At 37.0% G+C, this 288358-nt stretch overlaps 1 protein-coding gene across 1 annotated transcript; it reads left to right on the forward strand.

Moving 5' to 3' along the window:
• The first annotated feature begins 44862 nt into the window (after positions 1–44862).
• On the forward strand, positions 44863–190653 carry CPS1 (carbamoyl-phosphate synthase 1). Its single transcript, XM_007187862.2, has 38 exons — positions 44863–45108; positions 63902–64011; positions 67332–67476; positions 68586–68675; positions 70993–71049; positions 83472–83564; positions 85906–85995; positions 87704–87832; positions 88382–88488; positions 89355–89493; positions 90130–90207; positions 91972–92070; positions 93727–93822; positions 96767–96956; positions 97959–98116; positions 99756–99884; positions 110232–110376; positions 112230–112440; positions 113809–114007; positions 116049–116225; positions 119546–119664; positions 139770–139911; positions 141249–141314; positions 141759–141822; positions 143528–143709; positions 150242–150436; positions 150857–150924; positions 152597–152672; positions 158325–158402; positions 160820–160927; positions 170376–170465; positions 171896–172066; positions 174693–174767; positions 177343–177441; positions 184337–184396; positions 185134–185246; positions 188690–188819; positions 189547–190653. The coding sequence occupies exons 1-38, from the start codon at positions 44983–44985 to the stop codon at positions 189643–189645; spliced, it is 4503 nt and encodes a 1500-aa protein (XP_007187924.2). The 5' UTR covers positions 44863–44982; the 3' UTR covers positions 189646–190653.
• The last annotated feature ends 97705 nt before the right edge of the window (positions 190654–288358 follow it).

Consider the following 288358-nt stretch of genomic DNA (forward strand, 5'->3'; position numbering starts at 1 on the left):
TTGTATTTAATTTTTGATAGCTTCATTAATATGTTTCTTGGCGTGTTTCTCCTTGGATTTATCCTGTATGGGACTCTCTGCACTTCCTGGACTTGATTGACTATTTTCTTTCCCATATTAGGGAAGTTTTCAACTATAATCTCTTCAAATATTTTCTCGGTCCCTTTTTCTCTTCTTCTTCTGGGACCCCTATAATTCGAATGTTGGTACATTTAATGTTGTCCCAGAAGTCTCTGAGACTTTCCTCAATTCTTTTCATTCTTTTTTCTTTATTCTGCTCTGCAGTAGTTATTTCCACTCTTTTATCTTCCAGGTCACTTATCCATTCTTCTGCCTCAGTTATTCTGCTTTGGATTCCTTCTAGAGAAGTTTTAATTTCATTTATTGTGTTGTTCATCATTGTTTGTTTGCTCTTTAGTTCTTCTAGGTCTTTGTTTAACATTTCTTGTATTTTCTGCATACTGTTTCCAAGATTTTTGATCTACTTTACTGTTATTACTCTGAATTCTTTTTTAGGTAGACTGCCTATTTCTCTTCATTTGTTTGGTCTGGTGGGTTTTTGCCTTGTTCCTTCATCTGCTGTGTGTTTCTCTGTCTTCTCATTTTGCTTAACCTACTGTGCTTCATGTCTCCTTTTCACAGCCTGCAGGTTCACAGTTCCCTTCAGTGTCTGCCCCCAGTGGCTAAGGTTGGTTCAGTGGGTTGTGTAGGCTTCTTTGTGGAGGGGACTGATGCCTGTGTTCTGGTGGATGAGGCTGGATTTTGTCTTCCTGGTGGGCAGGACCGCATCCGGTGGTGTGTTTTGTGGTGTCTGTGACCTTATTATGATTTTAGGCAGCCTCTCTGCTAATGGGTCGGGTTGTGTTCCTGCCTTGCTAGTTGTTTGGCATAGGGTGTCCAGCACTGTAGCTTGCTGGTCATTGAGTGGAGCTTCGTCTTAGCCTTGAGTTGGAGATATCTGGGAGAGCATTGCCATCTGATATTACATGGAGCCAGGAAGTCTCTGGTGGACCAATGTCCTGAACTGGGCTCTCCCACCTCAGAGGCACAAGCCTGACACCCGGCCGGAGCAACAAGACCCAATGAGCCACATGGCTCAGAAGGAAAAGGAGAAAAAAAGAAAGAAAGAAAGAAAAAAATAAAATAAAATAAAGTTATTAAAATAAAAATTAATAAAAAATTATTAAAAATTTTAAAAATTATAAGTAGTAAAAAAAAGAAGACAGCAACCAAATGAAATAAATCCACCAATGATAACCAGTGCTAAAAAGTGTACTAAAAAAATAAATAAAAATGGACAGACAGGGCCGTAGGTCAAATGGTAAAAGCAAAGCTATACAGACAAAATCACACAAAGAAGTGTACCCATACACACTCACAAAAAAGAGAAAAAGGAAAAAAAAATATATCTATATATAAAGAAAAAAAAAGGAGAAGGGCAACCAAATCAGTAAACAAATCTACCAATGAAAATAATCTCTAAATACTAAACTTAAATAAACATAAAACCAATAACAAATTAGATGCAGAAAGCAAACCCCAACTCTACAGTTGCTCCCAATGTCCACTACCTCAATTTTGGGATGATTTGTTGTCTGTTCAGGTATTCCACAGATGCCGGGTACATCAAGTTGATTGTGGATATTTATTCCGCTGCTCCTGAGGCTGCTGTGAGAGATTTCCCTTTCTCTTCTTTGTTCGCACAGCTCCTGGGGTTCAGCCTTGGATTTGGCCCTGCCTGTGCGTGTAGGTCACATGAAGGCGTCTGTTCATCTCTCAGACAGGACGGGGTTAAAGTAGCAGCTGACTGGGGGCTCTGGCTCACTCAGGCCCGGGGGAGGAAGGGGTACAGAATGCAGGGCGAGCCTGCAGTGGCAGAGGCCATCGTGATGTTGCAACAGCCTGTCGCATGCCGTGTGTTGTCCCGGGGAAGTTGTCCCTGGATCACGGGACCCTGGCAGTGGTGCACTGCACAGTCTCCTGGGAGGGGAGGTGTGTATAGTGACCTGTGCTTGCCAACAGGCTTCTTGTTGGCTGGAGCAGCAGCCTTAGCGTCTCATGCCCGTCTGTGGTGTTCCCGCTGTTAGCCGCGGCTCACGCCCGTCTCTGGAGGTCATTTAGGCGGCGCTCTGAATCCCCTATCCTTGCGCACCCCGAAACAATGGTCTCTTGCCTCTTAGGCCGTTCCAGACTTTTTTCCGGACTCCCTTTCAGCTAGCTGTGGTGCACTAGCCCCCTTCAGGCTGTGTTCACACAGCCAACCCCAGTCCTTTCCCTGGGATTTGACCTCCGGAGCTGGAGCCTCAGCCCCCACCCGCCCTGGTGCGTTAGTAGACAAGCCTCTCAGGCTGGTGAGTGCTGGTCTGCACCCTTCCTCTGTGCAGGAATCTCTCTGCTGTGCATTCTGCACCCCTGTTGCTGCGCTCTCCTCTGTCTCTCCGAATCTTCCCACCCCCCGCCGCCCCCGTCTCTGCTAGTGAAGGGGCTTCCTAGTGTGTGGAAACTTTCCCTCCTTCACAGCTCCCTCCCCGAGGTGCAGGTCCCATCCCTATTCTTTTGTATCTGTTTTTTCTTTTTTCTTTTGCCCTACCCAGGTACATGGGGAGTTTCTTGCCTTTTGGGAGGTCTGAGGTCTTCTACCAGCATTCAGTAGGTGTTCTGTATGAGTTGTTCCACATGTAGATGTATTTCTGATGTATTTGTAGGGAGGAAGGTGATCTCCACATTTTACTCCTCTGCCATCTTGAAGGTCTCTCTCTTCTCTGCATTTTCATCAACACTCTTATTGTCTGCCATTTTGTTTATATCTTATCTAGTGGGCATCAAGTGGTATCTCATTGTGGTTTTAATTTGCATTTTCCTAGTGACCACTGATGTTGAGCATTTTTTCATGTGCATATTAGTCATTGTATATCCTCTTTGGTGAAACATCTATACAAATATTTTTATTCATTTTAAACTGGATTATTTGTCTTATTATTGAGGTGTAGCTGTTCTTAATATTTTCTGGGCACAAGGTCTTTACCAATAATATGATTTACAAATATTTTCCTCCAGTCTGTGTCTTAAAATTTCACTTTCTTAATGGTAACTTTTTTTGTTTTCATGTTTTATTATTTTTAGGTGTACTTTTATTTTTTTTAAGTTTTGGCTCTGACCAATTTTTATTTTTATTTATTTATTTATGTTTAACATCTTTATTGGAGTATAATTGCTTTACAATGGTGTGTCACTTTCTGCTGTATAACAAAGTGAATCAGCTATATATATAAATATATCCCCATATCTCCACCCTCTTGCGTCTCCCTTCCGCTGTCCCTTATCCCACCCCTCTAGGTGGTCACAAAGCATTGAGCTGATCTCCCTGTTCTGTGTGGCTGCTTCCCACTGGCTATCTATTTTACTGCAAATCTACTGTAATTAATGGTAACTTTGTAGTGCAAATGTTTTTAATTCTGATGAAGTCCGATTAATCATTTAAAAATTTTATCATCATGTTTTGGTGTCACTGAGGGTGGTGTCATTTTAAGAAATTAGTTTTCTATTTAAACTAGTCAGAGTAGATTTTATTGTTTATATCTAAGAAAACTGACTGACATGATAATTTAGAAAGGACACCAAAAGAATTATATTTCTAATCCAGATATTTTGCTTCCAGGAAGCAAGCTAATGTGGAATCATAAAACTTTAATTTGGACAGTTATAATTTTTCTTGCTTGCCTTTGCTGCTGTCAACCAGAGAGAGCTATAGGCTCATCTACCAAGGGGTAGTTAAAATTTTTTTTTAATTGAACTATAGCTGATTTACAATGTTGTGTTTGTTTCAGATGTACAGTAGTGATTCAGTTATACAAACATATATATCTATTTTTTTCAGATTCTTTTCCTTTATAGGTTACTACAGAATATTGTGTATAGTTTCCTCTGCTATACAGTAGGTCCTTGTTGGTTATCTATTTTATATATAGTAGTGTGTATATGTTAATCCCAAACTCCTAATTTATCCCTCCCCCCTTCTTTCTCCTTTGGTAACCATCAGTTTGTTTTCTATATCTGTGGGTCTATTTCTGTTTTGTATATATGTTCATTTGTATCATTTTTTTTTTTTTAAGATTCCACATATAAGCAATATCATATAATATTGTCTTTCTCTGTCTGGCTTACTTCACTTAGTATGATAATATCTAGGTGCATCCATGTTGCTGCAAATGGCATTATTTCATTCTTTTTTTTATGACTGGGTAATATTCCATTATATAAATATACCACATTTTCTTTATCCATTCATGTGTCAGTGGACATTTGGGTTTCTTCCATGTCTTGGCTATTGTAAACAGTAGTGCAATGAACATCAGGGTGCATGTATCTTTTCGAACCATGGTTTTCTCTGGATATAACCCAGGAGTTGGATTGCAGGATTATATGGTAGCTCTAATTTTAGTTTTTAAAGGAACCTCCATACTGTTCTCCATAGTGGCTGTCCAAATTTACATTCCCACTGACAGTGTAGGAGGGTTTCATTTTCTCCATACCCTCTCTAGCATTTATTATTTGTAGACTTTTTATATTGGCCTTTCTGACTGGTGTGAGGTGATACCTCATTGTATTTTAGATTTACATTTCTCTAATAATTAGCAATGTTGAGCATCTTTTCATGTGCCTCTTGGCCATCTGTATGTCTTCTTTGGAGAAATGTCTATTTAGTTCTTCTACCCATTTTTTGATTGGGTTGTGTTTGTTTTTTTGGATATTGAACTGTATGAGCTGTTTGTATATTTTGAAGATTAATCCCTTGTCAGTCACATCATTGGCAAATATTTTCTCCCATTCTGTAGGTTGTCTTTTCATTTTGTTTATGGTTTCTTTGTTGTGCAAAAGCTATTGTTTCATTAGCTCCCATTGGTTTATTTTTGTTTTTATTTCCATTACTCTAGGAGACCGATCCAAAAAGATACTGCAAGATTTATGTCAAAGAGTGTTCTGCCTATGTTTTTCTCTAGGAGTTTTACAGTATCCTGTCTTACATTCAGGTCTTTAATCCATTCTGAGTTTATTTTTGTGTGTGGTATTAGAGAATGTTCTAATTTCATTCCTTTACATGTGGCTGTCCAGTTTTCCCAGCACCACTTATTGAAAAGACTCTCTTTTCCCCATTTTATATTCTTGCCTCCTTTGTCATAAATTAATTGACCATAGGTGCATGGGTTTATTTCTGAGCTTTATATCCTGTTCCATTGATCTATATTTCTGTTTTCTGCAGTACCATACTGTCTTGATCACTGTTGCTTTGTAGTATAGTCTGAAGTCAGAGAGCCTGATTCCTCCAGCTCTGTTTTTCTTTCTCAAGATTACTTTGGCTACTCAGGGTGTTTTGCTTTTCCATCCAAATTTTAAAATTTTCTGTTCTAGTTCTGTGAAAAATGCCATTAATAATTTGGTAGGGATTGCATTGAATCTGTAGATTGCCTTACCAAGGGATATTTTTATCTAAATGGTTGAAGTTGTTTTGATCTAAAACACTCTAGAGATCATAGTGGACATTTTATGTTGCTTCTTGGATCCATGGATCTCATCATATGCTTAGATAATTAGGAAGAAAGAGCATATCATGTTGGTGAGGGCTCAAATGGAAAAATAGCACCCCAAAGTTAAAACCTCTTATGATAAACCCATGATTTTTGTCTCTATGGTTCTTATGAGAAGCTAGTGCTGTGTTTTATTGGGTAAAATTTGGATTGAGAAAAACAGTTCTGAGAGACAGAGGTGAATAATCAAGTGTAAAAATACTATTTAATAAACAATTAAGGTAGTTAATCTACTAATTTTTATTGTAAACAACTTAAAGCCACCATGGAATCTCAACGTCTGAGCGAACTTCAGTGAAATAAGATAAGAACTGCATTATGAGATGGGAGACCCATGTTCAAGGCCTCAACCCAAGGCTAACTAGCTTTGAGATATTGAACAACTCCCTTTTCTTATCTGAGCCTCTGTTTTGTCATCTTCAGCATGGACTAGATATTGCAGAGTTCTTTAGGCTTACAACTGTCTATAGATAATCATCTGGAAACATTTTCTTTTCTACCTCAAAACAGCAGTCTTTATTTTAAGACAGAGTGACCTGGATTTTTTCCACTTTAGGTACTAGAGTAGAAGCAAGTTCCTAAAAAGGTGAGCTGACTAATGTCTGCACACATTTAAGGAGAGATGCTTATATAAACATGGGTATCATGTGCTTGGTGTTATTTCCTGCAGTGGGTGTGCTTGAGAGTGGGGCAGAGATGGGCTGGAAAATTGTTGTTGTTCTAACCTGTGATGTTGATCCTTTGCTGTTTATTGGAGACAAGGGCCCCATTGTGCAAAACAAATATGTGCTTAGTGGAGGCCAAAAGCTAGCCATACACACAATTATGAAGTAACTGAATTTACATTCTGCAGTGGTTATTATTTGTATATTCCCTAACGTTTTGGTCATCATATTTAGTGAGACACATATGTAAAACTGCCTGCCACAATAGCTATCAGAAAGTAGGCATTCAATGAATATTACTTTCCTACCTCATCTTTCCTATGCCTTGTCCCACAACATGTACTATGCTATTTATCTTTCATAAATATTGTTCTCTGTTCATCCATGTTTCTCAATTAAAATCTGCCTCAGGCTTTGATTCTTTTTTAAACTTTTGCTTTTACTCCAAATTTACCACTGTACATATTTTTGCTTCTTGGACACACTAGGTAATTAGCTAATAGAACCAAAGGGCAACTTATTTAGAGACAAGGCATTAATTTAACACATACTTATTGAGTGCTTACTCTATGGTAGGTAATATTCTAGAGATGAAGATACCTTTGAGAACAATGCAAATAACAGTTTCTGTCTCCATGGAGCTTACATTCTAAACAGTGAAAAGTAGGGATATGAATCAGTAATAGATATGTCACTTTTGCTGTCCCCATATCCATTTATCTATTTTCTTATTTCATGGTAACTGCACCCCAATATTTCTATGGAAAACTTGTCATCTTCCCTTGATTAAAATCTTAGTGAAACTGACTCTCAAGTTACTCCAATCTCCCTTAGCCAATTTGTGGACACATGGCAATGTTGGAACAATCAGATGCTCCATCAGATTGAGTAACAAAAGGACTGAAAATTACTGGAGTGAATTCAGCTCAAAGATGGCACTCCGACAAAGGCCATTGTTTCCTGTTATCTAGAACTTCAGAGCTTGACTAATTCCTGTTGGTTGCAAAGACCTTATTTTTTGACTATTCCTTCCGTGCAATTCTCCTTCAATATTTCTGGTTTAAGTTATTGAGTTTTGTGTTGCTTGGAACCCTGTAATCCTAACTATACTAAATTGGTTAAGTGAGAAGTATTACATTTCTTTACCACTCTTTATTAACTTAAGTTCAACTCTGTCTCATCCACTGTGTTGGCAGGAAATTAATTTTTATTAGTGGGTCCTCCTTCCCTTTAGGGATAAGAACTCAGGAGGTTCCTGTTTTCTTCAGTCACTTGTCTGCATGGGTCACTGGTGAAATATCCACTATCCCAGCATCTGTGCCATACCAGGGATAAGAAAATCTTTGATGTGGCTGCACACCTTGAGTTAGGGTTCACTTTCTACAGGTGCACCAGTAAAACTTAGTATATGAAAATATATATAATTTTTCTGAAACTTTGTACTCTCCAGCTGATTATTCTGGTGCAAATCCTCCCTCAGACAGTTAACTTACCTGAGAGTCTATGCAATCTTCTAAGAACGGAGGGCAAGCTATCATGTTCACTCTGTCTTGTTCACTCACCTGTCTTCTTTAAATGACCTTGAGTTTGTCATTTGAACTGAACTCTAGGGAACAATTCACTTATGTATTCATTTAGCTTGCATTTATTAAGTTTCTGCTCTGTCCCAGGCCCTGTATGAGGCTCTGGAATTACAAAGAATAATTTATTACAGTTTCTGCTTGACAGTGACTCACAGTCAGGGGAAGGGAAGTTGGTTAACAGTGGCGTGGTGGCTAAATAAGCAAATAATTATGGCAGTGATAAGTGCCACAATAGAGGTATAAAAATAGACATAATGGGAACACAAAGGAAGCTCTTGAATCTGACTGGAGATGTCCAAGGATGGTGTGCAGAAAGAGAGAACAACTGGGCTGAGTCTTAGGGAGCAAATAGAAGTTTGATTACTATACAGGTAGAATAGGAGTAGTACATTCCAAACAAAGTAAAAGAGAGAGAGGGAGAGAGAGAGAAAGAGAAAGAGAGATGGAGGAGGACGAAGAGGAGGAGGAGGAGGAGATTGGGAAGGGGAGATGGGGTGAAAGGAAAAGTAGCCTGTGCTAGAAAATGCAGGTAGTCGAATATGACTGGTATGACGGGAGTGAAGAATTCACTGGGGGACTCGCGGAAAATGAGCCTGGAAAGGTAGGCAGATGACAAAGCATAGTGTGTAAAAGATGAGTTTTATAATTAAGATATCCTATGTGAAAATTCAAGTTCTGCCCCTTTGATGCTGTCAAATCAATAAAGTCACTTAACCTAGAGTCCTTATCTGTAAAAGGGAGAAGGTAGCAGTACCTCTTTTTTAACATTGTTGTAAGGATTACATGGATTCATGAATGTAAAGTGCTTAGAATGGTGTCTGCCACGTAGCAGAATTCAAGAAATCTTTCTTTCTCACCCACCCCACCACCCACCTTGAAATTTATCACAAAAGCCATAAAAGCTGAAGGTTACTGATAAAAAGTGCTGGGTGGATGCATCTGGGAAGTAGTGAAAAATTGATTGAAGAGAGAGGATGAAGCTGGCTTAAAGAGAGCCTTTGAAGCTGGGTAGAAGCTTTTGTGAGTTAAAGTCACAAGCTTAAACATTACTTAATTGCAAGCTTAGTATTAAAAATGAAAACAGAAACCAATGATACAAATTGCTACAATCTTGTCAGCTAATCAATCAATACTGTCATTTATCCCTGATGTTTCTATTTGGTAAAGACCAAAATCTCTACTATTTTCAACTTTTACTCTTTTGTACAAATAGTATAGATGGGATATTTACATTTGAAGTTTTACTTCAAATTAAGCCATGATATTTTTCAGTTACTCGATAGCCATTTTTTCTTCTTTATTTTTTCCTACTTTCTTTCTTCTCCTTAGGAAATCATCGGTAACAGCCTGATATATTTCACTCCCATATATTTCTCTATGTTCATAAAACTGTATACAAACAAAAACACCTATACTAAACTGTTGTTGTTTATTTTCCTAAAAATGGAATAGCAATGTACATTTCCTTGTAACTTACTTTTATTACATAAAAATACATCACAGACATCCAGTTAACTGTAGGACTCCCATAATATGGAACATTATGCACATATTGAAAAATACTTATAGAATCTTTAGATCTGTAATAGACCTTAGAGATCACCTAGCTTAGTAACTCCCAAAGATATGTCTCCCCAGTTTAGTTATTTTCCTAGTGGGCAGAGATTTTGAACATAAGAGAAGCGTTGAAACCTCTATTAGAGATTAGTCTGGCAGTGGTGGGGAAAAACAGTTTGAAGGGATGAATCTGAGGCCATCTTTCAGGACACAACTCTAATGGTATTTCCCTTGGGGAAGTGTTCCCTGATACCCCTGACTAAGATAAGTCACCCTCTTCTATGTCCAAATAGAATTTCTATTTGTTATTTGTTGCATAATATTAGTAAATTATTAGTTATTAATAAACTACTTATTGTCTATCTTTTATGCCCATTATATATTCATTACCTAATACAGTGCTTGAAAGATTTTAAAAAGACTCAAAAATGAATGAATGAGCAGGGGAATTTTTGCAGGGGTGGCAATTATACAGATGTTGAAATTTGATGCAGCAGAGCGGAAGTGAGGAATGAGAGTCAGTGACAAGAAGGTTGCATCAAAGGCTCAGAGACTGATATTTTCCTTGTGAGTTCATGGCAGTTAAAGTTATGTACCTTACTGTTTTAGAGATATATGCTAGTCTTTACTGGTCCACTCAGAAATAATTTGACTCTTAGAGACTCACAGTAACCAAATGCATAGAGGCAGCATTCATTTAAAATAGGAGCTGTCCCTTTAAAGTGCTTACATTCTCAACACAGGTTAGGTCACCCTGTTGCCAGTGCTGAGGTATGTGGGGACTTGAAATCATATTCAGCTGATTGTTTAGTGGAGAAAAGAGAGGTGATGATTTTGAGGCCTATTTTATGAAGGTTGTTTTACCCGACTACAGTCTCTCTGATGTACGCAGTGCTACTTTAGTCCCCTTAAATGTTTCAACACTGGCTTCCACTTAACATTCATGATTTTTTGTGTCAAAAGTATCGATTAAGTTATAGCAAAATATTATGGATCTGGAAGACATTCTATCTCTTCTTATTATTTGTTGATTTAATACATTTAACTCTCAATCTTATTTCCCTTTTTATTGGTTACGCTTCTTCTGGTTGCAAGCAACAGAAATCATTCAATTAAAAAAAGGTAATTTATTGGAACTATACCAAGGTAGCTCAAAGGGGAGGATGAACCAAATAATGGTGCCTCAGAAAGGCAGGAATGATGTTGACCTCAGTGGTGAAACTTGTGAAGCCATTCCAGCTGCGTCTACTACATTTTTATTCATTTAATTTCAAGTTCATGGGTGTGAGGCAAGTCCGTGTCAAGCCATGACTATAATAGACAAAGGTCAAGGGAACTTGAATTAAGGCTCAGTTAGTAGTAGGATTGACAGAAAAATATTGTTATGAGGTAAATTCCTCAGGAAAATTTGACAGGACATAGTGGCTAACTGAATATGGGATAGGAAAGAAAAGAATGAATTTTTAAAATTGTTAACATTTACAGTCTGGGGTGATTGGGAAAATAGTCGTGCCAAGAGAGAAGTTAAAATGTAGAGGGATTTTTATGGGAGGAGGAGGCAGGGAATTATTATATGTTTGGCTTTATACATATTTGAATTTATCATGATGGTGACATGTCCAAGTTAAGATTTTTAAAGGGAGTTAAGGTGAAGATAAGGAATGGAATGGATAAAGAAGATGTGGTACATATATACAGTGGAATATTGCTCAGCCATTTAAAAGCATGAAATAATGCCATTTGCAGCAACATGGATGGGCCTGGTGATTATCATAATAAATGAAGTATTCAGACAGAGAAAGAGAAATATCATATGATATTGCTTATATGTGGAATCTAAAAAAGTGATACAAATGAACTTATTTACAAAACAGAAACAGATTCACAGACAGAGAATGAACTTATTGTTACAAGGGGGGAAGGGTGGGGAGGAGGGCTAGACTGGGAATTTGGGATTGACATATACACACTGCTATATTTAAAATAGGTAACTAACAAGTACCTACTGTAGAAAAAAAAATACTGGAAACATAAAGTCAGGTGTTGGTGTAGCCATGAGATCAGAACACTCCACTTCCTGGAGTGAAGTCTGTGCACCTCTGATTCTTCTACATTCCTTGAACATAGGAAACATGCCTTAGCCATCTTTCAGTTTTCTAAGGCTTAGCACTTAGTAGGTGCAAGAGAAGTCATTCTGACAATAAATGTAATTGAAGTTTAGAGAGAAAAGAGTGGAGTGCTAAGGAATTTCCACTTTCTTCTAGAACTGGTTCAAAATTTCACCTTCATTTTTTAAGTCTCTGCCAGCATAAACCTATTTTAAAGTCTACCTCTTTCGATAAACGGAGAGTCCATCTACACCATTTATTTCCTCCTGTCAGATTTATATGACTGGGGAGGATATTTTTCATTTGCCTTCTCTTGGTTGTTGGGTTTATTGCATTACAGATGCTTAAGCCCTAAACATTAGCATCTTGAGAGAAAACAATGAGAAGCATTTAAGTCTGAGTTTTCCTTTGATTCTGACAAAAAAGAAAAAAAATCTGGAAAGATAGTATTCCAGAATATTTTTACTTACTCTTCACTACTTAATCAATACTTCCACCAGCAGCAGGAGACAGGATGTTTTCCTTCACGGTGAAAGTAGAAACTAAGTTAGACAGCATGAAAATAAGCAACAGTATTGTGGAGATGAATGGGGAGGGATAAAATGCGGATTTTATTTGGTTTCATCTTAACTACATTTGTTCTATCTCCATTTTATTGCCCAGTCATTGCTCCATGTCAGTTCAATTCTATTCTATTTTAACTTGAGATATACACACAATATAATGCTAGGCACTTTCACTCAAAAACATTTTCCGATCTTGTCACCAGCTAAATTCTCTTCTTATGGATTTCAAGTTTCCTGTAATGAGTTAGGGATTTTAAGCTCCTATTTTTTAAACTTTAAACATTTTATTAAAAGTGTATTACTATAATATCTTGGTAAGGGTTACCACTTTATAATTATTTCCATGATAGTTGATATTAAAGGCAATTTAGGGACTTGCATAAAGGATGAGGTCACTTATCTAAAAGTTGTGCAAAATTATCAAATTCCTATACAAAATCAGTTGTTATACCATTAAGTGAAATACAATTTTTGATGAGTGGAGTTACTAGGCTCTTTAAATGAGTTTGATTCTTCTGGAGTCATGTTTGTGGAAAATGACAACAATTTGCTTTCCTAAATGCCATTGATTCTTAATAAGGTAATTTGCATCATCTTTTCTTCTACCCTTACCTATAAAATTATTCACTCTTCTCCATGACATTCCCTTTCATATGTTGCAATAATAGCAAAATGATTGAGCATTGACTAGAACTCTGCTAATCATTTTACATGAGATAGGTACTCATTATGCTGGTTTTACAGAGGAAGAAACCAAGGCCCATAATTGTTCATTAATTTGCTCAAATAAGCAGTAGCATTAACCTTCAAATTCAGATGGTTTAACTACAGAATCAGCGTTTTTGACCACTGTTGCCTCCCATTTCTGAGACAGTTGTCTTTGGTGGACACATGAACATGAAAGACATAAGGATTTACATCACAGTTCCTAAAGCAAAGATTTTTTTTTTTCTGGTCTGCTGTGAAAGGTGTTCAATTTGATTGACAGTAGCTATCTTTTATTGAGTGTTTTCAGTACTGTAAAGCCATCCTTACTATAGTTCTGTGAGGTAGGTATTAGTGTGTTTAATTCCTCAGATGAGGAAACCGAGCCTAAGGAGATTGCATAGCTTAACCTAAGGAAGTAGCTGTGACTGGTGATGGTAAAGTCTGTAGAAAGCCAAGTTTCAGAATCTCCATTCAGCATCACAAATAGTGACTCTCTATTTGTTTTGACCTCAACCTCCATTCATACTCTAGTTCTGATGATGTATGTGTAGCTGACAACCACCTACTTGAGTATCAACTGGGGTGCTGGTTAAAAAAGCAGCTCCCAGTTCCAACTGTAGCCATTCAGATTCAGTAGATCCTGAGAGTGGCCCAATAATTTGTATTTTAAACTATTATTCCTTGCCCTTTTTATGCACAATAAGCTTGGAGAACAACAGCCTTATTTAATATCAGGAAAATGTTCATGAGAAAGATAATGGCTTTTTAATCTTGATTCTTACTTAAGTCTTACATATGCATTTTGAAAAATAAGTGGTAATATTGTACTGAAAACTCTTGCCATGTCACCAGTTGAATAAAACTACAAGGCTTGAAAACTCTCTAAGACCTGACTTAAAATTTATGGTTTCTGATATAGGAAAAATGATGACAGGAGGAACAACTTGTATGCCAGTTGAAAGATCATGGCCTTGGGGCTGAAAGCCCCAGGGAATTAATTTTAGCCAGAGTGGGCAAAGACAGGGAAAAAAAGTGTGAACTCTGCAGAACAGATAATTCTATGTTCAGTTTGAATTTTGAATAGAACTCTTCTGCCAGCTGTTAGCACCTGTGGTTTTTATTTAGCATTGTGTAATAGTCTCTCAATTGTCCAGTGATTTACCAATTATTTTAGGATTCCTATTTCTTTGGTACTTATCCTCCCTACCTACTGAAAAAAGTGAACAATAAGAGTAATCAATTGGGAACATTTTAATGAGGCAATCCAACTTGAAGCTTTGCATTCAAGTATTTGTACAAGTTTGAGGAGGTTATGCCTCCAGCTCTGTTTAACTTGGCCTAATGAATGAGAAAAGATAAAAAGATTGGAGAATTTTTGGTAACTTCGAGCAGCAAAAAAAAAAGTCATTTATAGGGAGGAGTTTATAGTAGAATGCTCTTTGAACAGATGGTTTGTTTAAATCGTTTACAATGCACTACCAAAAAGGACATGGGAACAAGATTATAATTTGGTCTTGATATAAGTTGAGATTTTAGTCATGTTGTAGAATGTCCTGAATGTTAAGATTTAAGCACAAATGGATGATTATAACCCTATTTTTCTGTTCTTCTATGTGGTGCATGGCTTTCTAGACTGCATTGTTCTCGTGAGGTGGAGACTCTGAATATAATTTTCCCTATTTAATTGCTGGAAAAATGTACACTTGTGCATTATGTCAGCAGCTCCTGGTCCCTAAGGCAGTGAAAAGAGCAAAGTCTCCTGATTGGTCCATGTGATGCTGTCTTCCTAAGGTGCAGGGATTTGTTAACTCTGAACACAGTTCTCTGGTAATCTTATTTAGTTAGGTCTCTGATTACCATTAAATTTTTATATCATGGTTTTAGTTTAGGGCCCCTTGGGTGAAAGTTTAAACATTTTGTTAGTCTCAACTAGATCACAAAGAACTATGAGGCATTTTAGAGAATGTGTAATTAATTTTGGAAGATTATATGACAACTCTAAACTTTAAAAGACAACAAGGTGTGTGTCATTGCCAAATTTAAAGAGAAAATGTTCATTCGTCTTTGACCTTAGAGTCTTTTGGAAGGGGACTATGGTACTTGGAAAGTAGAAGATTAAAATTATTCTGAAGAATGGAGAGAGAACCTGATAAAGTGCTAAATGAATGGCTTTCTACTTAGCAGTCCTAAATTGTGAATAACTCTCTTGTTTTGAAATAGTCTTATGTAAAACTGAAGTAGATGTAGCTTTTTCTTCCTTTCCATCCTCCTGTTAAAACTGGGGTGGTGACTAGAAAGGGAGACTTGTGCACAAGAAATAGCTAATAGTTATGCCTTGATTTTTATTTATTTATTTATTTTTGAATTTTATTTGATTTATTTTTTTATACAACAGGTCCTTATTAGTCATCAGTTTTATATACATCAGTGTATACATGTCAATCCCAATCGCCCAATTCATCACACCCCCACCCCACCCCCACCCCCACCGCTTTCCCCCCTTGGTGTCCAAACATTTGTTCTCTACATCTGTGTCTCTGTTTCTGCCTTGCAAACTGGTTCATCTGTACCATTTTTCTACATTCCACATATATGCGTTAAAATACGATATTTGTTTTTCTCTTTCTGACTTACTTCACTCTGTATAGAAGTCTCTAGGTCCATCCACGTCTCTACAAATGACCCACTTTCGTTCCTTTTTATGGCTGAGTAATATTCCATTGTATATATGTACATCTTCTTTATCCATTAGTCTGTCGATGGGCATTTAGGGTGCTTCCATGACCTGACTATTGTAAATAGTGCTGCAATGAATATTGGGGTGCATGTGTCTTTTTGAATTATGGTTTTCTCTGCTGGGATTGCTGGGTCATATGGTAATTCTATTTTTAGTTTTTTAAGGAACCTCCATACTGGCTGAATCAATAGTGGCTGTATCAATCACATTCCCACCAACAGTGCAAGAGGGTTCCCTTTTCTCCACACCCTCTCCAGCATTTGTTGTATGTAGATTTTCTGATGATGACTATTCTGACCCATCTGAGGTGATACCTCTTTGTAGTTTTGATTTGCATTTCTCTAATAATTAGTGACGTTGAGCAGCTTTTCATGTGCCTCTTGGCCATCTGTATGCCTTCTTTGGAGAAATGCCTGTTTAGGTCTTCTGCCCATTTTTTCATTGGGTTGTTTGTTTTTTTAATATTGAGCTGCATGAGCTGTTTATGTATTTTGGAGATAAATCCTTTGTCCATTGATTCATTTGCAAATATTTTCTCCCATTCTGAGGGTTGTCTTTTCGTCTTGTTTATAGTTTCCTTTGCTGTGCAAAAGCTTTAAAGTTTCATTAGGTCCCATTTGTTTATTTTTGTTTTTATTTCCATTACTCTAGGAGGTGGGTCAGAAAAGATCTTGCTGTGATTTATGTCAAAGAGTGTTCTTCCTAGATTTTCCTCTAAGAGTTTTATAGTGTCTGGTCTTACATTTAGGTCTTTAATCCATTTTGAGTTTTATTTTTGTGTATGGTGTTAGGGAATGTTCTAATTTCATTCTTTTACATGTAGCTGTCCAGTTTTCCCAGTGCCACTTTATTGAAGAGACTGTCTTTTCTCCATTATATAACCTTGCCTCCTTTGTCATAGATTAGTTGATCGTAGGTGCATGGGTTTATCTCTGGGCTTTCTATCCTGTTCCATTGATCTATATTTCTGTTTTTGTGCCAGTATCATATTGTCTTGATTACTGTAGCTTTATAGTATAGTATGAAGTCAGGGAGTCTGATTCCTCCAGCTCTATTTTTTTGTCCCTCAAGATTGCTTCGACTATTCTGGGTCTTTTGTGTCTCCATACAAATTTTAAGAGTTTTTGTTCTAGTTCTGTAAAAAATGCCATTGGTAATTTGATAGGGGTTGCATTGAATCCGTAGATTGCTTTAGGTAGTATATTCATTTTCACAACATTGTTTCTTCCAATCCAAGAACATGGTATATCTCTCCGTCTGTTTGTGTCATCTTTGATTTCTTTCATCAGTGTCTTATAGTTTTCTGCATACAGGTCTTTTACCTCCTTAGGTGGATTTATTCCTAGGTATTTTATTCTTTTTATTGCAATGGTGAATGGGATTGTTTACTTAATTTCTCTTTCTGATCTTTCGTTGTTAGTGTATAGGAATGCAAGAGATTTCTGTGCATTAATTTTGTATTTTGCAATTTTACCAGATTCATTGCTTAGCTGTAGTAGCTTTCTAGTGGCATCTTTAGGATTTTCTATGTAGTGTCATGTCATCTGCAAACAGTGACAATTTTACTTCTTTTCCAATTTGTATTCCTTTTATTTCTTTTTCTTCTCTGATTGCCATGGCTAGGACTCCCAAAACTATTTTGAATGATGGTGGTGAGAGTGGATGTCTTTGTCTCATTCCTGATCTTAGAGGAAATGCTTTCAGTTTTTCGCCATTGAGAATGATGTTTGCTGTGAGTTTGTTGTATACGTCCTTTTTTATGTTGAGGTAGTTTCCCTCTATGCCCACTTTCTGGAAAGTTTTTATCAAAAATGGGCGTTGAATTTTGTCAAAAGCTTTTTCTGCATCTATTGAGATGATCATATGTTTTTTATTCTTCAGTTTGTTAATATGGTGTATCACATTGATTGATTGGTGTATATTGGAGAATCCTTGCATCCCTGGGATAAATCCCACTTAATCATGGTGTATGATCCTTTTAATGTGTTGTTGGATTCTGTTTGCTAGTATTTTGTTGAGGATTTTTGCATCTATGTCCATCAGTGATATTGACCTGTAGTTTTCTTTCTTTGTGACATCTTTGTCTGGTTTTGGTATCAGGGTGATGGTGGCCTCATAGAATGAGTTTGGCAGTGTTCCTCCCTCTGCTATATTTTGGAAGAGTTTGAGGAGGATAGGTGTTAGCTCTTCTCTAAATGTTTGATAGAATTCTCCTGTGAAGCCATCCATTCCTGGGCTTTTGTTTGTTGGAAGATTTTTAATCACAGTCTCAATTTCTGTGCTTGTGCTTGGTCTGTTTATATTTTCTATTTCTTCCTGGTTCAGTCTTGGAAGGTTGTGCTTTTCTAAGAATTTGTCCATTTCTTCCAGGTTTTCTATTTTATTGGCATAGAGTTGCTTGTAGTAGTCTCTTAGGATGCTTTTTATTTCTTTGGTGTCCATTGTAATTTCTCCTTTTTCATTTCTAATTTTATTGATTTGAGTCCTCTCCCTCTTTTTCTTGGTGAGTCTGCCTAATGGTTTATCAACCATTAGCTAATGGTTGTTTATCTTTTCAACGAACCAGCTTTTAGTTTCATTGATTTTTGTTACGGTTTTCTTTGTTTCTATTTCATTTATTTATGCTGTGATCTTTAGGATTTCTTTCCTTCTACTAACTTTGGGTTTTGTTTTTTCTTTTTTCTCTAGTTCCTTTAGGTGTAAGGTTAGCTTCTTTATTTGTGATTTTTCTTGTTTCTTGAGGTAGGATTATATTGCTGTAAACTTCCCTCTTAGAACTGCTTTTGCTGCATCCCATAGGTTTTGGATTTTCGTGTTTTCATTGTCATTTGTCTCTAGGTATTTTTTGATTTCCTCTTTGATTTCTTCAGTGATCTCTTGGTTATTTAGTAATGTATTGTTTAGCCTCCATGTGTTTGTGTTTTTTATGTTTTTTTCCCTGTAATTGATTTCTAATCTCAGCATTGTGGTCGGAAAAGATGCTTGATATGATTTCAATTTTCTTAAATTCACTGAGGCTTGATTTGTGATGCAAGATGTGAGCTATCCTGGAGAATGTTCCATGTGCACTTGAGAAGAAAGTGTAATCTGCTGTTTTCAGATGGAATGTCCTATAAATATCAAATCTATCTGGTCTATTGTGTCATTTAAAGCTTGTGTTTCCTTATTAATTTTCTGTCTGGATGATCTGTCCATTGGTGTAAGTGAGGTGTTAAAGTCCCCTACTATTATTGTGTTAGTGTCAATTTCCTCTTTTATAGCTGTTAGCATTTGCCTTATGTATTGAGGTGCTCCAATGTTGGGTGCATATATGTTTATAGTTGTTATATCTTCTTCTTGGATTGATCCCTTCATCATTATGTAGTGTCCTTCCTTGTCTCTTATAACATTCTTTATTTTAAAGTCTATTTTATCTGAAATGGGTATTGCTACTCCAGCTTTCTTTTAATTTCCATTTTCATGGAATTCGTTTTCCACCCCCTCATTTTCAGTCTGTTTGCATCCCTAGGTCTGAAGTGGGTCTCTTGTAGATAGCATATATATGGATCTTGTTTTTGTATCCATTCAGTGAGCCTGTGTCTTTTGTTTGGAGCATTTAATCCATTCACATTTAAGGTAATTATCAATATGTATGTTCCTATTACCATTTTCTTAATTGTTTTGGGTTTGTTTTTGTGGGTCCTTTTCTTCTCTTTTGTTTCCCACTTAGAGAAGTTCCTTTAGCATTTGTTGCAGAGAATTTCCTTTGGCATTTGTCGTAAAACTGGTTTGGTGGTGCTGAATTCTCTTAGTTTTTGCTTGTCTGTAAAGCTGTTGATTTCTCCATCGAATCTGAATGAGATCCTTACTGGATAGAGTAATCTTGGTTGTAGCTTCTTCCTTTTCATCACTTTAAATATATCGTGCCACTCCCTTCTGGCTTGTAGAGTTTCTGCTGAGAAATCAGCTGTTAATCTTATGGGAATTCCCTTGTATGTTATTTGTCATTTTTCCCTTGTTGTTTTTAATAATTTTTCTTTTTCTTTAATTTTTGTCAGTTTGATTACTATGTGTCTGAGTGTGTTTCTCCTTGGGTTTATCCTGCTTGGAACTCTCTGCACTTCCTGGACGTGGGTAGCTATTTCCTTTCCCATGTTAGGGAAGTCTTCTACTATAATCTCTTCAAATATTTTCTTGAGTCCTTTCTCTCTCTCTTCTCCTTCTGGGACCCCTATAATGCGAATGTTGGTTTCTTTAATGTTGTCCAAAAGTCTCTTAGGCTGTCTTCTTTTCTTTCATTCTTTGTTCTTTATTCTGTTCTGTGACAGTGAATTCCACCATTCTGTCTTACAGATCCCTTATCCATTCTTCTACCTCAGTTATTCTGCTATTGATTCCGTCTAGTGTATTTTTCATTTCAGTTATTGTATTGTTCATCTCTGTTTGTTTGTTCTTTAATTCTTCTAGGTGTTTATTCTTTAATTTTTCTAGGTCTTTGTTAAACATTTCTTGCATCTTCTTGATCTTTGCCTCCATTCTTTTTCCGAGGGTCTGGATCATCTTCACTGTCATTATTCTGGACTCTTTTTCTGAAAGGTTGCCCATCTCCACTTCATTTAGTTGTTTTTCTGGAGTTTGATCTTGTTCCTTCATCTGGTACATAGTCCTCTGTCTTTTCATTTTGTCTCTCTTTCTGTGAATGTGGTTTTCATTCCACAGGCTCAGGATTGTAGTTCTTGCTTCTCATGTCTTGCTTTTTAATTTGGAGTTTGTTAGATTAAGAAAGATAGCCAGATATTTAGATTTTCTTGTAGTAGTATATATTCTGATGCTCATAATTCTGAATTGTTCTATTCAATTAAATAGTTTATATTTAGTTTGAAGTTATTTATTTAAAACTTTGGTTTAGGAGATAGCTATTTCTAAATAAAATATATATGTTTACAAGAAAGTTTAGTACTAAAAATTTTTCCTATACATGGTGCCTTATACCTGATTAACAGTTCTATGAATCTGATCACAGATCTGGCTCACAGCTCAAATGGGAAGATTTTTTTTTTTTTTTTAATGACACAATATTGAGCCTTAAAGATCACACTCTCTGAGGGAGATCTGCCAAGTCTTCTAGGTTAAACAGGTCTTCAAGAAGATGATCCTGCAAGAACTAATCTCAGTTATTATCAGCCTCAAGTGGCAACCCTCTGAGACTTGGTGACCAATGAAGTTGAGAAAGGTAGGGAAGGGCAGCACCAAGAAGGGAAGTAACTTCAGGTGAAAGATTTTCTTGCAGAGTGGCATGACCACGAGGATCAAGAAACTCACGTCAGAAGGCCTGTCATAATCATCCCCACACTGCCTCAAATGGATGGAATCTTATGGACTCAAAGGAGACCCTAAGAATGAAAAGGGTTTCTCATTTTCTGAAGGCTTAAATTTAAGTCAGAGGTTTGGAAAACTGAAAACTTTTCATGAGTAGGGTGTCTTGAGATTGCAAAAATAACAGTAATGACAATGATAAGTAAGCTAACACTTCTATGGCACTTACTATATGCTGGATACTGTTGTAAGCACTCCATCTATAAATCACTCATTTAATTCTCAGTATGATCCTATTGGATAAGTAATGTCTTTTTTTATTGGAGTATATAGTTGATTTACAATGTTGTGTTAGTTTCAGGTGTACAGCAGAGTGAATCAGTTATACATATACATATATTCATTCCTTTTTAGTTTCTTTTCTCATATAGGTTATCACAGAATATTGAGTAGAGTTCCCTGTGGTTTAGAGTAGGTCCTTATTGGTTATCTGTCATATATAGTAGTGGATATGTCTTTATTCTGATTATACAGATGAGAAACAGGCACAGAAAAGGCAAGTAGGCAATTTTCCGGAGTTCACACATTTAGTAAGTGGTGGAGTCAGGAACTGAACCAGGCAGTCGGACTCCCAGGTCTATGTTCCCAGTTACAACCTGCACAAGGAACCAGATTCCTAAGATATATTGCCACCAAGGGAAGCTGTGCATGTCTAGATTCAAAGTGGTGGAAGCAGTGGAAACAGGCTATATATCTGGCCTTCCAAAACAATAAAAATTCATCTGTTTTCTGGGAAGGAATCATTTTGGGTTATTTCCTATTTAGGGGCTTCTCGATATCTATTTCTGGAAGGCACCTGAGGGATCATGCACCAGCTGCCAGTGGCGAAGGGGGATCAATCAAATGATCATTAATAAGCACCATAGGAACAAGTTCATTTCAGAGTTATCAAAAATGATCCTTTGTTCTTCTCTCTCTTCAAAGGAAAGCCATTAAGGGACAGGGAAACCAACTGCTAGAACTCTCTCTGTTTGGTTTAATCAGACAGTGAGCCATTGAATCAAGTCAGTGTCCTTAGCTGCCCTTTTTTAGCGGCTCCTTGATTGGGCCAAGTGTAATGTGAGTGACACAGACATGTTGGATGTTCGTGCCACATATTCTGATGAGTTAGCAGTCAGTTGCTGCTGTCACACAGCTTATTAAAAGGAGCATTAGGATATCCTGTGGGGAAATAAGCAACGTTTCAAATGCCAAAAGGCTGCTTGAGGAGGGACTGCCCACAGTGGCACACACTTGCTTAGGCACACAGCCAGCCCTTCAGTGACTGACAGATATACTGCTCCCTTCATTTGTGCTGGGAAAGGTATGAAGGGAACCTTTGAAGGAGGAGGGACCATGCATAATCATGTCATCTTTTGTTTAATGCAAATTCGTTATGGAAAGAAAAATGACTGTCCACTCTTGTAACCATTACCAAAATCTACTAATACACATTGCTGTGCATCAGATTTGTACATTTCTAGGATTTTTCCATGGGGACAAATTCATTGGCATTAACTGCATGCTTTTGTTAACTTGAAAGTGTCTTAGGAGAAATAGGCAGTGAATCTCCAAGAGTTCTCAGTGGATCTACTTTACGTGGAAATATATAATTCCTAAGATATTATATAGTAGGGTTAAAACTTACAGTCATAACTTGGGTGTATAGAAATGATTGTTTAATTTTCTATTATTGACTAATTAATCCCTTACTCGCTCCACTGGTTGAAAACTGTTATTCTTGCCACTTAAGCTTAGTTCAGTTATTTCCAGTTTATTCCGTCAAATTCTGAGGTTATCTTTCTGGCCCCATTCTTTGATTGTCTCTGGAGATGATCTGCTGCGTGGTTTATAACTCATCCTGCCATTGGGAGAGAAGTGTCTTGGTCCTTGTTGGCTTCCACTGAGGTGTGCAGCATCTGGTGCTGATGTACTTGGCCTGGCTGTCTTAGGTTCTCTTAGGCCACAGGTCCTCTGAGCACTTCCTTGTTTTTCCTTAGAGGATGCTCAAGTACTCATGGCTGCTTTTTGTGCAGAAAGTGGACTTTGTGGCACTCTAGGAGGCTGCCTCTGGCTCAGCTGTCTAGAGCCTTCCCCAGCCATTGTGCTGGCCCTTGCGCCATGTTGCTTTGGTGTCATGCTGAATTTTCCTAAGAGTTTGCAGGGTTCCCTGACTATGCTTTGAGAAACAAAACATTTGCATCCCTGCTCTGGGTGTTTTAATTGCTCTTTTATTCTGGAGTTTTAATCATAGTGGGGTGGCTGGGTACGTAGATTGTAAGTTATTCATCCACCCGTGTCAGCGTGCTACAATATGCCCGATCTCTGTAAGCCTCACATAGGGCTCATCTCCTTCTCTCTCCCACCCACCTCCCATTGAAGGCTTTATCTACCTTTTAGTGCTGGAAAAACCTCATGTTTTATCCCTGCTCTAAGTTTTATACTATAAATACTGTGCTGAGGCACTTAAGCTCTGGCTTATTGGGACCCACAAATCGGTTTTCTCACAATAATACCTGAAAGCCTTGCTTTTCAGACTGTTGTCTCAGCTACTGACTTTTAAAAAGCCAGTTTTGAATACCAAAGCTGAGGAATGACATTTTGGTTCTCTGCTGTATTCATCCTCTCCTGGAAGTAAGGAATTCAGTGGGTAGAGTAGCAAACATGAGGGACACCTGGGGTAGAAAATGCATCAGTTACTATTTCAAAAATATTATCCTAGCTATAACACTTTTTTAAAAAAATTAATTTATTTATTTTTGGCTGTGTTGGGTCTTCGTTTCTGTGCGAGGGCTTTCTCTAGTTGTGGCAAGCGGGGGCCGGTGTTCATCGCGGTGCGCGGGCCTCTCACTATCGTGGCCTCTCTTGTTGCGGAGCGCAGGCTTCAGATGCGCAGGCTCAGTAGTTGTGGCTCCCGGGGTTTGTTGCTCCGCGGCATTTGGGATCCTCCCAGACCAGGGCTCGAACCCGTGTCCCCCGCATTGACAGGCAGACTCCCAACCACTGTGCCACCAGGGAAGCCCCACACTTTTTTTTTTTTTAACTGCATGCACTTAAAAAAAAAAAGTTCAGTCTCTCCTCTTTTATTTTCCTTCTCTATTCTTTGATTACAGTGAAACGTCTTCATTACTGGGTAAAGTTCTGTGCAACTGCAACTTAATCCCTGCTCCCCTAAATCAGATTGATGCCCATCTATAGACCATGTAAAATGGGTGCTGACTATGAGGGAGGTGCTATTATGATTTTTCAGATGAGAAAACAAATTTAGAGAGATTATGTCCAGATTCACTTAGCTAGTAAGTGATGAAGCTGGGATTCAAACTCAGGTCTGTAACTTCCTATCTAAAATTTCTAAAGTTGATTATACTGCCATTTCCAATTTGAGTCTATTTCAAGCTTATCAAACAGACATTAAGCTAAGTCCATCTGAATACATTACATGGAAATTAATTTCCTACAAAAGGATTTTATATGTATACAATTAAAAAATTACATACAATTTTTAAATTTGAAAGAAAATCAGCTCTCTAGTTTCTAATAATTTCAAAGTTTTTGCTGGATAGCTAAAAGAAATCATTATGATTAAATAGTGCTTAGGTAGTTCTTTAGATATAAGCCCAGTTGTCTGGCAATCTAAAATGTGCCAGTAGGTCTTCAAAGAATACTGGAATTACAAATACCAATTGTATGTTTTTCCGTATAATACCTTTGTAGAGAATTTAATTTGCCTGATAGACCTTATATCCATTAAGAAGGAAATGAAAGTAAAAGAGAAAGAACATAAGAATAAATTATTGGATGGAAACTTTGAATAGTTTTTAGATTACTTCTAAAACTACAATTAAATAGTACAAGATAAATAAACATGAGCAGAAAAAAACTCATGTAGTTTAACAGGTGGTTTCATTGTTTCAAGTAGTAGAAATGTCAGCAGTTGAAATCTGTGATAAATTTATGTCATACTCATAAACACACCAGAAACCCTTTCTTAATAATACCAGATGCATTTTAATAGGAATTGTTAAAACTCTTGTACTTTGAAATGCTGTTAAGCTCCAGAGGTGTATCCTACATTATCTAAAAATGAATTACCAATTTTGGATTTCTATTTCCTCAAATCACCACCAAGTTCAGTTACAACACATTGCTAAGGAGTTAATTTTCAAACCAGTGAGTGGAGAGAAGGGCTAGTGATAAGAGAAGGAAACAAAAGCAATTATAACTGGTAAAACTCTCTCCATGTGACTATTGGTTTTTCTATTGTAATTGCTGTGTGTTCCGGAAGGAATGACAATTGCCTGATTCAGTTTGGTTGGAGTAACAGGCATGGGGTTTTAGTAAAGACTTTATGTACAGGACAGCAAGTTTGCTCCAGCATGGAACTGCCATCCTCCTCCAGTGGTGAGCCTGCCACACATAAATAACATACTTAGCACCTGCCAAAACTGCCCCCTGAAGTATTGAGTACTGACATACCCGAGTGTTCTCTACGTTTTACAGCAGCAATATTCAACTCTGTTCAATTGTAGTGTTAATCATATATGACACCTTGATTCCAAGGTGGATGTCTTGTACCATCCATTTGTAGTAAGCTACCACATTTCCCTGAATGGTGTTTCATTTTATATGAAAACTGTAAGACAGCAGTGATTCTTTGAGGATCAGTGGTGATGTGATTCATCGGCTTGTGTTTAGTCTGGTCTTGCACTGAGGCTAGAGCAGTCTGTTATCCTACAAAACACATGCCGTTTCCTTTTCCACACTACTATCCAGTACTACTAATCTTTGCAGGCTGAAAGAACAATACAATAGCAATCGGTTCTCTTCCCGTAGAATATGGGTGCTTTGATCCTCCTGGCCTGGGGGAAGGCAGCATAATTCACAATCCTTTTTTAAGATCCTCTTTCATGATCCATTTTTGTTTGTGGCAGGATCTGAAATAACAATAGAGATTGTATAATTATATAATGAAATTATCTTCCAAATTAATAAGGTGCTATTTTCAGATTTCTTATCTTGTCTCAATATGCTATTCAAGTCCTAAAGGCCATTGTAAATTTTACAGGAGCCTGGATTTCCTATAATAATAATAAAGCCTGTATCCTTAATTCTTTCCATATTTATGTATATATGTATATAATGATGCCACACTTGAAATGTTCAACTTTTGTATATTAAAGACTTTATAATGCAGCCCAATAGTGAAGGTCATTTGATCTTTGAAAAAAATCAGGAAAACAGAATTTTATAGTGGCTAAACTAATTCATTATATTAAAACAAGGTATCCTTATGCATTTAAGTAAAGATATGCATTTTAATTTCAATAATTAACTTCGCATTCTTTTATTTTTTAATAGAAATGATCTTGTCTCAAGGAACTATTTTTGGTTGTGTTAGTGTTCTTGGGAGAATGCCATTGATCCCTGTTTAATTACTACTGCATGATTAAAAATCAGTCCAGTGACATCTGGTGAGGATGGTAGGATGAATGCTGTGCAATTTATTAACTTTCAACATTACCCAATACATATGCTTGCATTCTCTTATAATTTATTATAATATATGAATATTGCACATAAAGTAGAAAATAAAAAACATTACATATCATCATACTCTCATACCACCATTTTTAGTATCATATATTTTGTCAACTTAGCAACATGAGGAGTGCATTGCTGTAGCCTCAATGTGAAAATTAAAACATTATGGATAAGTCTAAAATCTTCTTTGACAACACTCCTCTCTATGCAAAAACTCTTCCTGCTGCAGAGAAGAATATTATTACCAGTTTGATTATATCCTTTCAGACCTTTTTCCAGTTGTTTACAGACAAAAATCACATGGTGTTCGTTTTTGCCTCTGTGTGTTTTATTAATGTTATACGGTAGGTATTATTCTGTAAATTGCCTTTCTCACTCCCCAGTATGGCTCAGAAATCTTTCTATCTAGGCCTCAGCACTAATTAGTAGGGGAATCTTGAGATGACAACTTAATTTTTTGTGCCTCAGTTTCCTCACACATAAAGTGAGAATAACAATGGAATCAGCATGTCAGCCTTGTTGAAGGATGAAGTGGGTTAACACACATGAAGCACTTAGAACAGAGCCAATACACAGAGTAAACGCTGTGTTAGTGTTTGCTCTTTGTGCGTAAAGATCTACTTTAATCTTTTCACCTGCTGCAAAATATTCCACAAAATTGGCACACTCTGTCATATCTCCATTAGATATTTTGAAGTAAGGTTTGGAATTACCCACAGAAGGCTCAACTTTACAAAAAAATGTAGCTTATTTTTTTTGTTTTTATGACTGATCTGATCTATTTCACCTGTTAAAAGTTAAACTTTAAGTCTAATCTGCTAAATGTTGTATTGAGTCCAATGCTGCAATTCAAACACTCCTTTTAGGTAACTCTGTCCCTGCTTGGTTGACCTATGTAGATGCTCAATTTTTCCACATCCCATCTGCTCACCCTGTTCCTCTTCAAGGTGGCATCTGGTTGTTTGGCTTACATGATTTGATGGTGGAGAAAGGAAGGGGACCCGGACTGATGTAGTGTCTCTGGATCCTTGTTGGTATTTACAGAGGGACTGAGCTGGTCTGCTCTCTGTGCTGTCTATCATTTTGCTCATGTTTTAGTATTTCTCTAGATTACATACTGAGAAAAGTAATTACCATAGAGTATGCACATTTTACATTATATATTTTACTATATAATAACAAATTATGCTACAAAGTGGCTAGACCGACGTACACTCACATTATGAATGACTTGAGAGGATCCTTTACTCACCAGTACCAGACATTTTACATAACTTATTCCACTTACATTCTCTCAACAATCCTCCACAGGAGGGATTCTTATTCCCACTTTATATATGAAAACACTGAGGTTCAAAGAGTTAAAGCAACCTGTTCAAGGTCACACAGATAGTAAGCGGCTAATTTGGGAACCTTTTTAAGCAAAGCATAAGACATCTACTATTTAATCCCTCCATTCCAGAAATCTGTCTCTATTTTGGGTTAAACTTTGTGATACTGATTACAATTGTTTTCTCATGTCCTAGTTAATAATCTATGATAAAATGAAAAATGATATGCAAGGACGGACAAATGATGCTATTTCCTTAGTTAGCTCAGTTTAAACACCTATTTACTGGTCAAAGGCAAATAGTTGACCTCACATGTTTTTGACTCGCAGTCATTAGTGATACAGAAGAACACAACTCAGTTGGATGAAGGGCTGATCTGCAAGTGGGTTTAGCACTAGGAATTGTGAGGCCTGAGGCATAGCCCCAAGACTCTAATCATCAGGGGTGCACTGGTGCAGAGGCACACACACCTTCAGAGTCTATATCACCTGCTATTACAAGCATCTTTATTGAGACTGACAGAAGAGAATTCCTCAGGTCAGAAAACAGAACTCTTTCAGCTGGGTCATGATATTTAAAAATCTCTCTTTTGGTCTCTTGCCTGGCCAAACTCTCCTCGCAGAACAAACTGTTGGATAATGAAACATATATACTGTAGTCGGAAAGTGCTGTCCTATTTACAGCACCCACTTCAGCCCGAGGCACATCTCTGGCTGCTCCATTTCTATCTATAAGTTAAAGCAGTGTCCTCGGCAAGCAGTACACTCTGTACAGCAGCTGCAACTCGTTATCGGCTTTGTCCAGAATAACAAACAGAACAAACACATTTTGCAAGGGCTTTTTCCCCCTCTTATGTAGAGAAGGAGGAATTAAGCAATCAGTGAAATGCTGATTGATCAGTTGTGCTGACTTAGAGAAGTTCAAGGCCGCATTAGTACTATTAACCCCTGAAAAACAACAACAAAAAACTTTTTAGAACTTTCTTTGAACCAATATTTTTGAGCTAAAAAGTTATAAATTTCCCCAAAGGGAAAAATGGGAAAATATTTGTGCTTCACTTAGCATAATTTACTCATCCAGATTTCTTTGTAATGTAATGATGGTTAATTATTTTTGTAAAGAGAATTCATGTTATTTGGCAGATGTTGGTTGACCACAGAGTACTGGAGTTGCATGAACTGAAGGGTGTAATGAAAATCAATTTTAGCAAACCATCCCATTCCTAAGCCTTAACTTTGACTTCAGCCACCAACTCCTGTGGCCACATTTAGACCTCTCTTTACCAGAAATTGAACCACCTCCAAAATTCAAACATCCCTCTTTCCACATACCCCTTCCTTATTCTTTGACCTCATGCACTCAGGTATTCCCACTGTTAACAGTTTTTTGAGCATCTCTTTTTTTTTTTAATGTAGCTTAGACTACGGTCTACCATTATAATCGTTCCTTTGCAGATATTCTCAACTTCCCCACCCTTGTTTCTCTCTAACTGAACTGGCAAAACTCAGACCTTTGGTGAACAATCCTCCATCTCCATGCCTGTATTCATATATTTGAACATGGCTGGAGAAAACCACATACATGGACATTCTGGTGTCGCTATAAGTTCATGATCACCAACCTCAAATGGGAATCTAATACTACTGGATCTCCTGCAGTGGTTCTTTAATGAGAACATGATCTGACTCTTCACAGGAATTATTTTAAACCTTTCCATCCTCAGTTAAAAACCATGCATCTTACTTCATTGTAAAGTAGGAACTATCAAGTGACCATGCTCTCATCTTTATACCACCAAGTCTACCCATCTTCAGCTAGAGAAGAGATATTTCATACATCTACTCCTACTGCCCTCCTGTTACAATGGTGGAAATGTCCCCCCTCCTGTGAGTCCTTTTCCATGTTCTCTAGATTTCATCTTGACTCTCCCAAAGTCATCACCTTTTGGTTATACTCTGATGCAAATTTATCCCTCCCTTTCAGATAGAGCAGTCTCATCAAGTGCAGATATGCCCTGGTCACTTTCCATTTACACACACACACACACACACACACACACACACACACACACACACACACAGCAAATAAACTCTCCCTTGCTTCATGTTCTTATCCAGTTTCTATTATTTTACTTAACTGCTTTTCTTCCCATGTTGTCTCCACTTCCTTATGTCCCATTCACTCTATGCACTTCAATCTGGCTTCTCCCTTCACCACTAAAGTTAAATTAAATATGTGTTCTCAGATAAATTCTAGCCTTGGCCAGATCCACAGGGGAGAGCTCTGGAGCACAAATCACATGGCAGAGTTGTCTGCTCTTGAGGGAAAGGAGTTTGGTCTTTCATGACCCTATGATGGAGCAAGGCAACATTGTCAACCAGGGCAATTCTCTGGAAAAGGTGTCAGATGTGACTGATTAGCAGGCAGCCCACAGTGGCTGGGAGATGGATATGCTGGCCTGGTAGAGGGTCTCTGGGGGGGCACACAAACAGGTCTGCCACAGTTAGCTTTTTGTGTGGACTTACCTCATATGCAATGCATCCTCTCTAAAGCAATCCGATTGATCTTTTTATAATATAAACAAGATAATTTAACTTTCTTTGTGCTACAGACTGAATTTTTATGTCCCCCTCACCCCCCTGCAAACCCACCCAAATTCATGTGTTGAAGCTCTAATCCCCAGTGCCATGATATTTGGAGATGCGGCCCTTGGGAAGTAATTATGTCATGAGGGTGGATCTCTCCAGATGGGATTAGTGCCCTTGTAAGAAGAGACACAAGAGAACTTGCTTCCTCCTTCTTTCTGCATTGTGAGAAAAATAGGAAGAGGGCTCTCACCAGAACCTGAGCGTGCTGGCACCCTGATATCAGAACTTCTAGCCTCCAGAACTGTGAGAAATCAATGTGTGTTGTTCAAGCCACCCGTCCATAGTATTTAGTTTAGCAGCCTGAGTAGACTGACACCATGTTGAAATCCCTTGGTGGCTTCCTATTGTACTATGAATGATAAATCTACACCTTAACATGTCCTACTAACCCCTACAGGAGCTGGAGTCTATCTCTCAGATCTCTTCATGTCATACTCCTCCCTTGTTCAGCATCCTTTTATCCCACCAATCAGTCCCTGGAAGGTATCATCAATTCCCAGCTAAGAGTCTTCACGAATGGTGTTCCCTCTGGCTAGAATACTTTTCCTCTAACATTACCCATTTAATTAATATGAATCATTCCATTTCAGCTTAAATATCACTTCCTCAGACTGTTTCTAACCATCGAATCTAAATTTTGTTCTCCACTATTATTTTCTAGCTAAATACCCTGCTTTTCTCCTGTAGAGTTGTAATTATACATTGTAATATAATTTGTAATTATATGCTATGTGATTAATTACTAAACTGTCTTAATACACTGAAAGCCCTGATTCATTCATATTTGCAAACATCTCCTATGAGGTATCATGAGGTTTGGGACCATGTCAGTTCACTTCATCATTGCCTAATGGAGTATTGGGTATGTGGTAAAATATACTCAACTTGTTGAATGAATAAATGAATGAATGGATAAAAGATGAATAAATTAGACATACAAAATCAGAGGATCAAGAAACACTCACGTGTTCTCTGGTTATCCCTTAACAATTCTATTAAGGCTATTAATATAAGGTCATTTGATGTTTAATCAAGTTGATGTTCTTTTGTGCTCTCTTCTGAGATCATAGCCTTGGTAGATATTCTCTCATTAACTCACACATCTCTGTCACTTATGTGGCATTGACTTGCCCAGTTTTTAGAGAAACTGGGATATTGAAAGGTTAATTGACTTGGCTAGGAATAGAACAAGTTTACAACAGAGCCAGGGATAGAATTTGCCTCTACTTCTTAACTAGTTTAGCATTTTGCACACTTGTTAGTGGTTAAAGAAAACATATTGGGAATATATCCACATCATTAGGTTTGTAAAACTAGAAAATTCCTTCTGAAATGTAGTACTATAAATATTCCTTCTCTGCACATAGCACATTTGATGAGATACACCTTTAGGCCAAGAACTCTTTTTTTCATGGTCATTAATCTTTCTCAATTTCCTTATGAGAAAATGATAAGGACAAAGGTTAAATAACAGTCACTGTGGTAGAATTAATTCATGTTACAGCTTCATTCTGGGGCTTTGAGTTGACTTGTATAAACAGTTATGTTTTTCATCCTCATTTGAAGAAAGGTTTATACACTTAATATTAAAAATCCTAATTCTGCTGATTGCTAAGACTTTAACATATGGAAGGAAGATTAATAGGAACCAGAATGCTTTGAGTCCTTCTAGGGAAACATTTTGTGTAACCTTTTACTTAACTCTTTAGGTACCATTCATACACGTAAATATTACTTAAAATATGTTTAAAGCCATAAATTATTTTCAACTGGCTTTAACAAGAATTTTCCTCACATTAGTTTGAGTGTATAGATAATCCTTGAAGTAGAAGAAAAATGACATCAGCCTTGAAATATAATTGCAAATAAAATTGGAGTGTATTTCTGCTGGTTAAGTCAAAGTGTGGTGTGATATTTTGAAGTATAATATATTAAGTATGTAAAAGAATGGTTGTCATATTTCACCATGAAATTTATCAAGATATTTAGGAATGTATTTACTGAAGAAATATGTTAATTTGAAGATTTTTTTTAATTGAATTAAAGTGTCTAGTACTTTTTTATTTTTTTCGCCCTCCCTACTAATTCTAAGTCAGGTGATCTGGCAAGACCTGTAATTCTATTGGTATTAGAATATAACCTGTCTCCTGGACTTTGGAGCCATGTATTTTCTTCAGAGGAGATAAGGAAAAGTCTCTTATCTTAGGTCTGGAAGAAGCACAGAGTCCAGTATCAAGGTAGTGGAGTAGTTATTTTCCCAGACATAGCACAAGGTTTTCAAGCCTGAAGAAAGAGATTAATCTCCTTAAAAAAGGACTTTGCTGACTCGGGCCTGGACATGGCAATCCTGTTTCCAGCCATCCTGTGTATAAGCTTTAGCAGTCAAAAGTTTGTCTGTTTTGATTTTGATGTGGCTCATCTTTTCTTAGCTGTTCATATTCAAGATTTGGAAAAGAAGGAACAGTGGTGAGCTGAGTAATTCATTGGATTCTGATGAGGCGCTCTTGAGAAATTTTATTATTCCTGAGTTTTAAGCCCTTGTAACTTTAATATAAATTGGGTATGAGCCTTTACTTTTTTCTCTACCATTTAGTAATTAAATATATTTTGGTATTCCTATTGAGTGTTATAGTAGCTATACATTTATAATTTCATGGGTGTTTGGGATTTTATTTATTTTAAAATTTGCTATTTTAAAATATTGGCCTTAAGTGTTTATAATTCAATATTAACCTAAACTTATTTAAAATGCGTTTTATCATAAATTTCTCTTTCATGTGTTTTTCAGAAAGCATTTGGTTTCTTAAAGACATTAATGTGAGAGTTTATGGTTTATTCCTTGTTCTTTGTAGTTACATGTGGAGTGGATATTCAGTTTTCTCTCGTTAATTAGTTCAGTGTTGATCACTACACCCTTTAGTCAAAATTGGCTGGTGAAGAAGCGTTATTCTTTTTGTTCTCTTGAGAAGTTGTTGGATCTGAAGTGGCTTCTAAGGTGTGGGCCAACTCCTTTGGAAAGTGAAAGATGATATGAGGGGTTTTTACTTCATAAAGTGCATTTCATCCTGGGAGTGCTGCTGGAGAGGAATATTGATTTGGAATGTTATGCTTGGGTCTCACAGGTCTTGAGTTTCTTAGGTCTTCAGTTCTTTTTGTTATTCTTTATTGCTCAGTCTTGAGAGTAGAAAATAGATGTCATATCTCTTTTTAAGAATAAACCTGAAAGGCTTTTCAAGAGTGAGCTTTTGGGGGACAAGTCTATGTTCGAGTCTTATTTCTATTCTAAGATTTAGCATTGTCCTTGGCATATAAATGGCCTTCAATAAATATTGAAGGAAAGAGTTATGGCCTATGAGAGGTCACAGTTGCTACTATTTCCAATTTGTTCATATAAAACGGAGACAATGGAGAAACTACTTTGGATCACACAACATGAATGATGTATAAAAGAGCCTAAAATAGCGGAGAAGAGTATATATTGTATTTTTAGCTTTATACTGTAGTCAAGAAGCAATGTGGAGCTATTTAATGATTTTAATCAGGAAAATATATGAAATAAGAGTATGTAAATAGCAACTTAACTATAGTACAAACAAGATGTAGATAAAGTTCGTGAAGTAGGATTTCACATGGCTTTGAAGGATTGACAGGATATAGAGAAGTTGAGAAAATTAATCTAACAAATGTACAGCCTCACATTTCTTCATCAAGTAAAATACTGCATCATCTTATGTTGGCTAAATGATTCACAATCTGTTTTGTTAATTATTCCTCATAGTTTTCTTTATCAACTCAACTTTATAAAGAGAAAACTTCAGTTGACAGAAGTTGTGTGGTCTTTGACACCATTGGCAGTGTGTCAAGTCACTGTGAGATTCATTTACATATTTTAAATGTATAGTCTTATAATCACACACTCTTCCTTGACTCCTCTTTTTTTCTTGTTCCTTGTACTCGTTCTATCATGTCCTAAGCATTTTCTCTGGTGAAATTTGTGTGGCAGGATGAGGAAAAGAAGAGAAAAAGGTAATCAGAGATGGGGAATACTAAGATGCCTTGGATTCTAGCTGCTGGCCATAGCTGAAGGTGGTAAATGAACATCAGTAGAACTGGACCCTCATATTACTGAATGGCTCTAGTCTCGGCCAGGAGTCAGTCTTAGCCTTCAGTGTTAATTTTTTTTTTTAACACCTTTATTGGAGTATAATTGCTTTACAATGGTGTGTTAGTTTCTGCTTTATAACAAAGTGAATCAGCTATACATATACCTATATCCCCATATCTCCTCCCTCTTGCCTCTCACTCCCACCCTCCCTATCCCACCCCTCTTTTGCATAGGACTTTGCTTTTATTTCTTATAGTATCATTGTGAAATAGCTGTATGTCCTACCTTCAGTGTTCAAGAGCCATCTGGGCCCGTTACCGTCCCTGTCCTACATCCTTGTGTCTGCCCAGGAACTGAGCCAAAGACTCTACTTATAAACTGCAAGGACTGAAAATAACAGCTAAAAAAATGATGGTGCTTCATAGATGTATTTGGTCATTTTTTGTCAGTTAACATGATAAACAATTTTTATTTAAAGGTAAACATTATTTTAAAAGAAGTATTTTCTCTTTAAAAGACTGATTTTCATTGAAATTGATTCTGGTCTCTAAACAGAGAGTTAAAGGCAAAGACAATTTGCAAAATATGCAGCCAATTCAGGAGTTTAATTTTGAGTCATTAAAAAAGTTTATTCTTGGATTTGAGTTCTGTTTTCTCAGTTCACTGTGATATTTCAATTGCTTTTAAGTATTAGCAAGATATGTATCGGGATATCTTCACAATAAAGAAATTTCTAATTTTTCTTACGCTGTACATTAAAAATGAAAGATGAGAGTTATGTAGTCTAGTGGATAGCAATTCTTTTCATATAATGTTAACAGAATGGTCATTAGATCACAGGTGCTCTGATTTGCATGTGAACAGGGAAATTAAATGACACCCCTAAAAGAACTTTAGTTGAAGGTTTCAGTAATTTTCATTAGCTATTAATTCTTCAAAACTTATATGAATAGAAAAATAAGAAAAAAATTGTCCTAATAAAAGACCTGTCTTTTATTTAAAGGTTTATCACACAATCAATTTATCTAAAGGATGTATAATTTTACTATTTGCAAATTGGGAGAAGAACAAGATATATTTTTGAGAGAATCCTTGGTTTGTGTTGGGAGTAGCAATAATTTATAACTAATCTATGTCCCTAAAAACTCTCTTTGTTTTGTTATAATAAAGAAGTATTGATTAATTAATCAAGTAATAATTAATCCAGTTAATTAATGGTAGAAAAACAGACATGTACGGACAAGTGACTTTTTAAGTCAGCGTCTTTAATAATTTGAGGAATGCAGTCACCAATTTTAGTACAAATATTTTCTAACTTGACAACCCTTTTTTTTCCAAGTTACATATTGGTGTCCCATCCATAGTAAGTAACATGGTGATAATACTTCTTCCTTTATACAACTTTATTTCTTTCATTTGTCTTACTGTTTTTTACAAAATGTCTAATCATTTCTTTTGTCGGATTTTTATTATTACTGATTAACTTCAACTTCTAATCCCATTCAATTAGCTTTTAAAAACAAATTTTTGAAACCTTGACACAGTCTGCAACTTTTTAATGCTCAATCCCGTGCTTTTTGGGTCTGCAAAGCTTTCAAGAATGTTCTCTTGAAATAATCAATCCCTTGAGTCCAATAGCAACAACATTATATATTTCCCTTTTCCTTTCAGCTGAGGATGATCTTGATTAAGTCAAGTAGAGGTTAAAAGTAAATGACATCAAATAAACAATACCAGAATAAAACACTTAATTCTTCAACACCCCAGGGAATGTCAGCAGTTAAAATCCAAATAGGCATTTTTGACTGTTAGCAGTTTGTAGCATTGAAGGGTGAAGATTTTTTTTCCTCCTCTTCTTTCTCCCCTTCTCTGTCTCCTTGTTTTTCTTTTTTCCCTCTACAGCATTACTTTCCTCCAAAATTTTTTAACCTCGATTAAATAAAAAAAGGCACCCCACCTTTCAATGACCCAACTTAGGAATCTCCAAATCTGGAAGAAGAAATAGCTGTGTGGTCCATTCATGGAAATTTGCAATACTAGTTTAGAAGGATGGAACTTTACTGTTTGTGAGAGTGGTGATCTGATTGTTAGGAGGGCGGAATATACCTTCCTGGACCAAGTTTTCAAGGGAACTTGGTCCAGGAGAGGTCATGAAAGAAATCAGATTTAACGTAACAAATATACTATAAAGGGGGTAGAGTAGGAATGTGCGTGGGTGACCTGTTTTTAGTTTAGAAAAAAAAGTCTTCTACGTCATTCCCATGTAACCTGCCGCCCCTTACTTCATGAGGTCGGAAATTTCAAGACACGTTGCACAACTTGCTTCTTTGTGATCCTCAAATATATTTAATTTAAAGAGGATCCAGTACTCTCCCAGCACATGACCTGGAGTACCATGGGTAACCCCTCCTCATGGCTAGGGTTGCTCTTTAGAGCCTTGCAAAATCTTCTGTGTTTACTCTTGGCAAAAGTTAAGAATTAACAAGCCCATCAGAGCTGTTTGTTCTGTTCAGCACAAGATGATTTTGTTGCAGTGATAATCATTGTGCAAAAAAGGCTGGTGATGAATTAAATTGTTTAATTTTCCTTAGAAATATTTTACTCTTTAGAGTGACAATTGCCTAATGATTTAGTCATTCCATTTTATGAAATTTATGTTGTAGGCATGTTTAGGCCAAAATTAAGTGTAGAGTTTGATTTATGTAGTTGTTAGTCTCTTTCACTAACTGTTCCATCATTTACAAAATTATTTCTATTTGAAAGGTAGTAATTGTTAGGAACTTACTTTTCTACAGCGATTTCTACTAAAGGCTTTAGATTTGGTATTAACTCAAAAATAATGAGATAACTTTGGCTTATTTAGATACCTATTTCTTATATCTATAAAACAGAGCAATTAGAAAAGATGATTTTAAAAATCACTTTCAGGTATATAAAACTATTACATAATTATTATGTTCTCTGTTTGATGATAGTTTAGGCAATACATTTAAAAAGAGATTAATTTCCTACAAAGTATCTTTTAGTTGAAAACAATCCTGTTTCCTGTTATACAGCATCTGATACATAGAAAGCACTCAGTAAATAGTTCCTGAATAGGTTATTCATTTAGCAATTCTAACTTTATGAGCAATCATGAAAATTCAATGGCATTTCTGAAATAAGTAACTTAAAGCAATAGGATGTAACACAGAAAAATATAAAATTTCCTTTGCTATTTTAGGTAAGTTGGGCTGAATCAGTTAGCTAACTAGAAGTATAACTCCCAGGCCAATTAGTTCTACTAGATAGATTATTGGAAAAAATTTATAGTTTTATTTCTATATTACCTTCTTCATTTTTTATATTATTTTAATTTTAAACATAACAATAAATCAAAGAAGTTATGGATACGTTCTTCTTTCTCATTCTTTGATTTTTACTGAAGTTACATTTTATCCATTTCCAGGTAATGTCATGGTATTTCTGAGCATTGCAACTTCTACAATCATGTATTCTTTCTGCGAAATTGATCTTAACCAGCCTACTCTTTCTAAGTCATTTCATGTTGTTGCCTCTGCTTTTCCCAGATATACTTGACATGCTGGAAAAAGAATGGACGTTGGCTAAGAGCTGAGTTCTGATCTTGGCTTTGCAACTTATTAGCTGTGTGATCATGGGCAAGCTAAACTCTCTGGGACACACTCACCATCTTCATCTATGACATAGGGATATTATTAGCTACACTTAGTACAGAGATTGCTTTTAAGATTAGCAAAAAAGGCATTCCAAGTGCTTAGCTCAAGAGATGGCACTTAGTAGGTGATCAAAAAATGGCAAGTACCTCAGCTGTCAAGCAGGATCATATTTATCATCATTGGACTCATTAAAATTGATTTATTTAAATACTTATTTGCACTTACTGGCATAATAGTAAATGGTGTATATATCTCTCTATATAGATATAGGTATATGCTAATATATTGTGGTTATAAATTCCAATGTTTTAGCTTCTATTGTAGGATTTTTAAAATTTATTACCCAAGAATTTCCTCTTTAAAAATTTTTTAGACTTTTAGGAAGATTGAAAGCTTTTGATTAGGAATCCTACATGACATGATTTTAAATTTATAGTTATCTCAATGTCGAAATTTTATTTTTTGTGTTTCAAGTTATTTAATATTTAACTTTCTAGTGACTTTGAGTTTTCTTTCTTAAAGTTCACTCTAAATTCTTCCTTCTTTGTATAATTTATGATTCAATGATTTACAACTTTAATGATTACAGCTTATTATGACTAACTTTGGGCAGTTGCTATACTGTATGACTGCTACATATGCTTTTTGACCTACTTCTATATAATCAGTCCTCTACAACTTGTATTTGTAGCTTGTTTTTCTTCCTCTTTTTGGACTAACTTACACTTGACCTCCCTTTGCTTGTACTTTAATCTGTTTGTGTTTGACTATGTCTTCAGTTTGCCAAGGTCACTGTGAATCCTGAATCAACTTTCTAAGGCATTGTCCACTCTGTTCTTCTAATCCCACAAATCATAGAAAGCTTGTTTTACTCACTGGGTAATTCACTACACCCTCCTACATTTATATACATTCTCCAGCAAATGTGTATGCACCTAATAATGGTCTAGAATGTATACTCAATGCTCTTGAATTAAAGTAGGTTACGTCTAACGTTTCTACATAGTCTGGTAATAATGTCTCTTTTTTAAAGGCAGGAAATTGGTATCATAAGATTTATTCTTTACAAACACATGCTGCTTGTACCAACTAACCTGTTTTTAAGATTTTTTTACAAATGGGGTCAAGGTGTCTTTTCCAGCTTCATTTTTTCACCTTCCTTTGAATCACTTCAACCTTTATGCTATCAAATGTTAGATTGATAAGCACATTCAGGAACTTGGTTCTTCACCTTCTATTCCTCAAAATGCCAATTGGACCTTAATGAATGTGTCTTACTTGATTGAATTTTCAAAGGCATCTGGTTATTAAAAAACCTCATCATCTAACAACCTAACACCTATTGTCATTACTGACAAATCTTCTCCCTGGCCAAACTTTATTTGAGGAATCTTTCTACCAGCTTATCCTAGTTTCTATGATGAGAGAAAGTATATGCTTTTTTTTTTTTTTTTAACATCTTTATTGGAGTATAATTGCTTTACAATGGTGTGTTAGTTTCTGCTTTATAACAAAGTGAATCAGTTATACATATGCATATGTTCCCATATCTCTTCCCTCTTGCATCTCCCTCCCTCCCACCCTCCCTATCCCACCCCTCTAGGTGGTCACAAAGCACCAAGCTGATCTCCCTGTGCCATGCGGTTACTTCCCACTAGCTATCTATTCCACGTTTGGTAGTGTATATATGTCCATGCCACTCTCTCACTTTGTCCCAGCTTACCCTTCCCCCTCCCCATATCCTCAAGTCCATTCTCTAGTAGGTCTGTGTCTTTATTCCCGTCTTACCACTAGGTTCTTCATGACCTTTTTTTTTTTCTCCTTAGATTCCATATATATGTGTTAGCATATGATATTTGTTTTTCTCTTTCTGACTTACTTCACTCTGTATGACAGATTCTATGTCCATCCACCTCACTACAAATAACTCAATTTCGTTTCTCTTTATGGCTGAGTAATATTCCATTGTATATATGTGCCACATCTTCTTTATCCATTCATCTGTCGATGGACACTTAGGTTGCTTCCATGTCCTGGCTATGTAAATAGAGCTGCAATGAACATTTTGGTACATGACTCTTTTTGAATTATGGTTTTCTCAGGGTATATGCCCAGTAGTGGGATTGCTTTTTTATGTAGGTACAAATCCACACCACTTTTCTTCAAAGAGTAGCCCTTTTTTGTCCATATCCCCACTTGTGACAGTGTTCCTTGTTTTATTAGGCTAATAAAAATCAGAATTGAACCATAATAATCACTTCTACCTTTTCTATTCTATCTTCATGCATCCCTGCTCAAACACAAAATAGAACTTCTTTTTTGAAGGGGGTGGTTCTTTATTTTCTTCTACTCTGAGTTTATTTGCTCTCCAGACATACCTTGCTTCTTGCCTTAAATTTATCGTCTTTTGTATAATTCTTAATTGACAGCTCTCTTTTCCTATTCCAAAGCATCTTTACTTCCTCTTATGTTCATCTGACATAATTTTATTTTTCTGCTTAAATAAATGTCATTGATCAGACAGGAACTCAGTACACAGGAACCAATTCATTCATTCAATCATTTTTCAGAAGCACCTCTTGCATGCTTGCTATATTAGAGACTTTTTGAAAGATGCATCACTTTCTTAGAGTTGTCTCTATTCATTCCTTAGTAAGACACACTTCAAGAAAGCTGTTGGCAGTTTCCGTACTTTTTAAGAAGGAATTACTAATGCCATTATTTTCTCTTTATTCCAAAACCTAAAGCCTTTATTATCCAGGATGAGCTGGTCTAATTTTTCCCAAATGGTAGCAGGTCTCCCTTACTTATATCAATGGATCGTCCAAATGAAGAGGACACTTGAAATTAGTACAAATACAGGCTGTCAATCAGTGTTGCTTTACGTTTCCTTTTAAGAGGCTTTCTTGATCATTAATGGGAATGGATTAATGGGAACAAAAAGATGTAAGAAAAAAAGGAGAAATAGTACTAAGTAAAGGCATATGGAAGTGTTCGACTTCACTAGTAATTTAAAATTCAAATGAAAACAAAATATCATTTCCTGTGCTCAAATAAGCAAATGAAAGATAACACCTAGAGTTGGCAAGGGTGTATTGAAAGGGACATTCACATTGTGATTGGTATGTAGATGGGTACATATTTTTGAAGAGAAATTTGGCAATGTTTATAAAAAATGGCAATATTGATATGCTTTGTAGCGACAATAGAAGCAATGAAAATGAAATATTTTGTAGCCATTTCAATTAAGGTTTGAAAAGAACATGTAATAACATTGAACATACCTTAAATATAATTTTACCTCACAAAAGCGTAACGCAAGTTGATCACTGTTTTCAAAATTATGACTTGTATATAGAAATAAATGCTAGAGGAAGATATGCTAAAATATTAACAGAGGTTATGTTTTGGGAGTAGGCTATTATCTATTTTTCAGTGTTTTCCAAATTTCTCTAAGTAACAGAGGAAAATAACTACCACTTAGTGCTGGATATAGCACCATTTTCAATACCAGATATCCTAATGACAAATTCATCAAATTAAGTCTTCTCAGGGATTTGGAAGGCTGAATGCTTCCATTTCTCTTACGAAATGATAAATAATTGTATTAGTTAAGGATACTTTTCTTGCTCTCTCTCTCTATATACATACATATTTTAATCTCTCTGCATAAACACATAAATACATATTTATTCATATATATATTATATATATATGCATTTTCCACTTTATGGAGGAAATAAAATGCTTTATCAGCACTAGATTAAAAAGTACTAGAATGTTACTTACTCCATCAATACTGAGAAATGTTTAGTTTGAATAATTCTTAATTTTCCATATGGGGTTGTACAGAGGAAAATAGCCTAATGCTGTAAACTGTGATAACTATAATAAGTGTATCAGTAGAAAAGAAGGGCTAAATTCATAAACAGTATTTTGCTGTTTTGAGTGAGTGACTTATAAGATTAGAGAACCCTTAATGACCTGGCTCATACAAAATACATTTCAAATACAGATTCCGCCAACCTTCTGTGTGTACATGTGTGCATGCTTTTACCCTGCTTAGTTGTATGCGGATAGCTTATGTGAGAGGAGGACCATGTAAATGGGATCAGAGAAAAAAATCATTCCAACCTGAAAAATACTTTGTTTTAAAGTGTGTTGAAAAAATGTTTTTCACAAAAGTGTAATATTTCTGCTATCTTTATGACTTTCATATTCACTACTAATCAACTCTTATCACCTCACCCCTTTGATCTATCCAAATGTAAACTCCCTCACTAACTAACATAATTTTCTTTTTCAGTTTCGTTGTAGATTTCAGTCCACCCTGAACACTCAAATCTGAAACTACCCACCATTTAATTTATTGGTCTTTCCAATTCCTGAGATAATTGTAGAATCATGATGGATGAATTTTCAGAATATTTAACCAAACTCTCCAAATCTTCTGCCCTCTCCTCTTTTATTATGGTGACTAGAAACATGGACCATAGCCTACATCCAGGACCTTTTACTGACAAAAGTGAAAGCCCATTACAACTCTCAGGCTTATATTTTTCTTTAGGTTCTAGAGTTATGGAATTGTACCCTAAAGTTGTTGACATCTTTTTGGAAAACCATGTTCAGTTCACCATGCTTTTTGGTCAACTGTTAAAAGTGGTTATGAAGTCACTTACTAATGTCTTTCCTTCTTTAAGTTCTGGACTCCTTAGTACCCCAAAGTGTAGGGAATAAAGGGAGGAAACATACCACAGTGTTCATTGCATGGGTACCTCTGGGTAATGGGACTATGACTGATTTAAATTTATTGTGCATCTTAAAATTTTTTTTGTGATAAGTACATGTTATTTTTCTTATAGAGAAAGACAAATCCTCACTATCTATATTTTTTATGTATATAGACAAGGGTGAGTCCACGGCCTATCGTACTTACTGGTCTAAACCAGTAAGTTCTGTTTCTAAGCTCTTAGTTCTTTGAGTTCGGAGTTTTTCTTCTGTTAGTTTCATCCTCCTTCAGTTCATTTTCCATAATCTTTCTTTCACAGTAATTTCACCTTTGTTCAAAACACTTTCATGACTACCATGAACACTATTTATGGATTAAGACCAACCATTTTAAAGCACACATAATCTTCCTTGTTACGGTTCCTCTTCATTTCCCTAACCTGTACTGTGCACCTAGGCTTTAGCAGACTGTTTCAGCTTTTTTTTTTTTTTTTTTTTTAATATGCCATATGGTTTCATGTATCTGTGCTATTGCTCATGCTGTCCCTTCTGCTTTTTTCCCCTGCATCTATTTGGTATACTCTTTGAATCCTTCAAGATAATATGATTCAACATAATCACATATTTAAATTTTACTGAACATGCACAAGGGAGTTGATCTTTTTCTTCCTTCCTTCTTTCTTCCTTTCTCTCTCCCTTTCTCTCTCTTCCTTTCTCTCTCCCTTTCTCTCTCTCTTTCTTTCTTTCTTTCTCTTTCTCCACTGTATTTGGACACACTACCATACATTACTTATTTTATTAAATATATACACTAGATTGAGACTGTTTTTTCAGTCTTCTATCACCAGGAGCTGTGAAACAGTTTGGCTTCAGAGAATGTTTATACATGAATACATTAAGTAAGGCAGAAGAAGATGGAGTTTAAACTTTGTTCCTTAAAAACAAAAAAATCCTCAACCCCCCCCCCAACTTAATTCTAGCACTCATCCTACATCATGAAGTTTACAATCTCTGTGCCATTCTATGTCATCTTTTCCATTGTGAAAAGTGCTAGGAAAAAACCTTTATTTCTTGGCCTTCTTTGCAAGGATATCAAAGGATAATACTGCAGAGCTTCCTAATCTACATAAACACATGACTTAAGTGAGAGCTTCCTCCAGCCAATGAGACCCTTTGACTGCCTGATTAAACATGGGATTGAGGGCTAAGTGAATCAATTTCAACTCAGGTTGAAACACAAATATTCACATTTTGAGAATTTTATATGTAACAATTAAACAACTAAAAAAATCTTGACTTAGGAATGTGTACTCATTAAAATCAGTGTTTACCATTATTTCATATACTTTTTACAAATTGAAAAATTAAGAGGGATAGAAGTAGGCTACTTTGCTCCAGTTGTATTTTAGTTGATATTACTGATTGCTTTAAAATTTGGAACAAAGAACAATGCAATGGTAAGAATGTAATAATACACTATTAACTCAAAAAAAAAACACAAAACGCAATGTAGAAAGGTTTGTTCTATATTTGTGGAGAAAACTTATTCTGATGTCCTTTTTACTCTATGTGATTTCCATTGTCTTTTCCAAGCAGAAGGTCGCAAGTCTTCAGTTTCTTTGGGAATTCAAAATGTCTTGTAAGGCAAATTAGGCATTACATCTCACACAAGCAAAAACCTTTGATCCTTAGCATTATTAGAAAGTTGCTACTTTTTAGGGCAAGTGATATTCCTGAGGTTGTCCACTGCTTCTAGATCATTCTATTCAGCTGCATAAGCAATTCCTTTGACAGATGACTGGTTTTCCACAACACTAGCATTATTTCAGCAGGAGAAGGTAGTGTTTGATGTGTTGCAATTTGTATTACATGTCCATGGAACATCTCTGGACATTACCTCAGGAGGAGGGCTTAAGAGAAGGAGGAGCTGTGGCCGAAGACATTTAATGACAGAATGAATGGAATTTCAAAGATCATTGTGCAGTCAGCCTTAAATACCAGATTGCACACCCCCAGCTTTCTTCACATTAATTTAAAAATCTTATAGCAAAATTCTCATAAAGTATATGCAATTTCATTTATTTTTAGTCACAAATCAACGTCTTCAAAATGATGAGGATTTTGACAGCTTGCAAAGTGGTGAAGACCCTGAAGACAGGTTTTGGCTTAAACAATGTGACTGCACACCATCCATGGAGATTTTCAAGACCTGGCATCAGGCTCCTTTCTGTCAAGGTACTATTCCCGTATTCATTGATTCAAATAAGATTGTATGGGGTGTAGTTTATCATGAAGCAAAGGTGTCGCTTACAAAGGAAAAACATAGTTCTGAACTACTAACTTACTAATTTTCACCCAACATAAAGAAGGATCACAATTCCTGTGAATATGTAAAAAAGTAAGTGTTCTGTTTGGAAAACAAATTTTTCAGAAGGCTATCAGGGCTCTGCTTGTGCCCAGACACTATTGCTCACACTTGGGGTTCAAGCATGGAGTTGTTTATATGTACATGAGCCACATGGCTGTAGGTAGTGTGTTTAACCCCTATTCTGTGTTGGCTCACTGTAAAGTTTTCTGTGAAAAAATGTTGAGAGGAAAATATCTACATAATTTTGATATTTACAGATCATCATGTAGACACTTCCTTTGCTTTTTCCTTTTCCCTCTTAGCTCTTCTTTTAGAAGGACAAATTTATTATATTTATTTTGCAGATTAAGACACTAATGCAATTATCAGCTGATGAACCTGTCTTTCTGAGTGTATCTGTAACTGAGGAGCAGGTTCAGGAGGAGAACATTAAGTGCTCCTCCCCCGCCCCCACCAGTGAGTTATGAAATTCCTGTAGGAACTTCTGTTCCTTCCTATACCTTTATGAAGACATTTATTCCCAGAGAAATCTGAAATTACTACAAGGGAACTTTGCTAATGAAAATCATCTTTAGTGAATATAAAATTTAAGTAATCACAGTAGCTTTAAATATATTGCTTCTATAGTAGTAAGAGCTGTAAAAAGTGAAGTAGGAAAAAAAACCCAAACTCTAGCTGTTGATGTAAACATAGGTTGTAATAGTTTTGAGTGTACTGCTTATACTTTGTGTGCTCAGTGGGTTGGCTAAAAATCCTACAAATACTTCCCCAGCTTCTATTGCTTAGATTGCTCAAGGAAGGATTCAGTATGATTTTAGCCCAAATGATATCTGCAGGGCTAAGCAACGCCCGTAGATTCTCGTGACCTCCACTGACTGGAGTGGGAAAGAAATAGGGGTGAAAAAAAGCAGAAGGAAGAGGGAGACAGAAAGAGAAAGGAGGTCTGAAGGATTAGGTATGGTGGGGAGAGAGAGAGAAAGAAAAAGAGATCTCAAGATCTCAAGAGAAAGTATAAGAAACTACCATTCTAAATTAAGAAACCCAGGAACAGCCATTTTCTGGGGTTCAGTTTAATTGTAACAAGAGAGCCAGAAAGGAGATATGTTCTAAACCATCATCAAAGATAGAGTGACTACATATAAGCTATGAGAGTGAATATTTGGTTTCAGTTTAGTGTTAGTAATATCTCAAGGGTACTCCTATATCACTTCAGAGAGAATAAATAGTGATGAATTGTATTGCCTAAAGTTAGACATGTCTTTTAAGACTTTGAAGTTGTGTTCCTTGGAATATCTTTTTCTTCTCACAAAAATAGGTAGATAGAGTTAGGTGTATCTCCATCAGACATCAGAAAAAAAGAAATTGAGTAACTACTTAAAATGGCATAGATGTGACTGATACTAGAAGCCAATTCTCCACTATCATAATAAGCGCTCTATACAACCACAACTACAACAAAATGGTTTAATTATGTGGATGGTCCACTGTGAAAGTAGTTCTAGTTCATGGTGGCAGATCTGTTTTAAGGGTCTGCCAAAGTTCACAGCTAAGAATGACAAGTTTGTAGGAGGAATAAGCCATCATTTCACAGTGTAAAAGCCATTACTCATACTCAATCATTTCTGGCCAAAGTTTTGGAGGGATGCCAGGCATGAAAAATAGAAGTTCTTGAACTTCACAGTAGTGAATTAAAATTCTATACAGCAATCCAAGGGAACTTATTTTGAAACAGTCCTCTACCAATTTTTCTTCATGCCTTCACTTTTAAAACTCAATTCTCTTAGAAAGATATATTTAAACTTACTCTTTTTATATGAGTATCCCATTTTAAAGATAGTTAAAATCATTAGGATATAGTTATATATGGTCAGTGAAGGGCAATGAGACTAGTCACTAAAGGTTAATAACATTATAGCCAGTTATAGATAGTAAATGGATTGTGGAAGATACCCTGGGATCAGATATATAAGCACTGCAGTGTAAATGGGTTGCCTTTTCAATGTCTTTGGAGGTCACTTTCGGACAAGGAGAGTGGGTTTGACGACAGCAGTGACGCACTTGGACTTTTATGTGGTCCTTCCTCATGCGTTTGTTTGTAGCTAATATTTATAGAGTGTACCTTGTTAATAGGCACAGTTATATTTCACTTATAAGGAAGAAGAAAGAATTTCAAGGTACTCTACATTTTAAAGGAATTTGATATCAAGGGTATAAATGATCAACCACCATAAAATATGAAATCTCTAGAGACAGTAATCTTTTTCTATTAGTATCTAAAATTTTCAGTGCTCATTATTACATTCAGCCAGTTGTACCTTGCAGTGGAAAACACACTGGATAGGAATAAAAAGACTTGGATTCTAACGTTTCTTATGCATTTTTCAATGCTCTGAACTTAGTCAAGTCACATATTCTCTCTGAACCCAAATTTTGTCATCTGTAGTGTGGAAACAATTCTTGATTTACTCCAAGAATTGTGTGACCATCACACATGATCAGTGCTTAAAAATCTATAAAATATTTTAAAAGTAAAAACTGTTCAGCAAGGTAGCAGGGTACAAGATTAAGATACAGAAATTGATTGCATTTCTTTACAATAACAATGAAATATCAGAAAGGAAATGTAAACAAAAAATTCCTTTTAAAATCACATCAAAAAAAAAAATACTTAGGAACAAACCTCACCAAGGAGGTGAAAGACCTGTATGCTGAGAACTACAAAACATTAATAATGGAAATTGAGTCATCCCTCAAAGAAATGGAAAGATATCCCCATGCTCTTCAATTGGAAGAATTAATATTTTAAAATGGCCATACTACCTAAAGCAATTTACAGATTTAATGCAATATGTATCAAAATACCCATGACATTTTTCACAGAACTAGAACAGATAATCCTAAAGTTTATATGGCATCATAAAAAACCCAGAAATGCTAAAGCAATCCTGAGGAAAAAGAACAAAGCAGGAGGCATAAACCTCTCAGAGTTCAGACAATACTACAAAGCTACAGTAATCAAAACAATGTGATATTGGCACAGAAACAGACATATGGATCAGTGGAACAGAAGAGAGAGCCGAGAAATAAACCCACACACCTATGGACAATTAATCTTCGAGAAAGGAGACAAGAATATACAATGGAGAAGACAGTCTCTTCAGCAAGTGGTATTGGGAAAGTTGGACAGCCACATGTAAATTGATGAAGCTAGAACACACCCTCACAGCATACACAAAAATAAACTCAAAATGGCTTAAAGACTTAAATACAAGACAAGACACCGTAAAACTTCTAGAAGAGAACATAAGCAAAACATTCTCTGACATAATCATACCAAAGTTTTCTTAGGTCAGTCTCCCAAGGCAATAGAAATAAAAACAAAAATAAACAAATGGGACCTAATCAGTTTTATAAGCTTTTGCACAGCAAAGGAAACCATAAACAAAATGAAAAGACAGCCTATGGACTGGGAGAAAATATATGCAAATGATGCAGCTGACAAGGGCTTGATTTCCAAAAAGTAAAAACTTGATACTTAAAAAACATTCTATTCTATACATTTTAGTAGAAGGACTTAATAGAAAGTTAGATCAGAGTTTCTTCATGTTTTTGTGGGCTACAAATTATTACAATGACAAGATATCTGATAAAAATTCTCAAATATCTTTGATGATTTTTTCACCTTTGCCTTAATAGCAAACCTATCTCTAGGAAGATATTGCTTATAATGAATTAGACTCAAGGACTATGAAGCAGATTTTTTTTTCCACTATGTTGAATTCAATTCCAAAAGTTAGGATGTACATCTTAATATCCTATTTATTTATTTATTTAACAAATAAACATGAAACTTGTACCCTGGGAGTATACAGGGAGAATAATAAGTTGAAATAAATAGATAATAAGTGGATAGTCTCTGACTGCAGGAAACTTACAAATTAAAAAATTCTGAGTTCACAAGTCTTAGAAAGTCACTAAGACTAAATAGTTTTATTTTTACTTGCAAATTTGGGAATGAAAGGTATTAAGTTGAAAAGGTTAAGTTCCTTATGAATAGAAAAGGATTCAATATGTACTGCTTCTAACATTAATCCACTCATTTATAAAAATGGTAACCTGTGTTACAGTTAAGCCAGGAACCTAACAGTCCAAGTGTCCTTCACTCTGGTACTTCAGATATGAATGAACCCCCAGAATCACTATTCCTTTTGAAACGTTTTCATTTTGTAAGATATTATATTCTGATTGTAACGTAGAAATAGCTATTTAGCTCAACCTTTGAGGAGCTGTTGTCATTTGATTAGAAATTGGCAACTACAAAAACTCCTACGATTAGAATCATTTAATTATATTGTAGTAGCTTTAAAGACATTCATGGGAAATAGAATTCATTATTATATAGGAACCTCTTTGTACATATTAGAGGTGGGGGTAGGGGTAAATTTATTATGCATTTTCAAGACTAATTATTGTATTAGACTTTTACCACATATAGATACATTTATTTATTCATTTATTGGCTGCATTGGGTCTTTGTTGCTGTGCGTGGGCTTTCTCTAGTTGCGGTGAGCAGGGGCTACTCTTTGTTGCGGTGTGCGGGCTTCTCATTGCAGAGGCTTCTCTTTGTTGCGTCGCACAGGCTCTAGGCACGTGGGTTCAGTAGTTGTGGCTCGCAGGCTCTAGAGCGCAGGCTCAGTAGTTGTGGCGCACGAGCTTAGCTGCTCCGCGGCATGTGGGATCTTCCCAGATTAGGGCTTGAACCTGTGTCCCCTGCACTGACAGGCAGATTCTTAACTACTGTGCCACCAGGGAAGTCCCCAGATACATTTTAAGGATGGATTTTATCCATGATAATCCAAATTTTTGAAATAATAAATTGTGTTCCAATCCCAAATGAGGTGTTGTAGAATTAGTTCAGATGATTTAGCAACTACATATTTTTGGTGGACAATATTTCATTAATTGGGAGGGGGCCTCTCTTTTGAACATTTTTGTTTTATGTACTCTACCATTCATAACCTCCCTTTCTAAGGTATAGACTCATTTGTTTGTCATCAACAGTGTCTTGACATGTTGAGCTTCTTGCCATAAAACCCTTGAAAAAGCTATAGTCGGACAGGACCTAGACTGAGGTAGGCAAGTGGGGCATCTATTGTACAACATTGAAGGAGGCTCTCACTACCAGGCCCACGATGTGCCTCCTTTGATGTTGTGCCTTGAGCACCTCACTCTCCTCACCCTGGTCCCAGCCCTGGGTCGGAAGCTAAGAATTCTGGCTGGGGAAATGCCAGAAGAACTGGCACTAGTCTTGGCCTCAGGCAACCCTCTCCTGTTGATGGCACCTTGAGTTTCTATTTGACCATGTGTGGCCAGACTTACTGATAGTTTAAATGCAAATTTAGATCCTACTGCTGTGGAAATAAAGAACATTCCTCCGCTTTCACGTCTTCATTAGACTTTCTTCATATGTCTAACTAGTACCAAAGGTTGGAGGGTGTAGTAGAGAGTTTCCAATATCTCTTGGGCAATGGTCATACCAGAGCTCACTTCAAGGCTTCTGGAATTTGCTATGCAAGACTGAATGTCCTTGATGTGACCAGTATTTCCTAGGGTCTTTCCAGTGACTGAAGGTTGAAGAAAGCTACATGGGCCAAGGTCAGGCCTGGTGTTGGACTGCTCAGCCCTAGCAATCCCTGTCTTACACTTGATTTCCTTCATCTGGTCTAAATGAGTTCAACTCATGAAAATATTTTCAAGGCTCCTCTCTTCTTTTTTTTTTTTAACTTAATAAATGCCATATATTGATCTTTTAAATGTCACAGGGAGGTTATTGGCTAATGTGAGGTTCTTATAAATGAATCAATAGAGTTGCTGTATCACTAAGAATTTTACTGAATAAATTTCTTCTATGATGTAGAACTAAACATAAGATCCATAATAATTTATAACCAAAAAGTAAACATTAGCTAACAATATTGAAGATTCCTCCCAGATTCAGAACGATTTACCACATGGCAGATGCCCATTAAGTGCTTGTTAGTAAACCTATACTTTATACATGTATTTTGTGGTGGAATTTTTCTGAATGTTTTATTTATAATAAGAAACATAACTAGAATAAAAATTACTTATGAATCTGACTCATTTTTTTATAAATGTTCAGAACATAGAAGTATTCAAGTAAATTAACCTTGTAATTTTTTCCCCCAACATTGGTTTATGTTTAACCAAAGGCAGATGACTTAATATTAACTTAGGATGTTGTAAGGCTATTAACTTAAGATGTTGTAAGGCTTAATTGATTACTGCTGTTACAGTACTTTGAAATCCTGAAGTGTTAGGCATTGTAACTGCAGAGAAGTCTCATTAAATATTCTAGACGTAGCAAATTGTGCTGTAATACTGAATCTTAAGTATCCATATTTTGAAAGTATTAACTCTAAGAATGAAAAATAAGATTTCATTTACCAATAAAGAACACTTCAAAATTTTAACTTTTTACCATATTATCTGTGCAATAATAAACTAAAATTCTGGCTGTAAGCTTCCTACCTTCCAAAGGTTGGTTCAGATTTATTTTATTTCTTAAGAGGATGAGTACTGATGTCAACTAAGAGCTGAGAAACCTCAGGTGCACCAGAAATCAAATATTTTATATAGCTTTAGGCCTGGGTGAAAATGGAGATAAACACATGGGGCTTCTATCTTTTCTGATATGCAAATAATTTACATAGACAAATGATTTAACAGCAATACAATCAGATTCCCAGAGTAAATAAATTTCATTTCCATTACTAACTTAAGGGGATTATTGTAGCTATAATGTTTTATTCAAATCTTTTATGGAACTTATTGCTAAATTAGCTTGAAGCTTTACATTCAGAACATTTTGCTGGTGAATTCTCACACTCAGGGGAAGAAACAATGTTGTTCTTCCCATTTCATAGATATGTAAGTGCTGTAGTTAATACAGGGACACATGGATGTCTGTTTCTGCACACAAAGTGAATATACATGTAGCAACTCTGGGTAGAATTTTAATTAGGCCTCAAACATCATATGGATCTTTTTAATTTGGCATTTTGTTAGTGTGCTTATATGTATATCTGAAGCCATATTTGTTGTTTAACCTGGCTTCAGAATGATCTAGACAATTTCTCCTGCTGAATTTTATTTCTTACTCAAGAGCCCACTTATGCACTGTACTTTATCTCAATACAAAATAAATCATATTTTTTTCTTTTCTTTTCCTTTCCTTTTTTCCTTTTTTTAATTCCATTTTGAGAACAGGTTGTTTTAATCAAAGAATCAGCGAGGATTCCTGCTTTATATGGACGTTAGTAATTCTATAAATACGATATTTTAGGGCAGTGCTGTTTTGTTGACATATTTCCTCCACTTCAACCAAAAATTGTCATGTGTTTGTAACAAAACATGCTGTTTTTCAATTTTCAATTTATTTCTTTCTCATATAGTCCTGTAAACTCCACATATACAAAAGTCTAATATAGTAGGTTACCTGGTGTGGGCTACTCCAGGAAGGGCAAGGCAGCTCTCTGCAACTGAGGTAGATCCTGAAGGAATTGACAGCTGGTGACCATCCACTGACCTCACTCCTTGCAGCAGGATGGCAGGTCCTTCCTGGAAGGGGACTGAGAAGAGCATCTCCATGTTTACAGCATCTTTGGTCCTAACAGTCTTGAGAGCTTGAGAATTCAAGGGCCTGGAATCAGAGTGAAGAGTTCTTAAAACCTGCTAGTTCTCTTCAGATTATAGGATGTAATTAATGACTTGACATTTTCCCTCTGATGATTTACAGATTTACAGATAAGTCATTCTTGGTTGACCTGGGCATGTTGCAGCTTATCTGTGGCAGATTTGAATTAAAATTCTTATAAATAAATTTAAGTACAGTCTATGACTGAATTGCTTTTTATCCCCATTTTTTAAAAATTAGAAAGCAGAAATAGAAGTAAGCTTAGAAAAAGAGGGGTAATATGTAAGTCAGTTTAGGCTGAAATTTTCTACATGATGGTTCCATGGGAAGGACTACCGTAGAGTGATGGAGGGTTGTGGATTCCAAGTCACACTGATTGGGTTTAGAAACCACTACTCCTGCATTTACCAGTGAAATGATCTTGACTACTCTAAGCCTCAGTTAGCTCAACTGTAAAATGGAAAGCTTAATTTAATCTACCTCAGTGGGGGGCGGGGGAGGGTTAGAGAAAATCCATCAATAGCTTGAGAGACAGTGCCTAGTACGTTTATGTTAACTATTATTAATGATGTCTTAAGGAAGGGATCAGGGTGGGGTTTTCAGTGAGGGCAAAGTGCTCCCAAAACATATTTTTCCAACATAACTTCATGGTTTTATTTGAAGTAAGATACCTTTCTCAGAACAGTAGAAATTTCTCATTCAAATATATATACACAATTTATTTGTGCAACTGCATATAGACTTTAATAAGCATTGGTCACTATGTATACAATCTGGTTAATGTCTTAATAGGGTCTCATTAAAGCAATGCCAAAGCAATGCCAAATGCCAAAAGGTAGAAATAGGACAGTAATAGGTCAGTCTACTTCTATAAGGCATGCTTAAGAAATGTTAATGCTTTACTTTTTTCAAATATAAGGATTATTCCAGAATTAAAAAATAAAACAAAACAAAATGGGATGTGCTTTAACACATGAACTCAAACTAGAGAAAAGTTGAAGTATACATGTTGTCCTTAGTTACTCTCCTCAAAATTAATTATACAAATATTTATTGAGTGTCAAGTATGCATCAGTACCATATGTAAACCTCAGTAACAATAACAATAGAAATATAGCAGCCTCAGGTTTTTTTTAGTGGGGGATAAAAATGGACTAATTATCAGTTGTAAACTATTTGGGAATTTGGCATAGAGATGGAATATTATGAGAGTGCATCAGTAAAGGAGAACAAACAAATTTGCTACTGACATACAGTAAAATTGGCAAGCACTTTAGATAAAAAGTAAAGAGAGGAAAGAGAATAATTGGGTTATGTATGCTGAATTCAATTTTCTTTCTTTCCCCAGTGATGGAAGATTAAATTTCTGTTAACATAAGATAATAAAATTTTATTTTATTGTGGTAAGAGCACTTAAGATGAGATCCACCCTCTTAACAAACTTTTAAGTGTACGATACATACAGTCTAACTATAGGTACAGTGCTGTACAGCAAATCACTAGAACTTATTCATGTTGAGAACAATTGAGATTTTATGTCCATTGGTTAGCAACTCCCCATTACCTCCTTCCCCTAGCCCCTGACAACTATAATTCTTCTCTCTGATTTTATGAGTTTGACCATTTTAGATACGTCAGATTAGTGAAATCATGCAGTATTTGTTCTTCTGTGATTGGCTTGTTTCACTTAGCATAATACCCTCAAGGGCCATTCATGTTGTCATATATGGCAGGATTTCCTTCCTTTTTTAAGACTGAGTAATATTCCATTGTGTGTATGTGCCACATTTTCTTTATCCATTCATCCACTAATAGACATTTAGCTTGTTTCACTATCTTGGCTATTGTGAAGAGTGCCGTGATGAACATTGGAGTGCTGATATCTCTTTGAGATCCTGATTTCAATTCTTTGGATAAATATCCAGAAGTAGGGTTGCTGGATCAAATAGTTCCAGTTTTAATTTTTTTGAGGAATTTACATACTGTTTTCCACAGTGGCTGTACCATTTTGTATTTCCATCAACAGTGGAATTATTTTTAATTAGAGTAGTAATTATTTAAGTAACTGTATTACCTAGCCTATAGGTCCAGATATGATTTGAAAGTTTCACTCCCAAGAAATGTTAGGAAAAGATGTCAAAGGGAGAGAGACTGTAACTCTAATATCTTACTATTAGAATTAATATCTGTGGGTTTGAAAGATTTGTAAGACTAACCACTACTAGAAATATATTGAATTAGAAATCTATGTTTTAGAAAAGAGTTCAACCAAACATAAAACAATTAAGTTTAATTTTAAATGTGGTTACAAATAAATATTATATCAAGTATGAAATGAAAAACATAAATGTTTAATATTTTAAGTATGAAAAGTAATAATGGGGAAGATGCATGTAGGGTAAGAGAGTATATACTTTTACTGTTTTCTGTTGTAATTTTCCCTCTTTCACTGAGTTCATTATTTAATCATTTAGCTGTATTCTGCTAAATAGTTAGTAGATTATCTAACTAAATTAATTTTACTAAGGTGTGAATAAAGCTTAATTATTATATAATGGCTTTATAAAAAGGAATTGCTGTACCCACTTACATCCCTACTTGGTGGACTGTGGAAGAGAAAATACTATTAAAGTGGGTGTTCTTTATTCCCTTAACTAGTTTCCCAGGAAATAAATCACATAGAATTAAATACAGCTATAAATTGCCCATTGCTTCTCATGTTTGTGAGCAAAGCCTAAGAGGAATAGTTAAAATACGACTGGAGTAAAGCAGGAGTGCAATTTGCAAGCCAGTTATGTCTCAGAGAAACAAAAGTAGAATTATGCTGCATCTTTGCCACCTGATAGCCATTCATTCATTCATTCATTCATCCATTCATCCATTCATTCAACCAATCAGTATTTGCTAGGTATCTACTACAGGTAGGATTCTAGGAGTGATAATTAATCACACCTCCTTCTCAGCCTCTAAATTTAGAATCAACTGAGAAACAAGACATAGAATTCAAAGAGATAGAGATCTGAATATCAGCTTGATTACTGTTAAAGCTATTTGGAAAACAGGGTCTAGATCTGTAACCAAATGGACTTCTTAGAAATCCCCATTCCCTGAGTCAAATGTATTTGCTCACAACTGCAAATCTCCCACCTTGATGTGCACCTGAAACCAGGCTTCGTTGAAAAGATTGTTGAGAAGAGTTGAGCCAGTCTTGCTCAGTTCTATTTCCCAAAGTCACCAATCATACCTGTTACTCTCCCTTGTGGACCCGGGGTTAAATGATCTTTCCAAAATCCCTGAAAGTTAACTTCATGGGCCAAAGTATGAATTCAGAGAGATGCAAAGTGGTTTCCCCATTCACCCACTAAGTGCCAGATGCTGTGTTATGTGCTAGTGATACTGTGTTGGACAGAGAAGGCAGGGTCTCTCTCCTTGATGTTGTCTGGTGTTGACTATAATCTTATTGGAGAAATTAGTCAAATACTTGGATATACGGCAGTAAATTCTAAGAGACAATTTTACTTAACCTTAAATTTAGAAGTGACAAATCCTTCAATGCCTGTTTAGTTAGTGTACAAAGATGATCAGCTTGAGTTCCTAGCAAGAGGTAGAATTTGGATATGTGGAAAGAAGAGAGGGCAGGAATGAGGGTAAGGACCTGGGTATATCTGAGTCATTATGCCTAGTGGTCTTCAAGGTTTGTTTTTCTGACAAAGTCTCCAAAGACATCTGCAGAACTGACCTTTAATATACAACAGTTGATCAAGAGTATAAAACCAAAAACCCAAACTAAGCAAACAAACAAACCCAAAACAAGTGAAATCCATATTTCAACAGGCAGGGTATGGGAGGGAAAGAGAAATCCAGATGGTGAAAGGTGGAAGAGATTATCAAAATTGCTGTCTCCAGCCCAACCTCATTCATACCCCCTTTTCTTCCCTTACACAGAGCACGATTTCAAACAGTTCCTAATGGATAGGGCTACATATAGATTGGAATAATGGGGCCAGGGTAGAGAAAGTGATTGCCATAGTGTATGAATATTTTTTTCGCCTAAAGCATCTGCTCTTCTCAGTGCTTTTCTCCAGAAGTCTGCCCTCTTTATACTTAAAATAATTCCTCCCCAGTTGGATAGAAAATTATACTCTACTCTTATGTGGAAATGTCTTTCTAAACTGGTTTGCAATTTAGATTATGAATATATAAGCAAATTTGGGCAATAGTTATTTAGGGAATAGTGAGATATATATACATATATATAATGGATAGTTATTTTATCTTTCAAAATCTATGATCTAAGCATTTGCCAAACCCAATGTGCTTGATCTTATTGAAATGAGATTTCCAGATAGAAGCTTAATGTTTCCGCTGCCCCTTGTGGTAAGGTTTCCCTTATTATCTTTAGTGGACTATGTATATTTGGGTTGATAAATAACATTGAGTGAAGGATTTATTTACATTTGATTAATGAAAGCAGTTTAAATATCTCTTAACTTCTAAGTTGAAGACTAGTACAGATGGAACTCGAAACTTCTTTGTTATATTTCAGCATTTTGTGTCTATTTGGTTGAGTCAATATGAATAAAAGGTAGCAACATCAACAACATCTAACTAGTCCTTTGACTCTGAGGCACTTAGATCTAAAATTAGGTAATGAACTAAAAGTTAAATTTTTCTAATTGGCTATGATCTTGAGAGTTGAAGAATATTCTTATAACTTCTTATGCACTTAAATAGTGATGAAGAATTAGACTATAATGAAAATGAGTACCCAGTTAAAATTAAGCCACTAAGTGGATCCTGTCACACATGGAATTGAATTTACATGAAGGTTTTACTGAGAAAAGTTATTGGAATATTAGTAAGAGACCCAGAGGGGAAAAAGTGAAATGAAGAGCTGTAAGGACATATTAAAAGAATTGAGACTGCTTATTCCAGATCAGGGAAAAAAGTAAAACAAAGAAAAAAAACCCCAAAGTAGTCATCTGCCAATAAGGCTTGTATACATATTCATGTTTCGGAAAGAGAAAAGTTGTTCTCCGTGTCTAGTGAGAGCAAACCGAACAAAATCCTCCTCAATTCCACTAAGAGGGAGTCAGATTAAACTCACCTTAGAATTTATTGCTTGCTTGTATTGCCCTGTAGTGATCGACCTAGAGAGAGGCAGCAGCTGGTTAGACTCAAATTTCAAATTGAACTGGGTGAATAATAGTCCATGCTTATTCAACTAATTTCGGCGATTAAAAAGTTAATAGCTTTCACTGTTCAAAATAACTTTTGATCTCTTTGAATTTGACTTAGACCTGTCACTTGAATTTGCTATGGCAAAAATATGTGAGAATAATATGAGAAATGTAAAATGTTTTTTCTGCGAAATTCATTTGTATAAGCTATCCTAAAACTAAGTAGAAGAATACAGGATTTTCTTTCCATACTCCTATATTTTAGAATACACTGGGTAAGGAGAGCTTTCTCATTTTTTCCATATTTTCAAAGTGAAAAAGGGACTGAAACAGTTTGTTATGTTAATTCAAGCGCTGTCATCCTCTTTCATGTGAAATCCCTAGGAAATTGATATGAATGATCCTTTTGTTTTGAATTACCATGATATTTGTTTTAACTCTGCATAAGATGTATTTGAACACTCACATGCAGCATACTCAATATGCACATCCTGGGCTAACCATCCACTAACCTTTCTCCCTCAATGTCGCTCACATCTCTTTCCCACCATAATATTTCCACATTGACTACACTTAAGGTATTGTAGAAAGGCACTGTTAAACAGTGAACTCAAAACAGATATTTGCTATTTTAAAATTTATATCTAGAATAAACTAAAAACCAAATGGATAATTATGTGTTTCAGTATTTTTAAAATAGTATTTTCTTTCTTTATTTTTTAAATTTTATTTATTTTTGGCTGCTTTGGGTCTTCCTTGATGGGTGTGGGCTTTCTCCAGTTGTGGTGAGCGGGGGCTACTCTTCATTGTGGAGCACGAGCTCTAGTCACGTGGGCTTCAGTAGTTGCGGCGGGTGGGCTCAGTTGTTGCGGCACACAGGCTTCAGTAGTTGTGGCACGTGGGCTTCAGTAGCTGTGGCGCGCGGGCTCTAGAACACAGGCTCAGTGATTGTGACGCACGGGCTTAGTTGCTTCATGACATGTGAGACCTTCCCAGACCAGGGATCTAAGCTGTGTCCCCTGCATTGGCAGGTGGCTTCTTAACCACTGCACCATGAGGGAAGTCCCAGTATTTTTCTTTAGATTGTCACTTAGTGATGCTTTATTCATCCAACAAAAATTAAATGGCTACCTACTCTGTACCAGGCACTGATGCTGGCCCTGGAGGCAGGCACATCAGTGAACAAAGCAAACCCAAATACTCTGCCCACATAAAGTTCACTTTCTAGTGGGACAAGACAGATGTTTTAAATAAGACACTGGATGATATGTTAGAAGGCAATAAGTGCTGTGAAGAAAGAGTAGACTAAGTAGATAGGGTGCTGAGGGGTATATTGTAATTTTATTTATTTATTTATTTATTTCCACTATTTTTCAGATTCTATTCCTGTATAGTTCATTACAGAGTATTCAGCAGAGTTCCCTGTACTATACAGTAGTTTCTCATTAGTTATCTATTTTATATCTAGTATAATATATCTAGTATAATCTCCCAATTTATCCCTCCCCCCCTTTCTCCCCCTGGTAATCATAAGTTTGTTTTCTACATCTGTGACTCTATTTCTGTTTTGTAAATAGGTTCATTTGTATCATTTTTTTTTTTTAGATTCCACTTATAAGTGATATCATATGATATTTGTCTTTGTCTGACTTACTTCATTCAGTATGACAATCTCTAGGTCCATCCATGTTGCTGTAAATGGCATTATTTCGTTCTTTTTTTATGACTGAGTAATATTCCATTGTATATATGTACCACATCTTTATCCATTCCTGTTGATGGACATTTAGGAATATTGCAATTTTAAATAGGTCTTGCCAAGAAGATGGATAACATTTGAGTAAAGACTTGAAGGAATCTTTAAACTTTAGATTCAAGATATGATGAGTTTCTCTCTTAAAATTTTATTACTGAAATCATGAATGGGAAGGAAAGGGTGAATTATTTTTTTAAAGAGAAATCTCTGAAAGGAAAGGATATTTTATTTATCTTTGTGTTTCTAGGTGTTTCAAAGGTAATCTTCTTGAGGTTTCCTCTATTTTACCATCCAAGCACATAGCTGGCCCTTTTACTAAATTGAGGGTGGGAGGGGTGTGGGGGACTGGGGATATTTATCCATGTAGCTCCAAAGCCTAGCGTGAAACTTGGCACATGATGGGAGCTAAATGATGTTGTGACCTGAAGGTCTAAACTGTCTTATTGGCATATACATTTTTTGTTAAACACTTAGGGACCATGTCATGATAAAGGTCATTTATTTTGTAGAACTTACTTACATTTATGTAGCCTTTGGTTACTTTTCGTGACATTCTATGAGTGTACAGACTTCTCATTAAAGTTTCCTTTGCACTTTCAGCATTCAAACTACCAAAGTGCTCTGGCAGTAGGCACTTAAATGAACCCTTAAGGTTATAGTCTAATTCCTAGACTATGGTCCTCTTTCTACTAGGACTGAGGCTACTAAAATATCTTACGCTGGTAACAAGGTGATTTCTTTTAGACTCGTTGGAATGAAATAGCATTTGGGAACTTATTAGCTAGAAGAGGGGATTCCAAATAATAGCTCTTTGTTCAGAGTTTCTCCATCAATTCATAGATGTCAATTGGCACCCATCATTTTAGACTCATTGGAGGCCAATGTAGTTAAGTGAAATATAAAGGGTACTATAGGCAGTAAACAGAAGCCTTGTAACAATATAATGTGCAGTGGAAAAAAGGATTGGAAAATCTATAAAAGCTGCCGAAAAGAACAAAAAATATAATTAAAGGAGCAAAAAAGACGTATTGAACACAATCTCAGGGACTATTTCGGGCAACAGTAAATGTCTCCTCAAATATATCTTTAAAGGACAGAAAGCAAAGTAGAAAACTAGTCCCATGGAGAGAGGAAGAAAAATACCAAATAGAATTGTACGAATAGGCTAACAAGAGTCAGATTGCTTATGCTAATTTTTACCTTTCTTTCAAATAATTAGATGTTGTCAGATAGATCAGAGAATTTGAAATTCTTAGATGAGAATAGGATAGAGAAAAGCAAAAGGAACAAAATAAACAGAGGTGATATTTTAGGCAGGTATGGCTCAGAGTAGGGTAGATAAATTGGTATATAGAAGACAATTGAAATTTGCAGTTCACACGCCAAGTTTTGCCAACTAAGTACAGTTATTTTAGGTTCTATCAAAGTTAAATATTATTTAAGAAAATGTTTCCTACCTTACTTCCATTTGGTGAAAGCGTGTAGGCTACACATGGCTTCCTCAAGAGCAGAAAATAATACTTCCAGTAGAAAATATTTTTGACAGTGAATTTCCATTACTTGGACCAAAGGTTTTCACCTAGTGAAACATGTCAGAGATACCTAGGAAATTTTCCCAATAAACTTACCCCTACTGAGAACCATCACCATAGACATTTGATTAGTTTATAATGTTCTTTGGAAATACACTGAACATAATCACACTTACTTCCTAAAATTAACAACCTCTGTCTTGAATTATAAGTAAAGAATGATTGACAAATTAAAATAAAATATAAAATAAGAAAATTGTGTTATTAGAAGAAATGACATGCAAAGGTGACTTCCTGGATGCAGAGGCAGAATTCAGAACTTGTGTGTTAAGCCAGTCTCTGTCAGGGAAGTCTTGTCATCATGCATGTTACATTAATTACTTATTGTGCTTTCCTCTGTGCTGAGTAATTCCAAAAACTTTTTTTAGTTTAGTGTCTGAGAAGGTAAACCATGACTATTTAAAGAGAAAGTGTCAAGCTTGAGATCTTGAACACTGGTTCCAAGGCTGTAGATAAAACAAAACTTTATCTCAAAGATTATTTGATAAGATGGGTGAAGGACAACATTCTTTTGGCTAACTCTGCCCATGGACACTCACATACACACTCACATACACAAACACATATAAAATGTGCCGGACAGTACTTTGTCCAACTTTCTTCAAAATATAAATTGAAATCCATGCATTGTACCTCCAATTAAAAAATAAACTTACTGTTGAGAGGAGTACCATAAACATATCAATTTTAATAGGAAATACTAAAAGAGCTTTGTGAGTAAATATAAATTAATGTGTATGCACTACACATAAACAATACATAGACACATGGTCTATTGGTTTAAAGATAAACACTACATTGAAAAGCAGTCCTTCCAGTGTCAAGGGACTTGTGTACTTTACAAGTAAAAGAGGCATCATATTTCTAAAGAGAAGGTTACTATAGAAAAATAATGAGGTTTTACCATTTTAACTCTCGAGAAACTGAGTGCTTGTAAAGCTAGAGTAACATAGAGACAGAGGTCTAGAAATCATGTATTGCCTTCCTGCTGTATACTGAGATTGATGTCTGTGTGTGTGTGTGTGCATGTGTGTGCGTGTGTGTGGTGAGACTGGAGGTGGGTGATAGGATAGAAAAGGATTAGACGCTATGGGATCCAGAGCTTAAAAAGTAAGGAAAGGAAAGTAGTGAATTAGTATTTTTCTATCTTTAATGGCTGCACTTAACCCTTGCAGAGAGAACAGCACAATGATCTTCCTTACTTCAGCAATTTCAACTCATGGCCAGATTTGTTTCATTCATATCCCTATTCATTCCCCCTAACCTCTGATTATTTTAAAGCCAATCTCAGATATCATAGTAGTCTATGCTTAAGTATTTCAGTGTATATCTTTAAAAAATGAAAATTCTTAAAAATATAACCATAATGCCATCATCAATCTTAAAAATTACACTGAATATAATAAAATATCAATTTATTTTCAAATTTCCTAAATTACTGCAGAGATGTTTTCCTTTATAGTTTATCTTTAATAAAATCAAAATGTTCGCATTATTTTGTCCTATAAAGTTTTTTACAGAGTCTAGATTTTGCACCCCAAAGTGTGGTTTAACACATTTCTCTCCCCCCTGAATTGTATGGAAATTGAGAATTAGACCCAAATTGTTTCAACAATAGGATTTAGAGTATTTTTGAAGAGTAGATGATGCCTGCTTCTGAGATAAGTTTCTCTAATTGTCCCTCTTCTTAGCCAAGAATTTTATAGAAGCTGGTTCAAAGATTAGTATGGTGAAGTAGTCAAATTCAGAATGCCTTGTAGTCTAAAGGGAGAACCAGACATGTATATAACAAACTCTACTAAAAAGCAAAATGCGCTATATTTTCAGAAGTTCCACAGTGCTTGCTTTTGTATCAGTATTAATAGAATGATAAAGTTTCAGTTTCTTTATGATCCTAAAGCTCGGGGAGGGGGCAGCCCCTGAGACAACTCCATCAAACACAAGAGCTCTATGGAACGCAATTTGATGTATAACTTTGAAGATTCCTTCTAGCTCTAAGCCTCAGAGTAATGAGTAAAATTCACAAGGTTTTTGCAAACTCATGAATTTCCCTTAAGCTATACTTGACAAAGCTAGGGAATATTAAGAGGGAAAAGACAGACACATAGCATTACAGCTAAACTGAAGTATTTCTGGATTGTCAATAACTCTACAAGTAGACTTAGGATAGACAATGTGTCGACATGCTTCAGTTCCTCTTTCAAGCAAAACAAAATAAAACACCTGCCTGTGACAAGCGCCATACATTTGAAGAAAAGTGGTAACAGGAGAGTGACTCCAAATCTAGATAGTATGGTTTCATCAAATATACTGTGCATTGATTTAATACGTTTATGTAGTGTACCTTTGGAGTTTTTCAACTAGTTGTACTTTATATTTTGTATTCTGCTATGATTCATGAATCTGTTTCTTTAGGCACAGACAGCGCACATTGTCCTGGAAGATGGAACTAAGATGAAAGGTTACTCCTTTGGCCATCCATCCTCTGTTGCTGGTGAAGTGGTTTTTAATACTGGCCTAGCAGGGTGAGTAATGCTTCTATTCCAAGGCTTTATTCTTCCTCTATATAGAGGAATAACTCGATGATCTTATTCATGGTGGGAAATGGAAATCACCACATCATCATCATAATACTACACATTGTCCTGAAGTTGCCCTGTGCTTGTACATAGCTTGCTCAAGCCAACCCTGAAAAGGGGCATAGACACAAACTCCTCCCTGTGGCTGTAAGTGGAAGAGAATACAGACACTGGTGTTCCCCTGCCAAAAAAGAACAAAATTAATTCTAGAAACTTAGGGTACAGAGACACAAGTTATGTGAGATTACCAAGTGGCTTCTGTAAGGCGGGGGGTCAGTATCAATCTGATTTAAGGTGAAAATCGAACAGGGAAGAGGATGGGTAGCACTCTCTAGTGCCATTCCATTAGTGAAGTTAAGAATCAACTTTGCACATCTAATATGAACTACTATAAGGAGCTAAGAAATTCCTTAGGTATTATAGTGCAAAATTATATAAAATACAATATATAATTTTGCACTCTAATAAGAAAGGTAAAATAACAGATACATTTATTATCTTAAAGTAATACACAGGAGAGCAGGTTCATAGATCGGATATTTTCAAAATTTATCAACTGAGACTGAATTTAGTATTTAAGTTCTGCTAATAGGTGTAGAGCAACGAAGGTAAGAGTTGCTACAGAAATCATGTAGCTGTTCTTATCTAGCCAACAAATGTTCATCTGGGAACCAGGTGGCTGAAGTTCTGGTCTCAGTTCTAATGGTAACTGATTATGTGATATTGAGAAAATCACTTAACCTTTCTGAATCTTAGTTTCCACATGTAAAGTGTGAGGGGATTGGATTAGATAGTAATTTATGGCTAGGAATTTAAAAAATTATGTCTTAAAAAATTAGGTGGTTTCAAAACGTTTCCATTAGAGATTCAATAGACTAAACTGTAAAATATTTGATGAATTCTTTAGGGAAATACAGTTAGCCTTTTAAAGACAAGGAGGCATTGGGTTAACTGGTATTGAAGATATTGATTGACCAAACTTCCATTATATTATTAATGTGCATTATCCTCTAAACTCTTAGCTCTCTGTTTGAAATACAGAATATTAGATGGTTTTTAAAATAGTTCCACTGGTGAGAACTTTAACTTACAGTGTATGAAAACTGTTTGCAAAGTTTTGCTTCACCAGGCAATTATTTAAGCCTTTTGACAGCACTAATTACTAGCTGTGTTAATATACCTGCCAACAAACAACTGTTTAATATAGATCAGAATGATGGAGGGCACTCGAGTTTTCTTCTCTGTGATAGATTGTGGGTAATAAATCTTGTCACATCACAAAAGTCAAACAGGACCTGATGGATTAATTTTCTTCCAACAGTGCAGTTCTCTAGGACAAGCTATATTTATTCATTTACTGGAGAGAGCATTGTAGGCATATGTTTAAAGGGAATGGCCAGTTATTTCATGGCAAGAAAGAAGAAAAGAAGTAAAATTAAATTAATTAAAGACTTTTTTTGATGTAGAAAAATGCATTCATTAATAAGATTAGTCCACACATCCTATTTTCCATTGAGAAATGCTGCTTTCATTCATGCGTAGCTCACTTAGTAAGGTGGTTGATAATTAAGGGAGTTATTTTGTTTTTCATCTTCAAGAAATGCATTTATATTATGTGTAAGCCTTGGTTAAAAAATTATTAGCTCCTGACAGGTGAGAGGGATCTGAGAAATTAGCTGATGGAGGTGTGGGTAAATATCACAACATCTTAGTCACTTTAGAGGTTGCTGCGCTGAGAGACTAAGTATTCTGTTGACAAAGGGAGTTCTGGGAGGAGTTAGTCTGGATGAGGGTTGAAGAATTCGTGTTGACTACTGCCGGAGCTGAATTTTATTGCTTTCGAGGTTGTCAGTCTGTCCCCCTCAGCACCTAAATTCACTTTCAGTAGTAATCCACAAGAAAGATTAGGTTTAACTCTCTCTGTGGGAAGTGAAAATGTAAGAGGGTGGGAAAAAAATCTCATTGCAATGCATTTCAATGCATGGAATAGCTGTAGCTAGATCCTGGTATTTATGGGAATAATGTTTCTTATTATTAAGAATAGAGATTTTATATACAATTTTATTTATATATAGAATAAAAACAAGAATACATGTATTCTTATTTTTTCCTTCCCACACTTTAAAATAAAGCTCTTCTGCATTTCTTCTTAATTCCACATCAGTACTTTAAAATAGTTATTTGGAATCTTTTAACTTAGAAGACAGAAATGCTTTGGGTCAATTTTTTGGGGATTGATTTTTTTCTGTAATAAAATAATAACTATCAAACATATACTATCAATGATAACTTGATAATAACTATCAAACATACACCTCTCTATATAACTAAAATATTTAAAAAATCAACTTTATTAAGTATTTCTTTCATAGAAAATAAATCAGAGTTTTAAATGTTCAGTGAATTTTAATAAACATATATACCCAGGCGACCATCATTGACGTAATCAGTATGCTCTTCAGATATTTTTTTTTTTTTTAAAACATCTTTAAATGCAACAGCAGACACCACCATTCTTTTTTTTTTTTTTTTTTTTTTTTAATATTTATTTATTTATGGCTGTGTTGGGTCTTCGTTTCTGTGCGAGGGCTTTCTCTAGTTGTGGCAAGCGGGGGCCACTCTTCATCGCGGTGCGCGGGCCTCTCACTATCGTGGCCTCTCTTGTTGCGGAGCACAGGCTCCAGATGCGCAGGCTCAGTAATTGTGGCTCACGGGCCTAGTTGCTCCGTGGCATGTGGGATCCTCCCAGACCAGGGCTCGAACCCGTGTCCCCTGCATTGGCAGGCGGATTCTCAACCACTGCGCCACCAGGGAAGCCCTCTTCAGATATTTTTTAAAAACTTTTCAATTTTTGACACTTAATATTTTGGTGAAACTGTCAGCCCTCAGTAGTAAATATCAGTTTGGACTCAGTCATGTCTGGTAGGCTAGGGGATTCTTCAGGATATCTGCAAACTTTAAATAGAGCAATATTTAAAAAATTAAGACCCTGTGAAGAATTTTTCAAGGAATTAAAAAATTTAAGAAATTGAGGGAATGAAAATTAAATGAGAATATGCCATATTACTTAAGAGTCTTTTCATATCAGTAATATCGTGGGATAAATTTCCATACTCTATCATAAAATTTCCCTAGGTTTGGCAAAATCTAGAGACGAGCTTGTAGGATTTTATTCTCATGTTCTCTAATTTTCAAGGGTTCAATCATTAAGATCATGTATGTGGAATACATTTTTTTGTTGGTAATTTCTCGGCATCTTTACCTAGGTACCCGGAAGCTCTTACTGACCCTGCTTACAAGGGACAGATTCTCACCATGGCCAATCCTATTGTTGGGAATGGTGGAGCCCCTGACACTACTGCACTGGATGAACTGGGACTTAGCAAATATTTGGAGTCCGATGGAATTAAGGTAGTACCAGTGATGACTATTTAAAAGGCATAGTTGATTTATTAAGAATCTAAGCTGGACAAAATTTCGGCCTCAATCCTATAGTACAAATCATTAAATTTATATTCTCAATCTTACTCCTAGGTATATGAGAATAATCTTTAACATGACATTATTCTGAGTTTCATTTCTCAGGGCATTCTGGATTTATTTTTAATGCCATGGATAAAACTGGCTTCATTTGGAAAAATGTTGTTATAAGTTCAGATAACAACTATGCTGCAAGAATTCGAGTTGAATCACCTTTTAAATGGATTTTAAGAATCAACTCTGTATCAATTATTTACCTTTTAAATCTTATCCTCTTTGGGAGATGAGTACAAGATAACTTGTATGCCAGCCGAAAAGTAAACACAATTAAAATTTCCTATTCAAGACAAATTTGAATAATATCTTAGGGATGTGAACCATATAAACGATTCAAAAATTTACACTCTAAATTCACCGCTCTATTTTTGAATGACTTGGACTGATCATTTAATTTAGTTCTATATCTCACCATTTCCCCCAAATATTTAGTTTCTTTTAAATGTAAATTAAAAAATTGTTTTATTCTCTACGTACATTAAGCAAATAATTATTAATTAGATTATCGATAAATGCCATGGTGGAAAAGTACAGGGTACTGAGAAGGGGGACCTAGTTTACTCTCAGGATTTGGCAAACCAAGTAAGACTGTTCCCCACATGGTAATTAAGGTAACAATTATTATATTTTACGAGAAAACTTTTTATCACATTTTTTTCAAGTTTCAAAATTTTGAGTGTTGCATCAGCGAACATAATAAAGCTTGAAAAATGCAAACTGACTCTTAAGTCAAGTCATAACAGGGGGGATAGACTGGGAGTTTGGGATTCACATGTACACACTGCTATATTTAAAATATATAGATAACCAACAAGGACCTACTGTATAGCACAGGGAACTCTGCTCAATATTCTGTAATAACCTAAATGGGAAAAGAATTTGAAAAAGAATGGAAAAAAATAAATTAATTAATTAAAAAGAAAAGTCACAAGAGTTGGGTAGTATTTTGTGATCACTTTAAAAATGACCGCCTGTCTTTCTAGGTTGCAGGTTTGCTGGTGCTGAATTATAGTGATGACTACCACCACTGGCTGGCTGCCAAGAGTCTAGGGCAATGGCTACAGGAAGAAAAGGTGAGAAATATGATAGGTCATCCAGCATCACCTAAGGACGATTGGTGGGGTCCGTGGAAAGTTGGGAAGGTGTATGTAATTGAAAAGGGCCAAACAGATAAAGCAGATTGGGACCCTTTTGTTTCAGAGCGCGATTCCTTCAGGCTGAAATGTTACTACTGTCCAGAACTGTCCAGAACTCATTCTTTATACAAACACTGAGGACCTTATATTTTCAGTTTATCCACTAGGTGGCACTCATACATGCTTGGTAGACAGACTTTCTCATTCTGGAAAGGGGTTAGAGAAAATTTTAGAATTTTCTACTCTCCGGAGCAACATAACCTCCCCCTTTTAACCAGGATCTAGATATGTAACTTGTGTCATGGATTCTAGTACCAGCTCTACCATTCACGAGCTGTGTGACCTTGCTCAGGTCATGTAATCATACCATACATTCTTAATTTTAATTCTTAATTAATATAAACCGATTGCCGTCAAGTCTCTTTGGGCTTAAAGGTTATGACTATGACGTATAATTAGATATCACCTCATTTGAAGTAATAAATTAAAAAAGTTACTAACCTTATCTTATATCTTCCTTACTTTAAGTATTATTTTCTAATCAGATAAGGGGATTCTCCTGGTTTGAAAGTCAGACCTACTTAAAGTTAACAGACCTAATATACTAAGCTTTATTTCCAGTGTTACTGTAGCTGCTTTTTGTTAAGTTGCAACTGGGCCTGTAATTGACCGAATATTATTCTGAGAAAGCTCTGCCTCTCTGAGGAGCATCTGCCAATTGAGGCTAAACGTTTCCTCTTTCTAACAAAGCAAAATATCTTGATCTTTGTTTCCTGAGTCTCATTCTTGCTAAATTTTTACAAGAGAGAAGAAGGCATCTGTATTATCTCTTAGGTCTTTGCTAGTTTCTTCTCAATCATTATCTGAATTTACCTCCTTATAATCATCATTCAGGAGACTCCTCCCTCCTCCCCTTAATGTTTCCTTTGTGTTATTTAGACACCTGATATTATAGCTGCTTTGTGTCAGAACTAATAGTTGAAGTATAAACTTAATCCATGTTTTGTTAGTTTGTTTTTAAAATGTGCTTTGAATCTTCTTCCATGATCATAGACACATAGAGTAGAAGAGTGTCTAAAATAATAACCAGTTTACCTCCTTCTATGTACAGGTAATGGGAAAACATCTTGCTCAAATATCACTCAGATAATTGATGGAAGAAAAGAAACTAAAACCTGTTTCCTCATTCTTAACTTGCTGCTCTTTCCCCTTTTATCCACGGGGAATACGTTCTAAGACCCCCAGTGGATGCCTGAAACCATGGATAGTACCAAACCCTATATCTACCAAGTCTTTCCCTATGTGTACATACCTATGATAAAGTCTAATTTATAAATTAGGCACAGTAAGGGAATATCTGAATTGCCAGCATCACTACTCTTGCGCTGTGGAGCCATTATTAAGATAAGTGTTACTTGAACATAGAACTGCCATACTGCAACAGTTGACCTGACAATCCAGGTGGCTATTAAATGACTAATGAGTGGGCACTGCTGGACAAAGGGGTGGTTCAGCTTCTGGGTGGGACAGAGCAGGATGGTGGGAGATTTCATCACACAATTCAGAGTGGTGTACAATTTAAAACTTATGAATTGTTTATTTCTGAAATTTTCCATTTAATATTTTCAGACTATGGTTGATCACAGGTAACTGAAACCACAGGAAGCAAAACTGGGGAGAAGGGGGGAACTTACTGTACTACATCTATCACTATCCAACCTAGTCAAAGAAACTAAAACAAATGGTGGTGCCTGATTTACTAATAGATTGGGCAAAATTTTAATACAGCATGACTACCTAACAAGCACCTTCAGGAAAACCTTCAGGATTGCCTACCATGTGCCAGGAACATGTGGTTCACAACATGGATTTGCCTATTAATTATTAATTACATATCTTTGCTTATGAAGTTCACAAATTCCATTTTTTAAAAATATATATGTATATATAAAATTATATTATATTACTTATTTAACATCCTGGATTAAAAGCAAAAGAGCTGTAGCAGAAGACTGATGTTCAGAATTTCTCACTTTTCACTCTGAGGAAGGGTCTGGGTATTAAGAGTCCTGTGCCCAATTGAACAGCAATTTACCTTGTTCTTGTGACAGACACCCTGGATCAGAGAAAAGAAGGAGTAGGGAAATTATTTACTGCTCAAGAAGATAGATGATGTTAAGTTTGTAACTTGAAAACACTCTGCTGGACCAAATTTCCTCCAATTTTACTGTCACTACAATTATTTCCCTTACAGGTCCCTGCAATTTATGGAGTGGATACAAGAATGCTGACTAAAATAATTCGAGATAAGGTATGATAATCATATTTAGCCAAATTTATGTATGTATGTGTATATATATATATATATATATATATATATATATATATGTTTTTTTCCCTTTGCCCAAGGAACCCATTGGTGTGTAAAAGAACAAATCTGGTCAATTTCTGTCATTTGGGTCTCTGCCATCCTGTTTTACTATTTTTGATGTAATTTTCAAGACTGAATACTTGATTGGGATGATTGTTACTGAATGGTTTTGAGATTAATTCACTCAGCAGTAGTTTATTGAGTGCCCACTCTATGTTCACTATTCCAAGTGACAAGTTAAAGCCTTTGTAATTCAGCTCATGTGATAGGGCTAGTGAAACAAGTGGAGAAGGTAACTAGGTGCATAAGAATTTTGCCTAAATTGAATACCTACCTGCTGAAAAAGGAAAACCAGGAAGTGTACAGCACTGGGGCCATTATTTGTTTAGTCCTCTTGGAGGAGTTTTTGAACTTAGTGAGTTATAGTTCGTGGGTGTATTAAATGAACCCTGTATGTATTACCTCAGTTATATAGTCTTTCTTGAAATTGTTCCAATGACCAAGATGAAGGTAAGTTTATCTTTTGCTTTCATATCTGCTAGCTGAAATATTTGACCCTTCCTCTGAGAATATCTCAGCCCCATCTACTTCCTTCTTCTTGTTATAAGAGGTGGACACTTGTTTTTTTCTTACATGAAACCTTCATATCCCAGAACACAAAGAAACTTTATCTCATGAATGTTAACTAAATTCCCTTAACGCCACCAAAGTTTTCTCATTAAGTTATATATTTTTTCGTAAAAAAGATACAATTTCAAAGTTAAAAAGATTCTTCAAGAAAATCTGCTGTAGATTGTTGGAATATGTATTGACACAGGATCTCTGTAAACAGAAAAAAATGCTTTGAAAATAAGAACATGGCCACATACCCATGACCAGAAGAAAGACACTGAGAATTTATGCATTTATTTATCTCTGATTTTATTCCCTCCTCCATGATATTCCTGAGAATAGATGTTAGTGAGATTATATATCCCAGGTAGATTTTTGTGTTTTCATAGCCCAATGATGTTGTGGGAGCAGTAAACAATGATGAGGATACCAGAATGGGAAGGGAATAAAATTGGGAAATTCAATTCAAGCTGTAGATTTGGCAGGTCGAATAGAATATAATCAGTCCTAGTAATTTGGGAAAACACTTTACAAGACCATATCATGTTCTTCATGTGATAGGTTAGTTTAAGGTGAACCCTGCTTTTATCAGAGGCAGTTAGGTTTTCAAAATTTGACTGAATAGATTAGCACAGACAAAATAGTGGTATTGCCTATTAAATTTGATTATGAGTGATATGGGCTCATATTAAAAACGTATGTTGAGGGGGAGACCTTCAAGATGCTGGAGGAGTAAGACGTGGAGATCACCTTCCTCCCCACAAATACATCAGAAGTACATCTACATGTGGAACAACTCCTACAGAACACCTACTGAACGCTGGCAGAAGACCTCAGAGCTCCCAAAAGGCAAGAAACTCCCCACGTACCTGGGTAGAGCAAAAGAAAAAAGAGAAAACAGAGGCAAAAGAATAGGGATGGGACCTGCACCAGTGGGAGGGAGCTGTGATGGAGGAAAGATTTCCACACACTAGGAAGCCCCTTCGCGGGCGGAGACTGCAGGTAGCAGAGGGGGGAAGCTTCGGAGCCACGGAGGAGAGCGCAGCCACAGGGGTGCGGAGGGCAAAGCGGAGAGATTCCTGCACAGAGGATCGGTACCGCCCAGCACTCACCAGCCCGAGACGCTTGTCTGCTCACCCGCCGGGGTGGGTGGGGGCTGGGAGCTGAGGCTCGGGCTTCGGAGGTAAGATCCCAGGGAGAGGACTGGGGTTGACCGTGTGAACACAGCTTGAAGGGAGCTAATGCACCACAGCTAAGCAGAAGAGAGGTCGGGATAAAGTCTGGAGCTGCTGAAGAGACAAGAGACCATTGTTTCAGGGTGCGCAAGGAGAGCGGATTCAGAGCACCACCTAAACGAGCTCCAGAGACTGGCACGAGCCGTGGCTATCAGCGGGGACGCCAGAAACGGGCATGAAATGCTAAGGCTGCTGCTGCCACCACCAAGAAGCCTGTGTGCAAGCACAGGTCACTATCCACACCTCACCTCCCGAGAGCCTGTGCAGCCTGCCAGTTCCAGGGTCCCATGATCCAGGGACAACTTTCCTGGGAGAACACACGGCATGCCTCAGGCTGGTGCAACGTCACGTGGGCCTCTGCTGCCGCAGGCTCACCCGGCATTCCGTACCCCTCCCTCCCCCTGGCCTGAGTGAGCCAGAGCCCCCGAATCAGCTGCTCCTTTAACCCCGTCCTGTCTGAGCGAAGAACAGATGCCCTCAGGCGACCTACACGCAGAGGTGGGGCCAATCCAAAGCTGAACCCCAGGAGCTGTGCGAACAGAGAAAGGAAAATCCCTCTGAGCAGCCTCAGGAGCAGTGGATTAAATCTCGACAATCAACTTGATGTACCTGCATCTGTGGAATACCTGAAGAGACAATGAATCATCCCAAAATTGAGGGGGTGTATTTTGAGAGTAACAATATATATATTTTTTTCCTTTTTCTCTTTTTGTGAGTGGTCGTATGGCTGACAGGATCTTGGTGCTCTGGCCGGGTGTCAGGGCTGTGCCCCTGCGGTGGGAGTGCTGAGTTCAGGATATTGGTTCACCAGAGAACTCCCAGCTCCACCTAATATCAAATGGCGAAAGCTCTCCTAGATATCTCCATCTCAACACTAAGACCCAGCTCCACTCAATGACCAGCAAGCTACAGTGCTGCACACACTATGCCAAACGAATAACAGGACAGGAACACAACCACACCCATTAGCAGAGAGGCTGCCTAAAATCATAATAAGGTCACAGACACCCCAAAACACATTACCGGATGCGGTCCTGCCCACCAGAAAGACAAGATCCAGCCTCATCCAGCAGAACACAGGCACTAGTCCCCTCCACCAGGAAGCCTACACAACCCACTGAACCAATCTTAGCCACTGGGGGCAGACACCAAAAACAACGGAAACTGCAAACCTGAAGCCTGCGAAAAGGAGGCACCAAAAACAGTAAGTTAAGAAAAATGAGAAGATAGAGAAACACACAGCAGATAAAGGAGCAAGGTATAAACCCACCAGACCAAACAAGTGAAGAGGAAAGAGGCAGTCTACCTGAAAAAGAATTCACAGTAATGATAGTAAAGATGATCCAAAATCTTGGAAATAGAATGGAGAAAATACTAGAAACGTTTAACAAGGACATAGAAGAACTAAAGAGCCAACAAACATGATGACAACACAATAAATGAAATTAAAACTTCTCTAGACGTAATCAATAGCAGAATAACTGAGGCAGAAGAATGGATAAGTGACCTGGAAGATAAAACAGTGGAAATAAGTACTGCAGAGCAGAATAAAGAAAAAAGAATGAAAAGAGTTGAGGACACTCTCAGAGACTTCTGGGACAACATTAAATACACAAACATTCGAATTATAGGGGTCACAGAAGAAGAAGAGAAAAAGGAAGTGACTGAGAAAATATTTGAAGAGATCATAGTTGAAAACTTCCCTAATATGGGAAAGGAAATAGTTAATCAAGTCCAGGAAATGCAGAGAGTCCCATACAGGATAAATCGAAGGAGAAACAAGCCAAGACACATATTACTCAAACTATCAAAAATTAAATACAAAGAAAAAATCTTAAGATCAGCAAAGGAAAACCAACAAATAACATACAAGGGAATCCCCATAAGGTTAACAGCTGATCTTTCAGCAGAAACTCTGCAAGTCAGAAGGGAGTGGCAGGACATATTTAAAGTGATGAAAGGGAAAAACCTACAACCAAGACGACTATACCCAGCAAGGATCTCATTCAGATTCGACAAAGAAATGAAAATCTTTACAGACAAACAAAAGCTAAGAGAATTCAGCACCACCAAACCAGCTTTACAACAAATGCTAAAGGAACTTCTCTAGCCAGGAAACACAAGAGAAAGAAAAGACCTACAATAACAAACCCAAAACAATTAAGAAAATGATAATAAGAACATACATATCAATAATAACCTTAAAAGTAAATGGATTAAATGCTTGAAACAAAAGACATGTATTGGCTGAATGGATGCAAAACAACACCCTCATATATGCTGTCTACAAGAGACCCACTTCACACCAGAGACACAAAGAACTGAAAGTGAGGGAATGGAAAAAGATATTCCATGGAAATGGAAATCAAAGAAAGCTGGAGTAGCAATTCTTATATCAGGCAAAATAGACATTAAAATAAAGACTATTACAAGAGACAAAGAAGGACACTACATAATGATCAAGGAATCAATCCAAGAAGAAGATATAAGAACTGTAAGTATTTATGCACCCAACATGGGAACACCTCAATACATAAGGAAAATGCTAACAGCCATAAAAGGGGAACTCGACAGTAACACAATCATAGTAGGGGAATTTAACACCCCACTTTCAACAATGGACAGATGATCCAAAATTTAAAAAAAGAAGGAAACACAAGCTTTAAATGATACATTACACAAGATGGAGTTAATTGATATTTATAGGACATTCCATCCAAAAACAACAGAATACACTTTCTTCTCAAGTGCTCATGGAACATTCTCCAGGATAGATCATATCCAGGGTCACAAATCAAGCCTTAGTAAATTTAAGGAAATTGAAATCATACCAAGTATATTTTCTGACCACACCTCTATGAGACTAGATATCAATTACAGAAAAAAATCTGTAAAAAATACAAACACATGGAGGCTAAACAATACACCACTTAATAACCAAGAGATCACTGAAGAAATCAAAGAGGAAATCAAAAAATACCTAAAAACAAATGACAATGAAAACACGATGACCCAAAACCTATGGGATGCAGCAAAAGCAGTTCTAAGAGGGAAGTTTATAGCAATAAATTCCTACCTCAAGAAGCAAGAAATATCTCGAATAAACAACCAAACCTTACATCTAAAGCAATTAGAGAAAGAAGAACAAATAAACCACCAAAGTTAGCAGAATGAAAGAAATCATAAAGATCAGATCAGAAATAAATGAAAAATAAATGAAGCAAACAACACCAAAGATCAATAAAACTAAAAGCTGGTTCTTTGAGAAGACAAACAAAATTGATAAACCGTTAGCCACACTCATCAAGAAAAAAAGTGAGAAGACTCAAATCAATAGAATTAGAAATGAAAAAGGAGAAGTAATAACTGACACTGCAGACATACAAAGGATCATGAAAGATTACTACAAGCAACTCTATGCCAATAAAATGAACAACATGGAAGGAATGGACAAATTCTTAGAAAAGCACAACCTTCCGAGACTGAGCCAGGAAGAAATAGAAAATATAAATAGACCAATCACAAGCACTGAAATTGAGACTGTGATTTAAATGCTTCCAACAAACAAAAGCCCAGGACCAGATGGCTTCACAGGCAAATTCTATCAAATATTTAGAGAAGAGCTAACACCTATCCTTCTCAAACTCTTCCAAAATATAGCATAGTGAGGAGCACTCCCCAAATCATTCTACGAGGCCACCATCACCCTGATACCAAAACCAGACAAAGATGTCACAAAGAAAGAAAACTACAGGCCAGTATCACTGATGAACATAGATGAAAAAATCCTCAACAAAATACTAGGAAATAGAATCTAACAGCACATTAAAAGGATCATACACCATGATCAAGTGGGGTTTATCCCGGAATGCAAGGATTCTTCAATATACGCAAATCAATCAATGTGATACACCATATTAACAAATTGAAGGATAAACACCATATGATCATCTCAAGAGATGCAGAAAAAGCTTTTGACAAAATTCAACACCCATTTATGATAAAAAGCCTCCGGTAGGCATAGGGGGAACTTACCTCAACCTAATAAAGGCCATATATGACAAACCCACAGCCAACATGGTTCTCAATGGTGAAAAACTGAAACCATTTCCACTAAGATCAGGAATAAGACAAGGTTGCCCACTCTCACCACTATTATTCAAAATAGCTTTGGAAGTTTTAGCCACAGCAATTAGAGAAGAAAAAGAAATAAAAGGAATCCAAATCAGAAAAGAAGAAGTAAAGCTGTCACTGTTTGCAGATGACATGATACAATATATAGAGAATACTAAAGATGCTACCAGAAAACTACTAGAGCTAATCAATGAATTTGGTAAGTAGCAGGATACAAAAGTAATGCGCAGAAATCTCTTGCATTCCTATACACTAATGATGAAAAATCTGAAAGAGAAATTAAGGAAACACTCCCATTTACCATTGCAACAAAAAGAATAATATACCTAGGAATAAACCTACCTAAGGAGACAAAACACCCATATGCAGAAAACTATAAGACACTGATGAAAGAAATTAAGGATGATACAAACAGATGGAGAGATATACCATGTTCTTGGATTGGAAGAATCAACATTGTGAAAATGACTATACTACCCAAAGCAATCTACAGATTCAATGCAATCCCTATCAAATTATCAATGGCATTTTTCACAGAATTAGAACAAAAAATTTCACAATTTGTATTGAAACACAGAAGACCCTGAATAGCCAAAGCAATCTTCAGAAAGAAAAACGGAGCTGGAGGAATCAGGCTCCCTGGCTTCACATTACACTACAAAGCTACAGTAATCAAGACAGTATGGTACTGGCATAAAAACAGAAAGAGATGAATGGAAGAGGATAGCAAGCCCAGAGATAAACCCATGCACATAGGGTCCCCTTATTTTTGATAAAGGAGGAAAGAATGTACAATGGAGAAAAGACAGCCTTTTCAATAAGTGATGCTGATAAAACTGGACAGCTACATGTAAAAGAATGAAATTAGAACACTCCCTAACACCATACACAAAAATAAACTCAAAATGGATTAAAGACCTAAATGTAAGGCCAGACACTATAAACTCTTAGAGGAAAACATAGGCAGAACACTCTATGACAAAACTCACAGCAAGATCCTTTTTGACCCACCTCCTAGAGAAATGGAAATAAAAACAAAAATAAACAAATGGGACCTAATGAAACTTAAAAGCTCTTGTACAGCCAAGGAAACCATAAAAAAGACAAAAAGACAACCCTCAGCATGGGAGAAAATATTTGCAAATGAAGCCACTGACAAAGGATTAATCTCCAAAATTTACAGGCAGCTCATGCAGCTCAATATTAAAAAAACAAACAACCCAATCCAAAAATTGGCAGAAGACCTAAACAGACATTCCTCTAAAGAAGATATACAGATTGCCAACAAACACATGAAAGAATGCTCAACGTCAGTAATCATTAGAGAATTGCAAATCAAAACTACAGTGAGGTATCACCTCACACCACTCAGAATTCCCATCATCAAAAAATATACAAACAATATATGCTGGAGAGGGTGTGGAGAAAAGGGAACCCTCTTGCACTATTGGTGGGAATGTAAATTGATACAGCCACTCTGGTGAACAGTATGGAGTTTCCTTAAAAAACTAAAAATAGAACTACCATACGACCCAACAATCCCACTACTGGGCACATACCCTGAGAAAACCATAATTCAAAAAGAGTCATGTACCACAATGTTCATTGCAGCTCTATTTACAATAGCCAGGACATGGAAACAACCTAAGTGTCCATCGACAGATGAATGGATAAAGAAGATATGACACAGAAGCCTCTTAGATAACCTCATCCACCAGAGGGCAGACAGCAGAGGGAAGAAGAACTACAATCCTGCAGCCTGTGGAACCAAAACTACATTCCCAGAAAGACAGACAAGATTAAAAGGCAGAGGGCTATGTACCAGATGAAGGAACAAGATAAAACCTCAGAAAAGCAACTGAATGATGTGTAGATAGGAAACCTTCCAGAAAATGAATTCAGAATAATGATAATGAAGATGATCCAGGACCTCGGAAAAAGAATGGAAGCAAAGATCAAGAAGATGCAAGAAATGTTTAACAAAGACCTAGAAGAATTAAAGAATAAACACCTAGAAGAATTAAAAAACAAACAAACAGAGATGAACAATACAATAACTGAAATGAAAAATACACTAGAAGGAATCAATAGCAGAATAACTGAGCAGAAGATAAGGGACCTTGAAGACAGAATGGTGGAATTCACTGCCATGGAACAGAAAAAAGAATGAAAAGAAATGAAGATAGCGGGCTTCCCTGGTGGCGCAGTGGTTGAGAATCTGCCTGCCAATGCAGGGGACACGGGTTCGAGCCCTGGTCTGGGAAGATCCCACATGCCGCGGAGCAACTGGGCCCGTGAGCCACAATTACTGAGCCTGCGCGTCTGGAGCCTGTGCTCCACAACAAGAGAGGCCGCGATAGTGAGAGGCCCGCGCACCGCGATGAAGAGTGGCCCCCGCTTGCCGCAAGTAGAGAAAGCCCTCGCACAGAAACGAAGACCCAACACAGCCATAAATAAATAAATAAATAAAATTAAAAAAGAAATGAAGATAGCTTAAGAGTCTCTGGGACAACATTAAATGCAAAAACATTCGCATTATAGGGGTCCCAGAAGGAGAACAGAGAGAGAAAGGACCCGAGAAAATATTTGAAGAGATTATAGTCGGAAACTTCCCTAACACGGGAAAGGAAACAGCCACCCAAGTCCAGGAAGCCAGAGAGTCCCAGGCAGGATAAACCCAAGGAGAAATCCACCGAGACACATAATAATCAAATTGACAAAAATTAAAGACAAACAAAAATTATTGAAACAACGAGGGAAAGACGACAAATAACATACAAGGGAAGTCCCATAAGGTTAACAGCTGATTTCTCAGCAGAAACTCTACAAGTCAGAAAGGAGTGGCATGATATATTTAAAGTGATGAAAGGAAAGAACCTACCACCAAGATTACTCTACCCGGCAAGGATCTCATTCAGATTCGATGGAGAAATCAAAAGCTTTACAGACAAGCAAAAGCTAAGAGAATTCAGCACCACTAAACCAGCTCTAAAAGAAATGCTAAAGGAACTTCTCTAAATGAGAAACACAAGAGAAGAAAGAGACCTACAAAAACAAACCCATAACAACTAAGAAAATGGTAATAGGAACATACATATTGATAATTACCTTAAACGTGAATGAATTAAATGCTCCAACCCGAAGACACAGGCTCACTGAATGGGTACAAAAACAAGACCCATATATATGCTGTCTACAAGAGACCCACTTCAGACCTAGGGACACATACAGACTGAAAGTGAGGGGATGGAAAAAAATATTCCATGCAAGTGGAAATCAAAAGAAAGCTGGAGTAGCAATACTTACATCAGATAAAATAGACTTTAAAATAAAGAATGTTACAAGAGACAAGGAAGGACACTATATAATGATCAAGGTCATTATTGTCAACTAATCTATGACAAAGGAGGCAAGGATATATAATGGAGAAAAGACAGTCGCTTCAATAAGTGGTGCTGGGCAAATTGGACAGCTACATGTAAAAGAATGAAATTAGAACACTAACACCATACACAAAAATAAACTCAGAATGGATTAGAGACCTAAATGTAAGACCAGACACTATAAAACTCTTAGAGGAAAACATAGGAAGAACACTCTGACATAAATCACAGCAAGATCTTTTTGGATCCACCTCCTAGAGTAATGGAAAGAAAGACAAAGATAAACAAATGGAACCTAATGAAACATAAAAGCTTTTGCACAACAAAGGAAACTACAAACAAGACGAAAAGACAACCTTCAGAATGGGAGAAAATATTTGCAAATGAATCAACAGACAAAGGATTAATCTCCAAAATATATAAGCAGCTTATGCAGCTCAATATTAAAAAAACAAACAACCCAATCCAAAAATGGGCAGAAGACTTAAGTAGACATTTCTCCAAAGAAGACATACAGATGTCCAAGAAGCGTATGAAAAGCTGCTCAACATCACTATTTATTAGAAAAATGCAAATCAAAACTACAATGAGGTATCACCTCACACCAGTTAGAATGGTCATCATCAGAAAATCTACAAACAACAAATGCTGGAGAGGGTGTGGAGAAAAGGGAACCCTCTTGCACTTTTGGTGGGAGTGTAAATTGATACAGCCACTATGCAGAACAGTATGGAGGTTCCTTAAAAAACTAAAAATAGAATTACCATATGACCCAGCAATCCCACTACTGGGCTTATACCCAGAGAAAACTATAATTCAAAAAGACACATGCACCCCCGTGTTCATTGCAGCACTATTTACAATAGCCAAGACATGGAAGCAACCTAAATGCCCATCGACAGATGAATGGATAAAGAAGATGTGGTACATATATACAATGGAATATTACTCAGCCATAAAAAGGAACAAAATTGGGTCTTTTATAGAGACGTGGCTCGATCTAGAGACTGTCATACGGGGGAAGTAAGTCAGAAAGAGAAAAACAAATATTGTATGTTAACGCATATGTGTGGAACGTAGAAAAATGGTACAGATGAACTGGTTTGCAGGGCAGAAATTGAGGCACAGATGTAGAGAACAAACGTATGAACACCAAGGGGGGAAAGTGGCGGTGGGGTGGTGGTGGTGTGATGAATTGGGATATTGGGATTGACATATGTACACTAATGTGTATAAAATGGATAACTAATAAGAACCTGCTGTATACAAAAATAAATTAAATTAAAAAATTTAAAAAAATTTTTAAAAAAAGATGTGGCACATATATACAATGGAATATTACTTAGCCGTAAAAAGAAATGAAATTGAGTTATTTGTAATGAGGTGGTTGGACCTGGAGTCTGTCATACAGAGTGAAGTAAGTCAGAAAGAGAAAAACAAATACCGTATGCTAACACATATATATGGAATCTAAAAAACAACCAAAAAAAATGGTCATGAAGAACCTAGGGGCAAGACGGGAATAAAGACGCAGACTTACTAGAGAATGGACTTGAGGACACGGGGAGGGGGAAGGGTAAGCTGGGACAAAGTGAGAGAGTGGCATGGACATATATACACTACCAAATGTAAAATAGATAGCTAGTGGGAAGTAGCCGCATAGCTCAGGGAGATCAGCTTGGTGCTTTGTGACCACCTAGAGGGGTGGGATAGGGAGGGTGGGAGGGAGACGCAAGAGCGGGGAGATATGGGGACATATGTATATGTATAGCTGATTCACTTTGTTATGAAGCAGAAACTAACACACCATTGTAAAGCAATTATACTCCAATAAAGATGTTAAAAACGACAAGAAGAACAACAACAACAAAACTGTCTTGTGGCTTTCAGTTCTATTAGTCTTAGGTTGAAAAGTAAGGGTGTTTGTCATTCAGCATGCTTTAAGAAAAAGGGAATGAGAACTGAAAACCGAATTTCAAAATTAGGGATCCATAAATATAGTCAAGGACTTCTGTGATTTGGATTATAAAAGTAAGTGGAGATCACTATGAAACTTAATAATCCAGTATGGAAGTGAAAGGTGATTTTTACTATTTTTCCCAGAGTGTGAGGTAGTACTCTGGTTTTAATAATCACACTGAAATAACCATCTGACCCTCTAACCATGTTGCTGGTACTCACTCACTCCCAAGTTACTTCTCCTAAGGAATGCGTTTCAAAGGGAAATAAAGGCTTTCCTCTATTTCCTTCAATACAACAATTTCCTTGGAGAAAAGCAAATCAATGAATTATTTTGACTTGTTCCCTCCCTCAATAAAGTCTTGATTACGAAATATACCATTTTCTAAATAGGTCAAAGTAGACTTACTAACAAGTAAATCTCAAGACAGCTAAGAATAATATAACATTTGCCACGTTTAAGCTAGCAAGGTTAATTTGTGAAAACTTTACAGAGGGTTAAGCATGCTCTAAAGTTCAAGCCCTTATTAGCATGTCTAAAGCAGTGAACCCTTTCATAGCAACTTCTCAAAGTGTGTGACTTATATAGCATTCCACATTTTTTTGTTTGTGAATTTTACTCTCTAATAAGTTTGCATTCTTTTTCAATTTTCAGCTATTTTTAGACTTCTTTTTTTCTTCTCAATTGATTATTTTGTCGACGTCACCCACGAAATAGCTTTAGGTCATAAGTACTCTAAATGCTCTGATTTGCATCTACTGGAGACCTGAATTCTGTTGCCCTTTGACTTTGCTTACCCCAGGTGACTGTCTCAGCCCTAAAAGAACTAATTGTACCTTCTCATAGTGTTTCCCAAAATGTACCATGCAAACTGCTTCATCTTTCCTAGTTGAGAAGATGAAGATCTCTTGCTGATGGTTATGAGTATGTTATAAAGACATCTAAATAGTGGAGCAGCTGTGTAAGTCCCTGTGAATTTAACCTGTCAGCACCTGCATCATTGCTCCCTGTTAACTGTCTAATTTTTTAATTTGATAGGGTACCATGCTTGGGAAGATTGAATTTGAAGGTCAGTCTGTGGACTTTGTGGATCCAAATAAGCAGAATTTGATTGCTGAGGTTTCAACCAAGGTGAGAAATTTTCCTTCATGTTTTGTAGTTTTATTTTATTCCCTTTAGACCTTCCTCTTTTGTAATATCAAAATCTTCTTTTAGGTAGAGGTCATCTTCCAGAAGCATCAGAGTTGAGGGAAAAAAGGGTCTCATAGCAGTTAAAATTGATATATTACAAAATCAGTGCATTTAAAGTTATAACTTTTACTTACAGAGTCATCTTCATGGCCTGATTTAGAGGCTGTTTACTGTTATTTTAATTTTTCTTCTCTCCTCTTGTGGTTCCTTAGCTCAAGACTTTAACAATGTCAAATAAAAGGGCTGTTCAATTGAATATCAGGAGTCAGAGTGAATGGTCTGCCAGAGAGTCAAGAACACTTTATAGAAATCAGACCCAGTACAGTAATCAGAATCTGGGGTCATTTTGTGCAGGGAAAAGTATTCCTAAGCACACTGAAGATTTAATGTATTATAGCTCAGTTCAAAGAGTAGTATTCATGACGATGACTGTATCACCCCAAAGTGAGAAATGTTTACTGTATATTTACAGGAAGGTATAGAATACATCTTAGAAAGATGTGTTGATTTTGATTGAATATCTGTTAATGTAGTTGTGAGTCTCTTGGGGTACAGCCTCTGTCGTTGGGGACCATAGAGGTTGGTGGGGTAGGCAAGCAAGTAGGCACCATGGAGAGAATACTGTGATAAATGCTGTCCTTGGAATGTGCATGAGGTACAATAAAGGCATGTGTGGGGAAACGTCCAATGAAATAGGTGGATCAGGGGAGGTTTCTACAGAGGAATTAGGCTTGTTCTGAGACATAAAGAGCAATTCGGTAGATGGAGAGCTAGGAGAACTTCGTTTCAGGCAGAGGAAATGGCATGTGTTGAAAGGCACAGAGGTATGAGACGATATGGTGTCTCTGAAGAGTTATGTGTAGTTTGGTGTGGCTGACCTAAGGGTTCACACATATACGTTCTCACATTTGGCCAAAGATGAGTGGAGATGGACGGGGCTAGAGCTAGATGGTTTAGTATCGTTGGCTAAATAAATCAACCAACTTGGAGACTACTGGGAACCCATTTGGCACCATTTTGGAGCAAAGTAAACTGGATAAAAGAGCAGATAACTAGAAAGTTATTGCAACTAATTAGGACAAAACTTGTGAAAGCCTAGCCTGAGCAGTAACAGCAGGAAAAGAGACAGCAGGGTGGCTTAGACAAATAGGACAAAGAGGTTTTAACATATTTTCCTATGAAGTGGTTTTGTTTGAGACACAGCATGATAGAGGGCTATTTTTATAGAATTTTAGAGTTTAGAACTACCTTGGAGATCTAGTCTAGATTTTCCAAATGTGAGAAGTATTGGCCTGGAGAAAGTCACCTTACAAAAATTCTGTGGTCAATTAAGGTTGAAAAATACTGCATAATATATTCCTGTCTTGGAGATTCCTAGCAAATTCATATATCCCAGTTTCTGTGAGGTCTTGCTTACTTCTGTCATTCTGTACAGAGAGTATATGGTGTGTTTGTGTAGACACCAGATTGCAAATTTCATCTAAAACTTTTAACAGACTTTGAAATCATTCTAAATTCAGAATGTGCTAGCTGACTCTCGAAGCTGGGACCAGTGTGGGCACCCAGCCCTCTAGGCTTTCTCTCTCTCTCTCTTATTTCTTCTTTTACGGCTTTGGGGAACTACTTCTTGGGTAAATGCCTGTGAAAATGGATCTGACTCCTAGCAGTGCTTAAAACATAGGTAATGATTATGATATACTCTGGGATCCTTTTATGAAGCCTACCATTTAAATGCAAATGATTGCACAGTAACCTAAAGGGACCAGGGGTCTACACTAGCTTAGCAAGTCCTCTGACTCAGACTGATTTTATCCATTAGCCCCACTGCATAAGCCTAATGCACAACAGCTCTACCTCATCCAAACTTTATTGCAAGTTGAGGATCAAGTGGTATTTAAAGCATGATATATCTATTACTACATCTGTTTAGTGCTGAATCAGGCAATAATACTTGGAAATTCCATTGCTACTGGTTGTTAATGAGGCAAAACATGGGAAAGATATTTGTTAATTATGGAAGCAACCAATTTCTTAGGGCTAACTGTTATTACTGTAATCAACATTTTATACAAAACAGCAAGGTACTCTGTTCTCATGAAGAAGATAGAGTTTGTGGCGTTTGCTGTGCCTTTCTTACAAATTGATTGTTAACTGCCAGCCACTCCCTAGTGGTTAGCAATCAATCTGTTACCAAGTGCAGAGCATCCTGAGATGTTTACGATATTGATGTGTTGCTCACAGCTGGACCTTCTCTCTTACTCTCTGTTTTTTAAAATGGCAGGATGTCAAGGTGTATGGCAAAGGAAATCCCACGAAAGTGGTAGCTGTAGACTGTGGGATAAAAAACAATGTAATCCGCTTACTAGTAAAGGTAAGTAATTTGTTCCATCTCAAGGATGGGGGTTTCTAATATTGATCGTTAGTGTTAATCTGATTTCCTCTATCTGTTTCAGAGAAAGCTTGTGTGTTCTGTCAGAATGTCAGGGGATATACTCTCTTCTTTTTGCCTTTGATCTATTAGATAACACATTTATTCCTGTTAAAATTAGAGATGTAGATTTCTGTTAAAAAAAAAAAAACCTCAGAGGCCACAAAAACACAGAAGGAAATGAAGACTGTTCTTTTCACTTACTGACTGACATTCTGAGACATGACACACTCAGTTTCTTGGGGTTTAGAGATAACCAAAAAGGTAGTCAGTAGGAGAACTCCCCCTTTGGGTTACATTTATTATGTACCCCATGTTTGTAGGGATCATGCCCTGATATAGTACAAACTTGCACATTGCTTTATATCAACTCTTAGAGAACCAATTGAAATTAGACCTTAAAAATACTTGAGGAGAATGTAACCATTATTACAATGTTTTCTTAAACATTGTTTTGTTGGGATTTCTCCTTCTCTTTCTCTCTCTGTCTCCCTCTGTCTCTTTGTCTTTCTATTTCTCTTATACACATGCACCCCACCCCTAGATATATTTGCATAACACCAGATCAGCATGGGTAAAGGAGAATTCTTCAATTCACTTTTTTTGTTATAGAATATCAGCAACATCCAAATCATGATTTTGAATGCTGATCAATTTTATTAACAAAAATGTGCATGGACCCTTAAATAGTAGATGCTGTGGTTGGCCTAGCCATATATCTCCCTCTCATTTTATCATTTTAAGACATTTTGTTCATCTTCTAATTGCAAGTGTTTGCATCTTATTGCCTGAGGGCTCTCTTTGGTTGGTTGGAGGCTGCTGGCAGGCAGGAAATGACAGAATTAATGATCCCTGGAGCAGCCCCAATCAATGACAGAGTATAAATTCCCCAGTTCCTTTGCCACATTGCTAAGCTGTCTTTAGGTGAAATATGCTACACTGGCTCTCAGAATTCCCCAGTGGGCTGAAGCTCCTTTTCTTCATTGTGGTAACTGCCTGATAATGCACACTTTATTAGGGTCTTTCCCCATGTTGCTTTCTATTTGTATTTCCTGGAAACCCCTCCAAAGAAACTTCTTTCTCTCAAATTCTTATATCAGGAAATGCTTCTAGGGAAATAATCAAAGACATCTTCCCATCCACTTTTGTATAGGAAAGTTCTAATTTTTCCATCAGAATATAGGTATTATAGATAATATGAAAAAACCCTAGGAAAGAAGTCATTAAAATTTGGTCAGACAAAAAATACAGAATTGAAAAAGGTGAGAGGTGGACCAAATTAAATTTTGGAGAAAGGGATTTATCTTCTTTTTTGCAACTCCCTCTCCCAGAGCTAGGGAAGATAACCTGTATTCCTGTGTGCCCAGTCACGAAGCCTTTAGGTCTGCAGCCTCCTGAAGTGTGGGAAAATGCATTATCTATTTTTTCAGAATCAAAACGTAAATAGTGTTTTTTTTCTCCACTTTCTATCCTAGGGTCCATTTACATCACACAAAATATGAGTCAACAAAGAGTTTTTTGCTCAGCATTATTTATTTGAATCGTGGACTCAGTTTCCCTTCCCTTTCGGGAGTAATTAGCCAAGAGAAGGTTTACCACTTTGGCGAAGAAGAATATTATTAAATTGATCATTCTTGTATTTCTTTTCCAGCGAGGAGCGGAAGTGCATGTAGTGCCCTGGAATCATGATTTCACCAAGATGGAGTATGATGGGCTTTTAATTGCCGGAGGACCTGGGAACCCAGCTCTTGCACAACCACTAATACAGAATGTCAAAAAGGTGCAGTGAACCTGGGATAGTCTGTGTCTGTGTGTGAAGTGGAGAGAGTCTGCTCTGCACGGCCGAAAAAGCTGTAATATATTTTATTTATACAAGTAATTTTTTAGTACTCCTATTTGTGACCTCTGAGGCAATGTCAGCACAGATAGTATATAGGGGGAACCAACGAGGAGAGAGTTCCACAGGAAGAAGAAAAAAGAACTTTAGACAAAGTGACTGGGATCGTGTCTTTGAGTGCAGAGAGCTGGAGTCCAATCTCCAAATGTGTTGTCTGTACAACTGGAAAATGACAACTTGGGACCTATAAGACCTTCAAGTTTCCAGAGAAATATTAAATTAGATTTAGTTTAGTCTGGATGTTAAGTACATTCTATTGAACTTTAATGCTGCAAATTGTCAATCCTGTCCTTATTTATCATCTAACTTTTTATTCAATTACTATTGTCTTTACCTTGTAAATTAAGAAAAAAAATGCTTCATTTCATTCCTTCAGAGATTGCATTTTTTGGAATCGTTCTTCTGGAGTAATAAAATTTTTCCCTGATTTAGATCTTGGAGAGTGATCGCAAGGAGCCATTGTTTGGAATCAGTACAGGAAATTTAATAACAGGATTGGCTGCTGGTGCCCAAGCCTACAAAATGTCTATGGCCAACAGGTAAGGCAGTTATGCTTCTGTTTACATGTCAGACTGGCTCTGAAATACTGTTAGTAACTAAACCGAAAAGACTTAGAGAACTTACGTGCCATTTTCTTCAGAATAAATCGATAAGCACACTACTATATGGTTCACAGTTGTCTGACTACCTGATACCACTTTCATTGCATTTTTGAAAGGCAGCCTTCTCTAACAATAACTTTGCCGTAGTTTAAAGTTATTTTCCTTTCCTTGGCATAAATTGAAGTTATAATACTCAATCAAATAATATTCCAAGGGAAATTGTTCTGATTTTAAGCTTGATTTCAGAGCACTGATAACATTGTAAAACTCTAGTGTGACTTAAGAACCGAGAAATCTTCAGCTCCTCTTGGTTTTACTTCCTTACCCCAAATGATGTTAATTTATTCAACATGGAACTTTCCCCCACAGTCCACCCTCCACATAAAGTATAATTCAGATTGATTCAGGACTGAGTAGTTATCTCTTTATTATCCCCCAAGAACTCTTCTTTGGCTTTAAAATTACTGTAGCTCCCTTAAAATAAGTGGCTTATATTTGTCTCTGTTCAGCTAGTGAGCAAATCTTAGCTTTTTGTTATGAGTGCAATTCCCCTTTTCTAAAACTGATTACAGAAGTTTAATAGACCTGATATTTAACACACAACAAAGCTTCCTGAATTGATTTTTTTCCTAAAATTATTGGGATTAACAATCTGTGACTTTTCTCATGGAGTAATTTTCACTAAGCAATTGAAACTTTTGAATTTTAATCGGCTTTTCTTGTTCACTATTTTACAACTAATGCATTTATATTCTTTTCTTCACTTTTCCTTTTCCATATTCTTTTTCCCCTTTTCTCTCCAGAGGGCAGAATCAGCCTGTTTTGAATATCACAAACAGACAGGCTTTCATTACTGCTCAGAATCATGGCTATGCCCTGGACGGCACCCTTCCTGCTGGTTGGAAACCACTTTTTGTGAATGTCAATGATCAAACAAATGAGGTAAGTGCTCTCAGTAAACCTGTTGAGTGAGTGATGAGAAGTGCAGGACTTTGAATACTCTGTTTTACAATGACCTTTCCCTTGTTTATGTGGGCTTTTCTGGGGTGTGTATGTGGAAGAATTCTTGTTACAGATTATTTCCCACAGCCCTCTGCTTTTTAAAAAGTCATTTCTCTCTGTCTTATTCTCTTATCGGTTGACTCTTTAAGATCCACAATTTGAGTGGTTAATCAATGGCTGTCTTACACATTCATTGCTAATGGGTGATTCGTGGAGGTCTGTTTGAGCCCAGTCTACGTGGGTCTCTGGGACTCACTTAGCACTGAAGTAGCCTTTGAGAAGACCCTTGGAGAAGTAATTTAGGAGTTGGAGAAAAGAAGAGGATTTGAGTTTATTCTGAACAGAGCCTAGAGGGGCCTCAAAGGCTATAGACCAAATCAGTTGTTTTTAATAAGGGAACCACACCAGTTGAATCTTTATTGGCCTATTTTTATTAGTACTGTTTGTTTTTAGAATGTTCTCAAACTTTTAACTTAATTTTTAAAGTTTGAATTTTATTGTCCACTGAATCATACGTAGTCCTGGTTGACGTTCTTTGTTACTGAAGGAATTTCTTCCCATTTCTTTTTCCTTTAGGGGATTATGCATGAGAGCAAACCCTTCTTTGGTGTGCAGTTCCACCCAGAAGTCAGCCCAGGGCCAACAGACACTGAGGTATGTCAGAAAGATGAGGCCTATTATATATTAAAATTTTTTAAATCAGAAATATATTTATGTGAAAAATTGAGAAACCAAAATAATCACCTGGGTGGTCTTAGTACAGAACATTCTTAAAAAGAGTGCTTTGATAATGCCCATATTGTAAGAAAATTTCTCCATGAATATCATGGAGGAAATTTCTATCTTTTTAAACAGTTAAAGTGGGAAAGCGCTTAAGAAACTGATGCAATGTGATTTTTATTTAAATGATTATCATTCTAATATATTTAGTTCTGAAATTTACAATTGTGGTACTATGCAAATGAATTCCCTCTTGCTATCTCGTTCTCATAACTGAAATGAAATTTTAATCCCCCATCTGTGACTTCACAAAAACCCCTATGGCAACTGGTTGCGTAGCCACGAAGGAAGAATAAACAGCAGCAGGAACAGGAAGAAGGTCAGGGGTGTCGGGAGGGGAGAGGGTATACGTGCACATACATATGAGTCAGATGGCTTAAGAAAAGAACCATAAGGAATGCTTAGAGGAGTTTTGTTTTTAATTTAAATATTTTTACTTTTTTGTGTGAGTTTCTGGTTCAATGTTCAAGAACATCTTTCCAAACAAGAGCTTGCGGTGATACTCAGAAAAGTCTGGGAAGTCTGAAGTGACTCTTCCTCTCCTATACCCTAGGGCCTCCAGTAGTAATGCTGACAATTCTTCCTTGTCAGCAGATGCTCTCAGAAAAGACACCTAGGTAAAACAAAGGGGAGAATAAAAATTTTCCCATTGTAGACTCTACTTCCTCATCCCTGAGTTGCCTTTTCAGATATTTGTATTTTGTTCTTGTTTTAATATTATTTGGAAAGAATGGTTCTTAATAGCCAAAGTCACTACAACATTACCTACCCATGATGACACTCAAAAGTAAAATTTAGTTTCGTATATCTATTGCCTAATGCATGTTAATAGTTTTTTAACTTAAAATTTAAATTATTTGCCTACAGTAGGACTTCAGATTAGGAACACTGAAATTAAGATATGTGATATCCAGTATCACTTAGTTCTTTTTTTCTCCTGTCCTGCCAAATAGTTGCAAAATAAATATCTTTGCTGAAATTTGTCACGTCTAGTGCAACAGTGGAAGTAAATCATTGATAAAGTTTAAGAATAACCTTAGAGATATTTTTATACGTAATACGATCTTTAGAGATATTTTTGACCTGATAGAAAATTTAAATATCCAGTTATTTCTAACTTTAGGGTGCATAAGTAATATAGCTTCATTTTTTTCTTTTTACATAGTTAGAATTTTATTTAGAAGAAGAAAATGATTCATAATTAAGGGGCTGAAAATGACATTCTCAGAAGGCATTATTTGAAATGTTCATTCTCTGCTGAAAACTTTTTTTTTTTTACATCTTTACTAGATTATAATTGCTTTACAATGTTGTGTTAGTTTCTGCTGTACAACAAAGTGAATCAGCTATATGTATACCTATATTGAAAACTTTCTTTTAATAGGATTTGACATGAGCAGTTAGAAGTGTTTATTTGATCTAATTCTTATAGCAGTAAATATTTAGTTTTGCCAGCTTTGGCAAAACAAAATCAAAAACAAAAAAAAACCAAAAAACAAATACTGCATAGCAATACTTATCCTAAAAAGTTATTTGTTGCTTATCTAAAGTTCAACTTGAACTGGGTATACTGTATTTTATCTGAGAATTTTGTGAGTTTTGAAACTTCTAACTAGTTGGCTATATTTTTTTTTCTAGTACCTGTTTGATTCCTTTTTCTCACTGATAAAGAAGGAGAAAGGTACCACAATTACATCAGTTCTACCGAAGCCGGCCCTAGTAGCATCTCGAGTTGAGGTCAGTATATGTGAGCTTTCTTTTGGTTTATGTATTTTGGATTTTCTCTATTGTGTGATGACTTCTTTTTTAAGTGAATGATGTAAACCTTTTTGATGTCTATGAAAAATGATTGGTAATATTGCAATCACCCATCATTTTAGCATCTAATTATTTGGTCTGTTCTAGATGATTCATTGGAGGTTCATTGGAATCTTCATGTTTTGATTTAAAAATCATATCTTTTAAAGTTCACTTCTTCTAGAACATTTGTAATGAAAATAATTTAATAGAGAATAAGGTTTAATTTAGTTTCAAATTTGATATATTTTCCATTACTCAATAAACCATAGCCCTATGTATGCTTGAGATACAGTTCAGACTACAGAATCATTATAGACGATAGAAATTTTTGTTTCAATGAAAAGCCCAAGCGAACTTTTGGACAACCCAATACCTCTAAAGAGCAGATAGATAAGGATTAATATAGTGTAAGACTCGACTCCTTATTTGTTTGAATATGTATTTAATATGGAAGGTTTTCTACACATTTCCTTCATAGTTAAGGCACACCCACACCCACACCATTATTACATAAAATTTAGAAGGATGTATGTATATTTTTAAGTATATACATACATATATATAATCCTCTTTTTATAAACAAAAAGAATTGATTTGTATGTTTACATGAAATGATAAATTGAGTTAGATGGTTTGTTTTAAAGATTTCTATGACAGCCTTTTTTCCTGAGATGGAGAGATGGGAGGTAATCCAGCCACTCAATGTGGAATCAAACTGTGGATTCTTGGTAGCTAAAGAAGCCACCCCACCATACAGTGTATTTCTCAAAATATCAACTCATGTTTTTCAGATGCTTTTCTTTCTTTAAATAGTGAGGGAAAAGTGTAATTTGGGATTCTACATTGCATTGCACATAGTAGGCACTCCATAAATACAAAACAAGTTTCCCAAGTCCTTGTCTCTTGCAGTGACCTAGAACATCTTTCTCCTCTGAAGGGCTTGGCAGTTGTGGTTAAAAAATAAGCAGAATTATTATTTGCTTGAAATCATATATACAATTTGTATGAATTTCAGTATGCTGCCAAAACATGATCTTTTCATTACTGTATTTTCTGTAAATATTTCTGGACTGAACTGCAAAGTAAAGGCAAAATATAAATATGAAGGTGTCCCTGTGTCCCCTTGCCTCCTGTGTTTTCTCTTCGTTTGTTAGGAAGGGCTTGTTTGTATTTATGCCTATTTTTTGTCCAGTGGAAACCCATGGACATTTAGTCAATTAAATTTTAAGGAGATTTTTATCTAAAAATTATATATATAAATTATATTTATTATATATACACATATAGATATACATTTCCATATATATTTATGTAGTTATTTTTAGATATTTATATATGTTTAATTAAAATGTAGACCTCTTCCAAAAAGTTTTTACTTAAGTGAAAAAGACCATGATCTTTGGAAATTCCTTTTTGAAATTAGAGATGTTTAAATTGTTGGTCTTTTTACTCATATATTATGTATATTTCAAAACATTGTACTTTAAATCACCACATAAACACAGACAATATAGTTTATCTTTCCCATACTTAACAATGACTAATTTCCCCATCTTAATAATAAAAGCAATGCTATCTTCTTATTGCTTACAGGTTTCCAAAGTCCTTATCCTAGGATCCGGAGGTCTGTCCATTGGTCAGGCAGGTGAATTTGATTACTCTGGATCGCAAGCTGTAAAAGCCATGAAGGTGAGAGACTCTGATCTTTGCTGGAATTAATATACACTCCCTTTAATGAGTCTAATTAGTATTTTATAATTTAGATTTATGACACTACCTCTTTTCAAAGTCACTATAATTAATTTCCTTCCACATCTTATATGAAAGGAAGTTTGATCACAGACAAGATTTTTAACTTAAATGTGCACACCTGCAAATTAAGAAGGTTGGATTGATCTCCAGAATTATCTATGTTATCACCTATTTATATTGAAAACATAAATCTACACTTATAGATGTTACTCAATGAGGCAGTGAGCTTTTAAAACATATTTGTCTTTTGTGTGAAAGAGGGAATTTGGGTATCCCTGGTGCTCTAAAGTACTTCTAGTGTTCTACAGGATGCTTCAGGCATCTCTTTGGTTGAAAGGGGGAAGATCCAGCTGGAGGAACAAAGGCAACAATGCCTTTTGTTCAAGCTTTAGAAGTTATTGCAGGTCACCTAATTCCCCCATCTGTGACTTGGACTGGATGACCTACCAGGAAGATATGGCTGGATTTTCAAGTGGAATAGAGGGTTTGATACCTAAGTTGGGAAGAATATCCTCCCTGTTTCTTCAGAGTCTCTCAAAATCTCCCCAACCTTTATCATAGTAAAAATAAACCTTTAGAAAACTGACACTGTAAGTGTAAGATATTTCTACTGAAGAGCTAACTTGGCTTCTCTTTGATGTCCTTATTTTCCAGGATAGTCCCCATTTTGGTGCTAATCAAGCCATCCAAAGTCAATGTGAGCTCTCTGTGACCTTGCCACAGGCTTTGTGGTGTCAAGCCACTCTTACCAAGAGACCTGGCTAGGAGAGAGCAACATAGGGAAGGAAGCAGGAGACTAGGACAACCAACAAGAAAAACAGTTGGCCAAAATTTTCCTTTTTTCCTTTGCTTTATTCAGTATTCTATATACAGAGATTTTCACCGGACAGATGTCTGTTGAAAACAGACACAACCCCCCAATTACCTTACTCTTCTTTCCATTTGTTTTTATTTTTAATACTCTTCTCCATACACCCATGGATGTTCACCCCATCCACACATGTATTTTGTGTACATTTTCAAAGTGTGCTTTATTTCCTTGTATTAAGATTCAGTTTATCTTTAGATAGATAATTAGTGGGTATCCAGTGGTTCAGATTGGTTAGCACACAGTCTAAGTGGGTTAAGGGTTTAGAACACATTTAAGTAGCATGAAATTTTTTATCCTATTTGGTAGTTTTATAAAGAATTAATATTTTTATAGGTTGTATTTTTTATATGCATTACATCCAAAAGGTGAAGTTATTGATTTGAACTGAAGAATAGGAATTATTAGATATAGTATTGTGATTAAGAGGTTAATAAAGATGAATTTATGCACTAAGTATTTTTAAAAACTTAAATTGTGCATAAATTATAGCTGGAATTATATTAGAAAAAAATGATGTAACATTTATTAAAATGGTTTGAATAGACACTCATCACATGAATTTATGGGACCTTTTCCTATGTAATTTGATTTATAAAAATAGCTATATTCATTGTATAGCACATGCAGGAAAATATTTAACAAATATACCTATCCATTGGTACTTTTCTCTAGTAGTGAGACGCTCTATAACTTCTGTTTATGATGTGCTCTCCGTTTGGACTCAATTATTTAAATTCTAACCCATATTTTAAATGCATTTGCTTATCTATATGTATCTATTCAATATTTTGTTAACAATACTCTTTAAAATAGTTCCTTACAATCTTAGAGAGGACTCATATTGAGGAAAGGGCATAGAACTTGAGTCATAAGACTTGGATTAGAGCCCTAATTTTGTCATTTATCAGCTGTATGATCTTTGGCAGGTCACTTAACCTTATTGAATCTCAGTTTCTTCATCTGTAAGGTGAAAATTTCTTTTATAGTCTTGCTATAAAAATCAAGTAAATTAACAAAAAAGTACACTACAAGTTTTAAGGCACTATTTGAATTTAAAGTAGTATGAAATATATTTAATTTTTCATTTGGATCCACTGCAACCCCAAGGATATGTAGGGCTTTCAGTGATGATTTCTATACTTTCATATGAATATTTTGTTGACTTTTTAGAAGACTTCAAAATTGACATGCTAATAGGTAAAAAAACAAGAACCATCTGGCCGGATTTCATAATAATTAGTTTACTAAATGTCACCCTCATCCTGGTCTATAAAGATATTATCCTTAGTAGCCTACAAGAAGAATTATTTTAGGGGTCTCTCCAGATGTCAGGAATGAGATAGGGCTATGAATATCTTCACACACACACAAATTTTTATTTTTTATTTTTTGCCATACGGTCATTTTCTTTTTATATAATATGTATAAACAGTTGTATAATGCTCTTTGTCAAAGCACTACAGCAGGCATGAAAATCTAAAGAAAATGGAAACCAGCAGAAGGCTCTCAGTGCTTCCAGCTAGAAGGGAACACATTATCTTGGATTTAAAACGTACGCTCAATGCTGTTCTTCAATAAACGTTAGAAAAGGAAGCAGCTTTGATGCTGCCTTTTTTCCATTTTATGTTTTACTCATTCAAAAAAATTTGGAATATTTTATTCTTTTAAGGTCGACTGAGCTGTAAAATTGAGTAGTATTTGTGGACCTCCAGTCAAATTCTATAGAAAGCATCTCCAGCTTTCCTTGATACCTACAGTGACAAGGAATTCAGGGTGATCCTCATGAGGTAGCCAGCTCTTTTTGGATAGTTTTATTTTCAAGCACTTTTCTTCCTTCCTTTTACCAAATGTTTGTCATCCTTTAACTTCCATTCACACTGGTTCCATTACTGATCTCTAGAGCCCACAGAATAACCTAAAAGTTTTGTTACCTGATAATACCCTTCATTTGAATATGACTTTTCTCTTTAGACCATATATTAAGATTCTAGATCTTTTTGTTTCTTTCAGGAAGAAAATGTCAAAACTGTCCTGATGAACCCAAACATTGCATCGGTGCAAACCAATGAAGTGGGCTTAAAGCAAGCAGATACTGTCTACTTCCTCCCCATCACCCCTCAGTTTGTCACAGAGGTTATCAAGGCAGAACGGCCAGATGGATTGATTCTAGGCATGGGTGGCCAGACAGCTCTGAACTGTGGTGAGTTCTTTTAAGTTTATTTGCAGAGTTTTGGTTCACACACTTATATATAATATTTTTTTGTTTGAATTTATTTAGCAGTTGTGCTCTGTGTGTTCATAAAAGTAAAGTTTTCTGCTGTGTGAGGAAGCTTAGTAAACAGCCACCTGAAAATGTCACATGATGAACATTACCAGTTTATTTCACAGAACAGCTGGGGGACAAAAAGAAACCTTTTGCTTTAATGCTCCAGGGTGACTGAGTAGGTTTTTTGAGTCCCCCTCCTCCATCCCAGGATACTGCTTTTCTCTGTTACCAGTGAAACTCTGAGAACTACTATGAGTGAAAAAGGGGAATTAACATTGATTAAGTGCTCTGTGCTCTTATGTATCAGCCCTGTGACATTTGACTTTCACATATATTTTCATGTTTACATAGATCAGTCTCTCTACCATCCCTTCATGCATCTGCTGAGTCCAATGCTCTGTCCTATTTAAAATATTTCAAACCTTTAGAATTAGATCATGAATGAGAATCTCATTGGCTAGTTTGGGTAAGCAGTTGGTGATATAATTTGTATGTCAACTATAAAAAACAGCCAAAGTTAGATGTTAAGTTAGTGGGAACACAAACAATTTTGTTAATTTTTAACCTAGATAGATACCCACATCACTGAGATTATTTACACAAGAGAAGCTCATATAGGAATAGACCTTCCTTAGAAGGAAATGAAATATACTAAAATCTTAAGGCTCACTGTAATCCTATGATTTTTATTAATGAGAATAATAAAAATCATTTGGAGAAGGTGATAATATACAGAACAGTAGCACCAGCAAAATGTTTTGCTAAAATGTCTTCAGAATTTTTCTTTCAAAAATTTTTTTACTCTAAGTGCAATTCTGTGGTGGACTCTGGTGGCTTTTTGGAGTTAAGATTTTTTTTAAAAAAAGTTGTATTCAGATATCTGTTATAGAAAACATAAGAGTTTGATAAAAATTGATTTATTTTGTTTTTCTGTAGGAGTGGAACTATTTAAGAGAGGTGTGCTCAAGGAATATGGCGTGAAAGTCCTAGGAACCTCAGTTGAATCCATTATGGCCACAGAAGATAGACAGCTGTTCTCAGACAAACTAAATGAGATTAATGAAAAGATTGCTCCAAGCTTTGCAGTGGAATCGGTAAGAAATCTTTGTTCTGGAGAAACAGGACCATTATGTGTCTTGCGTTGTAGAGAGAATGATTTGTCATGCCTAAAAATAATAAGGTATTATATTTGTATATGCTATCTTCCAGAAATGTGTTATTACTTCAGACATTGTGTATTAATTGTGGCATTCAATGCTAAAACATTAAGGACAGGTATTAATAGTTTATTTTTATGAAAAGGGAAGCATAAGCTCAAAGATGATGTGGTTTATCAATGGCTGAAGTGACCTGAGTATCAAATCTCCTGAATCAAAACAAAGAACCATATCAACTTGCAATGCCAAAGTAATTTTTACCTTCTTCCTGGGATCAGTCACACATTTTGTAAGTGCGAATGTCCTGCAAATGGGAAATGGTTGAATTTAAATTTTGTTTTAGGGACTTCCCTGGTGGTCCAGTGGTTGTCTCTGTGTTTCCACTGCAGGGGGCACAGATTTGATCCCTGGGTGGGGAAGTAAGATCCTGCATGCCGTGTAGCATGGCCAAAAAATAAGCAAACAATTTTTTTTTTGTTAGAATGGAATAAACATTTTACAATAAAATTATCTAGAAAAAAAGGCCATTGGATCTAATCAGTAATATTTATGACTGAGAAACCTGTGGCTTAGATGGTTAAAGAGGACAGATTGTTTTGCATTTCTCTTAATCATTTTCCATTGTATCCTGTGCCTATTGATGGGCTATTACGAGGTGCCAGGAAAAGATCAGCTTCCTGTACATCTCTTTTTGTCCCTGACTTTATTCCTGATTTCAGTCAGTGAAATGGGGGTACTGGAGACAGTTTCTGATGCAACTTCCTCAGTGTAGAAATAGGCAAATCCTCTGGGATAAGGCAAGTACTGCTGGGACAACTAAAAATGGGCTATGTATGTTTTCAGAAAAGCATGCTATCAAGTATATAGCAAGTTGCAAAGCTGTCAATCAGGAACAATCCCAGGATAGCTCTGCTGAACATGTGGAAAGCTCCTGCCATACATTTATTCTTTCATTGCCAGATTTAATTATGTCCTTGCTTCCTTAGGATGAGAAACAGGCATATGGGAAAGGTGTAATTACATTCCCATTGGTAGTGTAATAATATTCCATGACAGAAAAATATAGCCAACATATGCTGTATTCTGTAAGTTTAAAAAAAAAATCCCAAGCTTCTGAGACTACTCTCTGACTGAACTTGAAAAATGAAAAATCTCTTTCTATATAATATTCCTAATGGCTTATTGCAGTAATATCAAGTTAGATTCTGTAGTAGAAAACCTTGTTTTGTTAAGAGACGAAGACTTTTAAACTGAACTTAAAAATTCAATATAGCTCCCATTCTCAAATTAACGGCAACTATCTCACCTCTGGCCATTGTTTTATTTTTTATATTGCAAAATAAAATTTACCCCAAAGGTGTTAAAAAAGAGCCTTCACTGTATATTAAAAAATTCTAAAATTTAACTTAAAATTTGTAAAATAACACTTGGTTTTCAGAAGGAGATGAGGGAATAATAGAACATTTCCATAGTCATTTTTTCCAAATAAACTGATTTACCTGAATTACCAGACTCTCTTGGTTGGTCTTTTCTACTGTCAGCTTTTAAAACTTTGAGTCCTTGTTCTTGTTGACAGGTTGAGGATGCACTGAAGGCGGCAGACACCATTGGCTACCCGGTGATGATCCGTTCTGCCTATGCCCTGGGCGGGTTAGGCTCAGGCATATGTCCTAATAGGGAGATCTTACTGGACCTCAGCACAAAGGTATGTATTTTCGCAGATCAAATTCTGACCAACCAAGAAAACTCCCTGATGTAGTCTTTCAATTAGAGAAAGTTATGTAGATAAGAAATAACCTTTTCTCTGTTTATAAATCACTGCCACATCTCTAAACTGTTGTCCAAGACATGACAGACACTTTTGAAAGGGAAATACAGTGCAATTACTTACACTGGAACATAGCATTAACCCAAAGTCCGTCTTTACTGTACTGTCTGTTGATTTCACTGATAGGCAGTCAATCCAGTTCCATCTCCCTCTGCTACAAAATCTGCTCCAAAACACCCATCATGCTAAAATATATTTTAGTGGTTTAAAAAAAAACACAATATAATGTCCCATTTTGCCATTATCTTTTGAAACAATAAGACATGGATGACATCCGGTAAGGGAAATAAAACACATTGAGTAGTTTAGCTTTACCTCAAATTCAGGTGTTTAAAATATATACAATATAAACCTCTTAGTACTATGAATGAGTGATTACTCTGCCAACTGCCACACACATATATAAGCAAAAGTGAAATCTGAGTGCTTACCATTTACATAAAAATCACTTTATTTCTGAATACTCCTTTTCTTAAGTATTAAAGGGAAGATCTTGAAAATTAAAATATGCTTCAAAAAATGAATTAGAGATTAACACAGAAATCATGCTTCATGAAATCAGCGACTTTTGCCCACACTCTACTCCCACAGAATAGAGCAGTGCCTTGCAATACTGGGGCTCAGTAAGTGCTTGTTGAATGAATGAATATGTGTGTGGGCAAAGAGGCTCATGTAACTTTCCATGTAGTAGTTATGGATGTCAAGCTGACAGAATTATTGTGACGGCTATTTTTAGGGGTGCTGAGTAAATATCAAGCAGAGTTTATACCTTTAGCATTATTTACTTTTTAGAGTGAATTGTTTACTTTTTAGAGTGTCCCTTGAATTGTTGACTTAAGATTTTGAGAACAAACAAATAAAATTAAATGTATTTTAATAACTGCAATGACAAATGTACATGTCTACAAATTGGATTGAGTTTTTCTAAAGTTGCCAAAAAACCCCCCCAAAAGGGAAACATATCTAATATAAATGTTCCTTGTTTCCATCTGGACTTCTGAATCATGTATTTAAAGAAAAGAGATGTTTATGGAGGTATACATTTTTTTCCTCTAGCATATTAGATGTTCCCAATGTTTTTATTTTTTTTAATTTTTAAATTTTTTTTACATCTTTATTGGAGTATAATTGCTTTACAATGGTGTGTTAGTTTCTGCTTTATAACAAAGTCAATCAGCTATATGTATACATATATCCCCATATCTCCTCCCTCTTGCATCTCCCTAACAGCCTCCCTATCCCACCCCTCTAGGTGGTCACAAAGCACCGAGCTGATCTCCCTGTGCTATGTGGCTGCTTCCTACTAGCTATCTATTTTACATTTGGTAGTGTATATATGTCCATACCAATCTCTCACTTCATCCCAGCTTACCCTTACCCCTCCCTGTGTCCTCAAGGCCATTCTCTATGTCTGTATCTTTATTACTGTCCTGCCCCTAGGTTTTTCAGAAACTTTTTTTTTTTTTAGATTCCATATAAATGTGTTAGCATATGATATTTGTTTTTCTCTTTCTGACTTACTTCACTCTGTATGACAGATTCTATGTCCATCCACCTCACTACAAATAACTCAATTTCGTTTCTTTTTATGGCTGAGTAATATTCCATTGTATATATGTGCCACATCTTCTTTATCCATTCATCTGTCGATGGACACTTAGGTTGCTTCCATGTCCTGGATATTGTAAATAGAGCTGCAATGAACATTTTGGTACATGACTCTTTTTGAAGTATGGTTTTCTCAGGGTATATGCCCAGTAGTGGGATTGCTGGGTCGTATGGTAGTTCTATTTTTAGTTTTTTAAGGAACCTCCATACTGTTCTCCATAGTGGCTGTATCAGTTTACATTCCCACCAACAGTGCAAGAGGGTTCCCTTTTCTCCACAGCCTCTCCAGCATTTATTGTTTGTAGATTTTTTGATGATGGCCATTCTAACTGGTGTGAGGTGATACCCCATTGTAGTTTTGATTTGCATTTCTCTAATGATTTGTGATGTTGAGCATTCTTTCAAGTGCTTGTTGACAATCTGTATATCTTCTTTGGAGAAATGTCTATTTAGGTCTTCTGCCAATTATTGGATTGGGTTGTTTTTTTTTTTTTTTTTTTTGATATTGAGCTGCATGAGCTGCTTGTAAATTTTGGAGATTAATCCTTTGTCAGTTGCTTAATTTGCAAATATTTTCTCCCATTCTGAGGGTTGTCTTTTTGTCTTGTGTATGATTTCCTTTGCTGTGCAAAAGCTTTTAAGTTGCATTAGGTTCCATTTGTTTATTTTTGTTTTGATTTTCATTTCTCTAGGAGGTGGGTCAAAAAGGATCTTGCTGTGATTTATGTCATAGAGGGTTCTACCTATGTTTTCCTCTAAGAGTTTGGTAGTGTCTGACCTTACATTTAGGTCTTTAATCCATTTTGAGTTTATTATTGTGTATGGTGTTAGGAAGTGTTCTAATTTCATTCTTTTACATGTAGCTGTCCAGTTTTCCCAGCACCACTTATTGAAGAGGCTGTCTTTTCTCCATTGTATATTTTTGCCTCCTTTATCAAAAACAGGGGGACCATATGTGTATGGGTTTATCTCTGGGCTTTCTATCCTGTTCCATTGATCTATATTTCTGTTTTTGTGCCAGTACCATACTGTCTTGATTACTGTAGCTTTGTAGTATAGTCTGAAGTCTGGGAGCCTGATTCCTTCAGATCTGTTTTTCTTTCTCAAGAGTGCTTTGGCTATTTGGGGTCTTTTTTGTTTCCATACAAATTGTGAAATCTTTTGTTCTAGTTCTGTGAAAAATGCCATTGGTAGTTTGATAAGGATTGCATTGAACCTGTAGATTCCTTTGGGTAGTATAGTCATTTTCACAAAGTTGATTCTTCCAATCCAAGAACATGGTATATCTGTCCATCTGTTTGTATCATCCTTAATTTCTTTCATCAGTGTCTTACAGTTTTCTGCATACAGATCTTTTGTCTCCTTAGGTAGGTTTAATCCCAGGTATTTTATTCTTTTTGTTGCAATGGTAAATGTGAGTGTTTTCTTAACTTCTCTTTCAGATTTTTCATCATTAGTGTATAGGAATGCAAGAGATTTCTGTGCATTACTTTTGTATCCTGCCACTTTACCAAATTCATTGATTAGCTCTAGTAACTTTCTGGTAGAGTCTTTAGGATTCTCTATGTATAGTGTCATGTCATCTGCAGACAGTGACAGCTTTACTTCTTCTTTTCCAGTTTGGATTCCTTTCATTTCTTTTTCTTCTCTGATTGCTGTGGCTAAAACTCCCAAAACTATGTTGAATAATAGTGGTGAGTGTGGGCATCCTTGTCTTCTTCCTGATCTTAGTGGAAATGGTTTCAGTTTTGCAGAATTGAGAACAATGTTGGCTCTGGGTTTGTCATTTATGGCCTTTATTATGTTGAGATAAATTCCCTCTATGCCTGCTTTCTAGAGTGTTTTTATCATAAATGGGTGTTGAATTTTGTTGAAAGCTTGTTCTGCATCTATTGAGATGATCATATGGTTTTTATAGTTCAGTTTGTTAGTACGGTGTATCACATTGATTGATTTGCATTTATTGAAGAATCCTTGCATTCCGGGATAAACCCCACTTGATTATGGTGTATGATCTTTTTAATGTGCTGCTGGATTCTGTTTGCTAGTATTTTGTTGAGGATTTTTGCACCTATGTTCATCAGTGATATTGGCCTGTAGTTTTCTTTCTTTGTGACATCTTTGTCTGGTTTTGGCATCAGGGTGATGGTGGCCTCATAGAATGAGTTGGGGAGAGTTCCTCCCTCTGCTATATTATGGAAGAGTTTTGGAAGGATAGGTGTTAGCTCTTCTCTAAATATTTGATAGAATTTGCCTGTGAAGCCATCTGGTCCTGAGCTTTTGTTTCTTGGAAGATTTTTAATCACAGTCTCAATTTCAGTGCTTGTGATTGATCTGTTTATATTTTCTATTTCTTCCTGGTTCAGTCTCGGAAAGTTGTGTGTTTCTACGAATTTGTCCAGTTCTTCCAGATTGCCCATTTTATTGGCATATAGTTGCTTGTAGTAATCTTTCATGATCCTTTGTATTTCTGCAGTGTCAGTTGTTACTTCTCCTTTTTCATTTCTAATTCTATTGATTTGAGTCGTCTCCCTTTTTTTCTTGATGAGTCTGGCTAATGGTTTATCAATTTTGTTTATCTTCTCAAAGAACCAGCTGTTAGTTTTATTGATCTTTGCTGTTGTTTTCTTCTTTTATTTTTCATTTATTTCTGATCTGATCTTTATGATTTCTTTCGTTCTGCTAACTTTGGGGTTTTGTTCTTTTTTCTCTAATTGCTTTAGGTGTAAGGTTAGTTTGTTTATTTGAGGTGTTTCTTGTTTCCTGAGGTACGATTGTATTGCTATATACTTCCCTCTTAGAACTGCTTTTGCTGCATCCCATAGGTTTTGGGTCATCGTGTTTTTATTGTCATTTGTTTCTAGGTATTTTTTGATTTTCTCTTTGATTTCTTCAGTGATCTTTTGGTTACTAAGTAGTGTATTTTTTAGCCACCACGTGTTTGTATTTTTTACAGATTTTTTCCTGTAATTGATATCTAGTCTCATAGCGTTGTGGTCGGAAAAGATACTTGATACAATTTCAATTTTCTTAAATTTACCAATGCTTGATTTGTGACCCAAGATATGATCTATCCTGGAGAATGTTCCTTGAGCACTTGAGAAGAAAGTGTATTCTCTTGTTTTGGGATGCAATGTCATATAAATATCAATTAAGTCTTTCTTGTTTAATGTGTCATTTAAAGCTTGTGTTGTCTTATTTATTTTAATATTGGATGACCTGTCCATTGGTGAAAGTGGGGTGTTAAAGTCCCCTACTATGATTGTGTTACTGTCGATTTCCCCTTTTATGGCTGTTAACATTTTCCTTGTGTATTGAGGTGATCCTACGTTTGGTGCATAAATATTTAAAATAGTTATATCTTCTTCTTGGATTGATCCCTTGAGCATTATGTAGTGTCCTTTTTTTCTCTTGTAATACTCTTTATTTTAATGTCTATTTTGCCTGATATGAAAATTGCTACTCCAGCTTTCTTTTGATTTCCATTTGCATGGAGTATCTTTTTCCATCCCCTCACTTTCAGTCTCTTTGTGTCCCTAGGTCTGAAGTAGGGCTCTTGTAGACCGCATATATATGGGTCTTGTTTTTGCATCCATTCAGCCAGTCTGTGTCTTTCGATTGGAGCATTTAATCCATTTTCTTTTAAGGTAGTTATCAATATGTATTTTCCCATGACCATTTTCTTAATTATTTGGGTTTGTTATTGTAGGTCTTCTCTCATGTTTCCTGCCTAGAGAAGTTCCTTTAGCATTTGTTGTAAAGCTGGTTTGCTGGTGCTGAATTTGCTTAGCTTTTGCTTGTCTGTAAAGGTTTTTATTTCCCCGTTGAATCTCAATGAGTTCCTTGCTGGGTAGAGTCATCTTGGTTGTAGGTTTTTTCCTTTCATCACTTTAAATATGTCCTGCCACTCCTTTCTGGCTTGCAGAGTTTCTGCTGAAAGATCAGCTGTTAACCTTATGGGGATTCCCCTGTATGTTATTCGTTGCTTTTCCCTTGCTGCTTTTTTTTTTTTTTTTTTTTAAAGGATTTTCTTATTTATTTATTTATTTATTTATTTATTTATTTTTTTTTTTGGCTGTGTTGGGTCTTCGGTTCGTGCGAGGGCTTTCTCCAGTTGCGGCAAGCGGGGGCCACTCTTCATCGCGGTGCGGGGACCGCTCTTCATCGCGGTGCGCGGGCCTTTCTCTATCGCGGCCCCTCCCGTCGCGGGGCACAGGCTCCAGACGCGCAGGCTCAGCAATTGTGGCTCACGGGCCCAGCTGCTCCGTGGCATGTGGGATCTTCCCAGACCAGGGCTCGAACCCGTGTCCCCTGCATTAGCAGGCAGATTCTCAACCACTGCACCACCAGGGAAGCCCTCCCTTGCTGCTTTTAATATTTTTTCTTTGTATTTAATTTTTGATAGTTTGATTAATATGTGTCTTGGTGTGTTTCTCCTTGGATTTTTCCTGTATGGGACCCTCTGTACTTCCTCAACATGATTAACTATTTCCTCTTCTGTATTAGGGAAGTTTTCAACTATAATCTCTTCAAATATTTTCTCAGTCCCTTCCTTTTTCTATTCTTCTTCTGGGACCCCTATAATTCGAATGTTTGTACGTTTAATGTTGTCCCAGAGGTCTCTGAGACTGTCCTCAATTCTTTTCATTCTTTTTTCTTTATTCTGCTCTGCAGTAGTTATTTCCACTATTTTATCTTCCAGGTCACTTATCTGTTCTTCTGCCTCAGTTATTCTGCTATTGATTCCTTCTAGAGAATTTTTAATTTCATTTATTCTGTTGTTCATCACTGTTTGTTTGCTCTTTAGTTCTTCTAGGCCCCTGTTAAACGTTTCTTGTATTTTCTCCATTCTATTTCCACGACTTTGGATCATCTTTACTATCATTACTCTGAATTCTTTTTCAGGTAGACTGCCTATTTTCTCTTCATTTGTTAGGTCTGGTGGGTTTTTTTCTTGCTCCTTCATATGCTGTGTGTTTCTCTGTCTTCTCATTTTTTTTAACTTACTGGTTTTGGGGTCTCCTTTTCACAGGCTGCAGGTTGATAGTTCCTGTTGTTTTTGATGCCTGCCTCCAGTGGCTAAGGTTGGTTCAGTGGGTTGTGTAGGCTTCCTGGTGTAGGGGACTAGTGCCTGTGTTCTGGTGAATGAGGTGGGATCTTGTGTTTCTCGTGGGCAGGTCTGTGTCTGGTGGTGTGTTTTGTGGTGTCTTTGACCTTATTATGATTTTAGGCAGCCTCTCTTCTAATGGCTTAGGTTGCGTTCCTGTCTTGCTAGTTGTTTGGCATAGTGTGTCCAGCACTGTAGCTTGCTGGTCGTTGAGTGGAGCTGGTTCTTAGCATTGAGATGGAGATCTTTGGGAGAACTGTCGCCGTTTGATATTATGTGGAGCTGGGACATCTCTTGTGGACCAATGCCCTGAACTCGGCTCTCCCACCTCAGAGGCAGAGTCCTGACACCCAGCCGGAGCACCAAGACCCAGTCATCCACACGGCTCAGAAGAAAAGGGAGAAAAAATGAAAGAAAGGAAGAAAAAAACCAAGAAAATAAAGTTATTAAAATAAAAAATAAAAAATAATTATTAAAAATAAAAATATTTAAAAGTAATAAAAAAAGGAAAAAAAGAAAGAAAGAAGAGAGCAACCAAACCAAAACACAAATCTACCAATAATAACAAGCACTAAATCTATACTAAAAAAAAAAACAAAAACAGACAGACAGAACCCTAGGACAAATGGTAAAAGCAAAGCTATACAGACAAAATCACACAAAGAAGCATACACATACACACTCACAAAAAGAGACAAAGGAAAAAAATATATATATCGTTGCTCCCAAAGTCCACTGTCTGAATTTCGGAATGATTCGTTGTCTATTCAGGTATTCCAGAGATGCAGGGTACATCAAGTTGATTGTGGATATTTAATCCGCTGCTCCTGAGGCTGCTGGGAGTGATTTCCCTTCCTCTTTGTTCCCACAGCTCCTGGGGTTCAGCTTTGGATTTGGCCCCGCCTCTGCGTGTAGGTCACCTGAGGGCGTCTGTTCTTGCTCAGACAGTACATGGTTAAAATAGCAGCTGATTAGGGGGCTCTGGCTTACTCAGGCTGGGGGGAGGGATGGGTACAGAATGCAGGGCGAGCCTGTGCAGGCAGAGGCTGGTGTGACGTTGCATCAGCCTGAGGCGCGCCATGTGTTCTCCCGGGGAAGTTGTCCCTGTATCATGGGACCCTGGCAGTGGTGTGCTGCGCAGGCTCCCAGGAGTGGAGGTGTGGATAGTGACCTGTGCTTGCACACAGGCTTCTTGGTGGCTGCAGCAGCAGCCTTAGCATCTCATGCCCGTCTCTGGTGTCTGCGCTGGTAGCCACGGCTCGCGCCCATCTCTGGAGCTCCTTTAAGTGGCATTCTTAATCCCCTCTCGTCAAGCACCAGGAAACAAAGAGGCAAGAAAAAGTCTCTTGTCTCTTTGGCAGTTCCAGACATTTTCCCAGACTCCTTCGCGGCTAGCTGTGGTGCACTAGCCCCCTTCAGGCTGTGTTCATGCAGCCAACCCCAGTCCTCTCCCTGCGACCCGACCTCCAAAGCCCGAGCCTCAGCTCCCAGCCCCCACCTGCCCCGGTGGGAGAGCAGACAAGCCTCTTGGGCTGGTGAGTGCTGGTCAGCACTGATCCTCTGTGTGGGAATCTTTCTGCTTTGCCCTCTGCACCCCTGTTGCTGTGCTCTCCTCCGTGGCCCCGAAGCTTCCCCCCTCTGCCACCTGCCGTCTGCACCCGCGAAGGGGCTTCCTAGTGTGTGGAAACCTTTCCTCCTTCACAGCTCCCTCCCACCGGTGCAGGTCCCGTCCCTATTCTTTTGTCTCTGTTTTTTCTTTTTTCTTTTGCCCTACCCAGGTACGTGGGGAGTTTCTTGCTTTTTGGGAGCTCTGAGGTCTTCTGCCAGCATTCAGTAGGTGTTCTGTAGGAGTTGTTCCACATGTAGATGTATTTCTGATGTATTTGTGGGGAGGAAGGTGATCTCCATGTCTTACTCTTCCGCCATCTTGTATGTTCCCCCACCCCAATGTTTTTAATATTAACAACCTCATTATTTCTGTCAGTCATGACCAATGTATACTTATTCTCAATTAAAAATGTATTTTTTACAGTATAAAAAGCATTCTAAATGCTCAATCGTCTAAAAACATTTACAATGAAGACAACTATGAAATGGGATATTTTAAAATTATTTATATTCCTCTAAAATAGTTAGTAAGCCGTTGAATGGTTTTCTTTGTTGAAACCCTAGATTTTCATTTGAGAATAATGACTTGTATTGTTATATCCCAAGCTACCGCTTACTCTCTTGGGATTATATTTAGCATCATTAGAAACTGCATTAAGCTGATCTAGGTCCCTAAATTAATCTTTGTATAAAATCTGAGACTTGAAAGAAAAAGAAGAAGCTGAGGCAACAGGTGAAGATGATCTCAATAGTCCTTGTGTCCAGTCTACTCCATTAGAATGCAAAAGCCTTCCTCAGGTTCATCTCCTTTGTTTCCCAGATTTTTTTTTTTCTATTAGCAGGCTATCCTAATGACAAATAAATCATTATTAAATTGTTCACCCTGGCTACAGAGTTTCCTAACCACTTTGAAAACCTCACCATGGGTAGCTGTGGGGACAAATGTGTTACATTTTCAAGTGCACATGCTGGAGCCTGTAGTGTTTGCTGAGGTTAAAAAAACAGTGTTGAGACACATCACAGAATAACTTACATTGAGTTATTATTTCATTATGCTACCTGTTAATAATTTGAAAAAATTCAAATTACTTTCCCCAGTTGCTTTCTCTTACTTTCATTGCCATAAAAAATCAAATTTATTATGAGACAAAGGGACATTTCTGTCTTGGATTTTCAGCTACTAAATGTCCTAAGGTCGGAGACCACCTCTTTCAGATTTTGGGTTCAGCATTCTACCCACCAGTGGGTACAGAGTAAATAAGGAATGATAATTATACTAATTCATATCTGTTTAATCAGGCAGGCATGGTATACGATTCAGTATTTAAGCACTTAGGCAGTGATTACCCATAATAATAGTCGTGTATGATTCTTTTAATTCCCAAGTTTCATATGCCATCTTGGCTAACTGTTTACAACCATCATCATCTCCTTTCTTCTCCTCATCAACATCAACTGACTTTTATTGTGTGTGTTCTTTACAAAGCACCCTCAGCTATTTTAGAGAAAGACAGAATCTTTAGACTTATTTTTCCATATTTATTTGCACTTATCACATCTCTGCTTTCACAGAAGCCTAGCTGCAAAAATAATTTCATTTCCCTTTGCCTGATTGCTCAATTATTTTCTCTTTTTCCTAAATTAGTTTGATTTAATGTCATATCAGCACTTTGAATGGCAAGCCTCAATAATGTAAATCAAGCATATTCACTGCAGAATGCTATTCCTAGCACCTCACTGATTTTCCGACACATTGTGCCTTCTGGAGCATAAAGGAGGATGGAGACTAGGCTTGAGACTTCAGTGCAGACCAGGATTTAGGCCAGGGTGCTTTGCCAAATAGCCACGTTAATGCTAGTGCCTTTCCTTACTCTTCGATGTCTTTTGTCACCAATTTCCAGGCCTTTGCTATGACCAACCAGATTCTGGTGGAGAGGTCAGTGACGGGTTGGAAAGAAATAGAATATGAAGTGGTCCGAGATGCTGATGACAACTGTGTCACTGTCTGTAGCATGGAAAATGTTGATGCCATGGGCGTTCATACAGGTAGGCAAGGAATCTTCAAGCATTATGGTAATGGCTTCAGCTCACATCTCTGATGGCTCATAGCAGTCTTTATTAAGTTCTTTTCTTTAAATTACTATTCTTAGCATACACATTAGTGATAAAATTTTACACATGTATAGTATTTTACAGCATTGAAAATACTCTCATATTTAATTTGATCTTCACAAAAACCCTCTGAAGTAGGGCAGATATTATTATCCTGATTTCATTTGAGGAAGGGGTAAAATATAAGCAATACAGTGAAGGTAAAATCTGTAAGACTTGGTGTTGAGCAGTAAGGCATGAGGTTAAGAAGGCTTGAAGCAGACTGGGTGTTAGTCACCAAGTGAATGAGAAAATAGCCACAATAAATAGAAATAGGTGAAATAAATAGGTTTCTTAGGAAGGGAAACTAGTTAGAGTAGAGGGCAAAGATGATGACTTAGGATTTAGAAATGCTAAAGTTTAAGAGTGGGCAGAAATCTCAAGAAGAGGAGAATGTAGAGCTGGAATTCAGGAAAGAGGATAGAAATAAAGAAGTTGATGCAAGGTCATTGGAAGTCTTGGTATAAAGAAAATAGCGGAAGCTGGAAGCATAGACTAAATATTCAAGGGCATAGGTGTAGAAGGAAAGAGAATAGGGTCAAGGACCAAACCCTGGGAAACATTTAGATTTATAGGGCAGAAGAAAAAGGAAGGATTGGTGTTGAAGAAAAAGAAGGGAATCATAGTTACCACATAAGCCAATGCACAAAAATATTTTATAAAAGAGCTTTGGGGGCTTCCCTGGTGGCGCAGTGGTTGAGAGTCTGCCTGCTAATGCAGGGGACACGGGTTCGAGCCCTGGTCTGGGAAGATCCCACATGCCACGGAGCAGCTGGGCCCGTGAGCCACAATTGCTGAGCCTGCGCGTCTGGAGCCTGTGCCCCGTGACGGGAGGGGCCGCGATAGGGAAAGGCCCGCGCACCGCGATGAAGAGCGGTCCCCGCACCGCGATGAAGAGTGGCCCCCGCTTGCCGCAACTGGAGAAAGCCCTCGCACGAACCGAAGACCCAACACAGCCAAAAATAAATAAATAAATAAATAAATAAATAAGAAAATCCTTTAAAAAAAAAAAAAAAAAAAAGAGCTTTGGTTTTGACTATAGCAAATACTATGAAAGGTCAAGAATGAAGATTTAATGTTGCTTTTGGATGTTCAAGAGGACACTTTCAATGCAAAGTTGGTTATGTGAGCCGTATGGAAAGGAATTATATGACTATGAGTGATAAGAAGAACTGGTAAATTTTCAAAAGGTTTAGTCATGTAAGGATTGAGAGAGATGGTTCTTATAACCATCTGGCAGTTCAGAGAGGGGCTTCTTGAGCCTGTAGCGATCTGAGCTTGTTTGTAGGCAGAAGGGATGGTGACTAAGGACTAAGAGATTGAAGATACAGGGGGCTATAATTGGAGAGAAGTGAGAAAATGGGAAGGGATGAGATTTAGAAAATTGATGGGTGAGAGCCAGTCTGGGTGAAGAGGAGCTGATATTTTATGGAAGGAAAAACTTGAGAGATAATTTTTGAGACAGAGAAGGGAAATTGAAGAAGTTAATGTCAATGCAGTAAGTAGATGACTAAGCCTTGATAGCTTCATGATCTTGGGAAAGCTTAGAGTGATTTCTGTAAATATGTCAGAGTAATACAGGTAAAACAATCAGAGGGAATGTGCCTTGTATGTATTTCCCTAAGATAATTCTTTTCCCAGCAAACCCTCAGCCTATTCTGTCTTGTGTCACGCAAATAGATTGTTAAGTTACTAAAGTTGGTTATTTAGATATGCTACCAAATAACAAGTGTTGCTTGGATGTACAGGTGATTCAGTTGTTGTGGCCCCTGCCCAGACGCTCTCCAATGCGGAGTTTCAGTTGTTGAGACGTGTTTCAATCAATGTCGTTCGCCACTTGGGCATTGTGGGTGAATGCAACATTCAGTTTGCCCTTCATCCTACCTCAATGGAATACTGCATCATTGAAGTGAATGCCAGACTGTCCCGAAGCTCTGCCCTGGCCTCAAAAGCTACTGGGTAAGGCCAGAACGATTGACCATGGGTTTGCAGATTGAACTGGAAAATTGAAAGCTAGTGGAAGACTGTGCTGCATTTGCAAACTATAGTCCCCATTTCTGCATCCTGACTCCCAGTCATGTCCTATGGACATGGTTATTAATGAGCTTGCTGCCAGATTGAGGCAAATGGTATTGCTAGCTGGCTTTGTGTGCTGGCTAATCATAAACTAATCAAGATCTGGGTGGTCAAAGCAGGCTCTGAAAAATCTGCTTCTTAATTGCACTTTGCAGATATTGTTAAAAAGTACAAATTAATCCTTAATTTTAGTCCTTCACTGACTTTTTTAGGTATATAACAAATTTTGGACAAATAATAGAGTTCACTTGACTCAAGCATGCAATCACATTATTTTATTTTAGCAAAATTTCACACGACCAAACAACAGTAGGGTTTTTCTATAGGTAAATCTTGCAACTAAATAAATAAATTTGTATCTATTTAACAGTTGCTAGCAAGCATGACTGGAAGGAACACTAATTAATATCTTTTGTTTCTATTAATATCTTTAACAGCTGCTATTTAAATTACATGACATTTAAAAAATATTTACCTCTAAAGCTATTTTTATGTAGCTAGACAGTGCTACATGGAGTGTGGAAGGAGTGATGAGCTAAACAAGAGTCAGGAGACCTGAGTTCTCCTTCTGGTCCTTCTACTAATTGTGGGACTTCGGATACATCACTACTGTCTCTGTCAGTTTCTTCACCTCTTAGGAGGGGAGGTTGTACTAAAGGACTCATACGTAATTCTATAGTTCTGTGAATGAATTTTTCAAATACAGTTACCCAAACTGACATTCCAGAAGAGTATGGTCAAGTTTCCAGAGTGTTAGTTGTGTAAGGAGCCCAAAGTTCAAAGATAATTTGGAAACAGAGCAAGGACCCAAACTTTCAAGGACTGCATTTTATGACCTTTACATACCCCGTAGTACCAGCTAACTCCACCGTCTTCCTAGGTGCAGACATGTATATATTTTTGTAAAAGAATATTTTGCAGATTCTTATCTTAGTGGAAGTTATACACAAGTGAGTACTTTATTTATCAAGGAAGCTATTGATTTTGGGTTGAAGAGGTGAAGGTTGGGAGTTGTAGCACTGCATGTCAGGCATAGAGAGTGAACTCTTTTGTGATCTGTGCCTCTGTACTTTATCATGACTCACTTTATTTTATAAGGAGCTATTAAATTTTCATACAGAACAGAGAATCAGGTGTGTTTTATACCTTGATGTGAAATAATACCAGAATTTCTAAGAAAAACCAATTTATATTTTGAGCTGTTTTTAATACTTATTGCTGAAAGAAAAAAAAATGTCTCCTCCTTTATAGCTACCCATTGGCATTCATTGCTGCAAAGATTGCCCTAGGAATTCCACTTCCAGAAATCAAGAACGTTGTATCAGGGAAAACATCAGCCTGCTTTGAACCGAGCCTGGATTACATGGTTACCAAGATTCCTCGCTGGGATCTTGATCGTTTTCATGGCACCTCTAGCCGAATTGGTAGCTCTATGAAAAGTGTAGGAGAGGTGAGTCCTTGGTTAATTCCTCTCTTTCATCCTTGTTCTCAGTTATTTTGTCCAACCCTAATGTCATTGAAAGTCTTCAGTTTCCTTGGATACTGGGTTACTGATTGGAGGATACATATGAATTTCATTTCCTCCCTAGTGTTTCCACATAAGTCATTGCTGTTTTAAATCTTAATTTTTCTATAATGCTTCAAGGTGCACAGTAGAATTATAACTCAAATGCCAGGAAAAGTTTTGTTGGTGGTGTTTCTGCCAGATAAACAACTGTTATTTAGTTTACATTTCATGGAAAGATTCCCCTTTCACAATGTGCATGGGAAAATTTGTAGGCCAAGGAATATGAGATAATTTTGTAATGTGTTAATTTAGGGTTTATTATCTGAAAGGTTTTTGTCTTCAGTGAATATTTAACACTTACATTTAGTTCAACTCAAGTTAGCAAACATTTCCTGAGTTCTTACTACCTGCAAGACCCTGGGATGATAAAAACAGTGAATAAGATGTAGATAATTGTGACATTATCTCCAGCTGGTGAGTTCAGAATATATTCACAGAACTAAGTATAATATGAATTAAACTGTGGTAAAAGTTAGAATGCAGTATTTATATGCAGGAGCTGTGAGAATGTAGTAGAATAGGGTCAGGGAAAGCCACAATAGATATTCCACTGAAAAATGGTGAAATCTTCACTTAATGAATATGAATTTTAATAATATAAAGTATTAAAAAGGACAAATTTTGAGCAAACACAGTTATGTATTCCTTTATTATTATGTTTACTTCTCTTTTATTGAATGTACTCCATATACTATTATGTACAGTGTACTTTAATGAAAATTCATGGTGAATTACTTATAGAATTAGTACTTTAGGGCCAACTCTTAAATATATAATATTTAAAAATTTTCTTAAATATTCCAGAAATATTTTCTTAATTTGATAGTGCCATAAACTATCTTATATCTGGTACCCTCTCCTATGCTTAGGCTAGCAAATCTATGAATATATTGTGTAACTCTTCAAATACCACTGTGCCTCATAAATTACATATCTGAATTGGACTAATACTTTGTTTATCCCTGCTCTTGAGACTCTTCCCTTATTTCTAATTAAATTTGGAGCAGTGTGAAAAGGTTATCTGTTTGGCTTTAGTGATCTTTGAATATGTAGCTTGTCACGCAATTGACATGAAGGTTTACTAAACTGACATTAATGAGAATTCAGGTCTATTTGAGGCATCACGGAAGTTTACTGAAGGCAGCGTTATGACTGTTATTATTTTAAATTGTAGACCAAAAATGCATGGCAATCTATTATTCCATGGAAAGAATCAAAGACAGTATTTATTCACTGAAAATAACTGGGTAGGCTTCAAGGTTAATTTTAGTTCTCACTTGTAACTTGTCCAAACTAAATCACCACATGGTTTTCCTAATTGATTAGTGTACAATCAGCTGCAAAGATTGTGGGAAGACATGTTGAATTTGTCATGGGGAATTTAGTCTCCTATATTCAAAATCTGAATCTGTCAGTATTTGTTATGATTCTCAAGGTTCTATTAATATTAATGCTTAGCTATAAAGAAAGCCAACCTGTCTTGGATACTGACTGATACCCATTTAGAAATAGTTCTGTTTTTGTGTTAATATATGTCTGGTTTCTCTTCGTTTGCTTTTTTATTCTAAAGGACATCTGCATGAAAGCAAGATCTTATTAAGGAAGGGTCTATGTTCTCTGGCCACAGATTCTTTCGTTTAATGCTATGGTCCAGAGCGAGTACAGGTGATTTCCTCATCAGTCTCAGCAAATCAAGCTAAATTCCCTAAGTGGTAAAAGAGTGACCTAATAATGTCAAAGACTCGTTACATGAAAACCACGGTAAAAGGGCAAGAAAGAAAAATAACTTAAATTTGAGTAGCATTCTTCTGATATATGTCTTGTTCCTAAGTCTTTTCTGAAAAATAGTCAACTTCTAGCTTTGTTACAAATTAAAAATATGCAAGCTCTTTTTAAAAATATGAGTCTTAAATATGTATTACAGGTCATGGCTATTGGTCGCACCTTTGAGGAGACTTTCCAGAAGGCGTTACGGATGTGCCACCCTTCTATAGCTGGCTTTACTGCCCGTCTCCCAATGAACAAAGAGTGGCCATCCAACATTGACCTCAGAAGAGAGCTGGCTGAACCATCCAGCACCCGCATCTATGCCATCGCCAAGGTAATATGTGACGAGGGGCCCAGAGCTACCTTTTTTTTTTTCTTTCCCAGAATACAGTCAGCTTGGACTTTAATGTAAAACTGAATCACCAAGTGGTCTTGAATTCAGGAATTTTTGGAAAATCTTTAATTCTCTTTAATAGTATTAAACTGGAGATTTCTATGGACTTCATCAGATTATTCTATAGCTAATGAAAAATTACCCTTTTTTATTTTCACCTTAAGCCTGGACTTAAAGGAAACACTGCAGTTTTAAAGGATGATCACATAGATAAAATGTTCTTCCCTTTTAGTACATATATTATCAATACTCTTAAATGTTTGATAATATTGACTTATGATTTCCCATCACTCTCATTACTTGCTCATTGAAAATGTGTAAAATTATATTTTAGAAAGGAAGATGTGTAAAATGGTATCACTTAGTATGTCCTACCTAAGACTCTAGAATAATCTTTATTTATTTGATTCTTCTTCTGTGTTTAAACAACAAACTCTAAAGAACTTCCATGATTATAGGCTTTTCTATGTAATTATTTTATTGGTCTTATAGAACAAAAAAGCCCCACATTTCTCACTTCCACCCACTAGTTCCCTTTAATGCAAATTAAATGCCATATTAATCTCCTTTCATGTGTACTATGCTTAGAGTTTTGAAGTTTTAGTTCATCTGATTTTATAAAAGGTGATTTGGGCAGCTGGGATCTGTCTGGTCAGAAATCCTTGAATTGCTTTTTGACATTTAAGGAAGGTTAGGTATTAATCCTCCAACAGTATCAAACCACACTGGAGCTACAAAGTCCTGCTGACCACTTTATGTGTGTGTATGTACATGTGGAATGAGTTGATGAAAATATGAATTTTGTCTTTAAAAAAGGAATCTGTCTTTGTAACTTGTCTTTGTAGCAACAGAAAAATGCTGTTAGTGATTTCGAACTCTGCAACTTTTATGTTCATATATAGAAGGAGGGGAGGGAATGTTTCCTTCATTGCATTTAATGTATATTCTCCTCACCTTTATGGTTTCTAAATGCAGAATATTTCATTTCCATTGAAATTCTGAAGTAGTCTGAGAGATACTAGTATTTTTTGATGGACATTTCTTAAAGTTGACTTTCAAGGGAATAGAGAATTAACATTTTTCCATGGTGGTGGGAGTGATATTAGTAATGAGAGGTCATTCTAGAAAGCTGTTTCACCTTCTTTATTGTTCTTATTTCAGTCTTTTGTTTAAAAAGCAACCTACAACATTCATACATGTGTATATATGTGTATGTGTGTGTATGTATGTATACATATAATTTTTTTTTCCAGACAAAGGACAGTAAATAGATTTTTTCCTTGAGTCTAGTAATCATACTTCTGCCATTTTGAGGTGGATGAACAAGGGAAGTATTTCCAAGTTCCCAGTGAGGCTGTAAAACTCAAGCATATCTCTCATTCTTTTCTAACAGACTTATAAAGGATGAGAATTCAGGGAAAATGTGTGGAGATTCTTTCTTGCACAGAGTATGAGCAAGAAGTGCAGGGTCTGAGGTATAAATTATTGCCTGCCAGCGTGCTGGCAGAAGGAACTGATTTCTGTTTGTTAGAGGTCATCATTACTGTTCATTTCCACAGCAACCAGGAACTTGGTGATTTTGACAAAGAGTGTTAGGAGTGTGGTGGGCTGAAGGGGAAAAAGAATGAAGGGAGTGAGTAAATCTTTGCTCGCTTTCATAATTCTTAGAAAGGGCAACTTGCTCTGAGGTCTGATTTTTGCAGCAGTCTTTTTTCAGGATGACTGGATCATCACCTCTTTTGATTTGGGGAGAATACAGGGCATTATTTTTGATTTGGGGAACGTTAGAGTAACCTCAAACTTGTTTGGGGTCATTACGAACTTCATTACGGCTGTGTGACGTGGCAAAGCTGCAGCTCTTGAAAGACTGGCAGGAACTTGCTTTCTGTTCAGAACTGTGGATGTGATTCTAGTTGTCCCTCCTCACAGTAAAATGACTGCAGATTCTAGGTCCTTCATCAGTCGCAGGGTAATTACTGTGTGCGATTGTGTGAAAATGTCCTTTCGTCTATCAAAAGTGTCACTACCTTAAGGTTCTATTCCCCTCACAGTGTTGATGGCCAAACAGCCAATTGTCCCTTTAATCCCTTGGCAAATAAGGCATAATATTAAGTCCTTGGGAACCTGGCTATAGTTATAGGGAGAATTAAACAAAAAAACATAAATAGACTTATGAAACGAATATGTCTTTCAGTATTCACATTAGATGTCATTTTATTCTAGTCAATAGAATTATGAGCTATATTGTTTGTCAACATGTATGATCATGGTCTCTCTGATACCAGAAATATGTAAAAGTTTTAGGAAAATTAAGCTCCCTTGGTGGAAATATAACAGCAGTTATTAGTTACATATATTTTCTAATGGGATTTAAAAATATAGTGTGCCATGATAAAATATGTTGTTTTGAAATATTTGATTATCATTTTTCATTGAGTATAAATATGTATCTAAACATAGAAAAGAGTAAGAGTAGGCATCTTTTGAATATGAAGGTTTTGGTTTTGAGAGTTTATCTCTTCTTTCAGCTGCCTTTTGTACTCAGCTTAATGACCCATAGCTGTAATTTTACTTTTGAGAAATTGCTAAACTAAGCTTGAGGAAAAAGCTGAGCTGCCTATCAGCACAGAAGTTATTACTACGTTGTTTTGGAATATATTAGGATTTTGTAAAATGCCTGTCTTAGCACAAAAGTCACAGTAACTGATTCAAAATAATTTTTTGTTTGAAGTCTTCTGTGAGGAAATATCTGAGAGGAATAACACCAAGCCAAATGTGATCCATAAATTCTCAATGACTGGTTTGTGTGAATATGGAATGAAGTGATAAAAATATGCTAAATATGCTAAAGGGTAATTATCCAAAATACAAGTTAAACGATCATTATATCGATTCTACATTTTCTTACCAATTTGGCGTAACTATAGTTTCAAGAGATTCTCTTTAATGCCAAAAAGATATACCAGATTTAGAATATAATTGGTAACACAGTCATATAAAAAGCAGGGAAGCAGAGCCTGTTACAGGGATTTTTCTGAGCACACACTACTCTGATTAACTCAGAGTACCTCCTGTGCATGCCATTTGTGGCAGTATCTGTAGGTTTATTGGGAGGAACGTCAATGACGTGATATCAGTTTTATTCTCAGTCTATAGCCTCAGGCTCTCTTAACATGGAGAGGAATGGCTGCTATGTCTTCAACCAAATAAGACCTTTATAAGATGTTTGCCAAAGAAAGCATCTATTCTCCTTTTGGCAGGCCTTGGAAGACAATGTGTCCCTGGATGAGATTATGAAGCTCACATCCATTGACAAGTGGTTTTTGTATAAGATGCGTGACATTTTAAACATGGAAAAGACACTAAAAGGGCTCAACAGGTAAGGCACTAGTGCTCTGATTCACTCCAGGTATCTTCTGTGCAGTTTTGTCTTCCTGTTACCCTTACACATTTGGCCAAAATTCTGCTTCAATGAAGTAAATAGTGCCAATGCTGCAAAGCAATAGGCATAACCAGAAGAAATGGCAGTTTTTAGACGTTTACCTTTTTAAAGGCATCTATTAATAATTTTAATTGTCTTCTACCCCTGCCCTACCCTTGACGTGAAACATAGTGATGTTTTTATTAGGTCTTCTGAATTTACAAAAATTGGTGTACCTTTATGGATTGATGTGCTATTTAATTACCAGACATTACCTAGATTTAAATTTTATTAATCAATAATGAAATGAATAGTATTTCTGTTTTCTATACATTTTCCAAGTTCTGAAGTCTATTTTTCTCTTTTAATATCAACCTATGTATTGCTGTGTATTGATGAGCAAACATATTCCTCTTGCATTCTGCTGGTATTTTTAACATTGGGACATCCAGTTCAGCATACAAATAAGCCACGTTCAAATTTTTGTTAATAGACTCTTTACCTCTCACTAATTTGCATTTTTATCTCCTTTATGGCCAATTATTTTAAAAATTTTATTTCATGTTCAGAATATTCCGCTAATGTCAGTGTTTTATTTATTTATTTATTTATGGCTGTGTTGGGTCTTCGTTTCTGTGTGAGGGCTTTCTCTAGTTGTGGCAAGCGGGGGCCACTCTTCATCGCGGTGCGCGGGCCTCTCACTATCGCGGCCTCTCTTGTTGCGGAGCACAGGCTCCAGACGCGCAGGCTCAGTAGTTGTGGCTCACGGGCCTAGTTGCTCCGCGGCATGTGGGATCTTCCCAGACCTGGGCTCGAACCCGTGTCCCCTGCATTGGCAGGCAGATTCTCAACCACTGCGTCACCAGGGAAGCCCAATGTCAGTGTTTTAAAATCTACTTTTTTCTATTTCCTGAGAAGATCGTTTGTTGAGGCAGCTCAGGCATATGAAGTCACAGATAGGTTTTAACTTGGATCTGTGATAACAGGAACATGTATTACCAGTTTAAGAAAGACAATGTAATTCTCCTTAGCTTCTCCCCCCTTAAGAGGGCTTTGAAATACACTACTATTGGAAAGAAATCTCACCTACAAGCCTAGGCCCATGTTTAGAGAGGGAAAAATTTTGTTTGCAGAAATTATTCTCAAATGATTTTAGTAAATGTAGAAAAATTAATTGCTTAAAATGTTGAAAACAGTGGAAGCTCTCAAAGCCTGGACTTCTCGACTGTTTAGAAACTGCAACATATAATTGGGTTACCGGGTTTACCTAATCAAAATGTACACAAACTGGGCAATAAAAATGTACACAAACTGGGCACTTGCTTTTCTTTTTGAGCTGAAGGAGGTTCTTTTTCATCTGTTCAACAATCACCCACAACAAATGCTGGTTTTGAAAATGGGGGACTCCAATCTGCCAAAAATGAAACTAGCTGTAGTTGCTTGTAAGTCATCCTTTGTAGTGATCATATAAAATGAACAGTAGATAGAAGTTAAGAATTGAGCCTATACATTCATCTTAGAATTTTGCTGACTTGAGGTTTCCTTTCTTGGTTTATGATGCCAGCAGAACTTCTATGTTGAATTATAGTCTGTTCCACTGTTTTCAGTTTCAGACAACTGATTTCAAATGCCTGTGAAACCATTCCAATTAAACCACATGAGGGTGCTAGAAACTTACAGTATGCCAACCGTAGCAGTGGAAGAGTTCTGGGGTGAAAAACAGCAGATGTTATTGTGATTTAAATTTCCACTTGATATACATTCTGATTTTTGGACAAATTCAATGTTATAATTGAATAGTTTTTGTTACAAACAGAAGGCAGGTTGAAATTCTAACTAAGCAGAAATAAGTGTATATTGATAGTGAAAAAGCTGTTTGGAGGATTATTAGAACGACTCACAGTCGTAGATCACTTACAACATCGTTCTGACTTCAACATTCTATTGCATTTTTTGCTGTTAATTTGACATTTTAAAATAAAGTCTCCATTTTCTGGCATAGGTATAACTGTAAATAGAGATTTTTCTATTGTTCATAATCATCTACAATAAAAATGTTTTATATACAACTTAATAATTTAAAAGATTCTAAAACATAATACTTACAATTGTCTCTTGCTTCAAGACCTCAACAGAGGATCCATGGTGTTAGTAAACCTAAACTCTGAACTTATTATTATCTGATGGTCACTTTACGTCCTTTTTTTTTTGAGTGTCATAGATGCACACATAGCAATTCGATAATGACGGTTATTTAGAGGTGCTGGATAAATAGAATAAGAATAGGATGGCTACTGAAGCTACCTGTCTCAGTCATTCTGTGGCACATTGGGATCTGAAGTTGAAAGGATATTGCAACTGATGGTGGGTGAGTGCAGGACTTACATTTTTGTTTGTTTGTTTGTTTGTTTTTGCCCTATTTTGATTATCTTCCTGATTAGCCTGGATTATGACATCTTCTGCTCTTTTTCAGCCTCTAAATATCCAGAGAGACTTGGTCATCAAGGCAGATACTGCTTCAACAGTAATAGCTATCTAATAACAGTTAGCATTATATGGCTGAGTTACATATTGGACGAAGGTTAAGGTCAGCTGGTTCTTTTTTATCTATGATTTGTTTCAAAATTTCAACTGCTCCCATGTTCGAAAGGCTGACTTTAGATGTAGACCCAGGAAGTAGCTATTTATTGGGTCTGATTTGGGCCGACCCCCAAATCCTCTTGCCTGAGCATGTCTCTGGTCCCAATGTGCCCAGGTCCCTTTGCAATTTTCCTATAAGTCCCTGGGAAAATGGGCAATGGGGATCTTAATTAGGAGAGAGGAGAAACTTAAAGAGAGGATAAAATGTAGAATGCTAGACGTGGGTGAAGTTTCACCTGGTTCCTTCCTGTGCACTGGGTGGGTGGGTGGGTGCACAGTATTACCCACTGCAGGGTGGGTAGGTGGGTGCACAGTATTACCCACTGCAGGGCGGGTAGGTGGGTGCACAGTATTACCCACTGCAGGGCGGGTAGGTGGGTGCACAGTATTACCCACTGCAGGGTGGGTAGGTGGGTGGGTGCACAGTGTTACCCACTGCAGGGTGGGTAGGTGGGTGCACAGTATTACCCACTGCAGGGCGGGTAGGTGGGTGCACAGTATTACCCACTGCAGGGTGGGTAGGTGGGTGCACAGTGTTACCCACTGCAGGGTGGGTAGGTGGGTGCACAGTATTAGGTGGGTGCACAGTATTACCCACTGCAGGGTGGGTAGGTGGGTGCACAGTATTACCCACTGCAGGGTGGGTAGGTGGGTGCACAGTATTACCCACTGCAGGGCGGGTAGGTGGGTGCACAGTATTACCCACTGCAGAACCATGGGCACATCACCTCCCTCGCTTCTCCAACCTCACATGCTTCCTGCTAATGTCTCCTCTATAGTTTTGTTGTGGAGCTTAAATGATATAAATGCAAAGGACCCTTGGCACATGATGAGTGTCCAAGAAAGTTTTCTCTTATTCCCCCTGAAAATGAAAATGCTACTTGTTATACTGAACAGTATTTTGTGATTTTAGATATATGCATTTTAAGACTCTTTTTCAGAGTCACGATTTGCATTTGCATGTATATTTTGCAATGTATCATTTAATTTTCTTTATGATGCATTGTCACTTATTTTAACACCAGACCTATTTTTTTTAAATAAGGAAGCAATGATAGCTAGTGATACAAATGCCATTCTTATCAAAAGATCAATAGCACTCCGTTATCACAATGAACAAAAATTCCCACTTTACAGTTGTTAATCATGCTAAAATTCTTCTAAAATGCAATAAATACATTCACTAGCAGAAGATAAGAATAGCACTTAGAGTGATGGCAGTCTGTTACTTGTATTTATATATAATCACCTGAAATGAAGTCCAGAATTTGACTTCCAAATGGAATATACCCATGTATTAGGTATATATGTGAATGTCCACAGACTGGAGTAGAGAAAAAAAACAATGATTGTAACAAGGTTAGCATTATGGAAATAACGGATGAGTTTTACATGTCTATGAGAAAGTAGAAATTACAGTTTTCTTACTTCCTTGAAAGGTGGAGATAAACATGTATCATGTTGAGGATGAAGTATGAAATCCCAGTCTTCTTCAGGGTGACGGGCCAAGTTAGACAGGTGTTAGAATCATCAACTCAGTATCCCTCAGCATTCCAGCTCTGAGTGCTTGCTTCCATCAGAACTCAGTTTGTTGTCTTCAATACATGATCACAGCAATGGCAACCCTCTGGAAACTTCCAGAGCAATATCCATTCTTACCAACTTAGGTGTTAATCATTATTCAGACAGCTTCAGCAAAAAATTTCTCTTCTATACTTCAGTTCACTGACTTTCTCTTTTTCTTCTTAAACTGTTTATTGCTTCCCAAGGGCATTCTAGGAAAGTTGACTGTCCTAGGCAGTTCCCCAAATTTATAAGCTAGTGTAGTGGAATGAATCGATCTAGAGTGATAACATATTTCACATTGGATTTCTTTAGGTTTTGAAAAGTTTCTCTTTACTCAATGTGATGTGAGTTGTATCATGGAGGATTCCAATGCCTATTATGCATATGCATTGGGATTCATATGTTTGATCTGTTAACTTCACATTACCAGATCACTTTGCAAGTAGTTCAAGAAAAATTGAGCTTGTCAGAATTTTCAGTGTAGTTGCAACATTTTAAAAAGCTCTCTTCATTGGCCTTCACTACCAAGCTATCCAGACTTTAGTGTATTTATTTTCCCCATACTCACTCGTCTTACCAACATTGACTCTTTTACACATAATGCTCCTCCCATATAGCATTTTCACTAGAAGAAAAATGCATTTATTTTGATCTATTAAAAATTACAGAAGTCTCACCTGTAATCCTTTCCTCCATTAGTACGTAGACAGATTCAATTTTAGTCACGCAAATAGAACTGGATTGGAGGACAGAAGCACAGGTATAAGTCAAACAGATAAATATGTCAAATGTCTTAATCAGCTAGGTTCTTTTGATACAGCTGGTTCTCTAAAGTAACAAAAGAATGGATTTAGAACTCTATCTGTTAATACAGAAACTTGAATTTTGAGTCCGTCAAACGCCTTGCAAGTGTAAGATAATGATCAACGAATTTATTGACTACATATCAGGCACTGTTCTAATTGCATTATTTCATTTAATCCTTACCACAACCTAAGAAAGTCAGCAATTATCCCAATTTTATAGGTAGTAAACTGAGGCTCTGAGATATTTAGCAACGTCCTTGATATCACATGCTAATACATGACAGAATTGAGATCGAACCTGAGCAGGACTCCAGAGCCTAGGGTGTTTTATATTTAGCCCCTATGCTATATATAAGTGTGTGTATATGTGTACACACACGCACACACACACACACACACACACACACATATATATTATATATATATATGTTTAGGGATGTGGAAAGGTGGAAAGGTGAATTATATAACATCTGGAGGAAATCAGACTACATGTAGTAGACACTTCCAGCATAGTGACAGTATTTAATAAAGGGATGATAGTCCCATCATCATAGAACTAGCACATTTGATAAAGGTTTCAACAATATTAGTAATAAATAGATAAGCACAGGTACAGAAATATCACAGTTGAACCCCTTTCACTATAAGGAAGGAAGGAAGTCAACTGTAGTAAAGCTTCTTTGTGGGCAAGAACTATTTCAAGACACTACACCCCAAACCTTTTTATTTATAATATCAAGTTGGATTAACAATTTTAGATTGAAAGACAGTCATGATACTTAAAAAAAAAAACAACCTGAATATGCAAGAAAAAATGTGAATATGCTAATTACCAGCTTTGAGCACCTGCCTATCTTCTGCCTATAACTCCTTCTAAATTTTTTTTTCTTTATTTTAATTTTTAGCTTCTTTTGCTATTTCTGACTGACATGTGTAGCTGAAGAACTTTATTATACCTGCCTAAGTTGTATAATTTTGCTCTTTTACTGGCTAGAACTAAGTTGAATTAAGTTTTGAATCCTCTTTTCAGTGATTAGCTTAAAGAAGGCAGCCATCCACTGCTTGTGCTGTACCATGTTAAATCACCAAATGGAAAGTTTCCACCATTTATGATGACTGCTTGTTCTTTTGCATTTCATTCAGTTTGGGCAGTTTTCCCAGTATGGTCCATTTTGCTCTCTGGTGTTTTTTTGTTTTGTTTTGTTTTTTTGCACAATGCTGCTATTTATGTTAGCAACATAATGCTTGACTGTTTAAAAGGACTCTGTTTTCATCCATTTTAGATGTTCAAAAGTAGGGGATATGACCACTGTGATACAGTTTACACCATATATGTGGCTAAGTTTTGGATTTATTTCTCTATTAATGATTGATATAAACTTAATTTACTATGGATTAATGTGCAAGTTATTCAGAACTTGCTTTTGTCCACTATTCTATAGGCTCATATGTTGGGGTTTTTTTTTAACTTTTAATTCTGATAATATTAATATTCTCTTCCCCCTTCACTACCACTTATTGCTACAATCAGTGTAGTAAAAAAAGAGGAAAGTGTGCTTTTGAAGGGTCTAATTTTCATCTGAACCTCACTATGTTCAATGTGATAAACTACATCCATTGGTGAGTGCTGAAGAGTCATAGGTGTGCCTATAGCTTAGGAAAACAATCTGGGGCAAGCCTGGTGAGTTCCACTTGGGCATTCAAGTGCTAAATTGAACTCAGTAAAGTTGGCCATTTCCCTGCAGCCACAAACTTCTGGCAGATGTAATAATGCAGGTGTCACCTTAGCTGGAACACTCCCTTTGAATTTCCTCTCCTACACACGTTAGTTTCTATTGACTTTTTATTTAACTTGTTCACCGAGGCATGGCAAAACCAGACAAGAACGTTTTGTGCTTGTATTTGATTGAAGTTTTCTAGGGAAAAGTGTCACCTAAAAGTCATTAAAACTTAGGCATAACTACTATGTATACAACAGATAACTAATGAGAACCTGTTGTTTAGCACAGGGAACTCTACTCAATAATCTGTGGTGACCTAACTGGAAGGAAATCAAAAAAGGGTGGATATATGTATATGTATAGCTGATTCACTTTGCTGTACAGCAGAAACTAACACAACATCGTAAAGCAGCTATATGCCAATAAAAATTTAAAAAAAACAAAAAAACTTAAGCTTAAGACAGAGAAGGGTCAGTACTTTACTTTCTAATGATAATTTATACTTTTTGGTAGAAAAAATTAACAATAGACTATTAGCCTTAAGGTATTTAATATAGAAGCAATTTAGAGAAAAATATACATTTCACTATATATAACATATAATCACATGTTATAATTTTTATGATCCTTTACTATGATATATGCTTTTGATACCATTTGCTGTTTTCTCCACCCCAGTCTGTGAACCTTCATATATATATGAACATATATATACACACTAAGTATATATATATATATACACACACACACACACACACATATATACGTACACACACACACTAATGTATATATATGTGTGTGTGTATATATATATATATATATATATATATGTATATACACACTAAGTATTTGGGTGTTTATTGTTTTGAATGTAGAATGAGAATAGAGATGGTTGGACACTTTAGTGGAACCCATTGATCTGATTTGCAGAAGATAGGTTATGTCCTCTGACTTCACTATCAACTCACACTATATTTATAAGTCTCAGTTTCACCCTAGTTTAAAAAATATATGTTCTCTTATTTTACTAGTTAGCCATGCTGCTAAGATGAATATATATTATGTATAAAGTAATTGACTCTAAAGGAAAACAATTTTATTAGTTACTACATATTAGTATCCTATGGTTTGTCTTCATACCCTAAACCATTTATCTAATAAACCTCTTCAAGAATACTAAATATTGGACCTTACATAAAAAGGTTAATTTTTCTTCTGGAAAAGAGGAGCATTACTGTGGGAATTTCCATGCCCGTGAAATAATGCCAAAAATACATTTTATTTTTAATTTGTTTTTATGTTCCATGTGATATTTTAGGCGATGCCACAGATTTGACAAGCCTCTATTAATTTTTCTAACTAATAATTTATTATATCAGGTATATTGTGAATAAAATTTTACATCAAATATTTAATGTTCTGAGAACCCTCATTGAATTAATTATTTAAACAGTGCTTTCATAGTTTTAACAAATAATTATGCATTTTGAAAGTGTGAGAGAGAACTTGAGTCTGGCATGGGCAAGATGCATGTTTCACCTAAAATGTTTTCAGAGTGAGGTTCACATCATTCATAAAATAAATATTATATATTTTCTGCTTATTGATTCTTATGTGTTCGATAGTTCCCAAAATCTTAAGTTGGTTTGAAATAACATATACTCATAATTTGTATGTATGTATGTATCTATTAATAGCCAGGATTTAATAGATTATCCATATGTCAACATCTGTGATCTCAGCATGATAGGTTGTGTATTTGCTTGATGACATTTCTCTTTATTAGGAGCTGTTATTAGACCAAATGATATTGTTAGTTGCCTTCAATGGGTTTGTAATCTATTTTTGAAGGTTTGTATACACGTAGGTATACATAAGACAGGATGCTTTTAATGGACCAACAAGCTCTAAGATCTTTGTGTACTGTTATCTCATATAAGTCACAGTTTAAGAGTTCTTAGAAGGTATGCAACCCTACCCCATATTTTATAAACAAAACAGTGACTCAGAACATTTAAATAAATTTTTCAAGATTTCAGGGGAAGTGCACACTGAAGCCACGATTTGAGTTCAGGACTTTTGGAATACAAGGATAACATCTTTCCTTCAATATATCTCTATGCCATGGCAACCAAGGGAAGAGAAAATTATAAATAAATAAATAGGAAGACACTGTCAACAATATGTCATGGTTTAGGGAGAGCAGAGAGGGAGAGAATTGAGCAAGTCCACCAAATTTGATGATGGGGAGGAAAGTGTAGGAGCTAGACTAAAAGAACCAAATGTGCAATGAGAAAGAAGTAGGTAAATGGATGAATTGTACTCAGGAAGTGACAAATCGTGTTTGCTATTATTTTGTTATATTTATGCTGTATTTCATTAAAATGAGAATCTTACTATAAGGAAATTAAGGCTGTGAACAGAAATTAAAGTGAATACTATCTGCCTGTTTGCTCAATGTACGTTATAGTTGGAGCCACACAATCTCACTCATTGTTCTGTAATTATTCCATACTAGAAGGAGCCTCCAATTAATCTGTAAATTCCATTAGGGCAAATTTTAAATACCATGTCTTAATATACTTTTATTATAAGATTTTCTTAAAAGCTTTTGCTGATTTGTGTGAATGAAGAACGGACTTCACCATTCTAAAGAATAGTGTCAGTTCTGAAACAGATAAGAATGATTTTCAGTCCTCTATATACTATATATTTTCTTGGAAATTGACCTTGCATAGAGTAAAATCTCAATAATATTTGTATGATAATATTCCCATTAAATAAATAAAAATATTTTTGGTAGAAAGTGAAAATCAGAATTTTTCAGTCATGCCAAAGAAGGGAGATTGGAGTGGAGGAAAATATATTACAATTCCTGGTTGCTCAAGGGACCCACAAAATTATTAATTGGAAAATGTGTAGTCCAAAATATAAACTCTGGGGACTTTCTGGTGGTTAAGACTCTGTGTTTCCAGTGCAGGGGGCATGGGTTCGATCCCTGGTCGGGGAAGTAAGGTCTCACATGCTGCACAGTGTGGCCAAAAAATAAAATAAAATAAAATAAACAGAATATAAACTCTGTGTTGGAAGACACTGGAAATCAGCACCTCTAGGTTTTCATTATTTAAGTGACTATATATTTACTAATTAGCTAGAAAGTCTCTGAATGACTATTTTCTATTAAAACGGGATATATCTAATTGTTTTTTATAGTCAAATAGAAATTATATATACTGGGAACACTATAATACTTACATGGACATTATAAACTCTATTGCCTGTTGAGAACAAGCCAAAATTTACACAGTTTTTTTTTTTTTTTTTTGTCCGTGCCATGGTTCCCTGACCAGGGATCAAACCCGCGCCCCCTGCAGTGGAAGTTCAGAGTCTTAACCGCTGGACCGCCAGGGAAGTCCCTACCTAGTTTTGATTTTTAAAGTTATCTAAGTTTTCAAAATTACAAATTTCTAGAAAACTTTCTATGAGAAATATTCATAAATACGTGCAATGGTAGTGCAGGCTCTGAGTTAATTAACCAGCTAAGAAGATTAAGGTGAAAAATATATAATCATAACACTTATGGTACAGAGATTTGTATTTCTCTGGTGACCTTAAGGTGAATTTCTGTTATAATACAGGTGGAAAATAATCGCTATTCTATTTTTGTAGGTGGTGAAACTGAGTCACACAGAGCTGTGTGTCATACTTTATGTCCCACCAGTCAGAGGAAAGCAAGAAATCTAACCCAGGGCTTCTGCCTTCAGTTCTAGTTGCTAACCCTTTTCAAAAGCTTCTTTGTAGAGATATGACTTTTAAATCAGACAGCTGGAGATCAGCTCCTCCTTAGCTGTCAAGTTGTGAGCTGCGCGTTTCCCTGCCTGAATTGTTGACCCCACTTAGAGCAGAAGCCTTGTAAGAGATGTGCCCTTCTCTAAACCCTCGTGAGGAAAACGCGGGGGCCTGGCACGCAGAAAGCCGTGGTGAGTCACCTTTAAAAGATGTAAACAGAATTTTCAAGAGTATGGAGAGCTAGCATAAGAATTTTCTTTTTAAATTTTTCTGTATTTATGAGACAGTGTATATATGTGTGTGTATATATGCACACATACATACATGTACATATACTTTTTTCTTTAAATAAAATGTAAATGCCTTATCTTCCATGTTAATGCGGGTGTGAGTTAAAAGCTCCTGAAGTGTACAATGGAAATTAAATGTAGACAAAATAGTCTGCCTGAGCTATAATTACAGACGCTTGATAATCACTCACTGGCCCTCAGGAGTTTTCACCTTCTCATTCATACCTGAGATGCCTTTATGGGCGCAGAACCTCCGCTAGTGCCCTGGGAACCGCTAGATGCCTATCTCGAGGAGTGAGGCAGTGGCCTTGCTTCCCAACAACGGAGTAAACGTCTGGGTGATCATTTATGCTTTGCAGGGGATACAAAGTATGGTGGGCCTCACCCCTCAAGGTCTGGATACAGGAATGCTACAGAGAGAGGGAAGAGACTTAGAAGAGCTGAGGTGCTGAGGCCACGTTTAGGTGACTTGCCAGTTTTGTTCTGCTGAACTCCTCGTGCTTCTTTTTTTTTTTCCTTTAATATTTATTCTTTTATTTGGTTGCACCGGATCTTAGTTGCGGCAGGAGGGCTCCTTAGTTGCAGCTCACCAGCTCCTTAGTTTCAGCACGTGGGCTCCTTGGTTGCAGCGTGCATGTGGGATCTAGTTCCCTGACCAGGAATTGAACCCGGGCCCCCTGCATTGGGAGCGTGCGGTCTTACCCACTGCACCACTAAGGAAGTCCCCTCCTCTTGCTTCTTCTCCTTCTCTTCCTCTTTCTCCTCTCTTGTCTCTGCTCCTTCCCTTTTTCCTGTCTTCTGGCATTTGCATTTAAGAAGCACTTATTACCTACTTTGCACTGTGCTAAACACTTGACACGTTTATTATTTCATTTAATTGACGAGATTTTTTTTCTCAGCATAGTTGAAGCCTGACTTTAGATTCAGTCAGTGATATTGGCCTATCTCGGGTTGAAGTAGGCAGTTAAGCACTATTTGCTTATGTAAATATAGTAATGATAACCTAATGGCCATCACATGGCTGTGTTGATATTGCCCATACTGCCTCATACCCTACCTACCACCTATCTTTAGCGGATGGTCTGGTTTAATTGACCATACTTTGCTCTAGGTAACTTGAAGAGGGAGCTACTCACTCAGTTCTTGAGTATATAGTTTTTAGTATGAAATAGATGAGAATTTTTGCTATCTGGGTATTATATGTCTTCTTCTGAAAAACCCTCAGTGATAAAGATTTTTGACTTCCATGTACATAGTAATCCTCAAATTAACATAGATCTAGTGTGACATGTCACCAGGAATTTAATTCTAGAATTTTTCTACATCTGCATTTTTCTACATTTAATTCTACAATTTTTCTAGAAATGGCTTCTTATTTTTCCCCTTTCTAGAAAAGGCTTACATTTTCTCATTTAAGAACTAGAAAAATTTGGTGAAAAATTATTTCTACATAAGTTACATTTAGGAAGAAAAAAAAATCTATGCAGTAGTTATCAGTAGATAGGCTTCACTTAAGTAAATAATTTTAATAAGATTCTAAGTAATAGTTTCTAAAAGTCAAAGAAAGTTACACATTTGTTATACATTTGTTGCTTGGACAACATGTGGTATTTGGAAAACTACTCTGTTGAAACATGACTTGCTTTAAACAAAGATGATGGAGAAGTTTTAAAATGTAGGACTTCCAAATAAACTTATTATGAAATAACAAATTTTAAAACATCAAAGAATGCTCATTCAATGTCAGTTTTCTACTGGGGCCTTATACAATATTTCTTTTTATCTGCTGGATTTAAATTCTGGATGTATAACAAACCTATATTCATGGAAAAATCCAGGATTTTGCTTACTGAATACATCCTCTTAATTTTTGAAAAAGAATACACTGAGTGTATTTAAAATTATAAATAAATTTTCTAAGCAGAAATAACAGAAGCAATATTCCATAGTATAGACTTTGCCTTTTAGCTCAATCTGATCAGGTGAAAGCTATTTCCTTAGTAGAAGCATGCTCTTTTGAATGTAGCAGAACACTTTTATATACTAATGGACAAGTCTTATTACTGTGATTAGGTGGTTTCCATTTGTTTTTCATCGTTAACAATCAAGGGCAGAGAAAGAGAGTCACAGCATTCTCAACTAGAGATTACTGAGATACAAAATGTGATTTATTAAGGATCAAAAATCATGATTAACCTAACCTATATTAGGTTATTTCCCCCATTTTCATTACTTGGTATTCATAGAATATAATTATGATGTTATAATCATCATATATTAATGATGTATATAAATGAGCTTACCAGATTAAAAGTTACATAACAATATTTCTGGATTATTGGAATCACTAAAGATTGGTTAAAAATGAACATAGGATTCAGGAATTTAAAAATTGCCTACTTAAAAATATCTACTATATCAATTTCTCATAAGGTTTTCTTCTAGGTTTTGATTTTGTTGTTTGTAATAGCCTTTAAGGTGAAGTATAATTTTAAGTGTGTCATCCCTTGAAAATCAGCACTTGCAATTTTATAGCATTATTGTGATAGTGCTGAGTGAACACAGATCCTAATAAATACTTTTCATACTGTCATGGTTTCACATGAACATCGGATCACTGTTTGTCCCGGACATGAGAGATAAAGATCAAGGTTTTCTTTAACTCTTCCAAAGACCTCATTGCTGTACAGAAATAAGGCATGGTGCTCTCAAAAATTAAGAGAAAATAGTAGTACTTACCCTATTTCCTGGGTTTTATCCTTTGCTTTTTTAAACGCTGCTGCTGCTTTTGAAAAATGTCTTTTTCATTTCTCTCAAGGAAAGAGGTAACAACCTGTCTCCTTGACAGAAAAAATGAGAAGACAACTTCTCCACTTGATTGCATTATTGTGATTGCGGCATGGTCTTGAACCCGTGAAATGCCAAAAATAATCAGTGAAGCCCTGTAAAACTCAGGGGAGAGGCTGGTGAGGGGTCTTGGAACAGAGCACATACATCTTTCTCAGTTCTCTTTCCTTATTAAAACTGGTGTCATTACTGAACATCAGGCCTAGTGTTTTTCTTAGCTTCTGCCTTTTGGGGGATTTTTTAAAAGAAGATAATAATAAAATTGTAAGCCCATCCCATAACTGTGGGCCAAGTGGAGTGCTCATTTTCACATTAGAGTTTGTGCAATCTGGAGGGAAATTTGTTTAGTATTACTTGTGAGTTGGTGGATCAGATAAAAGCCAGTCAAGTGGAAGAGAGGACCGAGAGAAGTACGCGGGCTCCCCTGGTAATTGCGAAGCTGCAGGCGTTCCTCCAGTCAGTTAATAGATTGCCCCAGCTCCTCTGTGCCAGGTGAAAATTTCCTCATTAAGGGGAATTTATTCCATTTCCTTTTATCATTTATTATTGAAGACTAAGTGTGAGTGGCGGAAGCTTCAGAGATGACAGAGTAGGGTAGAATTTTAAACAACAACAACAAAATCTACATCGGAAGTCGAGGAGAAAGAGGAGAGAGGCTTGTATTGTTTATAAAACGGGGAGAACACATGAGAGACTTGTCGCTGTAGAAGCTGAGCCATCCTGTCTAACCGTTAAAAGGTGATGTCAGGGCGTGTAAAAGTCTGATCATCTATTTTTAAGATGTTTTTCCCCCTCTAAAATTTCAGACTGTCATTTTGTGCTGCTAAGTAGAGAAAAACTGAAGATTATGAAAAGGCCAGGCTCACGGCTATTTGGGTTTCTGTGTTTATTTGTTTAGAATCTATTATGCAATGATGAAAGTGTAACCTTTGAAGAGTTTTCCCTTGAACTCTGAAAGCAAGGAAAGCTGGTAGGGGAAGGAAAATTTGTATATGTAGTATATTTTAGAGGACACGGTTCTGAAATATGGATTTAATGTGTTCATGTTCAAAGGAGTAAAGATAAACATAGTAGTACATTCAAATACATATCAAATAACAGAAGGGTAATTTATTTATTATACATATTTTAACACTGTGTTCTTTAGTGCAATATGTTCCATTCAGCTGAGCACATTTCTCGCTTGGTATAATGCTTCCTCGATTTACAATATAATATAAATGGAGCATTTCCTATTGAGGTTTCAAAAACAGTTTTGAATTACAAATTCAGTGTTTATCTTTGTTTTAGTAATTATTCTGTTTTGAGTTTATTCCAAATTAAGGTTTTCATTTTCCTTTGAAAAAAATAGAAATATTATAGCCCTGTCCCTAAAACAAGCTTTTACCTAGCTTGATATAAAAAAAAATCTCACTCTGGTGGGAATTCCTTTTAGCAGACAAAATGGGGGCACTCAATATGGGCAGATAAAGATGAGGAGCATATATCTAAATCACATTGTTAAATGAGCTTTATGTTCACTTAAGATTATTCATCTTGTATTTGACTCTGAAGAGGTTTAACCTTATCTAAATCACTGGCGCAAAGCTAATGAATCATGTCTTCAAACTGTCTCTTCTCTTATTTTATTATAATGGAACTCAGAATAAAATTTTGTATCAGAACAAGTAGGGAATGAAGTGAATTTTCTTCTGTGTGTAATGACATGCCAGCCAACCTTGTGTTATGCAGAAACAGTGGAGAGAGTGAATGAGGGAAATAATGGAGAGCGGCCACCTACGTCCTGTCTTGGAGTTAGGGGTACCCCACAGAATTAGGACCATGGTCAGTGTGGGAAGGAATCTAACTTGACTGTGTCTTTTTAACTGCCATGGTGGGTCAGAATCAACGTCTCTTTTCTCAGGGAGGAGGATTGCAAACTGCTTTGCACTGTTTCATAAACATGTCTAAAGAGTAGAAATTAATAACCAGAGAAGCCATGAATGAAATACTGTAGAAGGTATATTACTTGGAACTTCATAGGAACATATCTACCCAATATTTGCATTCAAATTGAAATAGATGAACATGAATATATTCATATGCCATTCCAATTTAATACACCCTAATTTTAAGATGTTTAAATATCATATCATGCTATTGATCTAGTTATTTGAATGTTGAGTGAAAGTTAAATCAGTTTTTGGCTCACCAAGAAAATATTCTGAGAATCAGCTTGTGAGCTTAAAACATGCACTTTGTAAGTCTAGCTTGAAGCATCTGTTTTAGAACTCTCACCTGAGCGGGTGCCTATGGAGAAGTAGTTTTCACCCCCATTCTGAAACTCTGTCATTCATTATTTTGTGTTACTGTTGCTTTTCTCAGCATCCCCTTTAAATAATGAAAACTCTCTGAGGTGGGTATGCTATGGGGAGCAGTAATGATTGAGTTAGTCTTAGCTATTTCTTTGCCATAGAGCTGAGCACAAAATTAATTCACTTTACTTTGGTATGCACAAGGCCAATTCTATCAATCAGCCTTCTTTTTCTTTTTTTTTTATTTGTTTGTTGGTAAGAGTCCAATTTTATTTGGTGGGTGGAGGAGGAAGTCTGTGTATATTTGCTGGAGATGTCTTTATATGCTCTACTGGGCTCTTTTGGTGGAAAAGAATAAGAGGAATTATGCATATTTCAGCAATAGAAAAGACTGCATTGCTGAATGTGGACAAAACAAATGCAAATTTACTGCATCCCTAACAGAAACTTGAGGCATCTAAATGGTTTCTTTTTTTGTTTGTTTAATACCATTATGTATAATTTTTTATTTAAAGCAATATAGCAGCCTTTGAAGAATTGACTGATCCTCCATATAATAAGAAATAAAAAATAAATCATTCAAAGCAAAAAAAAAAATATCTCACCAGAAGAGTTAAAGATAAATACGTTACTTCTGGTTATCTTTGGACTTGAAGAACTTGCATTTGTGCTAGTCCATAGTCATAATTATAGGTGTGATTGTTCTTTTCAAGGCCTGTTTCTTATGTGTGTCCAGACCATTGCTGTTCAGCGTTAGGATTTAGTCATTTTAGTTAGTGTGGTTGTTGATATAGAAACATAATATAGGTTTTGCCTCAGATAGTTTTTTGCAATAATAAAGAAATGTCTTATTGAAAATCTATTTATTTTTGCTTGTTTTTCCTTTTACTGCCATCCCGCAATGATGGGAAAATGTTCTGGCAGGTAGCTAAAAAAATCTACGGGGAAGAATTGGCTCAATGTTGTATGCACGGTGTTTCTCCACCTAACTCAAGCTTCATACCTGTGTTTGTAATAAGATTGCAGATCACAGAGAAAATGTGTAGCCTTTCCTCATACAGGTAAACATGATTTGAAACCATCCAGGAAAATCATGATTAAAAAAGAACACCATCCAAAGTTTTAATTTAGGAAAATTGTTTATTTGTCAAACACTTCCACTTTGAGGCTGAATGCACACTTGCACATAAGCAAATGAGCAATTGGTTTAGGAATATAGTCTTGGCAAGGAGAGTAGAAATATGCCTTTATAAAACAAATAGCAACAGCAACAACAAAAAAATCTTTCCTCTGCTTTCGTCTCAAACTTTTTTTTTTTTTTTTTTTTTTTTTGCAAAACTAAAGGCAAACGCCATAAATTTGGGTGTTTCAAGAAGCTCAGAAGCTCAGCAGTCACCTGCTGGATAAAGCCTTTCCAGACTTCCCCAGTAGAAGCTGGGAGTACTTCCTCACAGCACCTCTCACTGTGCTATCAGAGAAATGGCTATTTGTTTGCCTTCTTATATACTCTGATCTCCTTAAGTGTGGAGATTTGATATTTTCTCTCTCCATCAAAATACGTAGGACAGTGCTCTGATACACAGAGCACTTGTTCACTAAATGTTAAAGGACTAATGAAGGAAATGACAGTGAGTGTTGCCCCGCCTTCACCATCCACAATGTCCTACTAACTCTTTCCAACTGCAAATCCTCAGTATGTTCCTATGCCTGCCATGCCTATTGCTTCCTCACATTACTGCGAATGCAGTTGCCCTTGCCTTGTCAACTCCTTTCATCTGTATAAACCTGAACTTATTTTATGGTTCTGTTCTCATCCCTCTACTGCCATAGTATTTCTCAAGTGCAACCACTCATATTGTTGTCTCCTTTCTCTGACCTCACATTGCACTACACAGCTTATCTCTTCACAAAATGTTTGGAATCACTCTCTATCACTGCATTGCCTCAAATACTGTTTTGTATCGTCTTGAGCAGCACTGTCTAGTAGAAATTTCTGTGATGATAAAATATTCTATAATCTGCATTGTCCAATATAGTAGCCACTAGTCTGTATGGCTATTGAGCACTTGAAATGTGACTAGTGAAAGTGGGCTCTGAATAATCTAAAAAATTTTAAACTAATTAACATCTAAATTTAAATAGTCATGTTTGGTTAGTGGCTACCATATTTAGTAGCATGTAGGTAACACAGTGCTTGGCACATAGTAAGTGACCAATAATACTTAATAGACTGTGTTCAGGAATTGGACAGGAAAATGTGTTGTTCTGAGAGAATGCTTATCAAATACTTGAGAAGACTGAGAAATCAAAATGGGGATAGGAAAAAAGAAATTAAATTCACTGGGAGAAATAATGGATTTGAGAGACAAGACAAAGTAGGTACCATAGAGAAAGTGAATTGATTAGGAAGACCTGTAGCTTCAGAAATCCAAACTAACACTGATATAAAAAAGCCAGAGAAGTAGCTATTAAATGTACCATCTTGCTTCTTCTGTAAACTCAGAATATGAGTTAATTAAATTAAGAAGATTGAAGGATAGAATGAACAAAACGCAGTAGGTTTAATTCAACTGCATTCTATTAGCAGAATTTCAATGAAAATGTTTTATTTATTATTAGATCTCTGACAACACACTGTTATATTTTAATTTCATTGTATTGACTATCAAACTGTTATAACTGAATTTTATCGTATCGACTATTGCTTGAAACAGCTTGGCCACAGCTATTTGGTTAGAGACGCTTTTAGAGTAGTATTTAATTCTTCTGTACCTCGACCCTTTGCAAATTATTTTGTGTACATTTTGAATTCTAGTTATAAGCTGATTTCAATAACTTCTTTGTCTTTTCTATAAAGTAAAAAAACTCTAGGGTTACAGTTTCGTTCATTCATGTAATAAATATTTATTGAATGCTGTCTGTGAGCCAGACAGTGTGCTAAGCTTTGGGAATAATCTGGTAAATGAGCCAAATGTATTCTTTGCCCTCATGGAACTTGAATCTAGCAGGAAAAACGTCTGGTTGCTGAATAAAAGCTAACAAACATTAAAAATATCAGGAAATGATACATGCTAAACAGTATGATTCCAACTATGCCCCTAGCTCCTGTAAAAGAGTCAGTTAAGAACCCAGGAAGATCTGTGTGGGTTAGGGCAGACTAAGAAGGCTTCAAGGATGAGCCCTGGCTTTAGCTGACCTATGAAGCTGGGAGCTGGAGAGTAGATGGGTGGGTGACAGAAATGTCAAAGGCATTACAGGTGAGGGAAATAACGTGAATGGTGTCTACACTGTGGAAATGAGCATGGGGAAAGTGAGGAGACAAATCTGGCTTCAGTGGAAAATAATCATAAAATCACAGAACTATCTTCTCAACACAGACAGATATGTAACATTAGTAAATAGAGACCGTTTATGGAGAGGATACCCAGTCTGATGCCATGTTGGGATGCGCAGATGAAGAAATTCTCAAAGCCCATAAAGACCTGGAACACAGGTCAGACACTGGAGAAGGGGCTACGGATTTGGGAATCATCAACTAGTTATGTAGGATAACTAGTCATTATGAGCCAATGACAGTGACTAAATTTCGGAAGGGAGAGAAAGTAGCCAGATGTAAGCAGATAACAGAGGATAGAGCCTTGGAGAAAAAACACAGTAAATTGTTGTTGTAATAAAATAGGGTGAGAAGCAACTTATTGCCAGAGAAAAATATCTTTAAAGAATGGAACATCAAAAGGGACATATGCTGAAAGACTGAGAAAATGAAAATTAAGAAAGACTCCTGGATTTAAGAGGTTCTGATTATTTTTGAAAGAGCAAATTCATTAGGACACTTGGTGCAGAAGTCACTTTTCAGGAATTAAGAAGAGAAGAGGGTGCATAGGGTGTGAAAGTGGGAAACCACATGTTTGAGAAAGTCAGTATTGCAAATAGTAGACTTCATAGAGGCTAGACCATTTAGTTGGTTATTCGTGTATTTTTAAAAGGCAGGAGACCTAAGTATGTTGAAGTTGGAAAATAAGGAGCCTTTGGTGATTTTGAAAGTGAATAGTTCACTGCTTCTTATTGTGTTTGGTCTAAACTTGAATCCTCTTTTTTATTAAATTCTAGTGAGTCCATTACAGAAGAAACCCTGAAGAAGGCAAAGGAGATTGGGTTCTCAGACAAGCAGATTTCAAAATGCCTCGGGCTGACTGAGGCCCAGACAAGGGAGCTGAGGTTAAAGAAAAACATTCATCCTTGGGTTAAACAGGTAAAGGAGAAAAGGAGTTTTTCTTTCTTCCCAGGATTCCTTGGGTGAAATGTAGGCACCAATTCATAGAGCCATTTTCAATAAAAAGGGGTGGAATTCAAAAGTGATTTTACTTTTTCAATTGATGCCCATGATGTCACTTATTTTATTCAGCACAGGATTGATTTATGCTTTAAAGGGGAAAGGATGAAGGGACACTGGGATATAAAGGGAAGAGTGAGTACATGATTTTCTTGGCCTAAATGAAAAAAAAAATCAAAATGACCTCTCCTCTACTTTTTGACCCATGTGCAAATATATCTGTAGTAAGAGAAATCCTTAGCATAATAGAAGGACTTGAAATGCCCTAGTGTAGTGACTGACCCTCTTGAAAAGAATAGTCATCTCTCTTGGCACTGACTATTTACAGGGTAATACTTTATTTTAAGTGCCCCATCATTATGGTTCATTTAGTATTCATTGTGTTAGGGTTGGGCATAATGAGCTCATCTAGTATTCATGACAATCACACAAGAATTTTCATAGGTGTACTGTTGTGATTTTTTTTGGGTCTTTAGTAGAAGAGATGCTTTGGCTTAAAGTACCACCAGCTGGGATTTGTCCTTTAAAATCATTGGCTTTTCCCCATGTGCTCAGGGGGCACACACATAACCTTAGGTCTCAGGCTTGATGCCGAATATTTTCTACTCAGCAATTATTATCTTTCTTCCGCCTCACTTGCCTTACATTAGTTTGCCCTGTCGGCCCCAAATTCTTGCTCACTAAGCTGAGCTCCTGGCCCTTGAGAGCTGAATTGATTTGCTCTTTCCAAATATGTTCAATGAGATCTTGTCCTCTTCCCTTCTTCCTCATGCTTTGTGGTATTTATGTCATCCCATCGCTCAGTGCCATAGGTAACTTAAATCCTATGCATTAATTTGCAAACCAAAGACATCCTTATATATAGGTCATTTTGCTTTGATTTTAGATTTTATTTGCAGTTGCTTTAGACAGCTGATTGGGTAAGTTTTCCTGATAACCAGTTGACTATATGACCACCTTGTTGTCTTCCTGAGAGGTACTATGTAATGATCTGTTGCTCTGGAATGCGTATTGTCATTCATTGCCCAAGTGATAGCTAAATTGTATCATTATTTTTTTCTCCCCTCTCACTTTTAGAATTAGAAAGCAATTGGATTGTACATACCTTTTTCTTGTCTTTATATTTGATAGTAATGGACGTTAAAGGAATATGAATGCAGAACAAAAAAAAAGTCCACAGTATTCTTGAAAAAAAATTATAATAAGGGGAGTAAAAATCCCTATGTATGTAAGTATTTATTTACTTTATCTTGCAGATTGATACACTGGCTGCAGAATACCCATCAGTAACAAACTACCTCTATGTTACCTACAATGGTCAGGTAGGAACTGCCAAATTTCTGTAATGAAGAAAGCTCTAGATTTAGTAAATGGTCCACATGGGGGAATACGTTTTGTGTGTCTTTGGTTATCTAGTAATAAACAGTGACATCATGTGAGTTGAATGTGATGATGTGTTTCTGTACTCAGTCTTTTAAGAACTGCCCTAAGATGGTGAAATCAAACAAGTGAAGAGATAAAGACAGTGGTTACATGATCATACAATTATGCTGTTTTCTCATGACTATCTAATTAAAAATATTGAATAATTTTTTTTATGAATAAGTAGGGCTTGTATAACACTTTATACTTATGGATTCCCAAAGACTAATAGAGGATGCATATCAGCAAGAGGAAGAATGGGGAAGACACACTCAAAGGACACAGTTTAAATAGAGGGAAGAATAATGTAATAATTTCCACATCTTCCTTTTTTTTTCCCTCAGGAGCATGATATCAATTTTGATGAACATGGAATGATGGTGCTGGGCTGTGGTCCATATCACATTGGTAAAGTGATAACTTATATTTACATAGGCCTTTTCAGTTTCATCCATGTTAATTCCATTATTCTAAGAACTATGTAAACTAAATGCTGTCATAATAAAAATTTTACAAATTAGGAAACAGAGGTTCAGAGACATGTAGCCCAACTTATACAGCTATTAAGTGGTAGAAGTAGGACTCAAATGTGGGTCTCAACCACAGATTCCATCTTCTTTCATTTTATCATGTCATCCCTTTATCATTTTCATCCTCATGAACTAAATTGAGTCTCTTACTGGGGTTGGGGAATGAATTACACTTTGACTTTTTCTCTTCCCGCATAGTTTTTCACAAAGATCTTTATTTGCTCAAGAACTTTATCCATCAGCCAGTAATTATATTTGTAGACCCAGTGTCTGACCTAACATATGACTTGTGTTGACATTAGATGCAAAGAGCTCTTCTCTTTGGGGCACAGGAAGAGTATTACATAATTTAATTAAAACATTCTCACCAGAAATTGTTATATTTCTCCCAGTCACTTAAAACTGAATATTTAATAATGAATCAAGATCTATTACAGTTACAAAGTATATATTTAAATAGACAATGATGTTTCTTAATAAGTATATCTAACATTTTGTCTCTGCAAGGTGTTCTAATATGGAAATGATGAAATATATGATTTAAATGTATGTGGTCTTGTTTTGTTACTTTAAGCATAGTTTATTATAGTTTTTACAATTAACTAAGTGCTTCAGGATATGGTAGTTTGCCAATTTTTGGCCAGATCTTAAAGTAGGTCAAAAGTGTTTATACCTTTGCCACTTCAGTTATCTTATGGCTAAATGGTCTGGATGCCTTCACCAGGATCTACCCTTCTCTTCTCGAAACCTTTCTTCACCTAATTATGCAACAATTCTACATTACTTTAGGGCCTAGGAAAGATTAGCTGAGCTGATAATCAAGTGCATATTTAATTGATAATGAGATTTAACATGCTACTATATTTGGACAACTTATTATTCTGATAAGAATTTTTAGGAGACAAAGTCCTAATGCAAAGGATTAGTACAAATCCCAGAACTTTCAGTTCTATGGCATCCCAGTAGAGGTGATATTTTGAGGCATTTAGGCCATTATTATACTTCAAATTACTTCCTAGAAGGTCGCTCACTCTGCATGGGGTGGCCTTGCCAAGCTTAAAAGGATATGCTTGGAAAGGCCAGGGCTTTCCAATCAATCAAGATATGTCAGAGCTGCAAGGCACCTCAGGGATCATTGGGTTTGGCCCTCAGACAGCAGGGTAAGTGGAAGGACTGAAATAAGAACTCAAGTATTTTGATCTCTAACTTAACTACTTTTGTGTACTGAGGTCAATATGTTCACTTTGAGTTTCTTTTCAGTAAATGAAGTTTTTAAAATTATTATTACAGTTATCTCCCATTAACTTTCAGATTCTGAATGCTTTGAATATGGAGATTACCTCTTACAGAACTTAGCATACAAAACAAGCCAACCTGTCATTGTTTAATTAGTCCCTGTTTTTACTACTACTAATATAGTGTGCATAATAGATCTCACATGTATATTTTGGAGTTTTAAAAATTGAACTGAAAGGGCATTAGCTCCCTTAGCCTGGACTGATTGGCAGTGTATTTCTGCTTCTCTTTGCGTGGTGACTTCAGGCTTCTCTTCCCCCGTTTCCCCAATCTCATGGTCTCTGCAGGCAGCAGCGTGGAATTTGATTGGTGTGCCGTCTCCAGTATCCGCGCGCTGCGTCAGCTTGGCAAGAAGACAGTGGTGGTAAACTGTAACCCTGAGACCGTGAGCACAGACTTTGATGAGTGTGACAAGCTGTACTTCGAAGAGTTGTCTTTGGAGAGAATCCTAGACATCTACCATCAGGAGGTAAAAAAAACAAAGAGAAAATATATGCAGTGCATACTTTATATATGTGTATTCATGTATGTATATTTACATTGTAATTCCCCTTAGGAGAAAGAGCTGCCGGTGTCTTCCATTGTCTCATTTCGTAGTGAAACTCTAAAAAAATATCACCTAGCCTTAGATTCTTGAGGCCCTGGCACAGAGTAATTATTTTTCATATAAAATTCACTTTTTCTTTCTAAGCATTCTAGCTCTACTGAAAATTCTTCTTGGTAACATGTGCCCGATACATATTAATTAGCACAAGACAGCCCCAATAAATATTCTGCAAAACGATTTAATTGGTCATGTAGACATATGATAAGCAGCCTCTCTCTAGTTACGTGCTGTTGCAGTTTAATGATGACCAGTTCTCAGAGGAGACAGTCGTTCACAGAGGACTGGTTAATTCTTTATGCTATCAGATGAAGCCAGTAGTCTTCAATTTAAAATCAATGAGTTTATTCTGAATGATTTTGGTGCCTTTATAGCTTGCTCTGAAGTAGCTCTTCCATCTCCACTCCAATATTATTGAGTGTATCTTCACTGTGGATTTATATGATCCCAGGTTACTGTAAGTCTGTAGAACAAGTTAGCTTACAATTAAAAAAATACCTACTTGAAAATTTTAGAGTGATGTCCAATAGTTGTGCCTTTTGAGGTTATTGTAATTTATTTCCTACTACAGAGAATCATCCCTATGTACAAAATATGGTCACTTAAGGAAAAAAAATTCTAACTTGGAGCCACAAGACTTAAATTCTTGACTTGAAAATTCATTGATTTTTGCCAGTTATATAAATTCTCTGGGCTTCATCTTTTTTTTTTTGTTTATGAATCATATGAGTCTTTAAATGTTCTACATGCAGGTACTGTGAAGGCAACATGAGATTTGTAGTTGAGATCACATTGTCAAGTATAAAGTATTGTGCTAGAACAATGTGATGATTTTATTATTGTGAAGAAAAATATAGACAAATTTAAGATTGATGTATCATCATGTTTTTCTATCAATATTTAGGCCTGGCCTACTAATATTGTAATATAATGAAACTAAACCATTAGGTAGAATATACACAATTTTTAGTTCTCTCTCTGACCTGATTTTTCTAATGATTTTTTAATTCATTTTAGACACATAAGTGGGGATCAAAACAAGTACATTCTGCAAATATTTCTTGAATACCTTTTAAAAATCAGGTTCAGGGCTTCCCTGGTGGCGCAGTGGTTGAGAGTCTGCCTGCTAATGCAGGGGACATGGGTTCGAGCCCTGGTCTGGGAAGATCCCACATGCCACGGAGCATCTGGGCCCGTGAGCCACAACTACTGAGCCTGCGCGTCTGGAGCCTGTGCCCCGCAACGGGAGGGGCCGCGATAGTGAGAGGCCCGCGCACCGCGATGAAGAGCGGTCCATGTACCGCGATGAAGAGTGGCCCCCGCTTGCCGTAACTAGAGAAAGCCCTCGCAAGAACTGAAGACCCAACACAGCCAAAAATAAATAAATAAATAAATAAAGTAGCTATAAAAATTTAAAAAAAAAAAAAAAATCAGGTTCAGCAGGATAGAGAGCTATAAAACCAGGTCCCTACCTTTAAGACATTAAAATAAAACTGGAATCCATGACGTAATATGTGAAAAGTTACATAATTGTTTTAAAAATGTTAACACGCATTACAAGCAATAGCAGCAGGCATTTTACACATAATTAATTATTTCCCCATGAAATGGTTTAAGGAAAGATGAAAAACTTCTACAACTGCCTTTGGATGCAGTTACACATGGATGATAATGAGGTCCTTTTGTTATAACTGAATTCAGTATGATAGAAATAAATAAATTGGCCCTTATTTGAAGCTAATTGGTTTTTATAGTGCTACTATATATAATAAGGTAATTGTAAATGTTATGTTGAAGAACATAAGAACAATATGCCATTGATGTATCCTTTAAACTACCCCACAAGAAATGTTATATATAATATGCACATATCATACACGTATGTACATATATTTGTGTATGTGTTTCCTTGTATAAGGTTGTTGTGTGTCTCCTCACAGCAGGCTTTACAGGCATTGTCTCTCATACCGGGTGTGCCTCAACCTTCAGAAGGCTGCCCTTATTCGACCTTGGATGCCCCTAGAGATTCTGAAGGCACTGAGGCATTCAGCTGTAAATTTGCGGAAAATTGGAAGCACGTCTAAACTTATTTAAAAGCACACATTTGAGTCACTTAGAAGGGCAATAGGCTTTCCCAAGGATACATAGCTACATGGGATGATAGAAAGTATGATAGGTCCCTTGGTCCAGGTCTCTTGGTCTAGTTCAGGACCAAGCCTGTTTCCATGGAATCAAAGAAGCACCTCTAAAGAAAACATTAAGGGGAAGTCAGAAAAGTGACATGGCCTGTGAGTAAAGCAGGCTGCTTTGGAGGGAGGTCTTGATCAGAAGTTGAGTGAGAGGAGATACTAGAAATGCCAAAATCTCCTTCCCACTTGTTCTTTATTTTTTTAAGGAGAAAATGTTATAGCGATATATCCCTTTGGCTGCAGACAGTTTTTTTCAACTTTATAAAGAGCAACCCTTTAAACTGAAGTCATTAATTCCTTATGATTGTGCTCATGAGTTCTGCTCCCTGAGAAGAGATTTGCATTTTTATCTTTTATGTTTTGGTGTGTGAGTGTGGTACATATATACAATGGAATATTACTCAGCCATAAAAAGGAACGAAATTGGGTCATTTGTAGAGACGTGGATGGATCTAGAGACTGTCATACAGAGTGGAGTAAGTCAGAAAGAGAAAAACAAATATCGTGTATTAACGCATATATGTGGAACCTAGAAAAATGGTACAGATGAACCTGTTTGCAGGGCAGAAATTGAGACACAGATGTAGAGAACACACGTATGGACACCAAGGAGGGAAAGCCGCGGGGGGTGGTGGTGGTGGTGTGATGAATTAGGAGATTGGGATTGACATGTATACACTGATGTGTATAAAATGGATGACTAATAAGAACCTGCTGTATAAAAACTAAATAAAATAAAATTCAAATATTCAAAACAAAAAAAAATACCAGGCAACATATTTGACACCTTATGATGTCCCTGTCTGATTTGAGTCCTGATTATACAATTTTTCTTGCTTTTTATGATGTATAATTTACTGGATCATACCCCATAAATATGTACTCTGCTTAATGATTTAATTCTCCTATTTTTAACACCTAATACCATATGTATATGTAGACAATGGTACCTCTGTACCACAACTTGAGTTAAGTGAATGAAAGAGTGACAGACATTAATTAGTGACAGGCAAAACCCATCAGGTAATGCATCACTCTAAACCAGGATTGGGGTTCATTCCTTGCATTTGGTCTAATTGTAATTAAATATAAGCTTAAGAGTCTGTCTGAAATGTTAAAAATGTTTTACTAAAATGCAAATTACTAAAAAATAATGCATGATCAACTTGACTGACAGAATATAAATAGTGGAGGCTTGTAAATTAGAGATAATACATGAAATTACAAAAATCAAGGCTATTTTTTGATGAAGTAAATGCTATTTCCATTAATAAGACAAGTTTTCTTACATTGTATCCTGTCAATAATACAGCATTTAATTTGTTTATAAAAATAAGGACTGACCAAAGTGATTAGTGTCTAAGGGAAGTTGAGATGTTCTCAAATAAATTTGAAGGATTTTCTTTTCATTCCTCACTGCTAAAAATAAATTTCAGCTTAAAGATTATTTCAGAAAGGTTTTTGTGCAGTGATACCTTAGCTTTGTGATATCAGGTTTAAAAAACTAAGAAACTAAGCTGGGTAAAAATACTACAAACAAATCTAGGTAACATTGGTGGAACTTTGGGACACTAATGGAATTACTTTAGGCCTAAAGTATTTGGAAATCTGGGAAACAAATCTGAATTTTAGACTATTTTATTTCAGAAAGTTACTTGAAACTATTTGTGTGATTGGATCAATATGTATGATAATAATTTGTCTGTGTGGGATACCAGATTCTCTTCCCTAAGTCCCTACAAGTTCTGTGCTTGGAGTTGGGGACAATTTAAGATAAAATTCTTCCACAAAACTCTCATCTATTAACTTCATCCCATAAATGTTCTCTTCTACTGAATTATCTTTGCTGTTCAGGCAAAACCTGCACAAACCATCACACCATTACTCTAAAACATTCCTATGGATGTGATTTGTCTTCCAAATGATGGTCTTTATTTCTGGAGGTCAATGACGAGGATAGGGTTTTACAGTGAATGTTTTTCTATCTACCACTTCCCAAAAAGAGTGTTTTAGAAATTGCTCTTCTCCTAACTTCTAACATTCACTACCTTTGAAACCAGCTAGAAAAACAGTGTTAGCTTCAGATTCAAAGATTTGGTATATTAGGTAAGCATAACTGCTTTACAATATGTAGAATTGAGTTCAAGTAAGTCTGTATTTGCTAGATAAGGAAAATGGGCAAGTCATTTCACCTTCACCAAGCCTCAGTTTATTTAACTGCAAAATGGGGATAGTAATAACTGCCTCAAAGTGATACCATGACCATGAAAGTCAAAACATCGTCTAGGGTATATAGTAATGTACTTAATAAATAGTAGCAGTGCATATTATTATTGTTTTTAAATTTGTTAATTTATTGAAAAATAAAAATCAATTCCATAGAGTTATTTTGGAAAATATTGATATATTTATTACTTAGAGCCTTTTTATTCAGCTGTAAGTACCTATTTAGTCCAATTGTCTCTGATATTTGCTCATAACTGGCTACTTCTCCCTTAATTTTAGAATTTATTTTGAAGTCTTTCACATAAGAGACTTTTCTATATATTTAATTGAGGAATTAGTTTCTAGGCTTCTAAAATATTAATGCTGTTAATAAACTAAAAATGATAAGCAAATAAAAATACTATAGTTAAGAGAATAATATTTATTAAAGGTTTTGCAAGAAATGGATATCGAACATAAAAAATGACGATAAAAGCAGTTTAAATGTACTTATAAATATGCAGAAATGTGGACTGTTATTTTCCATAATGCTTACAATGAATTTAAGCACTTAATTGCAGGGTGTTTGCTTGGGCAGTATGTAATTTCTCTTATCAGAGAGAAATGAGCTTCATCCCTTTAAAAAATATTTCAGAATAATTTCAAATAATGACAAAATACCTTTGGCACATATGTATTACTTCAGCAACATTCATTAGTAGGTCATTAAAGCAAACACAAATTACGCCCAGATCAATGGCCTATCAGATATTGTAATATTTTCTAATATAAATAATAATGTCTTATTTATAACTTATAATGTAGTAACACCTTTAATGTTTATTGTCTTATTTGATCTACATACATAGGAACCTTATGAAGTAGGCAGGTATTATCCTAATTTTACAGACAAGAAGATTGAACCTCAGGGAGAGTTTCACAGAGGGAACCAAGAAGAGGAGGGACTTCTAAGTCCAAACCCAATTCCCCACCATCCCTCTTTGGCTCACCCTCACCTCTCTACCACTAGTCTCAAGAAAATTTGGGATTTGGTGGGCTTTTAAGAAAAAAATCTTGGAGTTTTGACTGCTCATACGAGATTAACTTTAATGATTCAGGGACTGCTTATAAGGCAAATAGTAAGGAAATAGGAATTAAAATGAGTTCTGGGTACTGTAGACAGGTACCAAGCAGCAGTAAAGGAGACAGGATGTCACAATGAGAGGTAGGATTTAGACTGGACTTTAGGGATGGTTAGAAAATTGATAAGGGAAAGGAGAAGGGAGAAAGGAAACAGGCAGGGAAAGATTACGTGGAGGTGAGAAAGCTTGCTGGTGGGAATGCACGAAGGTGGGGACGGTGAGTAGGTAGTTTTCCTGGGGCTGACAGGAGTGATCATAGATAAGATTGGAAAGTCTTGATGGCCCCAGTGGTAATGAGTTAACACTATAGTGTTTAGGCAAAGGAAACCTTTGGAGAACTCGGAGTATAGGAGTAACTTGGTGAAGCAGTCTTTTGAATGATTAATCTGAATGTGAAGTGCTGGGGTGGAGAGGAGCCGCAGAGGGGAATGTTAAAAGGAGAGATCTGTATCCATTTAAGAAATTACAACAGTAGTTCAAGAATTAGTTGATTATAATGTAAAGTACAGGATGGAAATGTTCATTGACTTGATTTTCTTTTAATTGCCACACATGCAAATGTCACACGTTTACACGCAGTTGTATGAAAGTCGTGCACGGTAATCACGTGTAGTTTTATGGGAGTCTTATATGGTTATCATGTGTAGTTGTATGGGAGTCTTACAAAGATTTTAGCAGGTAAGTGCCTGGAAAGTCAGGACTAAGTCCGTTTACCTCTTTGTGGCATAACAATATATCCATTGATGGGAATAATGAAAATATCGCAGTCATCTTCATTCAGCATTGTCAGAAAGGAAACAGAGGCAGTATTAGCACAGCTGTTCATTGTCCAGAGGCTGACATCGAGGACATGTTTTTCAGGCGTGCAGTGGCTGTATCATATCAGTCGGGGGCCAGATTCCAAACAACCTGGCAGTCCCCCTGTACAAGAACGGTGTCAAGATCATGGGCACGAGCCCTCTGCAGATCGACAGGGCTGAGGATCGCTCCATCTTCTCAGCTGTCTTGGACGAGCTGAAGGTGTCTCAGGCACCATGGAAAGCCGTTAACACTTTGGTAAGGAGAGAAACATGAGTCTGTTTTTAATGGTCCATTTTGAAGAGTCATAACCTGAATGTTAACGACTGCAGGTGCTAACAGCAGGGCAGAGAGAATGCACTATGCTTAGTGAATTTACTTTAAAGTTGCTGAATTTCCATGATTGCAGTTAAATGCTGGTTATAAATTGATAGGAGTATTCTCATTGATTCCAACCGTGAAAAGAAGTTCAAACTATTTTTGAACTAGACTTGATATTTAGAATTAGAAACTGGAAATTTTATGTATTTTGGTGTCCAGTTTACATTTTAATGGTGTCTTTTGAGAGAAAGAATAAAAGGAGTTGGGTTACCACTTGTTCTAACGATACCATTCTGCATTTTTATTGAATATTTTAAACTATTCATGCATTTTGTTGTTGTTGTTTCTGTTAATTAGAACGAGGCATTGGAATTTGCGAAGTCAGTGGGCTACCCCTGCTTGTTGAGACCTTCCTATGTTTTGAGGTAATATATTGTTTTCTAAAACTATTATTTAAAAGTCAGGAGACACAGAACTGCATTCTGTATGCTAACAGCACTAGGCTTTGATGTGTAGTAATTTGTAAATCCATAGACAATCCCCATACCAACACAGCCAGAGTGAAGACCTGTGCACAGTTCTTCAGCCTAATGCTTTTCCTTCAGGGAGTGACAACACAGTGTCTCCAATCCTACATCTTAGAAGCATGGCTTAGGGCATCTCCTTGCCAAATGGAGGAGGATAGCTTTACATTAGAGAAGAGGACAATTTAAAAAACCAAAGAGCAAAAACAAAACAAAACAAGCTTGGGATATCTCTCACCAGCATCTGTTCTCTGATACCCAGAAATGACAGTTTATCTTTGACTGTTGTCAGCACCTTCCGATGGTGCCTATGGTTTGAATTTTTCTTTTTTTGAGATCAGATTTTTTAAATAAATGAATTACAATGTTGGAGTACATGGACAGTGTCTTTTATAATAAACTTTGAAACTAAGTTCTGTCATCAGAGGAGAAGTCGTCAATTGTCACTCTCTTCAGATGTTACCACATGTGAAGAGCTACTTCACTGAACAGGGGATAATAAGAGAAACGTAATTTGTTATGCACAGTTTGAAAGTGTAAATGGAATGTGAGATGGGATCCTTTAAAATAATGAAAAATTTCAAGTGAGGTGGGAAACTTTCCTTTTTCTTTAAGTGACATTTTGTGTAAACCACAGTCCAATACTACTGCTTCTCTGAGGTATTAATGTAAGTTAATTTAAACAACACAGGCATTTAAGGGGGGATCACTCTGACTACTGTGCTCCCTCACATCATTGCAATCCGTATCTTTCTTTTAGTTCCCTATACTGTGAATTATCAGCCTCATTAGGACCTTAGCCTTCATGTCTTAAGTAGATGAAGAAATTGAAAGCTCTTCAAGCATAAAATTTGCAATATAGTAGGAAAGGTAAAGAAAAAGTTACTTTTAAAAGGAAGTGGAAAGTGGTATTTTTCTTCCTTGTTTCTTCCCTCCTGCTTAGTCTTCCTTCTTTCCTCCCCTCCCATCCCACTCTGAAAATGCCAAAATTCAGAGTAAATTGATTTCAGATAGTATTCTTTCTCAAGAATTTGAAAGGACACAGCTGAATACATTTCAGTCAGATACCATACATTATATTTGCAAATGTTACTAAAAAAATTGATTCTTTAGTAACCCAGCTGAGATAGTAGAATGACCTGCTTTGACAGCATACTTGTGCGTTAAGATCAGCTATGGGTCATGAACTCTGAAGACACAAGTTTAGAAAGCTAGATCCTGGGATGAATCCTGTTACAGTATAAGTATTACCTGGAAGCAGAAGAGAGTTAAAACAAATCAGAAAGGCTGAACCTTGGGGATGTGTCATCGCTAAGAGCTACCATGGTTCTCTTTGGGCATTATCACATGTCTCACCCCCCTTCCTCGTCCCCAACTTTGGGGACTTTTTACTTTGGTTGATTGTCCTGTTGATTACATAAAGTCTCAATGTAGAAAGAGACACCTTCTTACTTAGCCTAGTCTGGAACAAGAGGTTGCCTGGAACTGTTCTGAGAAGCAATCAGTTCTAGCATGCTTTACTTCTGAAGTGGTAAAAGAAACTGACCTCTTTTTTTTCCCCCTCCTTACCCAGTGGGTCTGCCATGAATGTGGTATTCTCCGAGGATGAGATGAAAAAATTCCTGGAGGAGGCCACTAGAGTCTCTCAGGTAGTGTCCTATTTCCTTCTGGTGACTTTTACCTCTTCTGTTAATTGCTACCTTGTTTTTATGTTGTTTTTCTTTGCACAGGATGTTGTTATGGTGTTTTTCCTTTTTTCTTCTACCCAGTATACTCCTAAATATAGAAATGAGAAAACACATATGCATTTAATTATATTTGGATCCTTAGGGTTAGTGGAAGAAGAGGAAGACCAGTGAATATTTGATCAGAACAGAGATTTATACGATTTTAGTCTCCAAGAGCAAGGCTGCATAAGCAGAAACTTGTCTGTTAATGAGTTAGATGCTGGTCAAGTTATCCGTGGGATTCCCAGCCTCAAGGGCAGCCCAACCATTGTCATCATGAACAAGTGAAGGCTTCCCTGATTTTTAATTCTCACACCTGGAGAGACTTTCTTTGCCTTAGTCAATCCTGCAACTTCAATAGTAAATCCCCTCACTCACCTATTGATTTTTTTCATTTTGGTACATTCCATCTGTAAGTTAATAAAAATGTTTATAATTCTGTGTTCACTCAGCCAGCTTTCTCCACTGCCCCAGCTTTTACTTTCTTCTTCGGCATTACCTCAGTGTAATCCATTTAAGATTTGCCCAGTGGGGTTATTGATCTGCAGACCTTGTACTGTAGAGGATAAAAGTAATGTTTTCTTTTTAAAAGCTTTCAAAAGCTAGATAGGGCTAAAAGAAAAAAAAAAAGGAGAGAGAGAGAGAAAACACAACTCATAGAGAAGAGTTTGATGTTAGGCAAGTGGAGTTTGGAGGGAGCCAAAGAGTGAAATCAGAGGCATTTGAAAGAGGAATAAAGAGCATGGATTGTTCCCGCACACATGAAGCTGGGCTTCGTTTCTGCGTGGCAGTTGTTCCCCAAGGAAATTTGGTCAGTGAAAAGAATGCATAAGGATAAAGAGTGAGGAGAGACAGAGTATAAAAAAGAAACCAAGTGGATTTTGAATTCACTTTTGTGTGGAAGTCAGATAACTGAGGAGGGACTCTCTCCAAAGGGCCAGTTGTCATTAATGTGCTCTGGAGTGAGATACTGTCCTCTTCTCTATCTCACTCTCTGCGAGGGGTCCTGCCACACTCATCTTTTGAGAAACCAGCAGCCTGACCCAGCTGGTCTCATGTGAATGATGAGGCAGGTGTTCTCTGTCTGGGACAGTGGATCTTATAGAGCCTCTACTTGGTAGAATATTTTTAAAATATTTTTTTCTGCTAGCAGGTGGATAGAATCCTTACAGGGCCAAAGTTTTATAATAGAAATGTCTTAATGGAGTACTTCTGGTTCAAGTCTCCCCATCAAATTACATTAGAATCTGGGATTCTCAATTCAGTGAATCTAGAGTAAAACTAGCCCCCATTAATCATTGATCTATTTATGTATCCATTCATATTTAGCACCTGCTATATAATGACACTGTTCTCAGTATCAGGGGTTACATTCATGAAAAGATAGTCTCACAGAGGACTGTCTTTACTAGGGACATCAGACATCAAATAATTATAATTAAATATGATGAGCATTGCAATAGAGAAAATACATGATGTTGAAGGAGAGTGTAAAAGTATCGGGGTCCAGTCCCTGAAGAAGGGACTTTTAAATTGATTCCAAATGGTTGATTCAGAGTTAAAAGGTTTACATTGTGGGTGTGAGTAGGAAGAAAGAACAGTGTTATGTAAAGGCCTGAAGCTGAGAAAGAGCATGGAGTTTCTAGAAACTGATAAAGCATTCACTTATATGGCTAGGATGCCAAACATGGTGGGGAGTGTTGATTATAACGATGGTGGAAAAGCAGAAAAACAAGGAGCAGATAAAGAGAACCTTGTCAGTTATTATACTGAGGTGGATTTTAGTCATATTTTCTGAATACTGAATCACTATGCTGTACACCTGAAACTAACACAATAGTGTAAATCAACTATACTTCAAGTAAAAAAAAAAAAGAGCAATTGAAAGTTAAAAAAAAAAAAGATCACCCTTCTATAGTATAGAGAGTAAAATCTGGGACAAGTCTGAATTCATGGAAGGAGGTTAGGGGGCTGTTGTGTAGCTCAGGGTAGAGATGACAGTGCCTTGGATCAGAGTAATGGTAGTAAAGCTGGAGAGAGGTGCAAGTGTTCTAGAAATATTGAGAATGTGTATTGAGGATGTGAATGGATGGAGGTGGAGGGTGAGAGAGGATAAGAGATGATTCTTGAGTTTCTGCCTTAGCTGGATGGACAGTGGTACCATTTATTGAAACAAGGAACACTTAAGGGAGAAATTTTAGAGGGGGAAATCATATATGTAATATTTGACCTTTTGAATGTGAGGTGCCTGTGAGAAGTCCAAGTAGAGAAGTTCTGAAAGCAGAGGGTTATATAGAATTGGAATTGAAGATCAAGATTGTGGCTAAAAACAGAGATGTAGATACAGATTTGGAAGTCAATAGCATATCGTTGTAATTGAAGTGTTGAGATTGGAAGCAACCACCTGGGATAGTATAGAGGAAAAGGAACAGTTAAGACAGAGATGAAAGGAATACTGGCATTTCAGGGCTGAGCAGGGAAGAAAGAACCACAAAGGAGCCTAAGAAAGAAGTATGAAAAGGTGATCATGGACACCTAAGGAAAGAAGTGCTTTCAGAGGGCCAACAATGTATAATGTTGCTGAAAGACTGAAATTTATTAAGAAATTTTCTTCCTCAACGTATTAAGGGCTATTTCATAAATGTGTTCAATTGGCCAGGATGGAGGTTGCTGTTGTTGCCCCCCTCAGATCCCCTTACCTGTGGGAGCACCCATCCCCCACCTGCTGAGGTAGCTGAGGACACCTCCCAGCTATACTTCTCAGGATAACTGTTCTCAGTCAAATGGGAGCCTCTGTCAACCAGGAGGCAAGATCCCTCACCTTACCACCACGCTCAAAACGCTGGGCAATGACTGCCCTTTGCCTCAAGATGGGACTTAACTCTGTGCTGCAACTCAGAGCTCCCTCTGTGGTAAGGCCAAATCCAGTCCCCACTGAGACCACGAACTTCCTAGTTTTTTCCTGCTGCCCCATCCTGCTTTTCTCACTCCCTCAATAAATCACTTGAACAAGAACCCCTGTCTTAGGCTTCGCTAGAGAGACTAAGACAGCTGTTAAACTTTACCTTTGTTTGCGGTTATATTGTTATTATAATATAGGGAGAAATTCCCACGTGTAAGTCTCAACACAGCTCTACCAGGCCTGCCAACAGTAAACATCCAATATTTTAAAAAAGAGGAAACAGAGATGAAAAAAATTTTCCATGTCCGATAGGCCTTTGAAGAAAAGGAAAATTTCTTCATTTAATAATAAATTTAAGGAGAGAGAAGCTTATTTATGGGTTGAGACATTGGTTATTTTGAATTTTTTTTATAAAATTTACTTCTATTTAAAATGTTCTGTTAAAGGAGATAAGATATGTTACATTTTTTTAACTTTTTATTTTATATTGGAGAATAGTCGATTAACAATGTTGTGATAGTTTCAGGTGCACAGCAATGGGACTCAGCCATACATATGCATGTATCCATTCTCCCCCAAACTCCCCACCCATCGAGGCTGCCACATAACATTGAGCAGAGTTCCCTGTGCTGTACAGTAGGTCCTTTCTGGTTATCCATTTTAAATACAGCAGTGTGTACATGTTGATCCCAAACTCCCTGACTATCCCTTCCCCCCATCCTTCCCCCCTGGAAACCATAAGTTCACTCTGTAAGTCTGTGAGTCTGTTTCTGTTTTGTAAATAGGCTCATTTGTATCATTTCTTTTTAGATTCCACATGTAAGGGATATCATACAATATTCCTCTTTCTCTGTCTGACTTACTTCACTCAGTATGACAGTCTCAAGGTCCATCCATGTTGCTGCAAATGGCATTATTTCATTCTTTTTAACGGCTGAGTAATATTCCATTGTATAAATATACCACATCTTCTTTATCCATTCATCTGTCAATAGACATTTAGGTAGCTTCCATGTCTTGGCTATTGTAAACAGTGCTGCAGTGAACATTGGGGTGCGTGTATCCTTTTGGGCCATCTTTTTCTCCAGATATATGCCCAGGAGTGGGATTGCAGGGTCATATGGTAGCTCTATTTTTAGTTTTTTAAGGAACCTCCATACTGTTCTCCACAGTGGCTGTACCAATTTACATTCCCACCAACAGTGTAGGAGGGTTCCTTTCTCTCCACACCCTCTGCAGTATTTATTGTCTGTGGATTTTTTGATGATAGCCATTTTGACTGGTGTGAGGTGATACCTCATTGTAATTTTGATTTGCATTTCTCTAATAATTAGCGATGTTGAACATCTTTCCGTGTGCCTCTTGGCCATCTGTATGTCTTCTTTGGAGAAATGTCTATTTAGGTCTTCTGCCCATTTTTTGATTGGGTTGCTTCTTTTGATGATATTAAGCCTCATGAGCAGTTTGTAAATTTTGGAGACTAATCCCTTGCCAGTCACATCATTTGCAAATATTTTCTCCCACTCTGTAGGTTTTCTTTTCGTTTTGTTTACGGTTTCCTTTGCTGTGCAAAATCTTTTGAATTTAATTAGGTTCCATTTGTTTATTTTTGCTTGTATTTTAGATATATTATATTTAACACATATGCATAAAATGATAAACTCCAAGATAGTGGCCAAAAGGAGTTTGTGTTCAGAGCAAAAAGACGTGTTCAGAGAAGCCTTCAGGGAGGAGGTAGCATTGGAGCTAGGCCTTGAAGGATGGGTTGAAATTTGAAAGATGAAGCTGAGGAGAGAAGGTGGAGTGCATTTGTGGAAGAGAGGCATGGAGACAGGTAAAGACAGGGTCTGGTAAGAAAACAGCCAGTGGTGCCGGTTGCTGGTGCCTGAGGCAGAGGAGAAGAGATGCCTAAACCCTGGAGGCCTTCATTCAACCACTTCTTTTAGTCTGGAAAAGCACCTAGTGATCAAGCTGCGGAGGGCATTGCAGCACTGTCGTGAAGGAACTGAGTGTGGGAAGAACATCAAGAATAATAAGGGGTCTGAAACAGCTGAGAGAGGGAGAACATTTTAAGATTTATAAAGAAAAATGTTTGATTTTGCAGTTACAAATGTCACACTTCAGAAGTGATTTAAAGCATGTCGATTCCATGTAAATAATTCCATCTTTGGCCTAATAAAACTGAAACAAAATGCTGCTCTCCTTCTAAGTTCATTCACAATTCTCATACAGAGAACTAACTGAGGGCATTGTAGTGCTTGGAAAAGATAAGTGTAGGAAGAGAGAAAAAACCTGAACCAATACTGATATATAATTATAAATAAAATAGAGAGATATTTATAACTCTGGAGACAGAAAAGGAACCTGATTCTGCCCTCTCCTTAGCCTCCTCTTTTCTCTAACTCACCTAGAAGTCGATGTTTGAAACTTCAAAACTCGTGTTCAATTCACTGAGAACTGAAAATTGGAGAAAGATTTCCTCTTCCTCACTGTTAGCAGAGAATGACCGTGTTCTTACCAAACAAACTGGCTAATGAGTTTGTGTCGTATGTTGAGCATTGGTTTTTTTTTTCAAGTATTGCCGTGGTGCTGACTTAAGGTACACGATTTACTTGACCCCATACATGTAATTTCAGCTAAAGTTTCTGCCCTTCTGTTTTCCTCGGTGACAGGAACACCCAGTGGTGCTGACAAAATTTATTGAGGGGGCCCGGGAAGTGGAAATGGATGCTGTTGGCAGAGATGGAAGAGTAAGTGCTTTATCTCCCACCCCCCATCCCTGCCTTCCCATCAGAAAGTTTTTCTTGGCAATTTAGAAACGTAACTCAGATTAGAGTTCGTGATTTCTGCAAAACAGGTCTCTAAAAATAATGGACAAAATGCTCAGTCAAAAAAATTGTTCCAATTCACTGACAATTCAGTTCATGTGTCATGGGTATCATATCTTCTGCTTTTCATACTGTTAGAATTTCTCTTTGATGATATTAAAAATTATCATCCTGTACTCTTTCTTTTTGAATAGATTTTCTCTCTCATTTTCTTTTGTCTGTGTGTTTCCTTTTTTGTTTCAATGAATATTAGAAAAACATCCAATACTTTTCGTTTAGAAGTTCCTAATTGAATCCCTAGTTTTTCTTCTCTCTTGATTTTTCCATCCTTCTCCTTTTTATTGGGTTAATAAAAGCAAAACTGAACAGAGTAGGGTGGGTAAAGATAATAACATAAAATTGGCTTACCATATCACATCTTGTATCACTAATACAATGAATGCCTCCAACTTCAGGGAGACATGAAAGTATGAAGAATTTTTTCCTTTAGTTTTCAAGTTGTACTAATAAGGCATGTTAAAGCTTTTTTTGTTTCTTTGTTTTGGTCTTTTTTTTTTTTTTTGTCTTCCAGATTAACAGTTCAAAGCAAGGTTGTTTCAAAAAAATACTATATATATAGTAAGGATGACCTCTTATCCTATAAACCAGAGTTTAAGCACCCTTAGATATCATTTATTTCAACCCCTTACTCCCCAAGGATGAGAATTTTCTTCACAGCAACCCTGGAAAGTGGTCATTTGCTTTCTGTTTAACTCTTTTGGTTATACAGAGCATAAAAAGTTGTAAGATGATGTATATATTTTTTGTTCTTGCTTTTACTTCTTGGACATCTAATATATTCCTTCTCTTGAACTAAGGTCTGCTTCCCTAGAATTTTCATCCCTGACCTGCTGGCCTCCAGAGTTATGGAGCATATGTATATTCTTTCCCACTTCAACATTTTATGTATTTGAGACTGAGGTATAAAATAAGACGAATGTGATCATACCAGTGTGGAAGTGGAGAATGTAAGACTGACCTATAGACATTTATGTTTTTTCAAATGTTGTGCTGGTAAAGTAATGCTGGTCTGTTGGCCTGATTTGGTTCCATTTTGCTAGGATATGCTCATGCCCTAAGATTCTCTTAGACCTTGACCATTGCTTATCATCCTGGACTCCTTCTTTTGGAAGTGTTCCAGGTTACTCACATAACTTTTAAACAGTCACACTCAGAAATGGACCTAGTACTTCAGACATATTATAACTTTTTTTCAGAGTTCAGTGAGGTGTTGCCTCCCCATTTCTAGACAGTATAAAAAATTTGAGCGCTTACTCTGCACTAAATATCATGCCAGACACTGTTTATGTGTTCTCTTTTATCCTTACAAACATTCTGTGAGGCAGATACCATTGTTATTCCTATCTTATCAGAAACCAAGGCTAAGGAGATAAAGTATGTCACCCAGGTCACAGAACTCGTAAGTGACAGCAGGAGTACTGGGACTCAAATGTCACTCTGCTTTAAATCGTCTATAAATCTGATAAACAGATCTTCACTGTAATTTATTTAAGTCTTTTACAGCCACCCAATTATTCTCCCCCACTCTCAGCTTTATCATTTTCCAAACACACACATACTGTTAACATTTAGGTTATTGTGGTTGAGACCATAAACTTTGCAATCTGACAGATAAGGGTTCAAAATCCTGACTTGGTCACATAGCAGTCACATGTACTTGGGTTATTTATTCTTATATTGCCTTGGTTTTCTTACCTCTAAAAGAGGACAAGAATATTTTCCTCTTGCTTCCTTCCTGTCTCAAATTTCAGTTTAAAGATCTCTTGTGTAGGTGGCCGGTTAGATCAGTTGGTTAGAGTGTGGTGCTGATAAAGATCTCTTGATCTTTAGATCTTACATTTTCTTTCTGATCCATCTAAGTTATGACATTTACCTAAGCTAAATATTGACCTCTCCCATCTTTTCTTTTCCAGTGTTTAAAACTTAACCTGGAAGGAAAAGATAAAGCTATCTCCAGTGCCCCCCAAATGCTTTAGTTTCCTATCCATTTTTAAAAGTCATCACGAGTTGGCTTAGTTGCCTTCTTCTCCTGGTATCAATACCTATTCTAATCAATGGAAGAGGGAGGTAAGCTCTCAGACACTCTCGGCCGCCCTTAGAGGTGATCTGTCACTGCACAGGGAGGCTTGGTGAGGCTACACGTGCAGCTCTTTCTACTGCTCTCGTCAGGGACTTAGCAAAGATGCTGGAGGCATCTGTTAGAATTAAGGGGGATGGGTCAGGCAGTAGCTTCATCGAAGAAGAGCTGACACTTCTTTTGCAAATCTTCTTTTGGCCAGGTCATCTCCCATGCCATCTCTGAACACGTGGAAGATGCGGGCGTCCACTCAGGAGATGCCACTCTGATGCTGCCCACACAAACCATCAGCCAAGGAGCCATTGAAAAGGTCATCATTCATAAATAAAACTGGAAGGGGGAAAAAGATTTAAAACATTTTTTTTTAATTGGGGCTGGATTGTGAAGGGTCTTTTTTTATTATACATTGCCTTTTTTTTTGTTTGTTTATAAATTTATTTATTTTATTTATTTATTACTTTTGCTTGTGTTGGGTCTTCGTTGCTGCACGCAAGTTTTCTCTAGTTGCAGCGAGCGGGAGCTACTCTTTGTTGCGGTGCGCGGGCTTCTCATCGTGGTGGCTTCTCTTGCTGCAGAGCACAGGCTCTAGGCGCGTGGGCTTCAGTAGTTGTGGCGCATGGGCTCTAGAGTGCAGGCTTGGTAGTTGTGGCGCACAGGCTTAGTTGCTCCATGGCACGTGGGATCTTACTGGACCAGGGCTCAAACCCCTGTCCCCTGCATTGGCAGGCGGATTCTTAACCACTGTGCCACCAGGGAAGCCCATTAAAAACATATTTTAAACTAGGTAGCAGTAGGACATGCCCCAGGTAAAATTTAAGTTTGAGGGGAACTTCCTCCTCTGAGTCTGCTGGGTATTTTAAAGATGACAATTTCCTTCACTGCCCTTCAGAGCCCATCTGGTTGTATGCTAGTGCAGTGGTTCTCTAACTGTATGCATCATAACCACCTGGGGGACTTGTTAAAATACAGGTTGCAGGACTCCATCCCCAGTTTCTAAATCTGTAGTTCTGAGCAGGCCCCCAGAATTTGTGTTTTTATCAAGACCCCATGTGATGCTATTGCTGCTGGTCTGGGGACCACATTTGGATAACTGCTGCTGCAGATGATTCTGATGTTGGGGCCACTTACAGATGAGCAGCATCTAAAGCAATATTTCTCAGTTAGAAGCAGGTGTGCAGCAGTCACGTGAGAACTTTCTACAACCGATGCTTTCACTGTCTGCCCTTACCCTCACCTCAAACAGTACTTTATGATATGTCTCTTTCAAACCCTCTTTTGGAACCACTGCTTTAAAGACATTTCCAGTAATGATGACTCTGCCTCAGTACTCAATATGCATTGCTAGGTGTCGTCTTTGAGGCTGTCATCTTTTTTTTTTTTTTTTTAATCAGCCAACACATGTTTATTTGTGTACATTTTTTTTAACATCTTTATTGGAGTATAACTGCTTTACATTGTTGTGTTAGTCGCTGCTGTATAACAAAGTGAAACAGCTATACGTATACATATATCCCCATATCTCCTCCCTCTGCCATCTCCCTCTCACCCTCCCTATCCCACCCCTCTAGGTGGTCACAAAGCACCGAACTGATCTCCCTGTGCTATGCAGCTACTTCCCACTAGCTGTCTATTTTACATTTGGTAGTGTATATCTCACTTCGTCTCAGCTTACCCTTTCCCCTCCCCGTGTCCTCAAGTCCATTCTCTACATCTGCGTCTTTATTCCTGTCTGGCCCCTAGGTTCTTCAGAAACTTTTTTTTTTTTTAGATTCCATGTATATGTGTTGGCATACTGTATTTGTTTTTCTCCCTCTGACTTACTTCACTCTGTATGACAGTATCTAGGTCCATCCACCTCACTACAAATAACTCAATTTCATTTCTTTTTTTTTTTTTTTCTTTTTTTTTTATTATTTACTTTTGGCTGTGTTGGGTCTTCGTTTCTGTGCGAGGGCCTTCTCCAGCTGTGGCAAGTGGGGGCCACTCTTCATCGCGGTGCGCGGGCCTCTCACCATCGCAGCCCCTCCTGCTGTGGAGCACAGACTCCAGACACGCAGGCTCAGCAGTTGTGGCTCATGGGCCCAGTTGCTCCACGGCATGTGGGATCCTCCCAGACCAGGGCTCGAACCCGTATCCCCTGCATTGCAGGCAGACTCTCAACCACTGTGCCACCAGGGAAGCCCCTCATTTCTTTTTATGGCTGAGTAATATTCCATTGTATATATGTGCCACATATTCTTTATCCATTCATCTGTCAATGGACACTTAGGTTGCTTCCATGTCCTGGCTATTGTGAATAGAGCTGCAATGAACATTGTGGTACATGACTCTTTTTGAATTATGGTTTTCTCAGCGTATATGCCCAGTAGTGGGATTGCTGGGTCATATGGTAGTTCTATTTTTAGTTTTTTAAGGAACCTCCATACTGTTCTCCATAGTGGCTGTGTCAATTTACATTCCCACCAATACTGCAAGAGGGTTCCCTTTTCTCCACACCCTCTCCAGCATTTATTATTTGTAGATTTTTGATGATGGCCATTCTGACCGGTGTGAGGTGATACCTCATTGTAGTTTTGATTTGCATTTCTCTAATGATTAGTGACGTTGAGCATCCTTTCATGTGTTTGTTGGTAATCTGTATATCTTCTTTGGAAAAATGTCTATTTAGGTCTTCTGGCCATGTTTGGATTGGGTTGTTTGTTTTTTTAATATTGAGCTACATGAGCTGCTTGTATATTTTGGAGATTTTAATCCCTTGTCAGTTGCTTTGTTTGCAAATATTTTCTCCCATTCTGAGGGTTGTCTTTTTGTCTTTTTTATGGTTTCCTTGGCTGTACAAGGGCTTTTAAGTTTCATTAGGTCCCACTTGTTTATTTTTGTTTTTATTTCCATTTCTCTAGGAGGTGGGTCAAAAAGGATCTTGCTGTGATTTATGTCATAGAGTGTTCTGCCTATGTTTTCCTCTAAGAGTTTATAGTGTCTGGCCTTACATTTAGGTCTTTAATCCATTTTGAGTTTATTTTTGTGTATGGCGTTAGGGAGTGTTCTAATTTCATTCTTTTACATGTAGTTGTCCAGTTTACCCAGCACCACTTATTGAAGAGGCTGTCTTTTCTCCGTTGTATATTCTTTGCTCCTTTATCAAAGATATGCTGACCATAGGTGTGTGGGTTTATCTCTGGGTTTTCTATCCTGTCCCATTGATCTGTATTTCTGTTTTTGTGCCAGTACCATAATATCTTGATTACTGTAGCTTTGTAGTATAGTCTGAAGCCAGGGAGCCTGATTCCTCCAGCACCGTGTTTCTTTCTCAAGATTGCTTTGGCTATTAGGGGTCTTTTGTGCTTCCATACAGATTGTGAAATTTTTTGTCGTAGTTCTGTGAAAAATGCCATTGGTAGTTTGATAGGGATTGCATTGAATCTGTAGATTGCTTTGGATAGTATAGTCATTTTCAAAATGTTGATTCTTCCATTCCAAGAACATGGTATATCTCTCCATCTGTTTGTATCATCTTTAATTTCTTTCATCAGTGTCATAATTTTCTGCATACAGGTCTTTTGTCTCCTTAGGTAGGTTTATTCCTAGGTATTTTATTCTTTTTATTGCAACGGTAAATGGGAGTGTTTCCTTAATTTCTCCTTCACATTTTTCATCATTCGTGTATAGGAATGCAAGAGATTTCCATGCATTAATTTTGTATCCTGCTACTTTACCGAATTCATTGATTAGCTCTAGTAGTTTTCTGGTAGCAGCTTTAGGATTCTCTATGTATAGTATAATGTCATTTGCAAACAGTGACAGTTTTACCTCTTCTTTTCCGATTTGGATTCCTTTTATTTCTTTTTCCTCTCTGATTGCTGTGGTTAAAACTTCTAAAACTATGTTGAATAAAAGCGGTGAGAGTGGGCAACCTTGTCTTGTTCCTGATCTTAGAGGAAATGGTTTCAGTTTTTCACCATTGAGAATGCTCTTAGCTGTGGGTTTGTCATACATGGCCTGTATTTTGTTGAGGGAGGTTCCCTCTATGCCTACTTTCTGGAGAGTTTTATCATAAATGGGTGTTGAATTTTGTCAAAAGCTCTTTCTGCATCTATTGAGATTATCATATGGTTTTTCTCCTTCAGTTTTTTAGTATGGTGTATCACATTGATTGATTTGTGTATATTGAAGAATCCTTGCATTCCTGGGCTAAACCCCACTTGATCATGGTGTATGATCCTTTTAATGTGCTGCTGGATTCTGTTTGCTAGTATTTTGTTGAGGATTTTTGCGTCTATTGGCCTGTCGTTTTCTTTCTTTTTTTTTTAACATATTTGTCTGGTTTTGGTAACAGAGGGATGGTGGCCTCATAGAATGAGTTTGGGAGTGTTCCTCCCTCTGCTATAATTTGGAAGAGTTTGAGAAGGATAGGTGTTAACTCTTCTCTAAATGCTTGATAGAATTCGTCTGTGAATCCATCTGGTCCTGGGCTTCTGTTTGTTGGAAGATTTCAAATCACAGTTTCAATTTCAGTTCTTGTGATTGGTCTGTTCATATTTTCTATTTCTTCCTGGTTCAGTCTTGGAAGGTTATACCTTTCTAAGAATTTGTCCATTTCTTCCAGGTTGTCCATTTTATTGGCAAATAGTTGATTGTAGTAATCTCTCATGAGCCTTTGTATTTCTGCAATATCAGTTGTTACTTCTCCTTTTTCATTTCTAATTCTATTGATTTGAGTCTTCTCCCTTTTTTTCTTGATGAGTCTGGCAAATGGTTTATCAATTTTGTTTATCTTCTCAAAGAACCAGCTTTTTGTTTTATTGATCTTTGCTATCATTTCCTTCATTTTTCTTTTTCACTTATTTCTGGTCTGATCTTTATGATTTCTTTCCTTCTGCTAACTTTGGGGTTGTTTTTTTTTTTGTTCATTTTTCTCTAATTGCTTTAGATGTAAGGTTAGTTTGTTTATTTGAGATGTTTCTTGTTTCTTGAGGTAGGACTGTATTACTGTAAACTTCCCTCTTAGAACTGCTTTTGCTGCATCCCATAGGTTTTGGGCCGCCATGTTTTCATTGTCATTTGTTTCTAAGTATTTTTTTATTTCCTCTTTGATTTCTTCAGTGATCTCTTGGTTATTTAATAGCATATTGTTTAGGCTCCATGTGTTTGTATTTTTTACAGATATTTTTCCTGTAATTGATATCTAGTCTCATAGCGTTGTGGTCAGAAAAGATACTTGATACGATTTCAATTTTCTTAAATTTACCAAGGCTTGATTTGTGACCCATGATATGATCTATCTTGGAGAATGTTCCATGAGCACTTGAGAAGAAAGTGTATTCTGTTGTTTTTGGATGGAATGTCCTATAAATATCAATAAAGTCCGTCTTGTTCAATATATCATTTAAAGCTTGTATTTCCTTATTTATTTTTATTTTGGTTGATCTGTCCTTTGGTGAAAGTGGGGTGTTAAATTCCCCTACTATGATTGTGTTACTGTCGAGTTCCCCTTTTATGGCTGTTAGTATTTGCCTTATGTATTGAGGTGCTCCTATGTTGGGTGCATAAATATTTACAATTGTTATGTCTTCTTCTTGGATTGATCCCTTGATCATTATGTAGTGTCCTTCTTTGTCTCTTGTAATAGTCTTCATTTTAAAGTCTGTTTTGTCTGATATGAGAATTGCTACTCTGGCTGTCTTTTGATTTCCATTTGCATGGAATATCTTTTTCCATCCACTATCAGCCTGTATGTTTCCCAGGTCTGAAGTGGGTCTCTTGTGGACAGCATTTTTCTGGGTCTTGGTTTTGTATCCATTTAGTCAGTCTATGTCTTTTGGTTGGAACATTTAATCTATTTACATTTAAGGTAATTATCAATATGTATGTTCCTATTACCATTTTCTTAGTTGTTTTGAGTTTATTATTGTAGGTCTTTTCCTTCTCTTTTGTTTCTTGCCTAGAGAAGTTCCTTTAGCATTTGTTGTAAAGGTGGTTTGGTGGTGCTGAATTCTCTTAGCTTTTCTTGTCTGTACAGGTTTTAATTTCTCTGTCGAATCTGTATGAGATCCTTGATGGGTAGAGTAATCTTGGTTGTAAGTTTTTCCGTTCCATCACTTTAAATATGTCCTGCCACTCCCTTCTGGCTTGCAGAGTTTCTGCTGAAAGGTCAGCTGTTAACCTTATGGGGATTCCCTTGTATATTATTTGTTGCTTTTCCCTCGCTGCTTTTAATATTTTTTCTTTGTATTTAATTTTTGATAGTTTGAGTAATATGTGTCTTGGCATGTTTCTCCTTAGATTTATCCTGTATGGGACTCTCTGCACTTCCTGGACTTCTTTGACTATTTCCTTTCCTATACTAGTGAAGTTATCAACTGTAATCTCTTCAAATATTTTCTCAGTCCCTTTTTTTTCTCTTCTTCCTCTGGGACCCCTATACTTCAAATGTTGGTGCGTTTAATGTTGTCCCAGTGGTCTGTGAGACTGTCCTCAATTCTTTTCATTCTTTTTTCTTTATTCTGCTCTGTGGTATTTATTTCCACTATTTTATCTTCCAGGTCACTTATCCATTCTTCTGCCTCAGTTATTCTGCTATTGATTCCTTTTAGAGAATTTTAAATTTCATTTATTGTGTCGTTCATCATTGTTTGTTTGCTCTTTAGTTCTTCTAGTTCCTTGTTAAGCATTTCTTGTATTTTTTCCATTCTCTTTCCATGATTTTGGATCATCTTTACTATCATTATTCTGAATTCTTTTTCAGGTAGATTGCCAGTTCCTCTTCATTTGTTTGGTCTGGTGTGTTTTTACCTTGCTCCTTCATCTGCTGTGTATTTCTTTGTTCTCTCATTTTGCTTAATTTACTGTGTTTGGGGTCTCCTTTTTGCAGGCTGCAGGTTCGTAGTTCCCGTTGTTTTTGGTGTCTGCCCCCAGTGGGTAAGTTTGATTCAGTGGATTGTGTGGGCTTCCTGGTGGAGGCGACTGGTGCCTGTGTTCTGGTGGATGAGACTGTATCTTGTCTTTCTGGTGGGCAGGACCGCTTCCAGTGGTGTGTTTTGTGGTGTCTGTGACCGTATTATGATTTTAGGCAGCCTCTCTACTAATGGGTGGGGTTGTGTTCCTGTCTTGTTAGTTGTTTGGCATGGGGTGTTCAGCACTGGAGCTTGCTGGTCGTTGAGTGGAGCTGGGTCTTAGTGTTGAGACGGAGATCTGTGGGAGAGCTCTTGCCATTTGATATTACGTGGGGCCGGGAGCTCTCTTGTGGTCCAATGTCCTGAACTTGGCTCTCCCAGCTCAGAGGCTCAGGCCTGACACCCAGGCAGAGCACCATGACCCTGTCAGGCACACGGCTCAGAAGAAAACGGAGAAGAAAAAGAAAGAAAGAAAAAAAAATTGTTTAAATAAAATAAGTAAAAAGTTATTAAAATAAAATTTTAAAAAAATTATTAAATTTTAAAAAGTAACAAAAACAAGAGAGCAACCAAACCAATAAACAAATCCACCAGTGTTAACATGCGCTAAAAACTAAACTAAGACAACCGTATAAATCAAAAACTAGTCAGTCACATACAGTAAACCCCAACTCTACAGTTGTTCCCAGAGTCCACTGCCTCAATTTTGGGATGATTGGTTGTCTATTCAGGTATTCCACAGATGCAGCGTATATCAAGTTGATTGTGAATATTTAATACGCTGCTCCTGAGGCTGCTGGGAGAGATTTCCCTTTCTCTTCTTTGTTCGCACAGCTCCTGGGGTTCAGCTTTGGATTTGGCCCTGCCTCTGCGTGTAGGTCACCTGAGGGCATCTGTTCATCGCTCAGAGAGGACAGGGTTAAAGTAGCAGCTGATTAGGGCGCTCTGGCTCACTCAGGCCAGGGGAAGGGAGGGGTACGGAATGAAGGGTGAACCTACGGCAGCTGAGGCCAGCATGACGTTGCAACAGCCTAAGGCATGCCATGTGTTCTCCCAGGGAAGTTGTCCCTGCATCACGGGACCCTGGCAGTGGCGGGCTGCACAGGCTCCTGGGAGGGGAGGTGTGGATAGTGATCTGTGCTTGCATACAGGCTTCTTGGTGGCTGCAGCAGCAGCCTTAGTGTTTCATGCCCGTCTCTGGTGTCCTGCTGATAGCCGGGGCTCATGCCCATCTCTGGAGCTTGTTTAGGCAGTGCTCTGAATCTCCTCTCCTCGCACACCCCAAAACAATGGTCTCTTGCCTCTTAGGCAGTTCCAGAGTTTTTCCCGGATTCCCTCCCGGATAGCTGTTGCACACTAGCCCTCTTCAGGCTGTGTTCTTGCGGCCAACCCCTGTCCTCTCCCTGGGATCTGACTTCCAAAGCCCGAGCCTCACCTCCCAGCCCCCGCCCGCCCCGGCGGGTGAGCAGACAAGCCTCTCGGGCTGGTGAGTGCTGGTCGGCACCGATCCTCTGTGCGGGAATCTCTCTGCTTTGCCCTCTGCACCCCTGTTGCTGCGCTCTCCTCTGTGACTCTGAAGCTTCCCACCCACCATCCCCCGTCTCCGCCTGCGAAGGGCCTTCCTAGTGTGTGGAAACTTTTCCTCCTTCACGGCTCTCTCCCACTGGTGCAGGTCCTGTCCCTATTCTTTTGTCTCTATTTTTTCATTTGTCTTTTGCCCTACCCAGGTACGTGGGAAGTTTCTTGTCTTTTGGGAACTTTGAGGTCTTCTGCCAGCGTTCAGTAGGTGTTATGTAGGAGTTGTTCCGCGTGTAGATGTATTTCTGATGTATTTGTGGGGAGGAAGGTGATCTCCACGTCTTACTCCTCCACCATCTTGAATAACTTGGGAATGTTCCTTTAGTCTTCTGGTATATGAGGTTAGGCTTAGCTTTTTTAGTGAAACTTTCCAGTAATCCTGCCATCAGAATCTAGGCAGGCCTCTTTGGCTCGTTGTACATTGGACTGAATTCTGAAGGTCTTACTTTGTTCTAGAATGTGAAGGTAGCAGGATGCTTTGTAACAGCAGCAACATAAAGGAACACTATCCTGGGATTTCAAATGTGCTTCAGTTTTTTATATCAGGATAAATGACCTCAAGAACTCAGATTTTTCCAAATCTCTCAGAGCTCATTGTGTCATGGACTCTGCTTCCTTTTATAACTGATTAAGTTGCTGAACCACTCTTGTAAGAGTAATGAATGAGGAGCTCTTGGTTCCAGCAGTCAGCACTCTCTCTTTGCATGAGTACCTTCTGTCTCTGGTTGGATACAGGAATTCCTATATGTGACATGCAGAGCCTCCCTGCAAGGGAACGTTTCCTTCTGACCATAATATCTACCCTTGCAGTCTAGGGCAAAAGAAAAGCACATAAAAGAAATTCCTCTGGTCTCTTTGCAATACCATGTAATTTTAGGGCCTGCACTTCTCAGCAGGTAGGTCATTAGATTGCTACAGAGTTTGGACTGCAGTTTTGGTGCTGAAGCAACTACACTGAAAGGATTCCATTTAGCCCTCAAAATAAAACCAGAGTATATAATTGTAGGTAGATAGAGGCATTTGGCAGAAAGATAATCCTGTAAGATTATTTGTTCTTTTCCCTGCTATCCTGTTGTGAATATTTAGTACATTTGGTGCAAATATTACTTTGTTAATAGAAGCCTAAGAATGGCTTCTATGATTACTATTATTATTATCAGTGGAGATGTAGTTCTTTGTAAAGAGAAATGAAAGAAATCTAAATTTAAGGTGCTATATCTTTTTTGTTGGTTTGTTTTTAAACTAAGGAATGTTCTTTAGCACTATATCATTGTCCTTTTTATCTAGGTGAAGGATGCCACCTGGAAGATAGCAAAGGCTTTTGCCATCTCTGGCCCATTCAACGTCCAGTTTCTTGTCAAAGGAAACGAGGTCTTGGTAAGAAATGCCAAGGTGTTTGAGAGGACACCACTGCTGTGTTAGGTCGTGGTGGTTTGTGTCCCTCTGGTACTCTCCTCTGTGAACACCGCCACAGAGCAGCTGAGACCCCTGCAGCTGATTGTGTCTGAGTATGGGAGTTGCACAACATATAATGCCTGCCTTGTTTGAAGGCACTGGCTCTTGGTGGCACTGATATGTCAGTCACAGCTTTGAAAAGCACTCTGATCCACTGGAAAGAAGATCACTGACTGCCGTCTTCAGTACACTATAGATGGATGCAGTAACTATCATAAAGTAATCTGTCCAGGTTACTGTAGAATAGTCATAAATTACATGTACTGAAGTTTACTCCTTTCTCAGAGAAGAAAGCTGTTTTGGATACCATTTATCAAAAAAATAAAAAATGTTAAGTCAACTAGGTTAGTCTTAGTTAATTTAGTTTATCTAATGTAACTAATCAGTGACCAATATTGATTCCTCACCTACTATGCAAAGTCATAAGGTGGCTACAAAGACGTATAGAGCCCAGTCTCTGCTCTCAAAGATCCGCGATTTAGTGAGAACTGGGAAGAAGATGAATTTATAGATAACTATAACATAAGTTAGAATATAATAGCTGCTAGAAGGAATGTACAAATAAAGTGGTATCGGAGGCACAGAACAGAGAGAGCCTATCTATTAGTGTGTGTGTGTGTGTGTGTGTGTGTGTGTGTGTGTGTGTCTGTATGTCTGTGTGCCTGCACATATGTGTATGAGCATGTATTTGACTGTCATATGCCTGATTTGGGGTGGATCATAAAAGATTTCAAGGAAGATTTTGTAATTTGAGCTGAGTCTTAAAGAATAGCTGGAATTTTGACAAGCAAAGGAAGATAGAAAGGACAGGACACATACAATATCTATGGGTAAATTTGGCGCATTTTAGGAGATAGTGACTAGTTCAGTTTATCAATGACCAGCTGATGATGACTAGTTCAGTTTATTATTTTTCCAGGGAAATCATGGAGGGTAAACTTAGAAAGAAAGACTGGGGCCAGGAAGGTGGTACAAGATAACATAGAGGGGTATACTGAGGCAAGAGGATAGAAGTATTTCAAGGACTAGACATTAATCTCATGGCTAGTAGAAATCCACTGAAGGCTTTCTAGTAGGGCTGTGGCATTATCTGAACTCTGCATTAAAACAAATCTGTCAAGAGTGTGTGGGGATGGAATTGTTGAATGGGGATGGGAAAAAGTCAGAGTTCAAGGATACTGACTGAAAGGAAACCAGATAGCAAAAGTCAAGCAGTGGGGAGAAAAGGAAGAGGCTGGCAAAGCAAGACTGGGCCCCAGTAACAGCTGGAACCAGAGTGGCCGGGAGCATATTAATATTGTCATTGTCTCTCACCATCCTTTCTCTTCTTCTGAATTTTGTTATCTCTCCAGGTGATTGAGTGTAACCTGAGAGCTTCTCGATCCTTCCCCTTTGTTTCCAAGACCCTTGGGGTAGACTTCATCGATGTGGCCACCAAGGTGATGATTGGAGAGACCATTGATGAGAAGCCCCTTCCAACATTGGAGCATCCCATAATTCCTGCTGACTATGTTGCGATTAAGGTAATATATTCAAAAATCTTAGTCATTTTTTAAGTTCCAAAGAAATGAAAGGAATAATTTTTCATCAAAAATCATCCTGATACATTCTGAACCTTGTAACTCAAGTGCTAGACTAGGGGTTTATGATGTTTGCTTTGAATAATGCAATGCAGTTGCTGTACAGGCAACTTTATGTGTACTCTTGTGCATTTCAAAAATTAAAATAATATTTAGAATTACATAACTTCAAAACCAACTAGCTGAGTGACTTATAAACTACATTTGTGAAGCTGATGCATAATGCTGCCAGTTTAGTTGGTAGACAGAAATTCTGAACATATCTTCTTGGGATAAGGCTTCAGCTGTGCCAAGACTTCAGGAATGCATGAATCTTATAAAAGTGTTACCTTGTGGTGTTGGTTAAATGTTTACTGCCTTGGCTTAGTTCCTATTTTCTTTAGTGGCAGAATTTTTTCACAGTGGTACTGTGAGGGCAATGAAATTGATGGCATCTTTATGAAGAGTGACCAGGAAAATTTAAGGTTTGTTCACTAACTTCAAATACAGGCATGCCTTGGAGATATTGTGGGTTCGGTTCCAGACCACCACACAATTTTTTTGGCTTCCCTGTGCATATAAAAGTTATATTCACACTGTACTGTAGTTTGTTAAGTGTGCAATAGCATTATGTCTAAAGAAACAGTGTACATACCTTAATTAAAAACTACTGTATTGCTGAAAAATACTCATCATCATCTGAGCCTTTGGTGAGTCATAATCTTTTTGCAATAGTAACATCAGTGGTCACCGATCGCAGATCACCATAACAAATATAATAATAATGAAAAAATTCAAAATACTGTGAGAACTACCAAAATGTGACACAGAGACATGAAGTGAGTAAATGCTGTTGGAAAAAATGGTGCCAATAGACTTGCTCGATGTAGGGTTGCTACAAACCTTCAATTTGTAAAAATTGCAGTATCTGCGAAGTGCAATAAAGCAAAGCATTATAAAACAAGATATGCCCGTATATATGTACATTTTGAATAAGAACTTAATAATAAATCCACTGTGTTCCTCTAGCTGCCTCAGTATGCCCATGAACAGAGTATTTATAATAATGACCTTTAACTACCTCACTGGACAGTATGAGGATTAATGAGATATTATGTAAATATATTTGAATTTTTTAGATAAAGCATGCAATAAAATTAATTTATATTGTATAATATATTTATGTGACATTTACATATTTTGGATGCCTTCAGAGGTTTCCATTCTTATGTGTACTAGTGACCTCAACCATAATTGTGTTATAGCTGAGACTCTGACTTCTGACTTTTACGGTGGAAGTTTTAAGTTGAAGCTATAAATCAAAAAATATTTATTAATCTTATTTAAGTTAATAATTTAGGATACCTTGGATTTTATAGTGCACTGGGATGGAATGTCACTTCTTATGTGGGGGGAGGGTAACATTTTATTCCTGGAAGCTGTGACACAACATAAATTGTTAAAGCTTTCAGTGGGAATATATATACATAGGATTTTACTGTTTGAGACCAACAAGCAGAAGGCCCTGAAAAGTATTTTTCCACTGGAGATTCTATATATGAATTTCAAATTCATGTTTCTTTATTCTTAACCACAGGAATATACACACACACACGCATACACACACATATGTGTATGAAACAATTTCCAACTAATAACAATACTGAGGGGTAGATATGAATTTTTTGAAATGCACCGTACCTTTCAGTTTACTTCTTTCCTAGTTATACTTGTGCATGAATCTTGACTTTTTTTGTCAAATTACTTATTCACAGTCAATCTTAATATAGTCCTAGTGAGGTGGGTGGATATCAACAGATGAGATAGTGAGAGGCTAGAGGGCAGGAATATATAACTTGACTAGGATGACCCAGTGAAATGACCCCAAGCTAGAATTCCCATGATGACTTACAGGGGTACCAGAATCAAAGAGGAATAGTCTAGGCTAGATAAATGGATATATGCAAGAAACAAGAATTTGATTCTTAGTGAATTGCATTGCTAAAATAAATGAAAAGGAAGCACTTCTATCTATGTTCTAGTTCATATGAAAGTTCTGGGCAAAAGTGTTCCCAAGCAGAATGTTTTTCAAAGCTTTTAAAGAGGTATTAACAGCAGTTTAATGTCTCAGAAGTCAGCTTGCAGACAGACATTTCTGGCAAGGTGGCTTGTTGCAAGTCCAAATAATCAGAACAAGAAGAGGAATGTTTCAGAAGCCTACCAAGGAAAAAGTGTGTTTGAACTCTGTGTTTGGGGAGACCAATGTCCAATATACTTCGTTTGAAATCACTCCAGTAAGAATATGTGTAAGCCAGATTAGAAACACTGGCCTAGACTGGTCACTGGGGCCCTATTTACAGAAATAATTTGTGATTATTTAACCCAATTTTTGGCCCAAAGCTCAAGAAATTCCTGGAACAGAGGTTTAAAGCCACTTTTCAAGTCAGATGCTTGGACCAAAGAAATTTTTTACATGTCTACTGTAGCCTAAATGAACCCTATGAGAGATGATTCACTAAATATTTTTATCCTCCTTTATTCCTTTCATACCCTTCTCTCACATATTTTTCCTACCCGTTCTTTTTGACAGGCTCCAATGTTTTCTTGGCCCCGGTTGAGAGACGCTGACCCCATTCTGCGTTGTGAGATGGCTTCTACTGGAGAGGTAACTAATTAATGATCCATGAACACTTTCATTAAATCTACTTTGAAATCTATGGTTTTATGATCTGAATATAGTAAAGCAAGTTAGTAAGTAGTTAGTGGGATACTTCTTTTGCTATCAGAGTAAGTCTGAAAAGACTTAGGCATTTTGAGCTGAGGAAAAATCTTTGACTTTTGTAGCCCAGAGTCTAAATTCTCACTTATATTTCAACATGTGTCATTCATTTCCACATTACACATTGAGAACATCTTTCAAATATTTCTCTAGATGTCTAGGTAAATACCTTCCAGGTATTTTTATTTTAAGGTTCTCAGGTCTCTCTGTAACAGCATCTCTTGCTCCCTCTAACTTTCCTTGCTACTATGAAATTAGATCATTGTGATTTTACTAGCAATATGTAGAATGAATGTACAGCAGCAGAAAGATAGTGGGGCCAAAATATTGTGGGATCTGCAGATATATGCAAAATCCCAGAACCACTTTCAAAGCAACTTTAACCTCCTGGGGATTATCTAAAAACTATAGTGGGACTGGCCACTGGATGTCCCTCTTCACTTGTGTTGAGGACTCTGTCAGCTGAAGGTTTCTTTAAGAATGTGAAATGTGTTTCTTGTAGAAAGCTGTCAGATTCCAGAGAGTTCCCTACATGTTAGTGCCAGGACATTTTATGAATCACCTAGCCCTTGACAGACTTACTAGATACAGCCTTCAGATTCTCATCAGTGCACACGGGGGTGGCAACATCAGACTGGGAGACGTCATTGTTTCCTCTTGGTGTTGAGGAAAACCTGAAAGGGGAAAATACCTAATTGCAACATATACGTGATATTTTATATGGTTGCCTGGTTGCAAGCAAGATCTGTGATGAGAATCCAAGTGAAACAGGAAGGGAGGCAATAAATGGCTATCTTGTTCGTATTTGGACTGATGATTGCCTTTTCTTAGCTCCTTTGCTGCTTCTGTTAATTTAATAGATGAGAAAACCTAACTTGAAAACAAGGGACTTTCATTACATTTCTCTGCTGTTTAAGGAGCTGCTCTGATATTCATCGTGATCCCTTGGTCACTCAGTAGCAGGGCTGTTTTCAGCCAGCCCAGGATTCAGATCAGGGAGAGATCTGTTTTCCTTCATGCTGTTTTCTCTAGTGTGGCAAATCTATTTTCAGTACTGTATCTATGTCCATTCTGCCTCCAGACATACATTATTGGAGTTGTTGAAATACAAAAATATGAGAGAATTAGAAATTCAGCTCCCCCTTTCTTGTATCTGTTTCAGAAGTACAGAGAGATAATTCTTCTTCCATAATTAGTCATATTTCCAAGTGTCACTAAGTACAATGTTACAAGTTCTGTTTTATAACTGAAATCATAATAATAATTCTAGGTTAGTGAAATCTCAGTTATGCTTCAGAGACATTTTCAGTGTTAAAATGGCTTGTTGTGGGATTAAATAAACCTTTAGCTTTCCTAGTGGTGAGGTGGGAATGTTAGTCCTAATCTTTACTTACATATTTAACTACTTTTTATGTTATTTGTAGAAAACTGCTAAAACCTCTTGTGCGTTGTATATGCACTTATGATGGAATTGCCCAGGTTCTTTCAGTGTGGTTTGGGTTCTGTTAGCTTAGGGTGACATTACTAATTTGGTTAGCCAGTTCTTGACCAAAGAAAACGTTCACTGTAGAGTAAAAAGCAGCATGTACTGGTGATCAACTGAAAATCATAGTCATGAGAACTTTCCTTTGACAGTAAGGGAGTCATTTGCTTAAAGAATGAATTTAGCCATCAGTGTTATTTACTCTAATGGTGGTTCTCTACCCGTGCCCAATGATGATGTGCATGGCAGAATCTACTCCTATCATGCTCAGATATACCACTTGTTCTGTAGTTAGTGTGGGCACTTGACTTGTAGTTATATTGTAGCACAGTTACCCTAGGGGAAGCCTCTGTATATCCCAACATTATATGTTAATTTGGAATTTTTTTTACTTTAGGCTATAGTATTCAGGACTAGTAGCAAGGTATTTTGGTTCATTTTATGAAAACAATAATAATAATAATAATAAAAGAACAAGTTCCTTTGAGATTTTCATAGATTTATTGAATTTCTCTGAAGGCTTTCTCACACATATGAAATGACTCCTAACTGATTGATCAGCAGTTATGCATTTGTGCTACTGACCCATGAATTCATGCCCTGTTGCATAGCATACGTGACATATACCATTATTTAAACGTTAAGTCATATTAACATTTGGTAACTCACCATATTATGGGCCAGAAGCTGTAATTTATATCCAAATATCTCACAGTAGAATCCAGTTACGTTGCTCCATGGAGTATTGGTGGACAGAGAAAGAATTGCTTATTTATTCATTATGCTTAATTAAAAACACAAGATACGTCTGCCCTAGGCAGACTTTTAATCCCTGGATTCAGATTACATGGTCCTTGGGCAACTCAGTAAAATCTAGCATAGGAGTCTCTGACTTTTCATTTGTGTTTGTTTTTTGGTAAGGTTGGGTGACTATCATTTGCTTTCTTTTACTTTATTTTTGTCATTTATTCTAAACAGGTGGCTTGCTTTGGTGAAGGTATTCATACCGCTTTCCTAAAGGCAATGCTTTCCACAGGATTTAAGATACCCCAGAAAGGCATCTTGATTGGAATTCAGGTAAGTGGTGTGTGGTTGTATGCATGCCTGTGGGCACATGCTGAGAGTTGGTGGGGGAAATGACCTTAACGGTGGTATAGAAGAGGGGAGATTTGTTTAAAGTTCCACGAAAAAAAACCCAGCAACTTCCAGAAAGAATGGACATTTGTACTCTGTCTGTTCCCTGATTTTTGCCTTTTCTCATTGCAGCAACCAACACAAATAAGTGAATAAACAACCAAAAAAAAAAGAAAGAAAAGAAAAAAATCTCTAGTGAAGGGGTGTTTATCCTGAACGGGATTTAGGGTAACTTCAAAAGGATTCTATTCTACTCTTTGGTTACATCTTTTCTATATTTTTATTCTTAGTTCTACCTCCTTAGCCTCTGAACCTAGGCTTTCCATAAGGTTGGGTCTCAACTCTTTTTCTGAGTCTGTGTCTATGTCTATGTCTAGTTCTTTCTCTTGACTTTCCCCTTTGCCAGCTCATTCATGTCTGTGGTATCCACTCTCCATCTAAAACTATCAACTTTAAATCTTTATCCTCAGCCATCCCCTGTTTCCAACAATTTGCTGGATACCTCTATCTGGATGTCTCAAACACAACACATCCCAAACTGAAGTCAGTATTATCCCCTGCTGACCTCTGTTCCTTCCTTCCTTACTTTCATTCATTCACATTTCAATTTCTACTAAATGTCAAAGGTTCAAAGTTGAAGAAGACATGGGCATTATTTGAGAAATTTTCTTAGCCTGACACTCCAAGACAAATTGAAAGTTCTTAAAGGGAGGTGACATAATGGGCTTAAGAAAGTCAGCACATCCCACAGTGTACTGTGGAAGTTCTTGAAATATTGTTACTTAGTAAACCTTCTAAGTCAAAGCAGGGTGAAGTAATTATATGTGAATATCTTCATACAGTGAGAAGGACATTATTAGTTTATTATTGCAAGTCAAATGTAAATCTTAGGGCAAAATGGGAGCCAGGAAACTCATATCACTCCTTGGAATATTATTGCAAGAATGTACAAACTGTTTATTTATAAATTTCCTGAAAAATACTAGATGTTTCCCAACTGATCATTCACTTTCATTTGAGGTTAGTAATTCTTGGAGCCTATAATAACAATAGATGGTTTTATATATCACCCCTGCCATACTTTTAATAAGTTCAAATCCTGCATGGTTACATACAAATCAATAAAAATATAATTAGAATAATACCAGGTATTTTCAAATCAGTGGGTAATTATTATAGATGCTGTCGCATTAGAGTGCCTTAATATCAGCAAATTAGACTCTGGAGACTGGATGGGTAGCGGCTTTGGAGAAGTTTCTGCAAAGACTAAATTGGGATTTTGCTTCATAAAGGTGCCAGAAGGGCGATGGTGAACAGTTAGAACAGAAGCTAACAAGATGAATTGCAATTGCGAAGCTTAATGGCAGTTCAGAGACACATCACACCATATGAGAGACTCATCACATTATAATGGGTATTAAGTATTATTAAGTCACAAGTATAAGAGTATTTCTCCAACTTCTAGTTATGGCTTAAAGTTTAATTTGAGACCTGGGGGCATTCAGAGGAGACCATGCCCTTAGTCCCCGTCCTCACAACTAATCATAACAGTGCTAACATTTTAAAATACCACTTTAAGAAGTCAGTGATGTATAAAATTGTGCCTTGTTTGGTTCCAATGCTGCAGGGAAATGTAAAGCAAAAATTAATTTGATCCCCATGAAGTACTAGTGTGATTTTGGCGTCAGTGAACAGAATTTTTGCTTTGTAGCGAAAAAAGGGGGTTTGTAGGGGAAAAAAAGTTTTCTTAAAGCAATGAGGTTTTGTCCATTGAAGTTTTACCTTTCGGTGTATTCTTTTTTAAAGAAATCAGTGTTCCAGCAGCTACATGAATTTTTGCAAAGAACTTTCTCCCTGTGCATGCATGCATAATGTAAGGAATTTAAATATATATGTATTTTAATTGCAGAATTTAAAAATTATATTTAAAGAAATATTTAATAATAAAATTATATTTAATAAAATATTTGCAGCTGTGGTAAAATTGATCATTAAGACTCTAAGCCTCTAGAGATATGCAAAAATCATTTTCTAACCTACTTTATATGGGAGGCAAAGAAAAGCTGCCATCACCAACAGTCAGTGTGTAATCTCTTCATTATTATATGGAGGATTTTCATGTATAGTGATTTCGTTAAAAAGGATAGTCATAAATTTAACTGAACAATATGACAGAATATACTAACCCTAGAGTTAATAGCTAAAACTCACTGGACATCTTCTTAGGCAGAATGGGACCAAATCTACCTAAGCTTCATATTAACTGTGGATAAAGTAATTATATTTCCATATTTCCGGATACATTATGCTTGAAAAAAACACATTTTATTTAACGTGATTCCACTTGGACAGAAGAATTCATATAAATTCATCCAAATACATAAAGTCAGAACTGAAAAGGACCTAAAATAGTACTGCTAATATATAAACGGGGTTAAGGCCAGTAAATACAAGAGAAGGCATTTCATTGAGTTATGTAATGAAGCACTAAGAAAGAAAGTCCACCATTGCATTTTGATTTCCTGAGATAATCATTCATTTAGCATGATGTTGTGTAGACTTCAATCACAGAAGAGCCCTGGTAGCCAGCACTGTTGCAGTTAATTTGCTTTATTATTCCTTCATGTATAAATGGGGAGATTGGTCAACATCTATACCATTTATTTGAAGTAAAGGTCTTCTTTTCTCATCATTGCCCCACCCTGACCCAGCTACCTGCTATGAGTAGAAAGATTTAATGGAAGAAACCTTACCTCTAACTTTTCACAGCAGGTTGCAAGAGAAAATTGGGGGAAAGGAGAAATATGGATGAAGGGCAAAAGGGACGCTGAGCCGGGAAACATTTTTTCTTATTGTTGGTAGTTTAACACATATTTCAAATTTTAATTTATCACTAGCAAGTATCAACCACGTCTCAACACTTAGTAAATAGATCATGTGCGTGTGTGTGTGTGTGTGCATGTGTACACGCTCATTGGTTATATTTCAGTGTTCCTAATTTTTCTTTCTTTTCTCTTTCCTACCCTACTCCTTCATACACAGAGACCCTCTGTTTCTGCCTTCTCAAAGTTAATCCTATGGTCAAATTACTTGGGAAGTTTGAAATATTCATAGCATCAATTTTGCGTAACTAGGACTTAGGGAAAAAAAATCAAGATTTAGATTTTGTCAAAGGATCCTTGTCAACTATTATATGTACTGTGTCTCTACCAAGACCCTTTCCATAAGCACAGATCCTAATACAAGAAAGGCGTAATGTAGGTTTATGTGGCAACAAAATCGTCTTTGATTTTCCTGCAATATTTCCATCAGGGTTTATTTTTAGTTGCTATGAGTAGGCAATCTGCCTTGTTTTGAAGTTTTCTGGAACGCCCTTTAACAATAAATGATTTACTCTAGAGTAGATCAAGAGCCCTCACTGTTTTTTCCCCTCTGATTGGGCTATTCAGTGATGGCTAGTGAAGAGCACCATCCTGACATCTGCGCTTCAGCATTGCTCAGAAACACAAAGCAAGCATTTTATTTGAAAAAGACAACTCCAAGTGACATGAATAACCTTTTATCTTTAGTACAGAATCATTAGGAACAACCATAGCATTGTCAATCCAGACGTCCCTGTAGAGTCCACAGGCATGACGCAGCCTCAACTTGGCTTCTGGTTCTGTAGCCAGAAGTTGGATTAATGTGAAAATGATAATTAGAGGAAATATTTGTTTTTCTCATTTTTAAAAGACTTTCTTCCGTATAAATGTTTTCCAGGAAATAAATCAGCTTGTACTTTTCACCTTTAGTAACAAATGGTTTCTTACCCAGGTATTTTCAATCAGCTATTAAATCTGGGGCTACTCAGATGCAAGCTGACAGCTGTAATTTCTTTTTGTAGAGAGCTTATTTTATGTGTCACAAGTGTTCAATACATGTTTGATAGAAGTTTATAATGTGACTATGAAAGCCAACACCCCAGACCAGAAGGCAGAGTAGTTCCCTGGCTGGAAACTGCCAATACTGTCATGTCGTATATTTATCTTCTCCACCTGGGAGACAACACTGAAACAGCTCCATAATGAGGTTCTGACTGGTGTCTGCAGGTCTTAGAGGATTTGCTGACTTATTTTACTTTAAAATGGCAAAGAAAAAAAAAATTACATTCTAGTACTCCTCCTTCAACCTTTTCCATAGTGACTTTGGCCAAGGTTAATGCGTCTTCACCTCAAATTACAAAATGAGTGAAGAGTGGTCCTCCTAGCCCCTCTTCCCTCCTATTCCTAAATGTAAGTGCGCATCAGAATCACCTGGAGGGTTTGTTAAAATGCAGATTCCTGGGATCAACTCCCAGAATTCCTGATTCCATAGATCTGGGGTAGGGCCCAAATTTTCGTAATTTAAACAAACCCAGGTGATGCTGATTCCCTAGGGACCACATTTTGAGAACTACTATACTTGTGAAATAGTATTTTAGGAAACTGGTTCAATGTTATGTTATCACCTGGTGACCATATATTATCACTGACTTTTTGCTAGGGGAAAATGTTAGAGATTGATAATAGTTCATTCAGTACATGATTAATGTATCAATTGGTCAATAAGTGTTTTTTGGTCACCTTTATGGTGAGCTTCCTAATGTACTTTGGTGCTTCCTTAAGTCTGTCCTTTGTTTAGCAGGAGGCCACTATATAATGCTCCATATTAGGGGGGCTTGACAAAATTCAGAGGTTCATTTAGAATATTTCACATATATTTGCTATATTCAAGGCAACTAAAACATGAAGAAAACCTAAAATGCCATTTCAGTCAGTCCCTTGCTTTCCAAGCAGAATCAAACTTGAATAAATGATTATCCAAATTTTCTGCCTAACCTATTCTTAAAGAGACTGCCACATAGCTCATTAAATTACCCTGATGTCATTGACTTACTCTCTGATTTTATACTTTTTTTTTTTTTTTATGTCTAGCCTTGAGCTTCTTGCATCTAAGCCCATTTCTTCCTGTTGGGTCCTAAGTGGGAATAAAAAGCTACTATCTTGGGCATGGTTAAAATCTGTGTTCTAGAAGGCTGCCATGAATAATCCCTGAGCCTGCCTTAGCTGAGATTCATCCATTTGCATTTATCTTTTCCATTTGCCAATAGTTTCCCCTCATAAAACTGCAGTTCTGGGATTGAGAGGGCCAGAACCTGAAAGAATTTTATATTTGAACATAGTCTTGGGGTCTTTTCCTAGGATTTAGATCTTTTCTCAAAAAAACCTCTGCAAGTAAATATTAGGAGGTTTTGTGTATTAAACATTATCAAAATTGTGCAAGGCTCTTGACATATTTTATCACAATTCTTAGTTTCTCTGAAACTCTGAAATAAGACCATATCCATGATTTTTTTCAACTATTACTAATATGGTTTCTAATAGATTATAAAACATTTTCTAAAGTAACCAAATTATGTCATCTGTTTACAAACTTTTTATGAATGAAAACAGCCAAAATCTTCTAATTTGAAGCAGAATGGATGTTTTTAACTCTGTATAGTTTTGCATACTCTGTTTAGCTAGGTTACTCAGACACTCATGTTAATGAGGTCAAGGTCAGAAGTTGAACATTGGGTAGGCGACTGAGCTTTGCTTTCTTTTACCCTGACCACTGTCTTGCAAATACTGGCTTTTGGTCACAGGAAGGAGGTATGTTCAGAACTGAGGAACCCTGATGGCAATAGACAGTACAGGGAATGCAGTCCAGAAACTGGGTGAGTCCAGCTGGGGCTCTCGGAAGAGCACAGCAATGGACTCTAAGAAAATATCTAAACAGTGAGATTGAATGTTAAGTAAGCCTGTCGGGAAGGAAAATATATGTGAGAAGAAAATTTGTTTGTGTTGTAAGTGTGACAGCCAGTAGAGGAACCCAGCCTTGGGAGCTAGGGTGCAGGGTCAGGAATCTAGTCTCTGGGAGGCTGAAAAAGCAATTATTTTTAATAATAGTAATAATAATATTTAATGAGAACTATTAATGAGCCTGTAATCGTGCTAAGTTACTGTACTAACACTTACATAGGACTTATTCACTGAATACCCACAGTGACCCTATGATGTGGATACAGTTACTATTCCCATTTAACAGATGAGGAAGGTACATCATAGAGAGGTTAAGTAAGTCGCCCAAGGTTACACCGTTTATTGTGGAGCCCCAAGAAGCAGATACATGAATATCCTTACTGCTGTTTTATAAATGAGGAAATGGAGGTTCAAAGACATTAACTTTTCATACACATGAATAGTAAGACAGGATTTGAAATGCAGCTTAGTGACTCCAGAGCCCATTCTTTTACTCTTTGCCAAACTGAGTTCCAAATGATTGACTTATTGTAGGGAACGGTGCATGAACTACTAGGACAGGGCCTAGTTATTGAAGTGCAGTCCAAAGTTAGAATTCAGCAATTAGCACGGGTTGAACAGCAAAACATCCAACAAGGCTGACTTGGTGCTGAGCGCCTAATCCAGGTGACTTTAAATTCTCCCTGACCAGGAAAAGGGTTCATCCAGAACTGGGGTGAATCTGATTCTACAGGCAGAGACTAAGTGGATTAAATAGGGGGTGAAGGAATTTGAGGGGTAAGAAGTAAGACAGTAGAAAGCAAGACTATGTGGATGGAATTTCATCTATATCGGAAAATAAGTAAGAGCTTATACTCACTAAAGGAGAATAAAAGGATAAAACTTGTCATCTTTGAATATAAAGCACCTGGCAACACATGGCATTGCCTTTTATGACATGAGAGAATGCCATATTGCATGACTAAATGAATAGCATGTATATCTGGAAAGTGAATTCAGTTAAATTCCTTTAATTTCAGCAATCATTCCGTCCGCAATTCCTTGGTGTGGCTGAACAATTACACAATGAAGGCTTCAAGGTATGTGATATTATTTTTTTAAGTTGTTTTCTGTCAGCATTCTATCTGCAAAAAAGAATCCTGAAGAATATTAGCGAATAAAATAGCGCAAAATACAGCCTCTCCACTTGACAGATATCTAACTTGATAGTTTCAAAACGTCAATGGAATAAACTAATTAGAAAGACTAGCTTTAAGTTTTAACACAATTACCACAAACTCAATAAAATTTGCTGGCTAAAAACTTAGAGAGTTTTGCGTACACAGAATTGGGATAAAGTTTCAATGTATTTCCATATATTTTCCATTTTTCCTTTTCCTGTTTCCATATGAAGTCATAGTTTCCAGGTGTTACAGTTACAGGCAAAAATTCTTTGCCATGAATATCTCCACACAAAGCCTGGTTCTGTAAAACAGAATGAGTCCCAAGGCTCATTGGACCTGTGGTCATGAGGGTTTGTTGGCCTAATAACAATGAATTTTCAGCCATCAATAACTCTTTATTTTTCTCCTCTACAAAAGCAGTTACAATTGAGGTCATTAAATTTTTTCTTACTGCAAATATTTTAAAAATATTTAAAGTGCCCATGACTCTAGATGCTGAGTCTAAATCTCTATTTCTGACATCATTTTGCATCTCATATTCACCAGTTTTTTCTGCTCTATGTTTTAAATGACACGTGCGTCCCAGTGGGCGTCTTTGTTCTATGAGAACTTTCCCTGTGATACAGTAACCGACTTTTCCATCTCAAATGCAGCTCTTTGCCACGGAAGCCACATCAGACTGGCTCAATGCCAACAATGTCCCTGCCACCCCAGTGGCGTGGCCGTCTCAAGAAGGACAGAATCCCAGCCTCTCTTCCATCAGAAAGTAAGAACTGGGCAGAGTATTCTGAGGTAGCAAAACAGATGAAGGATTAACTTTGGGAACTAGTGGGATGTAAATATATCACCTTACCCTATTGCAAGTCTTCTAAAAGTCTTCTTAGTCATCCAATTTAAAATGACGAAATTTGTGAACGATAGTAAAGCTTCCTTCTCATGAACTTTGCTATTACTACAAAACACATAATTCCATATATGTACATGGTGATATGTAGCATCTCTCAAAATGTCTCCTAGTAAGTATCCATTTCCTTGACTGACACCAAGATCTCAGTGATGAGAATCATGGGCATGAAGAATGTAATGTAGCACTCTGTATTTTATGTCAAACTTATATTGTGTATATCAAGAATGCTCAGCTGAATTTCACTGATGTTGTACATCAATGAATCAGTCAATTTACTGAGGACTTGCAGCATGCAGGACACTAGGGGGAGTGCTATGGTAATGTCATCTATTGTATTACCTAATTTGCCATTCTTTGATCAGGTTGCTTATTATGCCTTAGGCTATGTCATCATTAGGGTTTTTGGGGTTTTTTTAACATCTTTATTGGCGTATAATTGCTTTACAGTGGTGTGTTAGTTTCTGCTTTATAACAAAGTGAATCAGTTATACATATACATATATCCCCATATCTCTTCCCTCTTGCATCTCCCTCCCTCCCACCCTCCCTATCCCACCCCTCTAGGTGGTCACAAAGCACCGAGCTGATCTCCCTGTGCTATGTGGCTGCTTCCCACTAGCTATCTGTTTTACATTTGGTAGTGTATATATGTCCATGCCACTCTCTCACTTCGTCCCAGCTTACCCTTCCCCCTCCCCGCGTCCTCAAGTCCATTCCCTACTTCTGTGTCTTTATTCCTGTCCTGCACCTAGGTTCTTCAGAACCATTTTTGTTTTTTTTTCTTAGATTCCATATATATGTGTTAACATATGGTACTTATTTTTCTCTTTCTGACTTACTTCACTCTGTATGACAGATTCTAGATCTATCCACCTCACTACAAATAACTCAATTTCTTTTCTTTTTATGGCTGAGTAATATTCCATTGTATGTATGTGCCACATCTTCTATATCCATTCATCTGTCGATGGACACTTAGGTTGCTTCCATGTCGTGGCTATTGTAAATAGAGCTGCAATGAACATTGTGGTACATGACTCTTTTTGAATTATACTTTTCTCGGGTATATGCCCAGTAGTGGGATTGCTGGGTCATATGGTAGTTCTATTTTTAGTTTTTTAAGGAACCTCCATACTGTTCTCCACAGTGGCTGTATCAATTTACATTCCCACCAATAGCGCAAGAGGGTTCCCTTTTCTCCACACCCTGTCCAGCACTTATTGTTTGTAGATTTTTTGATGATGGCCATTCTGACTGGTGTGAGGTGATATCTCACTGTAGTTTTGATTTGCATTTCTCTAATGATTAGTGATGTTGAGCATTCTTTCATGTGCTTGTTGGCAATCTGTATATTTTCTTTGGAGAAATGTCTATTTAGGTCTTCTGTCCATTTTTGGATTGGGTTGTTTGTTTTTGATATTGAGCTACATGAGCTGATTGTAAATTTTGGAGATTAATCCTTTGTCAGTTGCTTCATTTGCAAATATTTTCTCCCATTCTGAGGGTTGTCTTTTTGTCTTGTTTATGGTTTCCTTTGCTGTGCAAAAGCTTTTAAGTTTCATTAGGTCCCACTTGTTTATTTTTGTTTTTATTTCCATTTCTCTAGGAGGTGGGTCAAAAAGGATCTTGCTGTGATTTATGTCATAGAGTGTTCTGCCTATGTTTTCCTCTAAGAGTTTATAGTGTCTGGCCTTACATTTAGGTCTTTAATCCATTTTGAGTTTATTTTTGTGTATGGTGTTAGGGAGTGTTCTAATTTCATTCTTTTACATGTAGCTGTCCAGTTTTCCCAGCACCACTTATTGAAGAGGCTGTCTTTTCTCCGTTGTATATTCTTCCCTCCTTTATCAAAGGTACGCTGACCATATGTGTGTGGGTTTATCTCTGGGCTTTCTATCCTGTCCCATTGATCTATATTTCTGTTTTTGTGCCAGTGCCATACTATCTTGATTACTGTAGCTTTGTAGTATAGTCTGAAGCCAGGGAGCCTGATTCCTCCAGCACCGTGTTTCTTTCTCAAGATTGCTTTCGCTATTCGGGGGTCTTTGTTTTTCTGTACAAATTGTGAAATTTTTTGTTCTAGTTCTGTGAAAAATGCCATTGGTAGTTTGATAGGGATTGCATTGAATCTGTAGATTGCCTTGGGTAGTATAGTCATTTTCACAATGTTGATTCTTCCAATCCAAGAACATGGTATATCTCTCCATCTGTTTATATCATCTTTAATTTCTTTCATCAGTGTCATAGTTTTCTGCATACAGGTCTTTTGTCTCCTTAGGTAGGTTTATTCCTAGGTATTTTATTCTTTTTGTTGCAGTGGTAAATGGGAGTGTTTCCTTAATTTTTATTTCAGATTTTTCATCATTAGTGTATAGGAATGCAAGAGATTTCTGTACTTTAATTTTGAATCCTGCTACTTTACCAAATTTGTTGATTAGCTCTAGTAGTTTTCTGGTAGCATCTTTAGGATTCTCTACATCACTAGGTTTTGTAAGACATTTATTTCAGCACACTATGTGAGCCTTCAGGAACACCATTACATCAACACTTATGGAGCTATGTGGCACAGGTATGTGGGAGATAATTCTCAGGTGCTACTGGATGTTACAGACTACTGAATGGCTAAGTCATACCAAATTCTATGTGATATACTATTTGATAAGGCTCTTAAGAAAGTAACCTAAAATTATTATCACATTAATAAAAGAAGGGCACATTGTTCTGACCTTAGTAGACTTCTAATGATGGTATATGCCCTCCTTAGGGCTTTGTAAAACAATACTTCATGCTTTTGACATTTTGATTAAATGTCTCCTAGTGTGTGTAGTAGCCCAGCAACAGAATGTGAAATGTTTTAATTTAAAATCAGGCGACCTGTATTTCCACACCATCAGCTGAGGCACTGGGAAACAGGCAATGAAGTAAAGTTGATCTGAGGGGGTAGTATGGGGGCCGAATGGCCTTCAGTGCTGGAGGAACCACCTCCTGTAAAATAAATAATTGTCTATCAAATTACCAATTCTTGCTATGGATAGATAGCATTTTAAAGAGAAACAGATATTTCCGTTTGATTAGTTAGGCATTCACCAGAATTCTTTCAAGAACACAACAAAAATTTATAACCCCCAAATGTGTGTAATTTGTACATCTGCTTAAGAATAAAGGAGGGTTGGTGTCAATCAACTGAGTATGGCATGGACTTGAATGGTTAAGACAGTAATTTACATTAGTATTTTAAAAAACTAATTATAAAATATACATAGTCTCCTGTAAACTTGTGTTTATTTGGTTTATTCCTCCAGGTTGATTAGAGACGGCAGCATTGACCTGGTGATTAACCTCCCCAATAACAACACTAAATTTGTCCATGATAATTATGTGATTCGGAGGACAGCTGTTGACAGTGGAATTGCTCTCCTCACTAATTTCCAGGTATGTTATTTTTCTCAAAGATAGCCTGCCTGAGGGTTTTTATTTCTGTGCCTCCCTTAAGAGTGCACATCTCTCTTTTCCCTTTCTTGTAACTTTCAGAATGGAGAAGAATTTCTAAATAGAATCTAAAATAATGGTCTATTTTGGTAGGTCATGGCCTATCTGAGACAGTTGGTGATCAAGGAGTTGAGATAATCAGAAACCATGGATAGCCATGGTTCTCTCATTACCCATACAATTATCCTTTAAATAACATGTGGTGTGGCATGGAATAAAGATACACAATTTTATTCCATCGTGTCTAAATGAAAGCCACCACATAAAAGCAACAGGTTAATGATCATTGAAGATCCAGATACAGTGCAAGCACTTGTCCAATTCACAGGAAATGATTGCAGGAGGTATGTTCCCTTCTACTTGGACATGACCCATCAAATTTATCACAGGGAGAAGAAATGTTTGTCAAGACTCATTAACTTTCTGCCCATTGTATTTTTTTTCCGCCTCAGTCAGTTTTAATCCCCATGGGGGGTGGGGGGAAATAAGCTTATTCATGTTGAGGTCTGAGATACAGGAGAAAGTCCCCATTAAATAAAAATGTTTGTGTCTTCCATCTCCTGCCCCTTTGAAAATTGGGTACAGAAACTGTGACTTTTTGCTTCTGCTTCGTTAAACATTTGCTTTCATTTCGTACGCGTTGCTAAGATTCCTACCCTTATATTTTCAGGTGACCAAACTTTTTGCGGAAGCTGTGAAGAAATCTCGCAATGTGGACGCCAAGAGTCTCTTCCACTACAGGCAGTATGGTGCTGGGAAAGCGGCATAGAGAAACGGATACCCCATCTCCATTCTTAAATCAACCTAAGCCACTTTTTTATCTAAAGGAACTGATTCTCAACTTTCTTTCCCAGAGACAAATATTGATATCAAGCTTTATTTCAGTTTACTTAGTTATGCCTTAATATTCTCTTCTTTCACAATTAAATTGTTGTCAGTCACTTTTTAAAAACCTTACTTAGAGAGTCCTTCCTGAGTAACTGTTCTTCACGAGAATTCCTTCATTTACTAATGCCTTATTTTTGGTGGGCTAAGCTTACCTACATGCTTCTTTGCAGCTAACATTTTATGGTGCTGATTAACGATGATCAAGGTCGAAAAAGTTGCTGCTCTATCTTCTGAACTCTTTCTATATATACTTTATGGACACTATTGTCATTGTTTTTAAATACTATCTGCCATACTCAGGACACTTTAACAAAGGCAGAATACTATAAAAATGGTTAAAATGAAATATGGATTTAATTTATGAACTCCTCCATCATGATGTTTGTGTATTGCTTCTTTTTAATAATCATTCTCTCTGGCTTAACCAGGAATATCCTTATCCCCTCCCACAGTGCTGAATTTGAGAAGTGTGACAGAGGTCTTTAAAGTATGGATTTCTTTAAAGGGCCCTGGTTTGCAGTTTTGTGTTTTGTAGTATGTCAGCAGATGGTGGATACCGCTGAGGTGGTTTATTCTTGTTTTTCTTTGGATTTTTAACCTGAGCCAAGTGAAATCTTCAGATTTATGCCATCTCTGCCACCCCCCCTTCTTCCTGCCAACTTTGGAATAACTTGGAAGTTATGTTCATTCCCTTCAGATTATAGATTCTGTTGATCTACTGAGTCCCACGCTGCGATGAGAGTTTTACACATATTAAGCACAAGGTCCTTGTTCCTTCTACATATAAGAAAAGTCCTTCCTACAGGCAGCCTTTGTCACTTTTAAACTTTTTGTGTTATTACAAGTGCTCTAATTGTGAACTTTTAAATAAAATGCTATCAACAGACAAGACAGTTGTATTCTTGCTATTATGTGTTCATTTGTTTTTACATTGATACACAAAATCTGTTCATTTCTCTGATGAAACAGGGTTTTGGGCCAAGATTATATCTTTTTTTCTTTTTCTATTCAAAGCCCTATAGGGTATGAACAAATTAATATTAAAATTAATGAAGCTAAACTGTTACATTTCTCTTTTTTTTCCTCCTCCCATCCCTTGCTTATAAATCTCATAAAAAATTTATTATATTTTTATGTAGTTATATACTACCCTTGATCTGGACCCTTTCAAACATACAGCTATAATCACACACTGACTAATGATTGCCACACATATATAATAAATTAAACTTTTAAAAAAGTCTTGCATAACACAGAGAAAAGCACTTGAACCCAGTCAGAGGCTGATCCATATTGTCTGAAAGACAGTGTCAATGGCCGTGGTGATACCATATCCCAGAAATACCACCTAAAATGTGGCTTTGTGAAATTTCTAAGATAATGAGGACCTAATAGCTTTTATCCTTTCCCTTGATATAGATCTACATGAAGGCTTTTAAAATTTATTTTCCCCTTTTTTCCCTCTTGTTATCATTGTGGTTGAGACCCTTCCTTACTTCTTCCCCATAATATTATATTAATATACTCCCTGATCATCGATTCATTCACCTAAAAATATTTAATGAGTTTCTTCAAGTTTTAGTGTAGAATATACTATGATCCCTCCTACACCTATTATTCTAGTACTTTTCTGATGCTGTATTACTTTGCACCATCACACCACCAGCACCACCATAAGTAACTAACATTATGGAGTATCTGCTATTACTCAGGTAGTTCTAAGTCCTTTACATGAGTTAACCCATCTAATCCTCAAAATATCCCTATGAGTAGGTGCTGTCATCTCCATATTATAAATAAAGAAACTGAAGCACCAGAAGTTAAGTAACATGCCCAGGGTCACACAAAATGCAGTTTCATTTCTTTATATCTTGTATTTTTTTTTTAGAAATTCTTCATTTTTATTATTTATTTTATTTATTTATGGCTGTGTTGGGTCTTGGTTTCTGCGCGAGGGCCCTCTCCAGTTGCGGCAAGCGGGGGCCATTCTTCATCGCGATGCTCAGGCCTCTCACTATTGTGGCCTCTCTTGTTGCGGAGCACAGGCTCCAAATGCGCAAGCTCAGTAATTGTGGCTCACGGGCCCAGCTGCTCCGCGGCATGTGGGATCCTCCCAGACCAGGGCTCGAACCCGTGTCCCCTGCATTGGCAGGCAGATTCTCAACCACTGCGCCACCAGGGAAGCCTATATCTTGCATTTTAATGAAGACAGACATGTTAAAAAAAAATCGTTTCTCACAGTGAAGAAAATACTTGCTTGTAGAGATCAGGAAAAGGCTTTTCTGGGGAGATGGTCTCAGGTGTTGTCTTGTACAGTGTGTTGTAGTTCTCCAGGTAGACTAGAGGATAAGCACATTCATTTGAGGAAATTACAAGCAGCCTCGTATAACTGGAGCTCAAGGCATGTGTGGAGAGAAAGAGCTATGGGGAGAGGTTGAGAATGAATTCTTAGTTATGCGTGTTTAAACCACATAGAAATTTAAAAACTTTTTATTTGGAAAGAATTTTGCACTTAAAAATTTGCAAAAATAAAAATAGTACACCCTTTACCCAGATTTACCTATTGGTAATATTTTACCCCATTTGATTCAGTATTGCTTTCTCTATCTATCCTCTATCAATCATCTATCTATCTATCATCTGTCTATCTATCTAAACACACATATGTATATACACACTCAAAGGAAGAGAAAAATTACACTTTGACCAAAAGTAAGCAGACTGTTAGTGACCAATTTAGAAAAGTAACTCATAATTTGAAACAAACAGAATTGCTTGCTGAAAGTACCAAAAGTTCAAAGTAATAGTTAAGTTTTGTACTGTGGAAATTTTATAAACGCTCTCAATTTTTATATTAATTTGAAGAAGCTATTTGTAAAATACAATAAAATGAATAGTAATAATTAATCAAGCAGTAGTGTTTCTAAATAATCCCTATATTTTTGTTCCTGAAATAAAGGGTTTTGGGGAAATGGAAGATGATACACACTCTCTCTCCAAGGTGCTGAAAATGAAATTATATTAATTTTTGTTTTTGTTACCTTTGGGTTTTCTAATGTTCCAAACTTTAAGAAGAACTAAACACAAATAAATAATGCATTTAGTAGTTTGGTTGGAGGAGAGAAATGCAAGAAAATGAAAGCAGATTTGTGTTTAGATTTGGCAAGTCTTTGTCCTTTTGGAACATTTGTACTCTTTTATATAAACAGGTTAACACATTTTAAAACGTCTGAATCTGTTATATATCACCAGTGCAGACAACATACAGGCTATGTCTGTAGAGCTGAATAAAAATCAAAGTAGCATTTTCCATACTGAGACTTCAACAGCAGGCAAGGAGGACCAGCTCTACTGAGTGGGGTGAAAAGGAGCTCAGCCAGCTTGTGAAATGAAGAAGAAAGAGGACTAAAGAATGATCCAATTAGAGATGTAGGATTCTACGGCTTTGGAAAGGTAAGTAGACTATTTTAACTGTACTTTTGTCAAACTTTCCTCTTAAACAGCATTCCTACTGGAAACTTTTAAAAACAGCTACTACATTCATGTATCTCAACAGCTGCAGGTACTTGAACCTCAGCTTCTACAGTGTCCACAGCCTCTTGAACAATGAAAGTGGAAATTATCAGAGAAACAAACCAAGGCTGAATGCAGTTAAGTGCTCTGTAATTACACACCAGTATTACCATTTGGATGCTGGCGCAGCTCCCCTGCAGGCGCAGGTGCCAGAAATGCTCACATACACCCAAGGAAATCCACAAAGACCTTTCATTATATACTATTGGAGACACCCTTAGCTTGAAAAAGACTAGCTTAACTTTCCATCTTTCCTGTCTTTCTCTTACCACTTCTTTTTCCTTGGCTCTTATGTATAAAAATTCTATTTTTCCTAATGAATATTACTGTGCTATTTTATGAGACGCTGTTGCAATTGGTGAGTGTGAGGGGAATGTGGCAGGAGGAAGAACGTCCATCCTCCTCCTGCGCGGCTCCCTGGGCTCTGTGAAAAATTGGTAATAATTGTCCCTACTTCTTCTCTTGTGCACGGTGTAGGGTGCAAGGGTTCCAGAAAGAGAGTTTAAGTACCTACAGCTGTTGAGATCAATGCAGTAATGAATAAAAAACAAAAAGAACCTCAGCAAGTCAAAACTAACACCATTTGTGAGTGCTCCTTGTTGCTTTAAGATCATTTTTAAAGTCTTTAAACTTTCATTTTATAAAGGACTTGTGTTCACAAAGAAAACTATTGATTATTGACCAAAACAAAAAAATAGGCTTTTCTGGTAGCGGTAAAGGTTCACTTTCTCTCTCCTGAAACTACCAGCCTAGCTAATTATTTCTTTAAGGTGTTTCCTAGAAGATACACACAAACTCCAGAGAAGTGCTTTTGTTCATCAAAGGAAGAAACACAACAGTCTCACAAAAAAGTCAAAGATGCTGTGTTCCCAAGTGGCAATTTCCCACACAAAGCTTAGTGCTGTTGGCAGCTGCAATGAAGACAGGTGAGATATGAGCATGCAGAAAAGAGAAGAAATCCCAAAGCTCAAAACATGTTATTAAAAAAGAGAAATAACTTGAAAATGTATGTATTTTATTAATAAAAATACACTCTAATATCCAGTGTCTAGGTAACTATATTTTTCTTTCTGAAATTTAAGCTCATTCAGTAATCTCCTTCATAGTCTCTCTTCTACCTGCCTATGCAAGGTCCTGAAGGATGAAATATGGCATGGCTTTGAGGTCATTAGCATAACAGAAATATTCTGCTAAGTGTTTCCCATAATTCTTTACAAGTTTCCACATAGAATTCTGCAAATGAAATTTATATGGATTAGACTAATATTTATTTTAATCTCTCCATTCAAGAGGAGTTACATATGGATCCTTTTTAAAGAATGTTTTCTAATTAAACTAAGGACATAATTTCATATTACTTGCCAGGTTTTATACGCTTTCCTTCCCATTCATAATTAAAATATATAGGGAGCTGCAGGGGGAAAATGGTATTGTTGCAGTTAAGATGTGAGTGAATAGGAATTTTTAGAGATTGTTTTAAAACCATAAGGCACAAGCATTTGAAGTAAATTAGGTTCATACTTTATTCATTATATCAGAATAAGATAAAGCAACACTGAATTGACTTTCCCAGTGTTGGGGGGCCTCCAGAGCAAAAAGTTACCTTGTGCTAAATCTATCATTACCTGCCTTGGTGTACTGTGTTAAGTCCTGTTTTCTTCAGAAGTAATTCACTCACTCTAGGGTCTGACTCTGTTGAAATCTGTGGATCTGTGGGGCCCCAGGGACTTATAAATGTAAACACATGGTACTTTGTAGACTGATTCATCAGGGAATGGTCCCTGGCTTACCCTAATTGGGTTTTGCCATGCTAATCTCTCTGGAAGGGTGATTTCAAACATATTTTCAGAAGTAACTGAAACACATGGTTCTTTGATTACCATATTTGTACTAATGTCCATATGAAGGGGTTGCTTTTAATCAATGATGGTTTTCTTTGATCCATTGAGGTTATTCCACTATAAATAATTCCAGGTCATCTCAGCACTTATTTTCTTCAACCTGAAACCTAGAGCTGAAAGCCAGTCATGAGTCTCTGGTACTTACACAGATCTACAGAAAGTAGGGACATATTTCCCTGTTACATTCCTGGAACCAAAATTATAATAGGTGTTCAAAACTATTGAATCCACAAAATTTTGATTCTTAAAAATGATTGTGGTGCAAAGTGTTTGATCAGAATGATTGTGTTCCTGTCCTCCCTTTTAGTTATAAGTTCCTATCTCCTCCTTTGGCTAAGGGATCTTGATCCAGTTTACACCAGACCTCCAGTCTTAATTTCACTCTTCATATATTTAGGGGGCTGCAGAGTTTGTAAAGGAAACCCTGTAAACACTAATTTTCCAAAATCTTCAGTCAACTTTCTCCTCAAGACTAGATCAACAGAATTCTCTTCAACTTTAGTTATTGTTTCAGTAATCTTATTAATACTTGTGTATATCTCAGTGACCATGATTTTAAATAAGCACATATTTATCAACCTCCAAGAGTGATGTTTAATCTACACCTTCATTTGTTCTTTCTCCATTGTAGTTTGTTCATGGCCACTCACCATTCCTTTTTCATCTTTATAATTGCTTATTATAGAGTAGTTCACACAGAATAGTCATGCAAATCTACTTTTTGGTAGAAAATAGACAATTTAAGAGTATGTAGTTTCTTGTATATAGTATCTCCGTATCACTTTTCTTTAGCCGTTTGTGTCTTATATTTATTCATTAAATTCACAAACATTTATTGAGCGTCTATAAATAAAATAGATTTGGACTTACAAAGTTTACAGTTTAGGGGTGGATGCAGAGAGTTTAAAAAATACTATTATGATAGAACTTGATTAATGCTTTTGTAAGGGAAATTTAGGGGCTATATGAACACATGCCTGGGGCAGATCAGGGCAGGCTTCCATAAAGAACATCTAAACTGGAACCCGAGGGATAAGTAAGAATTTGCCAGGTGAAGAAGTGTGGTGTGTTCTACAGTGTGTATGCACAGTGAAAATAATGTGTGTGAAGACCCCGAGGCAAAGAAAACATACTGTGTTTGAAGAATTGAAGAAGGCTGAGTGTGACTGGAGCATCACTCATGCATGGTTGATGGTGAGGCTGGGAAATAGCACAGACTAAACCCTAAGCACCCTATAAGCCATGTTAAGGAATTTGGACACTTTGCTAAGGATAGCAGGAAAATGTTGAAGTTAAGTTAGAAGGTGACATAATTATTTTAGCATTTTGGAAAACTCACTTTGACTGCAGAACGGAGAATGGATGGTATGAACCAGGATTGGAGGCAGAGACTAGTTAAGAGGCTAATGCAGTGATCTAACCCAGGACAGAGAGAGAGAGGGAGAGAGGGAGAGACAAGAATCACTTGGACTGGAATAGGAAAGAGAAATCAATTTGAAGAATGATGTATTTGGGAGAAAGAACTGTCACGATTTGTTTGGATGAGTGAGAGGGGTTACTCAGATCCAGAGCTCCATGTTTGCCTGAGCAAATAGGTGAGAGATCATGTGATATTTTTGGCATTAATAAACACAGGAGTTAGTACTGGGTTTTGGTTGAAAATGATAAGTTCTGTTTTAATCACAAGAGTTTCAGGTGTCCATGAGAGGCAGAATGGAAATGGTGTGTAGTCAGTGGTTAAAAGCCAGACTCTGGAGCCAGTCTTCTTTGGTTTGAATCCAGGCTCTTGACGCTCAGTAGCTGTGTGATCCTGAGCAGGTTATTTACATTTTTCATACTTCAGTTTCCTCCATAAAATGGGAATAATAATCCCTATTCATAGGCTTGTCATGATTGTAAGATTGAGAAAATGAAATTAGGTACTTCAAATATTGCTGGGTACAGAGTAAGTGCTATGGTAAGTGTTAGCCATTATTATCATTGTTGTTGTTGTTATTGTGATGGAACATCTAAATGGAGATGTCTAGAGGGCAGCTCTATAGTTAGTTTTAAAGACTGGAAACATATCGCTTATAAGTATGTACATAGCTTATTCAATATCTATCATATACTGGGGGAAAAAGAGCCCTAAAAGAGGAAATTCTAATAGTTATTATTAACCTCTTTGCAATATAAAAATGAAATTCATGCAATATTAAAATGTTTTGAGATTTCTGAACAAAAATGTCTTCTAGGACGACAAAATTGCAAATTGTTATTTTTCTTGGTTGATAAGAAAATGTAGTGTCATATTATACTACTTGGACTAAAATAACAAGTTTTAATATTCTGCTAATCAGATTAACCCAATCTGAAATAACTTTGATATATCCATCAGAAATAATATAATCATATTGAACAAAACCATGAAATTATAAAGAGTAATTTGGTTGCACAAATTTGGGTTTCTGGAAGGACCTCCGTGACAGTTTGACAGATAGCTTCTCTGTATGCTGGGGTTGGACATTATACTTATTCACACCATGACAAGCTCTGATTTTCTGGGAAGTGTAGTTATTTTGATTTGATGGTTTTGATTATGATTGAAGTGGTCCTGAATGAGCCCAAATGGGATTTAGATTTTTATGGGAAGGAGTGACGACATGTTGTAGTAGTTGGTAGTCAGACAGGTGTTTATTGGCATGAGTTGACTGCCAGGGCCACTATTGCTTTAGGCTGAAGGATAATAGTAATGATCTTAATGAAGGTGAACATATTTTGAGCACTTACTCTGTATCCTGTGATATGCTAACATTTAAATTATATGACCTAATTTTAATGTTCACTGCATCCTTAATTTACAGATGTGAAGAGAGGTAAAGTGACTGCCCAAGTTCATACAGAGGTGAAAGGAGGAGGTAGAAAGAAGCAGTAGGTCTGGGAAGGAGATGGAGCTGCAGGGGAGAGTCACCGAGAGCAAGGGGAAGATCAAAGAAGTTGAGAGAGGAGGTCAGGAGGAGTAGACAGCAGATGAAGGAAGAGTTGGGTGTTGTCCGAATACTTACCTGGTCACGTGAACTGATTTTGGGGTCCAGGTGAAGATGTTAATGAAAATGTGAATTATGATCAGAAGCTGTGGGAGCTTTCAGTGGACCCAGGGGATAAAGAATTCTGCCAGGTGAGCAGCCAGTGTGCATGGACTCATTTATGAATACAATGGAGATGCACTCTGAGGGGCCAGTAACAGGGCAGAGTCAGAGATCCATGTTTATCGATCTGGATCCCAACACGGAAGTGAAATCTGCTTATAAATGTGAAATGACTTCTTTAGAGCCTGGGGACTTTGAGGTTATGTGATGACAGAATGTCAGGTTTGATTTCTTTGTGGCAGAGCCATCTATCATTTTCTGCTGTGGTTATTTATCCATTGCTGTATAACAAACTACCCCAAAACTCAGTGGCTTAAAACAACTTTTTTATTATATCTCACAGTTACATAGGTTAGATATTTGGGCCAGACTTGGCTGTATGATTCATCTGCTTTTGTGACATTGGTGGGGTCATTTTGTATACTCAGCTGGTAGTTGGGTTTCTTTGGAAGGTCCAAGATGGCTTCACTCACATATAGTGCCTTGGAAAGAATGAATGGAAGCATGGCTCCAGCTGAGACCGTCGACCAGAGTGCCTGCATTTGGCATCTCCAACATGGTGATCTCAGGGAAGTTGAACTTCTTACATGGCAGCTGGCTTCCCCCCAGAGTAAGCATTTGAAAGACCTAAGTGGAAGCTGCAAGTCTTATGACCTATCCTTGGAAGTCTCAGAATATCACTTTCTCCACGTTGAAATTGGTCAAATACACCAATAAAGCCAGTTCAGATTCAAGGAGACAGAGAAATGAAACTCCACCTATCAGTGGGAGAAGTAGCAAAGAATTTACAGCTGTATTTAATCATCCCTAACTCCAATTAGATAACTTGCAAATAATTTCAATTGATTCAAGAGTCTGAAGACTTCTGTGCATCGTCACCATCATGGCTGTAAACGCCATTCACAGTGCAAATCTCATCAGCAGTGTATGAGCAACATCATCTTATTTGAAGACATACCTGGCTCTCCCACGGCACAAAGTAATATTTTGCTGTTGAAGGCTAGGTGGTACTTTAAAGTCAACCGAGGTCAAGATCTGTAATAATAGTAATTTTTGACTTTTGACTCAAAATTTTGCTTTTGACTCAAAAGCAAAACAGAGAATCATTGCCAGAAAGATCTATTTGGATGAGGTTTAGAAAAGAGATAGGCAGGAAGTTCTGAAGCAGCTGTGTAGCTACAACTAGGAGCAGACTTGTCATCCTGGCAAGATGATGGACATGATCATCCTTTGGACATGATCTACCAAAAATGCACCTACATATAGTATCCACACATGTGAGATTTTATGGTATTGATCACGGTACTCACAACAGTAAGCATGTGACAGGTTTTAGAGAAATGAGTGTACATGTATGTGTGCATACTTTTGTACCCTTTAGTCAAGCAAGGGTACTGGAATATCATGATTAAAATCTGGATTTCTTGGGCTTAAAGTATGTCTTCACCACTAACTGGCTGTATAACTTTGGGCAAGCTGTCTAAACTCCTTGTGCTTCAGTTTCCACATTACTAAAGAGGGGGCAGTAATAGTACCTAGTTTATAGAATTGTAGTTCAGGTAAATAAGATAATCCATGTAGGCTGCTATAGAAAAGTACCTGGTACACTTAATAAAAGTACATTGATTAAGCAAAAGTTTAATAAATGTTAGTTCTTTTAATTACTTTTTAAGAATGAACAGCTGATTTCTGGGGTCAGCTTAACCTTTTGTGGATAGAAGGGTCATTAAATCCATAATGTCCTTGTTAGTACACTTTCAAGGGATGATCTCACTCATTTACAATAGTCAACTCACAATAGGATCTGACCAAATCAGAATGAATTTTGAAATGTTTTGTCATGTTTGTGCTCTCAAGCACAGAGGTACCTAAAAATCAATGAAAAGACAGATATCCGGCTGTTCAGAGATGAGACGGAAATACTTCTCTTAATAGATAATAAAGAGAGAAAGTCTCTAAGGTGCAGAAAATGACAATTATATAAAGACACATCCAGGAATTTAGTTCCTAAACAATGTTTCCCAAAATACAGGAACTAAGCTGAAGTTAATGGATGTATTTGATCTACCACTAAAAGCAATGTTATATCAAAGCTACTTAACTAAAAATAAAATGATATTTAAAAAATTAACTGTTGGAAAAATAGCCTCAACAAATTTAACTCACTAGCTACAATCAAGTAAAAGCTTAACAACAATCGGTGGGTCCTTAGCTTTTAAGAATACATAATTAAGTTTTATTACCTTATAAGTGATTTGGATTAATTATGTCCATAATAGGCTGATGCTCATTCTCCACTTTAAGGGAGGAGATGGCAGTTTCATAGAATCCAGTCATTTACTGCGATCCTCAGCATTTCGTTTCCTGCCAAGGCAAATCTGCTACAAAGCCCCAGATCCTCTTAGGAATTACTGAAAAGTGACAGGTGTTGATTTGCTGGTATCTTTCTCAACAGATCCAAATGAGCTAAACAAAATGACTTTTCTACCCATTTAGGCAGAAAAATAAATGGGGGCACCAGCTAATGAGGGGAGATGTAGAGTTAGCTGGACTCGAAGCATTCCAAGCTGTTGGCAGCTGGAATCAAAAGAGGAATCCTGCAGACAGTTGTTCATGTTTATTGCTGAATGTGAAATTAGAAAGATGCTTCATCTTCCCCACAGGTGCAAGAACATACAGTTATTAATTACAGCAAAACATATTTATTGACAACCCCAAGCATACAAAATCCCACACTCAGCAAATGGCTTCTAAAGTTCATCCAAAAAGCACTTTAGAATCAATACAAAAACACTGCAGAGTTGACACATCTGTGTCTAGTAAAATTCTGTATCCTGAAAGCATGGCATAGACTGTCTCTTAATATTTATATAGTTGAACATCATCAATGCTTTCTTTGTTCTTGTAGGAAACCTATAGACAAAAAATATCCCCTAATTTCCCATTGTTTTGATTGGTAGGATTACAGAATATTAGAAAGATTGAACTGATTTTGCTCCTTTTTTAGAGGTTTTAAAAACAATTTTTTCCCTTCATTGAGCCATGGGACTTATTTACTCATTTGCTCATTTACTAATTTAATAAAGGTCTATTGAATACCTATTATGTGGCAAGTACTATTATAAGTGCTGTGGAGAACATACGTAGATAGGTAAGGATTTAAAATCTTATAGAATCTATATTATGAAACAACTAGAACATACTATAAGAGAGTATTTGATCAAATGCTGAATTGTAACCAATGGACCTGAGCCACCTTAATTCTGAGAAGGGTAAGCACTTGAGAAATTTACAGAGGAGGACATCCTGAGCAAGGTTGCCTACAGACACTGAATGGACACACATATTTTATATAGTTCTCTTTTTTTTTTTTAACTTGTCTCATTCCAAATAGAATTTGAAACAACTTACAGAAATGCATGCAGGACAACATGATAAAATAAATTAAAAAATAAAACAAAATAAAATAAAATAGAGATGGAAAAAAACGACACTATGCAGTGATTCTAGGGCTGAGCTCAGGACTCCAAATATGCACCATCAATTTCTGTCTGGCTTTTGGAGATGGGTCTCAGATTTGGTCCTGTGTTTCTTGGCAGCAAGGGATAGAAACAAGATAGGGTACAAGAGATATATGATCCCAGATCAGAGCACACAAGTTGCTAGTTCCTCCTGTATATAAATATGTAAGATAAATAACTCCTATAAATCCTTTAGAGGAATACTGTAGGGTATAGTGGATTAAATCCTCAAACTTGTATATGATATAAACGTTAGATTTTTATGGCTGCTTGTAGGTCATTACTCTCAATGTAGGTCATTAGTCTGATAATCTAGCTTTATTTATTCAGTTAGGAAACACTTAAAATACTGAGCATTTGCTATGTGCTGGACTCTGCACTCTGAGATGGTTAAGGTCTCAGAGATGATGTACTGTTTGGAAAATAGCCGATAAAACAAACAAATCACTAAACTCGTTTCAAATAGTGGTCAGTGTCATGAAAATGATACAACAGGATTATGTGATGGAGAATAACTAGGAGGAAGGCCTCTCTGAAGAGCAATAATTGAAGCACATTTAAATGATGGGAAGGAAACAGTCCTGACAAGATTAGGAAGAAAGTTATTAGAGAACAACAATTTTTAGGTTTCAGAGAAAGAAACAGTTCTGGTGAGTTGGAGAGATAACAAGGAAGCTGGTGTGGCTGGGCTATAGTGAATGGGTGGAGATGGGATTAGAAGGCATAGTAACCTGTGGTAAGACATGTGGGTTTTATTCTAAGGGCAGTGGGAAACAGGTTATAGGATTTGGAATGTCTAGAAAAATGGGTAATTGACATCCTCTTTGAGTTTTATTTCCTATCAAACAGTTTAAAAAAATTGAACATCGGATGATTTGACCATATCTTCTCCGGCAAACCCTGGAAATCAGAAATTCCCTTAGGGTCAGGACTGCAACTCACTTCTACTTGTTATCTGAATTTAGGTAGAATATTTGACAAGCCATATGATCTCAAAGCATTTTTTACTGTCAAGTCTATTTCAACAAATGAATAAAGGGGCATTCAAGTTCCTCAAATTCTATGACAGATAACTATATAACATGGTCATAACCATTTTATTCTGAAAATAAAAGGAAAGCCAAGGCAGGTGTTCCCAGTTGTTCACAGTAGCCATAAAAATATCAATAAGGCAACAATAGAATGCTTAATATTAATCAAAGACAATTTCTGGTATACCTCCAAGATAAACTGGTTAGAAATATATACCCCTAGGTAACTAAATGAATTGACCTATGATATAAACTTCTTAACTATAAGCCAGTTAAACTTTGCTAGTCTGCCAATTGATTTTAAAGCTTTCCAGTAGGTGTTATTAAGCCATACTTTCTGTCAGTAATTAGGTGACAGAATCATTTATCCACTGAGTCCACTCTTAGTTGATGACAATAAAGCACATGGTCAGTATATACAGATACTCCCTCTCCCAGACTTTTGGTCTTTTCTTGGGGTAGCAAGAAGACAGATCTTTCTCACCAGTCAAGTCAGCCAGTGTAGACAGTCTGCTTTCCATAACCTGGGTCCTCGAGTCTTCTTGATAGAGAGGGTTGCCTCGGAAATAAGAGTTTGATAATTATTCTCAAGCTGTTGACAACCTCATCAAGCCAGTTGAGAGGAAGATCAGGCTGGGCAACAATAGAATTTTAGATTATATCCCAGGAGCAATGGGAAAATGTTGATTTAAACAAAATACCGTGATCAATTTACTTTTAGGATAAGTAGTTTGTGCACATGGTACATATGATGAAAAAGTATGTCATCCGGCCACAACCATCCCCCAGGATAGTCATTTCTCTTCTCCAGAGCAGGGTAGACAAAAGCAATAACAGATCTGCAGAAGAAAGCAGACAATGACTACTTGACCCTTTTATGCTTTTAATTATTGTAACTTTGAAATATGATTTAATAAAACACTTGTCTCTTCTTGTTATACTTCAACTATTATAATCTCCCAGCTAATTCTTGATGTTAGTTTTGCCATATAAAGTTTACCGTATTTGTTCTAAAAGTTTGCTTTAGTAACTTTGTTTTTGAAGTATAACATATATACAGAGAAGTGCGCATATCATACATATACAGATTGACAAATTTTCACAAAGTGAACATACGCATGTAATCGTCACCCAAACCAAGAGACAAAATATAACCAGCTCCCCAGACGTCACTTTCAGTCTCTACCTCCTCACAAGGGTAACCATTACCCTGCTACTAACACCATAGATTCATTATGCCTACTTTTGACTTTACAGAAACAGAACTGTACACATATACTCTTTTGTGTCTGGCTTCTTTGGCTAAAAATATGGTAATAATACTCATCCACATTGTTTTGTGTAGCTGTGGGTTGTTCATTCTCATTGTTAAATCATAGTCTGTGGTGTGAATATCCTACTTCTTTTTTATCCATTCTACTATTAATGGGTGTTTGGATTGTTATTGAAATAGTTGTTTTATTGGCTATTCTGAATTATACTGCTGTGAACATCCTTGTCCATATCTTTTGGTGGATATGAGTTATGTTGGGCATTTATCTGAAAGGAGAACTGCTGAGTCAGAGAGTGTGTGTACATTGTCAGCTCCTGTAGATACTGCCAAGCAATTTTTCAAAGCTGTTGAAACTGTTACCCTCCCATCAACAGTAAATGTTTTTATTCTCTCCACACCCTCATCAACACTTGTATGTTTTTAAATTTATGTATTTATTTTGTATTTTAGCTCTCCTGGTAGACGTGTAGTGATGTTGTAATATGGTTTAAATTTGCGTTTCAGTGATGACGAATGAAGCTGAACAGCTCTTCAGGTTTGGTCGTTAGGACACCGTTTATTGTTACTGCTTGTTCAAATCTTTTATCTATTCTCTATTGGGTCATCTTCCTTTGTCTTACTGATTTATAGGAGCACTTTATATATTCTAGATTTGAGCCTTTTTTGACTATAGTTGAATGTATGTGTTTGTGTTGTATTACAAATTTCTCCCATTCTGTGGTTTGCTTTTTTCAGAATTTAATGAAATATTTTGATAAATCTTAAGTTCAAACTATTAAATTTAACGTTTTACTTTTTTAAACATCTTTACTTATTTTTGATCAGACATTTTGTACACCATTTCAGAATTTTTTTTTCTAACTAAATGTCATGATGTGTTTGCCTTAAATTTAGGAACTTTATATTTCTCTCTTTCACATTTACATTTACAATCCATCTAGAATTTATTTTTGTGTAGAGTATGAAGTAGGAGGTAGGATTTATTGCTTTCCCAACCTTGCTCTTTGAAAAAACTGTCCTTTCTCCAGTGTACTGCTTGTCCTTTTTTAATTTAATGAGGTCATCTTAAATTTATAAATTAATTCATTAAGCTTTGACATCCAAGAACAGGGATTGCTTTTCTATTTATCCTAGGCTTCTTTGGGTCTTTTCTAAACCTTGAAGTAACACTTTAAGGTTTTCTACATAAGGATCTTTTACTTTTCTTAAGCTTGCTCCTAGTTATGTTATTTTTTTTTCATGATCACCTCCATAAAGAACATGTTCTCTTCCATTACATCCTCTAATGGACTTTTATTTGTATATATTGAGGCTATTATTTTCACATATTGATTTTGTATCCAGCCATCTTAACTGAAGTTTTTCATTATTTATAGTTATTTTCAGTTGCTTGAGTTTTCTAAGTTTTCATCTGCAAATAATTATTTTTCCTCTTTCTGTTCACTTTTCACTTTTTTTCACTCCTTTTCTTCTAGTTATTTCTCCAAAAGAATTATAAATAATGATCGTGATAGCTGATGTATTTGTGTTTCTGATCTTAAGGAGATGCTTCTAGGCTTTTTCCATTAAGCATAATCATGTTAAGAAAAATATCAGTTACCTCTTATTGTATTTAGACTTTTTATATCCATATTAATAAATGAAATTAGACTGTGGTGTTCGTTTCTGTTTTATCTTAGTCTGGTTTAATATCTCTGATATACTAAGAACTTAAAAATTAAAGGCATGATATCAATCCAATGTGAAGTTGTCCAGCAGTGGCACTTTTTTGTGGAGGAGGGGTTGACTTTTGAACATCATTTAATCTAAAACAATTGTTCTATTTAGGTTTTCTATCTCTTTATGGGTTATTTTTGGAACTTTATATTTTTCTAGAAAAGTTATTCATTTAATTTAGGCTTAGAATAAATTTGTTTAGAGTTAAGCAATATACCTCCATATTTTAAAATTTATATGTGGTTGGATCCCCATTATTATTCTTTTGTGTATTTGTGCTTTCCCCCATCCTTTATTTCTTCATTAGATTAACTAATAGTTAATGTGTTGTATCATTTTTTCTTCCTCCCATTCAAAATTAAACTACCCAGGTATATTCATAGTTTTAAATGTTCCTTTTTTCCTGTCACTGATTTCTGCTATTCCCTTGACTAATTACTTCCTCCAATTTTCTTAGGCTATTTTGTTATATTTTGTTTGTAACATCATTTGCTGATTGATCTATTAATTTATTTTTATTCTTTCTCTATAATTAGTATGTCTCAGATGCTAAGAATACTACTCTAAGCCACCATTTTATTTGAATCCCATAGGTTCTTATTGCAATTGTTTTAACTTTAGTTATTTCCTAACAAATCTGCAATTTGACTCCTGATTTTTAAATCAAATAATTCTCTAATAAAAAAGCCCTACATTTCCAAGTATTTGGATTTTAACTGTTTTTGAGTTTTGTTATTAATTCCTAGACTTATTGCATCTTGAAAAAAAATCACATTGTTTGCTATATTTGTACTTTTTAAATTTTAATGGATGGTTTTTTGTGTCTTTACATATGGTGAATATAATTGAATTTCCAAGACTATATACAAATAAGGTATGTATAGTGCCTGATTTTTTAAAATATTTTTCACTTGGTCTATCATGGCTAGATATAGGCAAATTTATTTTTGTGTATTTCACTTATTTTCCATATAGATTTTATGCTTTGAATTTTAATGCTCTATTTAGTACAAAAATATTCAGGGTGGGATGATCTTTATTGCATATTGTATATCATATTTTATATATGGCATATTGTATTGATATGGCATATATCATTAAAAATGCCCTATCTTATTTTATTACTTTTGTCTTTGTATTCAGCTTGGTTAGCTATTATGATTATGGCCAAATTTTGATTTTCTTACTTTTATTTATTTACTGATTTTAAATTTGCATGTTCCGGGTAAGTCTTTGTTCATAATTTTGTTTTCAGTCTTCAAAGTCACATTTATTTAAATGCACATGCATTTATTTTATGTAGCCAACAGTTAGGTTTGGTTTTTATGTGTCCATTCCTGTTTTTGTTGTTGTTGTTTTTGTTTTGTGTTTTTTTGTTTTTTGGTTTTTTTGGTAAGTCAACCTTTTCTTTCAGAACACTTTTAGAGTTACAGAAAAATAGCAAAGGTTGTACAGGATTTTGACATATAACTTATACTCAGTTTCCCCTATTATTATCACCTTATATTAGTATGGTCTATTTCATTAATGAACCAATAGTGACATATTATTATCAACTAAAGTCCATACTTTATTCATAGTTCCTTAGTTTTTACCTAATATTCTTTTCCTGTTCCAGGATCCTGTTGACCTAAAAGAAATAAACTGCTAGCTATTCCTCCTGCATAGAAGGGTTTATTTGGAATCAGCAGAGAATTGTAATACAGGGTCTGCAACCACGGCAAGCCACACACAAATCCAAGCACAACAAAGGAAGAACTCTTTTATGAAGAAGAAAAGGAAATTTACAGGGCTATAGTAAGTAAAGAATCCATGGCTTCTCATTAGCTGAGTGTTGCCGGGAAAGAAGAGGAGTATTTCTTCCTGTTGTTGGACTCTGCTGTCACAGAGCTTGAGCGCTCCCCCTTCTGGTCTCTCAACTCTGTTTAATTGAGGCTTCTGTTTATTTTTTACAGTCCCATCCAGGATACCACGTTACATTTACTTTGTCTCCTTAGGTTTTTCTTGGCTGTGAGACTTTCTCAGACTTTCCTTGTTTTTGATGACCTTGACAGTTTTGAGGAGCACTGGTCAAATACTGAAAGTTCTTCAGTTGGGATTTATCTGAAATTTTCCTCTTGATTAGAGTGAAGTTACTTGTTTTGGGGAAAAGATACTACAGAGGTGAAGTGTCATTTTCATTACATCGTATGATGGGTACGTACTATCAGTATTAGGTATGACTGTTGATGTTAATATTGGTTCCCTGACTGAGGTAATGCTTGTCAGTCTTCTCCATTGTAAAATTACTCTTTATTTCCCCCATTCTATGCTGTACTTTGTGGCAGAAAGTCACTATGTGCAGCACATATTTAAGGGGTGGGGAGTTATACCCCATTGCTTTGAGAGCAGAATATTTATATAAACTATTTGATATTCTTCTGCAATGAATTTTCTCTTCTCCAGAATTTATGAACGTAGTTAATCACTTATTTACATAAATGTGGGTTCAAGTCTTTTCATGGTTTCACACTGTTATGGGTTAAGTTGTGTCTCCTGAAAATCTGTATGTTGAAATCTTAACCTCTAGTACCTCAGAATGTGACTCTACTTGGAGATAGGGCCTTTAAAGAGGTGGTTAACTTAAAATAAGGCATTTGGCGTAGGCTCTAATACAATCTGACTGATATTCTTATAAGAAGAGGAAATTTGGAGAAACAGAGAGGTACCAGGGATGTCAGGACATAGCAAGAAAGTGGCCACCTGCAAGCCAGGGAGAGAGGCCTTAGGAGAAACCAGACCTGCTGACACCTTGATCTTGGACTTCTAGCCTCCAGAACTGGGAGAAAATAAACTTCTGTTGTTTAAGCCACCTAGTCTGTGGTATTTTTTTATGTGATCCAAGCAACCTAATACAGATACTTCATTTCATTTATTGCTGAATATCCATTTTATGGGCATACCACAGCTTGTTTATTCATTGGCCTATTGAAAGACATCTTGGTTGCTTTGAGTCTTTAGTGATTATAAACATTTGGTGCTATAAACATTCACATGCAGGTTATTCTGTGGATATAGAATTTTAAATCAGTTGTGTGTCCTCTGCTTCATCCCTGATAGTTTTCCTTGTTCTTAAATCTGCTTTGTTTGAAATTAATATACTGCTTCAGCTTCTTAAAAAGTTAGTATTATCATGAGCTATCTTTATTTTTAACCTAAGTCTTTATATTTAAAGTGGGTTTCTTGCAGACAACATATATTTCAGTTTTGTTTTTATAGCCACTCTGAAAATCTGTCATTTAATTGGTATATTTAGATCATTTATATTTAAAATGATTACTTTACTAATTTTGTCTTTTAACCTTTATATTTGCTTTATAAGTGATTGATCTACTACCTTTACTATATATTTACCTTTCCAGTGAGGCTTTTTCTTTCTTATGTTTTCTTATTATTAATTAGTGCCTTTTCTTTTTAGCTTAGAGAAATCCTTTAAACTTTTCTTGTAAGGATGGTTTATTGGTGATGAACTCTTTTAGCTTTTGCTTATCTGGAAACCTCATAATCTCTTTCAATTCTGGATGACAACCTTGCTGGGTAGAGAATTCTTCATTGTAAATTTTTTCCCTCCGGCACCTTGGATATATCATGTTACACTTTCTGATCTACAAAGTTTCTGCTGAAAAATCTGGTGATTGTCTTATGGGGTTTCCCTTGTACATAATAGTTGGGGTTTTTTTTGCTGCTTTTATAATTCTCTCTTTACCCCTAACTTTTACCATTTTAATTATAATGTGTCTTGTTGTGTTTCTCTTTGGGCCCATCTTTTGGAACTCTCTGGGCTTTCTGAGTCTGGATGTCTGTTTCCTTCTCCAGATTAGGGAAGTTTTCAGCCATTATTTCCTCAAATAATTTTTCTGTCCCTTTCTCTCTCTCTTGTCCTTCTGGGAAGCGAATAATATGAATGTTATTCTGCTTGATATTGTCCCAGAGTTCCCATACAGTATCTTCACTTTTTAAAACTCTTTTTACATTTTGCTGCTCTGTCTGGGTGATTTTCATTGCTCTGTCTTCTAGCTTGCTGATTTGTTCTTTTACTTCATCCAGTCTGCTGTTGGATTCCTAAAGTGTATTTTTCACTTCAGTTATAACTTCCGTTCTATATTTTATTATATTTTCTATCTCTATGTTGAGGCTCACTGTGTTCATCCATTCTTCACCTGAGTTCGGTGAGCAACTTTATGACCATTACTTTGAACTCTTTATCAAGTAGGTTGCTTATCTCCATTTCATTAAGATCTTTTTCTGGGGGGTTGTCTTGTTCTTTAGTTTAGTTTGGGATTTGTCTGTCTCCTCATTTTTCCTAACTCTCTATTTATATGTATTAGGTGAAACAGGCTACCTCTCTCAGTCTTGAAGGAGTGTCCTTATGTAGGATATTATCTGTGGGGCCTGGAAGTGAAGTCTCTCTTGGCCACCAGAGTCAGGCACTAAAGAGGTGTCCCTTGTATGGGCTGTGTGTGCCTGCCAGCTATAGCAGGGCTGCAGCTTCTGTGCAGGGTGGGTGAGGCACAGAGTGCTCGCCTGGCCTAGTTGGGGTGTGGCTGCTACATGGGGTGAAGGAGGGTTTGGGGCACTCGCCCAGCTGGGTTGTGGCATGGGGTGGACAGAGCACACGCACTGGTGCTAGCAGGTTAGAGAGAGGGCACCAAAAACGGCACCTGCCAGTTCTGTCATGAGCTAGTTAGGATGAGATTACCAAAATGACACCCACCAGCACTTCCATCCCTGGCGAAAGTCCCAGCAGTTTCCTGCTTCTCCAACAGCAGCTTTAAATCTGTAAGTAGACTTCCTTTTCTTATGTTCTAGGCATTTTTAAACTGTTGCTTTTGTGCTGGATATCAGTGCAAATGGAACAGTTCATGAGCCCTTTAAGAGAGGAGTCTCCATTCCCTACAATGCTATGGTTCTCCTGGACTTAATCCACACTGATTTTCAAAACTGGATATTTTGGGTGCTTGTCTTCTGGTGCTGGATTCAAGGGTCAGGGTGCCTGATGTGGGGCTCAATTCCTTCACTCCTTGAGGGAAAGCTTTATATTTTTGGTGTATCTTTTGATTGTAGGTCACTGCTCCTGGGGTATCGTCCAGGGTGAGACTGTGTCTCTGCTTCTCCTACCTGTCTCCATGTGCCTCTTATCCTTTGTTGTAGACACACTGTTCATCTAGTTCTCAGGTCCTTTTCAGAGGAAAATCATTCCATATGTAGCTGTATATTTGTTGTGTCCATGGGAGCAGCTGAGTTCAAACCCAAAATATTCTATTTTATCTACACTTATCTCTTTTCTGAGTTCACGATCTAATGACCTATATCATTTTACTTCTCAGAATGAACAGTAAGAAGTTAGTATATATTTCTATCTTTTTAGCCCCTTCTCTCTATGAAATGATTTCCATGGATTACGTCATTTTTCTTAGGTTATCTATTGTTTACCTCCTTTAAATAAACTTATACTACTTATATAATTTTCTGTTTCAGTAATATATTTTATATTCTGTATATGAAATTTGAGGGAATCAGTCTTACACACTTCTACCTCCTTCTTTTCCCAATTATCATTTCCATCATTTCCAGTTCTAAAATTCTTCTCCCCAAACCTCTTCTCTATAACTCCTACTGTGTTTTAGCCAGCTTGTTTTCTTTTCATTACGTCTCTGATGGATTTCATTTTTTGTGATTCTTTTTACTTCTTTCCTGAGCTCTGAGAGATTATGTTTCATCTCACTCTGTTGTTTCACTCTGTTTTTTTCTGAGCTTTTGTAATTCTTCTTTGAGCTCTTTGATTAATTTACTTGGTTATATTGAATTCATGGCAATATGCTTGGCCTACATTTTTATCTGCTTGGTGGCAATATTTTTTCTAGTTATTGTTTTTGGTCTGCCTTTTGCTTTTTCTGTTCCTTTCTTCTTGAAAAGTATTTTTAAATGATTTTGTCTGTGCTGTATCCTTGTAAAATTATTATAATTCATTTTTTATCACATTTGAGTCAGCTATTTGCACTAAGCCTATGTGGGAATGTGTGTGGGCAATAGTATAAGTGGCAGAGATTAATTTGTATGTGAGTTGTTTAGGCTTTATTTGCCCTCCTGTTCCCATATAATCTATTGTCTTTTCAGTTGCCCAAAATGACGGAATTAAGACTCTCCTTAGACTCACCTGCAGAATATTTTCTGTAAAGATGGCATGTCTGTGTCACCTCATTCTGTAGTTCCAAATTTAATCTTGGGAAAGTCCAGTTCCCAGTCCATTTGTTTTGTTCCTATTGTTCTAAATAATGTACATCAGTCTGTATCTCAGAAGGCTGGGTAGAGGAGAATGAACTATCAAAGGGAACTGAGATGTCCAGTCACAGCAAAGTAGAAGGAAACACTGGAGGATCTGTGGTCACAGAACTCAAGGAAGAAAGTACTTTAAGAAGGAGAGAGAGGCCAATTATGTGAAATGCTCTTAGGAAGTCCTGTAAAATGAAGAATTAAAACTTTCTTTGAGTCACAAAGATTATTTGCATTATTAAAATATGTTTTCTTTGGTGGTATAATAGAAGCCATACTGAAATGGGTGAAGAGTCAATAGAGAGTGGAGATACTAAAGGCAGAGAGCTCTTTACAAGAGTTAGGGGAGAAAAGAGACAGAAGAATAGGTTAGGAGAATGTAGGGTCCAAGGACAGTTTATCTTTCTTAATTTTTAAGGGAATGATTAAAGCATGTTTAAATATTAAAGTGTAGGGTCTAAGAGAGAGATAGCAGAGAGGCCAGGGAAGGTAACCTCTAGCCATGGAGTCATAAGAAGGCGGCAGGTAAGGCCCTTTTTAGGAAGAAGGATCTTTCCTCCATTTTCAAAGTAGAAAAAGAGGTGAATCCAGGTGTCTATGTGAGTAGGTCTGTGTATTTGGTGATGAGAGTTGTGAAAACTTCCTTATCATGTTTCTAATTTATTAGCAAAATCAGAGAGAGGGTCATCCATTGAAATTCCAGAGGATAGGGAAGGATCAAAATTTAAGGAGAAAGCAGAAGACTTGAAATGATCATTGTGGAGAGTAGGAAAGCTAGTCAGGCAGTTCTAAGGGCCTTGCTGGGTTGGGAAACCATAAATGTGCCCCACTGTGTAATTTTTCTCCAGCAATTTGGAACCGTCTAAAAAAGAAAGATTAAAGGTATGACTCTGGCATCTCAAGCCTGGCCGAAAGAGTTTCTGTGTTGTCTCTCTCCAATGTACTTTAATACTAGACCACAGAGAAGCTAGTTTGATCTCTGTAGAACAAACTCCCTTTGTTGCTTAACTGAGGAAAATCATGTGGTAGATTCGCCATGTAAGGTATTTCTATTCTCTTAAATAAAATCTCCCCCTGGAACAGTGATTGGTAAGGCCAACAGGTGGATTCTGAAGTAAGAAATCAAAATCTGCCTTTCATTGATTTTTCAGTCATTTGCCTCAATTCTCCACTTCAAGTTCAATTTGGAGTGCTTTTTACATACTAACATTGTGCCTAGCTGCATGACAATCACGATAGAAAAAGAAACATGAAGCATAGACTGTTCTTCAAGGAATTCATGATGTTCTGAGAGTTTAGTTTTAAGAGACTATTTTCTTAATATTCACATCAAAACTTTTAAAATGTGTTAACTCTTCAAATATTAAATTTACATGTATAAATCTGTGTTTAGACTAAAACGAAATTATTTCTAGAGCAATATGTTTTAAAATATACTGTTTCTGTAACACATTTGACTTAGAAATGTCTGGCTTTTCTAGTATTCTGGTAACATTTCTCCTTTAAAAGAGTAACAAACTACCTTTATAGAGTTGAAGACATTATTATATGGATATATTTTTTTAAATTAGAGACTAAGTTCAAATTTTCCCAAATTCTATTTTTTAATCTATATCAGAACTTGAACTGCTTAATTTTCCCTTACTTCTCATACATGCTGAGGAATGTCACAAATGTTAAAAAGAATTTAAAATAATGTTCTCATGAGGTGATGGATTGTAAACCACACTTGAGTGTGTTGAAGAGTGAGCCGGAATTGGTGGAAGAAAAGATAGCAGACAATGATTTCCAGGGGGAAGAAAGTTAACTCCTTTATTGAATCTTAAGTACTGGTGTGCATGAAAAATTTTACTGTGTATATCTAAGCCCAAAATACAGAAAGTGAAATGAAACCTGTCATTTTTAGATGCTTTAGGTCACCTATTCAGAATTACTCAAAAACAGAGATGCTATAAATCTTTTTGTGCAAGAATTGCTTTTGTAAAAAGCACGTGTGGGTAGCTTTCAGTTAAGACTAAAATATTTTGACAGATCAAAACTTCAACTAGAACCACTGTGAGTAATTTAAATACATACATTGAGACATAAAATGGCACTAATCACATATTTCAGCTGTCAAAATCCCTGGCAGAGTAGATTAGTGAAAAAAAGAAGTTATAAAAGAGCAAGAGAAAAAAATCTAAAAGGGAAAAAAAGATGGTTATAAATGCAACATATTTCCTCTGAAGATTCAAATGTTTTCACTAAACAAGTCAAGAAAGGATAATTAAAAATCTCTACAAGAGAATTTAGAAAGTCAAAATAGATGTGAAAAAGATCATACAAGTGACTGTTAAAAGAGTGGGGAGAAATCCCTAATAATTTTTAGCTAAGGTCTTTTAATCTTGTTGAGTTTGAATGAGATTCTAACTTGGAGATGTTAAGAAATCTAAGATCAGACTGGTTTCTCCTATTGATATTCAGCTGGAAGTATAAGTCATACATAATTTAAATAAAGAATAATAAATCCATTTGAAAGGTCTAGATCAAACTCATAGAAATATGTATTATTCTCCCAGAACTTTACAGACTCCAAAGGCAAGAAGAAGACCCCAGAGGTCATGCAGTTCATTTTCCTGTTCTAAGAGAGCTCCAGAAAGACAACTTTGTTTCTTCTTACTAATTTTGCAGAGAGGCAGTTGGCATACTGCTCGTCCAAATTCCCCCATTAAATTTTGGTTCAATGATTTATGCTCCATTGTCTTCAATATCTTATTTATTCAACAATTAGCAAAAATCTAGCATACATCAGATACTGTAGTAATCCCTGAAGTAACAAAGGTAAATAAGAGGAGCTCCTTCCTTGGGAAACTGACTGCTAAGTGGAATGAACTGGGTGCCCTGGAGATATGGGGAAGGGACTATAAACCAGATGGAGGGGCCTAAGCAGTGTATTTGAACTTAGTCTTGAAGGTGCAGTATAAATTAGCTAGGAGAAAGAGTGAAAGCAGAACATTTCTGGAAGAGAAAAGAACACATGCAAAGATAAGAGAGTGTGAAGAGTGTGATGGATTCCAGAAGTTCTATATACAGTGGGTAAAGGCTACTGCAGGTAAGAGGTGAGGCTAGAGTAACACTTTCCAAAATATCTTTTGAGGAATATTAATGCTGCTAGAAGCGTTGAAAAAAACTCTTTCCAGACTTAGTAGATAGAATCTGATGGGAGTTCCCATTAAAAATTGTGGCTTCCGGAGGCTGTAGGAAGGTTTGGTTGGGAGGGCAGGCGAGGGAGGGAGCACTGGAGGCAGAAAGCTTGGAGCAGTGTTGGAATAAAGTTCCAGGAAAGGAAGAAAAAACACAGAGGAGCTTACATCTGAAGCAGTGGCTCAGGAACACGAGGCTGAGGGGACATCCGGAGCTTTAGTTTCTATCACTACTAGACGGAGGCACCACGGAGATATTATCCAAGAGTATATGATGCTTCAAGTCTGTGCTCCAGTCAGGCTTTGTCCACTGAGACTTTCTTGCAAAATAGTCTATATTTTGTCTCCTCCTCAAGTGATGTGGTTACCTATCCACATGCCTGGCTTCCTTTATACCTTCTTTCTGAATTGGATGTCTATAGGTAGGTCACAAACTCTAGAAAGTTTCCTCAAGGACAGGTTGGAGTTTCAAGGACTCTTGTTTGGCTCTGTCAGCTCTTTACTCACCTAATTTCTCTAGCACACCCTGTTCATAATCCAGTTCTTTATTCTCCTGCCAGCCCCTTGAGAATCCTGTAATTCTCAGGCTCACTTCAATTCAGGATGAGCGATGACAACTTTGCTTGCCCTTTTGACAACTCTTTGAAACTACAGTTTCATGCTGTGGTCATATCCTTGCTGGCATCTAGATACAGTCTTTTAGGTTGAATGCTCTGGTAGGATGACCAGTTTGTCCTTGTTTGTCTGTGGCTGAGGGGTTTCTGGGATGCAGGACTTTCTTTGCTAAAACTGGGAAAATCCTGGACAAATGAGGAGAGTTGGTCAGGCTAAGTCACTCTGTCTGTCTTAGTCACCACTATCTCCCAGCGTAGTACCTGCCACATGATAGACCTTAAGTATTTCAAATAGATACTAGCTTAATTAATTGAACACTTAGATTTACCAGATATTTGTATGCATTATATCATTTTATCTTTTTTTTTAATAGATCTTTGTTGGAGTATAATTGCTTCACAATACTGTGTTATAATTGCTACACAATACTGGTATAATACAATACCAATGTGAATCAGACATATGCATACATATGTCCCCATATCCCCTCCCTCTTGAGTCTCCCTCCCATCCTCCCTATCCCACCCCTCTAGGTGGTCACAAAGAACTGAGCTGATCTCCCCGTGCTATGCTGCTGCTTCCCACTAGCTAACTATTTTACATTCGGTAGTGTATATATGTCCATGCTATCATAAACAAGACAGAAAGACAACCCTCAGAATGGGAGAAAATATTTGCAAATGAAACAACAGACAAAGGATTAATCTCCAAAATATCATTTTATCTTGATGGAGGAGAATTCTCTATTTATTTTACATATGAGAAACTTGAAACTCAGGAGGTTATCATCTGCCCAAGGCAACAGAGTTAGTAGGTGGCAGAGTTATGTTTTGAACCCATATCTGTGTGATTTTAAACTCGTGTTATTTCCAGAATGCAGAGGCGCCTGTGTAACAGCCCACCATCCACCTGCTTAAGCCTTTGCGTTAGTGCTGAGCTTTGGGAGCTGTCAGAAACAGGCTCCCAGGGAACGAGAAATGTTAATGGAGTGCAGCACTTTGTAAACTCCCAGTAATAGCTACTACCCTTTTCTCTCCAGGTCCCTTTTCCCCAGGGCAGCTTGTTATCTACAAGAAACATGAATTCATGAGAAAGAGAAAATTCCAAACTATCAGCATGAGTTAGAAGTCAGACATTTGTAGTTACCTTTATCTTTGTGCACATATCGTTAAACGAATTGCTTTAATAACCCTAAGCCTTCATGTACTCTTTGAATAACAGCTTTTATAACTGAAGTTAAGATGCTATAAGGATAAATGGAAATATTTCTTCTCTGTGTTTACTTACAGGTATCTTCACCATGGAATTTGCGCCTTATGTATTTTCTACTGACCATCTCATGACAATAGCTGGCATATGATACCTTCTATTTTGGAACACAGTAACTCTCCAATCACTCTAATTTCTCATTGTAGTTTAGATTTATAATGCACTGTTGAACGTTCTTAATAGAATATTATTGTCAGATTAGTTACTCTTATGGCAGCTATTATTTTAATATAAAAAACAAATGTAGCTCATAATTGTAAATGGTATTGTGATTAATGAATGCATCATTCTTGCACAGCAGTAACATATTTGCTCTTTGTTAATCAAATTTAAAAGGAAATGGAAGAAGGAATTATGATATGACACCTACTGAAGATGAAACTGATAATGGAGCTCCAGGTCAGTGCTTCTCTTTCCTGTATACGAGCAGTTTCCTTGATATGAATTATTTGTGTAGTCAGGGATCACAATGGACTGAAATGTACACAGGGTCACACATTCATCATTAATTAAATAATCCAGTGTGAAAAGTTCCCTTTTTTAAAAAAGAGTAATGAAAATGAAAATAACTGAGCCATGAACACACAGTCAATGGTTTCCCTAATATATACGTTTTAAAACTCTTCCAAATTTTCATTGTTTTGCTTCCCCAGGGTGTGAAGTATAGGCAACTCTGCAATTTGTAGATTAGTTGGTTTAGCAGATTAAATTTTTTAAAAAATGTGTCTATACCATAGCTAGAATATTCACTAATAAAAATGAGAGCCTAATGTGGAAAGTAATAATTGATTATCAAAATGCTTTAAGCAATATTTCCATGAGTAATTTGAAGGCCAATAATTTGTAATGCCAAGTCAAAACAAAAATACCTTTGTTGCTAGAAATTGGGCTGTTTCACAGTTTTCATTTTTGAAGGAAGTGAAAATATTCTTATTTCTACCACCAAGTACAAGAAGCTTTGGGCAACCAGTGTGAACACTATGAGTAATAAACCTGGTGTATGATAATCTGAAGACCAATATGGTGGTCATTGCTTTAAAGAGATTCAAACCACTCATTTGGCATACTTATTATGTCTTATTCTTTCTCTGTCTCACTCTCCCTCTTTTACTTAAAAAATTCTTTTATTTATTTAGTTCTGTTGGGTCTCAAGGCAGGCCACCCACAAATATGCCACAGTGGCATATTGATTATTTTGAATTAAAGTTACTTAAGAAACGGCCAACGCAAGAGGGACACTCTGACCCTTCTTTCTATCTCCCTGAAAGCAGGAAATAAATCTCTCATGTGAAAGGAGGTAGAAGGACACCTTTAATGCCAGAGATAGGGAATTCAGGCCCAGAAGACTGTATAAACAAATCTTATTACTTTAATTTACCACCCAAGCCCAAATTCTGTTTAGATTCTTCACTAATTGAGCATCCAAATCCTAAATTTCTTTGTCCTGTCAATTTCTCATATGCTTATTGTTTTTTTGTCTAAAAAGTACAAAAGCTGCCTGCTTTGGACACTTCTTAGGTCTCATTTCTTTGAGACCTCCATGTGAATTAAAATTTGTTTCTTTTTCTCCTGTTAATCTATTTTGTATCAGTTTTTTTTTTAATTTAAATTTTATTTATTTATTTATTTATTTATGGCTGTGTTGGGTCTTCGTTTCTGTGCGAGGGCTTTCTCTAGTTGTGGCAAGCGGGGGCCACTCTTCATCGCGGTGCCCGGGCCTCTCACTATCGCGGCCTCTCTTGTTGCGGAGCACAGGCTCCAGACGTGCAGGCTCAGTAATTGTGGCTCACGGGCCTAGTTGCTCCGCGGCGTGTGGGATCTTCCCAGACCAGGGCTCGAACCCGTGTCCCCTGCATTGGCAGGCAGATTCTCAACCACTGCGCCACCAGGGAAGCCCTTGTGTCAGTTTTGTTATTAGTCCAGCCACAAGAACTCAAGACTGGTAGAGGCAGAAATTTCCCCCTCCCCAGCAGTTCCTAATTATCCATCTAATATTTAAGTAACTTGAGTGACAAAAGAAATTTTATCTGACGTCATATTTCTCATAAAGTCCAGCATAATTACTCACATCTTTTTGTCACTTATAAATTTGTATTGATTGCTTGCTCTATAATTTTGGAATAACTGTGTTAAGAACATAGAAAGATTGCTATTGAGACAAGCAAAATAAATTGATGTGACATATCTCAAAGTTAAGGGATTAATCAATTATACTTCAACTTTGATAGAAGGAATAATATCCCACTGATTACCAGAATTTAATGATCCAACCTTGCCATCAATTTATTGCTGCTGCCATGAGCTAGGAGAGGGCCTGATTGCGGAATTGGATGTGGTTGGCTAAACACAGGCTTCTTACTGATGCCCAATGAGGTTCAGCATTTTGCCATACTTGACAAGCATTATGTCTATTTAAAAGTCGTGTTTAAGTTGTTTTCACAATATTATGATCATTTCAGGAACCTCAGCGCTTTCAAAGAGTTTCTATAACTTGGCTTTTTGACGGGGCCCACCTTAGGTTATTTTCGAAATGTAAACAGATATATATCAATTAAGTGACATCTGGCACCAGATCAGGAGTCAGACGACGAATGACTGCTGGGAGGGAGGAGTTAAAAAGAGTAAGCAAAGAAAGGACCGTACTGCTCCCTGTGAAAGTGGGCTTTCTGAATGACCATAATCACGTGAAAGGTATAAGGAAAGTGTAGTAAGTTTCTCTTTTCTTCTATGTGCAGGAAAGAATACAGACGTTCTACACGCAAGTAGTTTACAAAAGTAAACCAATTTTTTCCCTTAATTAATGTGGACACTGTCTGTGGCTGTGACAGAAGTTAAGAGACCCCTGGACATTCAAACGCTGAAGATGGTTGAGAGTAAGCTTCTGGAGAGGTTTTTAAGCACAAGTCGTGTAATGTGTGTTAAAAAAGAAATGTCTGAGGTCTTTTAAAATTTTTTCCCTTTAAAGTAATAACTAAGAAATACATCCTAGGTCTTTATTTCTGAAAGAAATCTTTCTCTAAAAGAATTATGTTTCATTGCCTAATAGTCCTTATATTTACTTGCTTTAATAAAGACTTATGTTTCAGTACCAAAGGATATATTCCAATCTCTTTTCTTAAATATAAATGGCTGAACTGCCTTTTTAAAAAGCACAGATGTGGTGTGGTGAGAAAAAATTGTGGGTCCAATGTCTCTGAGTGGTAAATAAGCCTAATTTTAAAAGTTGACTCTCCTAAACTAAAAGCACAGCATAGAAGCACGTTGTATGCCTGAATAGAATTACTAATAATGAATTAGGCCAACCATTGATTTAGGAACAGAAGGGACAATATGGATTTTATTTACTAAGTCTCAGAATCTTTAGAAGCAAACCTCACATCACTGAGCAATACTGAACCTATCAATTCCTGGCCATGTGTTCAACTAGCAACACATACTTTATTACTGAAAAAAATCTGCAAAGAGGTTAATTTAAAAATTTTCTCTCTCTCCACCACACAACTAAAGGAATACTCTAAAAATTCTCTGGCAGAAGCACAAAATTTTAGGTAAAATTCTAATAGTGTAAATATAATATTAGTTCATTAAGGAAGGTAACTGGTTGCATTGCCAGTTCTTAAAAAACAGCTGAAATATAATTTACCTACCATACAATTCACCCATTTAAAGTGTACAATTCAATTATATTTAGTAAATTATATTTAGTAAGTTCAATTATTTTTAGTAAATTCCCAGAGTTGTGCAACCATTACCACAATCAATATGAGAAAATTTTAATGACCCCAAAAAGAAACCCCATAACATTTAGCAGTCCCTTTCCATTTCTTTCCAACAGCCTCAGCTGTAGGCAGCCACTCACCTTCTCTCTCTATGGACAAATTGTGGTCTTTCGTGAGTAGCTTTTTTCATTAGCATAATGTTTTCAAGGTTCATTCATGTTATAGCATGTATCAGCATTTCATTCCTTTCTTATTGCCAAATGATATTCCGTTATATGAATATATGGATCACATTTTATTTATAAATTTACCAGTGATGGACATTTGGGTTGTGTCTACTTTTTTGGTTATTATGACTAATGCTATGAACATTTGTGTATGTGTTTTTGAGTGGAGGTATGTTCTGTTGGGCTGCACCCCACAAGCCTGCAAGCCTGGTAGTTGCCCAGTCCTGAGACTGAAAAAAGATCCCGGAGGCAGTGACAGAGACATCAACAGTTTATTGGACAGGGGATTTTATATGTATGAACCAAAGGTCCTGGAATGACACCCTGCCGCAGATGGCAGAGGACAGCAGGACATGGCAACAATCTCCACTACTTGGGGGAGAAGGAGGCTACCATTTACAGGGGGAATTGATGTCAGGGTGGCTCATCAGTTACCAAGGAAACCAGCAGCCGGGGCAGGGGGCAAGCATGTGGGCAGTTACTAATTAAGCTCTATATAAGAGGATTGGATAGTCCTGTGAGTGAAACAGGGCCTGGTCAAGCAGAGGATGTACAGAAAGCCAGAGAGCAGCCATCCTGAATGGCCTAACTGTACATGTGGCAACTAAGGAATGTCGCTCACTACCCAGTTCTACAAGAATTAAGTCACTAGCCACTGCAGGCGTTGACCTACAACACACCCTGAAAGGAATTCAGTGGGAGATCAGAAATAAGGCACTCTGCTCTGGGAAAACTGTCACAACAGAACCTCAGATAGTTAGATATTTTCAGGAGAAAATTTTATGAACTCGGATTCTTGCATCTTCCCACACTCAGAAAAGCACTAAAACCATTAACTGATATCTGTTCCTTGGCACTTCAACTGAGATGTATGCTTGATTGCACATACCCCCTTGGCCAAAATCACATATATGCCGGCCTCTCCCCACCCCTCCCCTCTTTAGAGCAGTTTCTCAGAACGATCAGAGAGGCTGTCTCCCGGGCTACAGGCCTCAGGAAGTCACCAAATAAAACTGAAACACATAGCTCTCACATTGTATGCTTTTATTTCAGTTGACATATGCTTTCTTTTGTGGGGGAGGAGTATGTAACTAGGAGTGGAGTTACTAGATCCTATGGTAGCTGCATGTTTAATCTTTTGAGGAACCATCAGACTGTTTTCCAAAGTGACGACACCATTTTGCATTTCCATCAGCCTTCTATGTGGGTTCCAACTCTGGATGCTGATATGTCCCTCCAGGACTTGCTGAGGTTGTTGATGCTTGTTTATTTATACTTTTAGTTGCTTGGCTGGATATTTCAGTGAGATCTGTTTCCTCACAGCATGCGGCCTCAGAGGACGCAGCCTCCGGCTACACACAGTTACCCTGGGATGACAATGGCTTTAGCTGATCTCTCTCTGTTTTTCTGATCTCTGTTCAACTGTCTGCCTCTGATGGTATCACACCCAGCTGCCAGCCTCCTCTAATTGCTGGTTGATTGTTCTACTGTTTTCAACAATGTCTTGGGGTATAAACCACTCCACAGTCCAATCCAATTAAAGTCCATTCTCTGCAGCTGTAGCGTTTGAAGCTTGCCTTTCAGGTTTGTTCTGACCCCAGAAGGGATCCTCCTAGTTGTCTCTTTCCCTGGTGCTCTTTGTCAAACTCTACCTGGTCTATGGTTTAGCTTGTTGCTTTCATGGCTCTCTGGGCCTCCTTTTAATTGCTTACCACAAAAACCTCTGCATCACTGCTCCAGAGCTGGTGGCAAGGACAGTAATCTACTTCTCAAGAGATGATATTCCTTCTTTACAAGTGGGCCACTGTGTGGGGCATTAGCTTCTGGTCTTGGCTAGCGTCTTCAGGTGTAGAAACTGTGCCCTATCTACAAGCGAGTAGAGACAAGCCAATCGGGAACCAGTATTCTTGATCTGATACACCTGGAAGACGGCTTCCACCATTGAGTGAGAGCTGGGTGGAAGAAGGGAGCGCAAGACCACTCAGTCACTCTTGCCTGGAGTGGCTTCTGCAACACGGAGCTGGAGCATGAGACATACTGGCATCCTGCCCTGCCACGGGAGATGGCATGACCCTGGGGGAAGAGATCCCTGTGTTCGTGTCTGAACCTGCCGAAGTGGAACTATGGTCAGGTGAGCTGGGGGAAGGGAAGGTAACGGCTCAAAATGCCACAGACTCTCTCTTACCAAGACTGCATAGATTTTCTTAAGGGTTTGTCCATTTGCTGTATGTCGTTAGGGCAATATCCAGAGACCTACAATTTTTTTCTTTCACTAATTTTCACCAGTTATGGCTGTTTCACCAGTGATAGGGTCAACAGAGCTCCTCATGTGCCGTTCCCAAAACGTCTCTATCCATGCTCTCTTGAGAAGAGTGTGCAATCCGTGTGAATCTCAATTTGGTTAAGACAAAAAGAAAATTCTAACAACTACAAAAGAACAAGGGGAATCGCCTACAAAGGGCCCAAATCAGTTTTAAGTCACACTTTTTACAACAGAAAACTGGTTGCAAGACGATAATGGAATATTATCGCAGTACTGAAGGAAAAGAAAAAAAAATAAACCAGCTATTTTTTATCTCACAGTGTCTGTAGGGCGGGAGTACAGGCTCAGCTTAGCTGCAGTTTCTGCTCAGGGCCCCACAGTCTGCTATCTCGGTTCTAGCCAAGCTGTATGTTCCTCAGGGCCTTGGCTGAGGGAAGTTCTGCTTCTCAGCTCCCTCTGGTTGTTGACAATGCATCTCCTTGCAGCTGTGGAACTGAGGTCCCCGTTTTATTGTTCCCTGTTATCTGGGGGGCGGCTGCTCTCAGCTAGTAGAGGCCCCCCAGTTCCTTACTATGTGAGCTTCCTCATGGGCTGTCTCACAACATGTCAGCCTTACTTCAAGGCCAGCGGGAGAATTTCTCTCTCCAATCTTCTAAGCCAGAGTCTTATATAACATATTCATAGGAGGGACATTGCATCACCTTTGCTATATAAAGCAACTTCATCAAAGGCTTGATATCTTATCACTTTTGCCATCATCTATCATTTAGAAGCACTAGCAGCTTCCATCCTCACTCCAGAGCAGGCAATTATATGAGGGCATGACTCATTGGGATCACCTCAGAGTGTGTCCTCCAAATTTCTATACTAGCAACATTTCAAAAGAACATTTAATACATGCAGGCATACAAGGTTTTATTTAATTTCAGGATAGTCAGTGGCGGGTTACTAGTTGAGCAATCAGTTCATGGAGAAGATCCGGCTGAACATCTTCCTTCCAGACCTCCCTGATGCAGAATTTCTTCCCTCAGGGCAGTGCCCCAAACTTCATGTATTGCTCTGGAGGCTCTGATGGGAATCACAACATCAGATTACAATATACATTACTTATTTTCCATTTCTACTTTACATTCTGTGGCTTCAGCTTCCAAGGAGCAGGGTACATCCTTGGAAACTGTTAGTTCTAAACTTAATCTTAGGACTTCCTGGGTGATGCAGTGGTTAAGAATCTGCCTGGCAATGCAGGGGACACGGGTTCGAGCCCTGGTCCAGGAAGATCCCACATGCCACAGAGCAACTAAGCCCGTGTGCCACAGCTACTGAGCTTGCACTCTAGAGCCCGTGTGCTAAAACTACTAACACCTGTGCGCCTAGAGCCCGTGCTCAGAAACAAGAGAAGCCACTGTAGTGAGAAACCCATGCACTGCAACGAAGAGTGATCCCCGCTCGCCGCAACTAGAGAAAGCCCATACACAGCAACAAAGACCCAATGCAGCCAAAAATAAATAAGTAAATAAATAAATGTATTAATAAATAAATAAACAACCTTAAAAGTGGGAACTTTGGGAGAGGAAAGTTGTGAAGAAGCAGGACTAGATTAGCCAAGGGGAAGATTTTAGGAGACAAATGTATACATGAGATAAGAACAGGAACAGCAAGGGAACAAAAGGGCAGACTTTGTAATCTTCTTTATAGTTCAGTAGCAAATCAAAAGAGGAATAAAATCAGCTGTTGTTGACTCACACCTGTTTTTAAATCAGGTAAATCAGTTAATGAAATGTTAAAACAAGTTTAGAAGGTGTGAGGAGAATTCAAGGCTAAGACATTAGTCAAGATTACACGATGAATTTCATTCTATAGTCAGCAGTGAATCCAATGAAAAACTACTAAGGCAGCCAGTGACTTGTCAGCGTGACACAAAAGGGCTATTTCTCTATACAGATTTTTGTTTTTTTGGGTTTTTTTCCCATTGTTCTGTCTGTCTTTCCACATGGTTCTAGTACTTGGTGGATTGCAGGTATATGTCAGCACAGAGGCTGTAGTTGGCTTTGATTTCCAGAAGCTGAGTAATGATAGTCTTCCTAAGTAAGCAGAAGTTACCAATAAAATTGACTCTAATGGGTGCTTGGGGTGTCGTTATTACACAGCTGCAGACAATAAGCCAAGAGAGGAACAGATGATGTACATCTTGAGATCAAGATAAGAGGTGGTGCTTGGAGCTATAGTTTAGTAGAAATTGCAGTGTAATTTTAGTACTTATTGTGTTGAATATTTGTGGTGCATCAGTTGAATTGGTGCATCAGTATAAAGAGAGCCATGGATCTGATGCTCAAAAACACGTTGGGCAGAGGCTGACAGCTCCTAAGTATAGAGTCTTCTAATATGTCTATGCCAGTCACTGATGTGGGAGAACCTTATAAGTCAGAAAATCTGCTCATACCTTTCATCTGCTTAATCTGTTCATTGAATTTTATTTTAAATTATTATTATTATTTGATTTTAGGATGAATTCTCAGAACCTTACATGACCTGCAAGACTTCCCATTATTTTTTCCTTAGTCTCTTTTCAGCCCTTGCTTCCAGTGCTCCAGCCTTCCTGGATATTGTTTTCCTTCAAAGTATCTGACTCATTCTGGCTTGGGTTTTTCCATACATGCTGTTCCCTCTGCTATCAATACTTTCTTTCCCTCTCCTTTATTGACCCTACTTGTTGTTCGTCTTTCAGGTTAAATGTCCCTTCCTTGAGGGGGCTTTTCCCCATCTTGCAGTAAAATTAGTCTCCCTGATGTATGCTCTTAGAACTCTTTATACCTCCTGTGGTCCATAACGCTTGTAATGCTGCTCAGAATGTATTCATTCTCTAGCTTCCCTGCTAGACTGAGAGCTCCCTGAGGGCATGTCGTGGCTGTGTCCTCAGCTGCTAGTAGCGTTGGGCACCCAGCAGGCTGCTTTGTATCTACTGCTCAGGTCAAGCGATGAAGAGCAGGATTTGGGGCCAGAAACAGCCAGCCACGAGTTGAATGCAGACTGCCACCATAGACAGGCTACTTAATCTCGCTAACCTTATTCTCCTTCCCTGTGAAAAAAGAATATCTTCCTTGCATAGCTTTCTGACAGTTAAATTAAATGAAATCATGCATATCAATCTGTAGGAACAGCATAAAAACTATGGTTGATGAAGCACAGATAACTTGGTTGTGTCCTTGCCGTGACATGCACCTCATTATCTTTTTTTGTTTTTATTTCTTGGTGAAAAATGTACATATCCCAGAGCAAGGAGAAACGTATTTCACAATACACATAACTAATTTAATGCATTTTTGATACTTGTGGCTAGTGTCTGAGGTGCTTTTTTTTCTCTGGGTCATCAGCCTTTATGTTGGGTAATTGCGGGTCATAAGATCTACAGCTACTTCCTCCTACAGCCACATGTGGACAGTCCTGCCCTGTGGTAGGCATTTCATCAACCTGGGTCTCTTGTGTTATCCTTGTGCTATAGAAAGTTTCCTTCTCTGTTGATTTATTCTCTTTCAGGAGATTCACAGTGTTAGGAATACAGTAAAATATAAAAAAGAAAGTTCAAAAACTGTAAAAATTAGCTTTTAATGAAGAGTGTCTAGCATGTTGCAGGAACTGCAAAAACTCAATAGTAAAACAGGATTACCACATGGATTCACTTAGACACTCTTTTTAATTGGCCTACTATTTTTATGTAGGTAATGTTCCTTTTAACAACAGCAAGAGCCAAGATTTACATAGCCAGGCACCACACTAAACACTTTCCATGTATTAATCTTTGTCACAATATTTTTGGATAAGGACTCTTAATATCCTTATATTAGGAACAAGGTACAAAGAGGTAAAAACGACTTGCCTAAGGTAAATTATACCACCATATGGTACAGTGGAGCTGCCATTCAATCCTTTACTACTTTGCTACTCAGCATGACATTTCTTGTCTCATACTCAGGAAGTATATTTCTCAGGTTTTAGAGGGACTTATAGCCACCTGGAAGCATTAATAAAAGAATACATTTCCCTGGATATAATACCACAGATTCTGATTTAGTAACCTGGGTTAGGGCTTAGAAATGTGTATTTTTTTAAATGTATATTTATTTATTTATTTTCTTATTAGTCATCCATTTTATACACATCAGTGTATACATGTCAATCCCAATCTCCCAATTCATCATACCACCAATACCACCCCCCACCGCTTTCCCCCCTTGGTGTCCATACGTTTGTTCTCTACATCTGTGTCTCAATTTCTGCTCTGCAAACCGGTTCATCTGTAGCATTTTCTAGGTTCCACATATATGTGTTAATATACGATATTTGTTTTTCTCTTTCTGACTTACTTCACTCTGTATGACAGTCTCTAGGTCCATCCACGTCTCTACAAATGACCCAATTTCGTTCCTTTTTATGGCTGAGTAACATTCCATTGTATATAAGTACCACATCTTCTCTATCCATTCATCTGTCGATGGGCATTTAGGTTGCTTCCATGTCCTGGCTATTGTAAATAGTGCTGCAGTGAACATTGGGGTGCATGTGTCTTTTTGAATTATGGTTTTCTCTGGGTATATGCCCTGTAGTGGGATTGCTGGGTCATATGGTAGTTCTATTTTTAGTTCTTTAAGGAACCTCCATACTGTTCTCCATAGTGGCTGTATCAATTTACATTCCCACCAACAGTGCAAGAGGGTTCCCTTTTCTCCAAACCCTCTCCAGCATTTGTTGTTTGTAGATTTTCTGATGATGCCCATTCTAACTGGTGTGAGGTGATACCTCATTGTAGTTTTGATTTGCATTTCTCTAATAATTAGTGATGTTGAGCAGCTTTTCATGTGCTTCTTGTCCATCTGTATGTCTTCTTTGGAGAAATGTCTATTTAGGTATTCTGCCCATTTTTGGATTGGGTTGTTTGTTTTTTTAATATTGAGCTGCGTGAGCTGTTTATATATTTTGGAGATTAATGCTTTGTCCGATGATTCATTTGCAAATATTTTCTCCCATTCTGAGTGTTGTCTTTTCGTCTTGTTTATGGTTTCCTTTGCTGTGCAACAGTTTTTAAGTTTCATTAGTTCCCATTTGTTTATTTTTGTTTTTATTTCTATTACTCTAGGAGGTGGATCAAAAAATATCTTGTTGTGATTTATGTCATAGGGTGTTCTTCCTATGTTTTCCTCTAAGAGTTTTATAGTGTCCAGTCTTACATTTAGGTCTCTAATCCATTTTGAGTTTATTTTCGTGTATGGTGTTAGGGAGTGTTCTACTTTCATTCTTTTATATGTAGTTGTCCAGTTTTCCCAGCACCACTTATTGAAGAGACTGTCTTTTCTCCATTGTATATCCTTGCCTCCTTTGTCATAGATTAGTTGACCATAGGTGCATGGGTTTATCTCTGGGCTTTCTATCTTGTTCCATTGATCTATGTTTCTGTTTTTGTGCCAGTACCATATTGTCTTGATTACTGTAGCTTTGTAGTATAGTCTGAAGTCAGGGAGTCTGATTCCTCCAGCTCCATTTTTTTCCCTCAAGACTGCTTTGGCTATTCGGGGTCTTTTGTGTCTCCATACAAATTTTAAGATTTTTTGTTCTAGTTCTGTAAAAAAATGCCATTGGTAATTTGATAGGGATTGCATTGAATCTCTAGATTGCTTTGAGTAGTATAGTCATTTTCACAATATTGATTCTTCCAATCCAAGAACATGGTATATCTCTACAACTGTTGGTATCATCTTTAATTTCTTTCATCAGTGTCTTACAGTTTTTTGCATACAGGTCTTTTGTCTCCCTAGGTAGGTTTATTCCTAGGTATTTTATTCTTTTTGTTGCAATGGTAAATAGGAGTGTTTCCATAATTTCTCTTTCAGATTTTTCATCATTAGTGTATAGGAATGCAAGAGATTTCTGTGCATTAATTTTGTATCCTGCTACTTTACCAAATTCATTGATTAGCTATAGTAGTTTTACTATACTATACTATGTATAGTATCATGTCATCTGCAAACAGTGACAGTTTTACTTCTTCTTTTCCAATTTGTATTCCTTTTATTTCTTTTTCTTCTCTGATTGCCATGGCTAGGACTTGCAAATCTATGTTGAATAATAGTGGTGAGAGTGGACATCCTTGTCTCCTTCCTGATCTTAGAGGAAATGCTTTCAGTTTTTCACCATTGAGAATGATGTTTGCTGTGGGTTTGTTGTATATGGCCTTTATTATGTTGAAGTAGGTTCCCCCTATGCCTACTTTCTGGTGAGTTTTTATCATAAATTTTTGTTGAATTTTGTTAAAAGCTTTCCTGAATCTACTGAAATGATCATATGGTTTTTCTTCTTCAATTTGTTAATGTGGTGTATCACATTGATTTGCATATATTGAAGAATCCTTGCATCTCTGGGGTAAGTCCCACTTGATCGTGGTGTATGATCCTTTTAAGGTATTGTTGGATTGTTTGCTAGTATTTTGTTGAGGATTTTTGCATCTATGTTCATCAGTGATATTGCTCTGTAATTTTCTTTTTTTGTAGTATAGTTTTCTGGTTTTGGTATCAGGGTGATGTTGGCCTCATAGAATGAGTTTGGGAGTTTTCCTTTGCAATTTTTTGGAAGAGTTTGAGAAGGATGGGTGTTAGCTCTTCTCTAATTGTTTGATAGAATTCACCTGTGAAGCCATGTGGTCCTGGACTTTTGTTAGTTGGAAGATTTTTAATCACAGTTTCAATTTCATTACTTGTGATTGGTCTGTTCATAATTTCTATTTCTTCTGGTTCAGTCTTGGAAGGTTATACCTTTCTAAGAATTTGTCCATTTGTTCCAGGTTGTCCATTTTATTGACATAAGGTTGCTTGTAGTAGTCTCTTAGGATGCTTTGTATTTCTGCGGTGTCTGTTGTAACTTCTCCTTTTTCATTTCTAATTTTATTGATTTGAGTCCTCTACCTCTTTTTTTTGATGATTCTGGCTAATGGTTTATCAATTTTGTTTATCTTCTCAAAGAACCAGCTTTTAGTTCTATTGATCGTTGCTGTTGTTTTCTTTGTTTCTATTTTGTTTATTTCTGATCTGATCTTTATGATTTCTTTCCTTCTACTAACTGTGGATTTTGTTTGTTCTTCTTTCTCTAGTTCATTGATGTGTAAGGATAGATTGTTTATTTGAGATTTTCCTTGGTTCTGAGGTTGGCTTGTATTGCTATAAGCTTCCCTCTTCCAATGCTTTTGCTGCATCTCATAGGTTTTGGATCGTCATGTTTTCGTTATCATGTGTCTCTAGGTATTTTCTGATTGCCTTTGATTTCTTCAGTGATCTCTTGGTTATTTAGTAATGTATTGTTTAGCGTCCATTTGTTTGTGTTTTTTACGTTTTTTTCCATGTAATTGATTTCTAATCTCATAGTGTTGTGGTCAGAAAAGATGCTTAATATGATATCAATTTTCTTAAATTTACTGAGGATTGATTTGTGACCCAAGATGTGATCTATACTGGAGAATGTTCCATGTGCACTTAAGAAGAAAGTGTAATCTGCTGTTTTTGGATGGAATGTCTTATAAATCTCAATAAAATCTATCTGGTCTGTTGTGTCATTTAAAGCTTCTGTTTCCTTATTAATTTTCTGTTTGGATGATCTGTCCATTGGTGTAAGTGAGGTGTTAAAGTCTCCCACTATTATTGTGTTACTGTCAATTTCCTCTTTTAGAGCTGTTAGCAGTTGCCTTATGTATTGAGGTGCTCCTATGTTGGGTGCATATATATTTATAATTGTTATATCTTCTTCTTGGATTGATCCCTTGATCATTATGTAGTGTCCTTCCTTGTCTCTTATAATATTCTTTATTTTAAAGTCTATTTTATCTGATATGAGTATTGCTACTCCAGCTTTCTTCTGATTTCCATTTGCATGGAATATCTTTTTCCATCCCCTCACTTTCAGTCTGTATGTGTCCCTAGGTCTGAAGCAGGTCTCTTGGAGACAGCATATATATGTGTCTTGTTTTTGTATCCATTCAGCAAGCCTGTGTCTTTTGGTTGGAGCATTTAATCCAGTCACATTTAAGGTAATTATCAATATGTATGTTCCTATGACCATTTTCTTAATTGTTTTGGGTTTGTTTTTGTACGTCCTTTTCTCCTCTTGTGTTTCCTTGCTAGAGAAGTTCCTTTAGCATTTGTTGTCAAGCTGGTTTGGTGGTGCTGAATTCTCTTAGCTTTTCCTTGTCTGTAAAGTTTTTGATTTCTCCATCAAATCTGAAGGAGAACCTTGCTGGCTAGAGGAATCTTGGTTGTAGGTTCTTCCCTTTCATCACTTAAAATATATCATGCCACTCCCTTCTGGGTTGTAGAGTTTCTGCTGAGAAATCACCTGTTAACCTTATGGGAGTTCCCTTGTATGTTATTTGTCATTTTTCCCTTGCTGCTTTCAATAATTTTTCTTTGTCTTTAATTTTTGCCAATTTGATTACTATGTGTCTCGGCATGTTTCTGCTTGGGTTTATCCTGTATGGGACTCTCTGTGCTTCCTGGACTTGGGTGGCTATTTCTTTTCCCATGTTAGCGAAATTTTCGACTATAATCTCTTCAAATATTTTCTCTGGTCCTTTCTCTCTCTCTTCTCCTTCTAGGACCCCTATAATGCGAATGTTGTTGTGTTTAATTCTTTCCCAGAGGTCTCTTAGCCTGTCTTCATTTCTTTTCACTCTTTTTTCTTTATTCTGTTCCATAGCAGTGTATTCCACTATTTTGTCTTCCAGGTCACTTTTCCGTTCTTCTGCCTCAGTTAATCTGCTCTTGATTCCTTCTAGAGTAGTTTTCATTTCAGTTATTGTATTGTTCATTTCTGCTTGTTTGTTCTTTAATTCTTCTAGGTCTTTGTTAAACATGTCTTGCATCTTCTTGATCTTTGCCTCCATTCATTTTCCAAGGTCCTGCATCATCTTCACTATCATTTTTCTGAATTCTTTTTCTGGAAGGTTGCCTATCTCCACTTCATTTAGTTGTTTTTCTGGGGTTTTATCTTGTTCCTTCATCTGGTACATAGCCCTCTGCCTTTTCATCTTGTCCATCTTTCTGTGAATGCGGTTTTTGTTCCACAGGCTGCAGGATTGTAGTTCTTCTTGCTTCTGCTGTCTGCCCTCTGGTGGATGAGGGTATCTAAGAGGCTTGGGGAAGTTTCCTGATGGGAGGGACTGGTGGTGGGTAGAGTTGGCTGTTGCTCTGGTGGGTAGAGCTCAGTAAAACTTTAATCCTCTTGTCTGCTGATGAGTGGGGCTGGGTTCCCTCCCTGTCAGTTTTTTGGCCTGAGGTTACCCAACACTGGAGCCCACCCAGGCTGTTTTGTGGAGCTAATGGCGGATTCTGGGAGGGCTCATGCCAAGGAATACTTCCCAGAACTTCTGCTCTCAGTGTCCTTGTCCCTTGGTGAGCCACAGCTGCCCCCCGCCTCTGCAGGAGACTCTCCAACACTAGCAGGTAGGTCTGGTTCAGTCTCCCCTGGGGTCACTGCTCCTTCCCCTTGGCCCCAGTGCACACACTACTTTGTGTGTACCCTCCAAGGGTGGAGTCTCTGTTTCCCCCAGTCCTGCCAAAGTCCTGCATTCAAATCTCGCTAGCCTTCAAAGTCTGAATCTCTAGGAATTCCTCCTCCCATTGCCAGACCCCCAGGTTGGGAAGCCTGACGTGGGGCTCAGAACCTTCACTCCAGTGGGTGGACTTCTGTGGTATAAATGTTCTCCAGTTTGTGAGTCACCCACCCAGCAGTTATGGGATTTGATTTTATTGTGATAGTGCCCCTCCTACCGTCTCCTTGCAGCTTCTCCTTTGTCTTTGCATGTGGAGTATCTTTTTTGGTGAGTTCCAATGTCTTCCTCTCAATGATTGTGAGTTAAATGCAGGTGTTCCATAGGTCACTTTGAGAAGCATAGATCTATATAACCTTAAAACTCATTTAATCCTTTGAGTTTTTCTATAAGATTGAAATTCTGAAGTGGTTTTCTAGGAGCAAAAATCATTTTTATATGCCATAACTTTTTTATCTTGATGCAGTTAAAACCAATCTTAGTTAACCAGATTAACTAGTACTACATTCAGAAGAAGGGGTCCCAGAGTAAATGATTATCACAAGCATGTATGCTGGTGGGATAAGATTGGCCTCAAATTCTAAGAATCATTACTCCTATCAGTGCTATATTGTGGTTTGGGTCCCTCAGACAAACTTGACCATCATTGATGGCCATTCCACATGGCTCTCTTTAGTTCCTCTTCTGGGTTGCCAGCAAGAAAGAACTTGCACAAAAAAAACCCCCCAAAAAACAAAAAACCCACCAAAACCCAAAAAATACAACCTGATAAAATGTATTTGGTTAATTTAGGTGAAAGAAATCCAGGGCCTATAAAATAATCCTGTTTTATTATTATAATAATTCCCTCTGCTCCACTCTGAGAAATTAGGATGGGCCTGAAATGACTTGTTTGTGGTCGATTGTGCTATACCCAGTACACTGTTTCCTCTTTAACCTCTTTTGTGTATTTCTCACTAAAAATTACATCTCCAGTTATGAATACAGCACCTGTCCTGATTTCAGGCTTTCCTTTGCCAAGTTACACTTGGCAAATCCATGATCAGATTCTCCTGAGGCCAATCAAACAGTAATCAGCCTGCCCAGACTGACCCAATTAAGTTTAATTAGTTGTTTTTTTATCTTTGAATTTCCTAGCCAGGTGGATTTTATGATTTTTATTAAACAAGGAAGAAGAGCTGAATCTTTGGAATTAGTTGGCCTCTCAGGCGCTTTCTGTTGGTAATAAAACTCCAGGAAATCTTAGGTCTCCATGAGGAAGTCAAAGGATACTAAAAAACAATTTGACTGCTTCTCTTTGGCTCTCTTTTAAATGGAAAGTGTTCTCGTCTCCATGTGAACAAACATTAATCTCATCTATAGTTCTTGGCCAAGATTGTTTTACACTGGTGGACTTTACATGGCAGTCTAAGTCTCACCACTCCCCAAATGGCATCTTTTTCAACTTTTTTTTATTAGTTGGAAGTCAGCTGGATGGGTTAGAATATAGGCAGTAAAAGGAGTTTCAAGGAAGCAGTGAAGGATCTAGAATCAAAGCAGAATTAAAGTAAGCCAAGAGGCCAGTTAGACAGAGAATAGGCCTCCTAAGAGATGTTGGCCTTGGAGAAAGTAAATGAAAATAATTGTTAATAATGGAGGAAAATAAAGGTTTTGAAGGGGCTGTGTTGAGCTAATATTGAGCTGTTTTGTGGCCAGTAATTTTATACAGATATTACCAGTATTAGGTGCCAGGGCACTTGAAAAAATGTTTCACTTTAATTTTCTCAGATTAATTCTTACAATACTGTGAGGTGATTGTTATTCATTTCTAATTAATAGACACCTAGTTGATGATCATATATCCATGTAAGCACTCATAGATATCCATCAAAAGACACCTGTGATTCTCCCTTCCTTTTCATGCTCCTATTCCTTGCCGTCTTCTTTCTTCTCAGACTTCCCCTCACTTTCCTTATCCCTTGTTCTTTCGTTGTGCCCTCGCCTCTTCTTTCTCTCCCTTTCACTTCCTTTTCTCCTTTCTCTCTCTCCCTCCTACTCTTTTCTTCCTGGTCCTCCTCTCCTGTATTCCTTGCCGTCTCCCTTTCCCATCCTTTAACTCAGTGATTATCAAACTTTTCTGTGCATTGTAATCACCTGGGGAGCTTATTAAAGCACCAGTTGCTGGCCTCTACTCCGAGTGTCTGATTCAGTAGGTTTGCATTGGGACCTGAGAATTTGCATTTCTAACAATTTCCGGGTGATGCTGCTGCTTCCAGTCCAGGAAACATACACTAAGAGCCACTTCTTTAACTGACATGATGACCCGGTCTCTGCTTCACAGGTTAAATCAACAAAACTTTAGATTAATTTTAGGATTTGTTTGTGAAATTGCCAGTATTGTCCTAGGTGATGTCTGTTATCATTCTATGTAATGAAAATTGTGTTACAAATACTTAAAAATGAATACTTGATAGCTTTTCTGATGCAGTATTATAATATTAATACTGTCAATCAGAATCACTTTCCAAATGCAAAGAATTGGAGCTCCTAAATTGGGGTAATCCCTGAGCTGTATGTAATGCTACCTCAGTGAGTTGTAGAGGCAAGAACATTAGAAAAGCATAAAGGACTGCAACATTTTCACCTGATTTAAACAAATTCTAATTTTATGTCCAAGGTAATTGCTTTTTGAGTCTGTTTTTCTTTGCTTCTGCTGTCTTGTGCACTATTAAACTATCACCCCCTGATACATATTAAATATAATTTAGTTACCCTATCTGTGGGAAGAGATGCTAAAAGTTAAAAGGGCTACTTTCCTAGATGCAAGGCGAGAACTAGTTGTCAGGTGGCACGACTACACTGGAGACAGAGTAAGGGTTAAGGCCGGCGGGTGTTGGGGGGGCACAGAATGATGACAGAATGGTATTGCTGGAAACGTTTTCCAACCCTAAATTTGAAAATAAAGTGCTCAGCAGCATTTGATTACTTCTTCCTCCTAGAAACATTCTCACATATTCCTTTCTGATACTCTTTGGATCTTATTGGCAACTCTTCCTTTTGTTTCCTTTGCTGGATCCTCCTGTCAAGCCTCTAAATGTTGAAACACCTTATAGTCTTCAGATTTCCATTCTGTTTTTACTCATTCCCTGAATGATCTTACACAGCCTCATATCTTGAGATAATGTATACATGCTAATGCATTCTAAATGTATGTCTTCAATCCTAACTACTCCTCTTCATTCGTACTTCTATTTGAATGTCTATTTTTCATCTTTATCATGCCATGATCATAAATAACGTCCCCGTTTTCTTCCAGAAACTGTTTCTCTTCCAGTCTTTTCCATCCTAATATATTGCATTTCCACTTCCTCAGTTGCTCAGGCCAAAAATGTTGGTATCATTCTAGTTTCCTCTCCTTTACATTTCTAACCCATTGATGAATCCTGTTAGCTCTATCTTCGAAATATTTCTTAACCACATTCACCCTTATCCAAGCCACATTGTTCATCCCTTGGACTCCAGAAATATGCTCCTAACTGATTTCTCTGCTTCAGCCCTTCCCCCTCTATGATCTTCACAGAGCGTCCAGAGTGAGCTTATAAAACATAAATTTTATCGTGTCACTTTTTTGCTTAAAATTCTCCAATAATTCCACTCTACAGGCTGGGCCCTCCATTATACTTATTACAGTGACCATAAAGGGCTTCATTTCTTGGCTCTCTGGTTCAGTCTTGTCACCAACTCAGGACTGTGGCTTACTGCATACACGGTGCTGCTTCTTGTCTCTGTGTCCTCTACAATGGGTTCCTCTGCCTGGAATATTCTTTCTCCCTATTTGCCTAACACCTACTAACTCTTACATCTAGAGTACCTCTCTTCTCTTAGGCTTTCCCAGATATCATTTCTTTCTCATTCCTCTTCTTCCCTTGCATGCTTGGTTAGAGAATGCTTTCTTTGTTCCCCCAAAGCTCTATGCATGTCTTTATCTATTCATTTAACACAGTAATGATCGATTGTGCATTTCTATGTCTGTGTCCTCTACTAGGCTGTGAGTTTCTTAAGAGTAAGAGCTGAGTTTTAATCATCTTTATATCTCCAGAGCCAAACCCAATACCTGATACCTAAACATGCTCAGATGCTCAGTGCATGTTTAGTGAAGAAATTAATGAAAGAAGAAGCTGAACATTAGTTTGGAAAAGAAAGCTGGGCAACTTTTCCCATGACTGTACCAAAGTGTAGAAGGATAACAGTAGATAGAATGGGTTTGATCACATGATATTATTAGTGTGGTCTAAAAAGTTAAAGGAGGTTTCACATGATGGATTCTCTCTCTCTCTTTTTTTTCCCCATTATAACTTAGGTAGTAAGAACATCTACAAAAATCAAGAGGATTGGAAGTAGGTAGAACACCTGAAACAGCTAGTCTTTGGAATGGCCATTTTATAAAGTGGCTTGTTAGTTAGATTTCTTATAGGATTAAGTGACAGAAACTCAACTCAAAGTATAATACCTTAATCCTACCCACCTCTGCCCCACCACCAAATGAGTACTGTAAAGAACTGGTAAATCTATGGGAAGAGTTGGTATCAGAAACTCACATAATGTCAGATATTTTTCTGTCTCTTCTTTTCTATCTTTGTTTCCCTCTGTGTTCTTTCCACCTTTCTTTTTTACTGTAGGACGTGTCTCCATGTGGTAGGAGAAATTAAGAGGCTGCAACCATTGCTACACTTACATCATTCAGACTAACAGCCCAAAGGAAGGAGGCTTATATAGATAAAGTTTCTGTGAAGGCCACTGATTGACCCAACTTAGTGTTTGTGCTCATTGCTAGGCCAGCCGCCGCTGTGGGGATAGGGAGCCCTATAATGGGCCAGTCCAGGTCATGCGGTCACATACAAGGGTGCGTTGGTTGTTGTAGAGTCAGGATCTCTGTTACTCACAAGAAATCCTACTACAACACTGGCGTAGACAAGATAGAAGTACAGGGACACTTCTGCTTCATGGAATTTTTAGGGGCTCAAGTTTATTCTCTCTTGTTGTTACAATGTGAAAAGGCTCCATTCTCAGGATCCCCTCATAGTCTACGGTTGCTGTTCTAGCTTCGACCTTCAAATTCATGTTACATCCAGCAGGAAAGAAGGGTCACAGAAAAAAAAAAAAAAAAAAGACAAAGAGCATTTGCCAAAGTCTTTCAAGAGTGTTCGAGAAGGTGCCTCATGAAGCTTTATCTCATCTGCTAAAACTTAGACACATGGCCTTTACAAAGAAGACTGAGAATTATAGTCTTTGTTCCAGCTGGCTATTATTTTGCTGTATTATTATGGAGGTAAAGAAAAACATTCTCCTGGAAGACAATTAACAGTTCCTGCTACTATATCATATGAGGATTGCTAGTTCTACCACCTCCTGGGAAGATAACAGCTACCTACTAAAAATAAACATTCCAGTAAAGGCCTGAAGAAAGCTAGAAAATTTCCCTCAATGATTTATGCCATATTAATAGCCTTTCATTTTATAGTTTCATAGTGAATCTCATCACCTTTTTATTATAAAATCCATGCACTTACCACCTAATCTACATTGGTCTACAGAGGAAAAGTTTGAAAATGAGACTTGCGTCCATGAATGGTAAGAAATTTGAAGTTAAAATGGTGGTGTAAGATTGTGTCATTTCTTGAACTGGCAATGATTTTATTTTTTAAACAGCTTTATTGGAGTATAATTGCTTTACAGTGGTGTGTTAGTTTCTGTTTTATAACAAAGTGAATCAGTTATAAATATACATATATCCCCATGTCTCCTCCCTCTTGCGTCTCCCACCCACCCTCCCTATCCCACCCTTCTGGGTGGTCAGAATGCACTGAGCTGATCTCCCTGTGCTATGAGGCTGCTTCCCACTAGCTATCTATTTTACATTTGGTAGTATATATTAGTCCATGCCACTCTCTCACTTCGTCCAAGCTTACCCTTCCCCCTCCCCCTGTCCTCAAGTCCATTCTCTAAGTCTGCGTCTTTATTCTTGTCCTACCCCTAGATTCTTCAGAACTTTTTTTTTTTTTTTAGATTCCATATATATGTGTTAGCATATGGTATTTATTTTTTTCTTTCTGACTTACTTCACTCTGTATGATAGACTCTAGGTCCATCCATCTCACTACAAATAACTCAATTTCGTTTCTTTTTTTTCTTCCCCATAACCATCAATTTTATTTTATTTTATTTTTTTTATTCTTTAACATCTTTATTAGAGTATAATTGCTTTACAGTGGTCTGTCAATTTCTGCTTTATAACAAAGTGAATCAGTTATACATATACATATGTCCTCATATCTCTTCCCTCTTGTATCTCCCTCCCTCCCACCCTCCCTATCCCACCACTCTAGGTGGTCACAAAGCACCGAGCTGATCTCCCTGTGCTATGCAGCTGCTTCTCACTAGCTATCTATTCTACGTTTGGTAGTGTATATATGTCCATGCCACTCTCTCACTTTGTTCCAGCTTACCCTTCCCCCTCCCCATATCCTCAAGTCCATTCTCTAGTAGGTCTGTGTCTTTATTCCCATCTTGCCCCTAGGTTCTTCTGAGCATATTCCTTTTTTTTTAGATTCCATATATATGTGTTAACATACGGTATTTGTTTTTCTCTTTCTGACTTACTTCACTCTGTATGACAGTCTCTAGGTCCATCCACCTCACTGCAAATAACTCAGTTTTGTTCCTTTTTATGGCTGAGTAATATTCCATTGTATATATGTGCCACATCTTCTTTATCCATTCATCTGTTGATGGACACTTAGGTTGCTTCCATGTCCTGGCTATTGTAAATAGAGCTGCAGTGAACATTTTGGTACATGACTCTTTTTGAATTATGGTTTTCTCAGGGTGTATGCCCAGTAGTAGGATTGCTGGGTCGTATGGTAGTTCTATTTTTAGTTTTTTAAGGAACCTCCATACTGTTCTCCATAGAGGCTGTATCAGTTTACATTCCCACCAACAGTGCAAGAGGGTTCCCTTTTCTCCACACCCTCTCCAGCATTTATTGTTTGTAGATTTTTTGATGATGGCCATTCTGACTGGTGTGAGGTGATATCTCACTGTAGTTTTGATTTGCATTTCTCTAATGATTAGTGATGTTGAGCATTCTTTCATGTGCTTGTTGGCAATCTGTATATCTTCTTTGGAGAAATGTCTATTTAGGTCTTCTGCCCATTTTTGGATTGGGTTGTTTGTTTTTTTGATAGTGAGCTGCATGAGTTGCTTGTAAATTTTGGAGATTAATCCTTTGTCAGTTGCTTCATTTGCAAATACTTTCTCCCATTCTGAGGGTTGTCTTTTCATCTTGTTTATCATCTCGTTTGCTGTGCAAAAGCTTTTAAGTTTCATTAGGTCCCATTTGTTTATTTTTGTTTTTATATCCATTTCTCTAGGCAGTGGGTCAAAAAGGATCTTGCTGTGATTTATGTCATAGAGTGTTCTGCCTATGTTTTCCTCTAAGGGTTTATAGTGTCTGGCCTTACATTTAGGTCTTTAATCCATTTTGAGTTTATTTTTGTGTATGGTGTTAGGGAGTGTTCTAATTTCATTCTTTTACATGTAGCTGTCCAGTTTTCCCAGCACCACTTATTGAAGAGGCTGTCTTTTCTCCGCTGTATATGCTTGCCTCCTTTATCAAAGATAAGGTGACCATATGTGCGTGGGTTTATATCTGGGCTTTCTATCCTGTTCCATTGATCTATATTTCTGTTTTTGTGCCAGTACCATACTGTCTTGATTACTGTAGCTTTGTAGTATAGTCTGAAGTCAGGGAGCTTGATTCCTCCAGCTCCGTTTTTCTTTCTCAAGATTGCTTTGGCTATTCAGGGTCTTTTGTGTTTCCATACAAATTGTGAAGATTTTTCTCTAGTTCTGTGAAAACTGCCATTGGTAGTTTGATAGGGATTGCATTGAATCTGTAGATTGCTTTGGGTAGTAGAGTCATTTTCACAATATTGATTTTTCCAGTCCAAAAACATGGTATATCTCTCCATCTGTTTGTATCATCTTTAATATCTTTCATCAGTGTCTTATAGTTTTTTGCATACAGGTCTTTTGTCTCCCTAGGTAGGTTTATTCCTAGGTATCTTATTCTTTTTGTTGCAGTGGTAAATGGGAGTGTTTCCTTAATTTGGCTTTCTAATTTTTCATCATTAGTGTATAGGAATGCAAGAGATTTCTGTGCATGAATTTTGTATCCTGCTACTTTACCAAATTGATTAATTAGCTCTAGTAGTTTTCTGGTAGCATCTTTAGGATTCTCTATGTATAATATCATGTTATCTGCAAACAGTGACAGCTTTACTTCTTCTTTTCCAATTTGGATTCTTTTTATTTCTTTTCTTCTCTGATTGCTGTGGCTAAAACTTCCAAAACTACGTTGACTAATAGTGGTGAGAGTGGACGACCTTGTCTTGTTCCTGATCTTAGTGGAAATGGTTTCACTTTTTCACCATTGAGAACGATGTTGGCTGTGGGTTTGTCATATATGGCCTTTATTAGGTTGAGGAAAGTTCCCTCTATGCCTACTTTCTGGAGGTTTTTTTTTTAATCATAAATGGGTGTTAAATGTTGTTGAAAGCTTTTTCCGCATCTATTGAGATGATTGTATGGTTTTTATCCTTCAATTTGTTAATATGGTGTATCCCATTGATTGATTTACGTATATTGAAGAATCTTTGCATTCCTGGGATAAACCCCACTTGATCATGTTGTATGATCCTTTTAATGTACTGTTGGATTCTGTTTGCTAGTATTTTGTTGAGGATTTTTGCATCTATGTTCATCAGTGATATTGGCCTGTAGTTTTCTTTCTTTGTGACATCTTTGTCTGGTTTTGGTATCAGGGTGATGGTGGCCTCGTACAGTGTGTTTGAGAACGTTTCTCCCTCTGCTATATTTTGGAAGAGTTTTGGAAGGATAGGTGTTAGCTCTTCTCTAAATGTTTGATAGAATTCACCTGTGAAGCCATCTGGTCCTGGGATTCTGTTTGTTGGAAGATTTTTAATCACAGTCTCAATTTCAGTGCTTGTGATTGGTCTATTTTTATTTTCTATTTCTTCCTGGTTCAGTCTTGGAAGGTTGTGCTTTTCTAAGAATTTTCCAGTTCTTCCAGATTGTCCGTTTTATTGGCATATGGTTGATTGTAGTAATCTCTCATGATCCTTTGTATTCTGCAGTTTCAGTTGTTACTTCTCCTTTTTCATTTCTAATTCTGTTGATTTGAGTGTTCTCCCTTTTTTTCTTGATGAGTCTGGCTAATGGTTTATCAATTTTGTTTATCTTCTCAAAGAACTAGCTTTTAGTTTTATTGATCTTTGTTATCATTTCCTTCATTTCTTTTTCATTTATTTCTAATCTGATCTTTATGATTTCTTTCCTTCTGCCAGCTTTGGGTTTTTATGTTTTTCTTTCTCTAATTGCTTTAGGTGTATGGTTAAGTTGTTTGAGATGTTTCTTGTCTCTTGAGGTAGGATTGTGTTGCTATAAACTTCCCTCTTAGAACTGCTTTTGCTGAATCCCATAGGTTTTGGGTTGTTGTGTTTTCATTCATTTGTTTCTAGGTATTTTTTGATTTCCTCTTTGATTTCTTTAGTGATCTCTTCATTATTTAGTAGTGTATTGTTTAGCCTCCATGTGTTTGTATTTTTTACAGATTTTTTCCTGTAATTGATTATCTAGTCTAATAGTGTTGTGTTTGGAAAAGACACTTGATACTATTTCAATTTTCTTAAATTCACTGAGGCTTGGTTTGTTACCTAAGATATGATCTATCCTGGAGAATGTTCCATGAGCACTTGAGAAGAATGTGTATTCTCTTGTTTTTGGATGGAATGTCCTGTACCTATCAATTAAGTCCATCTTGTGTAATGTATTACTTAAAGCCTGTGTTTCCTTATTTATTATCATTTTGGTTGATCTGTCCATTGGTGAAAGTGTGGTGTTAAAGTCTCCTACTATGACTGTTTTACGACTGTGTTACTGTCGATTTCCCCATTTATGGCTGTTAGCATATGCCTTATGTATTGAGGTGCTCTTATTTTGGGTGCATACATATTTACAATTGTTATATCTTCTTCTTGGATTGGTACCTTGATCTTTATGTAGTGTCCTTCTTTGTCTCTTGTAATAGTCTTTATTTTAATGTCTATTTTTTTCTGATATGAAAATTGCTACTCCAGCTTTTTTTGATTTCCATTTGCATGGAATATCTTTTTCCATCCCCTCACTTTCAGTAGGTATGTGTCCCTAGGTCTGTGGTGGGTCTCTTGTAGACAGCATATATAAGGGTCTTGTTTTTGTATCCATTCAGCCAGTCTATGTCTTTTGGTTGGAGGATTTAATCCATTTACATTTAAGGTAATTATCGATATGTATGTTCCTATTACCATTTTCTTAAGTATTTTGAGTTTGTTATTGTAGGTCTTTTCCTTCTCTTGTGTTTCCTGTCTAGAGAAGTTCCTTTAGCATTTGTTGTAAGTTGGTTGGGTGGTGCTGAATTCTCTTAGCATTTGCTTGTCTATAAAGGTTTTAATTTCTCCATCCAATCTGAATTAGATCCTTGCTTGTAGAGTAATCTTAGTTGTAGGTTTTTCCCTTTCATCACTTTAATATGTCTTGCGACTCCCTTCTGGCTTGCAGAGTTTCTGCTGAAAGATTAGCTGTTAACCTTATGGGGATTCCCTTGTATGTTATTTGTTGTGTTTCCCTTGCTGCTTTTAATATTTTTTCTTTGTATTTAATTTTTGATAGTTTGATTAGTATGTCTTGGCATGTTTCTCTTTGGATTTACCCTGTATGGGACTCTCTGTGCTTCCCAGACTTGATTGACTATTCCCTTTCACATACTAGGGAAGTTTTCAACTATAATGTCTTCAAATATTTTCTCAGTCCCTTTCATTTCCTCTTCTTCTTCTGGGACCCCTATAATTCGAATGTTGGTGCGTTTAATGTTGTCCTAGAGGTCTCTAAGACTGTCCTCAATTCTTTTCATTCTTTTTTCTTTATTCTGCTCTGCAGTAGTTATTTCCACTATTTTATCTTCCAAGTCACTTATCCGTTCTTCTGCCTCCGTTATTCTGCAATTGATTCCTTCTAGAGAATTTTCAATTTCATTTATTGTGTTGTTCATCATTGTTTGTTTGCTCTTTAGTTCTTCTAGGTCGTTGTTAAACTTTCTTGTATTTTCTCCATTTTGTTTTCAAGACTTTGAATCATCTTTACTATCATTACTCTGAAGTCTTTTTCAGGTAGACTGCCTATTTCCTCTTCATTTGTTTGGCCTGGTGGGGTTTTACCTTGCTCCTTCATCTGCTATGTATTTCTCCGCCTTCTCATTTTGCTTAACTTACTGTTTTTGGGGTCTCCTTTTTGCAGGGTGCAGGTTCGTAGTTCCCATTGTTTTTGGTGCCTGCCCCCAGTGGCTAAGTTTGGTTCAGTGGGTTGTGTAGGCTTCCTGGTAAAGTGGGCTAGTGCCTGTGTTCTGGTGGATGAGGTTGGATCTTGTCTTTTGGTGGGCAGGACCACGTCCTTTGGAGTGTTTTGGGGTGTCTCTGACCTTATTATGATTTTAGGTAGTCTCTCTGCTAATGGGTGGGTTTGTGTTCCTGGCTTGCTAGTTGTTTGGCATAGGGTGTCCAGCACTGTAGCTTGCTAGTTGTTGAGTGGAGCTGGGGCTTAGCATTGAGATGGAGATCTCTGCGAGAGCCTTCGCCATTTGATATTACATGGAGGGGAGGTCTCTGGTGGACCAATGTCCTGAACTCAGTTCTCCCACCTCAGAGACAGAGGCCTAACACCTGGCTAGAGCACCAAGACCCTGTCAGCCACACCGCTCAGAAGAAAAGGGAGGAAAAAAAGAAAGGAAGAAAGAAAATATAATATTAAAAGAAATAAAGTTATTAAAATAAAACATTAAAAATTATTAAAAATAGAAAAATTAAAATGTAATAAAAAAAAGAAAAAAGAAAGAAGAGAGCAACCAAACCAAAAAACAAATCCACAAATGATAACAAGTGCTAGAAACTGTGCTTAAAAAAAAGAAAAAAACAAACAAAAAAACCCCCCCAGACAGACAGAACCCTAGGATAAATGATAAAAGCAAAGCTATACAGACAAAAATCAAAAAAGAAGCATACACATACACTTACCAAAAGAGAAAAAGAAAAAAAAAAAATCTATATGTAGAAACAAAAAGGAAGAGAGCAACCAAATCAATAAACAAATCTGCCAATGATAATAAACCCTAGATTCTAAACTAAAATAAACATGAAACCAGAAATCAGTCAGTTGCCTACAGCAAACCCCAAGTCTACAGTTGCTCCCAACATGCATGGCCTGAATTTTGGGATGATTCATTTTCTATTCAGGTATTCCACAGATGCACGGTACATCAAGTTGATTGTGGAGATTTAATCCCCTGCTCCTGAGGCTGCTGGGAGAACTTTCCTTTTCTCTTCTTTGTTCGCACAGCTCCTTGGGTTCAGCTTTGGATTTGGCCCCGCCTCTGCACGTAGGTCACCTGAGAGCGTCTGTTCTTCACCCAGACAGGACGGGGTTAAAGTAGCAGCTGATTATCGTCTCTGGCTTACTTAGGTGGGGGGAGGGAGGAGTACAGAATGCGGGGTGAGCCTGCTGCGGCAGAGGCTGGCATGACATTGGAACAGCCTGAGGCGGGCCATGTGTTCTCCTGGGGACTTTGTCCCTGGATCACGGGACCCTGACAGTGGTTGGCTGCCCAGGCTCCCAGGTGGTGAGGTGTGGATAGTGACCTGTGTTTGCCCACAGGCTTCTTGGTGGCTGCAGCAGCAGCCTTAGTGTCTCATGCCCATCTCTGGGGTCCACGTTGATAGCCGTGACTCGTGCCCGTCTCTGGAGCTCGTTTAAGTGGTGCTCTCAAACCCCTCTCCTTGTACACCCCGAAACAATGGTCTCTTGCCTCTTAGGCAGTTCCAGACTTTTTCCCGGACTCCCTCCTGGCTAGCTGTGGCGCACTAGCCCCTTCAGTCTGTGTTCACGCCGCCAACCCCAGTCCTCTCCCTGGGATCCGACCTCCGAAGCCCGAGCCTCAGCTCCCAGCCCCCGCCTGCCCCGACGGGGGAGCAGACAAGCCTCTCGGGCTGGTGAGTGCTGGTCGGCAGTGATCCTCTGTGCAGGAATCTCTCCGCTTTGCCCTCTGCACCCCTGTTGCTGTGCTCTCCTCCATGGCTCTGAAGCTTCCCCCCCGGCCACCCCCGTCTCCCCCAGTGAAGGGGCTTCCTAGTGTGTGGAAACTTTTCCTCCTTCACAGCTCCCTCCCACTGGTGCAGGTCCTGTCCTTCTTTTGTCTCTGTTTTTTCTTTTGCCTTACCCAGGTACGTGTGGAGTTTCTTGCCTTTTGGGAAGTCTGAGGTCTTCTGCCAGCGTTCACTAGCTGTTCTGTAGGAGTTGTTCCTCATATAGATGTATTTCTGACATATTTGTGGGGAGGAAGGTGATCTCCATGTCTTACTCCTCCACCATCTTGAAGGTCTCCCCTGGTCATGACTTTTCTGAAGTAGACCTAACTATTTTGGACCCTAATGTTAGGTTCTAGTGCAATCATTAACTGCTTTACATATAAAGGTACATGGATCTTTCTTTGTTTTGATGAATGATTAACAGGTACTTTTATGTTCAACAAAGATAGAAAACAAAATTTGATATTTCTTAAACAAGGTGAATGGTAAAATTAACATTGTTCTTATTGGCTAAAACCTGGTTTAGATTTTAGTGATTGTAGTGGATGTTTGTCATTTTAGAATCACCTGATGTTCATTCTTTTAGTCATGGAATCCCAAGTTTGGGGGAGAGGAATTACTTGTCCTCTCATTGTATACAGTTTAGCATAATTGACTCAAGGCGTCTTGGCCCCTGTAACCATGGGACTAAGCTAGGTTCATGGGACTTTCCTCTCTGGAATCTGAGTTGAGTGACATAAAGACAGAAAATATTTAGGGCTCATTCTTTTGAGAAGAGACTGTGGAGAACTGCTTGCTTCGTAGACCACTGAATATGTCTGGTCCTGCCAATTTCTAAGCCTGATCTTTTTCTAGCTGTTTATTTGATTTTTGAAGGCTTCTGATATGCTTTGAACTGTCTCCACAGGTTTCTTAATGTAGCCAATGTAGATTTTTTGTTGCTTGTACCCAAACAATGGTATATACACAGTGATGGAAACTACTGGATTATACAGTTATGTTTGACCTCTTTACCAAACTCCAGAGAAGAACCTCTGTGCTGAATGTATAAATCTAGCCTGAGAGGAAAAGAAAACGTATCTTAGTCTCTTCTACTATAACCTTTTCCTACTGCTAACTATAAAATTCTCTAGATGCTATAGAGGGGAAGAGTATGTCACTCCAAGTTCATTATGATTATCTGTAAGTGACATTTGGTCTCTTTTGTTAACTCTATAAATTTTTTTTTGGAGTTTCACTATCAGTTCTATCTCAGATTTTTTTTCTTTTTGTTTTAATCATGATATGGAAAGAATAGTATCTGCTAGCATGACAGAAGTGTGATGAGAAATGTTTAATGAGTTACCATTTCCTCAGGCTCAAATAATTCAGTACATGAAGTGAGATGATCAGTCTACTCCACCTAACCTAATTAAATTTAATTAGTGCTTTGTTTCTAATTTTTCTCATTCATGTAGATGTTACAATTACAAGCACTGACTTTCTATTGGATGCATCTCTACTACACAAATTGCTGAAAAGTAGAAAAAAAAAAGGTAAAATATGTTATTGGGTGGTCATTATGACTTAAGAAATATTCGATCTTGGATTTTCTGAGCTAAAATACATATATATAACTGAATCACTTGCTGTACACCTGAAACTAATACAACATTGTAAATCAACTATACTTCAATGAACAAAAAAAAGTAATTTTTGTGTGAGGACTGTAGAAGCTTAGCACTTCAGGAAGTTTGGAAGAGAGTGTATAAAATCTTTATCCTCATGGATACTTACAGTCTCATTAAAGAGAGTAAAGATTAAATGTTGCTGGACATTGACCATGCTCTCACCTTACTTGAAATAAAAGATGGTTTAGTCAAGTTCAGCCAGACATTTTGGCTTGGCTTCCCACCTTCCTCCCTTCTGACCTAACCTCCTCTGTTGTTTTGTTGTTTGTTTATTTGTTTAGTTTTACCCCTGACTGAAGCTGTTGACTTGAAAGTTTATTCATTTTACCCTTTCTTCATACCTTAGACAGTAGACATGCTCTCCTTGGAAACCTTAGAAGGATCCATGGAATTCAGGATGCATGGTAGGGAATTCCCTGGCGGTCCAGTGGTCAGGGCTCTGTGCTTTCACTGTTGAGGGCCTGGGTTCAATCCCTGGTTGGGGAACTAAGACCCCACAAGCTACATGGTGCAGCCAAAAAAGAAAACAAAAAATGAAACAGGATGCATGGTGACATCAAGAAAATACGGGATAACATTTTAAAACATAACTCAAAGGAATAAACTTTGACAAGTTTATTTAGACTATATCTCTCTATATATTATGTATGATCATTAATAATGACCTTTTCATGGTTTCTTTCCTTCTGATCATCCTAATAGCACCCATTCCATGATAAGCAATGAGGTCCTTGGCATAAAAGACAAGAGAAGTCAAAAGAGCAAGTCAACAAATGAAAACTTTGTCTTCATTTCAGAGTTATTTGTCTTGGGGTCTTTTCCAGGCATCTTATCCTTGCTTCATGAGCCTTTAAACACTCAGCCACGCCAGCCAGCCACAACTTCGCAGTCTCATGTCGATTAAGGTATCCCTGCCAAGATGCTGCTCAGAGGCATACTGTCCTTCTTAATGCCCAGAAGCAACTGACAGCCACCCATCTTATGGGGATCATTTTGAACTTGCAACAGTTTCATCTTGTTTATGGTGCTTCCAAGTTCTCCCAGTTTTAAGTCTTTGTGCTTTTGAATCTTTCAACTACCGTAACTGCTCTTATTACTTCCAATGTAGTCAGACATTTTTCTTCTTAAATTTTTACACCTTCACTAAAATTCACTGATGAGAAATATGGAACAGCACAGGGGAAAACACCTTCAAGAGTCTTCTTGAAGATTTAGAACTCAGCCTCCCAGTTGTCACTAGAAGCTGTTATAAGGAAAACTGGTCACTTGGCATCACTTTTCCCAGTGAACACATCATGGCCATTAGTAACTTCACTTTTTCTATGTACTCATCATCCATTTGTTTAATAACTAGCACTAAACTCTGACCAGGGAACAGTGCCAGTGTAAACCATTGGAATGTACAGAATTTAATAATCTCTTCCTTCTGAAAATCAGGATATTTGACAGTTTGGTGTTATAATACCTCTTTTAGAAGTTCCCATAATTTGATGATTTAAAAAATGATTAAGCTCATCTACAAGTTTTTTCTGTCTCCTGGATTTTATTTTCCTAAAAGGAAGGTAATTATCTTATCAATATTATGTTTAATTTCAGCTATCACCTAATAATGTTCCTACTTTTTCCATTTTGAAAATCATTTTTTTATTTTTAAAAGATAAAAGCACAATAAAATTATATTAATTTTACTTTCTCATATGAATACTATACTATTTTTATAAGCAGTTTTAAAATGCAGGAAGTTTTTCAATGCAAGGGTTATTATCCACTTATCGTACAGAAGAATCTTACATGAATATTTCACAAGGAAACCTTTGATTTTTGTGTAACTTAGTTTACGGTACACCACTGAAATGAAAAAGGAGCAGAATATGCAAAATACGTACTCCTTCCTCACTAAATTATTTATTATGTTATTTTTTAATATAAACTGGTGAAATTTGAGGGGAATTTGCTCAACTCTGTGCCACCACAGTTCTGTCTTTTAATTTCTCTTCTGATGCCATGTCTGGTATCTGCTTATAGACTTGTAAAATATTTTTCTCTTTCCTTCAAATTTCAATTTAAAGACATTTTAATTAGTCAGCAGATATCCTACGTAACACGTTTCCCCAGTTCTCTTTGGCATTTTTCCTGTCACTTGATAAATTCTTTACTCTGGTGTAAAATTGATAAGAACTGTGGATTATTCATACTAACAATAAGTACCAGGATGTTGGGCTCTAACTCAATTTTTCTTTTCTCCAACACACACACACACACACACACACACACACACACACACACACACGTTCCATGAAATGAGCCCTCCTCTTGGGTTAGCTGACTAAATGAATGGTCACTGTTTTCTCTTCCTTTTAGTACTGTTCTACCTCCTACTGGCCTTATGGGTAGGGTATTAAATTGGTAGTTATCAACCCTTTAAGAACCATTTGAGAACTTGCTGGAAGTTGTCAGATCCTCATAGCAATGCACACACATTCACTGGTGTACTATGTGTGTGGAGGGGGACGGGGGTGGGGAATTCAATTTTTGGACTTCCTGAATAGTGTTTGTGGAAACCAGATGAAGTATGTTTGGATTAAAGGACAAACCAAGTTGCTTTTGGAGGTATTTTTCACTCTCCTGAGATAAAGGAACACAGAGGTTGTGTGCTGGGTAAGTGTTAACACACTCTTTGCTCTGTCTGGGCACAACAGAAGTCTTTACTGTTCGTTATGGTTATCACTACCAATAACAGTGGTTAATAATGACGGGTGTGAATATAGTCATCTTTCTTTTCCTCAAAAGAGTTTCACCTATGTGTATAAAACAGAGATTCTTGCCTGCTGGGGCCTAAGGAATTCCTCTTTATGTTCAATAGAGAGTATGCTTCTATGACTTTTTTATTAACAACATTTCTGCAAAACTTTGAATCTTTGATAAACAGAGATGCAGATTTTCTTGTCTTCTCCCCTTTACTTTATGATGGTTTATATTCTGTTCTTTCTGTTTCTGCTTCTGGGATTCCTCCTACTGCTCCCCTCGTCTTTCCCTGAACATTCACTTTGTGCACTCTAAGATCTGTGCATCCGCTCCTATACACTAGAGTAGAGAGAAGACATTCTCAAGATACTGCCTCACCTCTTCTAACAAGATCAGCAAGCATGTGAGGAGAAATGCTTTTATGTGTATCCAGTGGGTTTGCAGACATTTCCTTCCTGTAGGTCTGTGGAAGAGTTTCCATACCTCATATTTGCACTCACAGTACTTTGTGACCTTTGCTGGGAAAATCCTCCATAAACATCACAACAAATTGCCTATTTGCCCTGCCTTTTGACATCTGGACCACTTGACCCTGTGTTGATTTACTCGCCTTCCTGTTAGTTTCTGTTGATTCATTAATCACTTGCAACTGGCACTCACAAGAACTAGATGTCACCTCCTTTCCTTCAGCAAACCAAAAGAGGCCCTTGATTTCTTTTGTATTAGTGTCAAACTGGACATTGAGTGATTTATTTTGGTTTGGGAAAAGATAAGCTTTGTTTCTCTGCTTTGCACACGATAAAGAAATGCTTCCCAACCTGGTCCGTGAGAGTAGTGGTTCTCTCACTGAGTTTGAAACTTTACTCTGGAAGGACCAATTTAAAGGAATGGAACTCAGTTCCTAGTAATCTCTCTTATCAGACATAGTGGGTAAAGCAAGAGACTTTGAAAACAACTGCTGCTTTTTTTTTTTTTAATTTTATTTATTTTTAAAAGCAGTTAAATCCCTCTCCTGGATCTTTAAGACATCAGTGAAACAAAGAATAGTCAAATTTAAAATTTACTAGTCTTCCCTGGCCCTGATGTTAAGTGCTAATTTCTGTACCCTGGAAGGTGATAGTAAAATTCCCATAAAGATGAATCAACAGGAGTACTATGTGGCATTTGAAACTGGAAAATTCTTTATTATTTGGAAAATAACAGTCTTTTTAATATTTATCTCCCTTTATTATCTTTCTAAAAGTGACTTTGGCCAAATAGAATGTGGAATTTGAGATAGTGATGAGATTTCAAATTATAAGTAGAAATGCTTCTCACTTTAAAAGTGCCAGTTGGTTTATTTCACTTTATTTCTGGGCTTCTGGGCTTGAACTATCCATAGCTTTTGACATATGTATGCCAAATATGAAAAATAAATTTGCTGAGAAAGAAATTATAATTGATTATAAATAATGTTTTGCAGGCTCAGTATGTGGTTTTCCTTATTGATTTCAGTACATGCAAAATTAATTTATTCTGAATTACTGTTGTAATTATTAATAATAATTGTCAGCATAATTATAAAACCTTTCACTCAGACAATCCAAGCATTCTACTCATTTCTCCTATTTATTAAATACATGGAAAATTAAATAATTAGTGTAAATTCAGAGGTTTACAGAGAAACAAAGCAACAAACAAAAGTATAGTTTATTGTCCTTTTGTTAAAAAAAAATCATTTTCTGAAGACTTCAGATTGATAACATCTAGAAAATTATTTGGACTTGTGTTTTTTGGAAATGATAAAGTTTATACAGTCTTTGGATTATATTAATAGTATCAAAAAGAAGTATAGAAGATAAGACAAAGCTTTTATAAAATGTTCATTATTATAAGAGTGAACTCTGAATTGCAAAAGTTTCAATGAAACTGGGTAGATGACAGCCTTTTTCTTCTCCTTTTTCTCCACCTTTTCTCTTCTTTTTAATGAAATCCTTGTTATTTCTGTCCCTTTGTATTTTGAGAATCTGAGAAGAACTGAAGCAAAACTACTGAATATCCTAACAAGAATCCAATCCAGACTTTGAAACTATTACAGATCTTCTAATGAGGCAAACTGCTGAGAAAGTAACCCCATTTCTTAGTCTTACCAGATATTTCTTGTCTTGAAAAGTACATGAGTCCTAGCTAAATTGCTGAATTTAATGTGGGTGATATGCACATTTGACTCTTTGAAAGAGACAAGAATGTTCTGATGAACTTTTTCTCCTATTGGGCAATCACCCAGTTAACATGTCCATAAAAAATTCTCTGTATGCCCAGCTCTGTTAGTTGCTATGCAAATAAAGATCCTGGCTTCCTTATCTACAGTTCTGAAATCCCAAATCTCAGAAAACTAAAAGCTTTAAGTCATTTGCCTGCAAAATCTGACCTCAACTGAGCTGAGGTGACTTATAATCTTTACAAAACTATGCTCAATTTGAATATTCATACACTTTGCCACAGAGTATTAATGTGTTTGATTATGGGGTGCTGCCTCAGACCTCACTGGAGGTATCATTCATGCAGATTTTGCTGTGTATTATCTTTCTAAGGTCTGAATAATTCTGAATTCTGAGATTTGGCCTTAGAGTTTTAGTTCAGGGACTATGGGCCTGTGCTACCACCATTGTAAATCATTTGGGGAAATGTTTTATAATCAGTTTTCAGGTTTTTTTAATATCATATATTGATTTCATATTATGCTGGGTTACTTGTTTAGGAGAAAAACTTTCTAAGAGTAAAATATATTTTTAAAAATATCTTTCTTTTGACTATTTACTATATGTGTGGTTCCCACTGAGTTTTTTATATATGTGTACTGCATCATTTTTAACATATATAAACAAATATGTGTATCCCCCACCCCCAGAAAATTTTCAGCCCAAAGGTTAGCATACTATTCATATCTTCTGTACAAACACTGATCTGCTATCTATATCTATAGATTAGAGTTCCCTTTTATTTTGTGTCTGGCTTCTTTCAAGCAGCCTGATGTTTTTGACATTCATCCATATTGTTGCATATATATCAGTACTTTGCTCTTGTTTATTTTCAAATTACATTTTATATGCATAGACACTTGAAAGTTCTAGGGATCAGTACTACTTTTACTCATTAGTTTTTGCTTTTTTATTATTTTCTTCCTTGTGGTTTCCTTTATTGTTTTAATTGGGGAATTCGATTCATCTAGTTCATTTTTCTACTTTAATTGATACGAGTTTTCGTTTGTAAATTTTCATCTGATTACTGCTTTCAGTGTAGTCCAGAGGTTATGATGCAAAGAAGTTCTCAAAAGTAATGATAAATTTTATCATTTTGGCTTATATTTGTCTTTCACGTGAGTTGTTCGATATGTTTTTCTAAATTTCTGTATAGAAAGGCTCTTAAAATTTTGTTATTAATTTCTAGTTTTATTTTGTTTTGTAATATTTCTAGTTTATATAAATCATTGGTGCTTTCTTTATGACAAAATATGCAATAAAATTTTGTGAATATTTCCTGTATTCTTGAAAATAATTTTTCTCTGCTGTATAACCTTAAGGTATAAAGTTTAAATATATATACACACACTCACAGTCTACATTATGGATTATGTTTTAAGTTTTCTAAATCCATGCTTATTTTTCTGTGCACTTCATTCTTGTATTGAAAGCAGTATGTTCAGATCTTCTATTATTAGTGTATGTCCCCTTGTGTCTTCTGTAGATTCTACTTTTTAACAGTTGTTACTATGTTATTTGGTATATAGTCACAACTGTTTCAACTTTTTGGTTCCCCTAACTTTATGGTGAATTGTGACTCTAGATTATAAATTGTTCTCTTTAATTATATTTAATTATATTTACTTTTTGTTTTGAGTTGTACTTTGATATGAAGATTTTAACCTCTCTTTGAAAAGAATGATATTTTTGCATTTAAGAAGGTTATATGTTTTTTCCTAGTGGTTACCTTTATAATTATACATCTTTATTCCCTATTTCTCTGCTTTTTACAATAATTTAACCTTTTAATGTCTTTTTTGGTCAGTTTTTAAAAATATGTTTTGGCATCTATTTATTGCCTGTATACCAATCATTGGTGTATTATATTTTCCATTTTTTTTTTTAAGATATATTTTCCATTTTATATGTGCTTGCTCTACTGACATTTAGTTGCATTATTTCTACTCTTCCAAGCATAAAACATTTATATTATCCTCTGTTCTCATCCCCACATTAAAAAAAAAAAATAGACTTTATTTTTAGGACAGTTTTAAGTTCACAGCAGAATTGAGTGGTGAGTACAGAGAGATCGCATTTACCTTTGACCCCACATATGCATAGTCTCCCCTCCCATCAGCATAGCGCATGAGGGTGGTGTCATTGCTGCAATCAGTGAACCTATGTTGATGCATCAACAGCACTCAAAGTCCATAGTTTACATTAGAGTTCACTCTTGGGGTTGTACATTCTATGGATTTTGACAAATGTATAATGATATATATCCATCATTATGGTATCATACAGAGTAGTTTCACTGCCCTAAAAATCCTCTGTGCACCTACTATTCACCCCTCCCTCCCCACTGACCTCTGGCAACTCCTGATCCTTTAATTGTCTCCATAGTTTTGCCTTTTTTAGAATGTCATGTAGTTGAAATCACACAGTATAAAACCTTTTCAGATTGCCTTCTTTCACTTCTTAATATGCATTGAAGTTTCCTCCATGTCTTTTTATGGCTTGATTACTCATTTCTTCTTAGTGCTGAATAGTATTCCATTGTCTGGATGTACCACATTTTATTTATCCAGTCACCTACTGAAGGGCATCTTGTTTGCTTTCAACTTTTGATAATTACAAATAAAGTTGCTATAAACCTCTATATGCAGATTTTGTGTGGACCTAAGTTTTCGATTCATACTGGTAAGCACAAATGATTGCTGTATCACGTGGTAGGTGTATGTTTAGTTTTGTAAGAAACTGCCAAACTGTCTTCCAAAATGGCTGTATCATTTTGAATTCTCACTAGTGATGAATGAGAGGTCCTATTGCTCCACACGCTTGCTAACATCTGGTGTTGTCAGTGTTTTGAATTTTGACCATTCTAATAGGTATATAATGGTATTTCATTGTTTTAATTTGCAATTCCCTAATGACATATGATGTAGAGCATTTTTTCGTGTGTGTATCTTATTTGTCATCTGTATATCTTCTTTGGTAAAGTGTCTGTTCAGGTCTTCTGATCATATTTTAATAGGGTTATTAATTTTCTCATTCTTGAGTTTTTGGAGTTGTTTGTATAGTTTGATAACAGTTCTTTATCAGATAATGTGTTTTAGAAATATTTTCTCCCAACCTGTACTTCTCATTCTCTTGACATTACCTTTCACAAAGCAGAAGTTTTTAATTTTAATGAAGTCTAACTTATCAATTGTTTCCTTCATGAATTGTGCCTTTGGTGTTATATCTAATAAGTCATTGCCATACCTAAAGTCATCTAGGTTTTCTTCTATGTTTTCTTCTAGGAGTTTTAAGGTTTTGCATTTTATATTTAGACCTCTGATCCATTTTGAGTTAATTTTTGTGAAGCATGTTAAGATCTGTGTCTAAATTCATTTTTTTTTCATGTGTGGATGTTTGTTACAATGCCATTTGTTGAAAAGACTATCTTTGTTCTGTTGTATTACCTTGGTCCTTTGTCAAAGATCTGTTTACTCTTTTTGTGTGGGTCCATTTCTGTACTCTCTATTATGTTCCATTGATCTATTTATTCTTTCACCAATACCACAGTCAGTTACTGTAGCTTTATAAAAAGTCTTGGAGTCTTAAAGTCCTCTGACTTTGTTCTTTTTCTTCAATACTATGTTGGCTATTCTGGGACTTTGCCATTCCATATAAACTTTAAAACTCAGCTTGTTAATATCCACAAAACAACTTTTTTATTGGGATTATGTTGAATCTACAGATCAAGTTGGGGAAAACTAACATCTTGAAAATATTGAATCTTTCTTCCCATGAACATGGCTGTTGAAGGAGATCATTGAAAGGCAGTGACCCCTGGTTAATGCGTGAGCTGGACCCAGGCAATTGGAGGTTCCTTATCCTCTCCCCTGTCCTTGGAATGAATGTTTTGCCCACCATTCCCATAGACAGAGCCATCTCAAGAATACGACCATGAAAGAATAATGTGTTACCATCTGGACTGTATATGTGGTTGAGCCCCATTAAGGCCTTTATATAAACAAGATTCTGGCAGGTATGTGTGAAGATCTACTTAAACTGCAGCTGCCCAAGGCAAGCCCTGTCTATAAGTTCCCTTGCTTATTTAACCTGCCACCTACCAATCTGGAGTGGTCTGTCTCTTTCATTGGTCTCTTCTTGCCCTGTATATGGGGGGCAGTTTCAGATTTCACCTGGGGAACTCCTGAGGTTGCAAACCAACAATGGAATATCTCTCCATTTATTTGGCTCTTTGATTTCATTCATTAGGGTTTTGTAATTTTCTTCATATACATCTTGTACATGTTTTGTTCTATTTATGCCTAAGCATTTCATTTTTTTTTTTTTTGGTATTAATAGAAATTATATTGTATTTTTAATTTCAAATTCCATTTATTCATTGCTGGAAAGTGATTGACTTTTGCATACTAACCTTGTATCCTACAACCTTGCAATAATTGCTTATTAACTTCAGGAGTGTTTTTGTCAATTCTTTCGGATTTTCTCCATAGACTATCATCATATCATCTGCGAACAAAGACAGTTTTATTTCTTCCTTCACAATTGCTTCCTTAAAGACTGTTTCTTTTAGTTTTTTCTATGAATGGGACATACTTTCTTGTTTCTTTGCATGTTTCCTAATTTTTTGTTAAAAACTGGATATTTTGGATATAATCATGTGATAACTCTGGAAATCAGATTCTTCTCCCTTTTCACGGAGTTTATGTTGTTTGCTGTGGACTGTACATGTTTACTTGTTTAGAGATTTTCTAAACTATTATTGTAAAGTCTGTATTCTTTGTCATATGTGAGCTCTAAAGTCTGTTTTTCTGTTATTTTAGTATGTGTTCAGCTAATATTTTGAGAGGGATTTCCTTGAAGGCCAGGAGAAAAAAAAAGAAAAGAAAAAAAAGAAAAGAAAATAAAACTTTTCCACTTTTTGCAAATTGGCTCTCCTTCAGTGCTTGGTGAAGGAGACTTAGCCTTAACTTCCTGTTCACCCTGAGGGTCGAGGATAGCTAGAGGTGGAAGCTTAGGGTCTTTTTTTTTTTTTTTTATTATCATGCATTGGTGTGGTACATTTATTACAATTGATGAACCAATATTGATACATTATTATTAACTCAAATCCACAGTTTACATTATGGCTCATTTTTTTTTTTTTTTTAAACATCTTTATTGAAGTATAATTGCTTTACAATGGTGTGTTAGTTTCTGCTTTATAACAAAGTGAATCAGTTATACATATACATATGTTCCCATATCTCTTCCCTCTTGCATCTCCCTCCCTCCCACCCTCCCCATCCCACCCCTCTAGGTGGTCACAAAGCACCGAGCTGATCTCCCTGTGCTATGCGGCTGCTTCCCACTAGCTATCTATTTTACATTTGATAGTGTATATATGTCCATGACACTCTCTCACCCTGTCACATCTCACCCCACCCCCTCCCCATATCCTCAAGTCCATTCTCCAGTAGGTCTGTGTCTTTATTCCCATCTTGCCACTAGGTTCTTCATGGCCTTTTTTTTTTTTTCCTTAGATTCCATATATATGTGTTAGCATGCGGTATTTGTTTTTCTCTTTCTGACTTACTTCACTCTGTATGACAAACTCTAACTCCATCCACCTCATTACAAATACCTCCATTTTATTTCTTTTTATGACTGAGTAATATTCCATTGTATATATGTGCCACATCTTCTTTATCCATTCATCCGATGATGGACACTTAGGTTTCTTCCATGTCCTGGCTATTGTAAACAGAGCTGCAATGAACATTTTCGTACATGATTCTTTTTGAACTATGGTTTTCTCAGGGTATATGCCCAGTAGTGGGATTGCTGGGTCGTATGGTAGTTCTATTTGAAGTTTTTTAAGGAACCTCCATACTGTTCTCCATAGTGGCTGTATCAATTTACATTCCCACCAACAGTGCAAGAGTGTTCCCTTTCCTCCACACCCTCTCCAGCATTTATTGTTTCTAGATTTGTTGATGATGGCCATTCTGACCGGTGTGAGATGATATCTCATTGTAGTTTTGATTTGCATTTCTCTAATGATTAATGATGTTGAGCATTCTTTCATGTGTCTGTTGACAATCTGTATATCTTCTTTGGAGATATGTCTATTTAGGTCTTCTGCCCATTTTTGGATTGGGTTGTTCATTTTTTTGTTATTGAGCTGCATGAGCTGCTTGTAAATTTTGGAGATTAATCCTTTGTCATTTGCTTCATTTGCAAATATTTTCTCCCATTCTGATGGTTGTCTTTTGGTCTTGTTTATGGTTTCCTTTGCTGTGCAAAAGTTTTTAAGTTTCATTAGGTCCCATTTGTTTATTTGTGTTTTTATTTCCATTTCTCTAGGAGCTGGGTCAAAAAGAATCTTGCTGTGATTTATGTCATAGAGTGTTCTGCCTATGTTTTCCTCTAAGAGTTTGATAGTGTCTGGCCTTACACTTAGGTCTTTAATCCATTTTGAGTTTATTTTTGTGCATGGTGTCAGGGAGTGTTCTAATTTCATACTTTTACATGTATCTGTCCAATTTTCCCAGCACCACTTTTTGAAGAGGCTGTCTTTTCTCCACTGTATATGCTTGCCTCCTTTATCAAAGATAAGGTGACCATATGTGTGTGGGTTTATCTCTGGGCTTTCTATCCTGTTCCATTGATCTCTATTTCTGTTTTTGTGCCAGTACCAAACTGTCTTGATTACTGTAGCTTTGTAGTATAGTCTGAAGTCAGGGAGCCTGATTCCCCCAGCTCCATTTTTCGTTCTCAAGATTGCTTTGGCTATTCAGGGTCTTTTGTGTTTCCATACAAACTGTGAAATTTTTTGTTCTAGTTCTGTGAAAAATGCCAGTGGTAGTTTGATAAGGATTGCATTGAATCTGTAGATGGCTTTGGGTAGTAGAGTCATTTTCACAATGTTGATTCTTCCAATCCAAGAACATGGTATATCTCTCCATCTATTTGTATCATCTTTAATTTCTTTCATCAGTGTCTTATAATTTTCTGCATACAGGTCTTTTGTCTCCTTAGGTAGGTTTATTCCTAGATATTTTATTCTTTTTGTTGCAATGGTAAACGGGAGTGTTTTCTTAATTTCACATTCAGATTTTTCGTCATTAGTGTATAGAAATGCAAGAGATTTCTGTGCATTAATTTTGTATCCTGCTACTTTACCAAATTTGTTGATTAGCTCTAGTAGTTTTCTGGTAGCATCTTTAGGATTCTCTATGTATAGTATCATGTCATCCGCAAACAGTGACAGCCTTACTTCTTCTTTTCCGATTTGGATTCCTTTTATTTCTTTGTCTTCTCTGATTGCTGTGGCTAGGACTTCCAGAACTATGTTGAATAATAGTGGTGAGAGTGGGCAACCTTGTTTTGTTCCTGATCTTAGTGGAAATGGTTTCAGTTTTTCACCATTGAGGACAATGTTGGCTGTGGGTTTGTCATATATGGCCTTTATTATGTTGAGGAAAGTTCCCTCTATGCCTACTTTCTGCAGGGCTTTTATCTTAAATGGGTGTTGAATTTTGTCGAAAGCTTTCTCTGCATCTATTGAGATGATCATATGGTTTTTCTCCTTCAATTTGTTAATATGGTGTATCACGTTGATTGATTTGTGTATATTGAAGAATCCTTGCATTCCTGGGATAAACCCCACTTGATCATGGTGTATGATCCTTTTAATGTGCTGTTGGATTCTGTTTGCTAGTATTTTGTTGAGGATTTTTACATCTATGTTCATCAGTGATATTGGCCTGTAGTTTGCTTTCTTTGTGACATCTTTGTCTGGTTTTGGTATCAGGGTGATGGTGGCTTCGTAGAATGAGTTTGGGAGTGTTCCTCCCTCTGCAATATTTTGGAAGAGTTTAAGAAGGATAGGTGTTAGCTTTTCTCTAAATGTTTGATAGAATTCGCCTGTGAAGCCATCTGGTCCTGGGCTTTTGTTTGTTGGAAGATTTTTAATCACAGTTTCAATTTCAGTGCTTGTGATTGGTCTGTTCATATTTTCTATTTCTTCCTGGTTCAGTCTCGGCAGGTTGTGCATTTCGAAGAATCTGTCCATTTCTTCCAGGTTGTCCATTTTATTGGCATAGAGTTGCTTGTAGTAATCTCTCATGATCCTTTGTATTTCTGCAGTGTCAGTGGTTATTTCTCCTTTTTCATTTCTAATTCTATTGATTTGAGTCTTCTCCCTTTTTCTCTTGATGAGTCTGGCTAATGGGTTATCAATTTTGTGTATCTTCTCAAAGAACCAGCTTTTAGTTTCATTGATTCTTGCTATTGTTTCCTTCATTTCTTTTTCATTTATTTCTGATCTGATCTTTATGATTTCTTTCCTTCTGCTAGCTTTGGGGTTTTTTTGTTCTTCTTTCTCTAATTGCTTCAGGTGCAAGGTTAGGTTGTTTATTCGAGATGTTTCCTGTTTCTTGAGGTAGGCTTGTATTGCTATAAACTTCCCTCTTAGCACTGCTTTTGCTTCGTCCCATAGGTTTTGGGTCGTCGTGTCTCCATTATCATTTGTTTCTAGGTATTTTTTGATTTCCCCTTTGATTTCTTCAGTGATCACTTCGTTATTAAGTAGTGTATTGTGTAGCCTCCATGTGTTTGTATTTTTACAGATCTTTTCCTGTAATTGATATCTAGTCTCATAGCGTTGTGGTCGGAAAAGATACTTGATACGATTTCAATTTTCTTAAATTTACCAAGGCTTGATTTGTGACCCAAGATATGATCTATCCTGGAGAATGTTCCATGAGCACTTGAGAAAAATGTGTATTCTGTTGTTTTTGGGTGGAATGTCCTATAAATATCAATTAAGTCCATCTTGTTTAATGTATCATTTAAATCTTGTGTTTCCTTATTTATTTTCATTTTGGATGATCTGTCCTTTGGTGAAAGTGGGGTGTTAAAGTCCCCTACTATGATTGTGTTACTGTCGATTTCCCCTTTTATGGCTGTTACTATTTGCCTTATGTACTGAGGTGCTCCTATGTTGGGTACATAAATATTTACAGTTGTTATACCTTCCTCTTGGATCGATCCCTTGATCATTATATAGTGTCCTTCTTTGTCTCTTGTAATAGTCTTTCTTTTAAAGTCTATTTTGTCTGATATGAGAATTGCTACTCCAGCTTTCTTTTGATTTCCATTTGCATGGAATATCTTTCTCCATCCCCTCACTTTCAGTCTGTATGTGTCTCTAGGTCTGAAGTGGGTCTCTTGTAGACAGCATATATATGGGTCTTGTTTTTGTATCCATTCAGCCAGTCTGTGTCTTTTGGTGGGAGCATTTAATCCATTTACATTTAAGGTAATTATCGATATGTATGTTCCTATTCCCATTTTCTGAAATATTTTGGGTTTGTTATTGTAGGTGTTTTCCTTCTCTTGTATTTCTTGCCTAGAGAAGTTCCTTTAGCATTTGTTGTAAAGCTGGTTTGGTGGTGCTGGACTCTCTCAGCGTTTGCTTGTCTGTAAAGGTTTTAATATCTCCATCACATCTGAATTAGATCCTTGCTGGGTAGAGGAATCTTGGTTGTAGGTTTTTCTCCTTCGTCACTTTAAGTATATCCTGCCACTCCCTTCTGGCTTGCAGAGTTTCTGCTGAAAGATCAGATGTTAACCTTATGGGGATTCCCTTGTGTGTTATTTGTTGTTTTTCCCTTGCTGCTTTTAATATGTTTTCCTTACATTTAATTTTTGACAGTTTGATTAATATGTGTCTTGGCGTGTTTCTCCTTGGGTTTATCCTGTATGGGACTCTCTGTGCTTCCAGGACTTGATTAACTATTTCCTTTCCCATATTAGGGAAGTTTTCAACTATAATCTCTTCAAATATTTTCTCAGTCCCTTTCTTTTTCTCTTCTTCTTCTGGGACCCCTATAATTCGAATGTTGGTGCATTTAATGTTGTCCCAGAGGTCTCTGAGACTGTCCTCAGTTCTTTTCATTCTTTTTCCTTTATCCTGCTCTGCAGTAGTTATTTCCACTCTGTTATCTTCCAGATCACTTATCCTTTCTTCTGCCTCAGTTATTCTGCTATTGATCCCATCTAGAGTATTTTTAATTTCATTTATTGTGTTTTTGCTTGGTTCCTCTTTAGTTCTTCTACGTCCTTGTTAAATGTTTCTTGTATTTTCTCTATTCTATTTCCCAGATTTTGGATCATCCTTACTATCATTATTCTGAATTCTTTTTCAGGTAGACTACCTATTTCCTCTTCATTTGTTAGGTCTGGTGTGTTTTGACCCTGCTCCTTCATCTGCTGTGTGTTTTTCTATGGTCTCATTTTGTTTACCTTACTGTGTTTGGGGTCTCCTTTTCACAGACTGCAGGTTCGTAGGTCCCGTTGTTTTAGGTATCTGTCCCCAGTGGCTAAGGTTGGTTCAGTGGGTTGTGTAGGCTTCCTGGTGGAGGGAACTAGTGCCTGTGTTCTGGTGGATGAGGCTTGATCTTGTCATTCTGGTGGGCACGTCCACATCTGGTGGTGTATTTTGGGGTGTCTGTGGCCTTATTATGATTTTAGGCAGCCTCTCTGCTAATGGATGGGGCTGTGTTCCTGTCTTGCTAGTTGTTTGGCATTGGGTGTCCAACACTGTAGTGTGCTGGTCGTTGAGTGAAGCTGGGTCTTGATGTTGAGATGGAGATCTCTGAGAGATTTTTGCTGTTTGGTATTACGTGGAGCTGGGAGGTCTCTTGTAGACCAGTGTCCTAAAGTCGGCTCTCCCACCTCAGAGGCACAGCCCTGATGCCTTGCTGGAGCACCAAGAACCTCTCATCCACACGGCTCAGAGTAAAAGGGATAAAAAATAGAAAGAAAGAAAGAGGATATAATATAGTGAAGTAAAATAAAGCTATTATAAAGCAAAGCTATACAGACAAAATCTCACCCAGAAGCATATACATATACACTCACAAAAAAGGAAAAGGGGAAAAATTAATATATCCTGCTCCCAAAGTCCACCTACTGAATTTGGGATGATTCGTTGTCTATTCAGGTGTTCAACAGGTGAAGGCACATCAAGTTGTTTGTGGAGCTTTAATCCGCTGCTTCTGAGGTTGCTGGGAGAGATTTCCCTTTCTCTTCTTTGTTCGCACAGCTCCTAGGGTTCAGCTTTGGATTTGGACCTGCCTCTGCGTGTAGGTCGCCTGAGGGCGTCTGTTCCCCACCCAGACAGGACGGGGTTAAAGGAGCAGCTGCTTCGGGGGCTCTGGCTCACTCAGGCCGGGGGGAGGGAGGGGTACGGAGGAGGCGGGGCGAGCCTGCGGCGGCAGAGGCCGGCGTGACGTTGCACCAGCCTGAGGCGCGCCATGCGTTCTCTCGGGAAAGTTGTCCCCGGATCACAGGACTCTGGCAGTGGCCGGCTGTACCGGCTCCCGGGAGGGGCGGTGTGGAGAGTGACCTGTGCTCGCACACAGGCTTTTTGGTGGCAGCAGCAGCAGCCTTAGCGTGTCTCATGCCCGTCTCTGGGGTCCGCGCTGATAGCCGCGGCTCGCGCCCGTCTCTGGAGTTCGTTTAGGCGGCGCTCCGAATCCCCTCTCCTTGCGCGCCGCGAAACAAAGGGGCAAGAAAAAGTCTCTTGCCTCTTCGGCAGCTGCAGACTTTTTCCCGGACTCCCTCCCGGCTAGCACCGAAGCCCGAGCCTCAGCTCCCAGCCCCCGCCCGCCCTGGCGGCTGAGCAGACAAGCCTCTTGGGCTGGTGAGTGCTGCTCGGCGCCTAGCCTCCATGCGGGAATCTCTCCGCTTTGCCCTCTGCACCCCTGTGGCTGCGCTCTCCTCCGTGGCTCCAAAGCTTCCCCCCTCTGCCACCCGCAGTCTCTGCCCGCGAAGGGGCTTCCTAGTGTGTGGAAATCTTTCCTCCTTCACGGCTCCCTCCCACTGGTGCAGGTCCCGTCCCTATTCTCTTGTCTCTGTTATTTCTTTTTTCTTTTGTCCTACCCAAGTACGTGGGGAGTTTCTTGCCTTTTGGGAGCTCTGACGTTTTCTGCCAGTGTTCAGTGGGTGTTCTGTAGGAGAAGTTCCACGTGTAGATGTATTTCTACTGTATCTGTGGGAAGGAAGGTGATCTCCGTGTCTTACTCTTCCGCCATCTTCTCGATCTTCTAGGGTCTTTTAAAGTCTTTTCTGAGCATGTATCTTCCCCTGCACAGGTACATGGCTTTCTAAATTTCTCAGTATACACATGTGTGCTTTTGAATGCTCTCATTTCTGAAAGGAACTCTCCCCCTAGAACTGTCTCCCCAGCTTTTCCTCCCAGGCCTTCCACTCGTCTATCTTTTGCCTCAGTTATTCATTTGCCTTACAGTGTTTCTAGGAATGCCTTTTGCACAGCTGCTTTTCTTCCCTGAGTGCATTCTGAGTTAAGCAAAACAAAAATAAATGCCTTGGGCTAGCTCCTTGGTAGGTTAGGACAGACAAACACAATTCTCTGAGAATAAGATCCGCTCTGTTTTTTCCAGAATCCAGAAACAAGGTCCTCCACTGAGAACGTGGGCTGAGTCTCAAGACCACAGCGAGCGGTGAAGGTAAGTGGGGCAAGAGCAGGTAAAAATGCTTCAAAGTTTTCCTATCATTTTTAAGTTGTATTTTTCTTGAGTAAGTGTTCACTTGGTTCCTGAAAATCTTGATTTTTTCCCCAGAATTCTTACAAAGTTGATTCTTACAGTTATGCTTAATTTAAAAAAAATATTTGTGGATGGATGGGCCTTTGGAGCTACCTACTTTGCCATTTTTACTGTTTTAAGTCATTGCTCTGATGTAGTAGGACTCTGGTTTTGTTTTGATTTTTTTCTTCTTTTGTGGGAGCATATTTTATCTCAATCCCCTCTTCTCTCTTTTGGACTCTCTTTCCAAATGTCACTAACTCCCTAAAAATGTTGTGGCAGGAGCCCAAGAAATAGTTCTGACGGAAACTGGTATTTAGTTTTCCACTTTTAAGTATTCTGAAGTTTGCTGTGTTCTGTCTTCTAGTTTTGCTGGAAACATGGAATTTGTGTAGTTTTATTTGTTATTGATGTGTATAATTTTTGGAGGATGCATGAAGAGATTAGGATTTAGGGAGCCACCATTATCTTGGCTACCCAGAAGTCCTTTTACTATATACTTTATTGGGAATGATTATAAGGTGGTGGCATCATTTTTATTCAGACTGACTTATCATTGCTTGTTATTATATTAACACGTAGTCAATATTTATTAAATATATCTTAAGTGTCAAATTCTGTGTTGTGTTAGTGCTAAAAGTATGAAGAGACTATGGCAAGATCCATATTCTAAAGGGTTTGTATTTCAGTGGAGAGACAAACAGTAATTTTCATATAACGTGGTAATTGGTCTTATCACTTTCTACACTCTATTTAAAGGGTGAATGTATGTGTATGTCTCATCCTCATATTCTTAACATATGTCTTCTGTGGTAAATGGGAAACTCAAGAGCTCTTCTGTATAATTCAACAGTAAGATGATACATATCTTATACAATTATTGGGTGGCAGCTGCGGTCAGTTTTGGATACTAATAAAAAAACAAAAAGTACCATGGAAATGATGGTTGCATTCATATCTCTAAACCTTCAGGTTTTCATATTTTAATTAATTTGTACACACCTGTTGAGTATCTGCTCAATGTAAGGCTCTATGGTGGGTTGGTCTTCTATGGATAAACAATGAACAATAAGAAGACCAAATCACCACTTCCCAGGTCCCTGGTACAAATCAGTGGAGAAAAACACATACACAAGTTACTTAAAAACAAGGCAAGACTTGTGATAAGGGCTATAATAATGCTATATTTGAAGTGTGGGCAAAAAAGATATAGGCAAAGAGCTATGTAAGAAGGTTAGGTGTTGGGGTGTCATCTGGAGTTTTACAAGCAGGGAGGCATTTTCAGAAGCCTTGGGAAATGCTAATTCCTTTGCATATTGACACTTTGATTTAAAAACAGATAACAGTCATGCCAGCCTCCCTATGACAGTAGACTTTTCATGTCCAGAATGAAACAATAAATATCAGAGACCGCTACAGGCAGGATACCAGCACTGGACAGGAAAGCTGACTTCACTAGCCAAGCTTCTCAGTGTTTTTGAGCTAGGAAGCTGACAGGACTTCAGACTGGGTTGCATCCTATAATTGTAGTACTTGTGAAATAATTAACTGATATTATCTTTGCCTTTTTAAAAGGGAGGCAGGTATGTAATAGAAGCCTAGAAGCTATAATGTATGTGTATGTCAACTCAAGATTTATTTCTAGATAAAAAATAGCTGGTTTGGCAGCAAGAATTTTAACTGTTGAATCTGTTATGATTCTGGATTTAATTAGTTGTTTATTGCTTATTTAAAACAGATTGATGATGTTGATTTGAAACAGTTTGTGATCATAACAACATTGCTTATACGGGATTTTTCCTGATATTTTCCTTCTTAGAATATGTTCTGCCTGTCAGAGCACTGTGTGTTTACCTAATTGAAAATAAGCCCACCCCAATCCTATTGCATGTGTAATATTGCTCAATTAGTTTGCATAATTCTATAACAGGAATCAGATTTATATTCTGAATTAGTTTTGTGAAACATGGCTCTCAATTTTATATCTGAGCATCTGAGATATAGAGGACTCTATGCCCATTGGTTAAGGAACACCGTATGATATGAAATTTATTTTAAACATTTTAAGTCTCATTTGAATCAGAAATTACAAGCTAGTGGCCAGATGTCTGATCATGGGGCATTTCCAGGTTCCCATCACTTACCTATTTTGCCATCCCACATGACAGTTTTGAATGTTAAAAAGTTCCTTACTGACATAATAGGAAATTTGGATTTCTGGCTTTCTTGAAAATTCAAGGTGTTGGCAGTGCTGGGGTTAAGTTCTCACATGGCAAATCTCAACTAGAATTCAGAGACTTCATTCCCCTTCACATGGGCCACATTTCCAATTTAACAGTCTCTGCCTTCTGTGTTTCTTCATACTTGCCTACTTCACTCCCTGTTCATTGTAGGCATTTTGGCTTAAATTAAAGCATTTATAAACCCACATATCAAATACTGCCAAAACGGCCAAATTTAAAACTCTCTTTTCTTTATTTTATAGAACATATATATAACAAAATTTCAAATATAGAACATTTTCCAACAAACTTATAAGTAATAGTGATAACATAAAATATGTTCCATCCAGGACAGGTACAATGTTAAGAAATCATTTGGATGTTTTAGCAAGACACTAGGAGTGGCCATATGTGTTCATATCTGGAAAATACTAGAAAGCAATGAAGAAATGAGACCGCAAAAAGCATGCATGTAACTCTATTCACTTTTCTGAAAATTACTGTATGAGAAAGATTCTTCATTTTATTACATAAATATTTAGTAGTATATATATTTAGTAAACACTAAAGAAATGAAATTTCAGAATGGGTGGAAAGCAATCACACTCATTTCTTTTTATCTTGAATTTAAATATACGTCGTCTCCATATTATGGTAACTTGTGGTGTACTGCTGTATCTTATATAATGGCAATTATGTGTTTGCCAATGTATAATTGCTTTTGTAGTCAGGCAAATATTGATTACATATCTATTTAATCTTCACTTGGTAGAGATAAAGATCTCACCAGTAACTTAATGTGGCTCAATTATTTTTCATTGTCATTGTTGTTATAACAGAATTTAATGATATAATATCTTGATGGAATTCTGGTCAAGAAAAGGTACTGCCTACATCTTAGTTTTACAGAGATAAAGACAGAGTCAAGAGTCCATGTTGCGTTTTTCCCAAAAAATTTGTAAGTGGAGTAAAGAAAGAAGATTTATGTTCTTAAACTTTCAAGCAAGAAACTTTTATATTCTTCAAAATATAATGTATAGATCAAAAGTGAGAACAGCAGGTTGGGAGAAAAACTATACTACAAGAAAGTGATCTTTCTTTTTAAAATTGTGATTTGTTTTTTCTATTTTCCTTTATCATGTTTAACAAAAGGTAAGGTAAACCAAGCCTTATCTTTCACATCGCACATCCACATGGAACATTAAACTTAAAATTCTTCTTTGGTTATCATGCAATTTCCCTCTCTCTCCTTCTGCCTCCAACTGTTTATCAAACCAGGTTTGTTAGCAGCTTTAAAGGCTATGATTTTATTAGTTTCTATTTATTAGACTATTATCAGTAATATTATTTTATAATTATTATGATACTAAAAAAAGTTTAATATATGTTTTAGACAGTATTTTGGATTCTTCCTGGACATTTTTTTCCAACAAACATTTATCGAGCACCTCTTAAATCAGGCATTCTGTTTGGAGCTAGAGTTAAGTGATTATGAATCTAGGTTTGTTTCTAGATCATGGTTAAAATCCCACAAAAACTCCAGAATAACAGAATGAGAGATTTGAAGTAAATCAAGTTCTTCTTTTTTTTTTTTTTTTAACATTACAATCACTGTGCTTTCATGGTCTATTTAAAATGTACTGCTTAGATGGAGATATATGTGGTACCACGTGAGTTGAAAACAAGAACTGTGCCCAGTGCAAACTTGTACACTAATGACCCATTACAAATATACCAGGAGTTATTTAAATTGACATCTATGTAAAATATGGTGTTTATTAAAGTTGTTTATTACTATACAACAGCTAATTTGAAACTTATTACTGAAATTAATTTTGTTGTATAGAGGGAAAGGTGTGTTGAAAAATGATCTGCCTCAGGTGTCAAATATTCTAGATATAGCACTATTGTGTGAATTACCCACTTGGTATTTATCAGCTACTATTTTGTATTGCACTAGATTTTAAGGTCCCTGAAGACAGAAAGGAGGCTTATGTTTATCCTTATCCTTTTGGTGGTTCAGTACAAACAGAGACCTTGTAAGTAGTTGTATTTGTTGAGTGTGTGTGAGACTGATGGAATGTTTGGTGAAAGCACTAGTGTTTAGTGAGTCCAAGTGATGTCCTCAGTGCTTTATAAGTTCAAGATAAAACTTGTCACTGATTGGTTTGGGCAATTAGTCATAAACCACTGAGGTAGGTGGGTTTGGCTACCAGACTGTACTATGTCACCATTTTTGGATGTGCTTACTTGCCCTTACTGAAGGAGGGCCCGTGTGGCCAGGCTTCTGTCAGATGATTTTATGCCTTGTTGGTCCTGAGATGGATTCAGATCCAAGCTGAGAATATCGGATTCCCTTTCTCTAAAGAATTAATATGTTCTTAAGAGAAACAGACTGAATCAGATTTCGTTAAACTTGGATACCTAGAATCTTGGTAAATGGGGAATTCAGCATGAACATCATGGCTTTACAAAGCCAATCATAACCCAATGTTTGGAGGAGCAAAAATTAGGAGCCTGTTAGAGATAGTTGGCAGACAGAAGAGTGGATCAGATATATTGCAGAGTAGAAGAGAGAGTGAGGGAGAGCAAGAAAGAATGTCTCGGTTCCTATGACAGCTGGGCATACTTCTGTCACTTGGGGTCTGGGCAAGTCTCCTGATTCCTTATAATAAATTCTGTTTTACTCAATTCAGTGTGATTAGGTTTCTGTCCTTGCTCAGGTTACATCCTTGCCTTTCCCCTGAATTCATTTCTGTATATTTTATTTATCTTTTAAAGAAGAGCTTAAGTTTTAGGAGTGTTAGATCTTGCCTTAGGCTCTCTGTGAGATCTATGGTACTCTGCAGTTAGAAGACCTAAAAATAAACTTTTAGGATAAATACTGAAATATATGTTAAACTCTTACTTTTCCTGTGACTACAATCATTTCCTCATACTGACTATACCATAGTTCTTAAGTTTATTGAGTAAAGATCCTTTTTGAAACTCTGGTGAAATCTATGACCACTCTTCAGAAAAATTCATATTATACACACACACAGCTTTGCACATAATTTCAGAGGTTTTACAGACTCCAGGAAACCTAGTAATGAACCTCAGTAGCCCAGGTTAGAAGTCTCAGTTTTTAAAGAATAACTACATTTCTGTAAATACATTGACAGCAACATATTAATAATATGCTATGGGAGCTTTCTGCTTAATGGAATCCTATAATGATTTATTTTCTGGATTAAAGAAATCCTTCTGAAACACAAAGATGTTTTAAAATTTCTCCTCCTATAATTCTGAATTTTAAGGTTTACAACTTATTTAATATCAATATTATAGAATTCGAAGCATGTGTCAGATTTAAATTGCTTATATTTACTTGGCTATGAGGCTACCTTACCGTATGTCTAGTACAGGGAATGTAGCTACATCAATTTTTCATATGAGAAAAATTCCACTTATAGAGGAGAGTTTTTAAATTTAATATTAAATAATTAAAATCCTTCTTCACATAGACATCTCAAATTAAGATTGTTTACATGCTCTTTAATTAGGTGCAATTAAGAAGCTCTCTCAAAGCATTTAAGCCCAGAGGGTGTTCTTGGTTGTGTTGATAGAATGACTCTTAACATACAAGAAGTTGCCTTGGAAGTTGTTGAGGAGTTTCTCATTGGAAGACATGATGGGTACACTTTTCTTTTTGCCACATGAGGAAACAGATGCTGAGAATTTTCATTAGAAAAGGATGCATGAAAAGTTCTGCTTGACAGTCTAGGATAGTAAGAAGGCTTCTTTGCTCTGTCCTTGTCTTTTCTCATTGCAATAGTCATAGTGATACCTAAGCCAGATCACGTCATTCCTTTGTTCAAAACCCTTTAATGTCATTGGCCTCACTGAGAGTAAACCCAGAGCACGTCCCAGGGCTGGTCAGGCCCTAGTGCTGTGCATAATCAGGCTCCTCCATCCCCAACAAGCATTGATCTTATGGTTCTTTCCTCATCTCCATCTCCTAATCCTTTTGCTCTGGCTCATTTGGCTCCAGACACGTCTGTTGTCTCTGCCTGGAATGTTCCCTGGATATTCACATGGCTTGTTCCTTCATTTCTTTTCAACATTTGTTCACTCCCTTTCAGTAGGTCCTTCCCTTGTTACCTTCCGTATCCTTTCTAACCCCTGCCCCTCCTTGATTCTACTTTCCATATCCCACTTTTTTGATTTATTTTTTTGCCCTGGCACTGATTACAATCTGACGTACTACATATTTTATTTGGTCAGTATACTCCATCTTTTTCAGCCAAGATATATATTTCAAGAAGGCACAGGTTTGGCTGTTTAACTGTTTTTGGTTTTTTTAAAAAATCTGTCCCCAGAACCTATAAGATGATCCAAAGCAGGTGCTCAGTAAGGATTTGTTGAGGGAATAATCAGTGGATGAATAAATGAATGAAAAGGATGTAATGGGATTTTCTGATTAAATTACAAATTTGGGTTTGTTAAATTTTTATTTTTTAAATGATTATTTTATTTCTTGAGGGCTATATCTTGTCTGTGCCCTCACTTTTAGCACTGGCCAATTCACCACTGCTTTGTTTAGTGGTGGCTGAAACTCCTCTGGCTAAAGCAGGAACTTCAAGAAATTTGGTAACAATAGTTGCTATACAGATGCTAACACACTATTGTAAGGCAATTATACTTCAATAAAGATGTTTGAAAAAAAAAAAAAAATAGTTGCTATAAACTACTGTCTGTCTATAAATAAGAAGATAATTCAATATGACCACACTGTTCACAACAGTGTGAATAAACTTCCTAGAGAAACCAGTACATTTGAAGAAGTGATTAAGAATCTTAAGATAAAATGTAGAGTTTGAGAATGACCTTGGCAAAGAAAATAGGCTTACTCTTTTTTTTTTTTTTGATCTGATTAGTAATCATTAAAAGCACAAACTAAGTGAATGAGCTAGAAAGTAAAACTAACTAAGAGATTCATTTCATGTTTAACAAAATTCTCAAAAGACTTGAATAAGGAAGGGCTACAATATGTTCTGATTTCTGGGTGCTGGTTCTTCAGTGAAGTGAAGAGAGGCTCTGCTTTGTTGTTAGGAATTGTTTGGTGTTGGAACAGTGTTAAGAGGCAGGAGATGATCAAGCTTTCAGAAACAGACCTCTTTGCTATACAAATTCCTCTTGGCTAATCCTTTTCCATAACAACAGCATGCCATGAGTGATGCAAGATGTCCCAAAGGCGTCAGAGCTCTAACTCTGAACTACAGCATGTTGCATATAAAAAATAAAACACATTCATCTCTTTCTTAGAGTCCAAAATAGCAGGCACCTAGAATTGGATCATATTCACAGGGATTCTTTGCGTTATAACAATTCTGTTTCTATATCCAAAAACTTAAAACATGGGGTCTGGCAAGAATATTGGAGGTTGGCTGTGTGCTGTTATAAATATGAAATATAAGCCATTCCTCCAGCAGGTACTGTCAATGGGCTGTCTTTCCTCCACCAGTGGGTCTGTCATATCAGATCATTCTGCAGTTTTGTTCAGGGACTTTTAACTCAAAGTCAAATGGATGTCTCGAGTGGCAACTTCAGCAACTAATTTTGCTAAAAAAAAAAAAAAAAAGGGGGCAGGGAATTTCATAGTCATTACTTGGGTAATCCCGGCAACCTCAGTTAAGTCAAATGACCTTGTGGAATTTCATGTAAAATCCAGTGAGAAGAGAGATTTGCTTAGTTTGATTTGGGCTATTGTGATTTATTTAATATCCCTGTTCAGTTTTACACTCCAGGGATTTGTGAAGCTGTATCACAGCATAATCTGTTGGTGATTATTCATATAAATGAGTTTATAGATCCTGCAAGGACAAGCTTTATATTTGTTTTCTATAAGCAAATATTATCAAAATTACTGGCATATGGAAGAACCTAGATCAGTGGTTAAACTGGCAAGACATTAAATTCTCTTTCCGTTTTGTAAAATACAAATGACAGATCATTAGGTCATTTAAATAAAGGTACTGATTTGTCAACACATTTCACCACTCAGAATACTTAACAATAAATACATGATGTTCTAAATTTTAAATGAATGTGAAAGAGAAATACTTCTTTCACTAATAAAAGTTCACACCACCCCTAACGTGGAATATTCAGCCTCTTTGAATCTATTTTCCAAAGTAAAATGCTTCATTTGAATATTTAGCTTTTAAGTTTAGACATTCCTCCAAACTTATACCATACTAGCTGTCCTCTTGGCATTGCAGATTATTGTTACCTATTGGTTAAATAAATCAATCCCTATTGATATTCATTTTGGAACCTACAGTTGCCCATATAAGAAGCGGCTAGATAGAAAATTGGCACCTGTCCTTGAAACTTTAAAACATCTGTCCTTGAAACTTTAGTTTTGAGGCTTATATTTGGAGTCACTTCTTTCTTTCTTGGAATTTTAATATATATGGCATAATTCTTCTGATTGGAAGTTCACATGAGTCTCTCACGTTACCTGAGTTTCACCTTTTCTTGAGGGTGCTATTTTTATCTTTGAAGAGACTCCTTTCCAGGTCTCACAGAACTTTGAGAATGCTTTATATCCAATATTTTCAGCCACACCATATACTCTAAAACTGTGCAAATATGTTTGGTCATTTTTGCAAAATGTGATAATAGCCCAACAGAAATTTAACTTTTTATAAAACTCAGTGAGTTAAAAAAAAAATCACTATAAGCAAAGAATTCTGGAAGAATGTGGACAAATTTGCTTATTAGAGATGCAGAATGACAAAATGCACAAAATCTTAGATGTCATTTTGTTACTGTAAAAATGTGTTGTTTCATATAAGCAAATAATGGAAGACTTAATATTTACTATTCTTATCAAATATTATTACTTTACTCAGAATTTACTATATATCTGACCCTTATATTATTGGACATATACATTCAGAGCACTGAAGGTTATGTAAAATTATTTATTACCCCAATTTTTTCTTTAAAAGTTTTTATTAGTGAATCTATAAATACTCAGTATTTCTAGGTGGCTCAGATGAAGTTTAGAATATGAGGATAACCCACATTCCATTATATGAGGGATATTCTGAAGAGAAAAGGTTTATCATGCTTAGTCCGAGGGATATGATTCATGGGTAGTAATTACATGGATCATTTTGCAGGGATGAAGTACAAGTGCCAGCATTCAGGAATGATCCTCTTTCCTGAAGGAACACCAGGTAGTGTTTTTATTTGATGGTTGATGTTATAAGTAAACAGTTTGTAAGTTACCTTCAATTATTCCAGGGAAAGACCTATTTGAATCAAACTATAGTAATCATACTGTGTAACAAATCCAACCCATTTGAAAATGAATTTTTTTGGCAATTTTTCCAGTATATCTTCTTTCTAAAATGAAGAGAGGACTCAGAAAATAAGTTATTAGGGATGTTTTGTCAAATGTTAAATGTAAACTTTGTCCAGGAGTCACAATGGTTTCAGCCCCATCTGACTGACAACAATAGAATTTTCAACCAGAACCAAGAATGGGGAGATTGTTGATTCTTCAAATCATTGTAAGATTTGATTATAAGATTCTTCAAATAATCATTAGGAGTTCCTGTATCAAACACAGTGTGTACTAACACTGTGCAGTTATTTAGCCCATTGTGCGAATGATAGATCCCTCATATAATAACCCAAATATGAACCCCAGCAATTTCCTAAAATTTCTATTTTCTTCAACACTCTTAAAATAAGCATTTGTTACTCTGTATTAGATTGTGACAGGAACTGAAGGACAGCAGAATATGACACCCCAAGATAATGCTGCATTGGTATATGCATCATTTTGAGCTGTAGGTACCTGAAAATCAGCAAAAACAGAAGGAGGCTTTCTCTGAACCCCTCTTACCTGCCTAAAAACAACTTCTCCAAAAGGAACTCAATTGTCATCAAGCCCCTCCCCAAAAGCTTCATCAACCAGGGAAGACTGTTGTCAAAGGAGGGGAGACTAGATGTCAACACCACATTCAGACAAACTTTGTCACAAACTGTCACATCTCCCATCTGCTCTTCGAAGGGCCCACTCATCTCTCCTAAAATTAATTTACTTTCCCCTAAAAGGCCTTCATTTTCCTCTTAAGGCTCTTTCTCATTCCCTAGTGAGATGGTATTTAAGCCTGAGTTCTAAAGCCACCTCGTTGGGTTACTTTTTTTTTTTTTTTCTGGGTGTCTTTCCTATGTGTACATAAAGTATACATAGTAGTAAACTTCTGTCTTTCTCTTGGTTAATCTGTGTTTTATTACAAGATCTCAGCCAAGAACTCAGATGGGTAGAAGCAAAATAATTTTTCCTTTCCTACCAAACTGAGATCAAAGACCCAATCAGGAAAACATATGAATGTTATACAATATGGTATGATCAGAGCTATAACAAAGGGAAGCTTCTGGGAGGCATCTGATCCCCACTGTGTTTGTTGGGAAAGGGTAGAAACAGGGAAGACTTCTTATGAAAGTGCTTCTGAAATTATTTTGGAAGGACAGGATTCATTTGCCATGTAATTTAAATAAGGGAAGGTTAAGGGCACAGGGTTATGAGAGACATGGATATATCAGGAAAATTGAAAACAATTCTGATGTGATTTATTGTGAATGGGAAAAATGCAATCAAAATGGAAAAGAAATAACCCCCAAAAAGGACAAATCTGATTATAAGGAAAGGAAACACAAATAGTTTGAAGATAAATGCAGTGACAGTTTTCACTGCTACCCTATAGTGTAGGTAAATGAAACTCAATGGGGCCTTTATATCATTGAGCTGGAAAGAGAAATGAGTTATTGCCGGAATAAGTATGGTTCATCCCCTGCAAGTAAGGAGAGGGTGAAGTGGTGATTTGAAAAGAACATCCTAAAGTAGTAGATGACAGAACAGAAGGCAGGGATCATTCATCTCTAATTGATAGAGTGGTTTGTCTTGCCTCAAGTACCCAAAATGAGAAGAAAAAGGCATACTATGTTAAGGGCAGTCAACCTGAGACATTGTCAGAAATTAACCTGTTTTTTTTTTTAAATGGATAAATGGCCTTTGCTTCTTACTAATGAATTGATATTAACAACACCATAGTGTATTAATACTTCCCAGTTTATTTTTCAGAAATACCAAAGTATTTTTTTAAATATGCATCTTAAGCATATTTAAAAGACATTACATCTGCAATTGTTTCTTGCTGCAGTGAAAAGAGCTGGCAGCTGGATCCTTCCAGCAGATATTCAGCTGCCTTTTCTTTTCAGTAAGTGTAGAACCAAAGATAGGGATTACTTTTATAAATATGTAATTATGAATTTTTTTCAGATTCTGATTAATAATTCATCCCAACTCCTATAACATTATGTTCTGAATGTTAAACAATTGGATGAGTCAAAATTTGATATTTAAGGAGATTAAGGGGAATATTGTGCATATATTTTAGTTTCCATAGCTGCCTTGTAGAATATTAGGAGAGTATAATTTGAAATAAATTTGTTTCTCATACTGAAGCCACATACCATGTGTTTCACTCAAGAAAGATCACTGTTATCTATGGCTTTAACACTCATAGGGACTACATAATATGGTCCTGATGCAAAACAATAATGCTTATTTGAGCTAGAAAGCAGAACTAGGTGAGTAGTGTGTATTCCTCCCTCTCCCCTTTTATTAACAAGGAATCTGAAGTCCACTTAAAAAATTTCTATAGTATAACATAGCAGTTAAAAGAGACTCCCTTAATTCAAATCCTAGTCCAGACTCTAGAAAGTTGGACAAAATTTGGGTAAGAAAGTATGTAATCTCTCCCTGTCTCTACTGTAAATAGAAAAAGTAAATATCTTTCCCCCACAGGGTTGTTATAAAAACTAAATGAAACATTGTTTATAAAGTGTTAAGTACAGTATCCAGTGTGTAATATGAATAAAACTATTGAACCTTAGCTATTTTTGTTATTATTCAAGGAGGCGTGCAATGGAGTAAAGTGTGTGTGTGTGTGTGTGTGTGTGTGTGTGTGCGTGCGTGCGTGTGTTTTGTTAAAGGAAAAATATTCTGACATTGTTCATGGTAAGGAAGACTTTATTCAAACTACTGTAATAAGGGCATTGCAATAGGAGAGATTGGGCTCAACTCCAAATATAGCAAAGGTAGCTGGGGATTGATAGCCAATGAGCAATGTGGTGTTCAGTGGATAAAAAATTACAATGTGGAGACATTAGGGGTAGGGGGATTCTTGCTAAACTGTCCTAATAGGAGTCTTGCTAAAGACAGGCCAAGGACTCAGACATCAAAGGTGGGAGAGGAAGAACTTGATGAGTTATCAGGGATGGAGTATTCTCTGTAAACTGACTTCTCAGGATTCTTTGCTAAGACTGGGCTGTTGGGTTGGCCGAAGACAGGAGGGGTGGGGGAGTGAAGATCTAGTCAAAAAGAGGGTTTAGAGGAGCCTGACTAAAGTTTGGTCAAGAAGAGTCTTTGTCAATGTGTGTGTGCATGTGTGTGTACAGTGGCGGTGAGTCCCAGGGCAAAGGAAAATATGGATCCTTTTGTCCAAAAATTATTATGAACTTGAAGATAGCAACAAAATGGCATTAAACAAAGACTGGGCCCAGCTAAGCCTGTGGCCTGAGTGACTCCACAGGTTGTGATCCATAAAGCTGGCCCAAGGTAGGAGCAATCGACAGTACGAAGACCCACTTTAAATAAAAAGCCAGAGAAATACAATTATTTGGATAAAGTTATAAAAATAGAATTTACCTAAAAGTTGCCTTAGTTGTGTTTCTGAATCAATTATTGCCTTAAGTGATTATCAGGGAAAAAGTAAAAGAAATCAATGTAGGGAAACCCAAGTACATAGTGAGAGCTGTGATCATCTTATGTGAATCCAGCCTTTTACGAAGGATTTGTCTGTATTAGGGCCCAGTTTTCATTAAGAATCTGTTTTTTGAGACTTGAACTTTTTAGAGAATATCTAAGAAAAGTTAGAAAAATGCTTATATCACTTTTTTTTTTTTTAACCTTACTGTGGCTTTCCTGTGTTGCATGAAGAATAGAATTCAAACTGCTTACCCGCGTTTACAAGGGTATGCTAGTTAGGATAGTATCAGCTGCTATAATAAACAACCCCCCAGTGGTTAACACAGTTAAAGTGTTCAGGTGATCATAAGTTTTCAAAAGGAATACCACTGAAAAAAATTGTCATTTCTCTCTTTCTTACTAAATTTACCATCCCTGATCCAAGGAATAATGAGCCTCTTCCAAAAATTTACTGGTGTGTCTCAGCCAATCAAAGCTATGTTTACTTATTTATTTTAGTGATGCTGGCCTCTCCTTTGCTCAGCCCATTCCTCGGCTTAGTGCATCAGTACAGTAGAGAATGGAATTTATTTGCCCATCTAATTTCAGGTATGGTTTGATCCAGAAGTGTACTGTATTGTAGCAGAACTAGTTACAGCTGTTCCAGATGGCAAATCTTTATACCATGTTGTCCAGAAAAAGAGTAACAACTTCTTCAGGTAGTTCTCTCAGGTGATCAAGAAAGATGCTTTCCCCACACACATCTCCTCATCTCTATTGAGGCATGTGGGTCATGTTCCCATCTCTGAACCAATCACTGTGGTCAGGGGCATGCCATTGGGCTCAGTAAATCAAGACTTTCCCCTGCCTTCCCACCCCAAAAGGCATCCTCTGAAGCACATGGGCTACTTGGAGGTGAAGTAGATGCCCAAGAAGTTGACAGGATAGTGGGAGTGAAAAAAAGAGTCAAAGATGACTTCTAGTTGTATTTGCAGGAGCAACTGGAAGATGATATCAGTGAAGAGCAGATCAAGGAAAAGTCAAAGAACTAAAAAGCCAGTGTATTGGAAGCTTCTCTATGTAACTATGTGGAAATTGAAACACCAGTTATGACACAAGTAGTATTTGTGGGAGAGTCAGTGAACCAGGGTCTGAAGTTTCGTGAAATAAAAAGGAGTGATGTTCATCTCTCCCACCTTCACGAGTCTGTGGATTACTGTGATGAGGGGGTGGAAGTAGGTGATACAGGAGATGCAGTGGGTTTTTAAGAAAATTGGATGAGCAAGAAGAGCACCTACTCCACCTCCAAAGACAGTAATGTGAAGAATATGGAAGGAAAAACCACCACCCCTTAGATGTAGTGTGCTCAAGGCAGAGCAAGTAACTAACGGGAGATTTAGAGAAAAATCTGTGAATATAAGAGATTTGCATATGAAGAGCCATGGGTTTTAGAGGCCTCTACCCATGCCTGATGCCTTGTTTTTATTTCAGGCCAACTCTAGTCTATTGGGTCTCTCAGTACATATGAGCCCAGTGCATGCTTATCCCCCAGCCATGCACACATGGATCCTTCACTGTTTCTCTGCATACTCATCTGCAATGGGCATGGCTCAGGAGACTGTGCTCAGGTACCTGCTCAGCTATAGCTACTTTATGGAGAGAATATCGCGCCATGTTGGATTCAAGACTGTGCCCAAACCAAGGCTTCCCTAAGACAGTTTCCCCTAGTCTGTGTGCAGAGCAGTGGGGACCCAGTTTCTGTGGCCTTGGTATCCCCACAACTATCTACGCTATATTTACCCATCTAACTTTTCATCCTCTACCAGCCCCTCTCTTCATGCTTTAAGCTTAAGGAAGACGGTGAAAACAGCTATATCTCACCCCTGAATTTGTCCATTCTTTCCTCTCCAGGCTCAACCATCCCTTCTCCCAAAACACATACAGACACTCGCTCCAAAGGAAGCTTTTTTTATTCCTTTGAAGTGGATCACTTTCTATACTACATCTTACTTCTTCCCCCTTTTAGGCAAAAAGTCTCTTAGCCCACCACTAATGGTACAAGGGTTAAGGAGAAGGGAAAAATCTGTATTTAAAAAAAAAAGATAAAAGGTATCTGGAGGATTTTCAAAATATCATCCCCATCACATACCTTTCTAGAAAGCACATCCACATATAAAGCAAAGAATGCTTGTTTCCATAAAAGTTGATCTGAAAGTAGCCCCGTAAGACGACGTTTTATTAGTTGTATTTCTGCATTTACTTAAAAGTAAATAAACTACATAAAATTTTTCACCCAAATGGGGCAATTCTCCCTGCCTATCTTCCCTGTATTTTGAATTACTTAGATTTTATGATATCTGTTTATTGCTGCCCTTTCTTTAATTGTTCTTTTATCATCTGTGAATAAATAGTTTTGCTATTACAGTGATTCCCTGATATTTTATCTGCATAAATGGTCTGAATAACATATATAAAAATAGGGAAAGAAAACACACAGGTTTGGGAGTCCAGTGACGTTTTAATTCTTTGTCTGCTACTAACTTTCTGGTTAATTTGGAGACAGTCTCTTCGTTTGCTGAGGAAGTGGTTGCTCAGTGTTTACCCTACAGTGTGGTCGCTCTCTCAGCCACTTACTTCCCAAAACTCTTGTTTCCCTTGTCAGTAAATGGAGACTATTAATCCAGGTAATCTCTAGAGTCCATTTCAGCTCTTTACTCGATGAACTGAATGGTTACATTTTTTCTCTAAATGTTTATAAGCCATGAGTGTAAAATTAATTTATTGCTGATATAAAAGCCATGGACTTCATTAAATATAAATATGCAAACAAGTATGTTTTTGCTTCTGTTTCTTTTTCCCTCCTTTTTAATTTTGTAAGAGGGATTGCTTCATAACTTCCCTTTTCCCCCTCTTCTATGGAAAACTTACCTCCAGCCAGCATTCAGTGAGTATTTGTTAATTATACCCCATTGATCCACTTCCTGTGCTTCTCTGAGATGAGGGGAAACAGCAAAACTGAGCTTTTCTTTCTGTCGGCTACCTGTTGAAGGGTCTACTGAGGTAAGCTCTAGGCTGTTGCCCTTTCTGAGTCAGGCCAGGAACCTTCAAATGCTGCTCTCTGCGCTGCCCACTGGGGATCACCTACCACCAGTCCTTACAAGATTCATTTACCTGCAGGACTGGAAAAATACCGATATTTAAAGGTTAACAGACTGACATGACTTATGAAAACTGCCCTTGCCCCTCACGGAGTGTGGCGGAAAACGAGTGCTGAGCAGAATGTATCGTGTGTACAGCGGGGGTCTCCAAACCGGGTTCAAGACTAACAAGGCTGGGATTTGCCACAGGACGTTCATGGCTCACATTTCAGGTGACTGGATAGCAGCTTGCAGCTTGCCATGGGGTTTTCTTTAACGATACGTAAATGACAGTAACATTCCTGTTCCCTCCATGTTCCTGTGAGTCGTCCACATTAAGAACTCCCATTCCGGGGGCAGTTAAATACTGTGGGAAAATGACTAGCCAGGCAGCTGCCTTCCTTTCCGGGAAGTCTCAGAAGACTTTGTTCCAGTAACAACTGATCATTAAGGAAAGTCGGGAGTCAAGATTCCCTGAGAGTAGGTAGGATTCCAGAGAGTGCTAGAGCATCTTTCAGAGCTCCAGGCTGAATTCTTAGCAGAAGCTCTGAGCCACCTTGATAGTGATTATCTATCTGATGACAATGTCACAGCCTGTCAGTGACCGTCCTGCCTGACTTGCCCTGCTGAAGGTTAATGGGGTTAATTGCTCTTTGGGGGAGAGGTTGTGGCGATGCTTGGGGGGTGAAGGGTGGCAGGGTATTTTATGAAGGCGTGTTGGGTGGATGGGGAGGAATCAAACTATATATTCATTTACAGAGTGGGATGGTTCTGTTTAAGATAACCTGCAGTCCCCTAAAACATTTTAAAGTTAAACTTAAAAGGATTGTACTGGGTTTTCTTTCTTTTTTGCTTTGTATTTGGTGGTGTTTGTTGAGGATTCCTCTCTAGTAAGAGCCGGGAAAGATGCCTGCATCAGCCATGCTCCCATGATTTAGCCAAGAAAGAAGGCTGAGTGGTCCAGCGTCTACTTCTTCATGCAACCCTCACCCCACAACCTTTGGCATTTCAATCTGTTGTAGCACACAAGTGGAATGAGTGTGACAGTCTCATTTGTGTCCCTAGGGAATTTCTGTCTCTGTCAGGAGAACAAATCATGCCCACCAAAGCACAAAATGAATTTAGTATGTGATGTTGTCAGCAATCTCTATGCGATCCTGCGTTAGAGGAAAATAGAGTGAGGCAAGGGATGTTTTCATAGAAGTCCTTCACTGTCAGATTCCTTGTAGGACTGTGTGTTTCCCTCACTACTTAGAACTACAGTATCAGTCTCCATGTTGGGTAAATGGAGGCAAAGAGATTTTTCCTAAACTGCATGTGTCAGGATTGCCTAAAATGGGAAAAAGCCACATTAGCTTTTTCTCTTTGTTTTCCTTTTCTGCTTCTGTCTGGTGATGGAAGCTCTGGCAAGTCCAATTTGTTACTTCATTTTTCATTCTTACTGTGTATTTGAAACCTTAACTATATTATGGGAAATAAGCCATCCTGTCTGAGCACCAGCCCCTTTAGGACTAAGCTCTAGTCTGGGGTACTAAGGGATGTGAAATCTAGATGGAAACCTTGGGCTGCACTTTTCAATGGCTACAAAAGTCCCTAAGCACATAACATGGAAATTGCCTAAATGCTGTTAAAAACAAGACAACAGACCCCAAATGGAGCTCCTTATGCTAAGCCCCATATCACTAAACCAAGACTTAATTATAGTTTCAGCTTTTCCAGAAATGGAATCTTAAACCAGTCAATCAGGAATTGCCTGATTAACACTAGTTAGGTAATCTGCTTGATAGACCCCTGTAATCCCCTAAAGGAAGTAACTTTGTAATAACCAATCCACTTTTTTGTCCAGTATTACCTCTTTTATTTTCCACTTTCTTCTGCCTGTGAAAGTCTTTCATGTCGCACAGCAACTCGGAGCTCCTTTTTATCTGCTAGATTGGATGCTGCCCAATTTGAATCAATTTTTGCTCAAATAAATTCTTAAAATTATAATATGTCTCAGTTTATCCCTTAACAATATTAACCCAAATCACTACTTGGTTTAAAATTTAGAAATACCAATTTAACAAATATGAAAAATGTGTTTACTTCATGTCTGTGAACAATTGCACGTATTCATTAGAAAGCTAACTTTATAAAATATATCCTGAGCTAAAAAAGAAACTTGCTATTTATCTAATAGTCTGTTTACTACACATTCTCTGCATTTTTATTTTAACTGCAACAAGTATCATTATAGTTTTTGAACTAGTTTAACATAATAATTTTGTTATTTGTCAAAAGCCTTCATAAGTTATAAAAAAAAAAAGAAGTCTTGGAGGGAAGCAGTGACAATAATATGAGTAATTAAGCTTCTACTTTAAGACATAAAATGCAACATGTAACAACTCTGAGCATTCCCCTGTGACTCCATGCTGTACACCTGCCAGATGTTGTCAAGATTAAGTTGGAATGTGCTCTTCTGAGATATAATATGAATATTGTCTAGCGGCTGCTTCCAGAGCACTATAAACACTTCTTTAAACTTAGAGTTGAATTTTACGAGGAAAGAGAAATCATATCTGAGATATGATTTTAGGACTATAAATATAATGCTCATGTTCTACCTTATGAATTGTAATTTTCGTATTCACCTTCATCATTTTTGCTATGAGGGTCATAGGATTTGGAATCAATGAATTTGGGAGTCAACCTACTTTGAATCCATTTTCAAAGGAGTTGCTGTAATGTGAGTGATATGAGAGCCATATATATTATATCTCTTGATGCAAGTCTATTTTAAAATGTCTTAGGTGGGAAAGATTCAGATTTTTTAAAGGTAGATCCCAAGGACCTTTGTCTGATTCAGTTCTAACCATTTGTTAAGCTCATTTGATTCTTGTAAGAAAGATGTACGTGTATGTATGTGTATATGTACCTATAAAACCTTATACTTGTAATAAATTCTATCCTATAATTCTAGAAAAAGCTCATCTTCTAATGATATTTAATTTCTTCTTATTTTGCAACCTTTAAAACTTAAATCTATGTTACATGTATGTCATTTATGAAGTATAATAAACATCTCTGGTCTCATTGTAGGAACTATAATTTCTTCCTACTCTCATCTAACCTCAACCATTCTTCAAGTTCAGGTCAAATGTCATTTCCCCAGCAAGACATTCCCTCACCTCCCAATGGAAATCAATTCCTTCTCTTATAATAGCACCTTTCCCCATACCACTTCTCACATTTTAAATTATGGATGTTAAATATTTGTTTTCTCTTCTCAAATGTAATCTCCCTGAGGACAGAGACCATGTCCTCACAGATCATTCACTCTAAACATGGTGAGAAGTGTTCTCACCTAACAAATTGTATGAGGTAAAAGGCAGAGTTCACCTTCATAAGGACAAAGATCATATGTGAAGGGTGTAATTGATAACTATTGAGAATATTTTTGTACAATGGCAATAGTTGGGACAAAGTCCAGATTTAATAAATTACGGAGCAAAACACTGGTAAAAAAGTAGAAGCACGTACTATAAACTGCTTGTTCCAATCAAAGGAAAGGAAAACTGTATCTATCATAATATCAGTAGAATAATATATTGGTAGCAGTGGATTAGGAAGGCAACAAGGTCATGGATACTTCCCCATCAATTTCCTCTTCTATCTAAAGCAAATTGAAGATTTCACAGAAACAACATTTTATTGGCCCATTGGCTTTTGTCAAATCCCACTTCTTCTCTGCTATAGTATATGGTCATCAGGGAGACAGCTTTTAGAAATAACAATATATTGGCCTTTTATTAGTTTCTATTTTTTCTATGGCTGTATCTTCTTTAGGAAAACTGTTAATTAAAAAAATAAACATATAAAAATACACATAGCATTTATTTTTACATTAAATCAGGATTTCCTTATTTTAAAACATGTTTAGTGTGAATGATCTGCTTTCCTTTGTGTATACAGTGTACTACCAATCTCTAAACAGAACAAATTCTGTAAGTTGATCTTTTAGTGATGGAACTGTATGAATTGTCTGTGTTTTTACTTTTAATTCCAGTCTAACCACTTTACTCTGGTACAGTGGCGCCAGCACCTAATAAATCCACTTGGCACAGGGAGGGAGGAAGTCATTGAACACTGCTGGCCTCATTCACAGTCATTTAAGAACTTTAAATCAAGGTTTCAACTAGCTAAGCTGCTGTAGTTGCTTTCTGTTAAAATTAAAGAGAAAAAAAATCTGATTTGTTTTCATCCTTTATTAGTTAGGCCTGAGCTATATCCTTTGAAATCTACATTTCCTGTGTCAAGACTGACTGTTCAGTTTCATGTTAAGTGCACAAGTGAACTGAAAAGAAATGCTATGAATGGACATAGGTTTGTAGGCAGAACCACATACAGTCTCTTCCAAACAGACTGAGAGCCCTTTAAATAAATCGACCCATGGGTTTCCTCCAGCTGGTATGGAAAACACATATAGGTAGGGCTGCTTCTATTGTTAAATTCTATTCTTGCTAACAAAACCCATGTCTATTAGTTTCTTGAATAAGCCCTGGTATTTTACAAAGAAATGCATTCTTTGGCTTGGGTCATAAAAGACTTTCTTGGTGTGCAGTAAAAGATAAATTTACCAAGGTGTTTTATTACTCCACAGTTGGAATTAATCTCTCCCTGCTTTATGCTTCCTTAGCACGTTGTAAGTGCCTCTATCACAAGCACTTATCACCATCTGCCTCCATTCAGAGTTATTAATGTGTATTTTTAGATTATGAGCTCCTGAAGGGCAAAGATCATGCCTTTCTCATTTTATGTCTCCCCTAAGGCTGTATGCAGTGACTTGCATTTAGTTGGCGCTAAATAAATGTTTATTAAATTGACTGAGTAGGTGGCGTATACTTAGAAATAGACTGACTGCTGTTCTTTGAAAGGAATATTTTATTTTAAAATCTTGGTTGCCAGGAAAATTTGGAAAAAATAAGCAGGCTGAGATATTATGCAGACATTTGTAGAAGAGGTGCACTCTCTTGGCCAGTTTTCTTTGATGTCATATTTGAATATGTATTAATCTGCCACCATCCACAAATTTGAGACCCAGGAAACCTAATGGTGTAGTTCTGGTTCAAACTCAAAAGCCTGCGAACCAGTACAACCAATGGTGGAAGTTTCAGTCCAAGTCCAAAGACCTAAGAACCAGGAGTGCCAGTGTCCAAGGCAGGAGAAGATGAACATCCCAGATCAAACAAGAGAGCAAATTTGCCAACCTTTATATTTTATTCAGGTTTTCAATGGATTGAATGATGCCCAACTATATCTGTGAGGGAGATCTTCTTACTCAATCTGCTGATTCAGATACTAGTCTTTTCTGGAGACACCCTTACAGACACACCCAGAAATAATGTTTTATCAGCTCTCAGGACATCCCTTTTAGCCCAGTCAAGTTGACCCAGAAAATTAACCATCACACATGTAGAATGGCATAAAGACTTAGACTTTGAAGGCAGGCAACCTGAAATCAAATCCTTTTCACTCTCTTCCTAGATACCCGATCCCATAGGATTTACTTAACTTCTGTGAGCCACAATTTCCTACCTGTAAAATGAGAACAATGGTATCGGTTTCAGAGTTCTTGTGAGACTCAAATAGGCTGTATACGGAAGCCAGCTAGCACATTCTGGGATCTAAATAAACAGTTTACTTCTGTTTCATTTTCTTCTCTTCTTCCTTTAGTCTAAAATTTTTTGATGAATTAAGATCTTTATATGTGGGAGGGTTTTATTCAATGCTGGTTTATTGAACATTGTGTAGGTGCCTATGCTAAGCCCTGGAAGCACAAAGATGATTAAGACACATCTTGCAACATTCACAGTTGAATATGGAACAGCCAGTGGAAAAGATAATGTCCGTGCAATGCTGTATTACAGTAGAGATGTATTTGGGGTACCACACAAGTGGAGAGGATGAAAACTTTCTTGTGGTTTCAGAAAAGACTTCCTTGGAGGTGGTTATCTCTCAGCTTACTTTTGACACGAATGTATTTAGGCAAGAAGGCATTCCAGGCAGAGGGAATAGTGTGAACCAAGGCAGGATCAGAATAAACCAGGGTGCTCTACATTGTGAACTATTAGAATACAAAGAGAGGGGATGGCAGGAGAAGGATCTGCAGAGTTAGGCAGGGCATAGTTCATGGGGATCTTGACCAGCTCTGCTAAGGAACTTTGACATTATTCCATAAGCTAGTGTTTTTCAACTTTTCTTAAATAAGGGACATCTTTTTTTGTTTTCGTTTTTGTTTTTTCCTCCAAACATATGTCTAAAAGGGAGTCTCATGTAGTAAGAATAGAGAGTAAGATAACACCTCATATTCTCCCATCTACGGTATACCAACTCCTTCTTCTCTACATGGACCATTGAAGCAATTCCAAGGAGATCTCAGGATTTCAGGAACCTAGTTTGAAAACCACTGCTGCAGAGGATGAGGTGTACCTGGAGAGTTTTAAGCAGGTTGTTGAATGAAATGGAATTAGTAATAGCAGCCCTTTGGGCACTGAACTTGAGTTTTGAACTCTAAAAAGTATCTCTATTTGCTATCAAAGGTCCTACCTCAGTTGTCGTGGGTTCTTTTGAGGTCAGAGTCTTTGAAAATA

Source organism: Balaenoptera acutorostrata, chromosome 8 (genome assembly GCF_949987535.1).
Source record: "Balaenoptera acutorostrata chromosome 8, mBalAcu1.1, whole genome shotgun sequence".
NCBI lineage: Eukaryota > Metazoa > Chordata > Mammalia > Artiodactyla > Balaenopteridae > Balaenoptera > Balaenoptera acutorostrata.

Excerpts from the sequence above, each read along its gene's own strand:
- CPS1 (XM_007187862.2), top strand. The coding sequence starts at position 44,983 with ATGATGAGGATTTTGACAGCTTGCAAAGTGGTGAAGACCCTGAAGACA. Across the intron at positions 172,067-174,692 it reads CTGACTATGTTGCGATTAAG|GCTCCAATGTTTTCTTGGCC; the intron begins GTAATATATTCA and ends TCTTTTTGACAG. Across the intron at positions 174,768-177,342 it reads AGATGGCTTCTACTGGAGAG|GTGGCTTGCTTTGGTGAAGG; the intron begins GTAACTAATTAA and ends TATTCTAAACAG.